Source organism: Crocodylus siamensis, chromosome 12 (assembly GCF_052110815.1).
Source record: "Crocodylus siamensis isolate JL-2025a chromosome 12, ASM5211081v1, whole genome shotgun sequence".
In the NCBI taxonomy this organism is placed as follows: Eukaryota; Metazoa; Chordata; order Crocodylia; family Crocodylidae; genus Crocodylus; species Crocodylus siamensis.
Genome location: NC_143406.1, coordinates 34,176,113 through 34,427,286, shown reverse-complemented (window position 1 = coordinate 34,427,286; position 251,174 = coordinate 34,176,113). Strand labels below are relative to the sequence as shown.

General features: G+C 42.7%; 5 protein-coding genes across 8 annotated transcripts; 3 read left to right on the top strand and 2 right to left on the bottom strand.

Annotated features, from left to right (window-relative positions):
• Nucleotides 1-4,499: 4,499 nt before the first annotated feature.
• ABCC1 (ATP binding cassette subfamily C member 1 (ABCC1 blood group)) lies at nt 4,500-81,391 on the bottom strand. Its single transcript, XM_090023395.1, has 31 exons — nt 81,242-81,391; nt 60,108-60,284; nt 59,163-59,288; nt 58,172-58,309; nt 56,699-56,824; nt 51,728-51,789; nt 50,682-50,813; nt 48,437-48,664; nt 46,086-46,263; nt 45,253-45,414; nt 43,280-43,372; nt 41,163-41,366; nt 37,782-37,928; nt 37,281-37,368; nt 32,943-33,012; nt 30,810-30,936; nt 29,659-29,835; nt 28,293-28,460; nt 27,637-27,814; nt 21,280-21,364; nt 20,042-20,180; nt 18,775-18,982; nt 17,499-17,809; nt 14,875-15,074; nt 14,168-14,288; nt 13,599-13,700; nt 9,484-9,630; nt 8,359-8,517; nt 7,887-8,053; nt 6,907-7,101; nt 4,500-6,038 (listed from the first exon to the last, which is right to left on the bottom strand). Exons 1-31 carry the CDS (start codon nt 81,287-81,289, stop codon nt 5,930-5,932), a joined length of 4,572 nt encoding a protein of 1,523 aa, XP_089879521.1. The 5' UTR covers nt 81,290-81,391; the 3' UTR covers nt 4,500-5,929.
• A 6,067-nt stretch (nt 81,392-87,458) lies between these two features.
• CEP20 (centrosomal protein 20) lies at nt 87,459-93,768 on the top strand. The gene is made up of 5 exons (XM_090024467.1): nt 87,459-87,577; nt 88,796-88,993; nt 90,303-90,387; nt 91,203-91,342; nt 93,330-93,768. Exons 1-5 carry the CDS (start codon nt 87,550-87,552, stop codon nt 93,404-93,406), a joined length of 528 nt encoding a protein of 175 aa, XP_089880593.1. The 5' UTR covers nt 87,459-87,549; the 3' UTR covers nt 93,407-93,768.
• Nucleotides 93,769-100,890: 7,122 nt separating this feature from the next.
• Nucleotides 100,891-189,957, top strand: MYH11 (myosin heavy chain 11). The gene is made up of 41 exons (XM_090024831.1): nt 100,891-100,960; nt 108,563-108,921; nt 115,272-115,428; nt 127,085-127,112; nt 142,358-142,460; nt 147,105-147,197; nt 149,574-149,637; nt 152,291-152,389; nt 153,196-153,339; nt 155,583-155,678; nt 156,034-156,152; nt 156,308-156,460; nt 157,087-157,260; nt 158,605-158,778; nt 159,238-159,352; nt 160,515-160,708; nt 160,898-161,019; nt 161,143-161,212; nt 161,354-161,514; nt 163,435-163,543; nt 164,614-164,745; nt 164,992-165,198; nt 165,584-165,721; nt 166,312-166,435; nt 167,145-167,316; nt 168,418-168,630; nt 169,189-169,333; nt 169,429-169,635; nt 173,256-173,360; nt 173,457-173,609; nt 174,089-174,337; nt 174,592-174,804; nt 175,269-175,481; nt 176,128-176,289; nt 177,379-177,507; nt 179,109-179,197; nt 182,458-182,581; nt 182,780-182,988; nt 183,347-183,455; nt 184,524-184,696; nt 189,261-189,957. Exons 2-41 carry the CDS (start codon nt 108,577-108,579, stop codon nt 189,397-189,399), a joined length of 5,925 nt encoding a protein of 1,974 aa, XP_089880957.1. The 5' UTR covers nt 100,891-100,960; nt 108,563-108,576; the 3' UTR covers nt 189,400-189,957.
• Nucleotides 189,958-191,473: 1,516 nt separating this feature from the next.
• On the bottom strand, nt 191,474-212,165 carry NDE1 (nudE neurodevelopment protein 1). Its single transcript, XM_090024832.1, has 9 exons — nt 212,082-212,165; nt 205,416-205,551; nt 203,818-203,971; nt 199,541-199,689; nt 199,159-199,295; nt 196,392-196,571; nt 195,138-195,229; nt 193,438-193,586; nt 191,474-192,897 (listed from the first exon to the last, which is right to left on the bottom strand). The coding sequence occupies exons 2-9, from the start codon at nt 205,499-205,501 to the stop codon at nt 192,804-192,806; spliced, it is 1,041 nt and encodes a 346-aa protein (XP_089880958.1). The 5' UTR covers nt 205,502-205,551; nt 212,082-212,165; the 3' UTR covers nt 191,474-192,803.
• Nucleotides 212,166-216,638: 4,473 nt separating this feature from the next.
• On the top strand, nt 216,639-250,828 carry MARF1 (meiosis regulator and mRNA stability factor 1). Of its 4 annotated transcripts, none has more exons than XM_090024015.1 (27): nt 216,639-216,745; nt 218,032-218,236; nt 219,508-219,657; nt 221,719-221,893; nt 224,625-224,851; nt 226,482-226,599; nt 227,319-227,491; nt 228,181-228,618; nt 229,151-229,308; nt 229,433-229,597; nt 230,455-230,644; nt 231,175-231,353; nt 233,171-233,251; nt 235,808-236,044; nt 237,005-237,124; nt 237,506-237,681; nt 238,059-238,279; nt 240,592-240,734; nt 242,094-242,227; nt 242,812-243,014; nt 244,003-244,230; nt 244,454-244,684; nt 244,825-245,037; nt 246,863-246,923; nt 247,035-247,172; nt 247,604-247,774; nt 248,326-250,828. In XM_090024015.1, exons 2-27 carry the CDS (start codon nt 218,093-218,095, stop codon nt 248,559-248,561), a joined length of 4,710 nt encoding a protein of 1,569 aa, XP_089880141.1. In that variant the 5' UTR covers nt 216,639-216,745; nt 218,032-218,092; the 3' UTR covers nt 248,562-250,828. The 4 variants fall into 4 exon arrangements, with proteins under 4 accessions (XP_089880141.1, XP_089880139.1, XP_089880140.1 ...); XM_090024013.1 differs by having other exon boundaries at nt 219,508-220,176; XM_090024014.1 differs by lacking the exon at nt 216,639-216,745 and adding an exon at nt 216,919-217,066 and having other exon boundaries at nt 219,508-220,176.
• The last annotated feature ends 346 nt before the right edge of the window (nt 250,829-251,174 follow it).

The following is a 251,174-nucleotide window of genomic DNA, read 5'->3' as shown; positions in this document are numbered from 1 at the left end:
TTGGTTTTGGCTCCCCCACCCCAATTTCCAAGATGGCAAACTCCCTTCCCAAATGGAGTAAGTCTGGGGCGAGGGGAGGGACTTCTAGTGGCAAAGGTCAGGGGCTTGGGAGTGGGACTTCCAGTCCCAAGATGGCAACCAGGGGGTGGGGCACCTGTCAACAGGTGAGGCTACCTTTGTGGCCCTCGACAGCTCACCAAAACTCATTAAGCAGCCCTCCAGCCAAAAATAATCGTCTGCCCCAGCTTATCTCCTAACACCTCACTTACCCCCTTATACCTTACATCACCTTTCAAAAGATCTGGTAGCACCCCAGGCACCTTAAGAATCACTGTTATAAACAAAGTTTGACCTCTGGATAGCAAAGCCTCTTAATTAAACCACTAACATCATACATTTCTTAAACATGATGCATAAAACAAGTTTGCATTTAATAAATAATTTCCTTTCCTGCTAGCAACTGTTAATTTCAGCAGGTTTATACCAACCAGTTTTTGGTTTCCCAGAAGCACTACTGTCATCTGAACACTCCTGTTGATTTAAGTTAAGGTACCTAGAAATCCTACACTTGGGCCTAGAGCAAGCGTGGGCAAAATATGACCCACCAGATATGCAGGTCATGCAATGCCTACTCACTGGATCTGGCCCATGGACAGCCAGCAGCTCCAGCCACCATGTGATGCTAGGTGGACGGGTGGGACTGTTTCCAAACAGCAGCATTGGGTGTTGTTACTTGTCAGCTGTCTTCCTGAGAGAGGTCTGGCACCCAGCTTGCTGGACTTACAAAGGACTTTTTCTATTCCTCCCCCCCCCCGAAACACACACCTCATTTAACCAGAACTAAGCAGAAAAAAAATTTGAATAGGCATCTGGGACCATTCATTCCCCAGTCCCACTATGGGAGGCCTATTTAAACTTGATTGACTAAAACTCAGTCACCAAGTTAAGGAATGATGAGGCAAGAGACCAAGTCAGAGGCGGGGGTATGGGCGACATTTGAACAATGGTTAAGGGTTCATCACAGCATCCACCCTGTTGGAGCCCTGGCCACAAATGCTGTCATACTTTTCCCAGGACGACTGGTGGAAGTCCTCCCCACAAAGTTTATAAACACTCCAAATAATCCCCTTGAGTCTTTTAACAGACTACAGCAACATCTGAAAGTCATGCTAAGCTGAGGCTTATTCCCAATAGGTACAATACAAAACACTAATGCTTGCACTTGTGAAGTCAGCATAGCTAGGCCATCTAAGAACCCTTCCAGTATATTCATAATCTTTTCAAGCTGGCTCCTAGGTGTCTAGTTACTCCTTAAAACTTAAATGTTTTTCCTGGTTGTTAATCAGTTTCTTGAGATGTTCCAAACCAGATACTTTTTCAGTGACAAGGGGTTAATTCATTTAAAATTTAAACTGTTAATATAACAGGATTTCCCTGCCAATTATGGCTTGGGACCCTCTTGATTTACACAATTAAAAGAATGCTTTGAAAAGGCTAGACTAAGAGTAGAAGAAAGGTGAAAAGCAGCAAACAGTGTGCTTCAAGAGAGAGAAATCTCTCCGACACCATCTGCTGTTGTTCTCAAGGAGCTGGGAGAAACAGATAGTCTCCCTTCAAGGATTATGCTGGGAACTTTTCTTGTCAACAAATCACCCAAGTGCTTTGGAACGGTGTGATCCCAGCTCTTGCTCACTCTCGCTCTTTCTTTTTCTCTCTAGGCATAGCTTTCTGAACCTAAATTGTATTAGTTAAGCTTGAGCTAGGTTTTCCCAAATAGTCAATTAAACCAGGGTAATATGGTAATTGTTTTTGTTTGTTTTCCCTTGTATGTCTATTATTGCTAATACCATTATAAATTTCATATACTTAGCAATAAATAACTTTTATAGTCAAACTGGTGGTAACCAGGTGTATTTTTCCTTCTCTACTTCCCTTTCCCCACCTGCTCTGCAGCAACGCTTCTTTTACCTAAGCCAAAGATCCCTGTGAAGCCCAGAAATACTGGGGGGGTCCGCTCATCAAGAAACTACCACTACTAGGACAGTTAGTGCAAAAGATTGGGGCGTGCTGAGTTTGAGACATAAGGGGATCAGCTTGTATAGGCTGATTGACCCAGTTTGGCTCAGACATGCCCTAATGAACTGAATGAGGTATTCTGTTCATGTGTCTGACTGCATTTTATCGTTCCCTTAATGAACTGATTCCTAGCATATGAGGGCGTCACAGCCTGTCGAGAGAGAGACTGCTGGAACCCAGCCCTACTGAAACGGAGTCCTACAAGATAGCTCCATTGGGGACGAGGACTGCAGAAGGGAGAGATACAGCTCCATATAGAAACACCAGTACACAAGCAGCACATTGACAGAATTACAAAGACCCTAGAAACATATCCCTAATAAACAAACGCACCCCGAAGTGATAGGCAAATCTAGTAACAGCATCAGTTCTGGACTGGGGCACGGCTTTCGCCATAGTGGGCAGGCAGTGGCGTCAGCTGTGGATGTTTCAGGCACGTTCAGGAGCCTGGATGCAGAACCCGTCAGTGGCATCCCCAGCTGATCTGCCGCCCTCTCAGCACAGTGGATACTTCTGACGAGAGCTCCAACCCAAAACCTGACAGCAGCATCAGCCACACACGCAGGCAAGAGCTGCTGCCATGCCAGGTGGGTGCAGTGTCTCTCTCCATCTCTTCTATTCTGTCTCTCTCTCCCCTTTCCTCCCTCCCTCCCCGTCCTTCTCAAACCCAGCCAAAGCTGGAAGTCACCAGGAGCCCTGATGCTCAGTTGTAGACCCAGGCAGGAGCCAGCTGTGATGCTGCTGGCAGGTTCTGACGCCACCACCCACCCAGCACAGCAGAAGCTCCTGCCTGGGTCCACATCTGAGTGTCCAGTCTCCTGGCAAACTACAGCTTCAGCTGGGTTCTGGAAGGAGGAAGGGTAGGGGGAGAGATAAAGATGAATGTAGCCCTCAACAGGTCCCCAAAACTCATTAAGTGGCCCTTCAGCTGAATAATTGCCTACCCCTGGCCTAGAGCCTGCTGGGCCACACACTGGACAAACAGAATAAAGATGCAAAGTATGTGCAAACCAAACTAAGACATTAAACGTTTGAGGCTGCTTTGTTTTTTCTACTCAGAAGTACAGAAGACACGTACCAGGATTGCATGGCAAAAGGGGGGTGGGGGAAGATTCAGAGTCAGTCACTCACAGCTTTTTCGTTTAGGAGGCAGACAGATCTCATAAAACGGGCTGATACAGACGAGCGCATCTTAACCTTCACAATCCATGTAGGACTTCTCTTGGCTACTTTAACTGAACAAGAATTCAGTACAGGGGAAAAAAAAAGTGCCAGCAGAGTGTTGTCAGACCTCTAACATTTGTTGAAAGCCTGAAGTAAGCTGTAGGTTAATTCCAGCCTGGTTAATGTTAATAAATACATTAACAGATGATTCATTGTGCTAATAACCGCACTCACAACACGCAATGCTTCTGATACCATGTCTCGGCAAGACACAGTAGGAGTGATTTTCAGAGCTAATCCCATTTCAGTCCCTCATCTGTGGTTTACCTGTTAACGTTAACAAGACCTTTAACAAATATTTTTCATGTTTACATAGTCTGAAAACAAATCAGAGAGATGGCTTGCCCTGAAATGACACTACCCCACATGAGTCCCACACACAGGCCTGAAAACACAGACTGTTTTTATGTTACAACTCTGCACTGCCCTTTAGATCAGAAAACATATTTTACATTTGCTTAACATGAAATGGGGTAATTCTGCAAGTTTTAAACAGATGCATCAGAGATGGTTTGCTTGGGGTACGTGCCGTTCTACCAACCTGGAGAGAACAGGTATTTTGTGTGGACAGACTTGCACGTACAACACAGAAGTGTATCGAACCCAAAACAAACTAAACAAGAAACAAAATGGGTTTAACGTGAAGAGATTTTTGATGACAGCCTACCATCATAGGGCCTCAGGTGCTAGTTAAATCTCTCTTCCTTTTCACACACAACCTATTTTCCACCCCACCCTATTTCAGTGAACCCATTTCCCAATGATCTTTGAAGAAAAGTTGGGGGAACTAAGTATTTCCCAAGATCCAAACTATTCACAACTAAATTATGCTCATATAATCATCTTGCCTTTATCTAACCCTGCAAGCCTGGGCCACACATACCAAGTGATTGATTTTTCAGAGGTACCAAGCACTTATAGGTGACTCTGGCCTACAGAAAAACAGCAGACGCCAAGTGGGCAAAGGAAAAGAGCTTAGATCAATGAAGCATTCCCTTAAACTCAGCAGCACTGAAAACAACCAATGTGTAGGGTCTGTACAGTTAACCCTAGCCACAGGCATCAAAGGCTTAGTTTTCAAAGCACGACCACAGTAAAAGTCATTTCAGCCTCAAATAAACACTGTTCCTAGGCCTTACACCCTAAAAATCAATGATGGAGCAAATATTAGTTTATAAAGGAATATAAGAACAAGAAAAAAAGGTCCAAACAAAGAAGTTTACTGCAAGTTTTTTTGCAAATATTCATATTTCCAATATAGTCATTACAAAAAATACCAAAGAAAAATGTCTTAATTTTCAAGAGTGATAATTTACAAAAAATAAATAGTTTTACTCTAAGACAAGACACTTGTCTAGTATTATGGTCGGCAACATAAATTCTCAAAAGTCCACATTCCTGGAGTGATGAACGTTTCAATCCACTTGAAGTCAGGCTGGATTCTTTTGAATTTTTTTCCCTATACAAACTGAAACAAGACTGTTTAGAATGTGAGAAATACCTTTTCTTTCCTTTTTATTTCTCCCACGTAGAAACTAAACATGTAACAAGAATCTGGCAAACTGAATGCCATTGTGAATTAAGTTCTGCAAGAACCTTCTTGGCATACACTTAAAACAGTGAAAACGTAGATACATTTTTGGAACAGTAACAGAACATTTTGCACATGATTTAATAGTAACACCCTCTAAGCAGGGCTTTCCTACCCCCCAACACCCTGTTATAAAGCTAACTGTCCTCAAATGTGGGAGGGCTCAACTTAAAGGCAAATATACCAAGACCAGTAATACTACAGTCGTTATTACAGTGTACCTGACTCCGCAACCTTCACTCATGTAAAATCCTTCACTCACAAGAGCCTCTTTAGGTAGGACCTCTCACATGAGCAACTACCAAATTAACAAGGAGTGCAAAACCGAGGACTTAATATTCCAGGACATGTTGCAAGGTGTTTGGTTTTAGAAGGGACGGGCTTCCCATACCTGCTCAATTACTATTTTGACTATGGCTGTGTTTTTCCACATCAAGAAAAAGTGGAAATTCTTATGAACTTGCTGCTAAGTGTAAACATTATGCATCTTGTTAAATATTTTATATAAAGCTATGATCATGTACAGGAAGTACCATAAAAAACTGGCACGCAGCAATATTGTCTCTCAGGAAATCACATTTTTGGGCCACATTTTGGGCCACAAAACACATCCCGGGTGCATCCCACAAGAAATGGTTCTTAAAAATGGTAAGTAATCAACTGAACAAGCAGCTAGGCCTTCAAACAAAAGGGCATCAGAATATAAGAGCACAAGTCAAAAAAAAGGGAATTCCCTTGCTTCTAGAGGAGTCATGTAAATATACTTTTCACTGTCGTTTGATGATTTGAGGCAAAAGATAAAAAGAGTCTATGAAGTTTGGTCTATAGCTCAGTACTGTAGCCTTGTACTGGAGTATATTTGCAAAATCAAATCTGAAGGGAAAAAAAAAAGAACACATTGCATTTTTAACGTTACTTCCATCTTCATGGTCACTGAGTTTTCTGGGTCTGGGTTTTGGTTTGAGTAACTGTATAATGCAAGTTACAGTTCAAGATGTCAGTCTCCACTGCCCTTCCCCATACCAGACAAGCTCTTTATCACACCAAACCAGAATCTTTGGCCATGCTATAGAAAATGCCTTTCTTCTGCAGTAGATTGGCTGGTGAATCACACTCCACAACTTCACCTTTATCGAGGACTATAACTCTAAAACAGGGAAGGGGAAAAAAAGCAAGTTAGAATACACCTTACCATAACATTCCAGTGAATACACACAAGGGATCTTACAAAGCAGCTCACATCTAACAAAACAAACTTCTAGGGATATGAAAGGATTTTAAAGATGAGCAGAGATTATGTCCTGTACCTCTCTGATCTCATTTCAGATGCACAGAGCTATTCCACTTCAACAGACTAGGCCAAGAAACTTACTGTAGCGGAGAGGTAATAAAAATAGGACGAGAGTAAGAAAACCAGAGTACCCGGTTAAACATTTCCTTGCAGCTAGCTACCCTTCAGGTCACCCAAGCTGAGGGCTACTGCTCAAGGCCCATAGCTTTGGTGCTCCTTCTCTCTCCCTCTCTTCAAACAGCTGGAGAGCCTAAACTAGTTCTGAGTGTAATCTAGAAAGACAATTCCTGCAGGTTTGATGCAGATAAAAGGCTGTTTTTCCATTATGGTGTAGCTCCCCATTCCTGTGAAGGGAATTATGGAGAGAAAGCAAGAAACCACTTTTTGGAAACTGGCAAGTGCTGATCTTTACCAGTCAGTGACAGAATGGAGAAGATGACCTGATCCAATTCTGCTCTCGTCCACTCCTGGCAAGTTTGCTATGGACAATGGAGTTACTTAACTATGGCCAAAGGCATAACTCAACTCTCAGAATCCTTTGATTTGAAACAGTGGAAGCCAGAGGGAACCTGAGATTTTTGTCTGAGTGCAGTCCTAGCAAAGAATAGGAGAAAGTTATTTAAAAGTTGGACCGCCGTTCATGTGGGTTAACAGCTTTGTATGCAACATAAGCAAGATAGAGGCACCATGTGCTATTTCTTCTTTAGCAGTCACATTTCTTTACCTGGTATAGTCCATAATAGTGTTTAAACGATGTGCTATAGTCAAAACAGTGCAGCCTTCAAATTGAGTCCTTATTGTTGACTGTATAAGATCATCAGTTTCAAGATCAACCGCTGCCGTGGCTTCATCTAGAACCAGAATTTTGGACTTTCTAAGCAGAGCTCGAGCAAGGCACACCAACTGACGCTGTCCAACACTTCGTGAAAACAGAAAAAATACTATTTTCAGAAACAACTCAGAGCCTTTAGCTTCATACCTTGTTGCCTGTAAAATCTCTTCTAAGTTTCAGATGCCGAAATTCCAGTCTGGTACTACCTCAGTGTAAAAAAGCAGCAAGAGCCACACCTGAGGAATTCTTATTATAGCTCCTACACAGCAGTTGAGCTTTAACGATGTTTTAGCTAGTACAAATTGTGATGAAGTCCACTGTTCTGTATCTGCACTGGTTTGGAGGCAGCTTGCAATCAGCATGTTGAATGCTGTTATTTACAATTAATATTGCTCAGTAACAGTGTTATAACGCAATAAGAGAACTGCATTTGTTCAGTAAAACAAACTGTGAACAACTACAACGGATAAGAGTCTAAAATGTGCCTAAGGATGCTCTAGCCAATAAATACTAGCCTTAAAAATACATGTAAAACTTGAACTTTACCGTACTTGCAGAAACCCCACCCCCAATTATGTCCTGTCTGTTTCTGAATTAAAACTTCCCCAACACAAGTATTTCAGGTCTTACACAATGAAGAAATATTCTGTATTGTTAGTCACACTGCATGCCAACTACGTAGATGTTTAAACAGAACTAGGGTCTTTGGGACAGGAATCTCCTTTGATTGGGGAAGTAAATGTTTTCGATCCGAGCCTTCAAGAGGTACTAAATCCAGCATTTGAACAAAACAGAAAGAACACACATATACACCTCTCTCAAATGTTAAAAAGCGTTGCTTTTAGACATGAAAAAAGGTAATTTTACTCTACCTTAGATTTTCTCCACCTTCAGAGCACTCATGATTAAGTTTATCAGGCAGAGATGATACAAAATTTTTCAAGTGAGCCAGTTCTAAAGATGTCCAAACTTCTTCATCAGAGTATTGGTCAAAAGGATCAAGATTCATACGCAAAGAACCAGAAAACAAGACAGGATCCTATGTAGGAAAATGGCACAGGATCAACAATTCTGCATAAAAAAAGACTATGGCAAGTAGTCCTGAAAGATGTTATCCAAATGGCAAGGAAAACAGCATAGTTTGTAGGTGACTGAAGGGATACAAGTAAAATAAATACAAAAGCCTGGTTCAAAAATCAATTAAAGTGAATAGAAAAGTTCCCACTAACTTCACTGTGCTTTGGATCAGGGCCTAAGAAGGGTATTAGTACAAAAATCCAGTTTGTTAAAGCAACAGTATTTTAAAAAAAGTACTTGCAATACTGACAAAAACATCAGACCTACCTGAGGAATAATAGTGATCTTGAACCGCAAATTGTGGAGCCCTATTTTTGCAATGTCAACTCCATCAATAATGATTTGTCCTTCATCTGATTCATTGATTCGAAATAAGCCTAAAGTGAGAGAGGATTTCCCAGCTCCTGTTCTTCCAACTATTCCTACCTGTTGGAAAACACACATATGGAAGTTACCAATGGAATTCAGCTTTTCCCCAAAGTGAAAGTACTAACAGGAGTCTCTTACAGCAGATGCATTTTCAGAAAGATTTAATGCAAAACGACTTAAGGGGAAAAAAAAAAAAAAGTTGTTAGTATCAGCAGCCAGAAGGTACAGAGGAAGATGGAGATTCTTCCAATAGCACACTAAAATTCAGTGCCATGTAGAAGACCTGTTTGATTTCCCTAGAGGAAAATGCAAGTGTGGTGAATGCATGTGGTAGAAATGTTAAGGCAGTTCAAACTTGTACTTTTTAGAATGGTGTTCTACAGCCCCAATTTTAAAATGATACATTTGATGTTTTTATTGTTTGAATTTAGGATATATACATATTTCACATAGCACTTAATCATGTGTTACACTTGCTAATCAAATATGGAAATTTCCCATTTTTCTATTTCTATGGCATGTATTACTTTAGAATGGACTTGTTCATTTGAAAGTAAAATGAAAAATATGCTTACCTGTGTAACTGCAAGTGTAAGTCATTAATGTGTTACAGATGAGAGCTATTAAATATCACACCCAAGTCTCATTTTTCTAGCACACACACAAGTTTTACTGTATTGTTTTGCTTATGTTTATTAAACAAGGTAATTAGTTCAAGTTGTAATATTGCAGCTTGTGTTCGTACAGAGAAACATCATGAGCTCAGGCAGGGGAAAAAAGCTTAGTATACAGACAGCACCCCTATCTCCCTCTGGTTGTAGGTCTTTATAAGATTAGAACCCATTATAGCGGCCAACTAAAGAATGCATTCTTGCAACCCCAGTTGCAGAAGCTCTATCTATCTATCAATGCTGACAGCCCCAGGGCTCAAAATTCCTGCATCAGCCCAATGTGATGTCACTATACATATACACCAGCTTGTAAAATTAAGTGCTTGTATAAAATAGCAGATGTGGTGCTTACCTTCTCACCTCCATTTATGGTAACATTTATATTTTTCAGAACTAAGTCCAAGTCCTTCCGGTAACGTAAACCATAGCCCCTGAATTCCACTTTCCCTTCGTGAGGCCAGGTGCTTGGAGGAGCAGTGTGCTCAATGCTCCATTCAGCCTGAAAGAGCAGTCAGATAAGTAACATGCACATGACCCTTTCACAGCCCCTTTAATGGTTGACAAACCCCAATCTAGTTCTAAAAAAATCCATCCTGGGAGCCAGGACAGTTGAGAAAAAAGGCAAGAGTTTAGTTTTTAAAGAGGGTTGTGCTAGAAACACAAGACTGCAAATCTAGCTGTGCAATGAAGACAACAAGCCTGCATGATGTAATCAAGAGCAATGGTTCTGCAATCCACTGCTGTCAAGGAGAAACAGGATATAACTAGAAGCAGCTTGCCCAAGAGAGAGAGAGAGAGAGAACTGAAAGCTTTTCAAGATCACAAGATAAACAGGTTTCACCTCTGCCTTAAAATGGATTGTAAATGGGACAGAACTTGAACCGTTCTGTATATGCTAGTAGCCCCAGTCGACGAGATCTGCACTCGTTAGCAGTTAAAACACAAGCAGTGCATCCCACAAGATCTATGACATGAGTCATTGCAAGTTTCTAAAAACCAGGAAGTTTCATTAGGTTTTGTTCCAAAACCCCAACTCAGATCAGGCTCTGCAAGCAAGTTTTTTGCTTTTGGTTTTGCAGAGACCAAAAGCCACAGAAGGCAGACACAAAGAATTCACAGCACTTTACATATAAAAATAGGCTCAACTTGGACTGAAACATAAGTAGTCATCTTCCTTCTAACCCAAGAAGAAAGTAAAAAACTTTTCCTCCAGGAGGATGAGGCTTTCATCAAAACAGAAGAAGTTTCCTAATCACAGGCCCTGATTCTCACGGGGAATTTCAATCACCCTGACATCTGCTGGGAGGGCAATGCAGCAGTACAAAGACAATCCAGGGAGTTGCTGTAGAGTGTTGGGGACAGCTTCCTGGTACAAGTGCTGGGGAGACCAGCTACGGGCCATACTCTTCTTGACCTGCTGCTCACAAACAGGGAAGAATCGGTGGGGGATGTAGAAGTGGGTGACAACTTGGGCAGCAGTGACCATGAAATGATTGAGTTTAGGATCCTGAGAAAAGGAAGGATGGAGAGCAGCAGGAGTATGGACCTTGGACTTCAGAAAAGCAGATTTTGACTTACTCAAGGAACTCATGGACAAAATCCCTTGAGAGGCCAGTCTGAGGGGGACAGGAGTCCAGGAGAGCTGGCTGTATTTTAAAGAAACTTTACTGAGGGCGCAGGAACAAGCCATACCTATGTGCAGATAGACTTGCAAGTATGGCAGAAGACCAGCTTGGCTTAGCAGGGAATTCTTCAGTGGCTAACACAAAAAAAAGGAAGCTTAGAAGTGGAAACTTGGGAAAAAACAACTAAGGAGGAGTATAAGAGAGTATTATTCAGGCATGGAGGGATGAAATCAGGAAAACCAAAGTGCAACTAGAGATGCAGCTATTAAGGAACGTGTGGGCCGTATGTAGAGGCGTGTGTGCACGACACTTTAAAGCGGGCTAAATGTTTTTGCACTGCTTTAATGGTGTCGGTGTTTGCACACATTGGCAGTCTGTTGCACATTAATTCCAGGTACTGTAGCACACTCGGCAGCGTAATGCGCCTTAAACGACTTGGGGCGCAGCAAACTAAAACTCTTCCGAGGAATTTTAGTTTGCTGCCCCTTACAGCCACAGAGCGAAGCACCAGGTTCTGTGCAGCTCTATGGCTCTGCAGAAAGTCCTATAGGCAGCCCAACAGCAGCCCAGGAAAGCAGCTCCACCCAAGAAAAGCAGCAAGCCTGATCTCCCCACCCCACAAAACCTGCCTGCCTGAGGAGTGCAGGGGCATGGTGCTTCCCTCCACAGCTGGAGTGTGGAAAAGGCTGAAGTACCCAATGCCTTTTTTTTTTTTTTTAATCTCAGTCTTCACAGACAAGGTCAGCTCCCAGATTACTGTACCTGGCAGCAGTTTCGGGAAGAGGTAAGGAGCCCTCAGTGGTAAAAGAACAGGTTAGGGACTATTTAGAAAAGCTGGATGTGTATGTGTCCAGCCCCATGGACTTGATGTACCCAAGGATGCTGAGGAAGTTGGCCGATGTAATTGCAGAGCCACTGACCATTATCTCTGAAAACTTCTGGAGATTAGGAAAGGTCCCAGACTAATGGAGAAAAATAAATATAGTTTCCATCTTTAAGAAAGGGAAGAAAGAGGATCCAAGGAACTACAGCCTCTCTTCAGTCTCTGGAAAAATCATGGAGAAGATCCTCAAGAATCCATTTTGAAGCACGTGGAGGAGAGGGTCATTAGGAACAGTCGGTATGGATTCACTAAGGGCAAGTCGTGCCTGACCAACTTGTTTACCTTCTATGAACAAGATGACTGGCTCTATGGATGTGGGGAGAGCAGTAGGCATCATATAAAACTTAACTCTAGCAAGGCTTTTGATACAGTCTGCCACAACATTCTTGCTAAGGAAGTAAGTGTTCAATGAGTGAGACTGTAAGGTGGATAGTAAAAACTGACTGGATCATCGAGCTCAGGGGGTAGTGGTCAATTACTCAATGTCTAGTTGGCAACAAGTATCTAGTAAAAAGCGTCTCGGGGATCAGTCCGGGGTTGGTTTTGTTCAATATCTTCATCAACAACCTGGAAGATGTGATGGAGTGCACCCTCAGCACGTCTGAAGATGACACCAAGCTGAGGGGAGTAGTAGATACACTGGAGGGTAGGGCTAAGAGTCTGAGGGACCTAAAGGAATTGGAGGATGGGACCAAAAGGGATCTCATGAGGTTCAGTAAGAAGTGCAAAGTCCTGCACTTAGAATGGAACAATCCCCTGCACCGCTACAGGCTGGGGATGGACTGGCTAAGCAGCAGCTCTGCAGAAAAGAACCTGAGGGTTACAGTGGACAGCAAGATGAATGAGAGCCAACAGTGTGCCTTGCCTTTGTTGGGAAGAAGGCTAACAGCAAATTGGGTTGTATTAGTAGGAGTGTTGTCAGCAGATCAAGGGAAGCGATGATCCCCTCTATTCAGTGCTCATGAGGGCATATCTGAAGTACTGCAGCCAGTCTTGGGCCCCCTACTACAGAAAGGATGTGGACAAATTGGAGATAGTCCAGCAGAGGGCCATGAAAATGGTTTGGGGGCTGGGGCACATGACTTCTAAGGAGAAGCTGAGGGAACTGTAGAAGAGGGGATTTAATAACAGCCTTCAGCTCTCTGAAGGGTGGTCCAAAGAGGATGGGGCTAGACTGTTCTCAGTGGTGGCAGATGACAGACCAAGGAGCAATGGTCTCAAGTTGCAGCAAGGGAAGTTTAAGCTAGATAGCAGGAAAAACTTCCTAGCTAGGATGGTGGTAAAGCATTGGAACAGGATACCCAGGGAGATTGTGGAATCTCCATCCTTGCAGGTTTTTAGGACCTGGGTAAACAAAGCCTTAGTTGGGATGATACAGTTGCGGGTGGTCCTACTCTGAACAGGAGGTTGGACTGGATAACCTCCTGAGATCCCTTCCAAACCTAATTTTCTATGATTCTACATCTGAAGAAAAACATTTTGCATGAATGCCAGAAAATCAGAAATGGAGTTTTGCACAGGTCCTTTTGTTAATTTAGTACAGACTAAACAGCCGTTCACTAGAAGTAAAAAATGCCTGCTGTGCACTACTCTTCCACAATAGGGCACTCTCAGCATTAAGAACTAAGGAAACATCTAGCTCTTTAAAAAGGCCAATTAAAAATTAATATCCATAAATTCCCTTGTCAGTAAGAGCTGGGATCCTATATACAAAGCAAATTCAGCCCAGTGGAACAGCAGAAAACAGCTTACAATATTATCATCTTTTCTTCAAAGACGAGTACTTTAGTCTGGCCAACAGTGGCACTTTAAGTGTTTAATCTTCTTGCCCTTCTTTGTTAGCATTACAACACAAAACTTTTTTTTGTTGGGGAGGTAAATAGGGCAAACCCTGTAACATAACAATTCCCGTGATGAGGGCCCCACAATGCGCTAACTGTACAGTGAATGGGCCACTACCTCTGTCTCCATTTCAGAATATTCTTGGATTCTTTCCACAGCAACGATGTTTGTTTCCAGCTCAGAAGACATGCGGACCAGCCAGTTTAAGTATGTTGTAATCTGGCAAAAATTAAAATAAATTAAAAGAAAGAAAGAAATTCCTCAGCATAGAGTTTACAAGTTGTCATGAACACTAACACGCAAATACTGACACAAGCATGACCCCACCCACACACACACCCAGTTTCAGTGGGAGCTGTACAACTATATCATGGACTAGTCCTTGGCCACTACTGCAGTCATGAAACCCGTGTCTCATTTGTTTCACCAGACGCAGGTCATAGTATTAGTTTTGTATTACTGATGCAAACGTCATTTCTCTTTTTTTCTTTATAGCCCCTCACACACCAGCAAGACCTACATCTCCAAGCTCTTTCAAGACTCATCTGGTAGCATTTTCTCTTTTGCACAATCCATAGAAGACTACATGCAACTAATCTGTACTATGCATACCGTCACATTTAGTAATGGAATAATAAACAGAGTGATGGAGTCTTAAACATTTAGAGGAATTTTAGATAAGTCACCTGCAGGGAATAGGACACAGAGAGACCAACCAGTCCCGGGCTTTTGCGAGCAATCACTGCAAACAGTGCCGCAAAGAGAACAATACAATTCCCCACGCACTCCAGCCGGACAGCCAGCCATCTGCAAGAAGAAAGAATTTAGTTTTCCAGAACATGTGAAAAACCCATGTTTTTCCTTGCTTTTAAAGCTAGTGATACTGAGGTATTTGTATCAGTTCATCCTTATGATCCTCTGGGAATTGGTAAAGTTGTAACTTACTATATAATGCCAATGACATTAAGCATATACATGCCTATTTTAACCCTAAAATGTTTGTTCATTGAACAACCACAACTAAGCTAGACTTGTAAACCACATTTTGAGGAACTCAAGGATGAATTTCCACTAAAAGAAAAAGAATCCAGCTCCGACCTCACTGCCCGTATACAGCCTTAACTATTTTAAGTGTAAGGCTGTCAAATATGAACAGTAACCAAACTCTAAAAGATGGGATGAAAAATAACACATGCAGCATTAAACTTGGCATCCTGGTATTAATACAAAGTGTTTTAGAACCATATTTGGAGTTTTCCTACCAAAGCTTCCTGTCAAAATCAACCAACACTGGTTTTGTGAAGCAACTTGATACTTCCTAGAGGTGAGGAGCAAGGACAGTGGAACTGGGATCTTGTTATGGTATTCTAACCCAACACTTCTGCCCCTCTACCTGTTTGCGACAATGCTGGGGAAGTAAGCTTTCTGATTCTCATCCACTTTTGTGTCATTCTGCCGTATGAAACGCTGCTGTTCTTCAAAGGCTCGAATGACGCTGACCCCCAAAAGGGTCTCGTTGAAATGAGAATAGACTGGAGAGCGACTGACAGATTCCAAACGTTTCAACTGGCGAGAGGTGGCCACATAAAATCTCTGGAAATCAAATCAACAGTAAGTACAATCCTGGAGATACGTTTTAAACGGAATGAAAGAAAAAGAAAAAAAAAAAAAAAAGGAAAAACTAACTCATACTCAACCCCAGACTATTCCACTAGATAAAAGCAATATATTAGGACCTACTTTGAGGATGCACATGTTCAGATTTCAAGGCCAGAATGAACCATTCAAACACAACATAGGGTGAGGGGGGCAATTATTTTGGCTGGAGGGCTGCTTAACAAATTTTGGTGAGCTGTCATGGGCTGCAAGGGTAGCCCTGCGCATTGACAAGTGCCCCACTCCCTGGTTGCCATCTTGGGACTGGCAGTCTCACCCCTGACCTTTGCCATTAAGTCCCTCCCCTTGCCCCGGAGTGCCGTCAGGGCTGGGCCAGCTCCACGTGGTGCTCCTGGCACTCTGGCACTGTGCCTCCATGTGCTGCTCCCAGCTAGAGTTCACCAGTGGTCCGTCCCCAATCCCCCGTGGCCCGTTCTTACCTGAATTTCCACTTTTTGGATGGAGGGAGGGCTCAGAAATAGCCACAGGGTTGCCAAGGCAGAAGCCTCACTGGGGTTGGGGTTGGTCACATCACAACAAGAGCCTGAGCTGCTTGGTGCAACCAGCGCCTCATCAAGTAATAGTCTAAATTTTACTGGAGCCCTGCAGGCTGGATAGAATGGCTTGGCAGGCCGGATCCAGCCCATGGACCATAATTTTGCCCACTCTTATCAGGGTTGGGTTGACACAGGGGTCGGCAACCCCTGGCACGTGTGCCAAGCCTGGCACGTGAGGCCATTTTGCTCGGCACGCCATGACCAGCCCTGACTCTAGGTAGCTGCTGCCAGCGATGGAGCCCAGGCTGCTCCCAGCAGGACTTGCAGCGCCCCAGCAAGCAGTGGGCAGGTGCAAACAGCTGCTCCGGGCTCATCCTCAGCGCTGGGAGCAAGGGAAGACCAGGGCTGCGCTGCCTCAGGCCCCTCTCCCACCGCCCACTCCGAGGCGCGTCTGCACGCGCTGTGCGGAGCTGATGCCGGAGCCCGGTGCAGCTGTTTGGAGCCTCCGGGCTGCAGCTGGCCCCAGCTCTGGGGAGTTGCTGCCAGCCAGGATCCCGGGCTGCTCCCAGCAGGCAACTGGGACGCTGCAAGCCCTGCTGGGAGCAGCCTGGACTCCAGCAGCGACCCAGAGACAGGGTAGCTGCTGGCAGCCACAGAGCCTGGGCTGTGGGGCAGGGGCTTTTGGTGGGGGGCAAGCGGAAGTAGGGCATCCTGCCACGTACCCCTTGCCCTCATTTTGTTTTTCTGCCACGCCGGCACTCCGGCACCTTCCGAAGTAGGCATTGTGGTGTTTTTCGGCATTCCGGCCAAAAACGTTGCCTATCCCTGGATTAACACATAGGCAAACAAAGCACATGCCTAGGGCTCTGAGCTGTGGGGGGTGCTGGTCTTTCCCTCTGCAGTGGCCGTGCAAATGGCCGTTTTCCCTTCCCCTCTGCTGGTCTTGCTTCCACAGCAGCTGCTTCCTAGCAGTGACTCCAAGCCCCACTCCCCATGGGCAGTAGTGCTGGGGTGGGTCTCAACAGCCCAGGGTTCACAGGTTTGTTTGCCTAGGGCCCACTACAGGGTTAATCTGGCCCTGGCCCTGATGTAGGGCATCTCTGAAGACTGAAGATTAAAAATCGCTTGTTAGAGGGGGGGTTTTCTCCCTATACATGCTTGCTTGAAAACTCCAGGATCCCAAAGGCAAGCTGAATGTTTGGATCACACACTAAATCACAAGCATGAAATATTCTGCAGCTGGAATGAAGCAAACCAACCCACTAACAGCAGTGTAAGAATAAGCTTACACCCATACCTGGATTGCCTCCACAGGGCACAGAAGTAAAAGGGCAAAGCCAGCGTACGTAAGTTCATAATACTCGCAGGAAGCATGGCAAGAGTAAATGCTTGACTCCTCTTGTTTAGACAATTATCTTTCTGACCAGGCATGCACTTTAAGCCTGTGCACTTCAAAGCGCACTCCCCACTTGGGTTATACATACTTGAGTTTCTCTCCAAATAGCAATAGAAACAAATGATCAATGAGAAAAAATTCTCTATGAAACTCCCACAAGGTTTTTAAAAAGCACTGTTAAATATTACCATTATCTACTACACAGCAGTTATAATGGAATGATCCAGGACAGCAGAAAACATCCCAGTTTTAATGCTGTCTGGTAGGGAATGCTCAACTACTATCAATTCAGTGAGCTGAGTAGACAGACCATCCACAGTGCATTTCATAAAGTACCTGAGAACACAGTCAGTCAAACATGGACCCTGGTCATTACCTCATTAATATCCATTCAAGTTCAGCATCAGGACAGAAGAACTGACAAGAGGTAGCAGATACTTCAAAAGCTCAACAAGAGATGTTCCCCACCTGCACAAAGAAGTAGATGAATCCCAGAGGTGGAATTACAACAGCGGCTAATGGTGTGGCCAGCAGGATGATGATGCAGGCCCCAATAACATTAAACAGGGAGCCCATGAACATTTTGATAATCTGAGGTATCATAGAGTCAATGGTATCCATTTCCTTAGAAAACCGGTTCACTAAATTCCCACTAGGCGTTCGTTCAAAGAAACTCATTGGAGATCTAAGCACATTGTGAAGTAGGCCAAGGTGCAGGTATCGTGAAGCAAATATCCCCCCAATGGACACAACCATTGAGTAGCCAAACACAGCAATACCTGGAGGAGAAGAAAAAAAGAAAGTAGAAGAGATGCAGATTTGATCAACTCTCCGCTTAAACAGAAAATCTTTCATGATGTTTTTCTTAACATAAAAAACCTCAATTCTGAATTACTCAGTTTAGTCTATTGCAATTCAATTAGGTTCTTCCTTTGAAAGGCAAGAGTTGATGGTCTTAATTATTTGGACCAAATGCTAAAAAGAAAAAACTCTAAAAGCACACTCCGAAAAATTTTTTTTTTTGCTTTTTCATATTCAACTTCATGGAATATTTGCAGACATAGCTTGGGTAAACCCTGGTCCCTTTAAAAAAAAGTGGACCTCATTTCTTTCTTTTTGAAGGACCAAATATGGCAATTCAGTTAAAAATTTTGTGCTGTTTTTGTTCAAAATAAACACCTCCCAGCACCATCTAGAGGCCTTCTCCACAATGCTATGCAGAGTAGGCATCTTAATCCTGACCTAGAAGAACCTCTTCCAACAGCAAGAGACTTCAGTCCACGTGGCTCAGTCAGTCTTTGGCTTCTCCTCTAGAACAGCCAGCACGATTGTGAAAGACCGTCTTGTTGGGATGCCGGGAATCACGTGACAAGAAATTGCCACAATACATTCACGTGAGTTACCATGGACAGAGATAATTCACTTCAAGTAGGCCCAAAAAATATCACTGGTGATAGAAATGTATCATACTACTGGTAATTTGAAACAAATCACACATTCATTTCTTTTCTAGCTGTTAGAAGGAGCCCAATTCACTGGCTGAATGTAGCACTGCAATTTAAGCTGTCTCATTAAATAAATAAATAAAAAGCAATGCAAACTCCAGTAAAAAAAAAAAAAACTCTTCAGCAAGCCTTTGTTACAATGCTGTGGATACCAAGTTACCAGGGATTATTAGAAGCATCAGGGATAACACTGGCTTTCATGCTGAACTGATCAGTTGAAATAAAAAGTCCAGACAAACCTTGAGAAATTCCCAGTGCTCCATACACTCCCAGCCTGAGGTGTGTGCGCTGCTGAGTTCCATTGATAACAGGATCATCAGTCCATAAACTTAGCCAGTAGTTGGAGGCCAGGGAGGCTATATGGTTACATATAAAAAGAAAGATGCTCAGGAAAGAGATTAAAAGTCCAATTGCCTTCATGTATTCCCAGTACACTGCTGCCTTTACCTAGAGACAAGAAGGGGAGAGGGGAAAAGATCACTTAAAGTTTAAGTACTGATGATTCCTTTACATTTAGCAATTACCCACGGGATTGTAAAGTCAACATGCCAGTTTTGTTTTGTTCTTAAATGTCTAATAGCCACGATCCAGAACAAAAAAAAAAAAAAAACAGTGCCTCATACCACCGCTGGTGCCACCTCTGAACCAAATGCTCTGCAACAATTAAACACTCAACTGCTGCATGACATAGGCAAACACTGCCCCTCTTACAGGTGGTAAGAGTGAAAAAAGAGAAAGTGACTTATCAAGGTGACTTCGGAGACCTACGTAGAGCCAAGGACAGAACTCAGGAGTTACAATACCTGCTCCTGTGCCTTAACCACAAGATTAGCCCACCCTTTAATAATAGGATATAATTCACGTGGAGTAGGAATACTGTGACAAAAGGAAATCAGGGAGCCAAAACCAATAATCAGTGCATAAGAACAGGGCTCCCTCTAAATGGATTTGATAACTTAAAGATTCAAATGAAGTGAAGTAGCTGGCATTTATACAGCATCAAAACTGCCATCATCTCTTAAGATGCATTCAAATCTCATGAGAAAAAAGAAAAGCTGTAGTAGGCTTCAGGACCTGCATTTTTCATGGAAACTTGGTTGTAATCTGTTTCAATTTCAGCCTCTCTAAATAGACTGGGTCACTAAATGTGTCGCAACCTTGCCACAACCTTGCAGCTTCTTTACAAGTTAAAATTAGCAGCTCAAACTTTCATGTCAACTTTGGAACCATCACTGAAGAGTTTTTTTTAAAAAAGCACATAAATGTGCATGAAACTGATTTCATTTTGACACTTTCCCAGCCTACAAACAACTCCGAAGTTCAGCTGAATGCAGGGTGCGCTGAAACAGTTACAAACAAGCTCCTAAACCATGCCTAGTCCCTCCTTCACATCTGTAGCATGCTCCTCCTCCTTCCACTTCAATGCTGTTTTAGCCAAGTTGCAGGGATTTTTGATAAGTTAAATTTGTGGGCAGGGTACAAAAAGAGGAAGACGTTCATTCTCACCCTTCCAGTTTTTACTGCATCAGCCTCTGTTAGTTTCCAAGCATTTTTGTCTTCTGCTGCCTTCTGGAGCTCTGTTGTACTATTCTGCTGCAAAGATTTCCCTGTTTCTCCACTGTATGTAGATGAGTTACTGAGCTGTCTGTTTGAAAAACAAATACTTTCGTTTAATGATACAAAGGGACCAGTTGCTTCACAGGCAACTAGACTCCAGTGGGCTGGACCTACAAGTCTAGATACCAGCTTATTCTGCTTCAGGGTAAAGCAGGCAGGCATTCCCTTATCGAGGGAGTACACACAGATACTCAGCATTGTGGCCCCAACCTCCACGCTTCAGAGTCTGTCCCTAGGCACAACTCTTTTGTAGTAGAAAATAAGAGCTTCAGAACTGCCATGAGAGAACAGACTAACACACTAGAGAGTTTTGTTCGCTCCATCAAACTTAATGAAGAACAACAAACATCGACCTTTCTGGATCCTGCCATTATATTTTGCAGATTCTGGGATTCAGAAAGAAATCATTTCAGTCACTGGAAGTGGAAAGTTAACACCCCACCTCTTCCACGTTCTTGAACACACCTTAGAATTTATATTAAGAACCAGTCATCTCGATAATGTCTATCCTTTATAATGATCAACTAACAGGTACTCTGGTAAGGAGCCTCTCGCATTATATGCAGCCCACAAAATGGAGAAGTCTGTAGCACAGTAAGGTGAGATTTACAAAAGGCTATAAAACATTCGTGGCATGAACTTGTTTAAACACAATGGACACTTCATGGTGTTAGCAGTCCTAAATGCTCTTTTTGGAGGCATGAACGTGAGAGATGTTATTTTTCCAAGTCTTTGTTTGATTCAAATGAAATTTTAAAAAGGGCCTTTTCCACAAAAAAACAAAAAAAACAAAAAAAAAAACCACAACTCATTGTCAGTAAGAGCAGCAAGACTGCATTCTCTGGGTTTGGGATTCAAGCTGTTTTGCACATCAACTAGAAAAAAAAAAAAGACTTGTCTGATCCACAGTCTTAGCTCTGCACGTAGAATTAAACAGAAAGAAGTGTCCCACTAGAAAATTCTATTATTGAAAATATGCACTATGTATTTCTCCCTCCCACAGGCACTACTCTCCTCACCAAAACACAAGTCTAAAAGAAAATTTAAACTTTTTATATTCTGAAAACCCTGTGATGTACGGACAGGATGGAGCCTCCTACTCCCCATCCATCAAAAAATCTTCAAACCTATTGATCTGTTTTCCTGAGGCTTCATTTACAAGAACTCCATTTTCCATTCGCTTTCCTTCCTTCACAGTTGGACTCTTTGCATCTGTAAGAAAAGTTAAAAACAAAGTTGGCAAAAATGAGAGAGGTCTAAATTAAAAACTCATATCTGCACACCAATAGCACATCCAAACAGAGAGAACACACTGGGCAGATGTAGACATTTAGTTTCTACTGGAAGAGTCACTGTTCTCCCACTAGAAACCAAAAGGATACAGACATTCACTCGTGCTCTTTTCTCCCAAACCAAAAATGGCGGTTCCAGGAGAAAAATAAGCCGACCCCTACGAGAGAGAAGTTAGCCCCAGGAAAATTTCTCTAGGGAGAATGAACATCTGTACACTTTTTTCCAGGCTTAACTCTTTCCAAGAAGCAGGGGAAAAAGGTTCCCTGCCTGCCTCAGGTCAGTCACATTGGTCTGGAAGAGGCGTGGGGGGCAGCTGCTCCTGCCCCTCCTCTGAAGTAGGAGGGAACAGGAGAATCAGCTACCAGCTACCCCCTGTTAGCTCCTCACACTTGGAGGACTCCAGTGTGAACAGCACATAGGGGGCTGACCAGCTGCCCAGGAGCTGAGTGAAGGCAAAAGTGCTGCAAGCCCCCTGCTCCCTTCTCACACTGGAGACCTCAGAATGAGAAGCATGCTGGGAGCTCCCCACTGCTCCCTGAGACCAGGAGTACAGTGGAAGAGCAGCTAGTTGCCCAGACTGGGATCCTTGGTTTGGGGAACAGGAGAGGAGGGAGGTGGTCTTTACTCTGCTTTTCCCTGCCCCATTGGGTCCAGGAGGGGAAGGATGCAGCAGGGCAAAGCCCCCAGCCCCTTCCCTAAGCCAGGAAGTGGCCAGTTTGGGGAAAAGGCAGGGAGAAATAGCAGCTATTCTAGGGAGGACAGTAACTGCTACTACTCTGCCTCTTCCCCCAGCTGGGCACTGCCTGGCTTGGCAAAGGGGCTAGGGGCTGTATTCCTTCTGTTCTGTTCCCAGAGACCAGGAGCAGCATGGAGAAGGCTACTCTCCATCTCTTCCCCAGACCCCAAGCTGGGGAAGGTGGGGGGGGGGGGCAGTTCTTCCCTGCTGCCCTACTCTCCCTGGCAACCAGAAGTGGAGCAGGCACTGCTCCCCAGGCCTTCCCCAGATCAGGATCACTCCAGTCTGAGGAAGGTGGGGAAACCAAGCAGCTGCAGCTAAACAGCTGTATGCTCCCTCTCCCAGACAGATTGTTGAGCAATGCCCACCAGCAGAAATGAATGTTAAATATTTCATGGCTGCTGACATACTTAAATACACTATAGTATTTACCTGGTAACCCAGAGATTAGCAAGCATACTGTCTTAGTGTTACTTTGAATCTAAAAGGTACACTGAACAAAACACAAAATAGAAAGCAACAGTGGCTTTCCAATCAAAATGTAGACCTACTGTAACACAGTAATCCGAGACACAGTTATAAGGAAATATAGGACACTAAAGTACACATCAGCATCAGAATACAGTCCATGCTTTGGCCAATCTAGACCACCACACACTCCATGCATTTTCTACTTTTCAAAAATTCATCTGGCCTGGCTATTCATTAATTCTTTATGCTCATTTTACAATAACCCAGAAACTTAGAAAAAGCTATTCTGGGGGACAAAGGAGGAGTGGGGGGGTGTACTGGTAAAAAGCAGGTTCAGAGTAATTTTGAGAATGCTGGCTTTAACTTCAAAAAGCAACGAGAGAGAGAAAGAGATAGCTAATCCGAGTACAGTATCTAAAAAAAGCCTTTCTACAGTTTTAACATCCACCAAAAAAAACAGAAGCTGTTACACATCACTATAGTTGTTACCTACGTTAATCCTAAAATATTAGGAAGAGCTGATGAGTACAAGCAGGCTAGATCACTCCAAGCAAACCAACAAACAAACACACAAAAACATGTATTTGAAGGTGATATTCCCAGCAAAGATCAACCACATGCATTATATTCAAACCTTCTACCAATGGCTATCGGACCCTACTAAGTTTGGATTTCACCACTTCCCCCATGCACATTATATGGCTTTAGGGACAAAGAAATGTCTTCTTTTAGGATGGACTGTTAATGTTCTTACATGTGCAGAGTTGTCCAGGGAAACGCAAAAGGAATTTTGCGCACATGTTTTTTGAGCTAACCAGAGCCATAAATAGTTTACATCACTTAGAAAAATCAAACATTGTTATAGTGAAAAAGTTCTTCCAGTGTCTGAATTTAAAGAGAAGCAAGATTTATTTGGTAACATATTATTGGACCAACTATATATCTGAGAAAGAAAGATGTTCAGGCTCCAAAGCCCTCTCTCGGGTCTGGAAAAGTAAGACAGAGCTTAAACTAAATACCATATACTGTAGAAGCTATTACGGAATAAATCTTGCTTCTTGCATGTTCCCTAGACTATCAGGGCTACAGCACTGCTACTCTGAATCCAAAAAATACATTTGTTACTGTATTTTACAAGGTAAACACCAAGGTACCCTACCATGGCTGGTGTCAGTGTGGCTTCGGCAGAGTGAAAACCAAACAAGGCAGCCAACCTGCGTAAAGCCCCAGTTGTAACATTCTTAGTTTAATCATCTGAAACTAAGGCTTCAAACAAACGCAACATTTGTCCCAGAAAAAAACATTTTATCCTAAGACAAAGTGTGATCATTCAGACATCCATGTCTGGTCTAGGGACAAACCTGAAAAAAAGGTTCAGGAATAGGTACAAACAGTTTGTTCTGGGACACTGCAATGCATATCTGAATGCTGTCCGAGGACTGCATCATTGAATCAGTGGCAGAAAAGCAGCAGTGCAGTCAGCTGCTCACTACACCTCGACTGGAAGGGAGATGTGTACGTGCCAATCCCGGCTCTCTTCTGTTCTGAGACAAACACAGACACAATTTGTCCCAAGACAACTGCAATGTCTAATCCTAGCTTAAGAGGGGGCAAACTTTAACTTGACAGCTTTCCATAAGCAAGCATGTCTTTAAGCAATTAAATTGCCTTTCATCTGAGATCCCTGAATTCAATTCAACCCCTAATTCTACCTTAAAAGGACACCAAATTCCCAAATGGCTCTTCAAAGTTTGATTCATCCTTGACTTACAAAGTTCTGTGGTATATGCACTGTAGTCAGTACTTGAGAAAAAGAAAGTTCCCAGCATCATAAAAACGCTGGTACAACCCATTAAGGAATGAACAAATTCCAACAACTGCCCATATTTCATGTCTTAGTCACCACTGGCATTATTGTCTGGAATTCCTTAGACTCATCATGCAAAATAGGCACTAGACAAAGAGAACAGTGGAATCACAAAGGTATGGAAGCTGCAAAGAGTCATTCATCTGAGCTGCCTCATTTAGTTCTGTGCGATTACACACTTTCAAGCATTTTCAAGATCAGGCCTTGAATGTTTATCTTTCCAAAAGGTTTCATGTTTCTTGTTCTTGCTAAAGATAGACCACTTTTAACTTGTCAATGAGATGGTCACTAAGACCTTCCCTATTGACTTTGTTTTTGTAACCTATCAAAAAGTTAAAATGACTATCAACAAAGAGTATTTTCCCCTCAAAATCAGGTACAACATGTGCATGCACGCACACACACACACACTCTACTTTGAGCAAGCTTAAAAACATCATCTTTTTCACTGTGAAACAGACTAATCAGAGCCAACTGCTGAAATGACAATTTTAATGCAAACTCATGAGCATGCAATTCCTTTCTGTTATGAAGCAAGCAGTTTACAAACACTTTTGTGCAGTAAAACGTTACTGCTGACAACAATGCAACCCAGAAAATAAGCAAGCAGCAATGTCTATGACCCTAACCCAAGACAGACTGCTTCAAAAAAAATACCTGCGACTAGGGAATGAATGGTCCACTCTAATGAATTCTCTGAACCTAAAATATAAATCATTAACTTTTTTCCAAGAACATTTCAAGCCTTTTCTATTCCAGTCAACTATTTCCCATCATCTGCATGTACAAAAAGCTTCTAAACAAGCAACATGAACCTTAATTCTCTTCTCCTGCCTACATATCCACATGCTTAGGGTTGCAAAGAAAAGGTGGTAAGTTTGGAAACAAAAACTAAGCTCAAATAAAAGAGGGAACGGCACATCTTCTCCCCTTGCCTTTTAGCCAGGTATTAAGAGTAGCAGAGTTGTAAGTAGTTATTTCATAACTGATAACTTGCTAGGAAGACTTACTAAGAAAGCTTTCTGAAAATACTAATAAGCTATACACATCTTTTTATGAGAAATTCAGAAAGATACCTTCAGGTTAAAATAGTTGTGCAGGGCTAGCCTCTCCTAAGTGAGTCCTACTATTGGCAGGTGTTGCCAATGTCATCTTTATCAGATGGTTCTAGTGTCCTCTCTAGATAGGCCAAGCCTAATTTGCTCGGTCTACAACATACCATGAAAGGTCTGGAAGGTGTTGTGTACCTTCACACCCCATAAATGTTATTCCTGTAACATTGGCTTCTGTGGGGAGGGAAGCAAATTTCCAACTTGCTGGAGAAAAAGACAAAGATAGATTCTAGACAAGAGTCAGATGACTACTTACCCCAGACCAGCTGGATTACCAGTAGCTTAGTCCTAAAAATATGTCAACCAGCATTCCTTGATCCCTTGAAAACAACCCAGTCTGGCCCATTATGAGGCAAGGAACACCACGGTCTTCTTAAGCTCCATACAGATTTCCAATGACATCAGTGTCAGAAGCAAGATTCGTGATGGGAGGTAAGACCAAAAGCTTGTCTCCCATCTCACCAAACTATACACACTAGTCCAAAAAGGGATTACCTTACCTCACTGGACTTGTTTTTTTTCATAGCCCACCAATATCATGACTAGTTAGCATTCTCTCTTTACGAATACTGTTATTACATCAGGGAAGTACCAGTTCAACACAGAGGAATACACAAGGAAAAGCCTTGAAGATGCTGGCTTGGTCAAGGCAAGTAGTCTGACTGATTTTTTTAATATGATCCAAAAATCAAAAAAACTTTATGAAAATGCAAGCTTCCTAATGGAATCTGCCAATACAATGGCTATTTTGGAGACTAACCCATACAGTATTGGTCTGTACCTCCAACCAACCCAGCTGACATCTATGACAAGGTGATGGATACTGTGGATATTGGGTGGGGGGAGGAGAAAGAGAAGGGAAAAGTGGTGGATGTGATATTCCTCAATTTCAGCAAGACTCTTGGCCTCACATTTTTATTAGTTAGTAAATGAAATAGAGTCAAAATGAAAATACTGTAAAATGGCTGAACCATCATGCTCAAAAAGCAATTACCAATGGATCAAAGTCCAACTAGAAAGAGGTATCAAATGGGGTTTCCCAGGGATCTATCCTGGGTCCAGTACAGTTTAGCATCATCATTAATGATTTTGAAGATGGGATTAAATGCACACTTAAATGCACACTTAAATGCCAAGCTGAGTGTAGGAACAGAATTCAGAAAGACTTTGATGAACTGCAGAAATGATCCAATGCTATACTGAATATAATTCAGTAAAGACAAGTGCAAGCTCCTGCACTTGGGATGAAACAACTGGCAGGATGGGGAGTTCCAGCCCTGTAATCCTCTCACCAATAGATGTTAGTCAGTAGCAGTCTATTCCTTGGCCAACAAAACCTGCAGCCTACAAGTAAAAAAAAAAAAAAAAAAAAAAAAAAAAACCCCACACAAAACCCTTTAAGCACAAATAGACAGAATAAAATCAGCAACTTAACTCCAGCTAATCCAACAAAACATCTCATACCTGAGCATTAGTGCAGGGAAAAGTGCCAAAGTGATTTGAGCAGACCATTTAAAAAAACAGATTGGACATAAGTTGTTATTTCATGATGTAGTATTGCACCTTGCCTGTGTGCCAGAGGCAGCTCTGCAGCTATACTAAAAGAACAAGGACTGGAAGAAAAACCAAGACCCTTTTTGCCCTCCAGTTTAAGGCACCATTTTTCTGATAGATTCCAAGAAATCAGAGATGAAAGAAAGCCTACAAATACATGCTGAGGCTGCCTGACCTCAAGAGCTATGTTAAAGGACCTTAAAAAAAAAGAGAAGGCTTCCAGAGGAGGATTATTCTACAGGACAAAAGAATTTATTGTTATGCTGAATTATTAGGTAAAGCCTGTGTTTAATTTTCCTGGATTTCTGGTTGAGTTCTGCCAGCCAATCTGGTTTCATCAGTACTGACTGAACCCACTGGCCTACAACAGGAAAGAAAAGGTGCCAAGGGAACATGTTAACACAAAACCTGTATTTTATGAAATTAGCTCTGAGTTGCTTGCTAAGCTTACCTGCATTCTCCACATTCTGTTCGGCACTAGCATATGTGCGAAGAAACTCTGCAAAGGCCCCATCCTGCTTCAGCAGCTCCTGGTAAGAGCCCATTTCAGATATTTCACCATCAACCATCACTATAATTGTATCCATCTGGGGCAGATAATTGACCCCATGGGTTACTAATACCCGAGTCTAGATGTAAAAAAGAAAAAAAATATTTTCAAGTATAAACATCTCTAAACAACAAATAAATAAATACTTGTTCTCGTTGGTATGAATCAGATTTCAATTATGTGTGCATAATGAACACATATATAGTATTTCTTTTTAGACAAGTGTTCTCACCCTTTAATTGTTCATTGTATCCATTTGATGAACAATCTATGGCTCTGGAAGCATTAAAACATAAAATGGTTTCTGTGCAAAGTGTTATCTTTCATCAGAGGAGCTTAAAGAACTTTATAAATATCAAGTCCTCACAAGTCCACTGCAAGATAATGTTATCTGTTTGTAAAATGAAAGTACTTTAAGTCCAGAGTTTCCACACGTGCAAATTGGACCAGGGCCAAGAAATAAATTGCAGTCAGAGCCCAGAAGTGTTTCTAGTTCTTGGAGCCAAGCTCAGATCACAGGCAGCATCATTTCACAGACAAATGCCATCAGTACATACTTTGTTTTTCAGGATTCCCTTTGGTCCAATAACGTTTTCAAAAATGTGTTTCCCAACATGGGCATCAACAGCAGACAAAGGATCATCAAATAAATATACATCTGCATTACAGTAAACAGCCCGAGCAAGGCTGACTCTCTGCTTCTGTCCTCCAGATAGATTCACCCCCTGGAGTGGAGTGAAGAGAAAAATTCAGCACTAGAGTTTTCACAGTCAAATATCAACTTGAAGTACATTTCATCTGTTATAGTTTGTGAAAAGAGAAAAACTGAGACTCTACAGAAGCCATTGCATGCAAATTACAAATTAAAAGTGGTACACTGAAATTCTTATTTTTCATATCACAGAAGTTAATCAGCCTGATTTTGTAGTTAAGCTATGCAAAGGAGTTATACCAAGTACAGAACTCCAGTGAAAACCCCCTCCTTTCCTGTGGTCTGGCAGTCTGGTCCTGTTGGCTTGCAAAATTAGCAAGAGCTTATATACATGCTGTAAACTGGAACTACATGGTCTAGAATACACCAGAAATGTGAACCTCATGCTGCTTTTCCAGATGGCAGCACTGGTAGGGTGCAACTACCACATACACCTCTGCTGAGCATCTCAAAGCCTGCAGAGGCCATTCCTTGACTGCTTTTAAAGGTGTAGGTATGACAGATGACTAACTCATTTCACAGCATTCTATGATGCGAGCTTCAACTCACAAAAGCTTGGGCTTATGTAGACACACCCAAAGACATATTTGGTTACTCTAAGGTGCATATCTACCCTGCCTTCTACTTGACCTCAGACTAACACTGCTAACTACCATTTTCTTGCCATTGCTAAACCACTTGCTTTCACAGAGTTGTCATTGCCAGTCCTTTAAATGAGGGAGGACTGGATTTGGATGGGAACCCAAGTGGTAGACTGGTGGGGATTTTGGAGGCTTCTGTGGATTAGTGAAGCAGGTGCTAGCAGTTGTCTGCCCAACTCAGTACTAAGTTGACTGCCTTCGCAAATCCACAACTTATCAGACCTTACAAACTGGTCACAGCCTCAATCCGGATGAAAAAAAACAGGTGTTGGTACATCAATCAACTTGCAAGTGTAGCCAAGAATCAGTGCTCCAAAAATCAAACCCAGTTTAAACTGAACTGTGCAACAGGCACATCACAATGATAGCTGTTTCTTTTCCTGCTGCTCTGCAAGGACAACTGATTTTGCTCAAAGTTGCCAAAGCTCATTTTGAGGTAGAAACCTTGCCTAGATTTTCTCCCCCCCAAAATCCTAAATAATGCACTACAGTAAATGAGGTCAAAATGGAATTATGCAACCTTAACTACAGTGACTGCATCTCCTTGAATACAGTGGGGCACCTGAATACCTTTTCTCCTATTTCTGTTCTGTCTCCTGTAGGAAGGATCTCTATGTCAGGGAGAAGTGCACAAGCCTCAACCACACGTTTATAGTGGCTTTCCTTTGTCTCCCTGCCAAAGATAATGTTGCCCTTCAGAGTTGCATTCTGTATCCAGGCTTGTTGAGGAACATAGGCTATTGAGCCCTGTAAGAGAAACAGAAATCAACTATCAACTACTTCAAAATTTAAATAAACACTATCTCATGCTCGTACTCAAAGCACCATGCAATAAATCCATACTCAGCACCTTTGTGACAGGCATTATGTGCATTGTACAGATTTGGGAAAGACAATCTGAGAATTTGTGCAAATTAACTGCTTTCCTGATCAAAGATGTTTCCCATAAATCACAACTAAAAAGGCTCGACTTCGGAGTCTTTTTGGGCTGATAAAAGTCAGGAATGTTACGAAGACATTCTGGGAGGAAAGATTTTAAAATATACACCATATTGAAGTGCCCATGCAAAACATACATGCTCTGTATGACTACCGAGTCCCAACAAACATTCCAACTCTGTTGTTTTTTACGTCGCATATAATTTTATGATTTATGTTTTGCATACCACGTTAATCTAATCTTGACTGCAAGAATACAGAAATGCATCTGTCACTGCTGAAAGGTCTCTATAAAATATTAAGGGGAAAACAGTTCTCATCACACTTCAAGGAAAAATAAGAACAGTAAAAAGCAGTTTCTTGCACACTAGTAATTTGACTCTTGTTATAATTAGGATCTTTTTCAAAATACTGAATGAACAAGAGTTGGTAAATCATCATTACAGAAACCCTATTCATTTAGGAGGGAAGTGATTTTTCATTCACATATCATTAACAGAAAAAGCTGGATTGTTTTGATTAGTTAATATTAAGTTTATAACTAAGGGGTGGGGGGAAATTAGAGAAAAGCTGCTAAATTAACTTCCTGATATAAAAGTCCAAGTCAATCAGCAGTGAAAAGCCACTTTTTTTTTTTTTGAAGTTGCTTTCTAAAATTATAACCTTTGCCCCAATTTTTTTTTCCATTTGAGAGCTTGTTTTTCTCTTTGTACTACTGAAGATGCTGCATTTCTTTAAGTACCAGCCACATACAGCTGAACCATTATCCAGATATGGCATACCTTGACAGCCACATAACCTTCTATTTTTTCCATCTCTCCTAGCAGTGCAGATAGCAAAGAAGATTTTCCACAGCCGACCTGGCCAACAACAGCAACCAGGGAGCCGTCGGGTATGGTGAAATCAATGCTGAAATAGATGGCACATAGTTCAGCAAGACTGTCACTAGTTATAATGGTTGTTTACACTAACTACTAAACTACAGCAAGTAACAATGATATTAATCTGGAAGTGTAAAGTTTAATATGCAGAAAGTCCTTTGCTTCACTTGCACAGAGTTCCACCCATCAAAAATAGAGTTCCACCCATCAGCGGTCTCTACTTTTCCTCATGTCCTCAACAGCTTTCCCTCATTAACAGGTGTGTACATTTTACAGACTGCACCCTTGTCCCAGCACACTTAAATCATTTAAGTTTAACAAAGGAGCACAGAACATTGAGAGGGGGCAGGGAGAAGTAGATTCATAGATGTAGGGTTGGAAGGGTAGATCATCAAATCCAACCCCTGCCCTGGGCACGGGTGAATACTGGGCTCATATGACCCCAGCTAGGTAATTATCAAGCCTCCTCTTAAAGAGCCCCCAAGGTAGGAGCCAGCACCACTTTCCTTGGAAGTTGGCTCCAGATCCTAGCTGCCCTGACTGTGAAGTAGTGCCTTCAGATGTCTAGTCTGAATCTACTCTCAAACAACTTATGACCGTTATTCCTTGTTACTCGGGAGGTGCTCAGGGGAACAGGGTTTCTCCCATTCCCCACTGGTCCCCCCCTAGTAAGTTTATAGACAGCCACCAGTCCCCCCTCAGCCTTCTCATGTGAAGGCTGAACAGGTTCATGTCCTGTAGCCTCTCCTCGTAGGGCCTGCCCCACTGTCCCCGGATCACGCAAGCAACCCTCCTCTGGACCCTCTCGATGCTGGCCACATCTCTCCTAAAGTGCGGCAACCAGAACTGGATGCAGTACTTCAACTGCAAATCTGACCAATGTCACATAGAGGGGAAGGATCACCTTCTTGGACCTGCTCATGACGCAAACCACCCCTAACCCCTGATCTTTACTACCACAAGTCCCTCCCCTTGCCCCCTGGAAATACTCCTATGGACTGGTAGAAGGCAACTTAGAACCAGAAAAAAAATCTTACACTGAAAGTCAAAGACCTACTATAACATATTTTAATTTTATTACAAAAAAATATTTTGGACAATCACCCTGCTGGGGTCACTTGACCTCAGTTGTCTTCCTGCCTAGAGCAGGCAGGCTGGACCTGATGATCTGCAAGGCCTCTTCTAGACCCTAACAATCAATGAATCTATGAATGCGTCATGGTTTGTGTTTGCATAGTGCAGTGGTTCCCAACCTTTTTTTTGCTGCAACCCTAAATTGACCACCAACAGGACCTCCTGACACAGCGCACAGGGCCTGCTGGGAATAGGGTGTGTTGGCAGCCTGGGGACAGGGGTGGGGGAGCCACCTTTGCTCCCTTTGTGCATGGTGGCCCTGCCCCACCCGCCCACCCACCTCTCCCGGGCCGCACACGAGTGTGCACGTGGGCCCTTCATGACCCTACTAAGGATGTCCTGCATCCCTAATTTGGGTTGCGCCCTGAGGTTGGGAACCAATAGCATAGTGTATATAGAGGTGATCATGTAATAACTCAAAAATAAAGTCTTAGTCTTGTTTATTATGTTAGGGAGGGATGTGGAGGGTGGGTTGGGTGTGTATGGTGGAATGAGGGGTGTGGGAGGGAGTGTGGCTGTGTGTGAGGAGTGATAGGGTATGTTGAGAGGGTGTGGGGGGGAGGGAAGGGAGGATGTTTGTGGGGTGAGGATGGGGGTGTGGGCAAGCAGGATGCCGGGGAGACTGAGCAGGTCCCCCAGCGGCTGCAGCAGTAACAGAAGCAGCCCTACCTGGAAGCTGTTGACTGGCAGGGCCAGGCCCTTCCACCCACAAGGGTGGGAGTGAGGCACAATAGCGTATGCTGGCAGGAGTGTGCATAGTGGATGCCTCATTCCCACCCTCATGGGTGGAAGGGCTAGGCAGGGTACAATTACTTGGTGGGCACTGTGGGCCAGATGAAAGTGCCTGCCAGGCCATATTTTTCCCATCCCAATTTAGAGCAAATATTGTCCATGACTTACCTGTTCAGTGATGGAAGATCATTTCTGGACCAACTAAATGATGCATTCTTTACAATTATGCTTCCATCAGCTAGTAAATAATGAAAAAAGACATGTTTAGATGCTAGCCAATTAAAACAAACAAAAGACACCCGAACCAGTTATATGATATACACTGGATTGTGCCATGACAAGTAAATCACAGCATGCACAGATGTGCAGGTACAAGGCTAATTTTAGTAGCTGAACTCCAGCAGCCAATTGCTTGACACATTCTTGTTCTGCTTTGACCGATGTTCTCCGATTACCACAAAACACAAGCATAACAAGAGAAAATATTACCTTCATATGCAACTGACCAGATTCAGTATCTATATAATAGGTTACTAATATGCTTGCTTGTCTAACTACTACTTTCTACTGTTTTTAAACACAGCACGGCCCAAATAAAATCCAGTAGACAATGCTGGATTTCATTCTGACTTGAGATTCAAAGGAAGCATTCAGTTGAAAATTTCACATTATAAAAGTTAACAAAAACTGACATTTAGAAAAAAGAATTTAACTTGTGAAGAAAGAAATTCTGATCACAAGTTGAAAATGGGGGCTGTTCCCCCCAAATGCCACACTGTACATGTATTTTCCAGACTTAAAAAGACATACCTTCATATACAGTGGTCACAGTACAGTAAATAAAGACATGCTGCCATGACTAACTGTTAGTTTATATTAGTGGTGCTCAACCTTTTTGTTGATAATCCTGATCCAAGCCACAGCGCAGACACACTGGAGCCTAATCCAGTCACATGGAAGGGCAGTGGGAGCAAGCCCAGCCCCAACAGTGGTACGGGGGAACAGAGCATGGCCCGGTCCTGACCTGACCATGCAGGGCTTAGAAACTTTGGCAGGTGCATGGCATATCAATGGCCACTGCTCTCCTGCCACCACGTTTCCTAGCCTATGGAGAGGTCTGCAGTCCCCTGTGGGCAGTGGGGCCCTGGTTTAGATTAATGTTTAATACCAGTCATGTAAAAGAATTCATCTAAAACCTATGGAACATATTTGACTGATAAGCTTATCAATAATTACCGGTCAAAAAGAAGCCACGTGGATGGAACAAGGCATGAAATAAAAGGTCATGGCAAGAAATTTGTTATAGGAAAACCAAGTGAATGTAGTTAATGCAGAACCTTTCTTAATGCATGACAGAGAGAAACATTTTATCATCTTCTAGTTAAAAAAAAAAAAAAAGGAAGGGAATCATCTGCGATTAAAACTAGCTACAAGAACAGCAAAATTTCTCATCACGGGCATTAAGTTTCCACAAACCACTGCAGGAGAGACAAATGCTCAGGTATGTTATTAAACATTAATAGTTGTACTAGGTCCTGTACACAAATGACACTCCACATATCTAACTGCCAGCAGAATCATTTAAGACAGGGTGGGGAAAATGGTGGATCTGGCTGGTAGCCAGACTCCACATCCCAGCAGCCCCTGTTTGTGTCCTTGTGGCCAGTTTCCATGGAGACCCCAGTACCAGTGGTGCCATGACAGCGCAGGGCCCAGGTTTCCATGGAGACGAGCCCCAGCAGTACTGGCAGGGTGCGCAACTGGGCGGGGAGCTGCTCCGGGGCTAGGATCCTGCAGGCGTGACAGCATGGTCCAGGGCCGGTGCAGGTGTGGGACAGATGCGGCTCCCATCACTGTGTGCAGCTCTTCTGGTGCTAACCTGGTGGCTCCCACCATTTGTCCGGGAAGGGACGGGGAGGTGGCAGGGGGGGAGGCTCTTTCTGGACGAGCCAGGCACAGCAGCAGGAGCCAGCTCCTCCTCCCTTCCCACACCCTGCCTAGGAGCTACGCCTCCATCCCGCGCCCACCCTGGCCCCAGCCCGCAGCTGTAGCCCACACCATGCCCCCCCCCACTCCCTGGACAAGCCGCTTGTGGCTTTGTCCTGCGCCCCTCCCCACCCCATTCCCTCCCTCACTGCAAGGGCCTTGATCTGCGCCCTCCCCCCCCACCACACTTACAAGCTGAATGCATCTCTTCAAGCTGAAGAGCCGAGTATCGGAAATCAGATCAGTCAGTATCAGCTGATATACCTCCTAAAAATCGGCTATCTGCATCAGCCCAAAATTCTGTATTGGTGCACCCCTAGTCTCAGCACAACCCTGCCTGAGGCATGCAGGCAACAGATTACAGCTCTGCCCCAGCTCTGGACCACACCGTCATCAATGTAAGATCCCAACCCTGGAGCAGCTCCCCATCCAACCATGCATCCCACCAGTGTTGCTGAGGCCAGCCTCCAGGGAAACCCCAGCCCTGCACTGTCACAGCTCCATAAAAACCAGCCATAGTGACATGGGCAGGGGCTGCTGGGAAACCGAGTCCACTGTGGGCTCAATCCAGCCTGAGGCCAGACTTTGCCTGCCCCAATCTAAGACTGCTGGTCAGTTTAGTGCTGGAAAGACATCCTCCCTTGGGACAGAGCACTGACATGTAGATACCTTCTGAAAGCTTTATCATCACCATCTTCCAATTTTCACTACTATGACAATTATTTAATGGTCTACAAGTTTCCAGCAGGTGCGTAATTTTATTTTTAAGCTATTTTAAAAATAAACCTGCTGTTTAATATCTATTACTGACATTAAATAAAAATACGCTACTGACTGGGAGGGATGGAGAATAAAAATAACTAAATCAACCTGCATAGGTTACAAGAACATCTTACAGAGACCTATCAAATTCATGATTAGGTGATTTTTGCGGAAACCACAAATTTGGTAGGTCCCTCAAGAAAAAGCCTGGTCCCTGGGAAAACTGGAAAACAGAGAGGGGAGGGGAGGAGGGAAAAAAAGCTGGGGAGGTAGGAAGCCCGGGCATCCTGAAGCATGGTGGGGGGGAGGTTGGCAGAGTACAGTGAGTCCCCCCACCACACCTCTGATTGGCTGAGAGGCCCTGAAGTCCCTCTCCATCTATCAATCTCCCAGGAGGGGATGGAAATTCTGGGGCCCCTCAACCAGAAGCATGGGGAGACCCTACGACACACTGCTTGAAATGGCACCAGATGCCGTGCTGGGACAGCAAAAATAAAGGCAGCCTCTGTGAATTAGGTAGGTCCCTACTTACAGAGAATCCAAAATGTGCTGCATACAAAAACTGAGAAAGCCTGGACAGCATCTCTTGCACAAAAATGCAAGACAAGGGCTGGGGCAAGACTGGATTGTGGTAATGACTGCCACAAGAAAAGCCAATACAAGATCCATGCCATAAGATAATAACAGTCATAACAAGAGTCCTCAACTTTCTACCACACCTGAGAAGTGATGGTTAAAAGTATTGGCAGAGTCCTGACACACTCATCACATGTGTATTTCCAAGCTAAGAGCCAAAGGAAAGGCTGAGCCAGTGAAGTCAAGGTAACTATATATGCATTTCAATTGACCTGGCAGCTAAAGAAAACAAATGGCTAAATATGCATCTCAAAGGAAACCTGTAGAAGGTGCATTGTGCACGTGCATCCCGTACGTGACATGCTAACATTTCTCCAAACAGGCTGAGGTGTTACAATGTCTCAGCCATTTAATGCATGTCTGGAGTTTGGGAAAAAGACCATCACCCATACAAGCTACTACAAACGTGCCCCATTGATAATCAAATACCCCAAGGCAGGGTACCTAAACATCCTGTCTGACCACTCAAGGCTAATCATCTATGATTAACATATAATTGCAGGAGCTGTAAAAAAAAAAAACAAAACACACAAGTCTTCAGACCCAGACAGAACCAAAAACAGGAGCCAGGCAATTAACAATTATGATCTGATAAACAATCCTTCCCTCCCTGTTTTGTTTGGACTTTAATTGGCCAACTATCACGGAAAAATGCTTTGAAGCTATACAGTTAAACAGTATAAAAACTAAGCAAGTCTGCCAGCAAGGTGTGCACAGTCCAGGGAAGATCAAGAAGCCATCCCGCACCACCCAGCCAAAAAGTGAAGGATCCACGCCTGTACAAGAACCGCTTCCTGCCTGCATTGGGTAAAGATCTCTGTGCAGCTACAATAATAATGACTAATAGCTTATTTTATATTGGGAAAGAGTCTTTTTCTGTCATTTAGCTTTGGAACTTGTTGGTAATTATTAAAACAAGCCTTTCTGCTATTCATCAGCTGAGTGTTGCATCAATTCTCAGAGCACTAGGTTTAAAAGCCCTTTTTAAGTGCAACAAGAAGTACTGAAGAACCTACCCACAATCTGAATTGAGCTCTAAAACTTGTTAAATTTACAATCCTGGAAACTGCTATAAGCTGCTGTACTGAAGCAAATTTAACTTGTACCAAAATAGGGACTTACCATCTTTGAGGGAACCTCTGACTATGCTGTCTGGATCCAACTCTTCATGGGAAAGAAATACCCGCAGGCGCTTTAAGGAAACGCTGGCCTAGACATGAGAAATCATGTTATATACACACACACACACATACACACACCCCTCTTTTTCTCTCTCCTCTCACACATGTACAACACTGATTTTTTAACAGATGTTAAAGAAAGTGTATTAGTAGTATCTGTTCCTAGCATTACAAGATGGCATGACACCTTCCCATCACCAGCACAGGATAGATGTACATTTGTTTTGCAAGGGTTTGTGACTGTACAAGACCAAAACTATTAGCGTGCCCAACACATGGAGAAAAATAAAAAACCCCAGTAAGTTTAACTTTCTAAGGTGGGGGCACTTCAGCAATTTACATCTAGAATGTCCAAACAACTGCAATGCTTAAACATCCCAAGGCTTTAGAAAGGCCTTTTCACATAACCAAAACCACCTAATTACTAACATTAAGACCTTACCTGCACTACACTGCTGATGACCATTGGAAGAATATTCAGTGGGAACCGGAGGATGTTGAATAATGCTAAGGAAACAAAAGCCTTCTGAGCATCCAAAACATTGTTCTCATCTATCATTACATACACAGCAAACGTGGATAAAGCAACCTAAAAGTCAAAGAGGCAAAAATCAGGTTCTTTACTACCTTTCATGGCACAATTCAATGACAACATATGGTATAATAACTAGAACCATATTTATATGCTGAAAGCCAAATAAGCATTAATTCTTAAGACCAATAAAACAGTAAGAACAAGTCCCGCAAGGACCAACTACATGCTTTATTAAAGAGCTGCTAAAACGGCTTGGAAACGGCCGAGGGCAGATGGAACATCCCACAGGAGTGCGGGGGGATCCCCAGTGCGCTCGGTGGCGGACCCAGAAGTGGACCAAAAGCACTTCCGATCCACTTCAAGATCCAGCACCGAGCACGCAGGGGCCCCCCTCCCCGCCGTGCTCCAGTGGGATGCTCCATCTTCCCCACCATGTCAGCCTTCACAAGCCACCTGGTACCTCAAGGCATGTAGAAAAAGCATTTAAAGCTGTGTCTATGGCCGAATCGCTGTTTCTCCTAATCAACATCGACTCTTTGGATTCAACTGAATCAAAAATCGGGACAGTGATCCACCACTGAGTCAAATCACTGTCCCTGATTTGGGCCAAATCCAACATGGCCCCTTTTGTACACCCCTAGTAACCATTTCATGAACTAGATCTCTATAGCAGCCCAAACAGTGCTCAGAAAAGTCCCTGTTCACAGTGAACAAAAAAGCTGTGTTGGACCGCACCATCGGTAACCACATTGTATTTCAGGAAAAATACATCAACAAAGAAAACAGTACAACACACAGAAGACTAACACATTTCTCCCTTTCCAGGTGTGGCTTCTCTTAAGATGGCCTGTAAGATGCCTCAATTCATGCTCCAGACACTCCTGCCCCAATAGCCTCTTCTATATTCCTTATGTTAGTGTGGGATAATAAAGTTATAACAATCGTATATCAAGACACAGTTGGCTTGATGGTCTGAAGTGTACCTGATTTTAGGCAAGCCCAAATTACACTTTAGCCCCAAAGATTAATGCTTAGTACCAAGTGGGATGTTTGAGGTAAAAGTGCAAGCATAAACTGCATTTAGTAGGAAAGACTAACTCACAATCTGCCTAATAAAACAAATTAACAGACTCTTAAAATTGAGCACTGCACATGAAAGAAGTTAGTAGTATTTTTGTAAGTCTAGTGGACTGCTGTGAAAGAGTGTATTGTTTCTCTTACAGCTGCTGACAACTGTGCACAGTACAGTAGTGTGTTTACATGGTCCTGTACTCAGACAGATCAACAGTGAGAGGAGCCCTCCCATAGAGAGCGAAAGAGGCCTAAACAATACTTTAAAGGAATGTGCAAGCATTTACTGGTAGCTCAGCCAAGATTCAATCTTATCAGCAAGTACAGGCGCACACAAAGGTACAAGGCAATGATTAATTTTATGACACTGATATTACACAATGTTATAAAACATCTCTGGCCACAAGAGCAACAGGGTAGAGAAGGAGGGGGGAAAAAAAAGTGTAGCTGAAAAGGAAACAAAATCAAGTCAAACACCTACTACATAGTCCTTTACAAAAAAGTATCCCAGTGGATAAAAGTGAGGTAAAGAGGAAGTATTAGGACACTTGCACTTAAGCACCAGTCCTGCTTCTGTGGAAATTTTGCCCGACCGGCAAGAACAGGCCTGCTGTGCATTCACTACACACCGAAGTTTAAGAGCTGGGTAGAAACTGTTAGCCTTGGGCCCTACGTAAAATTAAAATAAGGAAAGCCCATCTCTGGAATGGTACGTGGATTTTCTTTTCCATGTCCTTCTTTTAGGCAAGCAGTCGCTAAAGAATGCTTCTGACATTTCCTACCCAGGCTGCGACTTCTTCTGCCTTTTATCACACCTACAGTGTAAACACTAATAGCAGCTGGAAGGAAGGAATCCGTGAGTGGAAAGAACATTTAAACACCTTCAACAAGAACAGTACATATTTTATCCTAATGTAGTCATGGTTTTATTTGCTTCTACAGGCAAGAGCAACTTTTGTTCCAATACAGCCACAAGCAATTTTAATACAATTCGTTCTTCTCTTTTTTCTTTAAATTTAAAATTTAAGCCAAGAATGAACAAGTCAGTTTCTCTTTTTTTTTTTCCCCTTTAGACATGAAAAGGAAGTAGATTTATGGGAGGTCGAATTTTAAATGATCCCAAATTACAGAATTATCTTTCCCTATCCAAGGTGTGGTCAGGGGTATTTGTGAAGTGAATTGATACGTGTTCTAAACGGACGTGCACAAGGTTCCTTTTTGTTGAGGCCTCTTACTCGTGAATCTGTTGTACAACTAATTCTAAGGTGTTTTCTCCAGAAAGGACACAGACAAAAAGTAGAAGTGTTACAGGGAAATATTCTACTATAAGCAATGTCATTCTGGAAAACCAAAAGGTATCAAGATCCTCCTTTCAAAAAGACACTGAGAAATTACAACGTTCATGTTGCTGTGGACAGAAAAGGATTTTGCAAAAAGAGGGAGCAGGAGCAGCAACCAGTGCTGCAGGGGTGGCTGCATCCCCTGCTCCCAGCCTACTCTCCCTCTCAATGGGGCAGGCAGACGGTGCAGTTATCAGGGACTTTCTGAAGTCCTCAAAGCAGGTAAGAAGTCCACCCCCTTTCCCTCCCTGCTCCCCCAACATCTGCCATAGTCCTGAGAGTGAGGAGAACTCCAGTCCCACTCTAAGTAGGCTGCATGGGAGCCAGGCTCAGCCCAGGACAATGGCAGTGGCCACAAGCAGGCAGGCAAGTTCTTCCCCATGCCTACTCCTAGGCTAGCAGGGAAACACCCAGTGTGGGGACCAGGCCAGGAAGGGGAACCTGGCCACCTGCTGTCAATGCCCCAAGCTAAGCCCAGACCCTGCACAGCCACAATGGAGTAGGACAGGAGTTTCTCTCATGCTCAGAACCACAGAGATAGCAGCAACAGCAGGTGGGGACAGGAAAATGAGAGGAGAAGGTGTGTACCACTAAGCATGAAGGGAAGAGGGTGGGATCTGTACCTTCTTCAGGGACTTAAACTCCCCAGCTGCCGCTCCTGCCAAGTGGTTAGAAAGGGGAGGGTATGGCCATGCCATTGCATCCCTTTTGGATCTGTCCCTGACCGCAGATGAAGTTCTGCTTAGAGGACCAATTTACTGCTAGGAGTGAAAGACCAGTAGTAATGCAACTAGCAAAAAAGGCAAGACTTCATTCCCCTGTTCCATTAGATTTCTAAATGCACCACAAAAAAGGGCTTCACGTTTGTTTTACCTACCAGAAAAGGAGCGCACACCCAAGTGAATGTACCCACTGCTCCTAGGTAAGCAGACTTTTTAAGTACTTTCAGTTCTTCCTGTCTGATCCCCAGTACTTTCTCTTTGAAGGCTAATTCCCAAGCATAAAGTTTCAGCACCTTGATCCCATTGAGAATTTCATTCATCAGTTTGATTCGGTTATCCTTGTTCTTCATTTGGGCTACCTGAAAAACATGACAAAAATTAAGGTCATTGATAAATTATTTGAATTAAAAACATTATTAATTCTCAACAGTAATACATACCTAATTCTCATCAGGGCAAAGAAAGTGATGTATTTACGAATGCACATAATATTTTTTTTAAATGCTTAACAAGTCCTTAACAGAGAATTGTAGAAGTAGATAGACATTTCAGCCAATTAAGGAATGTTTTAGATTGGCGGGGGGAGAAGCTAAGGTACAAATAAATTATCAGAATATTAAAACAAAAACAAAAATAATTCAGAAACCTACATGCCATTAGCAGAGGACCTGATTATCAGTTCTGCTACTCAATTTCTTCTCAGCTACAAAAAGTTATACACCAAAAGCAATTTTTTTTTAAAAAGTAACACCACTGTAACTGAACTTGACTGCTATAGTTTGTACCTTACCATATGCCACCCTACACAATGCAACATTGTTCTGCTTATGCTACTACTAAATGAGCACATCTACATGAGACGTTTCAAGCACAGTATACTAATTCTAGCACACATTAGCACAGTGGGCAAAACCCATGCCAAATATGCAAAAACTGGGCTGCTTACTGAGCATTAGTGTCACCAAAAAAGTGTGCACCGTAGCTAATGCACAGTAGTGCTGATTACAGTGCATTAAGGTAGTACCTGTGATTACGGTGTGGATGCGCCCGGTATGAGCTAATGGAGAACCAAGGTGATAAACCTTCAAATTTCAGCAGAAGACATTTGACTTCTGGGGGCATTCTCCTCCCCAGTATATCATGAAATGGTTACATTCACCTGGAATGGTTTAGACAGGAGTAATTCTCCCTCGAGCAAAGAATTTGACTAGATGATCACTCTTGAGCTCTCTCTCAGCCCTTTTGTCCTATGATTCTATGTTCACTTCCTATCTTCTCAAAACTATTCCAGTTATAAAAGAAGCCTTTGAACAGGATCACTGAGATGCAGTACAAAGCGTGGAAAAAAGGCCATTAAATAGTGAGAGCACAAGACCGAAAGGTAAGGCTACAGAGCAGATTGCAGGGTTGTGTTGAGACCTTTTATGTAGCTCTAAATAATCTAGCTTGGATTTCAAAAGCAATCTAGCTTCAACAACCAGAAGGTCCATTCAGTTAATTTACTCTGCAACTTCTACATTTGATCCAAAGGTTGTATTAAATAGGGTATACTTTTTTAAAATCAGCATATACAATTAAATCAAGATAATTTTACAATTCTCACTTAGCAGCTAATAATAGTGTCACCAATCAGTGACACATGCATCTGTATCAGACTCCAGATACTAAAATTTATCATGTGTAATTTTTTTTTCCTTCATAAAAGTGTGTTTAAAAATCAATAAAGGAATTACATTCTGGATTTATATGTGTATCTTTAGAAATAAAGGAACTATGAAGAGTAAAAATGGAAGACATCTATGGAGAAAAAATAAAACAAAACTTACGACCCAAACTGTGACCAAGGAAAAAAATTGTTACTAGGAGTACCATTCTAGAAACATAAATATTTCACACAAAAATAGTAAGTGCTCTGACGTCAGTTCTCAGACAGCAAGTCAGAAGTGGTACGACTTGCATTTCATCTTAGTAGGCATCTTACTAAGCTGCATAACTTTCTATTTTATGCTACTGTGAAACATTGCATTTTATATGTGATGTTGTTTTATAGGTAATGTTTCCATACTAGAAATCAAGATTGTAAAATGCCCGTTCGTATTTTTTTGGGAAGTCCATTAGGCATGCTAGTCACCAATCTAAAAGATAATTTTCAGGGAGCATGTGCTTCTTCTGAAAACCACCTTGTATTGCAAAATACAGCAAGCATGAAAACTAAAAAGGTCACAGGGTAGTAACATTTCTTAAAGCAAACAAAAGGTATTTAATATGTTACCTGATACGTTTTTGTCTTCATTGCCATCACGGCATTTAATGGCACCAAAAGGACCATGACTGCCACACCTGCTAACACAGAAGGACCTAAATTCTAAAGGGGAAAAAATAGTTTAATTACAACTTTACAGTCAAATACTAGTTTAAAAAATTAGTCATACAATTTTCCTGGCTGTTAAAGCTTGGACAGCAAATGCAAGACAGTAGCTGGGACAAGACTGGGTTGTAATGACAAGACTGCTACCAAAATAAATCAATCTCCGCTAATGGCTGGCAACCCATTAGGCATAAGCTTGCAATACCCAATACTAGACCCATGTCACAAGCATGATAAAAACCTCAACCCTAAAAAAAAAAAATTGACAGTTAAAATTATTGGCAGAGACCCAATGCACTCATTATATGTGCATCTCCAAACTAAGAAAGCCATAGAAAAAGGCTAAGCCAGCATACCAAAAGAAGGCAAGGAAACTGAATATACATTTCAGCTGAACTAGCAACTAAAGACAACAAAACACTGAATTTGCATTTCAAGCAAAACCTGTAAAAGATGCAGGAAAGATGCCCTGTACATGACAAATGCACAGCAGGGCAGGGGGTAACTTATCTTATCCAGCCCTGGGCTTGTCCACCCTGCACTCACTACCAAGGGCACTGAACAGAACCAGTGGGCAGCGGGCAAGGTCTTTACAGAGACCAGTCCGAGACACCCGTGAACCAGGCACACTTGGCTGGATGGTTGGGAAGGGTCCACAGGCAGGCAAGAAGCGGCATCCAGGAGCAGGATAGGCAGGCAGGGCTGGGGTTGAAGGGCAGTAACAACACTAGGCCAGGGCCCAGGGCAGAGCCAGGATCCACTTCCTGCACATCCCTACAGTGAGTGCCAGTTCTGTAGGCAAGGATACGCAGGGAGTGGACTACAGCCCCAGCTCCACTGCCACTGCCCCATGTACCCCACCCTGACCTCAGCCCTGCCCATCATACTCCCAGACGCTGCTCCCTATCCACCCACAGCCCAATATCATCTACCCAGCTGAGAGCAACCTGCCAGCCAGGGTCCTGGATCAGCCTCCCTGGAGACCCCCGTGCCCATGCCATTCAGCATCCCCAGCGATGAGTGCAGGGCAGATGGGCCAAGGTGCCCATGCCGTGAGGCCAGGCCCGGCAGTGGCAGAGACCCTCTTTGTTACCACCCTTCAGGTAGCTGAAGACTGCTATGAAATCCCCTCTCAGTCTTCTCTTCTTCACAGCCTCTTCTCAGAACACACCTGCCCCATCCTCAAAACCATTCTTTTTGCCCTGCGCTGAACTCTCCAAATTGGTCACATCTGTTCTGTAGTGGGTGGTTCCACTGGACACAATACTCAAAACTGGACACAATACTCAAGGTGTGGAGTAGCACAATCTGCTAGCAACACTCTAAAGAGAATAATTCTCAGTCCTTACTTTAAACTGAAAAGTGAAACTGAAGTTGTTATTCCAATAAGCATCTGGACCAAAAAGAGCAGTGTACTGTTTAAAATATGGCTGCCAGGAGGCTGAGCAAAAGGCAAGGATGCTTCATCTCAACAGTTCTCCAAGCGATAAGCAGATTAAGTGAATTCAGGTGTAAACAGTATGCTTTGGAGCAAAGGAAGACCAAACTCATATGGCACATGCAAGGGTGTCCCCAGGATCGTCAAGTAGAAGCAGGATCATTGAAAAGGCATTCACTTCTGAGCAGGCAAAGAAATCCCTTTGCTCCAGCATGGTATCTGGAGTGAATCTGAGCAAGGTTTGTGAACAAGAACCTTCTGCCACCTCATTCATCAGTGGCAGTGCCTTGCTGTGAATCTCTCAAGGCAGCAGTTTCTCAACCACTCCACTCCTATTCCACATGCCGCAGTTTGAACAATGGCACTGCCTTGTTTGTTGGTGCAAGGCAGGATGCCAAAAACCTATGATTTTTGTGGTTTGTGCATGCGTGACACTTACCTGCCACAATAAATACAGTGCTAAGGTAACTTGCAGAGGTGCAGACCAAATCATGTTTATATAGGTGGCCAAATCCATGAACCTCTGAGCATCCACAGACATTAGATTTACAATCTCTCCAACAGTGGAGGTCTTCCTGGCAGAATTCGTGATAACCAATGCCTAGAAGTAGATAAAGAGGAAGTCAATGAATGCAACAGGGGGAAAAAAAAGAGTTTCAAGGTTTATATTTATTCCAGACTGAACCAAAAATGTTAAAAATCCTAGAACTTGATCTTCTCATAAGCAGCGCTACCACATTCATTATTTCATTTATTCTGTGGTCTTAAAGGTACTCTAGTTGTAGGTAAGCAGCTGGGGTACAATAAACAAAGGGTTAAAACACCAGCAAGTTTCAGTTCAGAGGTTTTTTGGTTCTTAAGTATAAGGAACCAAGTGCTCTTTTGTGACATGCTTTCCTGCCTCACCTTATTCAACACTGACTGAAAGCATTTCTAAACAGTTCCAGCCCATTCTGGCTGGGGGGACACAGGCTGCTGCCTGTTGTGACTAAAAAAGCCCTCTCCACAATATCTGGGTCCATCCCATTTCTACCCAGGAAAATTGTTTAGTTCAAATACAGTGAGACATCACTCAGGGCAACTTCCTAATCTAGTACACTCTCTTATTTACAAATTTTAGATGCCTTTTGCACTTTTAGTTACCTCTGCAGACAGTGTCCCAACATGACATATTACTCTAGTTAGTGATGATCGTCCAATTTTTATTACACATACAGTTTTCAGAGAAGTCATCAACATGGTAGCATCAATACGCTTTAAAAAACTGCATACCTTTCGATAGATAACACCAATGACTGCTGTTTTGAGCCTCATTCCAGTAACAAAGCATATATGGAAATACTGGTGGAGGATCAGAGTCTGGAGACAGGCACATATAAATAGGATCCCTGTGTACAAATAACCTTGCCAATTTGGAGCATCTTTATCATTCACAAAGTTAATCAGCAATCTGTGGAGAGAAAATTTGGCTAAATGAATAGTGCATAAGCAGTTTCAAGGCAGAGACCACAAATTATTCCAAACATATCAACTGTATACAATTGCAAGACAAAGAACCAAAAGCTTTCAAAACAAAACCAACACTCAGGACTATGTTTGCTTGTGGCCTCAGCCACAGCAGAATTCTTCCATAGACCTTGACAGGAAACCCAGGAAAGTTCTCACACCACCAGGCACCTCTTCATGTCCGAAATACTAAAATTCATTTAGTATTTCAGACATGCTATGATCAAAGGAGTGATGGGCTATGACAGGGGTGGGCAAAATACAGCCCGAGAAGCCATTCTATCTGGACCGCGGGGCCCCTAAAAAAAAAAAAATTGCAGAAAATCAACATTTCTCTGCCCTTGGTTCCTGTCACAAACGACAGGAACCAAGGGCAGTAAGACCCGGGGGAAGCCTGGCAGGCTCCAAAAACAGTGGGGCCCCACCCCCCAGCCAGGGTTTCTGGCTGCCCCAGCATGGGAAGGGGAGGGGGGGACCCCAGTCAAAGGGTAGGGAGGCACACTTGGCTGGATGTATGGGAAAGGCCCCTCCCCCCACACCCAGTGCCCCAGTGCTGCAGCCGCTTGCAGCCCACATGGGGCTGCCTGTGGCTGCTCTGGACAAGCCCATGGGGGCTGCAAGCGCCTGCAGCATGGGGTACCGGGTGTGGGAGGGGCCGCTTCCCCCCAACACTTAGCTTTTCCCTGGGCTCCTTCCCTGTGCAGAGAAAAAGCAGACCCTCATCCACCCCATGGCTGGTGCCCCATGTTGCAGGCACTCGCAGCCTGCGCGGGACTCTCTGGAGCAGGCACAGGCAGCCCCAGGCAGGCTGCGAGTGGCTGCAGCACCGGGCATGGGGCAGAGAGGAGCTGCTTTCTCTCCTCCCTCTCCCCGCGCTCAGCACCAGCTTGTAACCCAGCCCTACCACCAGGCTGGCAGTGGGGCGGGTTAGAAGCTGGTGCTGAGCATGGGCAAAAGTGACACCTCACCCACCCGATGGCCAGTGCCCTGCACTGCAGCTCCCTGCAGCCTGCATAAGGCTGCCTGTGCCTGCTCCAGACAGCCCCAACACGGGCTGCAAACACCTGCAGCACGGGGCGCCAGCCATGCTCAGCACCAGCTTCTTCCCTGCTGGCAAGCAGGGGGTCAGGGCTGTGCGCTGCCCTCAGGGCTGGGGGGCACTGGGTGTGAGCAGGCGGGGAGCCAGTGGGAACACCGGTGTCCCCAGGGCCAGTGCCAGCAGGGCCCAGAGCAGGGTGGCAGGAGTGTGGGGTCCCAGCCGGCGGGGCTCTATGGAGCCGAGCCAGCTCCCCTCTCCCTGCTGGTGCAGCCCAGCCTGGCTCCACAGACCCTTGCCAGCCTGTGCCCCACTCTGGGCCCCACCAGTGCTGCCCCTAGGACAGTGGTCCCAAGACGGTGACCAGGGGGCGGGACACCTATCAAGGGGTGGGGCTACCCTCAACAGCCTGCCAAAACTGGGTAAGTGGCCCTCCACTCAAAATAACTGCCTGCCCCTGGGCTACGATCAAGGAAGTGAATCAGGTTTTTTCCAAAGTTTCATTTTACTCCATGTCATCTTGAACTTACTTTTTACAGTACTGTACTATAGATGTCCATTTCAAGAAAATGGAAACAGAAGGGCTGAGAATCAGTAAGATACACTGCCTGTGAACTTAGCTAACTCGCAGGTTCGTGTGATCCTAATTAATATTCTTTTTCCTCACAAAGAGTCTTTGTTTATCAACCCTCCATTGTGTCATCTAATTTTTAAGGGTGACTTTAGGCTTTTGGCTTACTCTAAAAATGACCTTCGGCTTTGTGTTATACCACAGACAATTATATGTCAACTTTAAATAAAAGCGAATTCCCTGCTGAATCTGAAGTTCTGCCGTCTGAACTTCCTCATGTCAGAAACGTTCCATAAGAAAAGAAACATAATGCTAGATATCAAATTGAAACCCAGTATACCAAGATCATTCGTATGCAAATATTGAGGTAGAGGGGAATATTTTGTTAGCCGTCCCAGGAAGAGGAGAAGTAACTTGGGGAGGTGCCAATGAATCAAATAGTCAACTTATTCTATGTAAATATTTAAAAAAAATAATAATAATACAGAAAGTGTCAGAGGGAAGTCTTACTTTAGGATTTCCGGACCTGAAAACATCAGAAGATCATGCAAAGCTTTAAACAGGAAGCTCATGAGGAAATATGGTCCAAAAGTTTTATATAACACCTTAAACAGAGAGGCCTCAGATTTCTTTTGAGCAGTTTTAATAATCAAAGCTTCAGCCTCTTCAGTCACATCATGACTTGAGCCACTTGATTTTGATGGTTTTTTGGGTGAGTACACAAGCTTCACTGGCTGCCTGCAACAAAAGGTAAACTTTTAACAAAAAGTGACTATTCTACCAAAGATCAGCGTTAAGAATGAATAAAGATCTATAGTTTGTAAGGTGGAGAGGTGGTAAGGAGCAGACGCAGCAGACATTTACAAGGCCTGCAAGTCGCCGCTGTGACACTTGCCATCGTTTTTTATTCAGTAGCTGCAAGCGGCCCCGAACCAGATGGTAATGCTGAACCTTCTTTTGGACTTGATGTTTTACTAAACTGAGTAATCCAATTGTAATCCATACCTTAGCTAGAGTATTTTAGAGCTATGGGGAATATTCATCTCATCTCAAGATGAATACAGACGTTTGAAGTACAATTCAATTATCCAAAAGTTGTGCCAATAAATTTATGAATTACACAGATACCAAATAAAAAACAAATTCATTATTTATATTATTTGGTGCTGTGCAGAGGTAGATTTGTTCTCTTAAGAGTTTACAGTAGGGGTGGGCAAAATACCTGCCTGCCAAGGAATTTTATCCAGTCTACGAAGGGGTCCCTCAGCTCAGCTTGGGCTGCGCCTGGGATGGGCAGTGGCACATGTGGCTGGTCCCACCACCCCCAGACACACAGCAAAGCTAGGGCAACATGGCGGCCAGACTATGCTTCCTGGCAGCCCTGCGGCACCAACTTCTTCCAGCTGCCACTGCCAATGTTGCTGCCACCACTGGACCCAGCCCTGGTGCCCAAGCACCCTGGCCCATGGGCCTTGTACCCACTGCCAGGGGCGCTGAATGCAGCAGACAGGTAGGGCCTCCATGGAGAATGGCATGAGACCCATGCGGGCAGGGAGCATGCGGCTCAGTGGATGGGATGGGGCTGCAGGCAGTCAAGGAATGGCATCTGGGAATGGGACAGACAGGCAGGCAGGGCTGGAGCTGGGGCCACGGCCAAGCCATGATCTACTTCACATGTCCCTGCCACAAGAGCTGATTCCACATGCTGGGAGTGAATTACAGTTCTGCCCTGGGGCCCAGCCCCATGCTGTCACCACCCTACAATCCTGGCCTTAGCCTTCCTGCCTGCGGCCCCGTCCCATCTGCCCAGACAAGCATGTGCTGCCTCTGGGAGCCTGAGCTGGTCTCCATGGAGAACCCGGGGCCAGGATTTCTAGGTAGCGACAGTATGGTGCCAGGTCCTGAGGCAGAGCCACTTAAGGAGTTTTTGTGAGCTGCTGTGAGCAAAAAAAAGGGCTCACCCCAGTTTACAGCCTAAAAATTAAAACTAGGCCAAGCCAGCCTTCAGAGTTGATCAAAACTGCATTCAGTTCTACACATCTGGTTTATGCCAAAGCATACCATTTTCTGCAGTATATCACAACAGGTGTTGTACAAAACTATGCTTGTGTATACAATTTGAAAAATAGCATAAAACCGTTTTTTCTTCAGTGAGTAAGCACTTCAGAATGCCAGGATGATGGAAGCATGAGAAAATTTTGATACACAATGAATATTACGGCATCTTGTTTTGGATCATTTGCTACCAACGTTTACAGAAGTTTTAAAAAAATACCTCTACACACAAACACACTCTACCATTCTCAGTATGTCTAGAGACAAATCTCAACTCTTTACTCAGACCTTTTCAATACCTCTTCAAGAAAATTTCTAGGATGCTAATAGGAAATTAATAAGAGAAATGACAGGCAGGTAGAGTTCACTACTTCTTTGACAATCATTTGTTTGTCAAGGATTTCTGAAATGTGTACAATTAAACACAGTTACGTACAAGAGGAATTTAGCTGATAAACCAATCAAAGCACCGCCATCACAAAGTACAGGGAATCTATTTTACTTTAATTCGTACCCACAAGAATCACAAGCCATTTCCTTTTCAATAATTTTTCTTTCTTTTACATAAAAGATTTTTCCTTTTCGCATTTGTTTTCCTGGATATACAATTTTAAGGTCTTCCCTAATAAAATGGCTCTTGACCAATTCAATCCACATTTCAGTTACCACTTCGAATTAACACTACCTAGCATAAACTTACTTCTTTCTCTTTACACATTCTTTTGCCCAGTTCCTAGCCAAACCTGGCACTATCTCTTCAGATGTGTCCTCTTTGTTTAATGACCATAAATCTTTAGCTTCCAGTGGTTGTCGATATCCCTGAATCATCAACCTGCAATAGAAAAATCATCAACTGCTATAGAGCTAACATTATGCACAGATTACAATGAAGGGAAACATATATGTCAAAACCAAAATGGAGCCAGCTCTGAAACTAGATGCTGAAATGTAATAACCGACAAACAAATAGTAATCTAGGTCCTGATCCCCACAAGATATTTAGGCACCCAACTTGTATTTAAGTCAACAGGAAATAGGTGCTTCTCTATAAGGAATCAAGCTTTACCTGAAACTCTACAAACAATTTAGTGAAGCAGAAAGAAATTATCCCATTTGGAAAATCAGATGAGTAAATAACACTTACGTTCTTAAACTTAATTATAATATTGGATTAGGTTCGGCTGTACGCCTTGGGTAAAAAGGTACCACCTTTATGCAAAACCACGGAGATATTTTGACAAGGAATAATTCATAAGGCATACCAACTGTTGCATCACTAATATTACTTTACACGTGTATATATTCCATAGACCTTTCCCATTCAACACTCATCTTGCAAGAACTAACCAACTACAAGACAAAGAGGCATAATTTTTTTTCTGGACATCTGTGTTAAGATGGCATTCAAGGTATTGGCTTTGAATGATTAAAAAAATTTCCAGGACTCAAAACAAAATACTACAAGCTTGTTTACATCCCTTCAATTTCTCAAACATATTAAGAGTATACAATTTCATTAACATGCTTGCTAGGATATTAAGTATACAATATCAGTCGATTCAAAATGAATTAAAGCAATTAAACCATGAAGCTGATTAGTGGATAAGTGTCTACAATGAACCAAACACAAAGCTGTCACCAAATCAGCAAAAAATTAGCAGTATCTCATGAAACTAAAACTAAAAAAAATGCCTTTTTCTACCCCCCCACCCAACACTGCAATGTACAACACCACCTTGTTCTTACCCTGTGATCCACCAGAATGTGATTTTGGAGAGGAAAGAAGCATTCGATTCTGGGCAGGGATTCTAAAGGAAAGGAGAGAATAAGGTATCAGACCCTGTAAATAGAACAGCGAACAACAATCCTTATGAAAATTACTTTATATTAAAGCAAATCTTCAGTACCTTTTTTTTGTGATTTAACAAGACTGTTTAGAATAAAAGTTAATCTTCACAGGCATTTTCAAGACTGCCAGTGTTTTATCATAATGGCCCAATAGCACTGTATTAACAGATACCTACGTAAGATATACTCACACACTGTCCAGAAGATGTACATTTCATAAGACATACTGCTCTAGAAAAGGCACAACAACCTTATATCTTATTCCTAAGTAACTAGCACAAGACACGATGCTTACTCAATAATTAGAAGATACAGTGGAACAGAACAATAGGCAAAATCTGAAGTGAATGAATCAAGGCAGCTAAGTGCCACAATTAAGCAGGCAGGAGAGAGGTTCTCTCTAAAGTTGGGATAATTTAGCTAATAGATGGGGAAATCACACAGATCCAGACACTTTCAGTGCTTGGACTAGTTGTCAAAATGAAGGTCTTAAAAATGGTAACCCAGCATCCCAGTAACACCCACTGAGTGCCACAATACCCAATAGTCTTGACACTCATTCAATTTTTGGTTTCTCTACTGACTGTACACAACGGCATCAGCCAGTACCAGATGTAGTGGTAGCATTAGGATGTGAACTGACCTCAATAACTGCTGTCAGATAGGTAAAGGTAGTTGTCATCAGATCTTATATATGTACCCACATCCAGTTTTGTCCACTGGAGTAAAAAGCAAAATGGGCAGCTGGCTGCTTAAATGAGAAACAGGGTAGAACACTGCTTCTTTACAAATACCCCAAGACTGATGGAATGAAATTTAGTTGGCCAGACAAAGTCAACTACTAACAAAGAAAACTTGTGAACAGCAAGTTCCCGCAGGAAAAGCACCACAACTGGATTTATATTGGCACTTCCTCTGTTCCACTCCGATTAAACATAAAAAGCACCAAAGAAAAAATGAACCAGAAATCCTATCACTCAAAATACAGTGGTAGTGTGAGCCAAGTAATTTAAAACTCTGTGGCTGTATTAAAGTTATAAGAGTTGCTCAACTAATGCAATTTGGAACAATTCATAAGGAGCAGGATAGGAATTCAGTGCAAATTCCAGAAGGGATTACACCTCCTCCCTCTGTCATTTTGTTCCTACCCCCTACACAGTCAATATCTCAAAAACATACCATCTGCCACTTTTCTGTTACATATAGATAATGTCCAAAATATAGGGTATTGAATTTACTGGAACAGCTCAAGTACTTTCACCTACAACGCAATCTGTCACTATTATAGAGATGAAGCAAAAAACTACAAGAGCTGATTTTTTGTGGTATTAATACTTTTCAGCTCAAATTGGCTTCACTTAACTTTTCCAGTAAGCAGCATTCTAAGTATGTGTCCAAGTAACATGAAGCAGATCTGCACTTCCCTCCCCCTTCCAATGATTCAGCACCCGACCTTTAGGAAAATGTCACAGTACTCAAGTCAAGAAGAAAAGCTGAAACTATTAAAAAGCAGAGATGAATAGAAAATATATATACGTTCAACAAATAGCCAGCTTTGGGAGGGGAAGGGCAAAATAATCCAACATTTCCAAAGTACTACCCCTTTCCAGATCAACAATAGCACTTCTTGCAAACTACAAAACTGCCTTCCTGGACAGAGGAAAAACTGTAAAAGGCAAAAGTAATGGCCCAATCTCTCCTTAGCCCTGGTGCCAATTACACCATTAAAATTCCCACCACAGAGAATTTCTAGTGTGAGGAAGTACAGAGAATACTCCCTCAGTCTAATGTGGGATTAGATTTGAGAGAAAAATGACGTATTAGATTTTTCCGGTGCATCTCTCTAATAGCCTGTTTATAAAAAGTTAATTGCATAATCCAGAACTTCTAAACTCCTACTACCAAGTGACAGACAATCTGGAGCAAGAAATCGAGAACACAGGTTAAGCGTTTCAGTATTGATAGGTAAGTAACCACAAAACTTATCTTATTGATAAATATGATCTCTAACACTGTCACAATACATGGCTAAGTTACTAAACTCAGACATAGTATCATCTGAGGGTGCCTATACATGAGCAGCAAAGCTGCTCTAATGTGCTGCAGCTACCGCACATCAGAGCAGACTCAATTAATCAAGCCTGCTGGAACGTGGTACTTACTAGAGCTGTGCAAAGCTTTGGTCCCCGATTCAATTCGGCAGAGATTTGGCCCAATTCAGTGGCCGAATCTCTGAATCTGAATTGAATCAGAGGACCCTTTAAGCTCTCAGAATCAAATTGAAGCTGGCGATTTGGACATAGACACAGCTTTAAATGTTTTTTCTACATACCGCAAGGTACCAGGCTGCTCGTGAATGCTGCGATGCTGGGGCGGATGGAGTGTTCCACAGGAGTGCAGGGGGCTCCCCACTCACTCGGCAAAGACCTGGAAGTGGACCAGCAGCACTCCCAGGCCCTCCAGGGAGCGTGCTGGGGGGCCCCCTGCACTTCCCTGGCCCAGTGACTGGTGCCTTCTAGGTCTGGGGGGGGCCCCCCCAGCACACTCAGTGGGGGATCCAGAAGTGGACCAGAAGTACTTCCAGTCTATTTCTGGGTTCACTGCTGAGCATACAGGGGGTCCTCTGTGCTCCTGTGGGACACTCCATCTGTCCCAGCATTGCCATGATCACAAGCTGCACCTGGTATCTCGAGCTATGTAGAAAAAACATTTAAAGCTGTGTCTATGGCTGAATCAGCAACGACTCTTCAGATTCAGCCAAATCAAAATTGGGACAGTGATCCGAATCAACAAATCAAAATCACTGCCCCCGATTCGGGCTGAATGCAAATCGAATACGGCCCATCTCGCACACCCTTAGTAATTACCACACTCCAGCAGCCTCCAGTGTCTCATGCATCAGCAATCCCCACACTGCAAAAGTGTCCCCCCCCCCCCCAACCACCATTTTGAAGCATGGGGATACTGATACAGGAGACTCTCCACGCGCTTTAATTAGAGCGGCTCCACAAGCCGCTCTAAAATACCCCCCACTGACTCCCGGAGCACAGGTATAAATGCCCTGAAATGTCAGTTTTTTAAACGGGTTAACAAAGCACTGCTCTTGCATTCTTCCCCTCCAATCTCTGTGCTTGTTCAATCAAGGCTCAATTCCATGAATGTTTAGCACCTAACGCAGTGGCCTTAACTCCTGTTGAGGTCAGTGGCAGCAAAGGCTCTTAGCAATTTGTAAATCATTTATTATGCTAAATGGTTAGAAATTCTAATTGTAAAGCTTTGGTAGAATAGTGTTAAACATCCATAGGAAAACTAGAGTAGTTATTAGCTTCCGGGAGAAGATCAATGTCTCTGGAGTCTAACCTCTATATTAAAGAGAAAAATAATTTCCATTACAGTCACAACTGCAAAGCAAAACATGCAAATGTAAACACGAAATGGAAAGCCAACGATATACTTCATGCACAGGATATTTAAAAAAGGAAGTGGGTTTTTGTTTTGTTTTTTTAAAGGCTGTTTGAATTGTGAACCTATGCCATGCATTATTCACCATATATAAACAATAGTTCTCAAACTTTTTAGTTCCAAGGCACCCTTTGGAAAATGCCAGCTCTTAGTTTTCACTTTTTATGCCTACAAAAAAATAGACTAGTTTTTCTGTTGCAAAAAACTCAAAGACCACAACTATGGATTTCTATTGGAAATTTCTGGATTCATCTTCAGAATCATGCTTATAAACCTAACAGTGCTCCAACACTGTGTGGCACTCCTCTGTACCCATGAAAGGATTTCCAAGCACTGCAGCATGCCACGGCACCCTCATTGGAGTATCACTGTTCTGAAATGTCTGGATTATGAAGCAGAATCTTATTTACTGTAAACACATCTACTGTGACCAAAGCAGACAAAAATGTTTCCACAGTTCCCACACAAACTGTCCAGTATAATTCTACCCTGAACTTTTCTTCTGGACTGCTCACTAACTACATGAATCACCAACAGCTGATCTTGTTTAAGAGACTTCAAAGAATCTCCTATAACAGCATGCAAATGTAGACAGCAAATTCAAAAGACATCAATTTTTCCTTGCACTTAGTGTCAGTTGCTCTAATTCTCTATCCAGGCCGACTGCTTTAATTCCTTTGCTAACAGATTTCTCGTTCACTTCATCAGTCAGTTCTAGCTCAAGGATAGCAACACCTCCAGTTACAAAAGGAGCTACAATTTCAACCTTAAAAACCCATCCAAACTTCAGCAGTTAGAGCCAGAATATTGAATATTCAGAGTCACTATATATAATAGTGATGCCAAGACTGGGCCTGCTAAGGAGCAGAGATAAATAGGTTTATCATTGACAAATATATATCTTAAGAAACTATAACAGAAATTAAAACCTATATGAGAGTCTTGTTCAAGTACCAAAAGAGAGAGTCAACAATGCAATCGCAAGGTAACTGTTCAGACACACTTTGTGATCTCTGGGAATAAACCATTAGTACTTCTTAACCTGTGAAGCATTTTAGGATATATCCCAGGACAACGGACATGTTGTTCAGACATCCAGTACTTTATTCCAGGAAAAAAAAGGGTTTATCCCAGGACAAATACAATGTCTGTTTGTAGTCATAAGGGCAAGTACATTTTTATAAAATCCACCTTGTTTTTGTAAGATGTGTACCTAAACTTGTGCAGTGCCAAATGCTCTCAGTACAAAGCCAACTAAATAAAAAATAAAGTGCCTTCTGCTATAATTCAGGGAGAAGTTGAATAATTGCAGAGTGAATCCCTGCTGTGTAAAGAATCTTGTAGGTATAGCACTTGACCTTCCAGTCTTTATTTTCACATGCCAGAACATCACTTCTTAACACTTACAGGATCACGAACTGTTTCGGAAAACAAAGGAGGTTTTTCTGGAAAGCAGGACAGTATTAGCTGTATTAGCACCAGGATGAAGTAACTGCAGAAGGTGACATAACGAAATATATCAACTTCAGCACCCTAAAAAGAGATGATAATTTGGTTAGTTTTCAAGAATTGCTTTCATTTACAAACAAGAACTATTACAATGGTCTGCTTTGAAACGCCTTAATTTGGAAATCCATATCGAAATAAAATAAACACACTGCTCAACGAACAAGGCAGCTTCCAGTTAAGAAACAACTGCAAAGTAGGAAGCATTCCCTTTGCAAGTACTGGGCACTGCAGACTAAACACATCGGGCCAGCATTCTTCAACCAGTCCTATTAAAACAGAACATATGCATATCCCAGTGCAAAATATTATGGCAGAATACTTTTCTTTGCAGAGGAGCAGGAAAACAAAGTTGTTTTTCTTGTACTGGGACCAGCCAAAGACATCATAATATGGAGTTCCTGTAAAGCTTTATCTGGCTTTTAACCACTGGGGTCATTGCACTCATACAAATGCTTACCGCAGAGCTGCAGTGTTTAAGGTAGAGTGAATTGTACTGGTTCGATTTCCTGGGTACATGTCATTTACATTGGACTACAAGGGGTTGGCCGAGGGGTGAAAAAAGGCATTAAGAATCAGATTTGGGAGTACAATTTAGTCCATTAAACCATGCTCCACAACATTTTGAAACTCCAGGATGTTCTTCCTCATCTCCACACATCCAGCATAGCTCAATCCCTCCTTCCCACAGAAAAATGAAGACAACTTACAGTTGCAGAAAGAACACATCCATAATTAAACAAAATATCAGAGTTGATTAGAAGTTCTCAAAATGTCATGTCAGTGGAAGCTTTTCAGGAAAAAACAGTTACGTCCCATTTTTCAGCTAACCTTATAAGCCATGTAACTTATTTTTTGCACTGGGCTTTTAATAAATATTGCAAGTGTTCAAGAAAATTCTTTGCCTCCCACCCCCACCCCCCGCCAAAAGGGTGGAGGGGGTGGGAGGGACCAAGCTGCATATGACCAAAACTTCAGGAAATCTATACAATCAACGGGGGGAGAAAAAGAGAGCCACTAAACACTTCCCAAAAACATTTCAGAAAGAGGATACACATCTTTATTCAACTGAAATATGTGCCTTGCACCACTGAAGAGTCCTGTAAAATTATTTTGCTAATAACTTGGCCACAGATGCCTTGGTAAGATCATGAAGGCTTTGACTAGTTTCAAATGTGGAAGAACAAAAAAAAAGTAAAACAAACAAGACTTAATGGCCCTTAAACACTGAAGAATGAAGGCAGACTTAGTGGTTCATTAACTCATTCATTACCTTATGTACCAATGATAGGCAGCACAAATTCAATCATTAAACAATTAACCACTGCACCATGATGCCACTTAACTCTACTTAGTTAAAAAATAATCACTTACCCTATTTAAGGCATGTAATATTTTAGACCTAAAAATTACTGTGGCGCACAACAATGCAATGAGCCAGAAAATCAACAAGAAACCTGAAGACTGGACTCCTTTCATTCTTTCGTATTGTATTAAAAACGTGACGAGCAACTGTGGACAAATAACATAAGCAGATTAGTTCTGGACCCTTGTGATAATAAAGCTGACACAAAAAGCAAGAACAAGATACAACGCACAAACAACATGCCTGCGCCAAATTATTTATTTAGTGTTTAAAGGCCTATATTGCCCAGATTCCCACCATGTTCCAATTTGCTTGTACCTGTACCAAAATTATTCCAAAGAACTTTCAATGTCAGTTGGACATGCCAGACTGTGGGGGTAAAGGAATAAAAATACTACATACAAGCAGAGAAAGGACACAAAGAAGAGAAGCATTGACAGACAGGATAAGCACATCCCAGCAGGACAATTTACTCTGGGGCAGCCACGCATCATACACAGAATATTACTATTTAAGAATGAGCCATTGGGCGTTTTTAATAGTACAAAATACATAGTTTAGTTTCAAAGCCCAAGAGAACAAAAGGGACTGTTACAAACCATTCAAAGAGTTGGGGGCTTTTTGTTTGAAGTTTTGGCCCCCAAGAACAGTTTATGATTAAGTAGTACTAACTGGACTCCTCCATTATTACTTATAAGTCAAGTTCCTGAAAAACTACATGAAGCAAGCTGTATCAGTGGCCTCTGAAAAATTAAAAAGCTTTGAATCAATTTGCACATGACTATGCAGGAGTTTTCAGCAAAGCTTTGATTACATGAACAAGATTCAATATTTCTGAATTCAGCTGCAAGCAAAAAAATTGCAAAGTGGAGTTTGTAGGTAAAAGAATTAAAAACAAGCAATCTGCAAAACACAACAAGGCAAGACTTACAACTTAGAAAGATCAGCAGTTATGATTTTGCATTGTGAAAAAAGTCTAACAGGATACTGCATACTTACCATTGTTATGCCTAAAACTGTAGGGCTAACAAAGAAAACTGGAGGAAGAAAAATATTTTGACTTCTTTCCCAGAAAGAGTAGAAAAGGTCTGCCCAGCAGACTATCCATAATATTAGACCCAAGGCCTGGAACAAGAGTGTTATATACATTAGTCCTCACAGATGGGGGATATTTTATGTAGCACTACAAGGGTTAAAAGTAAACTCCTAGATGTACCGAAAAGACATTATTTATAACCAAGTTCACATACAAGCAGCCAAAATGTGTTCACCTTATTGTGTCAATCCAGTTACGAATTAAAACCAAACCCTATCATATACATTAAGTAGTAAACGTTTTTCTCTATTGAAGAATTTTTTAATTGCATTTTATATTTTAGATTAGTTTAGAACTAATCTAAGCTATCACTCATTCATGTCTCTGACTTCTAAAACTAGACTGAAAATAAAACATTGAATACAGTGTTAAGGTGAAGGACAAACTCCCAAATTAAGGTATTAATGTCTTCTCTTAAGTTTTTGTTTGTTCTAGAATGGAACTTAAATGTTTTAACTTAAGTGCCCATTCAATGATAAACCAATAGGGTACCCGTAATAACGCTAATAAAGATTGCTTCTTCTAAACACTCAAGAAATCTGGCAAAGAGCTGATTATTTCCATAAAGCCCTTTTGTTTCTAGCTCCTGAAGCCTCAGGACCAGGGTGGCCAAGATGTGGCACTCCTCAACTGGGCCAGCCCAAAGCACTCTGAAGGAGGTGTACTTTTCTCATATCCCACAGCCTTTATTCTTACAAAACCTACAGCGAGGAGGACAACTGCACAAGACTTAGAAGCCATTTATTGGGACTTTGTCCACATAAACAAATCTTGATAGAGTTTAATAAAAATAGTTTACTAAACATCTGAACCCCCACTAGATAGATGTCATAATAAAAGTGACTTACTGTTTTGGCTTTGTTGAGACAGGACATTTGGATATAACCCCTGTCATGATGACGAAGATATAAGAAGTAGATTGGGAAGCAAACCCAGAGGTAAATGCAAGGAACCCAGATGAGAACGGTGTTTTGAAAGCACTGGGTAAAATCTGGATTTTCTGTGTACCATGTCAAATTCCAGTCCTGAGAAAATGAAGCGGATTGGAAGAGAATTGAAAACTTATACCACTTTAAAAAGAGCTCTCACCTACAGGTAAACAGTATTCTAATCTGTTCTTAATCTAAACCTGGATTACAGATTAAAAATCAGATCAGGATTTTAGCATTTAAGAAAATATCTCCGTTCTACATGCTGGCTGTGCAACAACTATCAAATCAGGCTTCTTACTCAGGTAGAGCCATCAAGATCTTTACATTCACCAGGCTGCTATCTTAGCATTGCTACCACAGAGGAATGCAGGAAGGTAAAAACCCAGGAACTTCTGCTTCAGAAAGCTGACATAATACATCTCTTTTGCAGTGCTTAAAATAAGTAGATGTGCAATATTAAAATGCTAAATCTTGAAAGCTGTGTACCTTTATAAAAGGATCTTTATGTGCCTTTGACCAGCCAGCCCTATTCAACTACCAAACCAGGCTGACAAGGGAGCAACTCAGGCAAGTGGAAGATGCACTCAGACAATAAACCCTGAAGCAGAGTCCAAATAAGCCCCTAGGAAAAATAAGGGCACGGAAACTGTTCCATTTGATATTTTGCTTAACTTATTTTTGTTAAATAAAACAGGCATTTTTAAATAATTGTGTGTTAAATAAAAACACGGAGCTGAAAGGCACTAAAAGGTGGGGCATCAAGTCCCTCCTGGGATGAGGAAACAGGCCAACTGCCCGTAACTAGGAGGATTTTTTTTTTTTCAGTTCCCATAAAATTCACCAAGATAATCTGTACGAACAAACCAGAAGCCCTATCCTTTTGGCCTGCTCCCTCCAATATATCCATTTTAGCAGACAAAGCAGAGTCTGTGCACTTAAGTTACTTTCCAAACATGACACTCAAGAGTTTGCACTACAGAAGTCACATAAAGCAAACCAAAAGGATTCTGCCATTGCTCTTCAAAGATCATCATAGCTTCTATTATTAGCCAAAAACCTGTAAATGTGGCCCCTCTACAGGTGCAGGTAAAGACACCATGGGATCTCTCCCCCTGCACTGGAAAGAAGCAGGCTCCCACAGGGACCACATGCAGCCAGGACCAAGAATCCCAAATGGATCCACGGACTCCCCACCTTGGCTGTGCACGGGACCAACAGTCCCGTTAGCTGTGAGACTCTCTGCTCCAGCAGCCACAGGGTGAAGTTCGGACCAAGAGTCCCATTAGCTTGCGGGACTCTCGACTCCAGGAGCCATGGAGTGGTTTTGTGATCTCCCAGTCCCAAGGATACATGGAGCATCACACAGCTGGGAGATCCCAGCAGCTGCGATCTCCTAGCCACCACAAGAAGGGCTCCCACAGCTGGAAGATGGCAACAGCTGAGATCTCCCAGCTGCAGAATGCCTACACATGCAAATCAAAGCTGGATAGAAACCAGCTATAAAAGTTATTACACATTTTCAAGCAATAAGTTCATAGGTGGTTGGAACTTTGTAATGTACCATACTTAATTTGCATGTGTAGCCAGTCTAAATTCATTGCACAATTAACAAAATCATTGCATGATAACATGTAGAGCAAGTCTATGACACGCACCTTACACCAAAGTGAACTTTGTCCCAAAAAAATTATTTTGAATTAAGAAAATAGAAACTATATTACAGGAAATGACATGTAATTTCTACTGCAGGACGAATACAAACAAAACAAAAAAATCAGTATAACCATAGTAACTGAGGTTGAATTGCAGAACATTTCCTTCAATGTGCAGAAAGATACATTAGAGCAAAAATGCTTTTGCCATATGTAAAGCAATATATTCTATAGTGTAAATTCCAGCTTACAAATGTTAAAAAGACAGTGTCAAGCTAAAATATCACAACTACGAAAGCCAGGGCATGTAGGGACTTCAGGGCATCATCTCTACCAGTGCCTTGCTCAGAGCAGGAATATCCCTGTCTAATCATCCCAGACAAATGTTTGCCTGACTCAGAGGTTCTCAATCACATTAGGCTGAAGCCATACCTTGGAAAAAGCCAGCTCCCAGCTCCATCCCCTTTTTTTTTTTTTTTTTTTTTTTACTATGCAAAAATAATAGAACAATCCTTTTGTTGCAAAGAACTTGGAAAAACCACAACATGGCAGGATGGTATTGACAAATGGACTTCCATTAGAAGTCTCAGGGTTTATCTTGGGAATCACTGTAGGTCAGGGGTGGGCAAAATAAGGCCAGCAGGCTGGATCTTACCTACCAACCGATTGGATCTGGCCTGCAAGTTAGTGCCCACCAATTGATTGCATGTTGCCTGCAGCTGCCTTGTCCCCTCCCATGCCTGATGGCCCCAGCCAGCGCACACCACTTCCCAGCAGGGCTCCTCCTGATGTGGTTGCAGCTGCTTGGGTGCTGATCAGCTCCCCCTCCTGCGCCACTCCAGACAGGGAGGAAGCTGCAGTCAGGCGACTCCTGCCCCACCGTGCAGGGCTCCATCTACCAGCAACCTTGGACCCACCCACTGTGTCCATCCAGTGCAATGAGCAGCCAGCTGCAGGCAGCCAAGTGGGTGGAAGGTGGCCAGGAGCTGAAGCCCCAAGCATGGAGGCAGGAGTTGCCTAACTGCAGTTTCCCCACAGACTGGCTGGGTACATGGTGCTTGGCACGCATCTCCACAGCCATCACCACTACTTCCCTGCCCTGCCTACTACCCAGAGTGACACAGCAGGGGCAGAAGGAAGAAGAACCGCTGGAGGCGAAGCAAGCCAAGCAGTACCTGGGAGGCTGCACCTTTACCAGGAGCAGCTCTGGCGGAAAACTATGCGCAACAGCTGGGGCCGGGACAGCACAGGTGTGAGCACAGCTCAAGCCACCCCGGGCAGAAGTGGACAGGGCTCGGCCCCCCACACAAAGTGCTGCGAGCCAGACTGGGGGGGTGGGTGGCAGACTGCACCTACACTGCAACACACAGGCAAGCTCTGCTGCATGCGCCCCCTGCCTCCCCCCACCCCCAGCCAGCTCCTGGGACCTGGCCTATGGGCATTGTGTAGGAGGGGTGTGGGGGACACAATATACAAGAATAAGACTATTTTGAACTATTATGTAATCGCCTCTATACACACTACTCACAAAAACACATAAAAGACAAAAAATATTTTTGAAATAAAATTAATGTGTTATAGATGTTTAATTTTTAATATACAATTTGTTTACCTATATTTGTTAAAATTATACCTTCTGAAAAAATTGTGTGCAGCCCTCAACAGCTCACCAAAACTTAAGTGGCCCGGTGCCAGCCAAAATAATTGCCCATCCCTGCTGTAGGTGTTTGCACACTTAACAGCACTAATATTGCATGGCACCCTTAAAAACTGATCTCATATCACCCTGGCTGAGAATCACTACCCTAACTTGTTCTGAAAGGCTTGTAGTCATGGAGATTACATGTCTCTAGGGGGCCTGTTCCACTGGTTAACTAGTCTCGTAGTTACAAAGCTCTTTCTACGAGCCAACCTAAATTTCCCCTTGTCGCATGGATCAGGCCATGACTTCTCATCCTGCCCCCAGGAGTACAAAACTGATAATCATCATTTCTATGACAGTGGTTTTCAACCTTTTTTCATTTGTGGACCCCTAAAAAATTTCAAATGGAGGTGTGGACCCCTTTGAATTGTGAGTGTGAGTATTCACATACTTTTGATTGATCAGTAGTAATCTTTGAGTCACCAGGGGTCCACAGACCACAGGTTGAAAACCAGTGCTTTACAAGACACTTTCTGCATTTGAATCCCCCCCTCAATCATCCGTTCTCCAGGTTCTTCCAACCTTTTCTCATGTGTCATGTTTTCCAGAACTAGTCATAACCACAAAGCAATTAAGACCTTGAAAGCTATTCGATCTTCAACAACTGATTTTAAAAAATTCTAAGCTTGTAGATTAGAGAGTGCAAAGGAAACAAGACTTCTTTTAAAGACATTTTTAAATGTATATATTGTTCAGGTTCAACTTTACAAAATATGTTCTATTTTCTTTGGATCATTTCCTGGTTACACAAGTACACGTAACAGAGAGAGGGGTGCATGTGCGTGTGGTCAGAACTACAAGGTACAGGTTATGAGGCTAATGTTAATTATACATTTTTTTAACCTGCCAGCAGTGAAATAAACAATTAATGACCACTATATTGTCAGTTCAAGCAAGTCAGTAAATGCAGATTTTTCTAGGAAGTCATAAGATACTGCAGTAGTGAAAAATACATGCTAATAAAGACTTTAGTTTTCTAGTTTTGATGGGGGGTTTTAAAAGTCCCCAGTTATTTTCAGGGGAAATCTCACTCCTTGCCTAGGTCAAACCTCTCTCCTGAAATGACTCCCCAGAGTTGTGACAAAAAGGTCAATGAGTCAGCACAACTATCTTCCCTCACCCAGAATGACTCAGGATTTTAGCTTAGTCATGCTTATACATGATTAACCCTCCCACAAAGTCTTTCATGTTTCAATGATTTTAATAGTTCTGCTTCAATACAACATCCAGAAAAAGCAGCTCATGAAAATCAATTTACAATTCAGATGCTAAAAATAGGTTCAATTAAACCTTTTCATTTTAGAAAGTTTTCTGTGTCCATGTCCAACAAACATATACATTTAAAAGTAATATTAATAGTGACTTTTATTTCATCTACCCAACAATTTCAGAGACCCATTTTCTAAACGCTCTAGTTGAATTTGGAAGAAGATATGACCTATACCAGCAGAATCTTTTCTTGCTGTAAATCATAGCAATAAATATTGCTGTCATCAGCAGATGGCTGCCAACTATCTAGCTGCTCACTTCCACATGGCTAAATAATGGAGAGTTTTGCATTAGCAGTATGATATTCACAGAATATGCAAGCAATTCTTCAGTTCATTTGATCTTTCGTATTCATGTGCCTTTCACATGACACAATGCAACACCATTACAGAGTTTAGGGAGAAGTCAGGACAGCAACTAAAGGAGCCAGATCACATGTAAAGTGTAATAATTGTAGTACCAATGAACAGTAGTTAAGTGATAAAATGGCAGTTCTGATTCCAGACTTGAACAAGTTGTATGACGCACCCCTGTCCCCCTCAAAGGGTCCTTTTACCTCAATTAATGCTACTTGGGGTCTCTGTTTTTTCAAGACAAAAATACCTAACAGCTCTAGAATGACATACATATACTTACATACTACTTTCCAAATCCCACAGCTTTTTGTTCACTCCCAAAAGGTGGTTCTCTGAAACTTGTAAACCACTGTCTGGCCTGACCTCCTTCAACTTGGTTACACAAGCAAACACAGCCTTGTTGAGGGGATAAAGGAGTCGGTTTGGTAGGAAAAGTTTGCTTCCTTAAGTCACGCTGCATGTGAGGCTCTGTTCCAGCATTTGTTTTATTATAATGATATAATCATTAAAAAACAAAAAGTTTGCCTGCATAACAGGCAAGTACTCTACATTTTTCTTCATAAAGCCAATGTCTAAGCTTTCATGTATTAAAAAAGTTAACTTTCTAGCCAATGGTTGTAAAAATATTTTTTCCAGGCATAGACCAATGCTGAACAGAGGGGGGGGGAGAAAAAAAAAAAAAACCAACAACAACAACAACAACAACTCGGGGCAAAACACAGTTCCTTCCATAACATAAGTAGTTGAAAACAACCAAGCAAACGAAAAAGGCCAGGTTTCCAGTATGCTTAGAATCATGTAGCTCTTTAAGAGTAATCACTTTTTGCTTTTTAAAACAGAACAGCAAAAACCCAGCAATAGCCAGGCACAAATGTTTTACCTGAAATAAATTTTTTCCATTTAAGAATGGAGGAGTGTTCAAACTCATCCTCTAATATTCCCCATAAAGCCTAATCCCATAACAATGAATTATTTGAAAGCAATCCTGTCTGAACTGTCACGGATTAAATAAGAGTACGTTGGGAGCTATCATACAAAAAAAGTTCAGTGTCCATTAAGCTGCTTCTATCAACTGGAGAAAGACTATGAGAAAGCTGCGGCCTTGTACACCTACCCAGTTTTGGAAATAAGCGTATTGGATGCAGTGTCTAACTTCGTAGTTGACCAATTTCAAAAGCTGGCAGGCAACAGCTGCTGTTGAGGGAGAACCACAGGCCTACTGTTTTCACACCCATAATCCTGTTTGAAATATGGGGTGGTTCAAGACTTTAATTGTCAAAGGTGAAAACAGTTGAAACTACAAGCAGCAGGAATGAAAATGAGCAAGCAGTGGAGAAGCAAACTACCAGGTGTACTGTAAGTGTACTATTATTAGCTAATTTAGAAAGAAAGTGATTAAAAATTACTGAATACAAGCACCAGAAACATCACTGGGAGGAAACACAAACTGAGATCTTAATAGCTAAAACTACCACTGTATGGGCTTTGTTACACATTATGTTTGGCATGTGTTATATTTAGTAGGGCTGTGCAAAGTGACAGCATTCTGTTTCAATCAGTGTTTCAATGTTTCAACAGAACAGCATTTCATTTCAAATTTTGTTTCAATTCAAAACAGCTGTTCCATTTTGTTCCTGTCGAAACAGGGTCAAAACTGTTTCAACGTTTCACCCATAGGATATACTGGGGAAGGACAAAACAGCCTATAAAACTGTCATTTCTGGCTTGATTTGGATGAAACTTATAGGGATGGTAGCCCCTTCTGAGGGCATGAAGCCTGCCATGTTTCAAGTTGTGACATGGGTGCTCATTCAACTGACTGTCTCTGTCTTGGGGTAGAAGCAATTAATTCCTGGCTCTGTACTGATTTTTTTCCTCCTCTTAGTCTGTGGTTTTGTAGGTGTTAATCCTTGCTCATTAACTCATTATCCTCACTAGCTACTGTGTATTGAGCTGGTCCCTGAGTGAATCATGATTGATTGTATAACACAGTAGCTAGCTAGTACAAGCACTCGTGTCATCAGTTTTGCCTGTCAGCAGCTAGGGGTCCAGGGCCCCAGAACCCAGACCCCTGCACTTATCTCCTTGAAAGCGGGCAGGCTTCATAGCCTCCGCAGGGGCTAGTACACCTACAGTTTTGACCCCACTGTGGCTTAAACATATATGTGACATGAGTTTTGCTTTCAAGAATTTGGGGTGCTGTTTCCCCCAAACCCTTGCACCCATCTCCTTGAAACTTAACAGACTTCGTGCCTTCAGAAGGGGCTACCATCCCTGCAAGTTTCATCCAAATTAGGCCAGAAATGACAGAGTTATAGGCTGTTTTGTCCTTCCCCGTTATAGTCTAGGGGCAAAACATTGAAATAGTGTCAAAACAGCGCAACTTTTGACTTGCTTTGTTTTGTTTGTACTAAACCATTTCGATTTTGCTGTTGCGACCTCTAAACAGGTCAAAACAGCATTGAAATAAAACTGGCGGCGAAACTTTGTACAGCCCTAATATTCAGATCCTGGGAAGTGTTAATATGACTTAGAAAGTTTTCTGAACAGTCACATGTAAATGTGTCAGTCTTGAACTGACTCCCATGAGGTCCCAGAGCTGAGACATCAGCTGAAAAAGTCAGCTGATTTTCAGTCTCAGCCTGTGGATCCACTGGAGCCAGTTGAAGACTCCCAGAGTCCTGGGGTGGGAACCACAATTAGTGCATCATTTGTCCCAGCCCTAAGGCTGCATTTGATCATATCATCTCCATGGAGCACATGTTAAGGCAACGCATTACCCAATACGATCAGGAGATGCTCCTCCCTCAAAAATGCATAACTTTATGATACAAGAGCAGTTGGCAAGTGTTATCCTTCTTGAACATTTGACTCTAGAGTTTTAGGTGTTAACACTTCGTGCCAAGTGTAATTTTATCAGACAAAAGGGTTCTTTTCCAGGGTTATGCTGATTTTATGCATATACAAACACATGCTCTTCTAACAGTGAATTACAACAGTTAAAGTTTATTTTCCCCAACGGAAGACGACGTTTTTATTTACAACTCAATACAAATTGATGCATTAAACGTCAAGCATGATACTGCACATGCCAACACAGTCATGTTGAATACAAAACCATCTTCCATAGTTACAATTACATGCATTCTATGATCCTGCAACAATTTAAAAGAGGGACAAGCTTTCAAGTCATGGATTGCTAGGCTCAAAGCCTAACTGCTCTCAAAGCACTGCAAGCATGGCAACTTTCATTCTGCGACATTCACAAAGGCTGTTTAACTTGTGAGAGATGAGCAAAACACTAGAGTCTCAACACACACCTAACAACACTGTTTTTATGTATAAGAGAGAAAGAGAATAAAGAAGCACCTAGAAGCTACAATTAGAATCAGGATCCCACCATGCTAGCAAGATAATCCCTGACCTGAAAGGCCTACACTTCAGGTTAATTACAGGAGGCAATAAGTGGCTTTTCAATCTAAAAGAAAAAGGGAGGTCCAATTTGCTGCCTTCAAAAGTTTTTGTTGATTCATCAAAAGCATTCACATTATTAAGAGGCACTACCACCAATAGCATTAGGAGAGAAGGCATTAACCGTTTTACCTATCTAACCTAGTTCATGCCAATTCAGTTTCTTATAGATTGTTATAAAATATTTAAACTGCTGTATACTTACAAATGTAGTCTGTTTCCTAACTGCACTGAAAAAGTGCTTGATCACTTTTCACATTTGCATTTATTTCAGCTGGCAGTAGTAGAGTTAATATCCTATCTTTGTCGGCATGATATAAGCCAACAAGGAGATCCTCTTTCCAAGTCTGTTAGTTGCCTAGGTCTCCTAAGCCTTTTAGAAAATCCTGGTAACCTAAGTGCAATGACCACGGTACAAACACAATTATGATCTGGATATTCTCAATCTTACTATTAGAAAGCCCTTGGTAATAGAAAGTGCTCACAATACCTTAGAAATGTGAGTTAAGACAACCTAACTAAATCTTGCTGTAACACACAATTTGTAATCAAGAAAAATAATTAAATATGTACAACTGTTGCCATAAAAAGCAGATAATCTGTTATGTATATAGATAACATGCTCTTCATGATACAGACACACTGTTGGGAAAATGCAAGCTAACGTGGCAGCATTCAGTGTGCTGTTAAAGAAATTTTAGTGGCCATGTCACATGCAAATTAAAGGTACAAAGCTGGTGCCTGAAGTATTTCGCATAGTTCTATACCAAGAAATCGACCAATCAGAAATCTGTGCCACAGAATACACGCCCATATGTCGTGTTTGACCCAGGGGCACATAAAAAGTCCGTGTTGTTGCCTCCACAATGATCGGGTAGGCCGTTATTTAGAACTGCAGTTACATGGGCAAGACAGTGGATAATTCCCATCCCGTTAGCTGTAGATCCAATACTGAGGAGTCCCCAGAATTCTTTGCACACATGGCCATGCATGCGCCAAGAGGAGGCTTTAAACAGCTGGATTTGACAATCACATCCCCAAATTATCAAGCAGCTCATCAGGCCAGTAGCAGCCAAATTAGATTAACTTGTTTCTGTCCATTCTTTCCTGTGCTTTCACAAGACCTAGGACCATTAGCATATGCTAGTTTCTTTTGATGAATAAAGATATTCTATTGGCACATGTGGAGGCCCCGTCTTCATAGACAAAAAGATGAAATCATGCAGGTTAACCAATGAGTTAGAGACAGTGGCAATGAGGCACTGTGATGTCAAACAAAGTAAATGATTTTAAAAAAAAATCAACCATGGGCCAGGGGAAAGGGACTCTTTAGTGTGACCTCCCCTAGCTATCCTTAATAAATACCTTGACTTCATAAAGAATTTAACAACAGAACAATTGTGACTTCTCACCATCTTTAAAAAGAATTCCTCTCTAATGGGCACTTGCAACAGGCACCAACTGGCTCCAAAGTCACACCCAGCAATCCTTAGACAGTGAGAAAATGCTGACATTCAGCTGTTTTTCCTCTGATCCCAAGATCCCAATCCATTCTGAACTCAAAGCCTACAGATTTTTTCTACTGCTCCTTAATAAATTGGTATTGGTCCTTAATAAGTTGCCAGGATGACAGGTTGCTCCTAAACACAGAGAAAGTCTCATCAATGCCTTTCAAGAAAAAAAAAAAAAGCATAAGGAAAGGATAGTACAAATAAAACCTTACTCCAAGTGAAATATAAAATAAAGTGGTATATGCTAAGGGAGAGAATAAATATCAATCTATTTGAACTACCACAGCAAGTACTCCTAGGAACAGGAGTATTAACTCCTTCCAAAATAACGAAGACCTTGTATTGAAGTTTTGTAAAATTAAAAATAAAATTTGCCCTCAAATCTCCTTCTAGCAACAGATTTGAAGTGATCACATGCAATAACAAAGCCAGCACAGGAAGCCTGCACAGTCAAGAACAAAACACGTGTCTTCAAGAACCAACTCAGTGCTTTAACCAACAGAACACAGCATATTTCCTCTTCCGGACATCCCTTCAGTCTATGATACCAACACACAAAGTATACATTGAGAGTTGTCACTGCAATGATACTACTTCAGCCGATATAGCAACTGATTTATCCTCGCTGTGTGCGCCCACATGCAACATTTTTCTTTCGCCCATGCTTGAAAACAGGAATCTATGTCTCATTTGTAGGCTTGGGCAAAAGAAAAATCTATACAACTTCCAGAAAGAGCAATTTCCAAAAGCTTTGATGTATAATCCAAGAAGCAAAGAGAGGGTTTTTGACCTAAGCCAAGCTCTTAATTTTTTGTCCTGTCTTAAGGAAAGTTTGAGACTGCATATTTTAGGAACATGCTAAATTTCAAGAGTAAGATGTTTACCCTCCCTCTTCAGGCAGCTAGAAACCCCAAATCACCCCCCATCTCACTGTACCTCCAAGTAAGGTACTGGCCATATGTCATCAATATGTCATTTAATAAGCATGTTTTAGAATATATAGATAGCTTTTATTCTTTTGATAACTTTTGCTTGATTTTAAACTATAGCCCTTTAATGGGCTATAGAAAGACTGACCTGTGCCACAGATAAGAATATGGGATTTGGTGATCACTTTTTTTAATAAACTGACAGCCAAGACATTGAACTTTTGATCACACTGTACAGGCGCCTTCAAGTTGGTCTCAAAAAGCAAACAAAAAACAGTGAGGTTGTCTGAATGATCAAAAGCTATGGCTGACTGATTATCAGACCCGTTATTTTTTCCTCCCTCATTGCAGGAGATGATTAATATATGACGTCATCAAAAGCAAGCAAAAGGTCAGTCCCTTCTGGTAATCCTTTTTGAGATGTGGCCCAGAATGACCTCAATGCAACAAACTCTTTGAACCTTCATAAACTAAATTTAGCACAGCATTCAGAACATAAACTGTACCAGCAACTACAGGCAGAGGAGGCAGTGCTGGCGATTTCCTTCTGTGTTTCTGAAAGAATATGAACTTCCAAGTTTGAACTGAAAACCATAAAGATTCAATGCTGGTGAAATTCCTCTGAGTTTTCCCCTCATTTAAACTTAACCTGCTGCCATTCCACCCTAATCTCGAGTCTGCTTTTCATTACAGCAGGAACATGTGAATCACGAGAACAAGGTTATAAATTGTCACTTCTTAAAGGAAGTCCATATCGTATCAGGATTATATTCCTTTTGTTTGTTCGCTCATTGTAAAGGTCCTTTATCTGAAATCTTTGTCCTAAACTTTGCATGCATCTGATCCTTCTTGGTGAACTGAAGTTGCTTTGTGATTTAAAAATACCTGTCCATGCAAATACTAGTTTGTACTGGTTTAACTGAAACTAAATCCCTGGCCTATAAAGTGCATCTCACCTGCCTTCTGATTAAATCCCTAATCTCATTACAATTAAAGCCTATGGAAATAACAGTCTGCACTCATAATTTCACTGTGCACTGAGGCACGTGACAGAGAGATTTCTCAGAAACATTCCAGCACACAAAGAAGCCAAATAAGCACTGGCCAAAAATAAAATGTCAGAGACAAATAAGAAATAAATACTGTATATAATAAAGTGCTCTCTCCAGATGACATTACCTGTTACATGGGTTCCTTTAATAATGTTTTATGTTAGAGTGGACAGGAACGATGCACGTATTTATGCATTAGTACCTAAACTATTAAAAAAATAAGGGAAAAAGATACCTCAGCATTTTGCCGGAATGGCCTCAAACTAATTAGTGTAACACTGAGTGAGGCCAGCATGGTAAGCAAGTCTCCTGCCTACAGAAGACCTGTCACTTTACATGAACACATTTATCTTTCTGATACATTAACTAAAACTGAATGTACTGCATAACATAGTGGGCACACACTTGTTTCACTTCTAAGTTAGCTTTGCTTTGGCAGTTTTAAACTGCACTTTTTTCCAAAAATTTGACACCGATGGCCTATTAAGACAAATACATCCAGGGAGTTGTTGTGCAATACCTATTTACACAAACATTGCTATCTGCTATGGCAAACGCAATCTATTTCTACTGGTAATACACTCTCAGTGCATCACACCAGGAGCTGCTCTTACCTTCATAAGCTACTGTTTTGCCTTGTGGTTCGTGTTTAAAAAATGAGCTAGTACAATTTAACAATGGCTTTAAAAATAGTTTGCATTCATTGAACCAAGTATACATCTGACTGTTACTGTTTCACGAAAATTTAGAACATCCCACAGGCCTTGCTTGCATGCATGTGCAACAGCCTTGGGCCTCTTTACAATTCATTCCACCCAGGAAAATGAGCACATACCAACTGCAGATGCTTCCTCAGCCTGACGAAAGGTTTTGAAACCCGAAAGCTTGCTAAGAAAAGAATGTCCAACTATTTGAGTTGCTCTAATAAAAGATATCAGATTCACCCAAAAAACCTTGTCTATGTCCTTAGACAAACACAGCTACAACCTACACCCCTGTATCTTACATTGTTATTCTAGCAGATGCCAAGCCTGAATGCGTATACACATATGCAAGACGGGCAGAGTCAATTCACACAAGCCTGGCACTCGCACAAGCCATCCATATATCCTGCATCTTGCTACCAGGAAACGCAAGGTTCTGCCTGACCCGCTCCACCACGTCACCAATCTCCTCTGCTTTGCCAGCAGCAGACGTCTATTCTGTATGAAAGTGTTGACATATAAAGCATATCTTACACACATCATACAGTTCTTGGTTCAGGTTTAGTGGAGGAGGTAGGAGTTTTCATGAAGGCATTTCCATTAAACAGGACTGACTTGATCTAACCAAGCCTACAATAAGGAACACACTCTGATTTACCAATGGACTCCAGTTATGGTCAGAGAACAAAGCATAAGGCTGCTGGGCTGCTCTAAAAGGAGATGCACCTGCTGATTTTTTATTTTTCTTCAGAGACTAAATTCTCCAAAAACAAATGTGTTCAAGGAGTTACCAGGCATAGGAACAAGGAAGTTTCCAGCAACACAAAGAAGATGAAATAACCTTACATTTTTTAAAAAAGGAGACAGTACTCTTGTTGGCAAAACACCTATGGAAAAAGTTTGTAACATGAACAAAATTTCCTTTTTGGTTTATCTAAATTCAATCCAAGACCTATTTAAGCAAGATTCCACATTTTATTTCCTCATCCAAAAGCTTCTCAGGACAAATAATCTGAGGTACCATACTACACCTGAAAACAGTATGAGACTACTTAAAGTATGGGCTAGTTGAATAACTGCCCCCTATTTATTATTTCAAATATTCACACACGGGGTTAGTCATGAACAGAAAAACTGAGAGAGGTCTTTAAAAACACAACTTTTCTTATTCCTCCCTTCAAATACTCTCAGAAAGAATACTTCACAGCTTACAGATAGGCAGAAAAAACACTTAAATTTGTAAGCAAGTTGGGAAAGCCCAACTGCAACTATTTTACAGCGTAACCAGTCAGGCTTTCAGATATGCGAGCTTCCATTTAGCATAGGTATATACAGCCAAATCGGCTACTACAAAGTACTCTACTGTAACTTCTGGATGGGCTTGAAAGTATTATGCTGGTATTGACCACTGAAAGCCAAAAGGATTTTTCTGAGTGCACTGAGGTAATAAGCTGAACTTAGCCACTCCAAGCACCTCTATCTCGGTATCCCAATGTTTTCTCCATTTCATCTGGCCCCAAGAAGCGTCACTCAGCTGAAACAACTTATGTAAAAATTTGCTCAAGAAATGCTAAAAGAAACTTCTAACACGATTTAAAATTACATAAATAAATAGCAAAGTTACCTGTTGCAGACACAGTTCTTCTACGCAATTCATCATGCCCAGAGACTAACAGAAGCAAGGCAAAGCAAGGAAGAAACAGCTGCCTTATAACGGGGGAGTTTAGTATCAGAGAAAGTGAAGGAGAAACATTAAATTCTATAACCAAAGTTAAATACAAGCAAAAATTAAAACGATAACCAGGGGGAACAGAGGCTAATCAAATAACAAAAGCAGCGAAGAGTGAATGTGAAGACAGGAACAGGTCAAGCTGTAGGTTTCAGAAAAGGAACATTAACTGAAAACTGATGTTTAAAACTTTCAAAACAAGAATGTTCAAAACAAAGCCATTTCTTACACTAGGGAATAAATGCAGGAGTTTGAAGTGACCATATATATTTGAGTATCACAACATGCATCGTTTCCAATAAAGTTACCATGGCAGACATGGAATTGCTATGCACCGATAAGCAGCAATACACAATAATGACATGAATATTAAGTGGCCCATTCCATAACAAAGTTACTGTATAACTTTGGAGGTTTGTTAGGATTTCCTTTATGACCATATTGATTTATTTAATAGGTACTATAGGAAGAGCAAACGGGGAAAAAAAAAAACACAGAATAGAGCCAGACAAGGATACCCAGCACACACCTGCAAAGACAATGGAGCCAGTCACTGCTTCCAGGAAGTGAATCTCAGTATACCAAAGCCATAACCGACGTTTCCTAGGGTTAGAGGTCTTTTGTCATACACTGGCTAGGAAAACAGATAAACTGACTGTGACATGGGAGTCCGAGTAACTGAGTGCACTCAATTTGAGAATGGTAAACCTTAGCACAAGGATGGGTAAAACATGGCCCATAAGCCAAAGAGATTTTATCTGGCCCACAGTGGGTCCCTCAGCCCTGCCTGGCCCGGGAGAGGGGGACAGCCCAGGCTATGGTACACACAACCATTCTGCCACCCTGAGATGCGCAGTGGTGCTGGGGCAGCATAGCAGCCAGACAGTGGCAGTGGCTCCTTCCAGCTGTTGCTGCCAGTGTTGCCACCACCACTGGACCCAGCCCTGCTGCCCTGGCACCCCAGTCCATCTCTCCCACACCCACTTCCAGGGGCACTGGATGGAGCAGGTGGGAGGTCAAGGTCTCCATGTAGACCAGCCCGGCCCAAGACCCTGGCAGGCAGGGCATGCTCAGTCGGGTGAATGGGATAGGAAGCAATGCCCAGAAGCAAGATGGGCAGGGGGGGCCAGGGCCAGAATCATAGGGCATGACAGTGTGGGGCCACACTGGGAGTAGATTGCAGCTCTACCCCAGGGTCAAGCGCACAATCCCAGCTCCAGCCCTGTCCGCCCATCTTGCTCCTGGACCCTGCTCCCTGCCCACCTACAGCTCCATCCCATTGCACCTGGCTGAGCATGCCCTGCCCACAGGGATCCCAGGCCAGTCCCCATGGAGGCCCTGCCCGCTCCATCTAGCACCTCTGGACCAGTTTAGTAATCTACCACTTAGGGAATTTTGGTGAGCTACTGCGGGGGGGGCTGACCTGGCCTGTAACAGCTCACCAAAACTCCCTAAGTGGCTCTCTAGACCAAGTAATTGCCCACCCCGCATTAGTATAAAAAGTTAGATATATTTACCATCTGTTTTAACAGCTATTCCGCTTTGAAGTATTTTTTCCTACTATTATTGTGCTTTGAGGAGGCTCTCTGCTCCCCCTACAAGTCACAGCCAGTATGAATTATGAGCCTGAGTACAAGTCAAACATGCCGGAGCAATCTCCCTCAGCCCTAAAAACTGCAACCAAGGCTTGATCTGAAAATGCAAGAATTACCTAAATCCACCCAGCCCTCAAGCAATCTTCTGATTCCAATTCCTGAAAAGGGTTTTGCCCAGTGGCATGAGAAAAATCAGAGATGCAATTCCCCCAGGAACATTCTGATAATTTAGACATTATTTTCAGAAAGTCTACCACCATTTCAGACCCACAGAAGGTAGTACCAATGAGAGTACTAACCTACTCATAGTAAAGGAGTCTTTACTACGCAGTTTACAAAACTTGGCAGCAAAAATTCTAAACTTTGTTCAGTACTGTTACCACTGGTATCAACTGCAGCAATAAGCAGATATTCAGAAAACTGCTACATGCACGTTCAAAAGAGAGACGGAACAGAGGAGTGTCATGGGGCAGTGAATAAGGAGCTGCTGAACCAACGCTGGAGATGGGATGGGCTTCTCTTTGTGGCCACAGAGGACAGGACTAGGAGCAATGAGCTCAAGCTGAAGAAAAGGAATTTTAGGTTGGAGAAGAACTTTCTGACTATGAGGATTGTCAAGCATTGGACAAGGCTACCTAGAGAAGTTGTGGAATCCCCATCCCTGGATATTTTCCAGAGCAAGTTGGGCAGACACTTTTCAGGACCATCCTGGACTAAACCCTGAGCAAGAAGCTGAGCTAGCTGACTCTGTAAGGTCCTTTCCTGCACTAACTGCTAGGGCTGTGCAAAGCTTCGGTCGCTGATTCGATTTGTCGGAGATTCGGCCCGATTCAGCCGCTGAATATCCAAATTGAATCAGGAGGCCTTTTAACCTCTCTGAATTGATCTGGAGAGATTCGATGATTCTGACATAGACGCAGCTTTAAATGTTTGTTTCTACAACCCTCTAGGTACCAGGCAGCTTGTGAATGCTGCGATGCTAGGGCAGATGGCGCATCCCACAGGAGCGTGGGGGGATCCCCAGGGCACTCAGCAGCAGACCCAGAAGTGGACCAGAAGCACTTCAGGTCTGCCATGGAGCATGCAAAGGACCCGCCCCCCGGCTCAGCAACTGGTCTGGGGGGGGCACCCAGGTTCCCCCCACAGCTAATCGACAAGCCGGGGGGGGGGGGGAGAGAGAGTGAGTGTTGGGGGGGAAGAGAATGCTGTGCTCCTTAGTGAGCTGTGTCTGGTACCTCAAGGTCTGTAGAAAAAAACCCACTTAAAACTGTGTCTATGGCTGAATCGCTGATTCTCTAAATCAGCATCGGATATTCAGATTCTGATTTGGCCAGATCAAATCAGGACAGTGATCTGAATCAAATCACTGTCCCCCGAATCAGGCCAAATGCAAATCCAAATCAAATATGGCCTGCTTCACACACCCCTACTAATTTCCTGCGATCCTATGATTTCCAGCAGTAGTGAAATCAAGTAGAGCCAAAAGCAAGGGCATTCCCCATCTTTTGCAGTATTAGGCTGCATGAAAGAAATCTAGAAAGTAAGTGGCTATACCACAGATGCTTATGGCTTACAAGATATACTTGGAAGACTCCAAGGGATTCCTGGAAATATGACAACAATGACCAAGCATTTAAGTATTTCTAGAGAACCCATTGCAAATAACAGTTTACCTCTTGCTTCTTTTGTAAGCTAACTGGCTGGGACCACCAATGAAGAAGCGGCTGCATTTCAGAATTTTATACATTAATAGTTCAAAACACTTTGGTAGCAATAGCATCTTTCATACAAATCAGGATCAGACTTGTCATGTGATTGAAAAGACCAACACAAAGATTAGTTATTTAAAATTCTGCTCAAGCTCTTACGGGTTTTTGGTAACATGCATTTGTCAAAGCTGGATAAGATGCACATCTCTTCGGTGGCTTGCCAATTTCAGCTTTATGTTTCTGTCATTTCCAGTAATTTCACTTTAAACACAAGGGGACTCATCTCCTTTCAGCTTAAATTGTGTAAGCAGTGTCCTACAACCATTTACTGTTTCTCCTACCTGCTTCTGAACCACAAATTCTACTCCAGCCATCTTCTACCTGATGGTCAAGTGTAAGATGAAGATAATAGTGCCAGTAGAATAGCATATCTGTGTAATAGCCAAAAGTTTTACACGATGACTAGAGATAATTCTTACAACATGTACATATGAGGTCCAGAGTTTAGCAATTATAAAACATCTCTCAGCTCTCTAAAGCATTGTTTGCCAACCAGTGCGCCATGGCACAAAAAAGTGTGCCATCAGAAATGAGCAGGTGTGCCACAGAATTTTACCGTAGCAATGAGCTACAATACATATGAGGATGGGGAATGCCTTCATAGGTGTGCCGTGGAAAAAAAAGCTTTAATGTAGTATGCCTTGGGCTGGAAAAGGTTGGGAAATACTGCTCTAAAGGACAAACACACACACACTTAATCCCTGTTCATAACTTAACCCATTTTAAAAGGACTGCAAATTAATTCTGAAAGGGGACATGACCATACATAACCTTTAACTTTTTAATTAAGGCCACCAAAACATGGCTTAGATCAAGCAGAATAAGAATTTGTCCTAATTCTCATGCTTTGGAAGGCATCCAAGAGCAATAGGAGGCTGAACTACTCAAAGTGCTTGTGTGTTGCCCAATTAATTAGAAAAAGTTATACAAAGGCTCACAATTAAATCATGAGAAGTTACATGCCCAACTTTTAAATTTTGAATTCAGGATATTTTAAATTAAGAGAAAAAGTCTACATATAGAACCTTAAAAACTGACAGTATCTATCGATCTACAGTATGTGTGTATGCCAGTTTACAAGTGAATCAGGCTACAAATCTGCAGATTCCCCAAACATCATTTGTTCAGTCAGGGATGATCCTGCCTTGAGCAGGAGACCAGAATAGATAACCCCATCAGGTCTTTCCCATTTGCACTTTTGTATAATCATGTTATCTATCTGCCCAAAGACAAGCCGGGGTCACCAAGCCCAGCCCAACTAACTACAAACAATTCCAGTGGAAAATTCTGTATTATTTATTCTATATTGTGATGAAATGCAAACATGGCAACAGTTTTGTAGCTGAAGCCTAATGACTTCATTTAATATCACCAATACTAGTCAGCAAATGGTATTCCCCATGGTATCTGAACAGCTGTTGAGCCTGCTAACTGACACATTGATGTTTGAGTTATTTTTCTGGCAAATTCTTACCCATTATTCAGCTGGCTTATTAGGTGCTCAAATACTATTTGACAGTTACATTATTTGATAAATACTTGTAAAATGTATTAAATAGATAGAAAAAAGCTCAGCAGCCCTAAGCATTACATTTCTACAAATAATGTAAATGCCCTCCTTAGTACACTATTTCTTTTCTGACCTTACGTCCACCTCTCATTCTCACTTTCTCTTTCCATTCATTATATCATACGTTCTTTCTCATCCCTTTCATTTCTCCCTCCATATTATACTTCACTTCTCTAAAGTTATACTCCGCCTCCAGCCCCTTATCAAACTTTATGCAACACGCCTGAAAATTAAACGTATGCACTCAATTCATATTTGGGACATTAGCCTGTGTGAAGCTCAAAGACTTTTCAAGGAAAATTTGAGTTCTGCAAAAGCTTACCGCACGCAAGGGAAACTTTGTTTGAATTTAAGTTTCACACAGAGAAGAAAAAGAAAACAAAACGAAACAAAAAACCCCTTTTACTATTCCTTGAATTTGAAAGTTTTCAAGAAAACTAAAACTAACTCACGATATTTACAAGCTTGTCTAAAGAAAATGCCTCTCTGACTTCCACAAGCAGCCCAATGCACTTGTGTGCATAGATAAAACTTCAACAGACATTAAAATTAAAATTATAGGACAAGCAAATAACGCAGATGGCTGCCCCAAGGGAGCTACATCATCACAGGACTCTTGCAGTCCAGACAAGCTGGATTAGTAACTACTCCATCTTGCACAATTCGCTTTCACTTAGGAAAGCAGGTTCCCAACATGTAAACTCCCAAGGGATGGCAAGTCCCAAATCTCGCAAGTGCTTCACTATTCAGAAGCTTGAAATCAGCGATATCCATCTATGCAGGCCCAGACTACAGGGAGCGCATGTCATTGGAGCAGAGCGCTCAGTTGTGGTTATACACCTTAAACTAGAAATAGTTATCGCATGTGCATCCTTTCTGTTGTGACTAGTGATAATGATCTTACTTATGATACTGGTATCCAACATTATTATAATAATAATGCTCATCCAGCGGGAATGTCAGTAGAACTGAGGATCCAACATTTATACCGTAGTAGACCCCTAAAAGCCCCCGTGAGGGTGAACAGTTGAGTCTGGTTTGGTGCCCAGCATATTCACTCCCAGGGAAACATGGTCCTCAACTCAGTGAGCAATTCTTAAGCGCAATCCCCTCCCAAACCTAACAGACACCTGATGTTGGATCTGGGGGTAGGGGATCAAGCTCCACTTCGGAGCCAATCCAGGAGGAGCCGTGGGCCTGCAGTCTCTCTCCCAATCCCCACCAAAGACAGGGGGGCTCCAATGCGTTAGCAAAATACTCCCAAATGCTTCCCCACACCCAGGGTGTCACTGTTTTTCTGGGGCCAGAGGTAGCGTCAAGCAAGAAAGGCCAGCACTTCTTATCAGCCCAGGGCACCAGACAGCGGCCTTGGGGAAGGAGCACGTACGCCTACCCGCCGGCTCCACACACCTGCCGCAGGCAGTCCCAGTCAGGACTGGGCAACGAAAAAAGCCCACCAGCCCGGCAAACACAGAGGGCACGAGCAGCCGCCGCGTGTGGCACAGCAGGGCGGAGGGGACGGGCAGGGCTGGGAGCGGAAAGCGGAGCAGCATGCCGCTCGGGGAGGGGAAGGGAGCCGAGCAGAGCAGCGGCCGGGCCGGGGAGCACGTGGCTGGGAGCGGAAAGCAGAGCTACAGAGGAGCGGTCAGGGATGGGAGCGGGCCTGGGGAAGGAAGAGCCCGGCGCCCCCCGGCCGGGCCGGGACACAGCGCCGAGCCGGGCCCGGGCGCCCCCCGCTTACCCAGAAGAGGTCGGAGCCGTTGGCGCTGCAGAAGCCCGGGGCCCCCATGAAGCGCGGCGGCGGCGGCTCCCGCTCCCAGCCCGGCGGCGGCGGCGGCGGCCGGAGGAGAGCGAGCGAGAGCGGGGGCGGCAGCGCGCTGCCGATTGGCTGCTCGGTCACGGGGATGCGGAGCGGGAGCCGGGAGGCGCCGCCCGGCCGGAGGCACCTGATGCTGCCGGGGCCCCTCGGGGGCTGCCTGCCGCCGCCGCCCGCCTCCGTGCTGCTCTCGCGGCCTTCCCGGGCCCTGCTCCAGGTGCACGCCTTCCAGCGATAACTTCCCGGGGTTTGGCTCTTTCCAGAGCCCCCTTCGCGCCTCGCTGGTGAACCGCTGCACCTGCGGAGGGTCAAAAGCTTCCGCCAGATGTCAAGCTCGCCCCTCAGAAATGTGCTGCTGGCTTTCTGGGTGCTTCTGATCCAACCTCAGCTCGCAGCGGCACGAGGGTCTCCTCTGCGGCAGGGCCTTGGCAGCGCATGGGCTCCCAGGCTGGGGGCACGGCGACTGCCCGAAGGTGGCCACGGCAAGTGGGGAGCTTCAGCAGGGTGGCAAGCGGGGACCACCTGCAGATGCCGCCAGCAGCCATCGGCGACTGCCTGCAGATGCCGCGGGTAGCAAGGGGGAGTAGGGGTGGCAACACTTCTTCCAGCGGGTGCACCGCCAATCTCAGGGGGTGTACATGTGCCCACGTGCACCCACTATGCATCACCATTGATGCCCAGCTGGGGCTGGGAGGCCTGTTGCTGAGCGCCTGTTTTTTGTCATTATTTGTCCCAAGAAATCTGTTGTCCCCGTTTTCTGTGAGAGACTGGGTGGGCTTAGCCCAAGTGTTTTGAAGGGTGACAAATAGGCCTGTAGCGGAGGGGACATTCATTTAGGCTCAGCAGTGCTACATTGGATAGCACTACAGAAGAAAGAGACTTGGGGGTCATCATTGACCACAAGATGAACATGAGCCTGCAATGCGATGCTGCGGCTAGTAAAGCGACCAAAATGCTGGCTTGCATCCATAGATGCTTCTCGAGCAAATCCCGGGACGTCATTCTCCCCTTGTACTTGGCCTTGGTGAGGCCGCAGTTGGAGTACTGCATCCATTTTTGGGCTCCACAATTCAAAAAGGATGTGGAGAAGCTTGAGAGAGTCCAGAGGAGAGCCACGCGCATGATCAGAGGTCAGGAAAACAGATCTTACGATGACAGGCTGAGAGCCATGGGACTCTTTAGCCTGGAAAAGCGCAGGCTCAGGGGTGACCTGATGGCCACCTATAAGTTTATCAGGGGTGACCACCAGGATCTGGGGGAACGTTTGTTCACCAGAGCGCCCCAAGGGATGACGAGGTCAAACGGTCACGAATTCCTGCAAGACCATTTCAGGCTGGACATAAGGAAGAATTTCTTTACTGTCTGAGCCCCCAAGGTCTGCAACAGTCTGCCAGTGGAGGTGGTTCAAGCACCTACATTGAACACCTTCAAGAGTAAATTGGATGCTTATCTTGCTGGGATCCTATGACCCCAGCTGACTTCCTGCCCTTTGGACAGGGGGCTGGACTCGATGATCTCCCGAGGTCCCTTCCAGCCCTGATGTCTATGAAATCTATGAAAATCAGGGCACAGACGGAAGTGCAACTCCCCGCTGTAACTGAGAACACTTTGCAGGAAGCAGGATCGCTGTTGGCTCCAGGCTTGGGGAATCTAGCTGTTAGTTTTAGTCTGCAGCCAGTTTCCCATAGTGACAGTCCCTCCTCTCTCCCGGCCTGTCCCTTTTTCAGAATAGGAAGGGGGAAAGGCAGCAGAGGTTTAGGGGTTCCCCAGCCAGCTCTGGAGAGTGGGGTTGGTGAATTGGAAACCCCCCCACAAGCTCTTATACACCTGCCCCACCCTCCAGCAGGGGCTGAAAAGCCCCCAGACCAAACTCCATCCGTTCCCTTCCTCCTCGCCTCACTCCCATTCTTAAACAGCTCAAGGCTGGCAGGCAGTGCAGATAGAAGTTACAGAGGATGTTGTTTTGAAACATCTTCATCTGACCCTTCATGCACTGAGGGGTCAGATTTTTATGGGAGCAGCCAGTTTTTAAAAAGCAGTTTGTAGCCATGCACTTGTTTGGTCACAGCTGTAGACCACTTTCTGTGGCCAGATCAAGCAAAAATTGTCACTTCTTTCTGAGCAGCCAACACCAGCTGCCTGCACCAGGGCATGGCCCAGCCCAGGAGAGGAGGTGAGTGGGGACAGGCAGAGCATGGTGCAGCCCAGCGGCTGTGGGCAGCAGGCACCGGCTGCTCCCAGGGCCGCTGCAGCCAGGGTGAGTGCTGCTCTGTTCCCTCTGCTTTGCCACCTTGTGCACCCCTCTCCCCATCCCTTCCCTAATCTCAGCCTTGCTCCCTCCCTCACTGCCATGGGAACCTATCCCTATTTGTTACATTGTAAAGTAGGTTCACTTTATAGGAATTCAATTTATGCACAGTTCTCCGGGAATGTATGTACAGCATAAATCAAGGGAAACCTGTATGTGTCAAGACAGGGCAAAATAGGAGCAGTACCATATAGCTGTGATTAGTTATTAACAGCCTTTAGAAATAATCATTTGGTAAGAAACTTCACTGTAACAATTTCCTTGCAAAGCTGATGTAATTAAGCAATGAAGTAGATGTGTTTGTCAGCAATCTTAACTTATTTACACTTGAGCATCTCTGAAGTCAGGAGCTGCATTGTATAACCTTGAGCAATGGATTAACTGTTCATCTATTCTAGCAGCACCTTCAGAATCAGACTTGATGCCCCAATTCCACACCGAAAAGAATAGGTGGTAGACATCAATGTTCATGTACATGTCAATATACGTGCATGGCATTATATATACCACTATACATGCAATGTGGGGTCAGATTTTCACCCAAACAGCCATTTTTGTGTCTGTCTAGCTATGCACTTGTGCTTGGTCACCTATCTAGCAGCAGAAGGTGATCCAGGAAAAAGAAACATGATCAGACAAGTAAACCCCAACAGCCAAAGTTGGAACTACATTTGTGTAATTTTTTTTTTGTTCGGTTTATACAATGACGTTAGAATGGTTGCTTTGCAATACTGCAAGGGAATGATTGGTCAGGAAAACTTTCTTTTAAATATGTTATATTTTTGCATCCTCTTCTTTCATCATCTGATACCAATAACACTACTTGGCAAGGTTGTTAAAGTATCTCTTTACCATCCATGGTGACCCACATCAATACCATACACATCTGGTAGGTTATCAGTCTCTCTTATAAGAAATCAGGTCACATCTACAAACACTGTAGTAGGTCTCTCATGGCTATGTATGTACTGAACAACTACTGCTACTGATGACAAATTCATAACAGTTATTCTTCAGCCTAATGTGACATTTTGGAGTTAGTTACTGCATAATTAGTGGCACTGAATAGACGGGAAGTTCTGTTCTATGCTAGGAGAGAGGTTATTCCTGTCAAAATGGGAAAAAACAAAAAGGTATGAAGTCAGGAATGTGAACAGGACACATTTTTCCTCTTCCTTGCCTTCTGTCCCTCATCTGTCTGTCGAGCTATATGCTAGGAGGTCTGCAAAAAAAAAACCCAAAACCCCCCTTCAGTTACAGTTTCAAGACTCAGCTAAGATTGAAGATATTACGAGGACCATTTCCCTTATCAAGCAATCGTGCCACAGATAACAATTTCAGCTGTTACTGTTCTTTCTATTCTAAAGAAGTTTTTTTCAGGACATTAAAAAACACAGGGATGGCTAATAACCAACCAACTAGAACAAGTCTTCTGCTGTATATCTTAACTTCAAAATTGCCAAACCTTTCTAACATAAATAAAAGTTCTCTCATCTTAGCAATATTTCTAAATAACCCAAGACACCTGAATTATTATTTCATCTGAAGAAAAGTTAGTTTAATTCTATAAACTTTTTTTCTATTTATTCCTAGTTTGGGTTTTAAACAAAATATATTAATATTTTTCCTTGAGGTTTGCACATGAAAATGAATATTTCCATACTTTTTTTTCTGATTGTAGATAATCTGGTTATTTAGAGTGCATCTTGAAATCTTGCTATACTGGGCAGTAAGCTGGTTTTGGAGAAGAGGCTATCATATGTAGATACAAGTCTGTATTACTGGGGAACAAATTGGTAAGATTGAACATTCATGGATCAGCATCTAATGAGTGGGACAGGGAGAATGAGAACAAACAAATATGGGCTCAAGCAGTGCAAAAATACAAAACAAATGAAATCTTATTTTGCAGACACAGAAAAGAAACAATAATATTCATGGGATACACATTTATTCGAGAATATGAAAAAAAGTTCTACTTCGGACTCTGTTTGCCAGAGAGAAAGAAAAACCCAATCTGTAAAACAGAAAGACTAAAAGGCATGGAAGACGCCTGTGCGTGACTTTTTATTGTGAAAAGCTGCTGTATGTCAGCTTCCACACAGCTCGTGACAGAATGGGACATTAATCCAATGGCAGGGAGACTGAGACAACTGTGGATCTCATTCAGCTGCAGCCTTCATCCGCCTTCCCAGCCATTCGGATTCTACCATTTTCTTCCACCTGCTTTGCGGTTGAGGACTCATAGACCCATATCTGGGAGCCAGGCAGGCTTATTATAGTGGTGACCTGTACTCATCATGTCACAGCACGGTCAGAGGATATATGTGGCTTTTCAGGAGGGAAACCATTGCTATCTGCTGTCCCCATCACATCCTGGTGGTGCTGTCGCTGCTTGGTGATTATTCTTCAGAGTTACATGAAGGTCATGCCACTATCCACCACCTGTGGATGCTACAGGTATGCCCCGCAGAGTAAAAGGAAGGGTAGGAGGGAAAGTCCCCGCTCATCTGTGGATCTCTGTCAGTGAAAACACACCCTTGGTGAAGTATTGGACAATGGAAAAGAAAAGGCAGATCTAGTGCCCCCACTACAGCAATTCCACTGGTTTACACTAAGCATGGATTATACAGTGAAATAGAGGAAGTGCTCTTGGTGGCTTCCAGGTGCCAGCTAATAACAATTTCCCACTACATTAAAAGGACTTTGGTCGGATAATTGCACCACCACTATAATCCACAGCTCTTCTTCCAGGGTGTGGCTAAGACGTCTCTACCAGAAATGATTCAGGGCGTCTTACACATAGCTATGACATGCATAAGTTTTGTTGTGGCAACAGACACTTAGAAATGGAGCACTTGCCCATAGAGGCCACCGTAAGTAAATAGCTCACGATTCCAAACTACCAAAGCCTGGCAGGGCAATCTAGACCGGGTCATTCCTCCTACCTTGTAGGCTAGGGTCCAGACATGCAAGGAGAACTGCATCAGGCCTCCACACTCACTGGCAGCCCCAGTTTCTTCAATAGTATCTCAAAACAACCAGCACCCAAATCAGTTTTGACAGATTCTTTTAATATTACAAGTAAAAGCCACAACCCTTATTTTTGTTGCAAGCTTAAGCACAGGGGGCTGTTTTCTCCCAGGTATAAATCAGGCACCCCAAGCATTTCATATATTTAAGGAACATTGGTCATGTTCCAAGTCAAATCAGCCAAATCAATTCCAAATCTGTGAGTCATTCACAAACCATACCTGGCCCTACTACCGCCAAACTTCCTCGACCCCCCACCTGGGACTTCAGATGCTTCCAGATCATTTGGCCGGCATCCTACAAGCAAGCCCAAACCCAGAGGCTTGGGATTCAGATGCCCCCAAGTTTCGTTTGCCCTCGGTCATAGATGGCTGCCAGAGCGAGCTAGGGAGGAGTCTCCCATTTCCATAAAGCGGGTGTAAAGCCAAGATCTTCTCACTGGAAATGAAAGTGGGAAGTTAACTATACATTACTTCCCTGGGGTACTATCCCTTGCCAAAAAAACGGACTACGAAACCTCCTCTTAGTGGGCACGGTGTTTCCCCTCATATAAAACAAGCTTTGGCGGGCTGCAGCTCACTTCACCAGATACCGTCAGCCTCCGACAGCAGACACTTCCTCAGTAGGAGCTGCGGCAGACAGGGCTGGGAGCTGACAAAGCCAACGCCTGCAGAGCGTCCCACAGCGACAAGCAACACCAGGCGAACTGCAGACGCGCGCAACCCCGCCCCCACCCGGCGCCAGCCCACGCGCCGCAGAGCGCCGCACGCTTCGGCTGCGCCTCATTGGCTCAGCCCCTGGGGACGCAACGTTGCGACACCGCGGGGAGCGCAGCGCGCCTGCGCAGCGCTGCGTTGTTTCCATCCGGGCGCTGGTGGCCGTTCGCCGCGGCATGGCGACCGTGGCCGAGCTGAAAGCGGGTAACGGCTTGGAGCGGGGGCTCGGGGTCGGCTTGGTGCTTGCCGGGGCTCGGGGCGTGACCTCAGCCTCCTCCTGCCACCGGGCGGCCATTCCCCCGGGCACAGCATCTTCCTGCAAACGCCGCTGCCCAGTGGCTCCCCCGCCTGTGCGGGTCAGAAAGTCCGCGCCCTTCCCCGCGTGTCTCAGGAGGAGGCCTGGGTTTTGCTTTGTTGTTTCACCCTGAGCCCGGCAGTGTTTGCGTGGCTCCGAGCAGCCGGCCTTGAGATGAGAGGCTCAGGTTTCTTTCCTAACGGCCCCGGGCCTGGCGGATCTAGAGAAACGGCTGGAGAAGGAGCGGAGTAAGCAGTGGCAAATCGGTACATCTCAGGATTATGTCGTCTCTAAAAACCAAAGCGTGTTGCCTGTGTTGAAATAATCAGCACCATGCGCAACTGGTGTTGCCTTAGGGGGGGCACTTGTGCCCCCAGCAACCAGTCAGTGACCAGGGCCCCCCTGTGGCCAATCCCACAAACTGGGGAGGGTCCCCCCACGGCCAGTCACCAGGCAGCCGATTGCTGCAGCTGCTTGCAGAAGTGGTGAGCGTGGCCAGTTGGCGCGCACCGGCGCTCTCGGGGTGCATCCCCATGCACCTCCTACACGGCGCCACTGATCAGCACCTAATCAATCATGCACTGAAATAATTTGATTTTCCTTGAGAGAGGGGGACAGCTCATGGGGTTTAAATGCAGCCCAGGGCCGGACACAGGCATGGTTGAACTGGGTGGCAGACAGAAGGGGGGCCTGAAAATGGTAATGTTTATTATTATTATCATTAGCAAAGGGGGGCTTGATACTAAAAGTTTGCCCAGGGCCACCAGGAGTACAAGTACAATGTGGATGCCGCAGCTTGGCCGTACCACCATCTAGGAGCCAGTGGGAAATCAGATAAAATAGGGGTATGTTTTGACTTCTTAAACCAGGATTTTTGTGACTGATGGAGTTTTTAATTTTGGAGCAGGGCAAATCAACAGAGTATGAACAAAGTGAGTCTTGGCACCTTCCTTACGCAGTGGTTTCTATCAGATCTGTTTTTGCTATATTTGCTTCTAATCAGTGTTCCAAAAAGTTAGCACAGTTGATATATTTTTTTTCTAAATCGGTGGGATTCTTTACTATTAAATTGGGCAACAATTTTAAAATGACACCCTGTAATAGAATATCTTTGTATGTGTTAACAGTTCTAAAGGACACACTGGAAAAAAGAGGTTCACTGGGACAAATAAAAGCAAGGCTCAGAGCTGAAGTCTTTAATGCACTGGATGACCAGAGTGAACCACGACCACCATTATCTCATGAAAATCTCTTAATCAACGAATTAATTCGGGAATACTTAAATTACAACAAATATAAATATACAGCATCTGTCCTGACAGCAGGTATTTGGTTGGTGTTTGGGTTTCGCTGTCTTAATAGAAAACTAGCCTCCTGTTTGAATCAGTATTATGTAATAATGCCATAACTATATAATCAAGATGTAAGAGAGGCTTTGAGTTGGGCTGTTCTTGGCATGGCTCGTGAAGTTTAGTAGAAGTAAGATGTAGATGGCACTGATTATTTCTCTCTATCCAGTATTCTCTCTATCCAGTATTTCTTGTATCCAGTTTCCTTCCCACATGGCAAATGCTTTGATATACTGATTGATCCATGGAAGAGGAAGACCTAACAGCTTGCAGTCATGGACAGGAAAACATTCATGCAGGATGGACTATGTTCCATGTGCTGCATGTCCTTGGAAAGGAAAGTATTTCCACGGAAATGTCATTTCCCATTTCAGAAAATGGTTACAGTACATTGAAATCATATAGTGCCTTAGATATTTCCACTTGATACCAAGTAATGTTAAGTGAAATTATTATAAATAAAGGAATACAAGTTATTTGTAGACAAACTAAAGTAACACGACCAATTAAATTAACCGTTTTCTCACCTTTTCTAGTACTGTTGATACATACTGTCTAATCACATCTGAGGTTTGGTTAGAAATGATTACAAAAAGAGTGGATAGTATAAAATAACTTTTAAAGATTCAAGCTGTTACAATTAAGCTTTTTTCTGGTCTTGATTCTGATTCAGAAAGCAGTACTTGAAAGCCATTTTGTCTAATTGCACGGCTGTAAATTAAAACACTGTCTATAACACACAGCAGTTATTTGTGAAGTAAACTCTCTTTGTTCCCGTCCATTCTGGAATTATTGCTTCTGATTTCTGTATTAAACACAGTATGGCAGAAAAGTGCAACGGACTGTAATCGTGCATACCCATATTACTTAAATTTGAAAAATTCAGTAATATGATATATGTGCATATGGCATTACACTTACATCCTCTTTCTCTTAAAAATGTGTTAAAACCACATGTATCCCACTGTTTGCCTTGAGGAGGAGGGAGACATCCATGCAGCTCAAGAGTGTTGACTGTGGAAAACATATATAGCACTAAGCCATATGGGAAGAAAAATAATTTACTGAGAACTTCTAACTTATTTTAAAATTCTAATTTTTATTACATTTTTCCCCCCTAAGCTGTGTAGTAGAACCATAATATTGTTAATGTATTAGAATAATTTACATTACAATATTCTGAATATTTGAATGAGTGCCTTCAAGAAAATAGGAAATATCTATTTAGCACGTTTCTTATCTGTGTATATCTTTAGACTGTTGTGGAAATGTTTTTATTTTTCAGAATCCGGTCAACCTGAAGTGCCACTGGATAGACAATTTCTTGTCAGTGAGCTGAATGTAGTTGAAGATCAAAGTGGAAGATCAGTGTAAGATAACTTGAAAATGCACTGCACTGTATCTATGTGGGCCTCGTTTTTCTGCCTGCTTTTAAAGTTAATATGATTTATCACTATTATTAAAAGTGCCATGTGACTTCTATTTACAGTCGTAAGTCTGTCTCTGGAGTAACTGGCCTACATTTTGCACCTAGAGAACTTTGATTTTACTCTGCACAAGTATATTATCACAACCCCTAAAATAAGATGTATTTCTGGGTTTAATAGCCTGTATGCCAAACTCATGTTTTACCCAGTTTATATTAGTCTTCTGGGATAACACTAGTCACAGTTACTAACCATTATAGATCTGTTTGTCATATATGACTCTCTCTCACATCTTTCAACTAATTTTAAGAACAGTGGCAAAATCTAATAGTCTGATGCTTGCCTGCAAGTTTTGTTATTCTCCTGGACATGACTACATCTACAAACCACTGAAGTTGCTATACAAACTTGATCAATATGCTAAAAAAACAGAGTTAGGGTTTTCTTTTTACTTAATCTGATTTGTACATCCTCCCTGTAAAAGGAAAGAAAACCAAATGGAAATTCCTCTTTACAAAATTAGAGCAATATGTTGCTTATAGAATGTGAATAGAAAAGAGTGTTAGTTGTGACTTTGAAACTGAAATAATAAACCTGGACTAAAGGCACAGAGTTTTGAAGTAATTATGCTAACAAGATCTGTATGTAGTTTGGGCATGAACACTATGGATTAACTTGCCTGTTTTGTTCTTAAAAAAGACGTAGTATGTTGAGCACTTCATACACTATATATGCTACTTTTCTTTCTGTTTTTACAGACCTCTCTTATATGGAATTGTAGCTCAGTTTTTACATGGTGGTAAAGAAGAAAGCATCCATAATGCACTTCCAAAAGGATCTTCACAGCAGCTTCCAAAACAGAATCTCAGCAAACCACATAATGAAAGAAAAAGAATAGGTTTGTATATCTTCCTCTGCAGCTCCAGTTTTTGAATTTAGCTACGGAAGTTTGTTAGCTCTCTTCAAAAGCCTACTGTAACCTAAAATAAAACTGTAAAGTTCCCTTTGGAAACTATGGAATTGCTAAGTAGAACTTGATTTTGATTTTCCAGTCTCTTGACCCTTTAACAAAACTTATCAAATAAAGTTAACTCAGATGAAAGTAGTTGTTGCCATAGACACACAGGCTGCTGACAGACATGAAAGGAAAAAAACAGTGCTTTACTGGAAGAGGAAGTGTGTTGGTTTGACCCAGCTTGATTCATAGATTTCATAGACATTAGGGCTGGAAGGGACCACAGAAGATCATTAAGTCCAGTCCCGCCTGCCGGAGGGGCAGGAAGTCAGCTGGGGTCATAGGATCCCAGCAAGATAAGCCTCCAAATTTCTCTTAAAGGCATTCAGTGAGGGTGGTTGAACCACCTCCAATGGCAGGCTATTCCAGACCTTGGGGGCTTGGACAGTGAAGAAATTCTTCCTTATGTCGAACCTGAAACAGTCTTGCTGGAGTTTATAACTATTTGACCTTGTCATCCCTTGGGGCACTCTGATGGATAATCATTCCCTCAGATCCTGGTGAACACCCCTGATAAACTTATAGGTGGCCACCAGATCACCCCCGAGCCTGCGCTTTTCCAGACTAAATAGCCCCATGGCTCTCAGCCTGTCATCATAAAGTCTGTTTTCCTGACCTCTGATCATGCGTGTGGCTCTCCTCTGCACTCTCTCAAGCTTCTCCACATCCTTTTTGAATTGTGATTCAATCAGGTATTAGATAAAAGTGCCAAAAAATGAAGCGCGTGATCTATATAGATGTTAGGCAATCTGGGTCAAACTGAGGCAGTGCCTCTTCTGGGCATGCGCTGCACTTGGTGCAGGGTCATGCTGAGCTGAAAGTAAAGCACTGGGTGTTTTGGGGTCTTTTCATGCCTGTAAATGGCCATAGAGTTTTGCCTGTGACTTTGTGCCACCAGATGGTGCTGAAGCAACTTCATTCCAGCATAGAAACTAGGCTTCTTTAAGGTATTGGTTCTTCTCCCTTAATTAAGTTTCAGTCTGGGAAATATTTTGTCAAGGTTTTTAAAATTAAGTTCAGTGATTTAGCACAGTTAATATGAACAAGTGTGAATTTATGTCTGTTTTGAAATTGACTCCATACCAGTCTGTCCCCGGACCTGTTCAGAGCTCTCTTGCCTCCGATAGGGTGCCACAGAACAGGATATGTGTGGTGTCAAATGTAGCACCAGAGTGTTAATTATAGGACATCATGACATTGTTTGAAAGATTTGGTCAATCTGTATTTGTGGAGCAGGCTGATTTGCAAATAACAGCTAAAGAAGACACAAATAAGAACTGTATTAAAATATCAGAGATTCGGGTATTTAATTGTGCAGTAAGTTTTACTATGGAGATGGGAATTCAGCCAAGGCAGTGAATTTCAGCATTTGGGAGATATTTCCTCCTTTTTGTAAATTCAGCTTTTAATAAGGTACATCTGTGCAGCAGTGTAAGAGCCGACCCTTATTTTTTATGTCAGAAATGTTCTTGCCGTCTTTTTAGAGTTCTGATGCATCTTTTTTGTGAAGTCTTTAAGAAGACAACAGGGGGGCTCCTGCTAAGTGTTCCAAGTTGAATATTATTCAGATAGTATTTAAATTTTATTCATTCAACATCAGTTGAAACTGCATTTCAGATCTGGCTAGTAACAAGCCAGAAGGCTCGGTGTCTCTTATTCTCTTGTACAAATATTATAGTTGTTTAAACAGAATGTTATAATGTATAAATGTTAATACAAAAACAAGCATAAATGAGCTTCCTTGTCTCCTGCTATTATAAACATAGTGTGTTGAGATTCAAATTACTAAAATGTTAGCGATTAACATTTGCATATCCACTGAATATGCAGATGCATAAGTACTTATAGTATATCTTATGTTCATTTCCAGAGGGAATTCCAGAACCAGGGAGGATGGCTGGCACTCGCATTGAAGACCCATTTATTTTACGGGGTGCAAAGAGATGACATTTTTGCCTATTAAATTCGGGATTAGTACAACCTCTTACTTAAATAGCTCTTCCTTACTGAAGACATCTTATGGGCTTACATGAATAATGACTGTTTGTAATATTGCATGACTGGGTTTGCATGTATTTGTTGCCGGAATAAATGGCATTAGCAAAAGGTCCATTTCTGCAGTGCTGATACAGACTGTGCTCCCATGGAGGTCCAGGATAGTCATACCTCTGTCTAGACTGCTGGATATTAAATATTAATTGTCAGGAATAAGAATGAGCAGAAATAACTAAACGTTTCCAGCACATACTGTATTTATTGTTTATAGTACTACTTCTGCACTTGTGAATAAAAGCTAACTTTATTTTCTATTTTATTCTTACAGTATTTGACATGCACAAGTCCATCCTTAGTATTTTAAGCATTTGTTCAATAGGAAGTGGCAAGGCTGCATCTTTCAGATAATCAGTGGAAAATTAGCCATGAAAATAAAACTAAAATGCTTTGGGGAATACTTGTTACATGTCCGGAAACAGGGACTATATTTATGTTGAACAGTGTTAAGCCTCCTTTCCCAACCAGAGTTGTCATAAATTGTGTACAGTTAGCATTACAATAAGTATACAGTATGGGTGTAGGATCAGGGTATATTCCTAAGGTCATGGAAATCAAAATCAGACTATTAAAACCAGAAGTTCAATGGCCCACAGATTCCCAGATATGTTTTTATTTTTCCCATCTTCTTAAAATTCCCGTACTGTTGAAAGGGCATCTCACAGCTGTGTATATGTATTTCAAACTCAGTTCTACAGAATGTATAGGTACCTAAAGTTTGCAGTGCGTTCAGTAGGAGTTATGTGACAGTAAAAGCTGTAGGCTTGGACCCTTGTTTTATCATTTTGGGCAGCATATGTGAACGTACTGGGGGGAGATGAGTTGGCAGTTCACTACACCCATAGGAGAGAACGGTCAGTGCTTCTACAATTGCCAGCAAATTCTGCTGCTACAACTTCCTTATTTCCAATGATATATTTGTAAGTGATCACATACACAAATAACAGTTATGAGTTGAAAAAGAAGACTACTTAGCTGTCTTCAGTCAGAACTGAAAGGTCAGTTAGTTAGCCTGTTTGACTAGCCTGTTCTATCATAGAATCATAGAAAATTAGGGTTGGAAGGGACCACAAGAGGTCATCTAGCCCAAGCGCCTGCTCAAAGCAGGACATGCCCAACTAGATCATTCCAGCCAAGGCTTTGTCTACCCAGGTCTTAAAAACCTCCAAGGATAAAGATTCCACCACCTTCCTGGGTAACCTGTTCCAGTGCTTTACTACCCTCTTTGTGAGAGAGTTTTTCCTGATATCTAACCTAAACTTCCCTTGCTGCAACCTGAGCCCATTGCTCCTTGTTCTGTCACCTACCACCACTGAGAACCTTCCACCTCTGTCCACTTTGGAACCCCCCTTCAGGTAATTAAAAGCTGCTATCAAATCCCCCCTCAGTCTTTTCTTCTCCAGACTAAAGCCCAGTTCCCTCAGCCTCTCAGAAATTGTGCACCCCAGCCCCATTACCATTTTTGTTGCTCTCTGCCATGCTCCCCAATCTGCATCATTTCTGTAGGGAGGGGGCCAAAACTGGACACAGTACTCCAGATGTGGCCTTACCAGTGCTGAATAGATGGAAATAATCAACTTCCCTTGACTTGCTGGCAACACTCCTACCAATGCTGCCTTGCATGCTGTTAGCCTTCTCTGCAACAAGGGCACACTGTTGGCTTATATTCAGTTTATTGTCCATTATAACCCCCTCTCCCCCCAAGTCCTTTTCTGCAGAGCTGCTGCCCAGCCAGTCAATTGTTCCACCCTAAGTGCAGGACTTTGCACTTGGCCTTGTTGAACCTCATGAGATTTCTTTTGGCCCAATCCTCCAATATGTCTAGGTCTCTGAATCCTAGCCCTACTCTCCAGTGTATCTACTACTTCCCCCAGCTTGGTGTCATTGGCAAACTTGCTGAGGGTGCCCTCTGTGCCATCTTCCAAGTAGTTGATGAAGATGCTGAAGAAAACCAGCCCCAGGACTGACCCCTGGGGCACTTTACTTGATACCTGCTGCCAAGTAGACATTGAGCCATTGATTACTACTATCTGAGCCCGATGCTCCAGGCAGTTTTCTATCCACCTTACAGTCCATTCATCCAGCCCATACTTCCTTAGTTCACCTGCAAGAATGTTGTGGGAAACAGTATCAAAAGCCTTGATAAAATCAAGGTACACCACATCTACTGGTCTCCCTGCATCCACAGATCCAGTCATATCAGGGGTGACATTTAGGGGGTGCACCCCCTACAAAAGTGCCATGGACACTCGCCACACCACCACAGACACCGCTGGCAGCATCTGCAGGCAGCCCGCAACCCCACTGGCCACCGTTGCTGGTGGTGGCTCTGGGTGGTTGCCCTTGCTGGTTGGTCGGCCCTTGCCACCGACAGCACTGGCAGTCTGCAGGAGACCCCTGCTTGCCGCTGCCACCTCACTCCCGCTGCCGCTGTGCCCTCCCCCACCTGCTGGGGACATAAGTCATTCATGCTCATCATAGAAGACAATCAGGTTGGTCAGGCATGACTTGATCATCCTCCATCATATAGTACTTAAAAGTTTCCATTAAGTACCCTTGTGCTTTCTTCTCTGCTGTCTCTGACACTGGGGAGAAGCTCCATATAAATATTTGTAAAGCCACTTGTTTCTCAAATCCATCACACCTCCTTGGACGTGGTGTCTGCCAAAAAAAATAGAGGCTGCTGAATACTGGTTAGCCTACCTCCTCTACCTCCTGTTCTGTCTTAATTTGTAGTTTGCATTTCTACAATTCCTAGTGTAGTGGGATCCTGGTCCTTAACTAGCACCTTAGGCTGTCACAGTGTTTGACACTTACTCGTGCTGGACACAATTCATAACATAATATGTACGGGACTCTTTTTTTTAATAGTTTCTGTCAAAATAGGGTTGTGTAATACTCCTCTAACATAGTTAAGAACTTGTATTCAATTTTAGAATGAGCATGAAACTTTCTTAAATGGCAAAACGCATTTCTTGAACAACTCGGATATAGCATAGGCTTGGTTTTATACCTTAAATTGCTTCTAGCTTTTAATTGCATGACAGAAGAGAGTGACAAGAGCCTCCATGCATCTACAAATGTCATCTCAGTTTGCATCCTTGAGCAGCAGGGAGTTTAGGTCATAGAGAACAGTAGCTGTCATGTCTCCCACCTTATTTGAAACTGCAGTATAATGGACCACTTTCTGCTGCCTTCCAGCACATTTCCTGCAGAAGTTGCCTCTGACTGAACAAGGGCTCCAAAAGGAATTCACACTAACTTCGTGTTAAACAGCATTTGGGCAATGTCTATTACCATAGAAGGAAATGATGAAGCTGGGATTCTCCTCTCCCCCAATAGCCCTGTATGTAAAGAGGACTGTTGAGGCCTAGATTGGAAGTGCATGCTCCACTGAGTTGCAAAATGGGGGTTTAAACTTGGATTCAACCCAGAAATCCATTTTGCCACAATCAAAAGATAAGAGACTATTCAGAAGTTACAGGGAGCTAGCGTCACGAAAATGACGGTTCTGCACTGCCTTGGTGTTTAGGAGTTGCCACATTTGCTCAATACAACACAACTATGTTTCTTTTAATTTTTTTAGAAGTACAAGACATGATTTTTTTAACATGAAAATTAATCAGAGAAACTAACACACATGTATAAGAAAGTCTTGGAATTATTCCATTAAAATGTACCAGCCCAGCCCCAAAATTCAGCATGCCCACTTTTAATATGATAAATACTAATGAAATACAGGATCATCATGCAAGATCTAGACTTGGAGAGGACCCCCTTCTCATTTGTCTACATTCTAATTCAAACTCTTACATAAAGTAAGCATAGATTTGTTAAGTATTTCTTAACAGAAACTTAACGTTTGTTTAAAGAAAAATCAAACTCTTAAGTTACATATTCCTAAAAAATATCCCTCTACGTACTAGATAAACAATTAGTTTCCCCAGTTCTTTACAAGTTTATTCTAATGTTTATCCTAATCACAGACCTTGCATTTTCTGTCCAAGTTTCCTATAGAAATCAGAAAAATCCTATAAATAGACTTAAATGCTTAAGTTGAAAATGTGTCTTTAAAATGGGGCCAAAATGCTTTTCCAAATAATTTTGAAGATTGGGTGCAGTAAATGTGAGCATTATGGATGAAAATGAATTTCTTACTAAATCTGTTCTGTGTATAGGTCTGATATAAACTAAGGTGACAAAGAGAAGGAGCACTTCATACAGATATCAGATCTGGAATGTCCTCTGGAACAATGTAATGCAGAAGAGAAACCTGTTTGTATCCAAATCTTTGCTGTCCCTTAAAGTCAGAGGAAGCTACATTAATAGGATCCACATCATGGATGTAATTTCAGAAGTATTAGTTTCTGTCAATTACACAGAATAATTTTCCTGTTTGTTCCACCACATTTCATGAGTTCAATTTCATGCTCTTTTGGCACCTATACACCGTTTAGTCATGCCAGAGTTGGTGCTAGATTGGTGCCAGACAATCCTTTTACCGGATGAGCGATTATCACTTACTGATAACTTGCAGAAAAAGAAAACTGAAAAACACTCTCAAAGAGCTTCTTTCATTAATCGCCAGTCTTCAAGTGGCTTAAAATTGACCTGTTTGATCCAGGGAGTATAAGCACATCAGGTCAATAAGGGCTGACTTCAGCAACATGCTGATAATTCTGGCCCAAATTCAGCATTAAGTATGTAATTAGCTTATGAATTCATTGGGACAAATCATAAGCACAAGTATTTTATTGGACTGAAGGCAAACTGCTCTTCACCGTTCCACTTTTGTAAGCTCAAAAACATGCTGCTATGTAAACTATTGTTAAAAGGACCCACAACACACTGTAGTTTCCATACCTGTTAACAATACCTTACACGTGATGACATTAAAGTTTTGTTAACATGTTGCTGTTCGCGAACTTTTACTTTTCACTGCATTTCATATGGATTGCTTAGTGGAAAAATAGACTAGTGAGTTCCATTTTTATCCCTAGCAAGACCAGTCTATTCCATTCTTTCTTCTCCCCATCAGCACGTAATATTTGGACTGCGAATGCAGGAACAACGTTTTTAAATCCAGACTGCTTGGTTTTTTTCCCCTGGAAAAATGTCTTTTTTTAATATTTGTTCCATGTTTGAAAACTAGATATAGGGATCTCCGCTGACAAAGTCTTAAATCATGAAAACACAGTAACAGAACACTTGTGGAAATCAACCTCCTTTCCTTTGAAAGTTAAAGCCCATTTTCCACATTTGTTTGATAAAAGCTGTAATATTTAGTAAACAGGTAACTACTATCCCATGATCATGTATTATTCTATTGATCTTTTCTCATTTTTAATTCTACCTTATAACCAGTGCTTGCAACTCAAACTCTATGCAATTAGCACATGGCTTTTGGTTATAACTATTCTTACATTTGTCAGATATATTTCATGTCACATAAATCACTCACCACCATTTTAGTCTGTTAACCACGCTGCTCAGACAGCAGCCTGCATGCATGCCCATGTAGCTGATGACAAAATAGGAGGTGTAATTTCCATTCCTTTTTAAGCTACTATTAAAATATATCTGTATTTATGAAACATCTGGATGGGTGAATAAATAATTTTGATGAATGCTATAGAATATGATCATACTTTTCAGAGGCCTCCCCTGCTTATTTTTACCCTTCTGTTTAAAAGCTGAAAAGCAGCAGAAGAGATGTAATAAATAAGTAAATTAGCAGAAAATGGGTCATCAGGAAGGGCCAAACCTTTAGGTTTTACATCTTGGATTGGACATCTTGCCTTGACTGGTGTAAACTCTTGCCTTCTTGATTTTGTTCAGGTTTTACACGGTCATAAATAACCACACAAAAGCAAACCAGCATGGACACCCGACCTACATCTGTAACTAAAGGATCACCTGCCTGCATTGAAAGCTCAACTTTTCCAGTGAATGACCAGAGCTGGACAAATAACTTGCCTGTATGCACATTACTGTTGTGAAGTATTACAACTAGGCTATTTGCATATAACATCCCCCTCCTTCTTTGCCCAGTTGTAATGATGGTGCAACAGTTGGCAGAGAGAGCACATGGGCCTCAGTTCATGGCACCAGGATTTTTTGGTAATTATTTTGTTACAACATGAGATGTGTACTGCCCTGCCTCTTTTCTCAGAGGCTCTTCCTGGAAAACCCAGCCTGGAATGGAGCTGCCCTGTCTTTCTCAGGGAGGGGGTGGTTATTTCTGTGGAAAGAGAGAGCTGCTTGGAGTCAGCAGCAACCATTTCACTCAGGATCATGCTCTGGTTCTCTGGGTAGATCAGTGCACCATATTTAGTCTGCTGCTGTGTGCGGGTAGCTTCAGTATTTCATATCTGGTATGCTGATGGGTATTCCTGGAAGATCCTAGCTTTCCCTTTTTGGGATGTCTCCCAAGCACAGGTCTTGCTGAACAAGAGTACTGACTACGGAGCTAGGGACTGAAGGTTTCACAGGAGGTTGACAAGGACCAGATTCTCTTCCCCCCCCAGCCCTGGTCTGGCTCCAAGCACCTTGTCCTCCGCTCCCCTGGCAGCTGATGCTTCCTGTTCTTTCCACGGCATCCTAGGGATGGTTTCCCTTCAGCCCTTTAACAGTCCTCTTCCTTTTATGGACAGAGGGAGGTATTTTTATATATAAGAGTTATTTACAATACTTTCTCAGGAACCCAGCTCGGCAGTAAAAACCCACTTCTGCAAATTCAGTAGGGAGCTGGGAAAAATAACCCTCTTATTCCCCAGAGATAGACAGGACTTAAAACATCCCCAAGCCCTAAATGTTACATAAACACAAGACACAGAGAGACCTCCACCCCCACACCCTGGCTGTCTTGGGAATAACTTCTCTCTCCATGACAGTCCCTCACAGGGAACTCATCTGAACTCCACATCCACATCTCACAATGGGTCTTCTGTAGTTACAGCTCCCCCATGATTTGGCTTCTGCTTTCTTGCTGGACTGTCAGTTGCCTGGGAGGCACAGATATGGAGGAAAGGGTTAAAAGGGTCTTGTTTGCTTGATCCAACACATAAGTTTCTTCTGGGAAGGGGCAAAAAAACTGTGACTTTCAAGCAGTCCCATGTACCATTCCATGTGCAAGCAAATGTTAGAAAACAAGGGGACAGACTGATACAGCAATTCTGTTTCTTCTAAGTTCAGACGTGTTTGGAGGCAGAGTCGCCAAGCCTAAATTGGGCTTCTTGATGAATGAGGTTCTTGGCTGATTCTCTTTCTTTTTTAACCTAGGTACCAAGAGGATTTTCCAGCAGGAGGTGGTTCCCAGGGCCCCTCCCCATTGACAGAAGCACTATATAGGGAGGCTGCAAAGGCAGAGAGGATTTGGACTGTCCCAGCTGTTAGCTGTACAGGTTCCAGACTCTCCAATTCACTCCCTGCTTCCCTAATTGGACATCTGTAAGTACCACAATGACTAAAGGAGTCTCCTGCTGGGGGAGGGAGCTGGGACTGAACAGAAGTCTCCAACATTGTTATTTTAGTAGCCTAATTTACTATGCCTGTTTGGAGCAGCAATTAGTTATCTAAAGTCAATTTGGTAATTCATTCTTACTAATTTCCCTTCCAGGTAGTAGCAGTCCTACAAAATATGCTTGTTGGCCTATTGCAAATAGAGCATTTGATTTTTAAAATTCACCATAATATTGTAGCAATTTAAAGAAATCGCAAAAAATATGCTGAGAAACACGTTAATTGTATTATCTCTGGGCGATCTATGCCTATTTGTAGGGAAAGAGTTAAAAATGGGTGCAGAAATTTGTACAGCCTAACAGCACTTTGAAAAATGAAAGCACCATTTTTCCCTCCAAAGAATGTCAGGCGCAAAGACTGCATATAAGTATCCACTAAAAAGACCACTATAGTAAAAGAAGTGAGAATGGAGTAACTGGTTTTGTTTAAAAGTGCTTATATAATATTCAGTACTACTAAGAAAAGCAATTGGCTGCATCATCTCAATGTTTGTGCTTTTTATTAACTTATTGATTAAAATACAACTGAGTAAAATAATTAACCTGTCAAGAAACTGAAGAGTAAAAACCCCAAACAAGGAATACCTGTACAGCAGGACTTCATTATTTCATACATACAATTATATATTGGAAATAAAGAGGAGGCAGGAATAACTAATTAAAATTGGCATTCTTTATAAACTGTACTAGCTAAAATAGTTTTACATGCACAAGTCTGAAAAAAAGTTTTTTTCCCAAAAGGAAGAATAATATGGTACAAATTTTAAAAAAGAGTCAGTAGATGGCAGACTGACAGTATAGAAAACAGTATCAGTGATATCTCAGAAGAAAAAGACTTATGCCTTCACATGTGTATGTCTTTTTATAAAATCCTGTATTTTATTATATACAGTCTTTTGAACATGGGAGAGAAGTTATGAGCCGAACTGTTATTTCAGTGGTAGATGTTTTGCAGATTTTTATTGAAAAATACCTGCTGTTAGATTAATGTTTTTAGAAAGTCATCAACCTTTTAATTTTATACTCAAAGCCTCCTGTTAGTAATTGGCTCATAACAATATATCTTGTAAAGGGTTGCCATTCTGAGCTCCTCAGAACCTAGAGTGCTTTTAATCCTGAAGTACAGAAGCTAAATTTATGAACTAGTAGGGTATTAACCACTGGAAACCTCAGAGCTTGATTGAGTGGTAGCTCTTAGTAGTAGGTTACTGCACTGCCAGTATTCACTTTGATGTAAACAATGGTTTTTATTATCACATTTGCAATTGACATGCAATTCCCTAAAAGGTATTTGTTTTGAATTTGTTATCATTACATTTCTGTGGAACAGCTAGTATTGAGAAGAACATGACCATATATGGTAGCATACATAGATGCATGCAGGGGTCCAGAGCTCTTTAAAAAGTTACTGACTTATTAGCTGTGTATCTGTTGGCGTTCCTTTTAATTCAATTCAGTTTAGAATAATGAGGAACAGCAACTCTAGTTTTTCTTAGAAATAGTTCAGTTAAAATGTGACTTAGCATTTCTATATTCTAGTGAGCAAGCAAAATGTATGGTTTTATTTAATAGAATGCATTTCAGACTATTGATCTATTCATCTCCACAAAGAATGGAGTTAAATTGGATGAACATTTGGCCTCTTTTCCCCCATCTTTATCACAGTTGATAAAGAAGGCAATAACTTTGAATAAAGCAAGGATTCTGACCATTTAACGTAGCCATTAGTTGCTTAGTCCAAGTTACTGCACTACTCTGATTGTATGAGACTGAAAAACCTACGTTCTTGAGGCAGGCACTTTCATCTAAACAAAGAATTTGTAAGAACAGGACCCCATGATATAGTTAGAATACTAGCAGTTTCTCTCTCCGAATGTTTAACCAAGTTAATACTACATGATAATATTTTCATTGTTCCCATGGGAGATGGACATGCTGAGATAAAGTATTTTAGTTAAGGTCACAGTTGAAGTTTGTATCAGAACCAGAACGGGAACTCAGGAGTCCTAGCTCACATGTCAGACTGTTACAGCACACTGCTTCCGATTGCTTCTGGAAATGAGATATGATGAGGCTAGTGAATTGCACATAAAGCGGACTCCAAATAAAGCAACATAGCACTTACTATTTGATTTCACAGACAGTAATGTCAAAGATACCCTCAAAATGCAGGTGACAGCGATAGTACCTGTCTAACTGTATCCAACAAGAACAACTTAACTATTATGTCAGAGTCTGTGCTTTAACTGATGGCAGATACAGACTCTCAAATCCAGCTCCACAGCCATGGGATGCACGGCTAGTTTAAAAAAAAATCTAAGTTCACATATGTTTGGAAGCTGGAAATATCTTTACCCCAAAGAGAAAAGTAGCATCTCTCCAAAGAGGTATTGAGACCAACAGCAGACTCTCTTCTCTAATATATTACTCATGAGGATGGGACTGGTTTTTCGGATAATGCTGTGCAACAGGCAGTGCTCCAGAAATGAGGAGTGAGGTGCAATCTATTCTTTTGCTTTCTCATCTAAAGGAAAAGACATTCTTAGCTGAAAGCAAAGAGGTAACACCACTTTGTCAACTGCCTTTTGATTTAGGGCATTTCCTGTACTCTGCTCTAGGCAAAATACACTAGCATATATTAATTGTAAAGAACAAGTGTTCAACTTCTGACATTTGACATGTTAAAACAAGGGGTGTGAAGACCACATAGAGATGACTTGTGGCAGGAAAGGAGGAAATGTATCATCCTCTGAGAATTTAAGATGGGTGCCCCTGTGCAGTCACAAATATATCTGTATAACATGCATCTCTCTGTGACTTTGTAATTTGGTACTCTTCAAGGACACACATTTTTTCCTTCTATAATATTTTTGAGCTCTAGAAAGAGGTTGTTTCTAGCAGGGCATTTTGACTAGTAACGACAGCAGGAATAATTTCTGGCAGGGAAAATGTTCTACTTCTCCAGTTTGATGCAAAAAGCTTGCTCTTATTTTTGTTAAACTAGGCCCCTGCAGCATATTACAATATGTATTATGGCACAGCTCTTGTTAAAATAAAAAGAAAACCTTGTTTTAGTGCCCAGATACAGACAAGGATGCAGCAGGATTGTTGAGGTCAGTCTTTATGTTCAGAATGAGCTTGGACGTAGCTCTAGATTGCAGTTGAAGAACAAGGTGGCAGAACACAGCTGATGACCCCAATACTAGCTGGCGGGTTGTTCCAGTGGACCTGGAGAGGGGAGTAAAGAAACTATGTGGAAGGCTGTTTCTCTCTTGGCAGCTGTGGGGAGGGGGAGTGAGTGTTTGATGAAAAGGGGGAGAAGTATCTGTTCATAAGGCAAAATCATGACTACATCTGAGTCCATTATCTGTAAGCTTTCCCTTAAAAGCTTAATGTGAGCAGCCATGTATAGCTCTAGATACAGCAACCAAGACCAGAACTCACTGTTGGTTATGTCCCTCTCTTTGAAGTCCATGCAGGCTGCACTAACTGAAGATTCTGGGTGCTTTCTAAGGAAAACCTTGAATAAAGCAGAATTTGGATTAATGTAACTACTCATAAGGTCTGGCTGCACAATGCCCTCTCCAGAAGCCTACCCAGCATGGAAGATATTTTGCAGAAGCTTTGAGCATTGACTTGGGAGAGTTACAGTCCTTGACTGCTTTCAGAGCAAGCACGTGCCTCACTTTTTAGATCCACTTCTGTCTGTCAACACTCACTACTTAAGTTTCCAGTGTAGAAAGCAAAATTGAACCTGCTGTTTCATTCAGCATGTCAGCTACTTGTAATCATGCATGAGAGTCCTCTAATGCAAGTCCCCGAAGAACCTGATGCCAGAATCTTTTTTTTGAAAATAATGGATCAGACACAATGATCGGCTGAAGACTCGGTTATGGTTTCCTGATGCATATCCTCAGTGACCCACCATATTGGCTTCAAATGTTGCTTTTTTATAAAGGGCAACCTTGAAGTTCCTGTTTAAAGGACAGGTTTCCCCCAGTATCAGTCTTGTGCAATTCTCTAGATTCTTAGACTAAAATGTTTTATACTCTTCTGCTGCTTTTCATTTCAATGAAAAATACGATGCTGGAACAAGCAGTATAGAAACTGTAGGAGTTCACCTTCCCCTCTTTCTATTTCACAGCTTTCTTTTATAGCAGCATTTACTAGATCTGCTAGTTCAAATTTTGCAGCTCTGGTTCCCTTTGATACTGTTTACTGCTCATCAGAAATATTCAGCAAACAAGTAAGTGTTGGAATTGCACAGCTTGCATCTTGCTCTTGATAAGAAAACATGCTGCCCAAGGCTTCTCCCTCTCCCTCCTTAGTCTTTCACATGCTGATTACAGAAACTGGAATTTAACTGCATGGCCTTGGGGAATGAACTGTTGATGAACCCTTGTGGCATTAAGGATGCTTAATTAGCTGTTGCATATTTACCTCTCCACCCTCCCTACTCAAATGACTAATTATACTATACATGCGATGTATGTGATGATGTAGTTACATGTATGTTTGTATGAAACGGAAGTAAGCTGCAAAAACTTCTGTGTCTGCGCACGCGCCCAGGAGATTTGAGAAAATAAATGCCGTTTGCAAACACAATCGGGGGTCAGAGTTAATTTGAGCATCCAGCTCTGCTCTGACCTTTGCTTGCAAGCGAATAGACCCTTAAGTGCCGACTGATGTCTGTGTGTCTGTAATCTCTGCGCGCCTCCAGGGAACGAACCGCTGTTTGTGCAACATAAGGATCTGTTCCTGCTTCAGGTCCACAAGAGCTTTAAGTGCCTATAAGGCTTCTAAGACCCAACACCAAGACAAATTTCAACTCTTCCATCTCTCCTTTGCTGGAAGGCTAGCTGCCACATCATGTAGTTCCTTTATAGTTTCTGCTTCTGGAGGCTGGAACCATAAGTTAAATAGAAAGCTTGTGATTTTTTTTTCTAGCTTGCACCACACCTTCGAGGAAACTACCACTGACTGAATTTGCAGAATTGTTTGAGGCAGTGTCCATCAATCTCACATGTCTCATAGATCATATTCCCATACATTTGCAACAGGCAAACTTTACTTTTTTGTGTGGTTGTCCAAATCAAAACAAAAATCTGTGGGGCTAATCCTTGTATCCCCAATCTCATATTTTACAACTCTTACGCAGAGGGTGGTAAATGCACCCAAGAATTTCAAAGAGGCTTAACTCAATCCTTAACAATAGGAAGCACTAACTAACTTACACCAAAAGTTCTGCCTGAATCGCGTGCAGTTACAAGAAACAGGAGAAAACCTGCGGCTCATTTGTAGCATTCTGCAGTGCCTACAAGGTGCTTGTAACTTCTGTCAACACCTGCTGTTTGGTATGATAAGGAAAGGAGGCTTGAATGTTTTCTTAATCTTTTGGCAACTAAGTGTGAAAGAAAACCTTGGTCCTTGTCTAATCTCTGACAAGTTTTTCACTGCACTAGGAGTTTTAATAATTTTGCTTTAATTAAAAAAAGTGGTGGTGGTGGTTTGGTAGGTTTGTTTCCATTATTCTTGTCCACATATGTCTTCTAATTAGCAATATTTCACATTACAAACCTTCACTGTGTAGTTTAATCTGAGTCCTGGCACTAGTGAAATCAATATCAAAGCTCCTATTGACTTGAATGGTACTTGAATCTGGGCCTTTAGAGAATACCATCTCCATTATTGGAACTGTGCAGCTCTACCAGCCCTTTTGGCAACAAGTGAGCATTTTTGCTTTAATCTGTACAAAGGTCAAATAGCTTTCTTTTTGCAGTTCTTTTCCAAGGCTCCTTTCACAGATTTGTCTACAAGGTTTGCATACCCAGAAACCTGGCAAAAAGAATTGGCTATCAGAAAGGTTCTTTTTAACGAAGACTGGCAGGCCCACTGTGAATAATGGGACTAAAATGCCTTTGGTTTTCTGTTTAATCTTACCACAGTGGGTACAGATGGTGCACACATGAAATGGGTGAATTCTCCATCTGGGGTTGTTCTGACAAAATTTATGACAGTATAACTAAGGTTTTTACAGCAGTGTACCTGAACACAGTAGTACGCTGGGCAATATTGTGCTTGTTCTCCCTGTCACCTTGATAAAGCAAAATTTCCCACTGGCTGCAAGCAACATGTTGCTTGCAAGCCATGGGTTGGGGTACCACTGCTTTAAAGGAAAGTCATTTGATTTTAGGCTGGAGACTTTAAAAGGGGTCTAAGGAATACAGCATCTAACTTACATTCAGTTTCAGTAGATTTTCACTACCAAACTCCTTTAGGCTTCTCTACAGCTAGGCTCCTGGTTTTAAACTGTGTGGTGGCTTCTGTGTGGCAGACCTTATTCTCCTAAACCCAAAACCCACCATTTAAAAAGAGCCATTCTTTCAGATGCAGGTTTTTTCAAGTAAGACTATAACCAAGTGATGACAGTGAGAGTAAAGCATGACCACTTGCGCAAATAGCCAGCTATGTAAGTCCACACAGATCCCAGCCTCTCCAATGCCTGTTCAATTAGCAGTCCATTTTACAGATTGTGGGAGTTCTTTGAACTTCCTCAGTATGAGCCCTTAGTGGCCTCTAGTTTTCATGTCAACTCCCTTAGGGTCAGTGTTTTGCCTGGGCCTTGTAAATATTTAATTCTCAAAGAAATTGAGCTCTTTTCATCTTTTCCTTTTTCTTTCTCCCTTTTTTTATCCTAACTACTTTTCCTCCCCCTTTTCGCTGCCTCAGATTTCCTGCTTCTTTTTCTTTCCACTCTTTTCCTAATTCTTCTCCTTCCTGAAGAAGCAGGTCACCCTCTTCTGTGTGGCTTTGTCCTCCTTTCCTCTTTGCCATCCCTGATTCCTGCCCTCAGTTCCCTTCTCTCTCCATGCTTTGCAGTAAGGGACTCAATGGAGTCTTTAACTTCTGTTAGAACAGAGTGAAAAGTGACTGCTTTTCTTTCCTAAACCTCAGCTGGGGTGTATATGGGTGGGATGGAGTGGTACAGGGAAGAAACCTACAATTGGTCTAGCCATCGCTGTTTCTGTTCCAGTAACCCCGCAGTGGGTAAGTCATCTGTCAAAAAGTGGAAGAAGCTTCTGTAAGTGTCCTGCTGCTTCCATCTAAAAAGAGGAGCTGGAGTTGGATAGATATTATGTGTTCGGAAAGGATACTTGATGTGACAAGATTGTTTTCAGCCTTACTGCGTTGTAGGCACCTGGGACTGGTTCCCTGTTTGGTCCTTCTGAGTTATGCTACTGCACAGTATTTTATATAACCCCTTATCATCCAAAATCCCTTTGGAACTCTTAATAACTCCATTCTGTCCTAAAAGGATTACATCAACTAAGTAGTGGTGGTACATATAGAATATACTTTTTATTTAACTTAAATCTTATATGGACGGAGCCTGAACTTCAAGGTGACATTCAAAACTGTAACAATAGTACTTTACTTGCCGTGTGAATAATATGCAATCATGTTTTGCTTGAAAATTATAAATCTTTTTTTTTGGCTTTCTTATAAACATTTTGTTTAATTTTATCAACAGGTGACTAAGCCAAAATGTCACAGAAGACTCAATTAAGCGATGATGAGAAGTTTCTCTTTGTGGACAAAAACTTTATGAATGACCCACTTGCCCAGGCAGATTGGTCAGCCAGAAAATTAGTATGGGTCCCATCAGAAAAACATGGATTTGAAGCGGCAAGTATCAAAGAAGAGAAAGGCGATGAGGTTCTCATTGAACTGGCAGAAAATGGAAAGAAAATTACAGTCAGCAAAGATGACATCCAGAAGATGAATCCTCCAAAGTTTTCCAAAGTGGAGGACATGGCAGAGCTGACTTGCCTCAATGAAGCTTCAGTGCTGCACAATATAAGGGAGAGATACTTCTCAGGTCTAATTTATGTAAGTAGACTCAAGAGATAAGTGGGTCCGCTCATGTTTAAGCGTTCTACTGAATCAGGGTCATAATTCAACTGTATATTTCATACTTCATCTAAATTCAGTTTTTGTTGGTCAAGTTTTTGTTCACAACAAATTGGAACCTTTGCCATGCTCCCATGAGTTGGAATTGCATAGCCTTGGCTTTCAAGATTGGCTTTTAGTCTACATGGATCTATGCCTTTATCCAAACACTACAATTAATCATATTAATAGCTATTACATTGTAGAAAAAGAGTACACAAAGTTCCAAAGGAACTTAGTTATTGCTAGTAGAAATACAGAAAATGTGGTAGTTACATAATGGCACAAAGGGGACTTCTAACTATCCAATAAAACCATTTAAAGTGGTAAAATCTGATGCCTTTCCTAGGGGAACTTAATATAGTTAGCAACAATCAAGATCCCTGAAATTCACTTTTTCAGCCTCAGCATTTGAGTCTGCTGTTAGATTTTAATCTTAGAGATGAACATTTTGAACTATCAGTTGTTTTTTGTAAAGTGCTGTGTATAGACTGTTGAAGGTACACCGTCCATCACTTCTGTCTGAAAATGTTTTGTCTGTTTTCACCAACATAAAATTACTCAGCTAGATCAGAAGGGATATATTTCTCTTTTGTGTATGTATACTTTGCACATTTGACAACACATTGTAAATAGTCCGTTCCATGGCTTCCCATATATAGTTACTCAGTGCCCTTCTAACGAGACTTTCGCTTCATAAAAGGGAAGAGACATTTACATAGAAAAATTGTTTTTTTAAATCGTAGAGCAGACATTGTATCTAAAGGTACTTTAAACTGATTTCATACTACAGTAACTACTTTGAAATCAAATCTATTAACAGCCCTAAATGAATTAATACTGAGTGCAATGGCACCCTTCTTCTGGCACTTCTGTAACATGGGTTCCTGATACTGTTCTATGTCAGGCAAAACTGCCTGCCTTTATGTCAACAGCTAACCCTAGTTTAATACCTGTCATACTTTTAAAGAGATAGTCACATTTAAAGAGGGTTTCTAGCTTAGTTCACAAAAAAAAAATGTAACTCCTCAAATAAAGAGGACAGCTCTCTTCTCTCTGTCAGTCAGGGGATGCCTATACTGACTACTCTGGGGTCATACAGGTATAACTGACAAGAGAATTGAACCTAAATAGTATTTTTAATTTCTCCTTGGAGTACAATCCTAACAAAATGTGGATTCAAGATTTTGCTACAGCTTGAATTAAAAACTGAAATTACCTGCCTGGTCCATTGGAACTATGAAAGTTTTTTAATAAACACGCAAGGAAACTGGATAAATATTCTTTGGGCATAAGAATTAAGCAAAAGATGAAGATTGTGTCATTTTAGTACTTATAAACTGGATGTGAAATAATCAAAGGGAAAACATGTAAGCTGTCATTGCAGAACTTGTATTTAATAGGCCTGTATGAAACAGCTAGTATTCACTTGGATTCGGATTCGGATGATTTGGGGGACAGTGATTTGATTCGGTGATTCAGATCACTGTCTCAATTTGATTCAGCTGAATCGGATTCGACTGCTGCCAAATCTCCAAATCGGCCAGGCCAGGCCCATCCCCCGCCCACTCTCCCAGCTCGGAAATGGTTGTCCTGCCTGCCCCAGCTCCTGGGACTTGTTTAAAAAAAAAAAAGCCCCGGTTCAGTGAGTGCTGCCGGGCAGGGGGTGATGCCCGCTGCCCCACCCTGCCCCACACTGCATGGGGCACTCTGCACAAGCCCCCAACACACCCCCTCGCTCCCCCAAAACCCCCCACAGGTGCCCCTCCTGGCCAGTTCTGGCCCTTTAAGAAAAAAAAAACAAACCCAAAACCCCCAGACTCATCTCTCCTGCCAGTGGGGGGCACCCACAATTGAAACTGCCCCTTAATCTTGCCACCAAATGCCACCAAGGGGCAATTTGTCAGTGAACAAATTGGCAGCTGCAGTAAGGAGACAAGAGAAAGTGAACAGAGAAGGTTGAGGCAGCAGCATGCTAATGGCTCATAGATTTCATAGATTTTTATGGTTTCAGATCATCAAGTCCAACCCCCTACCCTGGGCAGGAAAGAGTGCTGGGGTCAGATGACCCCAGCTAGGTGCTTGTCCAGTCTCCTCTTAAAGACCCCCAAGGTAGAGGAGAGCACCACCTCCCTTGGAAGCCCATTCTAGATTTTGGCAACCCTCGCCATAATTTTTTTTTCCTAATGTCTAATCTAAATCTGCTCTCCGTCAGTTTTTGGCCGTTGTTCCTAGTAACCCCAAGGGGCGCCCTGGTAAACAGAGTATCCCCTATTCTTTGCTGCCCTCCCCCTCCCCCCAATTAATTTGTACACACTTTCATCCTGGCCACCACTCCCCTTGCCACTGCCACCACTGATTTCCTTCATGTACTGATGTTCTGGTGCACATGTACCTGTGGACCAGATGAACTTGCTTTCTGGGCTGGATTCAGGCTGCAGGCCATAGGATGCTGACCCCTGTTCTAAACAGTCAGGTTCCACGAACCCAGACCAAAGGATGATAAAAAGAAAGTCTGTAAAGTAATTTCTAGCAATAAAACTTCCACAAATACTTTGAACAGAAAGAGCCATTATCAAGCATAATCTGAATAACACTTAATATCACCCACATGTAGATGCTTAATGGGACTATACCATTTCTACCCTAGAGATCAGATAGTAAGTGACTATTATATTAAAATATAAAAAGTGTATGTTTAGATTGGATCCAGAATTATCTTGCAGTGTCTTTCCTTAAATTTGGTTTAATTTAACCCAAATTTATACATTAATACATTTATACATTAATACATTTATACATTAACCCAAATTTATGATTACAGGTAAAGTTTTAGGGTAAAATTACATTCTTGAGAAACATCCTCTGCCAATAGAGATCAGCGTAGCTCCTTTGAAGTCAAAGCTATGTTGACTTATACCTGCTGTGGATCTGGCTCTGAATTTCTCCTGTAGTGTTTGTCTGTCATCCCTTGGATACAGAATTGGAGTCAGTGTGAGAATTCTTCAGTCACAAAGAGCAGTACTTTAAGGTTGAGGCCTACCCTTCAGACTAGAAAGAAGCTGATTATCCTTGAGTCCTGCAGAAGGGATTTTTCAAACCTGTTTTGAGTCTAGGTTATTTTAGACTGATCAGGCTCAGAAGGCCTGGCTGTGCCTTCTGAACCTGATCATGTAGCATCCTTACAGCATGATTTGAAGTAGGAGGGATATGGGTGTGATGCTGGTTCCCTTAAGTGCATGGCAACTCCTTGTAATGTTTGGGGACCAGGTTAAAAACAGTGTCAGACGAGCTTTAAACTCAAACAAAATGGTGGGATTTTAACAATGCGGATGGTTCTAACAGGAGATGCTGTGTTCTAGTTTAACACAATGCTTCTGCTCTTTGTGGTCTATTTAATTTTAAAAGACTTTATTCACCCTGTAGGCACGCAAATTGCCATGTCATGGAGAGGAGGTACCTCTGCAAGAGTGACCTCTGCTGGCTCTGCCAGTCAGTATTCAGCCTGGGATTGGTTGGATATATTTGATGGAAACTTCCAAGGACATATGCTGAATCACCATATCTCTTGCATACTAGAGCCTTGCCCCATGCCAAAGAAGCTCACTTGCTCTTTGAGCTGTACCTACGGCTCATGACCCTCTGAAGTGGGATCTGGTCACAACACTCATTAAAGAGTAATCCTTAAATTGACCATCTTATCTGCACAGAGCTTGACATTCACTAATTTGTCTTCCCAATACCTTTCTAATTATTGCAAGATGGCCTGTAACTTGCCATCTTTACACAAGATTACACAAGTCTGTCACAGCTCCAAGTTGATTCCAGGAGTCCTGGGGTTGGATCAATAGCTTGTTTGATCTCTGTACCCCAAGAACGTGTTCACTGTTTTCTTTGTCTTGTAAGGTTCTAATTGGGTTAGGTACTTAATGACTTGCTTCACTTGAAGTACATAAGTCATCCTATGGCATTACTTGCATCACTACGTAATCAACATGTCTTTAAGTACTTTGCTGACCAGAGGCCAAAATTATAGCTGTTCTTAAATGGAAGACCTAAACCTTTTGGGGAGGAGGTCAGGTACACTAGATAGAAGTCCATCCCTTGGATGAAAGTCTGGCTGTTTTTACATGTTCTGAAAGCTGTAAGAGATCAATCTTATAAGAAGGAAACTCCACTGTCCCTACAATACAAGATCACTTCAGAATTTCAGAGTTTGGGGTATCTCTTCAAGACTTCCAAGAATTTGGTATTATTAACTAATGAACCCCACTCCCCATGGCATCAGTTCTAGCCTAAGGACTTTGAAGGCAGGTGAACAGCCTGACCATCCTTTTCTCAATACCTTACATGACACAGTACAATGGCAATAACAGTCTTTGTAAAAGGAAAACAAGTGCGAGCAACAGGGGTCTTTATATATAACTAGTGTGGACCAAAGGAGTTCTGCACACCCAACCTGTTTTTCAGCACTGTAAATTGAAGGATAAGGAGATATAACTTGTAATACCATACAAAGCTTTCAGTCTGTTTTGAAACTTGTGCTGTTTCCTAATATGGTCAAGAAAGGGAAACCCCTGTGCTTCTATGTGAAAACTTCTCAAGGACACGGCTGATCCAAGCCTACAGAAGATGGAATCATGTATCCTCTTATGTCAGAGCTTTTTTGTGATGATACTGGGGAGTTAGATCCATGTTCAGACTTAGTCCTGAGACCAAGTAGGAGAAAAGCAAAGAGCAGTAGTACCACATGAAATGGCTTAACTAGGTATTTTAAAACCTTGTGAAATAATACCATATATAAGTGAAAAATTAAAGGATGTTAGACCATAAGTATTATAGAATGTAAACTAATAGTACTGTTTTCAAATCTGATGCTAGAGCTAGTTGAGTTATTGATTATGGGTGTTCTCTCACACATTTTAGTTCCTTACTTGCAAACTGTTCAATTTCTCATCCTAATGCCTCCTAACTCACCAGAGTTTGCAAATTAATTTCAATCTAGGAGTCGATTGCAAAATTTTTCAATTTCTGTAACTGCCATTCATTCTTTGTAGCATGTTATGGCCATTTAGGTTGTGCGCTTTTGTTTTCTGTTACTGCTTGGATAGCTGAAATCTTTTCAGATAAGAGACTGATAAAATGCTAAACATAACTTCCAACATGTAACCAATCCTCATTGTACACACTTTTGAATTTCCTTATTCACATGTGTAAATCGCTTAACTGAATGCCCAAAGCCGAGACATAACACACATAGTTTAACCAAAAATGTTTTTTCAAGTTAGAGTGGACTTTGATGAACCATTCTTTGCAGTATTTATCTATTTCTGCATTGTAAACATGCCACCTTTTACTCACTGATTCTTTTCTCCCACCCTTCCAGTTATACCTAGAGGCTTTGGTTTATGCAATTTGCCATCTAGTAATTGAAAAGAAGAAATTTCACTTAGCTAAAATATTACACATCCATTAGGCACTGACAGAAATTACATTTGTTGCACAATCGGCCCCTTGAAAGCGCTCGACAACCAAGTCCAAACAGAAGAACATGGCTGCAGAATGCTTTGATCATGTGACAAATTATTGCAAGATGAAGGTGTTCCAAAGGTGAGGCCCCTCCCCCCACTCCAGTGCAGCTGGGCAAGCCCCAGAACAGGCCTCTTTCCCCTGCCTTCTCCCTCTCCCATCCTGAGACAACACCTGGGATGGAAGAGTGGGAGCAGAGTTAGGAAAAGAGGCTGCAGACTGGCAGCCTCTCTTGCTGGATTGGCTCTAAATTGGAGCTTGATGCTGCACTCTTCCGACCAAACAGCTAATGTCTGTTGGGTTGGGGAGGTCAGTGTAGCTCTATAGAGTGCCATGAGTTAGACCAGGGAGCTGCACTTCTGTCTGTGCCTTATATAATGTATATAATGCACGAGGGGGAACCAATTCTGTCTATTCTCCCTTTGCATTGCCTAGAAAGGAACTAAAGTCAGGATACCGTGGAATTATGCAATGGATACTTTTATAAGCATTTGAACATACTCTGTAGTAGTCTGAGTGTTAGCAATGATTAGCTGGATATTCACCCAAAAACTTCATGTATGTATGCATCAGTTTGAATTTATACATTTGTATTTCTTAATGCATATGCCCTCTGCTTGTTATATAGGAGGATAACTAGGTGATTCACTTATTAAAACACTGTCTCTAAATAAATGCGTTTTGATCTTCATGTTTCTCAAGCTCTTAAAAGGAGGCAAAAACCTGAGTCAACACCATTCTTTATCTGGTTTTCCTTGCAGACTTATTCAGGTCTCTTTTGCGTCGTAGTAAACCCATATAAATACCTGCCCATCTATTCAGAGAAGATTATTGATATGTACAAAGGAAAGAAGAGGCATGAGATGCCACCCCATATCTATGCAATTGCGGATACAGCATACAGGAATATGTTGCAAGGTAAGGCTGGAAAATAACCAGGGTTAGTAATGTGATAAAATTTGGAAATCTTCCAAGATCATCAGAAGATACTTGTCATGAAAGTTTATTGCACCATTAGTTTCAGCTAGCAACTGACCAGCAATCAGAAAAAGATTTATAGCTTTCTTCAATTACAGAAGGGTTACATGGACTCTAGAACTTTCTTAGGAATTCTTTGGCAGGAATTGCAGTCCATGAACAATGTGACTCAAAAAGGAAAAACAATTCATTTACCCATCTGTGTAGAGGGATGTGGGCAGGGTTTTAAGTTAAGCAAATAGTTTTGGCAAATACGGGCATGGAAAATACTCCCTTTGTACCAACAGAGACTATTCCAAGCTTAGCTGCTAGGGTTAGTTGAATTTGTGTCAGGAGTCCTGTCATTTTGCTGCTGGAGAGTAAAGCCTAGTAAGATGCGTGTGCCCACTATTTGTTTGCTTTCTCATGTTCTAGAGCTGCATGTCCTACATCCAGAATTGAAGTACAATCGGCTTTTCGATGACAATTGCTTGTAACGATAGAAGGGATCAGGCCCAAAAAATGATAGAGAAAAAATGCAATACTGCACAGATTTTCCTTCTTATGTCATCACTGCTCTGTGACACAGCTTTGATCCTAAAAAAGAAACCACGCTCTTCAGGAAAAAAAAAGTCTGTTTATAATGCTATATAAATACAGGGTCTGCTGCCTCAGAGCCAGGCACAGACTTGTCTCAGTTAAATGGAGCTCTGATGAACTGCATTGTCACTTGATCACTTGTTAGGAGGTGGGAGTATTTAGCAATTGAAAGATGTTTATCAAGATTTCAGTTCTACGGTCTGTATTGACTTAAATAGTGCCTGGGCAAGAGCTCCTAGACTGGGCCCTGAGGTGGTCTGACTTTGAAAAACAAAGCAAAGGAAACCTAATTTTTCATCTTCTGGGTGTATAAGGCAGCACTGCGCTGGCTGCATAAAGATAAATAATCCCACTTAAATCCTGGAGAACTTAATAGTTGCCATAATATATCAGGCCTTCCTAGCTCTGTGGATAATATGATAAAAGAAAATTTGCTTTTCCTGTTTGAAAACCACTTGGCCCCTATAGTTGAGTGTGAATGGAAGATAGGGTTACACAGTATGACATGTAGAACAGGGCTTTTGACACTTCTCTGCATTGCACAGAAAAGATAACCAAAAATTGGCTTCCTTCCCCTAATTATAGAAGCCTGGTTCCTTATAAGCCTACACATATAAAGTTCTCTTGTACTTAGATTTATGGCATAAGCACACCGCAGGGCAGATGCTGAAATTTAGCTTCATGAGATCTGGGAAATCTCTCATTTCCAGAGTACGGTGGCTGTGGCAGTGACAGTGTAACCTACCTAGTATAAATTGGTCCCACTATACCAGTGCAGCTTCAAAACGACCCCATAAAGTTACTGCTGCAATGTATCTAGTGGTGAGAGCCAGGAGCTCTGGCTAAATGCTGGGATGAAGAAGCATAAGCCAACGAAGTCCAGGCTTCTGTGCCTCAGCTTCCCCATTAGAGTCCGGCAGCCTGGTTGCTGCATCTCCTGCACCTGCCATGAGTTAGCTGGGGCTACATTCCTGCTCTGCCAGGCAGAAGGCTTCCTTTGTTCCATAAGAAGCATGAGATCCAGTAAAATACCAGGGAAGGATAAACCCAGCAAAAGATGCAAGAGAAGGTTTGGCTATCCTACTAGGGATGAGAGGAGCAAAGTCAAAGCCTCTGGGAACTTCAGCGCATCTTGGGAAGGGCAATGGCTTTGATTCATTTCCACTCAAAAGTTTTTTGTCTTAACCAATAAATGATAACCTGCCTAGGGCAAATTCCAGTGGAGTACTGGTTCCTGCCCAAGTCAGGGAGGTAGTCCACTTCCTTACTGGTCTTCTCCATTCTTGTTTGTCTTGACCCTCCTCACAGCCTTTACAAAACAGCAGCAAGTATCTTGAATTTGTTTGCCTTTGGGAACTTGTCAGGGGTGGGCAAAATGCGGCCCGGGGGCCAGATGCGGCCCACCCGGCCATTCTGTCTGACCCACGGGGCCCCTAAAAATTTAGAAAAGTAATATTTATCTGGCCCTGGCTGCCTGTCATGCAGCCCTCAATGGCTTGCCAAAACTCAGTAAGCGGCGCTCCGCCTGAAATAATTGCCCTCCCCTGGCTTATGTGGTAATCACAAACAACACCTGTGAGGACTGGAATTTGTGTGTGTGGGGGGGGGGGTATCTTGTTGTTTGAAGGGTATTGCCCCGGTTTAAACAGCAGGTGGAATCTGGTGTTCCCTGCACCTTTCTTGACCTCTAAAGCTGGCACAAGCTTTCAAAGTCTCTTACACAATATTGTGATGAATTTGCTCCTTTTGAAAATAACCTTCCCTCACAGCAGAGAAGAGGAGAGTGAGTGGATTGTGGGAGGAAGGAACAAAAAAGGGGAAGAAGAGATCAGAAGAAAGTATGTGGCTGTATTTTCACTGTAACACCGATCCGGAACATATCAGGCACTTTAATGGGAGATGCAGTCCCATGAGAACTTACTTTGAAAGCCTAGGATGTTCAGGTTTCCCTTGCTTATTTGTTTGCACATGCTATTTTGGATTCTTTCCCTCTCAGAAGAGATCCACAGCTGCTTTCAATGCTTTTAATGCTGTGCTTTTGTTTGTCAAAGTGCATCTGTGCTTTCCACAATTTTCTGAACCAAACCTCAAAATATCTCTAGTTACTCTGCCAAACTTTATATATGTAGTAAGTAGACATCAACAAGAATGAGTATATGCAACACAAACTGACAGATATGTAGTTTGTGTAAAAGTTTTTACAAATGGAGAGTAAACAAGTTTTTTATATTCACAAAGGCTGGATCACAGTGCTGAATCCTAGAATATTTTCCTTGCGAAGTTTTTCATATCCTGCCCCAGAGAGCAAGGATCAGGCATGTATACCAAATACTCCTCTTACCTTGCTTTGAGGAGTGACTATATTCATGATACTTAAGTGAATTACTGTTATTATTTCTCCCTCAGGGATGCCTGGGGCAACGCCATGTTACTATATTGCTGGGCAAATTTTAGTCCATAAAGGGTAGATCTTCAGGTTGCATCAGTTGTCAAAGTTCCGCTGAAATCAATGGAGCCTTTAGTGTAATTTAGAGTAGCACAGGATCTTACCTCACCACTTCCCCACTATCTTCTAATCTACATTATAAAGAGTTGATTTTTAAATCTTTGTTTTTTTCTTCCTTGTATTCCTTGCAATATTTTACAAGCACTGTAGAACAGACTACAAAAGACTCCTGAACTCTCGGTGTCATTGCATGCTGATAAAACGCTTCATCTTTGAACTCCACAGGGCATATTATGGCTCTAGTCACAATAGAGAAATAACCAGAGAAATGTCTTACCAACTATATTTTCAAAGAAAAGTAGGTATGTAGGTAAAGTAACCGGATGGTTATCATACGAACATTACACATGCAAAGCCACCTGCATGATTTAGGTGTCCAAGTCCAATTGAGATTAATGAGAATTATGGATGTATCCCAACTGGCATCTTTCAAATTCCCCCTCCTTTGAGCACTGTTTTGTGGATATTAGGGTGTTCAAATAGCTGAGCTCACTAACCCCAGTAACAATTCAGACTTGACTGAAACCTAGTCTTTCATGAAGAAATGAGATAAGTTATCTCTAAAACAGAGAGAGTGCAATGTACTTAAGAGCTAGGACTAAACAGTGTAGACAAATGACTTCAGTTTAGATATTTGGATGTGCTTTTTGCTCAAGCATTGAAAGATGCCAGTTGGGATACATCCATAATTCCCAGTAATCTCAACTAGACTTGGACACCTAAATCATGCAGGTGGCTTTGGATGTATAGTGTTCAATGCAGAGGCCTGGGGGGTCTTGCCTGGGGTCAGTCTATAACCAATAGTCATTAATTCAGTATGATAACCATCCAGTTACTTTACCACATACCTACTTTTCTTTGAAAATATAGTTGGTAAGATATTTCTCTGGATATTTCTATATTGTGACTAGGGCCATAACATGCCCTGTGGAGTTCAAAGATGAAGAGTTCTAGCAGCATGCAATGACACCGAGAGTTCAGGAGTCTTTTGTAGTCTGTTCTACAGTGCTTGTAAAATATTGCAAGGAATACAAGGAAGAAAAAAACAAAGATTTAAGAATCTACTCTTTATAATCTAGGAACAAAACACAGAGGTGAATAAAGTGCTATGATAACACATGGTAGGTCATCAGCCAGATGTATTCGATGTATTGATACAGCTATCCAGCATACAGGTAGTTGAATTACAAAAGTTTATACAGGGAAAGAAGAGTTAACAGACGAGGGTAGATTAGACTCATTAAAAATACACTATTATATGACATAGATAACTGGAACCTCTTAAAATGATTACATTTAATATGATAAAAGGGCCAGAAGGAAATCAGATGGAATCTTAAGAGGCTGAAGAATATTCAGCCTTAGGATGCAGCTGTTTAAATGCTTTCTCCAAGTCCTCTGTTAGTAGGATCCCATCCAGACTTGAAGTATGTAAGTTTGCAAGATCTCTTCTGACAACTGAGCGAGAAGGAAGGCAATTCAGTCTCCCATTGCCCAAAATGGTGAATACAGCCATTTTATATGTGTGTACATAAGCAGAAATCTTCATGATAGAACCCTGGCATCTCATCAGATAAGGAAGTTACATCCTAATTCTCTACCATTATTTAACATACCAAACAGAGAGCAACCTTAACTTAGTTTCCTTTAATCTAAAAGTCAAAATTAGTTTGAGACTAGGAATTCCTCAGGAGAACAGTGTCTCGCTGCAACAGCTGCTATGTTGAACTAAATCATACAGACTAGACTATGCTCTGGCAGACAAGCCAGCAAACTAACTTTACACTTAAGATGCTGCATATAGAAAACAGCCTTACAATTACGTAGCTATGTGTATTGTACACGTGCTGTTCTCTTGGTCTGTAAACCTGTAATTCTCATAATACCTTCTGCCCTTTTGGCCTACCCTCTCCCCCAACCAAAACACAGAGGAAGACAGACAACAGTGTAATAAGAATATCTGAACCATTACTAGTAAATGAAGTAGGTAGGCAGCAATAATTGGGCTAAAACTTGCATATACATTTAGACTTCTCACAAGTGCTCTGTCCAGAAAATTCAGCGCTTGGTAAGACTTATTACAGCCCTCTCAAGATTCAGAAAACTTGTTTCTTTATTCTAAAACAGTCATGAAATAAACTGTTTAAAAGCTGTATCAATAGGAAAAATTACTTAAATTTGTAAGAAAACATGGAATTCTACAGATTTAAGTAATGTTATATCAATTTAAAGGACACTTATGTGAAACCCCATCTGTTGCTGTGTCCTTAGTGGAACTGCCTTAAAAAGGTCCCCTTTAACTGGTAATAAAAGTACAGAAGCAGTAAGCTAACATCTGATCTTTACTCTGTTTTCTCCTTTTATGGTGAAGCTGCCAACTTGTTGCTTCCTTCTAATCAACCATCAGATTTTGTGATTAAGCAGAACTAACTGGTCTATTTGGGGGGTAGGGGTTGGAGTGGAGGCAGGAATAAGGCAAGTAATACAAGCAAACTGGAGATGTACTGGTATGAATTTTCTGGATGAAAGTCATGGATGTTTAGGTAAGTTACTGCCTGCGGCGTGTTGAAGGGCACAAGCAGGTCCAAAGCCTACATACTTAAAGAATGTCACTCATTCAGGTCATTTTCTTCAAGAAGAGTTACTTGCATGGCAAAAGTTAAAGCACATGCACTCTCACTAAAGGGCCACCATGGTTTTATTTAGAATAAACTTTCAAGACCACAAATAAGAGAGGAGGGGAATAAGACCTGTATTTGAAGGACAAGGCACGGTGGCGACAGGGTTAACCCTCCATGGCACTCTCTAGGGAGCAGCTCAGTACCTGCACTCACCTGCTCTGACCCTCAGACAACCAACAGCTCAGGTCTAGCTGTAGGAAACTTGACTTCCAGCCATGTCCATGGGAGTCCAACCCCTCTACATATCAAAAGGGAAGTGGGGCACAAGGTTATGGTGGCCCTCTTCCTCCAGGAAGCCCCTACTAGGTGGGACACCAGGTATCTATTAATAGAAGAGTAGCTCAGCAACAAGCCTTCCTTTCCCCCAGGGAAGTCAGCCAACTGCACCTGTCCCCCATATCGCCTCTTTACCCTGCTACCCTGATCTCACCCCTCCAAGACTGAGGGCCAAAGTCTGGCTCTTCTCCCAGCCTGCTGCCAAGCAGCTGGGCTTCCTCCTGTTATGTCCTCCTCGGAGGCCTGACACTACTGGCAGGTGTGGTAAGAGTCGTTCGCTAACCCACACCTGTCAGTGCAGGGTTCAGACCTGCTGTCTTGAGGCACTGCCTCCCTGCTTCTTCTCTTTCCATAATACTCCACTGCCTGACATCTGCACCCCTCCGTGGTTTCTTCTTCATTCTGCGTTCACTGAGTGACCTGTAAATTACACCCGGAGCAAAAGAAAGAAGTCAGGGTGTCTCAAAGAGAAGAGAAGCTGGTGACACTTTTCAGGGCAGAAAAAGAAAATGGTCAGAAGTTACAGTCTGTTCAAGTGTAAAGTTAGTATCAGGAGGGCAGGGGCAGAAGGACAACATGTTACTGAGCAAAGCCAGGATATTCTTTGTTCCTGAAGGAACATCAGGAAGAAAAAAGAGAGAGAAGGAATGGGGAAAGGAGGTAGTGAGAAAATACTTGGAATGGATAAGAGAACCCAAGGTTTTTCTAGCATTGTCTGGGCTCCAAAATCCCACTGGTACCCTGGTATCTAGGAGTCATTCCTCTGTTTTCTTTATGGAATTTTTGCCTTTATGATACAAGTACCAATACATGCCCTTTGGGGTTTTTTGTGCAAAATAGCCTGTATTTATAGCAAAAATCCTACCATATTTTCATATAGTCCAAGTTAAAAAAGTGTAATCAAGTGGTGTTCAATCTCAATCCAACATAAATCTACTAAATTCATAAATAATTAATAAATAAAATAAAAATATAAGCACTTCAATGGGAACCAAAAATGGCTCACTACTTGTCTGATCAAAAATGTTTGTGTGGGGTACCCCAACATATTGATCTCTTTGGTACATAGCTCTCTATAGCTCTTTACTGTGTACCAATGTATACATTAAAACTTTAACTAATGTTATCTACAGTGGGAGTACTTGATGAAGGAACAGACTACTAATGATCCTGTCTCACTGAAGGAGTGGGAGTTGGAGAAATATTTTGGGATGAAACCATTGGCGACTGGTAGGGGGGGCATATGCCCCCTGCCCCCCGACAGAGCTGTCCCCACCACCAATGCCGGCATCTGCAGGTGCTTGCCACACCAGCACTGGTTTTTGCAGGTGCCCCCCCAGAATCAGGAGGCACCAGCTGGCCATGGATGGAACAGAATCTGTATTAGCCTTTTCTAGATTTGCCGGAAGAAGTAATAAGGAAAATTTATCCTAATTTGCCTTCTTGTCTGTAGGTAGTACATAAAGCTTTTTTTAACTTATATTTCCATGCTGATAACTAATGAGTAACAAAACAGACATAAACATTGTGTATCTTTTTTAATTAAGTGCTTAAAGAGGGTGCTTAAAGTCTGTTTGAACTCTAGGTACCCAGTCTTATAAATATACTTAAACTGCCTGGTAATTTTGTGTCCTAAGTTGATTTTTTACAGTTAAAATAAGTACATTTCTTATCGTAGTGTCACATTATTCTGTGAAAATGGCAGAGCTCTCTAAAAAATATTGAGAGCTACATCTTTAGGGATCTAAAAATTGCTGTGCCCTTTTTCCTGTATTTTATTTATTTAATAGTTAATAGCTGGTGATGTAAAATCTGACAAATAACTTCCTTATTCTTACTGCTCTCAATGCAGTATTTCACTACCATGTTTTATGTTTATAAGCTAATGTTTTATGGCCAGATTCTGAAATCCAAACTCTTGTTGAGCAGTATCTGAACTCTGAAAGCAATAGTACTGATGTCACTGTCTACTCAAGCAATACTATTTGGGGTGAACATGCATGGCAAAATCTGCCTTTTAGCAATTTCTCCTCATTTCACTTTTATATTCTACAGGCCAAGTTTTGGAGTCTTGACTTAAGCAATTGTCTCATTGACTTTATTGGTAAACTGACAGTAACTTTATTAGGAAATTTCATTGGATTATAGAGAGTGCTTTGTGAGGCACCATTAAGATAGTAAACACTATAGAGAAATTTTGGCTTGAGACTAGTCATGTAGGTAATATAAAAGAATACATATGTATTCTATGGAAGAAAAAGATTCTCAGGAACTACTGCTGCCACTCAGTGCACACATTGGGATGTATACTGCAAGAGTAAAATTGCTAAGGACATAATCCTGAACTTTGAAGCTACTCTTAATATTTTGAACTCTGATAGACTCTTCTCTTATAATTGTACTTTGGGCAACATAGTACAAATTGCTCACCCAATATTTTAGCCTGTTCTTTGCAAATTGTGATTTGTGGGATGTTTGATGATTGTGGTCATAGTCAACAAGTATGGGCAATATTTCCACACTATGCAGTAAGCGCTTGTACAATCTAGGATGTTTGTTTGGCTTCTTCCTTGGGGACAGTAATGGAACTAAGGCCCCCCTAGGCCTTACCACTGGTTAGCAATATCATGTGATATGGTTTCTTGTTCCAGAATCTTCCTAAGATTATATCTGAGTTTTAAAAATAACCCATCTTAGAGATGTTTTTGATGTTCTCTCCCCAAAACTGTAGTCTCCAAATTTCAAGATGTTCCAGTGGGCTGAGTGCAGATAATCAAGGCGCAGACAGAAGTGACAATTTTTGCCTGACCTAGCACCTGAAAGTGCTCTACAGTTATGACCAAACACAAGTGCATGGCTGCTGAGCACTTTTAAAAGGTCCCGATCCCACAACAATCTGAACCCTCATTGCATGAGGGTTTAGACGAAGACTCTCCAAAATGGAGTGCCTTCAGTAACTTCCGTCTGCATGTTCTGGGAGCAGGGCTAGGCTGACGGCGCTGTCTTCAGAATAGGGGAGGGGAGTGGAGGGGGAGAAGGGAACAAAGGGAGTTTGGTCTGGGTCTTTTTTCAGCCAGCACTGGAGGGTGAGGCAAGTGAACTGGAGCCCACCTCAGGGAGGCTCCAGTCCACCCCCGCCAACATCCAGTGCCAGCCAGGCAACCCTCAGAATGAGCTTCTTCCACTCCTTTTCTCCCCTCCCAATCTGAAGGCAGTGCCAGAGCTGGGAGGGAGGAAGGGCATTGCTAAGGGAGTATGGCTGCAGGCTTGCAGCTGCTCTAAACAGCAGTTTGATTCCCCAGGACCCAGAAGCAAATGTCTGTTGACTCTGGGGGGATTGTTGTAACTCATGGTGTTTCCTGCAGTGTTTCATGTATTCAATGTCCAACACTTCAAAATGGCAGAGGTGGGGGGGCACTTAAACTAAAACTTGTTCAACGACCTTTAGTTAAAACACCCCCGCTGTCATTTTGAAGTGTAGGGATGTTCAATATAGGAGACATGGAGGCTGCTGGAGAGTGCTAATTGGCACTCTCCAGCAGACTTGAGGAATCAATTCTGCTCCAATGCACTGTACACGAACACCATGTGTCCCTGGAGGCTGGGGGGCACGGCGACTACCCACAGGTTTCTCCCCAAAATCTCTGCCACCTTGGTTTCTCCCCAAAATCTCTGCCCTGTGACAATGCGATTAGATGGGCCAGCACAAAGGATTCACACCTCAGCCTGTCTCTTTAGGTAACCTGAGCTGGCTGCATTCCTGAGGGCAGGGGGAAACCTGCTCCCTCTGCCTACGTGACTGGGTAAGGGGCACCTGGGTGAGGGGCATCTACCTGGTGAGCTGGAATCTGCCCGGTAACAGATGATGTATTTCAAATTGGTTGGCTGACAGCCAACTGGGGCTGACCTGCACTGGACCAGGTGAATGTACTGGGTCGAGTACCCGTCAGACTATTAGGCCTGTGTTTCCCCAAGGACACAGGGCCGAGACAGTCCCTTCTCTGGGTGGTGGCGGCGACGTTACCCCCAGACTAGCGAGTGTGCTCCGGGAGAGGGGTCGGCCAAGCATAAGGCGCCCCTAGGGAGGCATTCAGAGCCTGGAAGGTGGGTGGGCGCAGGGAGGTGGACAGCTCAACGCAGGAGCGCCCCCTACTGGCCCGCCACAGGCAGCAGCGGGCCAAGCAGGGAGCTTCTGCAGGTGGTGGTGTCAGCGGTGGGGGGGATGGGGTGGCGAGCACTGACCGGTGGTCAGCAACCACCTACAGACACCACTGGCAGCAGCAGCAGTGGTCACTGGTGATTGGGGACTTCCTGCAGACATCATCAATGGGGAGGTGGGAAGGTAAAGAGTGGTGACCACCCACAGGCACTGCTGGCAGCATCGGCAGCACTTTTTGCAGGGCATGCACCACCAAGCTCAGGGGGTGCATACACACCCCCTACGTGTCGCCAATGGTGCTGTAATTACAGCACTTCAGAGCAGCATCTCCACACATCTACAGACACCCTAAAGTTTTATAGTACATTTTGTTATGTCCTAGCTATTGTACCATATTGATCAGTTTTTCTCAGAAAAATTATTAGAGTAAGTGTATATTTTTGTGGTCACATCTGGATTATTGTTGATTTGGCTTCCTGCTTTATTTATGAAAGAAGAAGTTCAGATTTTTATAGTGCAGTTACTGTAAGCTGTGGTTCCTGGGGAATAATCAGCAAAGAGATTTGCTAGGGGAATCTCCAGGTCATATTTTCCTTTGACTTCAGCATTTGACAGGTGATTTCCATGTTTTGTTATCAACTAAAAGCACATTTCAGCCTCTGTGCCTTTGGCATTTTGTACTCTTTCTTATGGTCCTCCAGTTTAATTCAGTGTCCCCTTTTGTCCTGTTTCTGAACATCACCAACCCTTCCTATAGCTAAATTACTCTAGACTCTTCTGTACTTCACTTAACTTTCAGTCTTGCTCCCTGCTCTCCTGGCCTTTTTCCCATAACTTTTCCCATTCATCCTGCTGCTTCCCCTTTCTCAGTTGTCTTCCTTCCTGGTAGAAGTCCCCTCTAAATCACACATGAAACTAGGAAAATATTTAGGTAATTGCACTTCCTGCCTTTCAAGCTCCTTTGAAATCTAAATCTTTGTATGACCTACTTTTATCATTCCAGTTTTTTATGCCTATTTATCAAGTCATTCACTTGGTCTTTTAAGGGGGTTTCCATCAGAACTTTGTAAGTGTAGTACAAACTCCATTTTGAGGCTTGAGTTTTTCTCTAATATAATCCTCTTATACAGATCTTTATCTATGTGCTTTTCTTATTACAGTTCATCTCTAATTGCTTTTTTCAAATATTACTGGTACTTGGGTAAACTGTTGACCTTTTGTTCACTTTTTTGCACTGAATTCATGCATTAGGGATTCCCACTTAAGTGTTAGGGAGAATTAACTGAGATCAGAATTTAGAGGTCTAGGCAGTTTGTGTTGATTTAAAATAATTCCCTGTAAATACAAGTCATTCTGTATTCTTCTGTAATCTTTGGCTTTTCTCTCTGTTCACAGATCGAGAAGACCAGTCCATTCTGTGCACGTAAGTAGAATTGTTGTTTTAATGTATTTCATTGTTCGGTGCCTGTTTCCAGTCACAACTTAATTCAATGCCTATTGAAGCCAATCAATAAACTCTCTTGGCCTTCAGTGAGCTTGGGTTCAAATCTTTGGTGAAAGGGGTTTAGCTATTTTAGCACTGCTCAAGTATAAGGCGTTTCTACTTGCATGAGAAAGCAAGTGTTAAAGGCACAAGATTAATAATTCAAATGATGTTTTGACATCAGGAAATCTAAAATTTACAGAAGTCTAAAGAGACAGTATGTGCATGATGGAGGGACAAGGAATCTTAAAAGCTCTGTGTAAGGGGGATGGAAAGTGTCACGGGCGCATTCCCTCGCTAGCCCTTCGTGGTGTTGAAAAAATTATCCTGGCACACATCCAGGAGGGCCTTGCAGGGGAATGCATGCTCAGGGGCAACCAACATGGGTTCATCAGTGGCAGGTCTTGTCAGACCAACCTGGTGGCCTTTTACGATCAGGTCACCAAATCATTAGACGCAGGGGTTGCTGTGGATGTAGTCTTTCTGGACTTCCGGAAGGCTTTCGACACTGTCTCTCACCCTGTCCTGCTGGGAGACTGTGGTGTCGATGCCCACACGGTCAAATGGGTCGCCAACTGGTTGGAGGGCCGCACCCAGAGGGTGGTAGTGGATGGGTTCTTCTCGACCTGGAAGGACGTGGGCAGTGGGGTTCCGCAGGGCTCGGTCCTCGGGCCCGCACTGTTCAACATCTTCATCAGTGACTTGGATGAGGGGGTAGAAAGCACCCTGTTGAAGTTTGCTGATGACACTAAGATGTGGGGGGATGTGGGTGCACTAGAAGGGTGCAATAGGCTACAAGCTGACCTTGACAGGTTGCAACGGTGGGCGGTTGAGAATAGGATGGGGTTTAACACTGATAAGTGCAAGGTGTTGCACATGGGGAGGAAGAACCGGCACCACACTTACAGGTTGGGGAACTCCCCTCTTGCCAGCACGGAGACGGAAAAGGATCTTGGAGTCGTCATTGACTCCACGATGAACATGGGCCGGCAGTGTGGGGAGGCAGTCAAGAAGGCCAACCGTACCCTGTCATGCATCCACAGATGCATCTCGAGCAGGTCCAGGGAGGTGATCCTCCCCCTCTATGCGGCACTGGTCAGGCCGCAGCTGGAGTACTGCGTCCAGTTCTGGGCACCACACTTCAAGAGGGACGTGGACGATATGGAAAGAGTCCAGAGGAGGGCCACTCGTATGATCAGGGGTCAGCAGGGCAGGCCTTATGAGGAGAGGCTACGGGACCTGAACCTGTTTAGCCTCCACAAGAGAAGGTTAAGGGGGGACCTTGTGGCCTGCTACAAACTGGTCAGGGGGGATCAGCGGGTATTGGGGGAGTCCCTGTTCCCCCGTGCGCTGCCAGGAGTGACCAGGAATAACGGTCACAAGCTGGCGGAGGGTAAGTTTAGATTAGATATTAGGAGGCGCTACTTCACAGTCAGGGCGGCTAGGGCCTGGAACCGGCTTCCAGGGGAAGTGGTGCAGGCTCCTAGCCTGGGGATTTTTAAAAGGAAGTTAGATGAGCACCTTGCCGGGGTCATCTGACCCCCGTGCTCTTTCCTGCCAAGGCAGGGGGTCGGACTAGATGATCTACCTAGGTCCCTTCCGACTCTAGCTACTATGAAACTATGAAACTATGAAGCACGTGATGTTCTGTTGCCTTGTTTGTTCCCCACTAGGGCTGTGTGAAACAGCACCGTTTCTTTTCAACTTCTATTTTCCTGTTTCAAAGGGACAGTGTTTCATTTTGCTGTTTCAAAGCACTGCTCCGTTTTGTTTCGTCAAAACTGTTTCACTGTTTCAATGCTGTTTTGATGTTTCGCCCATAGGCTATTATGGGGAATCATGAAAATGCCTATAACTTTGTCATTTCTTGCCTGATTCAGATGAAAACTGCAAAGATGGTAGCCCATTCTGAGGCCATGAAGCCTGTTGAGTGTCAAGGAGATAGGTGCAGGGGTTTCTGGGATACTGCACCTCAAACTGTTCAAAGCAAAACCCGTATCACTTGCCAGCAGCCTGCTTATCCTGCATGCAGATCTCGGGGTCCGCACCCCCCAGGAGGGCTTCAGGGCTGTGCCAGACTGGTCACAGCACCAAGTGCCGGGAAGACTGGTGCTTCCATTGGCCCCAGCCAGAAGTGGCAGCTTGCTGTCATCTCACGTGTAGATCCGGGGGCCCACACCCCACCCAGAGGAGTCTGGCACAGCCCCGCAGCCCTCCTGGGGAGCGCAGGCCCAGTGGATCTGCATGCAGGGTTTCAGCAGGCTGCTGATGACAGCTGGGGAAATAGCCCAGAGCTGCTGCCATCACCAGCTGGCAGTGGCAGCCTGCCGTCATCCCACACCATCCGGGGGTCTGCGCCCCCTGGGAAGAGCTGGGGGAAGTGATCACAGAGCTGGGGGAAAGATCAGGGAGCTGGAGAATCCAACTGGGAACTCCTGGTTCAATTCTCCTGCCCCCTGTTCGATTCCCTAGCTCTCTGATTGCTTCCCCCAGCTCTCCGATCATTTCCCCAGCTCTTCCCAGGGGGCACTGGCCCCTGGATCTGCATGCTGGGTTTCAGCAGGCTGCCCCAGCCTACAGCTGCAGCCTGCTGAAACCCTGCATGCAGATTGGGGGCCTGCACGCCCCCCCCAGGAAGAGCTGGGAAAGCGATCAGAGAGCTAAAGGAAGCAGTCAGAGAGGTGGGGAATCAAACAGGGAGCTAGATGTCAATATCAGAGCAGTCCTTCTCCCCACCTCCCCACCCCCTCCTTGGTTTCTGTTTAACTGCAAGCAAGCCCAGCTTCGAAACTTGAAATGTTTCAAAACTTTTGAAATGTTTTGAGTGCCCTCTTTTAATTTTGAAGCTGTTTCGAAGCTTTTTGTTTTGTTTCGATTTCGCTGTTTTGAGCTTGAAACACATCGAAACATCTTCAAAATGAAACATCCGTCAAAATTTTGCACAGCTGTATTCCCCACCCAACTTTGTGTAGTTTGGATACAGGCTGCTACTGTACTTGTCCTGAGAAATATTCTCAAGAAAGGCTTGATTATTGCTAACTCCTTTGTAGCAGGACTCCTCAGTTGCTCAAGGTCTAGACAGAAGGCAAGTAAGTTCATTCACTTAACTGGGCTCAGTAACTCTTCTTTACGTTGCCCAGTTAGAGAGTAGACTTATACTACCATCTTTTAAAGCCCAAATCTGTCTGACCTTCTTCTTCTCAAGACCTCTTCTTTGGGCTTTGACTGGCTTGTGCTCCAATATTACCTGTCATTAGGGGTCCTATTCTTGCATGTTGGTTCCAAGTGATTTTGCTGCAGCTGGTCCTAATGTATAGAACCTGCTACTCTCTGAGCCCTCTTTTAGTTGTATTGCCAAGATGCCTTAGGTTTGGTCTCTTCTTTGTGATTGTCTCTGTGTCATATCACACTACAGCTGCTCAATTGGTTTTATAGACTTGAGTGTCAATGAAAATTATTTTAATTATGTTTTTATTGCAATAGACTGCATATTTATTGTCCTAGGCAGTATCCAGAGTGCCTCAGTAGGGAAGGGATTTGCTTCCATACCAATAAAAATGATTATTATTTGCAGAAATGACACAGATGTTGATTGTATTAGAAACAGGAAGAAAGTCAAGCTCTTATAATAAAGTTTTGACTACCATATGGTAGAAATCAATTCAAACCTGGACTGAGTTGTTTTTGCGGGAGAGAAGAGAATTCATCTACTTACACTGCTGATTTACAAAGTTGTACTTTTGCTCACCAGTTTTATAGGGGCTGGAAAATGACTGATACTTCTTCACAGAAGCATTGCTCCCAAGAATGCCTTTATCCTATAGCTAAGAACAGTTAAAAATATGGACCATCTCCTAAAATGGGGTAGAGCAGCTTAGCTATAACTTCAAAGCTACCTAGTTTTACACCAACTAAGAACATGGCCTAACAAAAATCTTATAATGTCCGTTACACGATAAAAATTGTCCACTTCCTTTATTTTCCCTGGACAAAGCTTTTACTGTTAATGGAGCCTAATTTATTACATCCATTTGCCCCTTCTATTCCTTTACTTTTTTCCATTTTCTTCTGTCTTCATCTTACTTTTGAATATTTGCATTTTTGAGGGGAAAATTTGCCTTTGATAAATCTATCTATAGTCCCAGAAATCTTGGTTTCTGATAATTTAAGTACATGGTGGGGAGGAATTTGGGGTTTTTTTCACTCCTGGATTCCAAAATTGGAACACATTGTTAGATTTCACACAATCCAGTGGAAAGGAAATAAATATTTTATCAGACCTCATCCATAGTATACAAGTACGGCGATTTAAATGTTGTTCCTGTTCTTTAAGGCTAAGGACAGAAATTACCCATAAATTGGTATAAGTGATTAGAAACCAGTTCAAATCTGTAACACAACAGAAGTTCAGTGCATATAAACCACTTTCAAAATGGCCAAAACCAGTTTAAGATAAACCTAGATGAATCAGATTATCAGACTTAACTGATTTAGGTTAATTTGATTTTAATGAAATTTTGTCCCAGATCCCCTCCAAATTCAAGCTAACTCACAGTCCACAAGCATCCCAGGATGCTTTGCACCTCCTCTGCAAGTCCCCCTTGCAGGCTGGCTGGGCTAGCCTTGGCCCAAGCTGTCTGCACCAGCCAAACAGGGAGGTATGCTCTACCACAGGGGCGGGCAATTATTTCGGGCAGAAGGCCGCTTCCTGAGTTTTGGCAAACCATCAAGGGAAGAAAAGTAACCCTTTAAAACTCTTAATACCTCCTTGTACAGAAATGCAAGAGCTAAAATGTATGTGTAGAAGTGTAACTATTATCACTTTTTTGGCCTTGTTGACCATATCTGGTTTTACAGAAAAAAACTCTTTTTGTTAAATAACAGTGAAGTGCAAGCAATACACATAATTTCTTGGAAGTTGTTCTTTTGCTTAAAATACCTAATGACCAAGGAGTTTATGTAATTTATCTTCTGAGATATCTAAATAGCCATACATGCAAAATCTCCAAGCTTTGATACATAAATTGCAATCACTTAATATACATTTGTCACAAGTGTCAGTTTGCTTATGCAAATATATCTTTGGATGCTTCTAAAAGTTCTGCTGATGTTTGTGCTTGGTGGGCCTGGCCTGCATGATTTAGTGTAGACTGTCAGAGATTCCTTTTCTCATTGCCACTGCAGAGTCTCTCCCTCTGAGAATACTGTCTTTCTAGTAGTTCAGCAAGCTACCCAATATAGTTGCTGATACTGAGGCAGAGGTTGTGTTCTTTATTTATAGTTATTGCATTCTCTGAAGCTTGTACTACTTCTCTTAGAAAGCTATTCCATTGCTTAACAGCTCAAATATATTCAACATATTACAGAAATCTGGCCCTTCCTTTCTGGACATGTTGCTTGTCCAGGTTCTTATTCCTCTGTCTCCAATGCTACATTTTCCTCTGTTTGGAACCTTTTAATCATCCCCAAATCCATCCCAAATGCTGTTACCAAAATCATTTTCCTTACCCATCAGTTTAATCCAAATGTTTTCACAGCTCACCTACCCATAACCCTTCATCATAGGCAGAGTGGGAAAAAATTATTTGGGGGGACTGAGCACATGTGCACATATGCATGCATCCCCCACCAGCAGGTAAGTCTGTGGGGCAGGGGAAGGAGAAAGGACCATGGGGAAGGGGGCAAATCGAGGCCCCAGCAGTGAGGGAGGATGCATGGCACAGGCAGGAGCAGGGGCTGGGGTGAGTGGGGCCCCAGCTGGACTGGGTGATGAGACAAGTGGAGGCCTGGGGGGCACATGCCCCCCTAATCTATATGCAGGGTAGAGGCGGCTGCCACTACATGCTGGGCTTTGAGCCCTGCTGCCCCAAGAGCTGTGGGATGCCATGTGCACCTCAGGAATGTATTTTCACTGTTCTGGTTTTTGTGTCAGCCCTTCTCCTGATTTACCTCCCATTTTCCTTGACCCCATATAGCTGGCGGAAAGCCGGGGCTAATGAGACTTAGCCCCCCCACACGTGGGCAGCGGGTAAGATCACAAGGCAGTCCAGGCACAGGCTCCTGGTGGCTGAGGCAGGGTTGGAGAGGGGCGCGCACACAGCAGTGAGGGAGGGAGTGGAGCTGGACCCAGGCCAGGGACAAGCACTGCACAGCTGGGGCAAGGCATGGGATGAAACTGTGAGCAGCTCATTTGGGAGGTGGGCGACTTCTGCAGGTATGCACACCCCAGGAGGGCACGGGAGGCATGTGCCCCAGATCTGCACATGGGGCAGGGTGGGCTGCTGCTCTGGGCTGGGGCCAGGGTGATGCAGGGGCTTTTCCAAGTGGGAAAGGCAGGTGGTGCTCAGAGCAGGTGGTGGCACTGCTGGGAGAAGGACTATGGGAGGGGGCTGCAGCTACCCCAAAATTCACCATAGCCTCCCTCCCAGCACTACCACCACCTGCCCCGAGAGCATCCTGACCCAGCCCCACACCAGGAAAAGCCTAGCACAGCCCCCCAGTCCCAGTCTGCAGTGGCAGCCCGCCCTGCCCTGTACACAGACCTGGGGAACATGTCCCCCATGCCCTCCCAGGGTGTGTGCAGTAGCAGGTGCCACCACCCTTTCCCCATGCCACCCGGAAGAGCCACTTGCAGCTCTGTCCTGTGCCTCACCCTGCCCTGGCCCCACTCTCTCCCTCACTGCTGTTGGGGGCAGGGGCAGATTGAGACTCCAGCGGTGAGGGCGGGGGTGAGAAACAGGCAGGAGCAAGGGCTGAGGTGGGGCCCCAGCCAAACCAGGTGGTGGGACAAGCAGAGGCCCAAGCGGGGCATGTGCCCTCTGATCTGTGTGTGGGGTGGAGGCAGCTGCCACTGCACGGTGCACTTTGAACCCCACTGCCCTGAGATCTGTGTGATGCCACCTGCATCCCACCACTGCCTGCCCAGCGGTGGGACACACATGGCTCTTGGGGCAGTGGGGCGCAAAGCGCAGCATATAGCGGCAACCACCTCTGTCCCGCACACAGATCAGGGGGACACATACCTCCCAGGCCTCCACTTTTCCCATCACTCGGCCCAGCCAGGCCCGACTCACTCCTGCCTTTGCCCTGCTCCCTCCCTCACCACTGTGGCCTCAATCTGCCCCCTCCCCCATGACCCTTTCCCCACCCCCCACCCCTTCCCCCACAGATTTATCTGCTGGGGGGTGCAGCACACTCATCCCCCACAAATAATCTTTTCTTCCTCCACCTATGCTTGACCCCACCACCTCTCTGAAGAGCCTGTCTTGGGACCACAGGCATTTTCCAAAGGAGCTCCATATCCCTGATGTCTGCATGGGCCCTACAGCCAGTGTTCTGGTCCCTATTTTCATCCTTTCCCTGACAAAGCAGCACACCATGCCCTGTATACAGAATAAGCCCTAGAAGAATACCCAGTTCATGGAAAACAGATGCGTTTTTCCTCTGTGTGTTAGATCTGCTGTTATTTTCATAAGTTTAAATGTAACTCCATTTTAAGGCATTGCTCTTTTCTCTGGCACTGTTGGTTGGAGTGAGCAGTGACCTGCTGAACAGTGCATTTGGTCGTAGATCAAAGCATTGGTATCAGAGTTCAGACACTTTTCTGTCCCCTAGTTTGTAAATACCATATCATAACAATAAAAGCACACAGGGAAAGACTGTCCCCCAAAGGTCTAAAGATTATCTCATTTGGCTTAACTCAACCTTTGTAATGTTTTCAAACAACAATATTTTTAACTTAATTTTTTGAAAATAATTATGGTGCTAAGGAGTTCCCAGACTGTTAGATAACACTTCTGGCAGCTAAAAATAAATACATCAGATATATTATGATATGTTTGTTTTTGAATCTGTACTTGCTGTAAAAGATCAAATACATGAAGTTAACTTTTAAGATTGCACAGGCTAAAGTGTAGCAATTCACAAAATGTAAATGTAATAAAGTCCAACAGCAATGCTGCTTCATCAGAAGACGGTTATCCAGTATGTGTTGCCAAAAAGAATAGCTTCTGGCCACACAGAGCAGAGAAGGGGCAGGACCTATGAGAGATGTATTACTGCTAAGAGTCAAGCTGACCCTTCCCTGGCCCCACAACTGCTGCAGTTTTGTATGGTGAGCAAAGACCCAAAGCTCAGAATTTGGTGGCAGATGCAGCAGCACTTGGGTCTTAGCAGTAACCCACAAGAGCATTCTGCCCATATGGCTGGAGGCAGCATCACATTGATGGCTCATCTTGTGGTCAGTGATGACCCCCAAGTCCCTTTCATCCGTAGTGCTAGCCAGCGTAGCACTGCCAAGCCTATAAAGATGCTGCAGGTTTTTCCTTCCAAGGTGGAGAACCTGGCATTTTTAAGTGTTACACACCATCAGGTTCTCGTCCGCCCATTTGCTGAGCCTGTCCAGGTCAGCCTGGATCGCCCTCCTGTCTTCTGGTGCAGATGCTTTGCCCCAAAGTTTGGTGTCATCGGTGAACTTGGCCAGTCCACTTCTGACTCCAATGTCCACATCATTAATGAAGATGCTGAACAATGTGGGTCCAAGGACAGAGCCTTGAGGAACCTCACTGGTCACAGGGCACTATTAGATTGCATACTTTGCTATTCTAGACCTCAGGACTGGATAAAGGGGCTTTGCTCAAATTAAATAATCCCCTTCATGTTTCTACCACATTTTTCCAAAACATGGAAAAAATGTTTAAATATGTAGATGTTTGAGAAGTTATGGACTTGTGAAAACAAGGGATTTTAAAGAAAGCAGCTATGTATTATTAACCACAGACAGAACCATTCAGCACACACTGTAATGAGCACTATGAGACTCTGAGCCATGTTACTGTTCCAGTTCAACTTACTATTTTATAACTGTGTTTACTTTGAATATATTCCATTACAGATCTAGTGCATTTTCCAGTCTATTTACGCACCTACAGTCAGTTCCCAAAATAGGTGGGGGGGGAGGGAGGGCTAGAGCAGGGCTGTGGCCTCTCTTCCTCCCCTACTCACCACAGGGCTGTTCCATCGAGTGGCAGACCCCCCAGAACCCCATATTGCCCCTACCCTTGCCAGCCCCTCCATACACATACTAGGAGAGCCACCCAGGATACCTCAGACTGCAGAGTGCCCACCACCCAAACAGCCCCTTCAGCAACCCACAGAGCGTTCTCTTCTTACCAGGCCTGGTTGCTGTCTCTGCTCTTCAAAGTCAAAAGCCAGTGCTGGCAAGCTCTTCTGCCTGGCTTCTCTCCCACAGCCGTGCAATTCCAGCGCTGGGGTTGGAGCTCTGCATTGAAGCTGCTCTGACTATAGAAGGTCTCTTTAGCAAGCTTTGCCCTGATAGTTTCAGCAAACCAGGTTGTGCCTCTCAGTGCCAGGCTTGGTCATTACACATTACCTTTGCACACTGGCAATGTGTAGGGGACGCACGTGCACCCCCTGAGCATGGCAGTGCACCCCCTGCGAAAAGGCACTGGCAACACTGCTGCGGCACCTGCAGAAGGTCGCTGCCGCCAATGCCAGCGACAGAGTCCATGGGCGGTCCGTGATTGCTGCTGGCTGCCCCCAGTGCTTCTGGCAGCACTTGCGAGTGGTCATCGACTGCTGGTCAATGCTCTACCACACCTCCACCCCTGCCACCAACAGCTCTGCGGCCGCCTGCAGGAGCTCACTGCTTGCCACCGCCACACTCCTGCCATGTCCCTCCAGCCTCCAGGGGCACGCGGCGTTCATGCCTTTGCACACCTCATATTCTGAGCAGGGAGCCAGTCACATCTCACTGTCATTTAGAAAACCCTTGAACTGCTCCGACTAAGAGGCTTTCTGCAGTGACAGTTTATCCATAACAGAGCAGTGCAGGTGGGAGATTTTTCAGCTCAAGAGCAAAACTGAAAAGTGAAAAAAAATCATGTTTTCCATTGACATTTTTTCAAATACTCTTTCCTGTTTTTCCACCATTACTATTCCCCCCTCTCCTCATCTGCATTTTTCATTGAACGCACTCTTTGACCCAGCTCTAATCCAGAGCGCAGAGGACCCTAGCTAGGTCCCAGTTCACCTCTCTCCCCAGAGGCTCTGGGCTGTTATACTGGACCTGCAATTTTGTGGGAACCCATTTGGGCCAGTGTAATCCTCAGCAAGGGAGAAGTGAGTGCAGTACAGCTGCTGGAGTGGTCCTAGGTCCTATAAAGGACCTAGAATACAGATGAAAACTAGGGAATATAAGACTTGGTTCCTACTGGAAAAAGGAAATCAAAGAATGGCTTAGAGAGGAAGGAAGTTTTAGCCACACTAAACAATTAGGGAATGGGACCTTTTGATAATGAGAATCTAAGTGATGTTTTACTCTGGCAAGAAAAGAATTCACTGAGAAGAAAGAATATGCATGACAGGTTGATTAAAAATGTGTATTCCTTAGACTTATGATTTGGGTACTGTCTTGAGCAAATTAGGGTTGCTAAATTTTTGCAGTTGCAATTATTGTGTTATCCCCATTCCTATGAAGAATTGGGATTTATGATGTCAGAATGTATCAGACACGCAAATAACGTGTTTAGTTTTCCATGACCAAGATGAGATGAGAGGTGACGGGACTTTAGGTGATGGGTTCTGGAAACGGATAGCCCACAATAGGGCATGCTTATTTTTGCCTGGTACAGGTCCTCAGAAGAAAGGGGCAGATAGGTCATAAGCCTTAATTGTTCAAGAAATACTTAATGAAAGATACTTATCAAAAAATGGGCTGCCTGGAAAAATAGAACTGGGGATACAATGCCCAGGTTCTTGGGGTAGAGTAAGTGACTGATGATTACATTGACTGAAGAGAGGAGAGAGCTAAGGGAAAGACATGGTTGCAATGAATTTCTCTGTTCACACAGGGACACTGTCTAGCAACAGAGTGTGGTTTTTGTATTCCAGAACTAGTGATTCTCGAAGGTGGCTCTTCGGGGCAAGTCTGCATGAGCAGTGTTGTGCTATTCTGCTTTAGCTTAGTAGCACCCAGAAGAACAACATGCAAGAATTGTCCACCGCTATTTCAGTGGGTTGTAGCAACAGGATTTAGGGTGAAGTTACACTTTATGTTTAGACCATATTAAGGGAACTTAAAATACAAGTGCCCACACATTACAGCTTATTAATTCATATGAGGTATCCTCTGAGCATCTCAACGTTACACCACTTCAGGCACTTCTGGACAATACTACCTACCTTGGGCTGGGGTAATTTCAGTGTGCCCAGAGATAAATGAGCAATTTGCAGTCTTGCAGAATCCCAGGATTCACCGCTTCCAGCTCCCCAGTCCCTCCTCCCCCACCCCTTAGAGCAGGAATTAAGCGTAAGCTTCCTGGCTCCTACCTACTCTTCACCAGCTGTCTAGGGGCAAATCAGACCTATGCAGGCAAAAAGAAGGTATTAACCCTTAATGCACAACTGCTTACAACATATTCTGTTACACCACTAAATCATTCCACAGGTTTAGTATGGTCTAAGTCAGGGGTTCCCAAATTGTGGTTCACATACCCCTGGGGGGCAAGACCTCTCTGGAGGGCATGCGGGAGAAACTGTGTAACAGTGGACTTAATTTTCATTGTAATAATACATGGCATTTAAGGGGTTAAAATATAAAACATGCTGGTATGGGGTATGCAGGCAACTTGTAAATCTGGAAGGGGGTACACAATAAGAAAAAGTCTGGGAACCTCTGGTCTAGGTGTAACATATAACTTTACCCTCACTGGACACCCTGTGGACACAGACATTAGGAGGGGTTAAATCTAAGCCATTTTGTTTGCCCGTAAATTTTAATCTAATGATTTTATCAAAGAGTCAAAAGGCCATGATGATGCTGGCTTTGTTTAATGGATAGCAGTATACCAGACCTGCCTGTCTTCTTGGCGGTCTAGCAAAGATCTAATACTTCTTCCGCTATCAGGAGACTTGACTGATGTTTCTGTAGGTCTTTAAGCCATTTCTAGCTTCTGCCATCCTATCTGTTTTTCATTACATGTGAAAGCATTTGATATTTAGAAGCAGGCTTAACTTTTCATTGTCCATTTCCAAATAAAGTAAACACGTCTCACAGTGCATCTGCAGAAAAGAGGAAAACTACCCGGGTTTGTGGAGAAAAGGGTTAAGGAGAGCAAGCGCAGCAAAATCTTAAGTAACTTAAGCATTGCAGTATGGTAAGATAATTACAAGCAAAATGATGCCATATATGGTAATATTCACAGGGATTTAGGAGAAAGCCAAGTGATGGGCACTGTTGCCCTGGGAGAAAGGAAATGCAATTCATGTAGTGATGAACTGCAAATAACCTTTCATAAAATGGAACAGTTCAAAGCCCCGAGTTTGTATGAAGAAAGTTTTTATTTTTCCAAAGAAGCAAAGTTGTAAGGTAGATTTATTTGAAAACTTTGTACGCAAATGTCTTCAAATTAGTGTGCTTAGTTTGGAATGCTTCCCAGGACACTTAATTTTTATCAATAAAACATGGAAATGTTTCAGCTCTGAAGTTCAAACAGGGATGAGTCTATCCTTTAACTGTCCAAACTAACTTGAGTCCAGTGCAATGAAAGCTGTTGGGCCTAATTAATTTTGTTAAACTTCTGAAAACCAGGAGGAGCAATTCTCATCATGTAGTACCTAGGAAGGAATCGTTTCTGACTTGCTAAGGTTTAATCAATGTCATCCCATTTAAAAATCTTTCTCTGATTTTACTCAGATTTTTATGCCCACTTATCACTGCTCTCTTGGTAGAGAAAATTAACTCCAATATTTCCTAATTAGGAAAAAGAGCAGAGCGTTAATGCATCCAGTTAAATAGTTTCAGTTTCAAAGGATCAAGCTACATTTCAGTGGGACTTTTTAATGTATTGTTCTTTTTTCCCCATCCACTTAACGCAGAGACAGAGGGGCCTGATTCTCATTTAGAAAAAGTTCCCTTTGCACAGCATTGACCCAGTACGGTGAAAGGCATAAGCATAAATAACATTCACTTGGACTTCAAAGCTAAAAGAACACTGACATGAAAATTCTGGGCTAAAAGAATTTAGAAAAAGTGAGACAATATTACATTGTGCTTAGTGAAGGGAGAACAAGGCTTTTAGTGTGTATCAATTCTGAAAAGTGACCTTATTACCTTCTCATTCAGATCAATCCCTATAGTACTGAATTTAAAAGTCAGGTGGGCATAGTTTAGTGGCAAAAAGATATGTTTAATGTTTTTGATTACTAGCCCAACAGTGCCGGGAAGATTGAGCTGTGTTCTTTTCTAGCTCGTGCATCTTTAAGCCCCTTATAAAAATGTATTAAGAGTATTCCTTCATGGCACAATACAGAGGCTGAGAGACATGGGACTCTTCAGCCTGGAGAAGAGAAGGCTCAAGGGAGACTTGATGACAGCCTTTAAGTATATAAGGTGTGTGAGTCAGAAATGGGGAGAACGTCGATTCACCAGGGCATCCCAAGGGAAGACAAGGTCTAACGGTCACAAACTGTTGGAAGACCGTTTTAGACTAGACATAAGGAAAAACTTCTTTACTATCTGAGTCTCCAGAATCTGGAATAGACTCCCTGCAGAAGTGGTGCAAGCACCTACTCTGAATAACGCCTGGATGCTCACCTTGCTGGGTTCATCTGACTTCCCTTCCAGCCCTAACGTCTATGAAATCTATGAAAATCTGTTAAATCTAGATGCCTAAAGTAGCCTTAAAGAAGCTAACTCAGGCACTAGAGACTAACAAGGCCTAAGCTAATTTACCCTGCAGCTCAGCAAGGCTAATTAGCCTGGGTAGAGTGTCATGTAAATATAACTATATTACTTCTATTACCCAAGCTAGCTCTGAGGGAACCGGTTTTGTAGTCTCACGTCTCTCTATAGCACTGTGTTGTTCCAGCAGGCATAGAATTTTGATTGTAGAGCCAAATGTGCCTCTTGTTGAACCTTTTATGCCAATTAGACAGAGAAATGTCTTGAATATTTAGCATGCAAAATCTTTATTACCAGGGCATCAGAAAGAGCCAAGCTCAACTTCCAGATCCCAGGCTGGTTCCCACATAGCCATTTTTATTGAGCCATTTGCTACAGAGTGGAACAGGGATCCCGGCTCTAGGCCAGATGGGGGTTTCCCCACACCGGGAATCTTGTCACTCAAAAGTAATGTGCCAGGTATCCAGGTTGTAGTTGTATTGGTCTAGAGGTAGAAAGAATCAGAACTCATGGTAGAGGTGATATCTTTTATTAGATGTTTGCAAAAAAATTTTTTTATTTGCAAGTGATATACAGCAGGGGTTCCCATCCCCTGGGCCATGGCCTGGCACTGAGCTGCGAAGAGTTGGCTGCCAGTCCACAGGAGGGCTGGCTGCTGGACCAGAAGTGACCGTGGACCGGCAAACTGTGGACTGGAAGTGGCCAGCATACTGTGGACTGGCAGCCAACCCTTTTTTATACTGACTATAAAAATGGTTGGCTACCTTCCCACAGTATGCCAGTCACCTGCACTGCTGGTCCATGGCTTGCTGGTCTGGTGTCGCTTCTGGTCCATGGCTTGCCAGTCCTCAGCACAAAAGGGTTGGGAACCCCAATGTATAGCATTCTTAATGGAGGCCAGGGTCTGGCCCAGATGGTCAAACTTTGTTTCCATTGAACTTAAGTTTCCATTGAACTCAGTTCAATGGTAATGGGGTCATGCCCATATTAACTGAAATCTGTATAAAAGTTGAGTTTGTGATTAGTTTATTTCCAGGTTGGAGTTACAGAAGTTACAACTTATTATTATTTATTGTTGATTTTTTTTACATGGCTATTTCCATTTTGTAGTTAATGATACATATTTTGTTCTTAAAATACTGGCAGACTTACTCTCCCACCCAGCCCTGCATTTATAAAATGTTCAAATGCTGCCAAAGTAAGATGAACTGTCATTTGAAAATGCAGAACCGATTGCCTTAAATGGCCCAATGTCCAGTCAAAATACAGAAGGAATAGGGCTGTAGCTGTGACATTGCATTCCTGGCAAGCTGAACTGAGGTGACATTGGGGCAAATGAGAGACTGAGGTGAAAGACCAAGTGTGATTGGGGGAGTGTGCATGCCCTTTTTTACTATCCCAAACACAGCCCATTATAGAGGGAATCTAATAGTCTTCTGTTTTTTGTCTTGCTTTGTTTTGTTTTTTCTCTTCTCTCCCCTAGAGGGGAATCTGGTGCAGGTAAAACAGAAAACACCAAAAAGGTCATTCAGTATCTGGCTGTGGTTGCTTCCTCGCATAAGGGCAAAAAGGACACCAGCATCACTGTAAGTGAACTCTTCCCTATTCAATTTTCCTTTTTAGTTGAACTTTCTTTAGCTTATTAAGGCAGCATTTAGCTGACTGTGCTTAACTGCAAGGCAGTTTAAGCGATCAAAATGTTTGCTACTTCCATGTCTTGCCAAATAGTTGACATATTAAGAGTACACAATTATGTCACAGCTCCATGTTTATGGAAAAAACTTTTGTTTGACATCCCTTTGGGCACCAAAGGAAAATGTACTTTGTTAGAAGAGAAATATTCATAGCTTTCCATATGTACATCAGCTATTTATATCCTAGCAGGAACTGCCTGAGCCCTTCAAGGAGTTAGGGTCCTTATTTTACCTTTGCCTCCCTGGCAACTAAAATGCTTGCAAAGAACTTTAAATAAAATGTTTTCCAGTTGTAACAGGAACAGGTATGTGAGCAATACTGGATGATATAAGTTAAACCTTGACCAGTTCTCTTTTACATTTATTGGCAGGTTTATTTTGCTACTTAAATAATCCTTGCATCTAAATATTTCTGAGTTTGCTGCTTTTTTCCAATTTAACTCCTTTGATAAGGGCTAAAACTTTCAAAAGCATCTAAGGGTAACATGGTTACACTTATATGAATGTTTAACTCCTGCTGTTTTCAGTGGTGGGGAGGGGGTCAGATATATAAATACCTTAGAAAATCCGTCTCTGAGGAACTTAGTCCTATTAGTCCAACAGTAGCAAAAACACTTAAGAGCCCCATTGACCTTCTGTGAGATGGGAGACCCTTCTACACATGCAAATTAAAGCTCAATAGCAACCAGTTATAGAGTTAGTATACATTTCAAAGTCTAACTTTATAGCTGGTTGGAGTTTTTTATGGTGTGATTGCTACTTTGCACATGTCACTGGTTTTAAGGTAATTGCACAATTAACCCATTAACTGTGCAATACCTGTAACGTGTTGGGCGGGGAGGACTTAAGCTCTTCAGTGCCTCTGTCCATTTAAAACATGGACCTTAAGCTCCTAGATCACTTTGAAAATGTTACCCAGGATCTCTTTTTTTTTTAAAAGAAAGAGCAGTTAAAATTTATAACACAACAGGCCCGATTCAGTAAGAGATGTTATTGCTCAAGGAATGCTGAATTGAGCTAACCCTAATAGATTGTGCAGCTAGAAAATGGGAAATGAACCATTTTCTTTTCCACAAGTCATCACTTAAAACCTAGCCTAGTTTGAAAACAATTAGAAGTTGTAAAACAGTTCATGACTACGTAGCCCAGGGACTTTCAACTTTTTTTGGTCAGGGTATCCCTGGCGACTGGTCTAGAAGTGGGGCATCTCCCAGCAGCCAGTCGACAAGCAGGGGGGGAGGAGGGGATCCCCCACACAGCACATGGCAGCAAAACCAGAAGTGCCACCGGCAAAACCAGAAGTGCTGGCGGCTTCTCTGCACCACTGCCATGTACCCCTGGGGCCTTCCAAAGTACCTTCCACATCTCTGGGGTGCAGTGTGTCATCTCTCACCATCTTTGTACCTAGTGGAGAGGCAGTGAGAACAAAGGTCTGTTACTCGTGAGGTTCTGAGCACTTCTGACATCCTATGCATATAAATTCAGTGATCATGAAATGAACTGACGGGTTCAATGCTGTTTCTAATGGATAAATGGCCACATTGCCACAATGCCACTCCAGCTGGAGCTAACTGATGTATTTTCTGAAAGACTCATCAGATGCTCAAGAACAAATATGCCGTCTTCTCCCCACTAAGGTGGAACCTGCTAAATTAGACCTGAGGCAAGATGGTGCAGAGCAGGCCAAACTGGTTCCTGTCCTGTAGGCCAGTAAATGATTCCTATGTCTGAGTCTGCTGACCCAACACTTAAAATCACTTAGAAATCTTTACAAATCTCTAGATGCATTAAATGCCCCATAGGAGGATTAAGAACTTACCTTAAACAGTTTTCTCCTTCGTGCTTTCATTGAGAGACTAATTTGGGGCCTGATCCAGACTCTATTCAGTGATGAAAGAATCCAATTGATCTGACTGAGCTTTGGTTAAATCTTGTACGTTCAGCTTCTCCTGAAATGATGTGTACATCAGCTGCGGCTGAACTCTTGGTATGTCTACAACAAATTATTGTCATTCGTTTTCTCCTGGCTTAATTTGCATAGCGAAACTGTGTGTTGGTTGTTTTTATATAGGAAGAAACAAAAACATGTATGTAATGGAAAAAAATACTGACATTTGTTTTATATCATGTTATTCAATACAGCAAGGTCCATCTTTTTCTTACGTGAGTAACTTAGACTGTTCAATGTGTGTTTAAGGCACTGAGTGTAGATCTGCATGCTATTGTTGCACCCAAAAAAATCAGAAGTGGTTTTTGTTGTCACATGACAAAAAGCAACAATAGCACCAAATGTTCACATGTACTGGCCCTAACTGTGTCAGGCTCCATGATAAAGGATGAGGTCTGACACATGGAGGGTGTCTTTCAAATATCACTGTGTTTTATATGTGTGTGTTCAAATTTTTGCAGTTTGAATTAATTTTCTCACGATCCTGAAAGAGCCAATCAGCCTGAAATTTGACAATATAATTTATTAATGGAAATACTCTTTGCTTCAGGTTGAACTTTTTAGGACTGTTGTGAAATAATTGCCAAACCATCACAGTGTGTGATTGATTTGTAACTTTGGCTGCATGGTTTCCATTTGATATTGCTTACAATTCTGCATTCTCATGTAACTTGTTGAGCATTATGCATGTCTGCAAAACTTTGCATGTTCTCCAACTTACTTCTGCAATAAGTAACAATATGAAAGGGCTCTATTTTGACTTCTGAGATGCCATCAGTGTGTTTCTTGAGATACGAGGTAGTTTGAGAGATTCTACTCAGGCTTTATCTCCGTTACTTGTGACTGTAGTTGATCCTTCATTTGCCAAGCTACTGGAGATATCTCTCATTCCATTTCTTTCTATGATGGAATAAATTCAATTCAGGCATAGGTAAGTTCTGAGGTTTTGTAAAGGTCACAGGCATACACTAGCTAACAATTAGGACTTGAAATTATACATCCGTAACTGAACAACGTAGCAAGTTTGCAGTAGGAGACTATGGGTCTTCTTCCATCTTTAGCAGCCCATGGAAGTTTCTTTTATAGGGATCAGCTACTTCAGTAGTATCCTATGCTTCTAATGGGTTTACACCCACTCTTGCAAGAGTGGGGTTGTTATAATTGCAAAGTATTATTTAAAAGAATTGTATGGTGAAGCCCAGTAGCAGCCTTGTTCAGAGAGCATTGTCCACACTCCACAAGTTTTTATTTGCAGGAAGTTATTTTTAACTTCAAGGTTCTTGTGTTAACTTGTTCATTTGCTAATCTCTCTTCCTCTTTCAGCCACTAGATAGGTATTTTCATAATGCAGCCTTGTTTAGACCATTAGCTACAAACTGACTATCTAATCAGCAATCCTGCCTCTCTCCACCTATCATGTACATACAGAGGAATTTAGCAGGGAGATAATGATCAGTTGACTTTTTTTACAGTCAGGCTTCTTTACTTTCACACAAAATGTGAGATATCTAGAATGTCTGCTGTGGTGTTTAGAACAACAGTCAGTAGCTTTATACCAAGAATGGCCTTATAAATAGCGTTTTTATGGACCGCATTTTTCTGTTGTTGGCAAATGGTCATTTTCTAAATTGCTTCCCTTAAACTCAGTCCAAATTCTGCCTTAATTACTCGTTCTCATTGGTGTTAATAAAATCCTATTATTCTTCTACTTAGAAAGTTTTTTGCTTTTAGGGAACTGTTTATTTGAGTTGAGTTTTATACAATGTTGCCTATTACTGCAGGAGAAAAAGCAAAAGTTAATATAGATTTTGAACATGAAAGTAATATAGATTTAGAATGAGAACATAGCATCTCTGACATCACAGAGTTATTATTTTCAGCATTGTTTGGTCTAGGAGCAGGATTATTAAGTGCATACATGCTTTCATTGCTTGGCTTGTTTAATTATCAATTACCTTCACAGTTAACAATATAACAGTGTGTTTGTGTGTTTGCATGAGAATTCATTATTCTGTTTTGAAACAAAGTAATGCATTTCCATATTCAACCTAAATAGCCCTGCATTTAACATTATTAATAGACTCAGTGAAATCTGCTGTGTAGCTTTGTGTTGCATTATATTAAAATTATTCTTGCCAAGTTTTTTCTAATTACATCATCATTTGCTATCAAAGGACCTCAATACACTAACTTGGAAAAATATCTCAGCGGGTTCCTCTAGAGGCATCATTGTTCCTTGTAATACAGTAAAAAAAAAAATGTAGTTGTCACTGACTGGCCCTTATCATTAAGTCAAACCAGAAGTACTGATAAAAAGATGAGCAGACTTTGATCTGCAGCAACCAACACTGCTGGGAAAAGGTCTTGTATATAGAATATTAATTAGTACAATGAACTGCACCATTGTATAAACACAATGATTAACAGAGCAATGGAACCAAACCCACATTAAGTGCATTAATAAGCAATAGTGTGTTTAAAAGCTTCAATCAACATCGTTTGAGATTTTTTCTCTGGGGTACACAGTTTCTGTTTTTCAGTTAAATAATTACTGAGTTCAGGGTTAACTGAATCTGAATGAATTTTAGGGTGAGCTGGAAAAACAGCTTCTACAGGCAAACCCTATTCTTGAAGCTTTTGGAAATGCCAAAACCGTGAAGAATGACAACTCCTCCAGATTTGTAAGTAACAGAAATGCTCTCCATGTGCATGCATATGTCTGTGAGTGGTATAATACTTGTCAGTGGCATCCTATAAAAACAAAATGTGCAGATGGTTGCAATACTTCTACCATAAGTGTCTTTACATAAAGAGATTTCCCCATAATTACCCCCTTAAACATATTGTTTAGTATTTCTCTCTGAATCATTAATTTGGCTTTTTAGAAGAGAACAAAACAAACTCAAACTTGGCTGTGCTGTTGTCTCCACAAGTTTTAGCAGCACATGCACATGGCCTCCCAGAGGCAACCACCAGAGCTTGTTGGTTTAATATCCACCTCCAGAACATTTGCAAACCAAATCTGTACTTCTTTTTCTTCACAGAAGATGATGATCTGTATTTAAGCATGCCGGTTATGTAGCAGGAGTGGTTAGCACATGAAATTAATAACTACAGAACAGTAAAGGGTACATAATCAGAAATTTTGCACTTAACAGTATAAACTGCGATGTTGTTTTCAAAAGCTCTCAGCATTGCCTAAATCTGCTGTTGGTGATGTGACTTCAGTATGGGGCAGTTAAAGCACACTGAGCACTTTTGAAAATTGCACTTATAGAATATGTTAGTTTCAATATTAAATGTTAACAAGAAAAAATATAATTTTGTAAAAATTTTTTGACTCTGCTATATTTATTTAAACATTGCAGTCTAAGTCCTGCAGTCTTAATCCCCAGTTTTGTAAATGGGTCTGTACTGGCTGACCTAATAACTTTAACATAATTGTATCCATGTACCAGGATTCACTCACATGGAGCCAATTGCAGAATTGATTCTTCCTGCATACATTCTGTATATCAAGCCTCAAATCCCTTTAAATGTTGGTTTAATTAGTCCAGCCTGTAAAAGGTCCATGGACATCCTATGTTCTGCTGCTACAGAAGAAATTTCTGGTTTGTTGATACATGTCCTTTCTCTTTGCTGGCAACAAAGTTGCCTTATTAGGCAGTCTAAATTACCCATGTGTCTAGAACAGAAAGGTCTTGACTGTCCATATTTGAGCTCTTGGGATTTAATCCAACTCCCACTAAAGTCAATAGAAAGACTTTAACTAAGAAGGATAGCCTAAGACTCATTTTTAAAAGTGCCTTGTATATAACATTATATATATATTTGCATATGTATATATACATTTGGTTGAAAATATATGACTTAAGTTTACCCAACCTGCTTTTTTGGGTAAAATTACTATTTGATGAACATATTTTGTGCTCAATGCTCTTCCCAGTGGAAAGACTCCACACCAAGCCACCAATCCCAGGCTAGGCAAAAGCATTAGTCAAGCTTAGGACTGAGTCCTTTTGTCTTGCACCAAAACAAGTAATTTTTGTAGAAGCAGCAAGAGGTTGTTGCCGAGACTGGTTCTGCCTGAGTCTTCAGCTGCACAGCATCCAATCACAAAGCTGCTTTGGTTTAAAATTGTTCATAGTTTCCATGGCAGACCAATCTAATCTCCCTGTATATGTAATATTATCACAGCTGCCAAATTAGCCAACACAACAGGGAGTAAGCCAGTGACATCCAGTGCTAAAATACAAGCTGCACAGCTTGAGGTAAAGGACCAGAACTCTGTATCGTGAGACTTTAACAGACTCTCTGGTTTGGGCACAGACACGGAGCTGTGATATGTACTCCACATCACAATGTGTTTTTATTATTTCAATTGACCTGAGATAATAGGTACCAAAATACCTTATACTGTAAATACTTACAAGAAAACCAAATTATAAAGTGATAGGGAATCCCACACTCATCCACCCTCAGGCAAAAAAACATTCTTCTCCCACATGGCCAAGACTTACAACAGACCAGATTATTGTCATCTCAATCTGCCTCCTTTCGGTCTGCTGGGGTGGCATAGGTGCTAACAGGCCAGAGGTCACCAGATTGAGGCTCTAGTGGAAGCACTCATGGCATGGCCCTGCCAGATTCCAACAAATCGATGATTTCTGCTAAATACCTCTTCACAAGAACCCAAAAAAGGAAAGGATAAGGCCACAGATTTGGGGGGGAAAGGCAGGAAACAGGTGAAAACAGGCCAAGTCATTCTGTCACATCACTGGTGCTGGATAAAGCAAGGTAGAAATATAAGATCTTTAGCCACATGCAAGGCTGCTGTGATAAGTGGACTGGCTGCTGAGTATGATCCAGCAGGGAGTGATCTCTCTTTTTCAAGGTGTCCAGATGAAACCTTCAGGGGCAAATCTCTGCAGAGAGAATCTGCACTTTCCTTCAGCCCTCTCCCAAGTGGTTTGCTGCATGACATAACATGGCTTTTAAAATATGCTAAACAACACAACAAAGAAACAGTCCAAGCTGTGTCCTTTTCTCATTGATAGGGCAAGTTCATCCGCATCAACTTTGATGTTACTGGCTATATAGTTGGAGCAAACATAGAAACTTGTATCCTTTTCAGTGAGCTGTGCTGGTAAGTAATGAGGGCAAGTGCAAGGGAGTAGTATAAACAAGCTCTGCATCATGTCTAAGAAAGGCAAATACCACTGCAGCTGGTATAAACAGAGGGAGGGAAGTGGATCCATTTATGCTGATACCAGTTTCTCAGTTTGTCTTGTTCTCATGTTTATGTATTCTGTTCAGATTCATCACGGTCTATTTTCTTCCTTATAGGACAGACTGCCCCCATGCAAAGCTTTGCCATTACTAACAGCATAATCTGGCCAATCAGAGTCCCAGTCAGATAATGCATATAATACATTAGTAAGAGAGTTCTTTGGGTTAAGACTAGGGTGACCATATGTCCCAGATTGGCCAAGACAGTCAGTCCCAAATTTTGCAAGCCATCTGGGCTTCCTAGCCATTGGTGTAAATTGAAGCTAAAATCCTGGATTTGTTTGCTGCTGCCTGCACTGCCCAGCTGGGCTCCTGCTAGGTGGAAGTGGAGGGATGGAGGGGCCTGGGCACCACTTCTGCCTGAAATGGGGATCAGCTGAGGTGGGGCAGGGCAGGGCAGGGCAGGCCAGGAAAGGGGGCCAGGGCTGGGGCTTGAGCACCTGCATAGGTGAGCCAGGATGCGTCTTGCTGCTGCGGCTTCTACTGAGGCCTAGGCTATGCACGGTGATCCCAGCTGACTGGTGGTGGGGTGGACAGGGGCTGCAATTAGCCAGGTCCAGCCGTAGGCCTCCTAATTGTTCTGCTCCGCCGTCAGGACTCCTGGGAGCCACAGGGTTGGGAAGGTGCATATGTGCACGTGCGCACATGTGTGTACACGTAGTGTTTTTCTGATTAGCCCTGCTCCTGGGATGCATTGTGGGGAGGAGGGGGCAGTACATGCATGCATGGCTCCCATTCCAGATTTCCCTAATATTATTATGGTCACCCTAGTTAAGACCACACTTGGATTTGGGAGCCATACATTCACTTTTAGCTGTGCCTCAATGTGTCCTCAGGCAGGTAGCTTCATCTCCCTGTGTCTTAGTTTCCCATATCTAGAACAGAGCTAATATTTCCCAGCTTCTCAGTGCTATTTTTGAAATGTCTAGGTACCATGGTGGCGAGGCCAGGTAACAAATAGATAGATTCAAAGAAATCACAGATTATAGTCCATTATGGAGGCAATTCATATAATGCCTAGTCTAGCAAGGTACCAGTCCACAACTGAGGCACTGATCCCCACATCCTATCCCAAAGCAAATAGTACCTGATATGATGGCTTTACTTTTTCTTCAGAGAAATTAGAGTATGCAAGCACTATTATGTCTCATATATCTATCAGGCAAGATTTCCTGTCTTGGACAATCTTCCTTTTCTGTGTGTGTGCTGCAAAAAAAAGCTTGTCAGGGCTGCTTTGTCCTTGGTTCTCAGAGCAGCACTAGAAAGACGCAAACATTTTGTCCCTGGAAAGCACTAGATTGCACCAAACACTGGACATTTGCAAACAGTTTTTGAGGGCTGGATGCTTCAGACCTCCCACATATCTCTTCTTCTATTCTCCATTTCAAATGACCCACACTGAATGCTGCACTATATGCCAATAAGCTCAGTGTATTTTTCAGGAAAAACATGTAAACATTTTCAACAAAATGTAACATAACACAGGTTTGTTTCCAAAGTGTGGTGGCCTCTCTCTTTCCTTATGCTTATGAGAAACTGTTTTGTTTTAAAGGAAAAACAAATACATGGTTAGATTCTTAAGTGCTTTGCTCCTTTTCTTTGCAGTATATTCAATCCAATAAATGAAGATTTATCACAGGCTCTAGAGAATGAGTTTCTCTGTCCAATATAGAATCAACAGCATTTCACAAAGCTGAAACAGTTTATTTGACACAGCTTTCTTCTCCTTGTTTCTGAGGCAAGTTATACTGAAGGACAGAGAAAATGTTGGCAGCTTGAAAAATTATGGTTTAAGAACTAAGAACTAAGTTCTGTTCCCACTGAGGGCCAGGATGCAAGATGAAGAACTTAAAAGCATTGATATGGCACCATTTTTTACAATGAAATGCTTGCAGAATGGGGAGGCATATTTATATTATTGCCAGCTCTAATTTTAGCAGGTTGGGTAATCATTTAAAGGTAATGAACAATATATTTTACTTGTATATCTAAAACGCTGGTCTAGAAAGTGATACTTCTGGGGAGGTGTTAGGATGACTAGACACAGGAGTTGATGCTGAAAAAGAAAACTAGGATATGATTCTGCAACGTGTTTCACTTGAAGGAGGATATCACAGCATGACCTTTCAGGTATCATATTACCCATTTACATAGACATAATTCTGAAAATACTTAGGTCTAGCTGTAACATCTACCAACTAAATTAACAGCATTTATCATATAGTAAAAGATGTGATATGGGATTGTTGTACTAACTAAACACAGTATTACCCAATGGTAGTAATACTGTACTGTGAATGATACAACTAAGCAATAAGCATTGTGCCCGGTATTAAGTGACTGCTGAAGCAAATGTATTTTGATGTTAGTCAGAGACAACAAATATCTGACAGGTGCTCCTAAAGGTGCTACTACAGGGGGTTTTATGAGGATGTGCTAATTGAAATATACCGTTCAGATTTTCTTTAACATAAATGACAAATAGATTTGCTGGAAAAGTCCCGTGCTATTCGCCAGGCTAGAGATGAGCGGACGTTTCATATCTTTTACTACTTGATCGCGGGAGCTTCTGAACAAATGAAAAGTAAGTTTCTTGCTAATGATCTTAGTTTAAATTGGACAATCTGAGCTTAGTTGCTAATGACTCGTTAGATGACTGATCTTAATTCCTCCATTTGTAATGTCACTCAGTCCTTGCTATGCATAACTATTTCCTTGGCTAATCTAAACAATTCCACTCATATTAAATTTATAGAAAATGCCTCATTTTATGTGCATCTGTTCATTACTGGTGGTTTGCAGTTCAACAGTTACCCCAGAGGGAAGCAAGGAAGGTACAAATTCCTAGGGATAAAACGGCTAAATAAAATTGTGGAATTTTCATCAGAAAATGCATCAAAGGAAAAAAAGCTTGATGAGAACCTAGACTGTCTGCAGAGTGCAAAGCGCCTTATAGCATGTGATGTAAATGAAGCTATAAGGTTCATTCCAGCAGCTAAGGGTTGCTAGGATATAAGTAGGCTTTAGGCCTCCCACTCTTATAGGCAACTATCAGCTTACATTGTTCAAAAATTACTCCTAAGCGTAGGCACATAAAAACTTGAGGCATCCAAAAATCACTAGTCAATTTTGAAAATGTAGTCTGTCATTCAAGTACAGCCAACATCCCTTAAATGAAGGGAGACCTCAGTTGGCCAGATCACTGATTTTTGTCTTTGTTGGATCAATGAAAAAGACTTAATTGTCCAGAGAATTGAAGACTTAACCAGACTGAACGCTCTGGTGAATCAAAGCTGACACCATTCACTAGCATTCTAGTTGTTGGGTTGTTTTTTTTTTTTAATTTTCTTTTTTCGTACCCTTTAAAATCATTTTTCTTCCAACTTTTAGGTGAATTATTGCTTGAAGGTTTCAACAACTATACGTTTTTATCTAATGGCCATGTGCCTATTCCTTCTCAGCAAGATGATGAGATGTTCCAAGAAACCTTGGAAGCCATGACAATTATGGGTTTCAGTGAAGAGGAGCAGACTGGTAAGAATTGGTAGTAAGCTGTAAATCAAGTAAATGACCTACAGCATCAATGTATAGCACCAAGAAAAATTGGCAGTAGTGTAACGAGGGGTGGGAGAAAGGAGCATCTGCCCCAGGCAACAAGTTAAAAGGGGTACTGGTATCACCCACCCCCACCGAAAAGGATCAGAGTGAGGCAAACATGGCACATCTTTGAAAATCCTAGGCTTAAATTGGCAAGAGCCTGGCTTATCATTCAGTTGTAAAATGTTGAAAATTTACTATGTGCATTAGAATTTGAGCCAATAACTCTGATGTTCTAGTTCTTTATGATGCACAAAATAAGTACCAAATATACTGAACAGTGCAGTGTAGTAATTTAAATGTGGCTGAACTGAAATAATTTCTACAAATGTTTTCTGTCTGTTTTAGTGATTAATTACAAAGTGTTTTTTTTTTTTCCAATCTTATAAATTATGAGTCCCAGGAAAGCTGCTTGTAGAAGGAACATCACATGCATTCCAAACCCTTGTGAATTCCAGACCATCAGTACAGTTGTCAGCATGCACTAGTATTATAACAGTTAGCCCTTTGAAAAGTAACACATGGCTATTAAATGAGAGACTTCTTAAGCATTCTTGCCAAAAGACTACATACATGCTCAGTACAGGTGGCTGAGTTCAAGCAAGCTCCAACAGTATTAATGACCATTTAAAGCTAATTTTAGGTGTTTTCTAAGAATGATGACCAAGAAGAAAGTTGCAAAAAGTTATGATTTAATTCTAAAAGTAATGGACCTGTTCTGAACAGTTAGTATGTACATTTGTAGATTCAGGGCAGAGGAAAACAACTTAGAACTGATTTCAGAATATATGCCTCGCAGATGTGAATTGAATAACTCTAGCAACTCTTGCTATTCATATGAACTATTTTTGAGTGTGTGTATGTGCGTGTGTGTGTCTCCTGATTGTCTGAATGTTCATGCTTGAGGTGACACCTACTGGCCAGAACAATGAGGATCTTGTCAGTTGACCATATCAATCAAAACCGAGTCTGTGGGTACTATGAAGTGCAGAGTATCATTAGCTTCCATTGGCTTAATCAGTAATTGAAGATGATAACCCTGTTGAGAGAGAATGTTGCATCTTGCTGGATTGGGGCATAAGTTCTGGCCTCAGCCAATTCCATTCAAATTTAGGAGGGGGATTGATATTTGTAATGCTCATTGACACTGATGGAATTTTCTGAGTTAGCACTTGGTTTTGAACCTTAAGATATTAATCTGCTAAAGACTCAATATTCTCCCATACAAGCATATTAAACGAATCATCTCCCTGAAATATAACCCAGTTTATGAAGTGACAGTGTACTTTAATATATGATGTAATGCAGTGTTATATTAATGCAGAGATCCTGAAAAGACATGCACAAGCAAAGTTAAACATGTACATAAGTTTTTCTAAGACTAGGGTCATAAATTGCTACAAAAATATTTTACACTGAAAACAGTTTCCAAATACTTTTGATTTTTAAAGGTTTAAGACTGTTACTATGGAGTAACACACTGTACATTTCTAAACTGTGCAAGATTACTACCAGAAAGGTCCACTGATAGCCGACTGATCAAATGGTTCTGGATGCTATTCCTTGTTTCTGGATGTTAAAATACGTTCAAAGTCATCTACAGATGTATTAACTATTTTCATAGCCAGGGGCAATGTGTAGGGGGTGCATGCAGGTGCACGTGCACCCCCTGAGCGTGGCAGTGCATCCTCTGCAAAAAGGCACTGCCAGCAGTGTCTGCAGGCAGTTGCCACTCACCACCCCCCTGCCGACACAGTTTGTAGGCGGTCAGCAATCCCTGCTGGCAGACAACAACACTGCCAGCGGCGCCTGCGGGTGGTCACCAACCCCTACTCGCCACCTCCCACCACCAGCAGTGCTGGCAGCCTCTGCAGAAGCTCCCTGCTCACCGCCATGCTCCCACTCCCGCCACCGCCGCCGTGCCCCCCACAGCTGCTGGGGGCACATACCATTCGTGTTCATAACATTACTTCTCTATTTAGTTACTTGCCTTAACCATACATTTGGTGTTTTCCCCATATTATTCTGAAAGAGAAAGTCCATGGGATATAATCTTAGTTAAAATGTGGCCTGCCTTACAAAATAGCTCAGAGTCTGTTTTGGTTTTATGTCTAGTGCTTATATTGTTGGAACTATGTCCCAATCTTCTACTCTTTAAATTTTCAATATTTATCTTGCAGCTATGCTGAAAGTGGTTTCATCTGTCCTGCAATTGGGCAATATTGTTTTCAAGAAAGAGAGGAATACAGATCAAGCTTCTATGCCAGACAACACTGGTATATTTTTTCTTTGATTGTCAATAAAATGAATATTAAGTAAATGCATTTCTTATCAATTTCATTTATGACTTCCACTGATGCATTAGTTATTGAGAGATTCCATGCTTTAAAATCAGCCAAATTAATGTTCATCTTACCTAGTGATCTTGAGTTCAGAAATTGCAAAATAATCCGTGTATTTCTGGTATTGTGAAGGATACCTGTGGAATCACTTTTGCACATTCATAATGGAGATATTGTAATGGAAAGGATTAATTAGTTACATACTGGTTATACTGCTAGCATTTCATATTTGTTAACCCAGCAAGAAGAAAATGCATTGTGAAATGAAATTTTGCTCTTTTCATTGTAGCTGCCCAAAAAGTATGCCACTTGATGGGTATTAACGTGACAGATTTCACGAGGGCAATCCTCACACCACGCATCAAAGTTGGACGAGATGTTGTTCAGAAAGCTCAGACCAAAGAGCAGGTATTGATTTGTTGAATGATACCAATGTTTGTTTTTTAAAAACGATGATATTTGAAAGGACAGCCCTCTCCCTGCCCCAATTATTGTTCATTCAGAAATCAGCATCTGGTTTTGATTGCTTCATTCATTTCATTTTCTCACCTTCCCCCTAACAGGCAGATTTTGCAGTGGAGGCTTTAGCCAAGGCAAAATATGAACGTCTTTTCCGTTGGATTCTTGCTCGTGTAAACAAAGCTCTGGATAAAACAAAAAGACAAGGAGCTTCCTTCTTGGGCATCCTTGATATTGCTGGATTTGAGATTTTTGAGGTATGCACTGTTGGACACAAGGGGAACTCTTTAACTTCATGTTCATTGTCTATTCAGTCTGTTCACTTAGTTAATTTATTTCTCCCTGTTTTTCTAAATGTCTGAGAGGCTGATCCTACACTGAGAACCAAGTGGACAAGACCCCTACAGGGTCAATGAGTCCATTGGCTTTCATCACCTCTTCCATTGTCAGTAGAAGACTGAGATTTTAGCTAGCATGATAGATCTGTATGGGCTGGGAAGACACTTAGCACTTGGCATTTGTAAGCACCTAGTTTGGGTATATAGACATAGGGAGAGAACAGACTTTTGCTTTTTTAGTGATAAAGAACTATACATATAGAAATGCTGACAATTACATCCAGAATTGGGGAGCAAACAAACAAACAAACAAAAACACACGCACACTTAATTGTTCATGGTTAACCTACTGAATAACAGGTTAATGACATTTTTTTTCCAGAGAAAGCCCAGACCAGGTTACTAGAATTTAATTCTGCTGCTAACTGAATGATCATTGTTAGGAAACAAAATAAAAGATTCCACATTCTTTTTATATGTACAATTTGAATAATTTGTACAATCTTTTTAAGGTTAGTAATTTGATCCTTTTGCCCTGTTTTCAGATCAATTCTTTTGAGCAGTTGTGCATCAATTACACTAATGAGAAACTTCAGCAGCTTTTCAATCATACAATGTTCATACTGGAGCAAGAGGAATATCAGCGTGAGGGTATTGAATGGAATTTCATTGATTTTGGCCTTGATCTGCAACCCTGCATTGAGCTGATTGAAAGACCAGTAAGTTTCCATGTGTATTGGAGAGATCCTGTATAGACAGTGGTGATGAGGCAAACTTCCAGGCCTGATCTCAATCTCGACCCGCCTCCTGTCTATGGGCAAACTGCCTACCTTGCTTGCGTGCCATGCCTTGTTGTAATTTAATTGAGGTGTTAATTAGGCAGGAGAGTGCCCATTGAGCACCCATTGTTAGAGGGTGATATGTACATGCTCCAACCTCTCCTTTTACGACCTCCCATGCCGTGCAGATAACACACTCATTCTGGTAGTACTCCAGCTTGAGGCTGGGCCAGACTCAGTACAGAGTTAGGTCTCTGACTTACCACCCTGTTCTGGGCCACACTTATATCACCTCTCTCTCATTAGGGCCTCTTCCACTGCACCTGCTCTCAGCAGGCTTTTTCCACACCACCCACCCTGGGACTCTTTCACACTGCCTTTGCTCCCATGCATAACCATCAGGCTTAACTCTTCTCCCCTTGGCCAGCCCTGGCACAGCCTTTTGGGTCTCTCCCATGACCCTCATCTGAGTAGTGGCTGGTCACTTATCAAACGCTGGGCCAACTTCACCCCTAGCCCCTCACTGGGCTTCATGTTATTCTTGCCCCTTCCTTGGGGCTCCCTCTCTGCCCTCTCACTAGGGCTTTGCCCCCTCGTTGGAGTTACCACTCTGCTCTCTCATTAAGGCTTGGGGTCCTCCACCCCTGCAGACTCAGGTGCCTTCTCACAGCATACCTGGCCCACCTCACCAGGGTCCTCCACCCCTTTAGGGCTCAGGAACTTCAACTGGCCCCATCCCCCTCTGCTCACATACTACCCACCAGGGGGTGGGGACTAGAGTTATTAAGGCTCCCTGACCTGCCTTTCACTGGGGAGGTTTGTGGTCCTGGTATTTAGAGACACTGTGCTGCCACAGGCAGTCCCACCAAGCCTCTCTACCCCCCAGTTTTAGGTCATGCCCAGGACCAGGGGCTTCCAGCCATCCCCATAGTCCCTTCCCTTACCTCCAAGCTGTTCCTGGAGCAGTAACTCAACCAGATGATGTTTCTCCCTTGCTGACTGGCAGTAAACTGCTGCTCCAGCCTTGAGAGCTGGATATCAAAATGGCCACCCTAATCAGGCACCTGCTGGCTGCCTGCTCCAGCCCTTAAAGAGACAGAGCACCTCAGCTGCTCTGTCACAGCAGCTTAGGGGATTAATGCAATCCAACAAGCAGCTTGTATAAGATTTGGGGGAATCCATTGCTGTATGGCCGGTTTAAGAACATGGAGGAAATAGAAAATGGAGTTATTTTATTGCAATGATTGACTTGTTTATGCTGATATACTGCTGCTCGCTTTATAGAACAACCCTCCTGGTGTCCTGGCTCTCCTGGATGAAGAGTGCTGGTTCCCCAAAGCCACAGACACATCCTTTGTAGAGAAACTGTGTCAAGAACAAGGCAACCATACCAAATTCCAGAAACCCAAACAACTCAAGGATAAAACAGAGTTCTCCATAATCCACTATGCAGGAAAGGTATTGGATAAGACTAAACTATTTCACTATTACAGCTTTTAATTCTGATGCTTAAGTGGTAAAAAATACACCCAAGATTAAAAAGATTGGCAAGAAATGGAATCAAAGTCCTTGAATTGATTTACAGTAGCTGGAGTAAAAAGTAGCATAGAGACTGGTATTTTCTTAAACATTCCCTGTTGCCCTAACTCAGCTGAAGTTAAGGCAACAACGAAACCCATAAGAGCAGAATTATTCAGTGGTGAGTACTCTGAAAATCACAAAATAGTAGAGATTCCCTGATAGGAATACGGCTGCAGGACTGGCACCCTGAAAAGCCTATCTCATGTATAGTAGGCATTTCATGTTGTTTTTGTTTTTCATTAGCTGAGTTGCAGGAGTGCCAAATCAGGATCAAGACCATCACTACTGAAATTTTTCACTGAGCATAGGTTTCTAAATCAGTGATATTTTCTAAAGGTTAACTACGATGCGAGTGCCTGGCTTACGAAGAACATGGATCCATTAAATGACAATGTGACTTCTTTGCTCAACCAGTCTTCGGACAAATTTGTAGCAGATCTTTGGAAAGATGGTATGAATCTGAATTCTAAACTTGTAATATGTTATGGATGGCTAAGGATCATTCTTTGGAAAACAATTCTGATTGCTTTTCATCCCAGGTACAGGACAAGGCAATAAAATACAAAGGATAGAAGTTACCAAGCCATTAACATCCTATTCCCCAACCTTTTAAAATTCTACAAAATAAACTCCTTGTGGAAAGTATTTTAAACAGAAACCAATCAACTTCTTCCTTAAAAATAACATTTAAAAATATCAAGATGAAGATACAGCATTCAAGTGTTGCTGAGTATATCACATTGGGCAGTTTATTCAATTTAAGTTATTTTTGCTGTTTAAAAATGATTGTGTGCAATCTGTGTGGTCACCGCCACTGAAGTAAAGTTTAAACTACATTTGAGTGGGCCAAGGAAGAACGTGTGTATGTGTGTGTGAGAGAGAAAGACTACATAGTACTTTAAAACCAAACAAATTACACAAATATAAGATTTGAATGTATTATTATTAAACAGCAATAATATGTAAATAGCAGAACCCTGGGGGTTTTTCTGACTGGCGTAGGAAAGAACTTTTGGATTTTCAGGGGAGATGACTCTGAAGGTTTTGAAGGAGTATGGCTCAGTGGATGTTTTGGTTGGGGAATCCAGGAAAAAGATGACAATGTTGAGATGGAAATACAAAGCGCCCGAGCGAGGGACTAACAATCCAGGGTGGGGGAGAGGAGTGGAACGCGACTAGGTTACATAAGTACACCAGGGTGGGAGTCAAGAGTATGGCTAATTTCCTCATTCTGGCATTGACTCACTGGACAACCGGTTTCTTGACATATAGGCCTTGTGAGACATAATCAATTAGATAAGACTGAAGTAGTTACGCCTCCTCTACATTGACTCTCCATTCAGAAGCACTTTTTTCTGTTGTCTGGTACTGACAACTACTACATTTTCAGTGCTGACACAGAAGCGGCTCACTAAATAGGTCTTATGATTATAATCTTTTCTACTGCAGTTACTACTATTGCTAATTCTCATTTTTGTAGTGCCATCAAAATACTATATTTTTACTTTATGTTAGATCTTAACCGAACATGCAGAACAGCTAGTGTCAGAAATAATGAACTTTGAAGACAGTTCATGCGAGAGGTTCTGTTCATATTTGCTTTTTCATTTCAGTTGACCGTATAGTGGGGCTGGACCAGATGGCAAAGGTGACTGAAAGTACCCTTCCTAGTGCTTCAAAAGCCAAGAAGGGCATGTTCCGTACTGTTGGGCAACTGTACAAGGAGCAGCTGACTAAGTTGATGACCACCCTAAGAAACACGAATCCAAACTTTGTCCGTTGTATCATTCCAAATCATGAAAAAAGGGTAAATAACAATGCTGAAGTTTTCAAATTTGGAATATGCTACATTAATTTTGTAAAATTTGACTTGTTGTTATAATAACAAAGTAAATGCCAGAGCAATGTCTGCCACTGCACATATCCCGTCTGAATGTTTACCTTCTTTTCTCAGTTACTTTGTGTGCTATAACTGTAAAATGCCCTCATTTCACAGGCTGGCAAACTGGATGCCCATTTAGTGTTGGAGCAGTTGCGATGCAATGGTGTCTTGGAAGGCATTCGTATCTGCCGACAGGGATTCCCCAACAGAATTGTCTTCCAGGAATTCCGCCAGCGGTAGGACACCTATATTATAAATTACGTTTCAGATGCTGTCGTCAGCATTTGGGTTGACTGAAAATCAGATCAGATCTGTGCTAAGTAATCTGTTTTTAACTTCTCTACCACCTTTGTTTACAGATATGAAATTCTTGCTGCAAGTGCTATTCCTAAAGGATTTATGGATGGAAAACAGGCCTGCATACTGATGGTAAGCAAAGTCAGGACATACATTTTACATGGAAATGGTTACTTCCCTGAAAACAGTATAAAGAGTATTCTGTCAAAAGATATTTTGAGACTCTACTGTAACAACAGAATCAATGCAATGTTTTTATTCCTCTCCCTACAGATTAAAGCATTAGAACTTGATCCCAACTTGTTCAGAATTGGACAAAGTAAAATCTTCTTCAGAACTGGTGTGCTGGCTCATCTGGAAGAGGAGAGAGATTTGAAGATCACAGATATCATTATTGCTTTCCAGGCTCAATGCCGAGGCTACCTGGCAAGAAAGTAAGCCCCTTTCCTCAGCAACAAAATAATGTCTGTGGCAATAATCTATATCTGTACTGAAGTATGTAGTTGTTTGCATTACAATTGAGGATTTGTTAATGCTGCATGTGGTTTCCATTTCAGTAGTACCTAATGCATTACATGTTTCATTTACATGTAAGAGGAATCTTGTCTTGTTCCTAATAGATGAATAGCATGGTAAATCTACTTAGACATCAAGCTATTTGGAGGAAGGACTATCTCCTTGGAATGTGTTTGTACAGCATTCAACACCTGGGGATCTGAATGTGTTTGTACAGCATTCAACACCTGGGGATCTGAATGTGTTTGTACAGCATTCAACACCTGGGGATCTGAATGTGTTTGTACAGCATCTAGCACCTGGGAATCCTTATCTATAACTGGATTTTAAGTGCTGCCACAGTACAAACAATACAGCTCCTGATATAAAATATTGAACCTACCATTCTATACCTTGAGCTTGAAGCACCAAACATTTGAATCACCTGGCTTTTTTTCCTAATTAATTTGAGCCTTCTGAGCAGTCTAGGAGCTTAAAACCAACCATAAAAACTTTAGCAGTAATGACCCTTCCCCTAGATTCACAAATAAATTCATCTTCCCCTATATTCACCTCATACTACTGAACAAACAATTTTCAATATAGTATGATTAAATGTTGAAATTGAACACACAGTCTAGATCTGAGGACTTGTACGCTGGAAATGTCCATCTCCCAAACTAGGTCCATTGTTGGTGGCTTGAGCCCACTTCTGTAATTAGACCATCATAAATTAGACCATCATATAATTCAACCATTTCATAAACGATCTGGATGTTAGAAGTGGACTGGCTACATTTGCAGACAACACCAAATTATGGGGAAATGTGGTAGCGCTAGAGGATAGGCATGTAATTCAGGTGGTACCTGGACAGACTCACAAGGTGGGTGAATCAAAACCTGATGACATTCAACACAGAGAAATGCAAGGAGAAAAAAACCCTCGGGAGATAAAACCCATGTCATACTTATAGGCTCGACAGTGCTACATTCACTAGCACCATGACCAAAAGAAACTTAGGTGTCATGATTGACCCCAACATGAACATGAACCACCAATGCGATGCTGCAGCCAGCAAAGCAAATACAACTCTGGCTTGCATCTACCAATGCATCTCAAGCAAGACCCAAGAAGTCATCCTCCCACTTTACTTGGCCATGGTGAGGCTGTAGCTGGATGATTGCATCCACTTCTTGGGTCCACACTTTAGAAAGGACGTGGAGAAGATTGAGGGAGCCCAGAGAAGAGCCCACACACATGATTAGAGTTGAAGAGAAGAGGCCTTATGAGAAGTTGAGAGGCATGGGACTCGTCAGCCTGGAGAAGTGAAGGCTCAGGTGGCAGCCTATAAATATATAAGGGATGTGCATCATGAACTGGGAGAACATTTATTCACCAGGGCACGTCAAAGGAAGACAAGATCTAATGGTCATAAACTGCTGGAAGACTGTTTTAGGCTGGACATAAAAGAAAAACTTCTTTACCGTCCGAGTCTCCAGAGTCTAGAATAGACTCCCCCCAGACGTGGTGCCTTTAAGAAATGCTTGGTTGCTTATCTTGCTGGGGTGATCTGACCCCCACTGACTTCTTGCCCCTTGGGGACTGGACCCAATAATCTCGCAAGGTGCCTTCCAGCCCTAATGTCTATGAAATCTATAAAAATAAAAACTGTGGGAACCACAAATCAGATATGCTTTTTAAGTGACAGAAAAATTTGCAGCAGACATTTCAAACATTGCCACAGAATCAAGAGACTCACATTCTGAGGTTGCTTCATTTGAATTAAGTGTATCCTGCAGACAATTTCACTCAGTCCCATCAGATCAGTTGTAAAAAGTTATTTTGTCTTTAACCATAGAGCCTTTGCCAAGAGACAGCAGCAGTTGACAGCAATGAAGGTCATTCAGAGAAACTGTGCTGCTTATCTGAAGCTGAGGAACTGGCAGTGGTGGAGACTGTTCACAAAAGTGAGTGATTCTTGTTAAGTGAATTCTTCTTTAGCATTTCACATTAGAAATAATGCATTAAGTCATGTTAGGACAAGGAAAAGTTTCTCTCATAGGATCTACTCCAAAGTCACTTCCAATCAATGGCAAGACTTCATTGAGTTTTGGATTATGCTCATATTCAGGAAACCATCCAATGTATTTTTGGAATACTACTAAAAATATGGATTTATTTCTACCTTGATTCAGATAATGAAAATAAGTGTGCATAGTGCAGTTAAGCTATGAGTCACACAAGAAGACATAAAGAGAGCTTAGATCTTTTGTTTCATGTAAGAACATGAAATGAGTTTGTTACAGAGAAAAAAAGAAAGTAAATTGAGATTCTTGCAGGCATAAAAATATATATCTGAGGGTATAGGATGACACTGGGGTTTGGTAACTGGAACACTGAGGCTTTCCCTGAGCTATGTGATCAGGCTAAATTCAGTCTTCATTACTACTAATAAAGGTCTATGTTTTCAAAAAGTGGCCTTCAATTTTGCATGTTCATAAGGATGCCTAAGTAATAACCTGTTTTGCACAAAGAAAAAGATAATGGCATGTGCAAGTGGTCCATCTGCATGTATAAGTTGCCTTTTTATGCATGCAGGTATGGCCACTGTGCATCTTAAGTAAGCAGGGCAGATATGAGGTTTTTTAAACAATTTGACCCTTTCACATGATGGGTCTCCAGCAACACTGATAAATGAGTCTGTGAAACTCAGTTCGGCTTTTAACAAAGAGGTGCCTATGCCAGAAGTCCACATCAGAACTGATTTTAATTGTCCCCTTTCTGCATAAGTCCCATTTGCAAGTCAAAGAATTGGTGTAACTTAAAGAATTAAGAAATGAATAACCTAACACTGACCTGGTCTTACAGCAGTGCTATTGAAACTCATTGGTATAGAGAAGTTGAACAGCAAGTGATTTAGTTGGATCTAGGCACTACCTATAAAAGGACAGAGACATCTGTAGAACTGTCATTAAGGCCTCCTTGTTAAGAATTCACTAAAGCAGATAGTGCAAAGTTACACTATTTTGTTTTTCAGGTGAAGCCCCTGCTCCAAGTCACTCGCCAAGAAGAAGAAATGCAGGCCAAAGATGAAGAGCTACAGAGAATTAAGGAAAGACAACAAAAAGCAGAGGGTGAATTGAAAGAACTGGAGCTGAAACACACTCAGGTGACATGCAGTTCTGTACCACTCCTTTTCTGTACCACGAAAATATCACAAATGATCAGTGAAGGGTTTTTCTCCCTTATGCTTCTGATCCTACTAACAGAAATGGACCTGAATCCATTCACGATGGGAATGAACCTCCAGACTTCCTGTCGGTGCCCTCACCTGTACGCTGTGGCAATCTAGGAGAAACAGAGAACAGTAACTTGTGACCCAAGTGGTAACTATGTGTCCGTTTTATCTGTGTAGCTCTGTGAAGAAAAAAATCTCCTTCAGGAGCAGCTTCAGGCTGAGACCGAATTATATGCTGAAGCTGAAGAAATGAGAGTCCGTCTAGCTGCTAAGAAGCAAGAGTTGGAGGAGATCTTGCATGAAATGGAGGCCAGGATTGAAGAGGAGGAGGAGCGGAGTCAACAGCTGCAAGCAGAGAAGAAAAAGATGCAACAACAAATGCTGGTACCATGCTTCCATTCAGCTCATAAAAAAATGTTGCCTCACTGAAAACACTAAGAAAAAGCCACCTTCAGATCCTATAGCAATGGCTACCCCATACTACTTTGTAGAACATGTATCTGCTACACTGCAGTAGGAATACTGTAGTTTTCAACTTACATTTAATTCTTTATGCCAGATATACTCACATTCTGTCCCCAAACTGAATTTAAGGTATTGAATTGAATATTTTTTTTCTCAATACCTGGATAACCAAATCTTTGCTTCCATGCCACTAGAAAGGCTTGTGATGGAACCTACATAAGCTTGGGCTGACTTTAATGGTACAGCTAGATGCTATTATTTCTAGAGTTCATGGTTTTTTGTTGGGTTCCTTTTCCCCCAAAAGGACCTTGAAGACCAGCTGGAAGAAGAAGAAGCTGCAAGGCAAAAACTACAACTTGAAAAAGTAACAGCAGAAGGCAGAATAAAGAAAATGGAAGATGACATTCTTGTAATGGAGGATCAGAACAACAAGCTAACCAAAGTTAGTGTTATGGGTCCTGTTTTCTACTTTGTAAAAATCTGTGCAAGATGAAAAAATCTTTTCTTTAACAACACAAACGGCTTCCTAATCTCATAGCTATGTAGACTAACAGCAGGCCATGGCTCATTGTGTCTGGACCAGGTTTTCGACAACTCTGCTATGTTTATCTCAGACCATCCAAAGTATTATATAAACTGTACATTTCTTTGGCTTGCTGGGTCCTACAGTGGCAAAAATATTTTTGGAAAAAAGCCCCATAGTGGTAAAGTAATATCTGTAGAAAAAGTCCTTCTTAGCCTTCAGCAAAAATAGACTTATTCCATGGAGCCCAAAACTGACTGCTTTTAATTTGTTAAATTGAACATAATTGTCTGAGTCTGCTTGAAGAGGGGCTTTCCTCATTCAGGGCCCAAATACTTAGTAGCATTTGCAGAGGGAGTATTAAAAATTTAAGATCAGTAATCTAGTTAGTCTCAAAAAAAGTATCCACTATTTTTTATCCTCTTCATAATTGATCACATTGTCAGGAAATGTGATATTTAAGATGACAGTACCCTAGGGTTTTTAGCCTTGTACCTCATTTTTTTAAGGAAAGAAAACTCCTTGAAGAAAGAGTAAGTGATTTAACAACAAATCTTGCAGAAGAAGAAGAAAAAGCCAAAAACCTTACAAAGTTGAAGAACAAACATGAATCTATGATTTCAGAACTGGAAGGTATTTAAAACCAAAAACATTTAAAATAAATTTTTACTTGGTACATGTTAAAAAGACAGCTTTAAAAAAGACAAGAGGGGGTGCATCCATCATCAGGGTTTTATTTGAAAGCAGTCAGTCTGGAAAAACTGAAACAAGGAATTCTGTAATCAATCACACAGCAATTGTATTTTAATAAAAAACATGAGTTTTTTTTAAATCTGCACAAATGTCATTCTAATTGTTTTGTATGTGCATGTTTGCTGGTGTTTTCCAGGTTCCTTATGCTGAGGCCATTTACATCAGTGTATTACAATATTTTTATATTTATTACAAGTATATTTTCTGTATCAAGAAAAAGGTGAATGAGTTAAGTAATTTTATTTTTTATTTGAGGAATAGATATAGTCTGCAAAAGCTGTGAAGCAGGAAGAGAACATATCTCCTATTTTGTATGATCACAGAAAAGAAAATAGTCATATATATAAAAATAAGGCCAAGAAAATAGGTAATACTTGGATCGGAGAGGTTTGGTTTATGAGTGGCCATATTCAAGCAGCAAAGCACTAGCATGTCACTATGGAAAAAAACCGTGACATAACTAAGTATGTAACCTCAGAGAGAGGTACAGTGGCTTCAGTGGATTTGCATCTTCTGTAGCTTTATTCAGGATTACTTCAAGAATCCTTGAGCTGACCTACTTCCCTGACATGAATCCTTATTTTTTCAGTGCGACTGAAGAAAGAGGAAAAGGGCAGACAAGAACTGGAGAAAATGAAGAGGAAGTTGGAGGGGGAGTCCAGTGATCTACATGAGCAGATTGCAGACCTGCAGGCGCAGATTGCTGAACTAAAGATGCAGCTGGCCAAAAAGGAAGAAGAGCTGCAGGCCGCTCTCGCCAGGTAGCCACCATCTATCAAGAGACATACCTAAACCGATTCCCAGATCTAAATACACGTGCTTTATACCCACGCAGATACTGGGGTACTTCAGTACTAAGTTGGCTCTCTGGGTTTGAGTTTTTTTATGTGCCTCCCCCACCTCCTAAGTCTGTCATTGTGTTAAAAAACCATCAAGTATAACCCACTAATGAGTAAAATTGATTTATGTCCAGATTCCAAAAAACTCTTCTTAGTAGTCATCGTTTTTTACAGGTGCTGCCACATTATATATGAGATATGAAAAAGTGGTTTATAGACAAAATGACCTGCAAAAACTGTCAACCATTCAAGTCCACGAGGGGTTCTTCCATAAACTTTGTGTGCTGTATTCTTGGGCTGTGAGAATTTAGCGCTAAAAACCTCATAGTCCTAGATCAAGGCATTATGCCCCTCATTGGAAGTAAAGTCACTGCAACTCACCAGTTTGTTTTGGGACACTTTGTCCCCATACAGGTGCATCAAACAGGCCTTCTCCCCCGCCATACTCCCTTAATGTTTTCTCACATTGGGGGCCCAGTTTCTTACATGTCAGTTGACAAAGCTTAATCTGCAGATACAAAAGAGCTTCTCAGCACTACATGTCATCTGGTGATAAGAACACCTCCTCTTCTGTCATCATTTCTCTCTACTAACCAAGATTATTTGCACAATTTTGCTCCAAGCTGAATTTACAGCATACATTAACATGTATAGTTAGGCTGGAATTGTTGAAAGCTCTTTGAGTTGGCCTAACTCTAGTCACATTGAAATCCCATTGGTTTCGACAAGAACATAGCTAAGCCAACACAGAGAGCTTTTGAAAATCCCAGCCTTAAATACGTAGTTAAGGTACATGTTATCATAAAATGCTGTGTCACCTTAAATGTTTCCTGGATGGATTACTTACATGTCTACCAAAATAATCACAAACAACTGAATACATTTTGTTAGTTCAGGTTACAGTCATCCCACTAGCTCCCTAAAACTCAACACTCTTCATTAGAAATCTTAAGCTGCTGTTTATGGACTGGCCAGGAAGCAGAGGAATATTGTTTATGTTGCCATTACATATTTTCTTGCCAGGCTTGAAGATGAAATGGCTCAGAAAAATAATGCCCTCAAGAAAATCCGGGAGCTGGAAGGCCACATCTCTGACCTCCAAGAAGATTTGGACTCTGAGAGGGCAGCTAGAAATAAAGCAGAGAAACAAAAGAGAGACCTGGGTGAGGAGCTGGAGGCCCTTAAAACAGAGCTTGAAGATACTTTGGATAGCACAGCCACACAGCAAGAACTCAGGTACCAAACTCCTGAAAGATCGCTATAGAACCACGAATTACAACAGCAGTAAAATATCATATACATACACATATCTAGCAAGGTAGAAGGCTTTGCATTCCTGGCAGAGAGCACTATATAGTCTGAGCACAAACTGGTGTACAAGGAATGCTTGGATTCTTGTTCAGGCCGTGACAGTGATGCTCTCCACAGATTCAGGCAAGCCAGTCAGTTAAAATCTTGAATCTTTGTAGTTCTGTACTACAAATTGTATGCAGTGAGAGAGTGGTGATCTAGTGCTCAATTGCCAACATGAAGGATCAGTGAATTGTTTTCCATCTGCTCCTTGTCCTTTGACCTGTCTGGCAGGGGTGGGCCTAGCAACAGTTTAGCATCTCTTTGGAACTCACAAGTCTTTCCATCACATTAAAGCGCTAGACCAGGGCAAGTACTAATGCTTATTAAGCTTTTAAGCTAAAGGCTATGTGCTGCTGCTGCTCCTGCTGTGTTGTGCAACAATATAATTTTTCATGTGACGGGAAATCTCCTGCCTGCTGTTCTGTATGTATTACTTTCCAGAGCAAAGAGAGAACAGGAGGTCACAGTGTTGAAGAGAGCTTTGGAAGAAGAGACTCGAACTCATGAAGCCCAGGTCCAGGAGATGAGGCAGAAGCATACTCAGGCTGTGGAAGAGCTAACAGAACAGCTGGAGCAATTTAAACGGGTAAAAGGAAAACTTTCCCCTTGAAAACTATGTTATCTATTATTTGTTATGGTCGTCTTTTACTCTGTGTGTTTTTATTTGCTTCGCGCTTTCAGGCTAAAGCAAATTTGGACAAGAGCAAACAGACATTGGAGAAAGAAAATGCTGACCTGAGTACTGAAATCAGGACACTAAACCAGGTCAAACAAGATGTGGAGCACAAAAAGAAGAAGCTGGAGGTGCAGCTCCAGGAACTACAGTCCAAGTATACTGATGGAGAGCGTGTCCGGACAGAACTCAATGAAAAAGTCTATAAGTTACAGGTAAGAGAGACTTTCTTCTGTGACAGTAAGACTTGGCAGGCAATAGCTATTTTCACCTTTTTTTGTACCAACTTGTGTCACATAGAATCATAGAAGCTTAGGGCTGGAAGGGACCTCAGGACATCTAGTCCAACTCCCTGTTCAGAGCAGGACCGTCCCCACCTAGATCATTCCACCCAGGGCTTTGTCGAGCCAGGTCTTAAAAAACTCCAAGGTTAGAAATTCTGCTGCCTCTCTAGGTAACCCATTCCAGTGCTTTACCACCCTCCTAGTGAGAACATTTTTCCTAATATTCAAACTAATCTTCCCTTGATGCAACTTGAAACCATTGCCCCTTGTTCTGTCATTAGCCACCACTGAGAACAGTCTAGCTCCATCCTCTTTGGAGCCCCCTTCAGGTAGTTGAATCCCCTCAGCCTTCTCTTCTCCAGACTAAATAAGCCCAGTTCCCTCAGCCTCTCCTCAAAAGTCATGTGCCCCAGCCCCTGAACCATTTTTGTTGCTCTCCACTGGACTCTCTTCAATTTGTCCACATCCTTTCTGTAGTGGGGGGCCCAAAAGTGGGCACAATACTCCCAATGTGGCCTCACCAGTGCAGAATAGAGGGGAATAATTACTTCCCTTGATCTGCTGGCAATGCTCCTACTAATGCAGCCCAGTATGCTGTTAGCCTTCTTGGCAACAAGAGCATGCTGCTGACACATATCCAGCTTATTGTCCACTATAAGCCACATGTCCTTTTCTGCAGAGCTGCTGCTTAGCCAGGTGGTCTCAAACCTGTAGCAGTCAGTGGGATTGTTCTGTCCTAAGTGCAGGACTTTCTACTTGTCCTTATTGAACCTCACGAGATTTCTTTTGACCCAATCCTCCAATTTGTCTAGGCCACTCTGAATCCTAGCCCTACCCTCCACAATATCTAATACTCCCCCCAGCTTAGTGTCATCTGCAAACTTGCTGGAAGTGAACTCCATCCCATCTTCCAGCTCGTTAATGAAGATATTGAACAAAACTGGCCCCAGGACCGACCCCTGGGGCACTCCACTTGATACCAGCTGCCATCTAGACCTCAAGCCTTTTGATACTCTGCCCATTGAGCCTGGCAATCTAGCCAGCTTTTTATTCACCTTACAGTCCATTCATTCAACCCATACTTCTTTAGCTTGCTTGCAATAATGCTGTGGGAGGCTGTAGCAAAAGCCTTGCTAAAGTCAGAAGGAAGCAAAACTCATGGAAGAGGTGGTATCTTTTATTAGACCAAAGTCAAAGTATATCACGTCCACCCATTTCCCACACTCACAGAGCCAGTCATCTCATAAAAAAGTAATTAGGTTAATCAGGCATGACTTGCCCTTGGTGAACATGCTGACTGTTCCTAAATCACTTTCTTCTCCTCCAAGTGCTTAGAAATGGGTTCCTTGAGGACCTGCGCCATGATTTTTCCAGGGACTGAGGTGAGACTGACTGGGTCTGTAGTTCCCTGGATCTTCCTTCCTCTCTCTAAAATATGGGCACTATACTTGCCCTTTTCCAATTGTCTGGGACCTCCCCAGATCGCCACAAATTTTCAAAGATAATGGCCAGTGGCTCTGCAGTCGCATCAACCAACTCCCTCAGCACCCCTTGGATGCATTGCATCCAGCCCCAGGGACATATATGTCCAGCTTTTCTAAATAGTCCCTAAGCTGTTCTTTCACCACCGAGGGCTGCTTACCTTCTCCCCAAACTGTGCTGCCCAGTGTAGTAGCCTGGGGGCTGACTTCAGCTGTGAAGACCGAGGTAAAAAAAAAAAGCCATTGAGTACTTCAGCCTTTCACATCATCTGTTACTAGGCTGCCCCCCCATTCACTAAGGGACTTCCCCTGACCTTCCTCTTGTTACTAAGAGACTTATAGAAATCCTTCTTGCTACCCTTCACATCCCTTGCTAGCTGCAACTCCAGTTGTGCTTTGGCCTTCCTGATTTCATCCCTGCATGACCGAGCAATGCTCTTATACTCCTCCCTTGTCATCTGTCCAAGCTTCCACTTCTTGTAAGCTTTCTTTTTATGTTTAAGCTCACTGAAGATTTCTATGCTAAGCCAGGCTGGTCGCCTGCCATGTTTACTATTCCTCCTGCAGATCAGGATTGTTTGTTCCTGCACCCTCAATACAGTTTCTTTAAAATACAACCAGCTCTCCTGAACTCTTCTCTCCCTCAGACTGGCCTCCCAGGGGATCCTGCCTATCAGTTCCCTGAGGGAGTCAAAGTCTGCTTTTTTTTCTTTTCTTTTTTTTTTTTAAAGTCCAGGGTGCATACTCTGCTGCTCTCTTTTCTTCCTTTTGTCAGGATCCTGAACTCAATCGTCTCATGGTCATAGCTGCCAAGTTGCCATCGACTTCTATATCCCCCGCCAATTCTTCCCTGTTTGTGAGCAGTAAGTCAAGAAGAGCACGGCCCCTGCTTGGTCTTTCCAACATGTGCACCAGGAAGTTGTCCCCAACTCTCTCTAAAAACTTCCTGGATTGCTTGTGCACTGTTGTATTGTCCTCCCAGAAGATGGCAGGGTGATTGAAATCCCCCATGAGAACTTGGGCCTATAATCTGGAAGCTTCTGCTTGTTGTCTGAAGAAAGCCTCATCTTCCTGCTCTGTCTATAGCAGACACCCACCACAACATCACCTTTGTTGCTGTTCCCTCCAACCTTAACCTAGAGACTTTCAACAGGTCTATCTCCAGTTTCATACTGGAACTGTGAGCAATCATATGGCTCTTTTACATACAGTGCAACTCCTCCTTGTCTTCTCCCCGCTTGTCCTTCCTGAACAGTGTGTACCCATCCATGACAGTGCTCCAGTCATGGGAGCTCCCACCAAGTCTCTGTTATTTCAATAGTTTCTTGATTGTGCGAGGACTTCCAGTTCTTCCTGCTTGTTTCCCAGGCTCCATGCATTTGTGGACAGACACCTGAGGTAGCTAGCCAATTGCCCTACTTTCTTATTAAGAATGAGGAGTCCTCCTCTGGTGCCCCCTCCTTCTTGTGCTTCCTCCAGGTCTCCCACTTACCTCAGGGCTTTGGTCTCCATCCCGTGGTGAACCTAATTTAAAGCCCTTCTCACTAGGTCAGCGAGCCTGTCTGCAAAGATGCTGTTCCCTTTTTTCATCAAGTGAATACCATCTCTTCCTAGCAATCCTTCTTGGAGCAACGTCCCATGGCCAAAGAAGTTGAATCCCTGCCAGTGACACAACCTACACAGCCATGCATTGATTTGCAGAATGCATCCACACCTACCCAGCCTTTCCCCTTGACCAGAAGGATTGAAGAGAACATCACCTGTGCCCCTGTCTCTTTCACTGTTACACCCAGAGCCCTGTAGTCACTCTTGATCTGCTCAAGGTCACTCCTGGCAGTATCATTGGTGCTCAAAATGGATGAGCCTCATAAGGTAGAAGTCAAAGCTGGATTGCAAAACAGTTACCTGCCGAGGTTCCAGAACTGCCTGCCAGCATAGAACTATATTCAGAATCTACCATTTGAAATCAAATCCTAATTCAAGACTTTAGCCTGGACCATCCCAAATGTACTTTGTTGGGATGGTGATATTGAAGATGTACAGATCAACAGAAATGTTATTTCTTCTTAGGTTGAAGTGGAAAGTGTAACGGGCCTGCTCAATGATGCAGAAAGCAAGACGATCAAGCTTACCAAAGATGTTGCAAGTTTGGGATCTCAGCTACAGGACACACAGGTGAAGCTTCCCATTATAAAGAGTTCAACTATCATGTAAACTGTGTTATAAAAGAACTGAAAATGACCATATTATACATTGACGTTGTCTTTGTAGGAGCTGCTTCAAGAAGAAACTCGGCAAAAACTAAATGTAACCACCAAGCTTCGTCAGCTGGAGGATGAGAAGAATAGCCTGCAAGAGCAGCTGGAGGAAGAAGCAGAAGTAAAACAAAACTTGGAGCGGCATATTTCAACACTGACAATACAGGTACCAAATTATTAGCTCCAGAGTTTTCACAAACTCTCAACATTGAGAGTTTTCACAATACACACAGAGATTTTAATCTCTAGAATTATTCCTAGCTATGTCAAGGCAGTGAATTTATGTTCCTAGGCCAAAAATAGCAAGTTTGTGTCTCTTAAGCCAAAGGTAGCCCAGAGAATTTTAGAGTTCAGCCAGTAAGTAGTCTCCCACGCTTGTCCTGGAAAAAAGTATGAGCTATATATAGGACACCCAACTATATCTTGATGCAACTCCAAGTTCATTTTGAAGAGGAATCTTACATAACATGCCTGGAATCTCTGTAAGCCTTCTTGTTTTAATGAGTGACAGCCATCAGCTTCAGACTGGGCAAATTAGGTAGTCCCAACTGAGGTTGTGGGAAGGTATCAGATGAGGCAGCCATTTGTACACCTTGGTTGCTCCTCCTATTAAGATTTGTTTTATTCTCTAAATTGAAATTCTAGCTTTCTGACTCAAAGAAGAAGCTTCAGGAATATGTCAGCACAATAGAAGGTCTGGAGGAAGGCAGAAAGAAATTCCAGAAGGAAATTGAAGGTCTCACACAGCAGTTTGAGGAGAAGGCTGCTTCTTATGATAAACTGGAAAAAACCAAGAACAGACTCCAGCAGGAGCTGGATGATCTCATTGTGGACCTGGACAATCAGCGCCAGCTGGTCTCCAACCTGGAGAAAAAGCAAAAGAAGTTTGATCAGGTATGAATTTATAGTTAGTTCTGCTAAAAGTCACAGGTGGGAGAAAATGATATCATCTATAAAAAAAAAAAAAAATTAGGGTGAATTATTGATACAATGGTTAATTTTGCATCTGCATATGTTCAGCAATAAGCTTTTTCGGCAATTAATATTTGAGAAGACTGATGCTACAGAAAACCCTGCAGCTAATGGCTTTCCACAGTGATAAGACTACTGTGCTCAGACAGAGCTTTTTTTATATCATTTTTCTACAGATGCTAGCTGAAGAAAAAACCATCTCTTCCAAATATGCAGATGAAAGGGACAGAGCAGAAGCAGAAGCTAGAGAAAAAGAAACAAAGGCTTTGTCACTGGCCCGGGCTCTTGAGGAGGCCTTGGAAGCCAAAGAAGAACTGGAGAGAGCCAACAAATTGTTGAAAGCTGAAATGGAAGATCTAGTTAGCTCCAAGGATGATGTGGGCAAGAGTGTAAGTCTCTAGTGTTTAGTCATACCAGCCAAAAATTTTTACGCCTGTTTCTTATGTGCTAATTTAAAATGTTCAGTGTGGGAAATTCTCTCCAGCACGCAAATCCATTCAACACTAATCGGGCATTTTAAGCAGCTCTCCATGACCAGCTCCACATGCATCTGCAAGTGTCTTTCAAGTATTTTGCTTTGTCATCTCTAGTCTTGACACCACTGATAATCAGTAAATTATTGATGTTGAAGAAAAGAATATCCCTTATTCCTAAAACTGGAAAATATTAATGGCCAGTAAGCAGCTTCCAAGTTGTAAACTCTCAATTCTGAGTGTATTAATGCAATTTGATTTTGCCAGCAGCTGCTATTGTATCTGAATTATCTTTCCCTAGTGACAACTGCTTATCTAAGCACATACTCCCATCAATTCTACCCATTTTATTGGATTTTTTTTTTCTCATTGCCTGAAAGGTTCATGAATTGGAGAAATCTAAACGTGCCCTGGAGCAGCAAGTGGAAGAGATGAAGACACAGTTAGAAGAGCTAGAGGATGAGCTTCAGGCAACAGAAGATGCCAAGCTTAGATTGGAAGTTAATATGCAGGCTCTGAAAGGACAGTTTGAAAGAGATCTGCAAGCCAGAGATGAACAGAATGAGGAGAAGAAGCGACAGCTGCTTAAACAGGTATAATTCCTTCTGGTCGACTCTGTAGTCCTTACTCAGATCCCTTGCTTCATGTTATCAATATTAGCTCCCTCTCCATAAAGCAGACGACATCCCTTCTCCTTGTGATTGACCAATGAAAACATTGTAAGCCACTTCGCTTCATTAAAGAAAAAAGCTGCAGCACTGTTATGGCTGCATCTATCTCAGTATCAGGCACATAAGACTGAAACATAGCATATGTAGCAATGTAATTCTTGGATTCGTTAAGAATAAGTAACCTGACTCACTAACTCTGACACCATGGTAAAAAACACTCCCATGCAGTGAAAAATAGCTTCTGCATAGAATACCTGGCTCCCCTAGACAGAACCCTACTGGTACAGGTGACGTTGTGACTGCAAAGCCCAATATCACATTCTGTACCACACACTCATCCGTCAGGTGGGAACCAGCATTGTGCCTCTGTGCACAATAACCTTCAATTATGAAGTTAAATGAAAATGTATTTTGCCTTTAGGATGTTTATTTAAAAAAAAATGGGGCTTTTTATTATTTGCAGGCCAACTGCTAGGGGCTGTATTCCATAGTCAGGTGTGAGTGGACTGGATGCAAGTGGGCTCAAGTGCTTTAGAAAAGCATAAACAAAATATTCTTTTACCATTAGCTCCATGAGTATGAAACAGAACTGGAAGATGAGCGGAAGCAACGTGCCCTGGCAACAGCAGCCAAGAAGAAATTGGAGATTGACATTAAAGACCTAGAAGGCCAAGCTGACTCTGCTAATAAAGGTCGGGAAGAAGCTATTAAACAGCTTCGTAAGCTACAGGTACGTGGTTCCCAGGGTGCAATTGTTCTCTTGGCCCCTTGGTACGATTTGTATAGTTGCAATGCAGACATTAGATGACAGTTGTCATCTTGATGCTAGATTGAAATGGCAAATTAGATGGTAGAAATGATAGACTGGGGAGTAAGCATAAACCCAGATCCAAATGTTGTTGAGGCTAAATGGTTGTACTTAGAGTGACAGCAATGTACTAGCCTGTATCCCAGTAAAAGTGAGATCACTGATGTGCTGTTGGCATCTGTATGAAGAAAACCTAAGGTTCCTATAAAGAGATGAAAGAAAGGGCTCTCATGTATCTATAGGGCTCACCTTTTGCTATGCTCATGTGCTAGAGAGCCAAAGCCAGTTTTGGCAAGCAGCTACCGCAACTGCTTGGAGTCCTAAGGTATGAGGGGCCACATTAAGTAAAGTTAGTACAAATCATTTTATGTGAGGATGGCAGGAAGGAGGGGCTCATGATGCCTAGGTCCTCCAACATCTATCACCAGCTTTGGACATAGCATTGAAAAAACAGGTATTATTTTCTGCATTAATAAGGCGATTTTCAAGAACACTGTGCCTGACAATTCCTGATCAAGGTAGAGGAGACTTTATAGATAGGTCAACAGTGACTTAAAAGCACAGATAGGCAATCTGTTCAGGAACTACTCTGCCTCCGAGTTTGGCATTTTCTATAAGATTACAAAGGAGCAGAAGCAGGTGCTTATGTCAACTTTTAATTTGGTATTTACGAATCTCCACATCGGCTGATGGCTGTGGCAAGGCAGTGGGAATGGATGGAAACCAACATCTTGTGTTTATTTAAATATTCAAAGCATAGAGGGAAAATAGGAAGATTTTCAAAAAAAAGAATCAAAGATCTATAACTAGCTGTACCTGCCTAACTGGAATGACTTTGCAGATCCTTCTGAGAGATGCCAGTTGGGCTTTAATGAAGTTGTCTGTAGAAGGAAGGTTGTGTAATTGCCTGGAAATGTGCATCTCTAATCTGTTTTGTCCAGCTTTCTTTTCAACATAACTCTGATAAACACAAACAAATGCAAATCCCTGTTTTTGGTTGTCTGACACTAGGCTCAGATGAAGGACTTCCAGAGGGAGCTAGATGATGCCCGTGCCTCAAGAGAAGAAATATTTGCTACAGCGAGAGAAAATGAGAAGAAAGCCAAGAGCCTGGAAGCAGAAATTATCCAGCTTCAGGAGGTAAATATGAACGTAGTTAGTAATACTGTGTAGGCTGCACAGGATCTTCTGTAGCAGAGCTACACTTGAGAGAACCAAAACATGCAAAAGCATCACATTGGCTCTGGGGTAAGTAGCTGGTTTCTACTGAAGTGTATAAAACACTCAGAACAAAGTGCATGCAAGCAAAATGCATCTCTTCAGTGATGCTGAGCACCCATCGGCTTTACTGGGTAAGTAAGCCCTTGTGTAAAGGTCACCTTCCCTTGCGCCATCTTTTTGATTATCTGTGCCTCATGTGGGGTGCCCTTGGGGTCTGTTTTGTAATTCTTCGGTCCTGCCCTAATCTAGTCTGCCACGTCTTGATGGATTTTTTTTTTTTATATTCTGGGTATGATGGGGTCTCGCCTATTATGGCTTAACCCCTGTTTCCTCTGGCTAGGCCTCCCCGTCCAAACCCACTAAACTGGGTTGGACTCTGAGGCTCTAGCACAACCCGAACCCACCTCTGTCAGTCCAAACAAAAACAAAAAACGAAACAAAAAAACCCCCAAAAGACAAACCACAACTACACTCCGGTGCACCAGACCTCCCTGGCCTTTTTAAAATAGTCCTTCAAATACTGGGGTTTGTGCCCTCCCCCCCCAAAACTGTGCCCTCACTGGCACTGGGGTCTGGGGCCCCCCTCCCCCAAACTGTGCCCTCACTGGTGCTGGGTACCCACTCTGAATAGGATCCTGAAAATGAGACCTCCTCCTACCCCTAATAGCCTCTCCCAAACCACCGGTCTTATTCAATAATCACACAAAAATAATAAGAAGAAGAACTGTACATGCTTAATCAACGCAGCATCAGCTTAAATGAACTCCCTTCGAGTCTCGGCTCTGCACCGCTGGCTACAGTCTTGGTTGTGGATGCAGCAGTCGCCTCGCAGGGCTTCCGTAGCTTCCCCCTTCCCACCAAGGACTGCTGCCCAAGCGTCTTTCTGGAGCTCTCAGGGGGACTGCTTCCCCGTCGGCCACTGACCTCCCTACTGCCCTTCCACCCAGGGTTTTTATAGTCCTGCCTCTTCCAGTCAGCTGACTAGCCATCTCAGTTCAGCAGTTAACCCCTTCTTCACCAGCCCTCCGAGCCCAGAAGGTTCTGGCCTTGTCGGGGCGCACCTTTTTCCTCATGACAGGTTTGGGTTCCCTGTCACACCTTGCTAACCATTTCCCTCATAGGAATAAATGGAAAATAAACTGTCCGCTGTAATCATTAGGTTTGTTTCAATAACTTCATAGTCCCAAAATCTTTTTAGCACTGTTATCCCTGTGTGTGCTGAATGCATATGGTTCCTGTATCAGGAAACACAGTAACACACAGGATTGCTAAGTGGTACAATAAAATATATTTTGGTCTGTTGACCTGTGAACATAGTATCGGACTCCCATGGCAGGGGGTCGGACTTGGTGATCTGCTCAGGTCCCCTCCAACCCTACCAACTATGAAATAAATTAAATAAATGTTCTGGTGACAGAAATGGTTGAAATCTGTTTCTCACCTCACTGGATGGCAGTGTTTAGACTGAACTTTGACCTCGCCTGTTCATATCTGTGCCACTGGCTGTTTTTTTCCTCTAGGATTTGGCTGCTGCAGACAGGGCTCGCAAACAGGCTGAGCTAGAGAAAGAAGAGCTGGCTGAAGAACTTGCAACTGCTGCTGCTGGGAGGTAAGGAGGGATGTGACTGCTTTCAGGGACGCTGTGACAGGACAGTCCTTAATCCTGCCTGCACTCCAGGTTGATGCTCTTCTGAAGTTGATTGGGAGCCTGCACTTGAGTCTCGGAGTGCTCTCGCTGCTGTCCAACCAACTTAACCGAACTCTCCTGGTCTTGGCCCTCTGCCCGCTAACCAAAGCTATTCAGTTGTCTCTCATGCCCAGATGGACCTGTTTGTGCCTGATTGGCACTACTCTGAGGCAGTGGTCACTGCCCATGGCCCTAATTAAGCCTTTAATCATGACCTTCAACCTCTCCCATAACCAAGCCCATGCCTCATGGATGTCACTATGTCGTCTTTTACCTTCCTGTGTAGGGTTTGGCCCTCTTAGCCTTAGGCTACAGGTTACTCTGGCTATAAGCTTCTAGCCTGGGCCCAATTGCTCCAGCCCAGCTTCTCAGCCTCAGCCTCTCCGGTCACAATAAACCTAGGGCTCTTGCACCTCTCTGCCTCAACATGCCTATGTTGGCTTCTCTTGATTCAGGCTCTACCCCTCTCAGCCTTAACCCACCTGCCTCACTCTTGGGGCCAGGCTTTGGCTCTCCTAGCTTCTGTCTACCTCACTGTTGCTTTTAAGCTCTGGCCCTATTGGCCTCAGCCTATCTCCATCTCCCTCTATGCTCAAAATCTGGCATGCCTCTCAAGCACCCCTGTGTGGCCTCCTTATCACCCTTACAGCCACGATCCAGTCCTCTGGTTTAACACTAAAACAGAAGTGCAAACAATCACTTCAGACTAAAAGATTCAAAGCCCTGCTCTGCATCGTCACTCTGCTGCCAAAGTCACTACTCACCAGGTCTCTCAGGCTCTCCCTGGGAGTACCTGACATGGCCTGCAGCCTCCGCTCCTTGTGAAGCTCAAGTTGGCAGGAGCTCTTCTCCGCACAGAGTTCAGGACTGTGTTGCCCCTCTGCCTCAGGAACCAGGCTTGTCCACCGGGCTCCCCTTCTCCTGGTCCGGTGTTCTTCTGACCAGATTCAGGTGTGTGTTTGCAGCTTCAAGAGTAGCCTACTACTGTTTCTCTAGCTAAGCTGCAGTTGCTCCTTTGCTACCTATCCATGGCAATCTATAGGTCTCTGGCTGCCTACTTGCCTACAGCTAGCTCAGGTTCAGCTGCCTTCACCCACCCAGCGATAGACCTGCTGCTGTTTCTCTCTGAAAGTAACATGAGCTCCTGGCCCCCTATTACAGGTACAAACTCATGCCAGTGCCTAGCATAGCCAGTAAAGACCACATTCCAGCCCTGAAAAGCAATCTGTAACCCTCATCTTGCCAATAACTGATATGCATGCCTCACTAGATCAGTGTTTCCCAACTTTTTCGCCCCACGGCACACTTACCTAAAAAAAACCTCAACACCATGGCACACCAGATGCGGAGCAGGGGGGTGCAGAAGGGGGGGGCGCATAGCTAGCTGGACACTGACGGGGAGGGCTGGCATGCAATCAGCCGGATGGCATTTTGGGCTGGAGCCATGCTCCCCGTCTGTGTCCACAGCAGCAGCAGGCAGGGAGCATGGCTCCCACCAGGCAAGGGGTGTGGCTCCAGCCCAAAATACAGTGGCACACCTGCATGTGCCTGATGGCACACCATGCTGCAGCACACCAGTTGGGAAACACTGCACTAGATGCATGTACCTAGTTTAACTAAAATTGATGGAACTGCTCATGAGGAATTCATAGATTTGAAATCAAGATGAATCCATTAGACCATACATACATAAGACCACATACATAAGACCAGAGTTTAATCTAGATAGAAGTTAAGTACATGCATGGGTGGACCTAGAATTTTGAAAAAGTGGGGTGCAGATGGTGAGGTTCATCATCACATGGAAAACAACACATATTTTTCTCCAGTTAAAAAGAAACTAGAAGCTTTACAAATATGCTAGGGGCTGTATTATTCAGTTTAAAATTAAAGCGAAAATAAGTACAACCTTATTGGAATGAATTAAAAACAATCTGCAGGCCTGTGAAGTAGGAGCTCCAGAATTGCAGAACAAAGGATTCATGGAACATCAAGACCATTAAAAAAGAAGAGAGTGTTGTTAACATGTGTGGAAAGAGGAGTTTAGGAGGGATCAGGTAGATTATAATGAACCATGAAGCCAAATGACTCCCTCAGCACTGCCTGACTGAAACACTGCTACCAATGCCAAGCAGTTGGTTTTAAACTTCGGGTGGACCAGGAATAAAAGAGGAGTGCAAGTGCACTAATGCACCCCTCCCCCAGATCTGTCCCTGAGTTATATGCTTAATTGGTGAGCCTAAATTTGACAGGAACTATTGAGATCAAAATCTAAAAAGCAGGAAGGATATACGGTCACAATGATGTTGTGGGATTAACCATCACAATGAGTCAGTTAAAACATTGGAGGTTGCTAATTCCTCCAAGGTAATACAGCACAGATGTGTTTTTAGAATGGGTATGAGAATGGTGCCTCCTGAGTCTGAGGGGTCACCAAGATCGCTGATGGGGGGAATGAATTAAAAACAATGGAGGATCGATGGGAAGCTGGGCGACAGTGACCACGACCTGATCACCCAGCAGCCAATCACTGACCGGGGTGGGGGGAGTCTCCCAGCGGCCGATTGCTGAGCCCAGAACCACCAGCAGCCAAACTGGCAAAACTGGAAGTGAACTTCCAGTTTTGTGACCTGGTGCTTCCAGGGCATGCACAGCCAATCTCAGCAGGTGCACATGCACCCCCTACACGTTGCCAATAAGTATGAGGGAAGTAGCTTGCCAAAAAGTTTTGGGAAGTTGTATGCAAAGAAGGCAACCTGGAAGAAAGTGAAGAGTTGAGAAAAGGAAGGGGATATACCGAAGTTAGCATCCTGCAGGAATAATAGAATTAAAAGCCGTGTTTCGAACAGTACAGAAATAAAAGTTCCATGTCATTGGAGCATAAGCTTTTGTGTATTTTAGGGCAGAGTTCCCAATCAGCTTTTAATGTGGTCACATGAAAGATGCACACAGAAAGTTCCTCAATTTTGTTTTGGACCCAGTCACATTAGGACTTCAGCAGAAAAATACATAGAAGGCACAGGTGAGCTCTCCAATACGGAAAACGAGAAGAAAAGATACTTAGTATAGGCAGAATGAACGTAAGAATGCTGCCATGTTCTGAACGAGTCGTCAGCAGTTGCTAGAGGACGGAACAACTGGTCAAAGCTAAGGCCACATACTTCCCAAATTTAAACTTGCAGGACGAGCCTCCAGGATGACAAGCGTCGTCTGGAGGCAAGAATCTCCCAAATGGAGGAAGAGCTAGAAGAGGAACAAGGTAACATGGAGGCTCTAAATGAACGCTTGAGGAAAACATTACAGCAGGTATAGTCCATGTGTGTCTGTGTTTGTCTGTCCATCTCTGTTTTCCCCTATGGTACTTGTACTCCTTGGGCACACTTTTCAAGAACTCCCCTAAGAGATTTCACTTTATTTAAAATAAAATTGAACTGTCACTGGCTTAGCCCAACAAACCAGGGCCCTTCCAAAGTGGGCTTAAGGTGTCCTTCATAAATATTTCAGACAGAGCAGCTGAATAATGAGCTGTTGGCAGAACGTGCCACAGCACAGAAGAATGAGAGTGCTCGGCAGCAAATGGAGAGGCAAAACAAAGAGCTGAAGGCCAAACTGCAGGAGATGGAGGGAAACGTGAAATCCAAGTTCAAGGCTACAATTGCTGCTTTGGAATCCAAAATTGCTTCACTTGAGGAGCAGTTGGAACAGGAAAGCAGGTACGTAGGTGCTGAAACTCAGCTTTGTGGTAAAGCCATCTGTTATGGCCCTGCACCCAACATAATTGCCTGCCCCGATGTACAGTAACTGGTCAAACAATAATGACTGGAGTAGGAGCAACTGTACACTTGTGTTGGTGCCTGGAGATAACTCCTGCTTCACACCTCCCTCCTCTACAGCTAGAAACAAAGGACATGTGCAATATGCAGTGACCAGTAGGAAAATTTGCCACTTTCTTCAGTTTTTCCATAGAGCAAACCTATTAAGTTCTATAACACCTTTAATCTGAGACTCCCTGATGCCTGTTTTGCATGTGAGAACCATCCACGTAACTTAGCGTCATACTGTCTTTTGCAGAGAGAAGCAGGCTGCAGCAAAGGCACTGCGCCAGAAGGACAAGAAGCTGAGGGATGTCTTGCTGCAGGTTGAAGATGAAAGAAAGCAGGCAGAACAATACAAAGAACAGGTAAGGCACTGTGTGATGATGGTCCAGCCAGGGGGGAAGGGGACTCTGAGCTAGTTAGTTAAGGAGCCAGGCAAACAGAACCCTGTGTCCTGCTTCATTGTGTAGATGGTTAAAGTCACTAAAAAGGAAAAATAACTAGTCATTTCAGTAAAGCTCTTTTCTGGAGTCAGGCAGGGCAGCAGGAGCATCCATCCTCCATACTAAGGCAATGGCCATTGGCCCTGTCCAGCTAACCAACTACAACAGCCTGGCTGATTGCAGGAGTTAGGCCTTACTGGTTCCAGGTGCCTGTCCCATTTGCCCTCTATACTGGGCTGCAGATGAACACCAGTATCTGCCCCAGCACCTAAGAGCTTCATTTCAAGCTACCCATATCAGACAGCCCAAAAGAACTGTTAGCCCCTGGGCTGTCACAGTGAGAGGCAGATGCACCTGTTGAAGGGCTACAGCCAAAAATGTACATCAAAAGGGACAATGAGATGCCAGTAAAATAAAAAGCTGTCCCCTTACCCTCAGGATCACAACACACTTCCATAAGCAAAAGCAGCTCCTGCCAAGTTGTCATTCAGCTACTTTTATTTATTCATTTTAGGATTTCAACTTTTAAATCAGGCAGTGCTTCAGTCAGATCCTCTCCCAGTATAAAGAAAAAGCTAAGTTAAAACTCCTCTCCAATCTTATAAGTTACCTAACTGGAATTGCTAGTTTGAGATGTAGGATCATATGCTTTGTTTTCCTAGTTAGTACATACTTTCTTTAAGCATAGATTTAAATAGTTGAAAAAGACAAAATTAGCATTTTGTATAACCCCAAATCCTGTCCGATGTTATTCTTATGCAGTCTTACAAAGACCATATGTGGCAGGCATGGCTTGCTCATCCTCCAGTTGTCAACTCTGCAGCAGGCATTTTCCATTTGCAGTGATTCATAATTTTTACGAAGATCTCAATAGCAAAGTGTCTTGGGAACAAACCAGCACAGACCAGTACAGCCAGAGGAAGATAGGACAGGCCTATCTTTTTTAATGAAACTTGAAGCTCTTAAGCATTACTTTTACTCCTCACTTAGGCTGACAAGAGCAATACACGAGTCAAACAGCTGAAAAGGCAACTCGAGGAGGCTGAAGAAGAGTCCCAGCGCATCAATGCAAACCGCAGAAAACTGCAGCGAGAGCTGGATGAAGCCACTGAGAGCAGCGAGGCCCTGGGCCGGGAGGTGGCAGCGCTGAAGACCAAACTCAGGTAAGGCAGCTTTGTGTTCGTTAGCTATTTTCTCCACCTCCGATGAAAGATTTCGAATTCTAAACCATAGTGGAACTGAAGGAAGGCTAGCTCCACTGCTCCAGGTTTCCTGAGTCTCTACATCAGCATAATGAAAATGGGCACCTCTGGCATAAAAGACTTGGGGTGAAATCATGATTCCACTGAATTCAAAGGGTTCAGGAGTCTACCACTGGGATGAAATACTCAGCCTTGGCTTTATTCTTCTCCTATGAAGATAATGGTAAAACATGTCTTGGCTTCAGTAGGAACAGTTAGGCCACTACTGAATACTTGTGAAAATGCCACCTATGATTTAATATAAGAACTGAGACCCCTGATAGTAGTTATGAATATGTGTGGATGCAGCTAGTTTACTTTTTTTTAAAAGTAGCTCTGTCCACATGCATACGCATATGCCCACTGGCTGTAAAGGGGTACCTTGTGATTCAGAGACTTGGTGAGGGCTATAGGAGTCAAAGAAAGCATGTTAGGGTCTGTTTCATAGCTAAAATGGCTGCACAGTTTGGATTATGCCATGTGGGTTTCTGCTTAGGTCAGTCATGTCCATGGGAAGTGTCAAGTTATCACTTTCATCTGTTCATTAAACAAGCAAAAAACTCATACAGCATTCACTAGTTGCCTTCCCAAGCTTTGATACTGCTCATGGGACAGACCTAACCCATGAAGCTGCTCCATGCAGCCCACTGGGCTACACGGAGATGGGGGACATGGTCTGCGACAGATTCAAGGCCACTGGCCCCTCTAGACGTGACCTTCAGTGGCAGAAGGGCAAGCAAGGGTTGTACGACACAGCTCTTGGTTGCCCTGCCATCACCTCAGCATCTTAGATCCAGCCTACGAAGAGCCTCATGGATGAGATCGACCCCAGGATCAGGGTGAGTTTGACACCTCTGCTTTAATACAAAGCTCTTGATCCTGTTATATCACCAGTGACATGAAGAGGCTCTGAAGGGAAGCTTCTGCCTCTGCAGCATTTTTGTATAACTTCAGTTCATGACCTATAACAAAGAAATTAAATGTGAAACTAAAGGAGATGCCGATTCAAACCCTTCCCCCTGGTTTCCCAGGGTGAGGGTGATTTCTAGGTAATGCATCAGAGTTGACTTCAACTTGCTGTGCAATAATTTGCTCTAATGTACTTTGTTTAATTAAAGTAATTTACATTCATTTGATCCTGACCATGTGCTTAGCATAACTGCACGGGACTCTTTCTCTCTATTTCAGAGGGCCCCAGGAACCTTCGCAGTGACTAAGCAGGTACCATGCCTTCAACTTTGCAGCTAGCTTGGTGTTGCATAAATTTCCATTCTCCTTTTGCCTGAGCAAATTTGATGTAAGATTTCTGCAAACCATGAAGGCTTGGATATCTTGGCAACAATTTGATCAAAAGAGACAAATATTACAATAAGCCATCTTCCATAAGCTGTTTGTCCAGTTATGCATCCTCCTTACAGCTAGGTTGTGTTACAACATGGACTTTTTACGTTACATTTGCACTTTTCGTAAGCTGTTATAGCAGAGTCCCTACAAGTTGCTCTGATTTTTATTTCTGCATGAAACTTCTCTTCCTTACATCTCTTAAAGTCACAACAAAATGTGAACATTGTCACAAACAAAATAGCGCTGATGAATAAAAATGGTAGAGTATTCCAGGCACATTATGGGATAAGAATGGACCTGTTGCAGCATGCTGTTAGAACTGCACAATGCCACCCATTTATATTTAATACTGCACATGGTAAATATTTTAAAATATTTTAATCAGTAGATAAAAGTGTATTTGCTTTGGAAAGAATTCACCATCATGGAGTCTGGTACAGTTACCCCACCTAATTTAAATGAGACTGCACCCTCCACTACACAGCAATATGTGCCTGCATTGCTTATAGTTATCATGCATGCTTTTAGAGCTGCTATTTGTCTATTTTATGATGAGTGACTATATCATGGAATGTAGGATGGAGAAAATGCTGTTTAAAGCATACCAGTATCCCAATTTGGACTGCTTGATACTTCAGTTTAACACAGCATCATATTAGTGACACCCTGTCTGGATTAGCTTTTTGCAAAGAGCAGAAATGATTCTAAGTAATTAGTGTTCTGTAATATTTGTGTACCTTCTCTTTTGCAAATGCCAGGCCTTGCTGCTGTTACAAAAATATTTAAAGATGGCATTTTGTCCTAGCAACTGCAGTTAGTCAGTTTCAGCTTTTTGTGTCCAATGAAATGATGACAAGTGATGATGTAGTGCTTGTTCAAAGGCAGACCATATGGAGAGTGAAATATCCAGCAAAATTAAAGGCTGGAAAGGTTTTTCTAGTTTGTATTAAAGGCGATATAGGAGTCTCACCCCCAAACAATAATCTTTCTCCTGCCTTCATTTAAGTTGCACCTGTTAATTTAAAATTGTGGTTCATAATCACTTTGTTACAAACAAGTACAAATGGTGTGAGAACAGACATTTTCAGAAAGACAAAACTTCAATTATATCCCATTATCTTAAGCTGAATATAAGAGTTTCCATATGTGTCTGTACTGGTTTAAAACACTGATATACATTAAATCATTGTAATTTATATGTGTTAATAGTGGCATTAATTCCACATTTAAATGGCACTTCAGTATCATTATGTTTAAAAGTAAATTTCAGATAAGGCACCTGTTACAGCCAAATGGCTAATGAAGCTTATGCGGATATGGTCCTTGCTTTCACTAGCTCTAGTTCTTAAACAAGGCATTATTACCCGGCTGATTGCTTGCTATAGCAGACTCACAGCAAAATAAAAGCTTTTTAAGTTAGAGCAGTAGCTATTAAAGCTATTAAATCTACGTATGGAAGAGTCTACAAGAGAAATGCCAGTTTTGAGCTACTCGGGAAAGCTGAGAATCCAGCCAATATTCTTGTCTACTTGCCTATTAGGGAGATTGACCTTTGGGCCTGAATAGTTGTGAAACTGACTGACTTGTTCACAAGGACAAGATAAACCTTTAAGTATTTATGCATGATTGCTGTACCAAAGTATGCAGCTGGATGTGTTTAACCTCCCATCAATAATCACTGCACAAGGTTCAGTGATCATGAATTTATTCCCTTGCTTATGTCTACCCTGAAGCCTTTACAAAAGGTTTGCTTAACAAGGAGCAAATGCTAAAGGCCACATTCCATTACTGTCTTGCTGCAGTAGTGTCACTGGCTGAGAAGACATCTTCTTTTCTTCTTCCTCTACCTGCAGTGGCTCAGTTCCTCCTTCCTCCCTGCCCTCCGTTTGGTTGGTGGCAGAAGTTTCCCCATGCCTGTTGTGAAAGTAGGAAATGTATTTTGGGAGGGGAGGGGAGGGGAGAAGCCAAACACAGCAGGCTCAGCAGCTTCTTGGCCAGAAGCTTGTCATCCTGGACATTTCTACATGAGGCCTGGCAATAGATCCTAGGCCGGAACAGAACATTGTCACATTCTGGATTTCCACTCCTCACTCACAAAGAGAGCCCAGGAAAGCTCCTCAGTCCCTTGGATGAAACATAGGCTGCAGCTCTGAGGTGGAACACGTCATAGGACCCCACTGCCAGGGATGTAGGCATGCACCATTCAGGAAAGCAGGGCTATCCCTCTAAAACGTCCCCGCTCTGAGATGGCAGCAGGGATGCGCCAGTCTTGGCACCAGATGCACTCCTGGTCTGCTCCTGCACACAGGGCACAGTAGCCACTGCACGTATAAAACACGAGGACTCAGCAAGACATTTGCTGCGTGCGTCTGATTGTGCCTGAGCTTTTCAAAAAGGAAACTAAGCATGAGACATTCCTAAAACATAGGCTGGGATTTTTGCATGCACCAGGCAGAAAACCCAGGCCATGACTCACCAGCTCTATCTGCCTAGTTGCATCCACCCACAGGAAGTACCAGGCAGATGCACAGGTTACAGGAAGTTGCTGTAGAGCAGGATTCAGCAACATACAGGCACTGGATCTAGCCTGTGGAGCCAGAAGCTTTGCTTCTGCCTGCACTGATGCTGGGCAAGAAACTGCACTGGGGCCAGGAAGCTAGAAATTGTGCTGTCATCACCACTCTTCCTCACCCTCTGCTCCCTGGCTGCAGCACAGGTACAACTTCCAGCCATGGGAACTCAGCCGAAGCGGGGCAGCTTCCAGGTTGGGAGAGCAGGCCACGGGGATGTGGAAGCAGCGTGGGTGCAGCTTCCCTCCAGCCAGGCAGCAGCGGGCTGGAAAAAGTGGCAGCAGTGTCAGCACAACTCCCAACTGCCTGGCCCCACACAGCCACAGGCAAATTCCCCTCACTGCCGATATACCAGACACCACCTGATCCATGCCAGACTAGAGCCTGGTTGTTCTGGTCTGTGCCTTGAAAAGGGTGCCAATCCCAGTCTTAGAGCCCTGCTGTCTGGGGCTTGTTTTTTGCATTAAAGACGCTCAGTCCCACTGGTGCTGTTCCCAAGCTTCAGGCACTTAGGTCAGCCTTGGATTGTGAAGCACTTCAGTGATCTAATGCCTATTTTTTCCTCACTGCAGGAGGGGAAATGAGCCCCCAACTTTTGCCCCTGCCCGCAGATCTGGAGGCAGAAAAGTAATTGAGAATGCATCAGAAGTTTCAGAAGAGGAAGCTGATTCAAGAGATGGCGACTTCAATGGAACAAAAGCCAGTGAATAGATAACACGCTTGCCAATTACACTGCAGCCAGGGGGGAGGGAAGACCACATCTAGCACTGTATTCATCTACTTTTAGTTCCAATGCCACACACACTCCTATGGTGATAGAAGCACAGCTGTCTTCTCTCCAGTCTATAAACTAAAGTTGTGTTGCAAACAACTTGTTATCAGGAAATGTATTTTGAAACAGGGTTTCTTTAAATTAAGAGTAATTCACCTTAGGAACTTTCAGAACAAAATTGAATTCTAGCGTGTGAGACCATTTAAATCCCAGTGGACTGCAGTTCACACAACCACAAGTGTTACAGAAAAAGCCATTGTCCAGTTAAACCTTTCCTAATCCAGTCTACCCTTCATTTTGTCTCAACTATTCAATTACTATAGGCATTCTCTTCTCCTGGAAGCTACACCCCCCCCGATGCACCATTCACAAAATGGAAGTGCCTTCTTTAATCACTGATTGAAAAATAAACTATCATTTGTTCAAAGCCAAATGTTACTGTTTCATGTGCACCTTGGATGTGCTCACACACTAATAAATGGTTATCAATCACTAGAGTTAAGTATTTTTCTCTTTAGGTATCACTGGGGTGCAGTATGATACACTGGGAGGTAACTTAAGTGGCTTCTGAGCTTCTTCAAAATTAAAATGCCCTTTCCCAAATGTCTAAATTTGTAAGGGCTGATTTGTATGGCAAAAAGTGTTTTGCAATGAGCAGGGCAAAAGGGCTATGAATAAAAACAACTTCTAGAGCATTTTATACTGCATCTAGCAGTTGATAAACAAAACCCACAACTGCTACATTTAGTGCAGTGATCCATACCATGCCATTCTGCACTTTAAGAGACTACCTTATTGGCATTTATCACTGCTTGAGTGTTATAATGGGACTGCCACTTCAAGGGACTTCCAGGAACTAATGGATTGGTACCCATTAGTTCCAGCAACTGAAGGCAGTAGTATTATGTACTGTGGGCCCACACACAGCCCATGCAGTGGAAATAGCAGTGTAGAATGTTAAACACTATAGATTTTAATGCAGATGACCTTTAACCAGTGTAAATACAAGAAGAGTCCAAGCCTGCTCTACCAGCAGGCACAGGTCTAGGAAGTAACATCAATCTAGCTGCCTCAAACTGAATACAGATCAACACTTAAAAAATAACCTAGACTCCCTTGCGCCCACAGTATTAGTCTAAGGTGTTCAGAGGCAGCTGCATTCTCCCTGCTTAAAAAAGCAAGTAAGAATGCAGCCGGAGGGGTTTTTTTTTTAGAAAAGCTGGCACCAAACTGGTACAGGACAGTATTCATTGCTCAGCCACTTAAGATTCACCATTGTCAATCTAACTCCTCACCATTGTTCCCTTACACTCCAGCCTGCAGTGTGGAAAAATGGAAGAAGTTTGGCTTCAAACAGCTGATATAAAGTGGCTTTACTCACAGGGGCCAAGAGCTGAACCTGTCACTGGATGCTGGGTTCTTCCAGAGACAGTGTCATGTGTATGTATGCGAAGGCACCAAGGAAAAATGAAGACTGGTCTTCTGGTTGGGTTCTAGGTTCAAGTTTCTGTTCTGCAAGCCCTGTGTAGGATCAGAGACCCAGAGGCAGTATATCTACATTTGGACATTTACAGAACAATGATTTTGAAATAAATTAGGGGGCTGGACTCGATGATCCTTTACAGTCCCTTCCAGCCCAAATGTCTATGAATCTTCCATGTGATGTTTGTTCCAAGATAAAAAGTGTTTCCACAGGGAGCTATTCCGATATATTTTTATACATGTAACAAGCCTTCAGACTCTCTTATGTCTTAGTCCCCTAGCTTTAAAATGATAATATCACTTCCCTATTCCCTATCTCAGAGAGAAACAGGAATCAGACTTTTAAATGTGTTCAAGCACCTAAAGATTTTGGAAGGCAATTTAGTACATCTCATGACCTTCCTCAGTACAGTAACGGAGGCCACATAAATGAAAGACAGCACTCCACTAGGAACCACTCCTAGACACATGGCCATCAGGACTAATACCACCCCAGCCACAAAAAAGTAGGAGTGAGAATACTTTCTGATCTCTTTACACTTGATAAGTATGGCTGTGTTTCATGCTCTGTATAGCAAAACAAGCTGAGAAACTGGTTAGACCAATATTTATACATAAATTGTAAATACAACTTGCAGTGAATTCAGAGTGGATCAGGTAATGTTGTCCACAGACCAGCATTCAGAATAAACTTTATTCTGTTCACTGATAAAACCAGACATTATAAAAAGAGTGGGATTAACCTGAGGTTATTTCCTATACCACAGAAATACAGTGCCTGAGAAAGACACTGTTACAACAGTACCTGAATGCTGAGTCAAACATAAAAAACACCTTCTTTATCTATTCATAATTTGTGCAAAAATAGTGCAAAAGATATTTGTTACAAATTTCTATGACATAATATTGATACAAGTGACCTTGATCCATTAAAAAAAAAGCTCTTATTTTATTGAATAAAAACCTACTTTAAAAAATTAATTTTAATACTTTGACCAGCATTAAGGATTTCTCAGGTTAAAAAGGCATTTCTACGTTAGTATCAGGAGCAACTAGAAAGGGTGCATTCTTACGCTAAACACACAAGGCACATCAATAATAGGAGGTTTAGAAAGCAAAAAAAAAGCTCCACCATTGAAATCATAACCCAAGGAAGACAGTCATGTGGAAATTGCAGGAAACCTGAATGTGTTCATTAAATCAGTGCAAAGAACCATAGCACATTCTGGCTGCCTTGAAAAATGCAGCCATTGAACATTCCCTGCCTCCTTCAACCAGTAGGAAATCTTAATGAAAAGTCACTTTCTCCAGCCTCAAAGGCAGATGGTCAATGAGATTCCAGCAATACATTTCTCCACATAGTCTCATATAAAGCTTACTTGCAATTGCATTGTTGTTTATCTAGAGTCTCACCTTGGAACTAATGGAAGAATATTCTGCCTCCCAATTTGGGTTACTGATGTATGTGGCCTGCACTAGAAAGTTATCATTGTGATTCAAGCTAGAACAGTAGGTGTGCTGCATACAATGACATTTGTTATTTATTTGGGGAAGGTGGGAAATAGCGTCTCTTCAGAAGGCAGTGGCAGTTTATACCAGCAGTGTCACAGAAGAAGCCCTCAAGAAGCTAATATACAGCAGCTGACAGGATTCACAGTCCCATGCTGTGCGGCAGTGCTACTTTGTCGCAGGCTGAGATGGAGGTTGTTGCATTTCCAGCTCACTTACCCTTACTCCAGTTACTTACTACTGCAACTCTATGTTAATATCCTGTTTGGAACTAAAGAGCTTGGAAGAGTTTTCTCCTTCAGGGAAAAAAACCCAAAAACCAAAATGTTGTAGTCTTAGTCCCATGATCTTCTCAGAGTAACATCTTGACTACACCTTGTGGGGAATGGGCCATTGGGGCTGCAATGTTTGAAGGCCTTGATCCAAACTCCAGACATTTCACTAACCTGTGGATACAAACAGGTCCATTACTGCATAAGCTGTATGAAGGGCTTGCATCTGCAATCTTTGCTAGGCTGCTGATAAACAGTTTGAGATACTGACAACACCCTCCTTCCCAAAGTCATTTCTGAAACTAACTTGGCATGTCACTAAACCTCTGCCTCCATTTCCATACCCCACCCAGGCAGCAGCAATGGTATCGGCTCTGGCTCCAGCCCCAGGTCAAAGCCAGAAGCACAGCAGTTACCCTGCTGTTGTGTGGTCTCCCCCACTCTCCCTGCCGTGTACCCCCTCCTCTGCTGTATGAGTCACTCCAGTCCAGGTCATGGCAGCAGAGGCAACAGCTGCAGCTGATGCAACCACCTGCCCCAAGCTGGTATTCAAATCCAAAACAAGTCCCCCACCACCCCCACCCTGTTCAGTGGATGGGGGGGAGAAGGAATTGAAACCTCGTCTTGGATACGAGTGAATACAGTAATCAAAAAGGGTGAAGCCTTTAAGGTAACAAGTCAGAGCAACATTAAAATTCAAAGCCTAGGACTAACCCTGTATCACACAGGGGGAGATGGGAAGGGCCCAGTCGTTCAAAGCCATCTCTGCTCCTGTTCATGAACGGGGACGATGACACGATGGTTCTGTTTGGCGACTGGTCATACACAAAATTCCGACACGATGCAAGCTTGGACTCCAAGGCCTGGAGAAAACACATTTTGTCTAAGGGTTAGGCATCAGTCTTCCCCCTGGCACTAGGTCCGAGGGAAGATTTTCTAATAATTTAAATCTGTGATGGTACAAGGTGTTTGTGGCTAACCCCAGGAGACACACATAAGCTCTCAGGAAGGAAGAGGAGAAATGTTGCAGATATACAATGGCCACTTCCTTCATGATCATCAGGGATTCACATTTTCCGTTTGCCATGGAAAAAATGTGAACTTTCTTTCTTAAAAGGAGAAAAACGTAGAAGATGGTAGGGTAAACCTACCATTTTCTACATTTTTGCAAGGGGCTGCTTAGGGCTGTAGGTGGGAGCAGGACAAGAGGGGTGCCACATGCATGTGCATACATGCACGTGGCAGCAAGGCAGCAGCGGAGAGCAGGTCACCAGCAGAACGGGGTGGGGGGGGTGGGAGGGGGAGTGCTATGGGCCAGGAGTGAGGGGCACCAGGATATCAAAACTGTTTAGCACCACAAAATAGTGGGGGAGGGAGGGAAACACAACAGCCATAGCCAGACCTGTGTCCTAGTGAGCAAAGGGGGCAGGGGAGCTCTGATTTTCCATTTTAAAAAACAAAATCAAGTGCCAAAATGTACAAGTATTTAGAATGTATTTTTTATATACAGATCTAGATACATATAGATATAGATATATAGTATTGTTTAATTTTAATCACGGAAAAACAGATTTTTAGCTTTTTTAAAATCAGAGAATTTGGAATTTTTAAACAGAGCAAACTAGGATCCCTGATGATCATGCCCTTTATGTCTCATTATTATATGGCTTTTCTGAAGAAATTAACTCTTAGGGTAGGGAGGAGAAAGCCACTAAATGCTGAGTTGAGTTAATCAAGAAGAAAGTCTTGACTTCCACAGAAATGTTAACAGCTCTTTTATAACATGGCAACTCCTACAGGCCATGTCATAAAAGGCTTCTTTGTAAGCCTGAATGTTCTTTCAAGCCTTCCACCCTCAACAAGTCAAGGTTCAGGCACCAGACCGAATGTCTGGGAGTTGCTACTCAGGAATTGCTAGAGAGGGCTAGACACTACCCAGGACATTACAAGGTATACCAGTGCAGGGGCCACCAGAAGCCCTCCTGGCAGTGTGCATTAGCATGCCTGAATCACCCTCTTCCAGAGTGCAGCATATCCCCCCCACCTCATACTGCTCCCATTTACACTGACCAGCTCTGCTTTCCCTTTCCCTGACCCTTTCTTGTCCTCTTCCAGAAAGCTGGAAAGGAATTACAGTCAAGCTGATCAGCATCTGGCATGGGGCAAAGACCAGAGAGGAACAACATTCAGCATTTAATAAGCTGTGTTATATCTAGAGACAGGTCAGAGTTATAAAACACAGATTCAAATTCCAAAGCTCTCCCTTCCAGAATTCAAGTCTGCCTGCAGCCAAGTATTAGTCTGAGTTCACCTCTATAGATTCACTCATTTAACAATACACAGGCTAGCTCCTTTCCCTCGCACAAGCCCACCCACTTCCACTGCCCTGATTAGCCTTGGTGTTAACCACTCACCCCTACTTTCCGTAGCAAGTCCCCCACAATGTTAAGTGCAGATATCCTGGCAGCTGGCGTGAGGGGAGCCCCATTGTAACCATCTTCAAAACCTTGAGGAGAGATTAAAAAATAGGGATATGTGATCCATCACATACGTGCAAATCGGAGAAGCCTTTAACCGCTGACGACAGACCATAGGACATATGACGGCAAACATCAACATTTCCTCCTCATCTTTTATCTGAATTGCACTTCTCATTACAAAAGAAATCTCTATGTCTTTGAGACTACACTGGGTCACCGGAGAGTTGAAGTACCCACAATGTGCCCTGGCTTCAACAGCCCTTTGACTTCACAAGGAGCATTCTGCATCTCTATCACTTGCCATGAAACCAAAGACAAGCAGCACATAAAATATTTCCTTCACAGAAATACAGGGAATACCGCCTGGGATCCCTTGGTTTCAAGAATTCCTTGCTCCTCTGTTTTTATGACAGGATCTTTTATACCAGCTTTTTTGATCGAATAGAGGGTTTGGGGATAGGAATACCTGGGTCAGAAGCATTTAGAATTTATCAACATTTGTCACAGCTCTTATATTAAATTATTAGTATTGGATACCATGACAAGAAACCAACTCTTTCCTCTATACAAGCCCATAAATACAGCTGAGCTTTGTACACTAGATTTCTGGGTAGGAGGATGGGTGGGGAAGGGTTTTTTTTAAAGTACCGATAATTGGAAACAAGGAGGGTGTTGTTTACTAGTCAGTGCTCATGAAAACAAACAACTAAAAGTAAGGGTAAGGGCAAGCAGTTAGTTTGCTACAGATGATGCAGACAGTGATACTGTCACTCTCCTACTGTTTTGGAGCTAAGTGTCTCTAATTCAGCAACCATCCTCTGGCTACTTCAAGATCTTTGCACAACCAACAGTATTAGCACATGTTGACACCTAATCTCCTTTCCATCAAAGTAATCCAGGATAATCAGAGACTGCTACTGACTCTATATTATGTTATCCATTAGGTTCTTTCCCGTTGTTTAGCACCTCACATTTTTATAATGAATTGCCTAGAAATATACCAAACCACTTAACTTAAAACACTTGTCTCATTCAGCCCTGAATGTTCAGTTCTACTTCTGTGTTCTAGTTCTGGCGATTTAGTTTAGAAAAATTTAAATGCTTACATTAAATGCTTCAAATTTAAATTCCTGTGCTGAAAAGGGGAAAAGGACTGGCTTACACCTGACTGCTGTCGGTCTCTCCTACCTCTCCTGAAAGTTCCTGGAGTGCTCAGACTGACACTGGGTCCCCTGTGGACTATAGGGGTAGAAGGCATGGATAAGGTTGCTTGCACAGCTGTGTCCGTTCTTTCTGCCTCCAGAGTACTTCGTATAGGTGTTTTGGGTTTCTCCTGCTTCTGCTGCACTGCAAGTTCTTGCCGTAAGTCTAAAGAGAAACATTTGGGACACATATTTCAATCTAGATCAACATGCATGAGAAATGTTCTTGCTAGGTTACATGGCTGACCCTCCCCCATCTTGTGTTTCATTGCCTCTGTCTATGAAGTAGCTTCTATAGCAGGGGCAGGCAAAGTCCAGCCCACAACCCCTCCATTTCCCAGCAGCCCCTGCCCAGATTGCTGCAGCCGGTTTCCATGGAGATTTCAGCAGCAGCGGTGCCCTGACAGCGAGGGGCCAGGGTTTCCATGGAAATTGGCCCCAACAGCACTGGCACGGCACACAGCTGAGCAAGGTGCCGTTCCGGAGCTCAGATCATCAGTAATGCTGACTGTCGCAAAACCATCACGAGATTTAGGATTTCAAAGTCAAAATAATTCTGACTCGCGATCTCCTGATGGAACCCTCAGCTCTCTGGATTTACCCAGCTCATCAGTGGAGGGAAAGGGGCGGAGGAAAGGGGGAAGGGGAGAAGATCGAGGCCCCCACGACGAGGGAGGGAGTGGGGCAGGAGCAGGGGCAGGAGTGAATGGGGGCAACTCCCCGCAGCACCATGCACCCCTGGGGGAGGCATGGGGGCATGTGCCCCCCATGGGGCAGAGGTGGGCTGCCCCCTGCGGGCTAGGGCTCTGCGCCTTGCTGCCTTGCCCCAGAGCTCAACTGCGCAATGCTACTGCCGCCTGCCAGGCAGGCAGGGGACATGGGGCAGGAGGCACACTGCAGTCCCACGGCTGAGTTCCCAGGACAAAGGCAGTAGGGTACAGAGCCCTGAGCAGGCAACCTGCCTCTGTCCCATGGGAGACACGTGCCTCCATACCTGCCCCGGGAGTGTGGGCTGCTGCAGGTAGGCACACCCACCTCCAGCACCTCTGGACAACCTGCCCCGGCCCCAGGGCCCCATTCACCACTGCCCCACCCCACTCCCTCCCAGGCTGTTGATCTCCACCCTCACTCCTTCCTCACCCCCACTTTCCCTCCATTTACCAGCTAGGTGCTGTCTGCGTGTCTGTGTCTATCTGCTCCTCACTCTCAAGCCACAGCCCACCCAGCCCTGCTGCTGCTCCTCACTCCTGACCCACAGTACCCCGCATCATAGACTGTAGAGTCAGAAGGGACCACAAAGGATCGTCATGTCCGAGCCCCCACCCCTGGCAGGAAAAAGGACTGAAGTCAAATGAGCCTCCTCTTGTCTATCAAGCCTCCTCTTGAAGACCTCCAAGTCAGGTGATAGTACCACCTCTCTTGGAAGCCCATTCCAGATTCTGGCCACCCCTTATTGTAAAACACGTCTTCCTAATGTCCAACCTGAATCTAGTCTCCACTAGTGTGCACCAATCCTGCCAAGGTATATGGGGACCCTCCCTCCCTGGGCTCCAAACCCCCCACACCCACAGCCCCCAACATCTTCACAAATAACCCGCACATACACACACTTCAAATATAGCATCTCATGATTTATGTGCCAACCTCTTGATTTTTTAAAAGTTTGTCTCACAATTTTTGGCACGGTGGGGTTGGCAATACTGGATCTTGCAGAGGTGACAACGTGGTTGGAACCGGGGCAGAGCTGGGAATCCACTCCCCGCATACCACAGGCAGGGGCACGCAGGCAGTAGATCATAGCTCTGCCCCAGCTCTGGACCACGCTGTCACCACTGCAAAATCCCAGCCCTGGCCATGGAGCCCCTCCTCGCCCAACCACATGCCCCGCCAGCACCGCTGGGGCTGGTCTCCTTGGAAACCCTAACCCCGTGCTGCCAGGGCACTGCTGGGGCCCCAAGGAACCCAGCCGCAGCAACAGAGGCAGAGGCTGCTGGGAAACGGAGTCTGGCCACTGGCGATCTGCCATTTTGCCCACCCCTATTCTACAGGCTCAAAAATTCTGAGTCTCTTAGCCTGACCAATCAGGAAACCAGGCCTTACTGGGATTGTGTCACCCTCATGATAGTGACTTCAGGTACAATTTTACTCTGCTACTTATTAACTGTGCACTTCAAGATGACAATGAACTCATCCTCCATCCATCACACAGATGAAGGGTTTTACTCCCATTTTACAGATTGTTAAACTGGGCATAGGGAAAATAACTGAATTGTCCAATGTGAAGTTTGTGTGAATTAAACAGATAGTATTCACTCACGAGGGTATATTAACAAATGGACTCTTCAGAGTGTCCTCATTGGCTCCTTTCTTATAAGCTGGTAAAGGATGGAGATAGAGAATATGCCTACTGTATTAGCTAAAATCAGATCCTGTGAACTCACAATGAAGTGTGCAGCTAGGACAAGAGAATGAATGCCCCACCCCAAGAGGATGCCCTCGTCTCTAAAAACAGAGGCCTCACAGAAGGACATATGGCATTCTGGGACGTATCTTTGGCCCCTGATCTGCTACTGAATACTCTCAAATACAGCAGAGGAGCAGGGGAGCGTCTTGAGTTGTTTCTAAAAATTAAGGTCCAAATGCCTCACAAAGTTAAATGCCCAACTTACCAGACACTGATAGCTGGGGGAGGATTTAATAACTGGGAGGTTGGAAGGGGAAGCAGGGGTCTACCTAAACCAACGTTTTCTAACCTCTAGCTTCATCCTTCAGGCGCTGCACTGACTCCAGGAGGTTCTCCTTCTCATCCAGCTCACTCTCCAGAAAGGCATTTCTTTCAATGGCCTGGTTTAAACGCTGTTCAAAATCTTCCAAGGACATTATAGTGGCTCTGTGTAGCCAAACGAGAAAGAAATTTGTACAGTGGTCACTACAGGATTCTCCACACACAAACCCTATTTCTGTGTGGAGAGTGGAAAGCAGGAGTAACATAACTTTAAGCTTGTAAGGGATTAAGAAACAAACAATCCAACATATGTACTGCAGCTTCAGAAAGTTCAGTCTAACTAGAACAGCCCCTGCTCAATTTTATCAGCCCTCCAAAACAAGGCAGAATTGGAAAAACATCTTTGACACCTTTTTGCTCTTTCCAAGTCATCATTTGCTTGCTCAAGTTCCCGAATATACTTCTGAAGTTGATCTTTAATGGCTTTTGTCTGCGCCAGGTCTTCTTCTAGTGAGGAGATCTGCTGATAGCCTTCTGAATGCTGCATTTCAATCTTTTCCTAACCAAAGAAAAACAAATCACCAGGTCAGGGATTTAGCAGACACATCCTCTCCTTCCTGCTGTGTTTACTCTGGCCTTCTCAGTCAGGGAGATGTGGGTCCTACCGACAAACTTCTCATAGGCCCAGGCTTCTACTGGCAGGTCCCAAAGCAAGCTCAGGGCTGTAGCCACTGCAGATACAATTATCCAAGCAGCTTACCTAATAGGACATTTTTAAAACATGATGTCAGTATCCCTTTCAGGCGTACACATAGTCTAGCTTGCACTGCAATAGTTCATACACCACGGCCTTGGCACAGGACTACTTTAACTTGCCAGTTTCCTCTCTCAAAGATCCCAAGATTGCTACCCATTAACATTCCTAAAGCACTTATCACCCCAGTCGCTAGGCAGTCAACTTAAGTCACTAAAACAAATCCACGAATCAGAAAGACAGACTCTTTATTTCCATCTTTAGTTAGTAATTTAAAGAGATGTGTATGAAGCCATGCAAAATTAAGAAACTCTAAACTGATATAGGATGATCAGGTGCAGACACTAAACATTCCACCACTTCTTACATTTTATTCCTTCCTATTCTAAATATCTTGAGCATGAACAAAGGCATAGTTTAACTTAAAATTTCCAAACAGTAAGCCCGTTTACTGAAAGCACAAGACCTACAAACTGGGCTCTGAGGCAGTATCTCTGTTTATTTTTAGATAGCATGAACTCTACTGTTTGTACTTGGGGTGGAAATACAGAGGACAATTGGGGAAGCTCAAAGCTGGAGACTGTGGGACCTGGCAAACTTCTGCATTGTTGACCTAGATGCAGACACTGGTTCTTGAAATAGATGGCAGCTACCAGGCTCAACAGCCTCACAAGTTTAAAGCTTCTCTCTCTTGAACTGATTTAGATAAAAGACCAGAACTGTGAGGTCTGAGCCTTTGTTTTTAGCAAACTGTAATAAACTGTCAGCTGATCTGATAATCAATGGAGTCTCTGTTCCTTCATTTGCAAGCTGTCACCGTAGTTTTCAGTCTGAATGAATAGCCAATTGTTAAAGAACTTGTCTCCTACAGAATATGCTTTATGAAGTTCTATGCAGTGAGGAATTATTAGTTTTTCCAAAGGTTTATTCTGGTCTTTCTGTGGCTTTATGGTGATATATATCATTTCCATCCCAGGTTCCCTGACAAACAATGCTTGTCATCTCCTCTCTTATACCAAAATGTTCTGCATGTGGGAAGAATGCACTTACCTGCTAGCTCATACAGCAATAAGTTTATTGCAGATTTTATTTTAGTTGGAATATTTTACCTTCTCCCCAAGAGCGTCATCCCGAGTGGGTTTGTGTAGGATGATGCAACAAACTACACCAATGTTCCATGCAAGATGTTAGGAGATCAGTATTGTAAAGACATTTACCTGTTGGACTGAGCAGTACTTTAAACCGCCAGTTGTAATACAACATGTGGCTTTGTTTTTGATTTTGTTTCTGTAAATTTTACTAAGTGCAAAAAAAAATAAAAGTCCCTTAAAACTAGTCTAAATTGTTTAGTGTCCCCATCAGGTGTTTATTACTTAGTTAGTGACACATGGAAATGACTCATACAACAAGCACTATAAGTAAAACCCAGGTTCATCAGCTATACATACAGCTTAATTCTCCTTAGTTCAGTATTCAATCCAATTTAGCAGAGCATAATTCATTAATTCAATGCTTGTTTCCACAAATATTGAACTGGGAAAATGCTGAGAAAAATTCTTCATGTTTCAGACAACTGATATTTAAAATATTTATACTAAACCTCCAAACAGAGTCATCAAAATGATTTCTGAACAGCAGATGTCAAAAAGACAAACCTTTGTCAAGTTTAAGAAAACTTAGTACAATTCCCCAAAAGTGATAATTATTGGAGTGCTTTTTCCCCCGCTTTTGGAATGGTCAGCAGGAGACTCCTGAATGTGCCCAAAACAGAACCAGACTGATTTTGTTTTTTCTACTGTATCCTTCTGATGTTCATAGATTCATAGATGCTAGGGTCAGAGGGGACCTCAACAGATCAGAGTCCGACCCCCTGCCTAGGCAGGAAAGAGTGCTGGGGTCAGATGACCCCAGCCAGATGTCTATCCAGCCTTCTCTTAAAGACTCCCAAGGTAGAGGAGAGCTCCACCTCCCTAGGAAGCCCATTGCAAATTTTGGCCACCTTTACCATGAAGATGTTTTTCCTGATATCTAGCCTAAATCTGCTCTCTGTCAGTTTGTGACCATTGTTCCTTGTTACCCCAAGAGGTGCCCTGCTGAACAGAGCATCTCCGAACCCTTGCTCTGTTTCCTTAATGAATCTGTAGGTGGCCACAATATCACCTCTCAGAGGCTGAGGAGGTCCAGGTCCCTCAGTCTCTCCTCACAGGGCTTGTCCTGTAAGCCCCTAACCATACGAGTGGCCTCCTCTGGACCCTCTCGAGTCTATCAACATCCTTCTTGTTGTACGGTGCCCAAAACTAGGCGCAGTACTCCAACTGCAGTCTGACCAATGCCACATGGAGGGGAAGTATCACCTCCTTGGATAAAGTGCGGTTAGCTTTGCTGATGATTTCGTCACACTGACGACTCATGTTCATCTTGGAGTCCACTATGACTCCAAGATCCCTTTCTGCTTCTGTGTTGCTGAGAGGGTCACTTCCCAGCCGGTAGATGGGCTGGATATTTTTGCACCCTAGGTGCAGCACTCTGTACTTGTCTGTGTTGTGCTGCAGGCTGGGTCTGGTGGGGTCCCATCAATGGAAGTAATGTTCTTCCATTACTGTCTCCCAATTTTGTTCAAAGAATTTCACCTCAATGAGATTGTATCCTGGAAGTGCTACAAATGAGCACTTTTCCTTTATAGACCTCAAAAGCACTTTTCAGAAGGTGCAAGTTTGTTATTCACAGATGGAGGAACCAAGTGCTGAGTGGTTAAATTCCCCTCTCACCAAGACAGCTAGAGACTACTTTAAGATGCAGCATTAATGGAATACATGACTGATTCGCAGCCCCTGTCTTACCCACTAGACCAGGGGTGCTCAGCCTCCACCCTGGAGGCCAAATGTGGCCCTCAGAGCCTTAGAATCCAGCTTACGGGTCCCTACAGGTTGGGAAGTTTGGTGTGGGAGCAGTGGCAGTTAATACCCCCAATCCTCTCTGCTGCTAAAATCCTAAGCCCCGTGGAATGGACCAGATTTGGGCTGTGACCCTCTCCCCACATGGCCAGATTGTAGCCAGGCCACATCCTCTTCCCTCTGCATAGCTGAGTTGGAACCAGGCTGTGTCCCCTTCTACCCCATGAGGCCAGGCCATTCCCCTTCCCTCCAGGCTGCCAGGCTAGGGCTGGGTCATGCCCTCCTCCCCATCTCCTGCAGGGCTGGGTCATGACCCTTCCCTCTGTAGGGCCAAGTTAAGGCTAGACCAAGCCCCCTTCCACTAGAGCTGGATCAGGGTAGATCCCCTTTCTACGGCCAGATCGGGCCCCACCAGACCCAGCCTGCGGAGGGACTGGGCGCTGCCCATCTAACCCCCCAGCCAACAAGGCTGAGCACCACTACACTAGACCAATGAGATGTACAGATACAGTGATCACAGCCACTGCACGTTTAAACAAGCTAACATCATTGTGCTGTGCAGAAACACAGTGTAACTGAATTTACCTCTGGATTACTGACAATCTTTTATTACTGTGGTTTACTACCTGAGCCTGTAAAATAGTACTGTATAGAGAGAAGACAGAAGAGGTCTGACAGTATGAACTATAGTGCAGTTAGGCGTGCATCAATAGATTTGGTTCCTGGTTGCCTGTGTGCTGCATTGAGGCGCAAGCACACGTGGCCTTAATTGCTCACGTTATTGGCCACTCAGCCAAAAAAGCTGATTGCCAATACAGTCAATTTTTCTTATAATTGGTGCCCATCCAATACGGGACCGATGTATCGGTGCACCTCTAATAGCATTAGTCCCGAGATCCTTGCAATTGACTGCTTATTTTCTTGATATCGATGCAAATTATTTTTGTGGTTTGGCAATCTATGTCATTATGACCAGCGCATCACTATTAGTGGAGTTCTATGCTTCTTAGAGGACTTCTCCTCTTGGCTGCCCCTTTACCTTAATTGACTCCAGCTCCATTCGAAGGCGATTATTTTCTGACAGAAGGTCCCGATTTCTGGATTCCGTCTGCTGCAGCTGCGTCTCCAGCTCTGCTTCATACTCCCGGCTCCCTTCCTGGAACTCCCGCAGCTCCTCCTGTGTATTCTCTGCACTAAAGCACAATTCCAGTTACAGAGTTATCTTGGATCAAGGCTCACTAATGCCACCAGCTCACTCAATGCAAACATGACCAAATCAAATGCTCCGTGAGCCCTAATACAGCTGAAGGATCTAGGCCTTTTTTAAAAAAAAAGCAAAATAGAAGTGCTGGCATGAAGATGTCTCTCTGTAATCAAAACACATTGGCTGCTTACAAATGTAAAAGAAAACCAAAAAAGCAGCAGTTTACTTTAAACTCAGTGTGTCCCCTGAGCTAAGCCCAGAATATGCCCAGAAGATGCATCATGTTAGTTTGCTCCAGCTCACCCAACATCTGTATAGATCAGCTGCTCCAGAAGGACTTTTCTGGTGCTTTTATCCAATAGCTGATTGAACCCACAAAGAGTAAACCATGTTTTTTCTCTACAACTGTCAGCAACTATTTGTACTGAACAAATACCTCTAACCATTCATCTCCAGACAGCGGATTACAGGCCCAGTCCCTCTACTGGAGTGCAAGACATTAATGGGATCCCACCAGCTACTTATGTTGCACACCTTCAGTCATGCTTAATTGATTGAATATTTAAGATATTTTAGTATTTAAATATTTGTGAAGTCTCATGTGCAGAAGTTTCCTCTGCATCATGCAGAAAACACAAGCCTGTTCTCCATATTAATCCAAATATTGCTACAATGATCTGAAAGAGGTCTGAATATTCAACATCAATGCATTTTCCAGGGCTGATCCCTAGAGGGATATGCAGATGTCCCTAGAGAGGTACAACCATCTGACCTGCAAAGCTTTGAAGGTCACAATTTGCACCACTGAATTGGCTGAAACATTCCATTTACCCTGACCTGTATGAAGAGAAGGGAGATGCAGTCAAGACGCTCCACTTGATCCAGGAGTTTACTCTGACTTTGGATACTGCTGAATTGTACCTGGGCAACATATTTCTGACTCAAACTACTTCCGAAAGGCTGCTGGAGAAGCAAATGCTTTCATGGGGGCCTAAACCTCAGGATCAGCTATGATGATTTTGCAACTCCATCCACTACAGGATTCCTCAGTGGGTTACAGGATCCCGTGCTCTGCAATTAGAGACACTCTGAGCACCCAAAATCCTGCTGCAGTCTGTGTTAGGCCAGGGACATAGACAGAAGAGCAGAAAAGGCAAGGACCTTGGGTTGCCTTTTGCTTAGCACTACCAAATGACCAGACTTACTTCAACAGGCACACCTCCTCCATGCTAGCAGTATCCCCACATAGGGTGGAGAACCTGCCTCAAGATTTTGCCCCACCTCTATGAAACCCTATGCTGCTGATTGATGCCCACGTCACCACACCTTCACTACTCTTGCTTCCCATAGCAAATGGATTTAAACCGGCTCAACCACATCTCCACAGCTCTGACTGCAATGTGCGCACACCCTATCACACACACTGCCCTTACCACTGCTTGTACTTCATTGCCAGTTCTTTCCAGTATCTAGTTTCTTCTTCCACTGAACTAAAGTGATGCCCTTCCAAGTCTTCCATGGTGAAGTCCCCAGTTGAAGTCTAGCGCTCTTGTTGCATTTTCTTCTCCTCTGGAAGTTAAAAAAATATATATATCACAAATTCAAGGACCAGCATCCTTCTGTCACTGTATTATCCTGCTGCATCCACCTATAGGAAATTTCATCCCGGGAGGCATTCAAAACCAAACTGGACAAAGTCAAATGTACTACACACCAAAGGAATGAGTAAATTACTTATTTAGAGCTGTTCTCTCTCAAAGGTCTTTGAATTTGCTGAAGACTGGTACCACAAATCACATTAAGTTACTTCACCCTCCATTTGACTACATGGTTCTATAGAATACAGAACACGATGATCGCAGCATAAACAGCAGCTACGGAGATGCAGCCAAACACAGCTGGGGAGGGCGACAGCCCGGAGAACGCGGTGCCTGGCAAGACCAAGGGGAAGAATATCCAGAGAAACGGAACAAGGTCCTGCAAATAAGAAACTGAACAACCGGAAACGCAATTAGGTTTCACTTCAGCCACAGGGTGTGGTATTTAATCCAGCACAAGGAATATTTTTATTAAACTCTCTCAGATAGTGGTTCCTTGGGTAAAATTTTCAAAAGCAAGCGATCTATGAGCATAACTGTCTAAATCAGTTGGGCACATATGACAATTCTTTCTACCCAATTACTTGAACTTGACGACTCTGAAGTATTGAGAAACGTAATAACCACATGCCATTCCCTGATGCAGCTTATAGATGTTACTAAAAGGTGTTAAAAGCTAAAACTGTTTCATGTGCGAGAGTCTTACAGATGAAAAAAGGTCAGTTAAGGTGTCTACAAGGCTGGGTGAGGCAAGGATTACGCACAGACGAACATCCTCAACCGATACACACCTCTACACACTGTGGAGTAACCAGAAGGGGAGCAGAGCTCCTCCTTTATAGCCAGTCAGAGAACCAAAAATGCAGAAGGCTCCAGGGCCAAGAAAACTACTGATTTGAAGCCGCCGCTTTAGATTAAAGTTTAAATGCCACAAAAGCCAACAGAAAGAGCGCTCCTCCAATTTATTTACACACCCAGGTGATGATCTTAAAAGCATAAAGAGCAAACTCATCTAAAGCTTTGACGATTTTAAGCAACACAAGATCGAACAGTCACAAACTCCACCACAACCGATTCAGGCTGGACATCAGGAAGAGCTTCTTTACTGTCCAAGCCCCCAAGGTTTGGAACAGACTGCCGCCGGAGGCGGTTCAAGCACCCACTTTGAACGCCTTCAAGACAAATTTGGATGTTTATCTTGCTGGGATCCTATGATCCCTGCTGACTTCCTGCCCCTGGGGCAGGGGGCTGGACTCGATGATTCTTTGGGGTCCCTTCCAGCCCGAATGTCTATGAAATCTATGAAATCCATACACATCCAATACCCGGCTCCTGTACACACCCACAAAACCCATATTCCAGCAGGTGCTCGTGGTATTAAAGGGAAGTTAGACAAGGCCCTTAGAGCAAGATACTGCTGCCAAAAAATTCTATATCCACAGATTTTAGACCAGAGGAAAAAAAATAAATACAAGGCATCATCATATATGGCCCTCTGGGGACCTCCATAAATGAAACCTGAACTATTACAAAGACCATATGATCTCTCATTCTCCCTCAGGGTTGGAAGCATGCAAGATCACTTCCTGGCTTGGCTCACCATTCATTAAAGCCTTTAGGCAACAGTATCAGATGCATCTAAATAATTTAAGAGCCTAAGGTCCCAATTCCTAAAGGTCTTTGGGCCTAGTTCTGTTGAGCACTGCAACACAGAAATGATTTACATGGCTACAGCCACCAATGCGCTCAAAAGCCAAAGCGTATGGACAAACTAATTATAATGAGTTATACTATCATGATACTGATCATACCAAGGAGTGGAGGGTCTTACTGCAGTTTAGGTACACTGCGGCACTGTTTCATGTGTCTGTTCTAACTTGCAGTAAGTGGATGCTAACCAGGGCACCTTTGCCTTGAAGGAAACGAAGCTTAATCACGACAGCTTAGTTTCCCCTCATTATGGTTTAATTCATTTATCGATCCATTCCCTTAATGCGGTGCTCAGCAATGCTAGTTAGCTTGGAACAGCCAAGCTCAGGTCCGAAGCAGGCCAGCACTAGCATCAGGCCACTGCCACTGCTGTTTTTCCTTCCTCCCAGCCACAGCACAGGCAAAAACCCAGCTGCCAAATGCCGCCAAAGCCCCATCACCAGAATACTGACAAAGCACCCCAACCCTGCAGGCTAGATCCAATGGCTCCGCAGGCCACCAAACCCTGCCTTAGTGCCTAAGCTGCTTGTGAAAATGGGACCCAGCCACCTAAGGACTGATTGCAATGCAGAGCAAAACAACATCTAGATCTAAAAATGTGAGTCTGACTCTCCTTCAGTGGGAGTTAAATGTATTGGAGGGGAGGGGGCCAAAGGGAAGTCTAGAAGTATCCAAGTATTAGGTCCACAGGAACTTTGGTTTGTTTAAACAGACCACAATAAAAAACAAACAAACCCCTAAGTGCTAATTAGATATGTAGGATGCAAGCAACACATCTAGGATTAGAAATTATGGGCATTCATACACATACTTTTTTTTTCCAGCAGCAAGCCAGAGACCCGTTGCTTTGGAGCAGACTTGATTAATCAAAGTGAGCTGAGAAGAGCTGAGCTGCGCCACGTGCAGATGTACAAGTGGTAAAATGCACATCAGTGCGCAGCAAATGGTGGCAGTGTGCTGTTGAACTAAAGCATCTCCGAGGTGTTTTAGTTTCAAAGTGCGCCGCCATTTTCTCAGCACCTGCGCGCATTTCACCACTTGTATAACTGCATGTGTCACAGCGCTGGGTGCTTTTCAAAGCGCCTGGCACTGTGATGCATGCATGTGTAAAAATGCCTCATGACTGGCCAACACTCATGCCTCATGACTGGCCAACACTGGGCTCAGGCTTATAGCTGCACTGAATTTGGTTTAAGGTCCTTTTGTCCCCCTATACATGGGCACAGTTTTGAGGATAGGAAGGAGGAAGATTTCTTTTTAGGTTCCTAAGGGCATGACTACATGGGTAAAACTTCCTAACAGACCATACAGGTATAATTTATAATGTAACAGATTGTAATGGACTGCCAAAATAACCTCTTGTGTGGTTGTCCTTATAAATTATACCTGTATGGTCTGTTGGGAAGTTTAATTTATAAGGACAACCACACAAAAGGTTATTTTGGCAGTCCATTATAATCTCTATTCCATTATATAATGTTACGTCTCTTTGCAAACAAGTCCTAACATACACCTCAAAACTCTGAAAACATACATAATTGGAGCACGCTTTGTTCCACCATTCTCACCCCTAAGTATTACCTACGGCCAACTCATTTCAAGTTAATGATGAAACTGGAAGTACATGGTTGAAAAATGTGAGGCCCTCCATTTGTTATGACAATGTAACATGACAGAACATGAGTTGCTTTATACCGTAGGTTTGTGTCTCATGCCTTCAACTAGCTAGGACGTACAATTAGATAATAGTACATCCAGACTTCTTTCCACCCACATAACAAGGCAACATCCAAAATGACTAAATGTAAGGTAGAGATGTTTATATGACATTTTCAAAACAGCCTAAAATGCAACGGCAAAGTTTAGTTAAAAGAAAGCTAACAGAGCCAGTCCAAATGTTAAGTTTCATCACAACTAAACTTCAACAGAATCAAAATGCCTCCATGAATTTTTGGTTCATCTTAAACTACCAGGAAAAACATTTGTTTTCAAAACTCTCTTATGCATTTGCCAATGTGCTGCTGGCACCAAAGGATTCAATTTTAAAGGTAAAAAGTTAAACCAATTAGTGTAACTTTTCTAAAATATGACAACAGCCAGAGAGAGAAAGTTTTGTCATTTTTTTTTAAATTTTCACTTTTCATAGTTCCTACTATATGCAATAAAGATAAGGAAGATGTTTTTAAGATAGTTTTGTTTTGACTTGGCAACACCCCCTTAAACTAATGCCACTCTGTTGGCCTGGCAGACATATTGTTTTATGTGAAAAAGAATACCAAATGATACTGCAGAAAAGCTGTTAGTTTTGTTCTGAAAAAGGTTTTGGTAATGTTTAGTATATGCTTAATGTTGCCATCAAAAACAAGATGAAGTCACACACACAGGCACTTTGCCTACACCTCATTTTCATCTATGTAGAAACCGGGAGGAGATATTTGGTCAGACTTCCTGCTTGTAATGAGCACAGCTGGTCCCACACATTACAAAATCCTAGCATCAGTCAAACACTGAAGTTGTAGATGAGAAATAGACTGCTGCAGTGACAAAACCAATGTCTGCATGTTTCATTCCAGGAAGTGATTTCACAGAAGTGACATGATTGCTGCAAAATACTTGGCCACAACATACAGGACCGCAGCTCATCAGCAATATAATTTAAGCAGAGGAATAAAAATACAGCACCCTGTGTTAGAGAGAGAGAGAGCGAGCAAGCCAGACCTATGGTTTGAAACAGTTCAAAACAACTCTTGCACTTAAAAGAAAAAAACAAAGGTTTTAAAGATCCATTTAACTTGGCAGCTCTGCAGTTACCTCAGTCAGGCTTCAGAAAAACTCCACTGCCTAAAACCAAGTACTGCGGAGGGGGTGGGGGGAAGGCAGGAGAGACCCTCTGATAACAATGAGACCTAATAAGTACGCTCAGAGGCAAACTTCCCAGGGAATCCAGAAGTCCTGTTTAGTCCATCAGGGCCCAGAGGCAACAGGGTTCCTGGTGGACATCCTTCCCTAATCATAAGCTTGTCTCCCACACCGAAGCAAGGGTCTGCTCCAAAACGTAGGCAAGCCATTGAGTCCAGTAGGTTTGCCATCAGGCTGGATGCAAATAGGGCAAGGGCAGGGACAGGACATAGGCAGGGTTCTCCTCGTCTCTGAACATGTGATGGTGTTTGCACCATGCATCATGAGAAGCCATTGTTTTCTTTCCTTGACTTCAGACAGAAACCTTACAGACTAACTAAATCAGAGAGTCATAAGCTTTTGTGAGCAGCAGCTTACTTGATCAGACACGAAGTACTCTGATACTTAGAATACTGCATCCAGTTCTGGGCACCGCAGTTTCACAAGGACGTGGGAAAACTTGGGAGGGTCCAAAGAAGAGCCACCTGTATGATCAGGGACTTGCAAGACAAGCCATCCGAGGAGAGGCTGAAGGACTTGGGCCTCTTCAGCCTACAGAAGAGAAGGCTGAGAGGACGTGGTAGCAGCTTACAGTATCGGGGGGGTACTTCAAGAACTTGGTGACCAGCCGTTCACCAGGGCACCCCGGGGAAAACCAGGAGCAATGGATACAAACTCCTGGAAGGCCGCTTCAGGCTCAATTCCAGGAAAAACTCCTTCACAGTCAGGGTGACCAAACTGGAATGGAATCCCTCCAGTGGTGGTGCAGTCACCTACCCCGGACATCTTCAAAAGGAGACTGGACAGTCACATCGCTGGGGTCACTTGACCCCAGTTGTTTTTTCCTGCCTAGGACAGGGGGACTGTACCCGATGATCTACAAGGTCCCTTCCAGCCCCTAACAATCTCTCCGAATTGATGAATCATCTGAAATAAGTTCTCTTTGCTCCCAGAGAAGAGGGTTTCACCCCCTCGCCAAAGGGACCGACTGTCAGGCCAGGCCTCTCTTGGTCTGCTCTTTGGTACTACGTAAACCAGTACAGCCTGTTCCACGGTCAGGCTGTCAGAGGCTAAACTGGCATCCCCACCTAGGCTTACCTGGGTGAGGAGGGTGTGAGGACACCCAGCAGGACTAAAAACAAGACCTGTCCAAGGACATATGAGTTCTTGCGAGCCAACGGCCATCCATACCTGGAGAGACAGGCGCCACCACGTTACTCTGCCCAAAGGGTTTTTAATGCCACAAAGCATCTCAACTAACCTCATCCGAGCGGAGGAGGGTTGCGACAGCATCTAAGGTGCCCTAACAGTTGCGGCAGCCTCGGGACTGACCGGACCTGACAAAGGCACCAAGATTCAAACTTCCTAAAGCCGCACGGTGCCGTGTCACACCACAGGCCACCTCCCGTTGTTTAAAAGCCAAAAGGCAATGGAAAGAAGCAGCGGTCACCACCAGTGGCACTGCAGCCAAAGGTCCAGCTAGGGTGCCGACTGCCTCAGCCCCTTAGCAGGAGGCTCGGGGTCGTTCACCCACAGTCACCGCCAGCGCTTCTCAGTTTCCAGCCGCCGGCGGGGAATGGCAGGGCAAGTGCCTCATCTCCGGCCATGCCGGCCCGATGCCCTCAGCCCCTTGCAGCATCTGGGATACTGTTCCCATGCCCAACTGAACACCCCCCGCCCCAAAAAAATGTTCCCATGAAAGTTAGTCCTGGCGCGGGACAGAGGCTCAGGCTGGCCGAAGAGATGCAGAGGCTGGCCCCCGGCGCTGGGTCCCGGGAGGGAAGGGGGAGAACGGCCACAATGGGACGCAGCCACGTGGAGCCACCCGCGGCTCCCCACCGAGCGGGGGGACCCGCGACCGGCCTCCCCCACGCCCCCCGCCCAAGCGCTCACCGCTACCGCTGCCGCCGCTGCCACCGCCGCCGCCCCGCACTGCCCGGCCGCGCCGCGCCGCGCCGCCGCCCTCCCCGGGCCCCATCCGAACCAATACAACCAACCTCTGCCCGCCGCCCAATTGGCCACCGGGTCACGTGCTCAGAACGCGCTCCTCCAATCAGCTGCGCGAGAACGCCGCTCTCCGAACAGAAAGTTTGCTTCTTTCTAAAGGGACGTGAGCCGGGGGTGGGGGTAGGCAGGTCTCTTCCCCGCTCCGCCGAGGCAGCCGCATGCCGGGCCCGCCAGTGGGCTTCGGCAACTTCCGCTGCAATCCCCGACGCTCCCGGAGACCGCCTGCTCTGTCACCATCTCTCTCTTGCGATTCATGTAGTCATTTTACACCATCTCAAACTGCTGGGGGCTTTGGAAGCCGTAGGATGATACAAGTCCATGTCTGCGCTGACATCAGCGTTTGCCTTTCCTCACGTGAAAGCAGATGCATTCGTTTTTAGGGCCTGTAGTGTGAGCTGGGACAGAAGAGTTCTAGTGTTATAATCAGGACTCAAAACGCCTGGCAGAGGTGGTATCTTTTATTAGACCAAGTAGATATTTGCAAAAGAAATTATTTATTTGCAAGCTTTCGGCTGCCCTTCATCAGGCATAGGAAATTGCAAAGGCTGTAAATGTTCTCCTGGGTTCATATTTCACAGGAGAGCTGACAGTGTGGTAAAATCTCCTGTTTGGAACCGAAATGCAAAGCTCTTGAGCTCCTGGTTCAGAGATGATATCTGTTATTAGACCAACTAAAAATAACAACAAAAATTATCTTTTGCTGCAAGCTTTTAGGCGTGCACACCCTTCAGGTTCTGAGGAAGGACGTGCGTGCCCAAAAGCTTGCAGCAAATGATAATTTTTTTGCCATGTTTTAGTTGGTTTAATAAAAGGTATCATCTCTGAACCAAGAGTTCTAGAGCTTTGCATTTAGTTTTGTCTCAAACCAACACAGCTACCAAACACGTCCCTGTTTGGAACAGGTCATTTTGTGCAGATTAGGCTCAGCGAAAAGTTGGAAAAGTCTTTTTGCCTCCAAGTTGTCTGGTGGGAAGCAGCATGTAGACTTACGTTTCCTTCTGGTTATGATATTTCATATTTCACAGAAGAGTAGAAAGCTGAAATGTTCTTCTGGGCAGGGATTTCTTTTGTGGAGAGGTCTCTCTGTGCTTTGTTAGCATGCAAATTAGCTCGAACAAAGGCAGGAGCAGGGGCTTGGGTTTCAGGTAGTAAATTTTGCTTCTTTGTAAAATTATGAAGTTTTCATTTCAAAAAGTGGCTGGAATTCATTATCTTCCATGTGTCAGGTATCCAGGTTGTAACCATATTGATCTAGAGGCAAAAGTGTTATAATCGGGGGGGGGGGGGGCGAGGTGCGCATATGGGCAGACAAGGTTCTTTGGCTAGATGTGGTATCTTTTATTAGACCAACTAAATATTAAATAGTTAGAAAAGTTATTCTTTGTAAGCTTTCCGGCACAAACACCCACAAGCTTGCAAAGAGCAAGTTTTCCAACTATTTACTTGGCCTAATAAAAGATATCACATCTACCCAAAGAACCCTGTCTGCCTACATCCTTAGACAAACCCAACTACAACCAACAGCACTGAAACACATGTACACGTACACTTTTCCCTTGGAATGTCTTAAAAGTTCACCTAAACCCAGGATAGAAAGTTTTTGTTCCGAAGGATCAGGTTTTCACAGAAATATGGGCAAGTAGCTGTAAATGAGTTCAAATATTAAAGTGTAACCTTGGTATATTAAAAGCCCCTCTCAATCTACTCTTTGGTTACTGAAGATTCTGCATTTCCACTCTGCTCTAACTGAACTCATGGACATAAACCGCCAATGCATGGAAGTGGTCAGTAAGGCTAACCACACCTTGTCGTGCATCCACCGATGCATCACAAGCAAGGCCAAGGAGGTGATCCTCCCCCTCTATGCGACACTATTCAGGCCACAGCTGGAGTACTGCATCCAGTTCTGGAAGCCACACTTCAAGAGGGATGTGGCTAACCTTGAGAGAGTCCAGAGGAGGTCCACTCGAATGGTCACAGGGCAGCAGGCCAAGCCCTACGAAAATAGACTATAAAGGGCCTGAATCTATTCAGCCTCCAGAAGAGAAGACTGAGAGGGGAACTGGTGGCCGTCTATAAACTCACCAGGGGGACCAGTGGAAAATAGGTAAGGCTCTGTTCCCCCAGGCACCACCTGGGATAACAAGAAGTAACTGCCACAAATTGATTGAGAGCAGGTTCAGGGCTTGATATCAGGAGGCATTACTTTACAGTTAGGGCTGCCAGGCTCTGGAATGGGCTCCCAAGGGAGGTGGTGCTCTCCCCTACCTTGGGGGTCTTCAAGAGGACCTTGGATAGATACCTGGCTGGGGTATTATGATCCCAGCACTCTTTCCAGCCAAGGGCAGGGGGTTGGACTTGGTGATCTGTTTAGGTCCCTTCCAGCTATAGAAACTATTAAACTAAGGTTAGGCCCTTTGAGAGACACCAAAGCACAGTATTTACATGCGCCTTTTTTATTATTTCCATTTGGAAATTATTGCAATAGAAGCCCAACAATCCTGTAGAAAGGTAAAGAGAAGCTAGGAATGACCTGAGTGATCACACCCAAATGCTGTTTATCTAGCTTAGGCCACTGGGAAGCACAGGAATGCTCACCAGCCATCACCAAGCCAAATCCTAAAGCTCAGTGCAGTCAGGTTTCTTTGATTTGACTTCACCAGACTTCAGGTCTACTTTTATTAATAACAGGGCTAGGGCATCCTGATGCTTTTTGAAGTACTGCAGGGGTGCACCTATGGGATAATGCACACAAATACTTGCTCATTAGGTGTGTCTGGTATTTGCTTCCTGAGAGGCAAAACAAATACACAAATTACCTCATTGGAGTTTGATTCAGCCCACATGAATGAGAACATACATCACCGATTGCACTAGCAGCTCAGCAACTAGTTTTACAAGATACCTGGCAACAGGCACCCATATATCCTTGCAAGGAACTGAAACTTTGATCCTGATCCTGTTGACTGACCATGCAGGGTCAAACCCCTGAAACCATAGGAGACCAATCCTGCAAAGGCTTAAATATCTGCTAAGAGGAATGCTGATCCTTTGAGTCCTCAAGGGAGCAAGGCGTTAGCGCAATAACAATGTAAACCAGGGGTTGACAGTGTTTTTAGGCAGAGTGCCAAGAGTACCCATAACCTCAACTTGTAAGATGATGGTGTGCTGGGGTGGATGGCGGAGGACCTGCAAAGGGGGCCCATCTTTCCAGCTCCCCTGCTGTCCATGCTGGGGCACAAATGCTAACCAAAATACCTTCATGTGCCACGCTCTGGTATACGTGCCGGGGGATGCCTACCCCTGGTGTAGACTCTTCAGTTAAAGGAAAAACCCTAACAAAAAAAATTAGCAAAATAATCTTAGCATTGATCCGCGGCAGATATAAAAGTTGATGCTGATCTTTAAACTGTAATGGAGCCATAAGCACTAACTCTGGGTGCTCTGGGGCTCAAACACCCTCCGAAAAAAGTTAGCAGGTGCTCAGCACCCATGGAGTCATCTGCAGATGTTTAAAAAAACCCCCCAAAAAACGCACTTTACTGGAAGTTCTGCCCTTTCTGGTGACCTCTACCCAGCTCTGTAGTATCTGTAAAGATCAGTCTCTTTAGCAGAGCTTTTTGATGCTTTTAGCTAAAACCAATTCAATCAGCTATTAGATCAAAGCACCAAAAAGGCCCCACTAAAGCACCTGATTTTCACAGACCCTGCAGAGCTGGGCAGAGTAACGTGCTGCCTTTTCTGGGCCTGCTGAGGCTTGGCTGGGAAAGTGCTGAGTAAAAAGTAAAATGCTGGGGTTGGTGGTTTGGGGTTTGTTTTTGTTTTTTTGGGGGAGGTGGGGGGAATTACACCTGCCCGCACCCACCTGGCAAAAAACAAAGTCAGCACCTATGATCTGCCCCTCTATCTTCACATTTGCTTACTTCAGACATTAAAAAAACCCCGAACCTTCAGCGCATACTCTCCGTTTTGCTATTTCGCCAGCCCAAGAGCCTTCTACCTAGCTACGCAGGTGGAGGAAAAAGTCTGTTTCTTTTTTGATTCCCGGACAAACTATTTCAAAGCTGTTGTAGACCATCAAAAAAACAAACCCCCAAAAACTTAAAACCGCCTTTAATTCATATCTAAGCTATCTAAATCTGGGAAAAGCCGTGGGGCTACTTTGCTCCGGGTCACTGGAAACATCCCCTCAGATGACCATCTCCCAGCTGTTTCCCACGGAGAAGCCATCCTGCCACAGCCCACCAGGCCCGGCGCCTCTAATGCGAGTGAATCCATAGGCACAAGCCCGGCCCGCGGACACACGTGGGTGTGGCGTCGCCCCGGCTGCCTGCGGGGGGCGGGGCCCTGGTTGGCCGAGCCCCGCCCCCGCTCGGAGAAGGTGGGGGTGGGGACGGGGCTTTACGACAGTTCCCGTTTACGACCGGCGCCCGTTTGCGGCCGCGCGCGGTGCTTGGCGGCGGAAGCGCGGAGCGGCGGGGGAAGCAAAACAAAGGGGCGGGGGGGGGCGGGCCGGCATGTGAGGGGCGGCGGCGGCGGGAGCGGCCCAGGTGAGCGGGCGGCGGGGCTGCGCTGCGGCACGGGTCGCTGAGGAGGAAGCCCCGGGGCGCACCCACCGCAGGGGGCGTCGGAGCTGTTCCCGGGGCGGCTCCGCCCGGAGACACTGGGAGGGGCTGCCCCCGGCTTCTACCCCCCGCCCCCGTCCCGGGCTTGTCACCCGGCGGGCTCATGGGCGGCCCCTGCTGGTCTTGCTGTTGCTTCAGGCCGGAGCGGGGATGCAAAACGCTGCGGCCAAGCCAAGGGGGTGGGGGACCCGCTCAACCCCCCCTGAACTCCCCTCAAACCCCAGCCTACTGAGCCTCAGCCCAGAGGTGAAAAGCACGGAGGGTTCCTTGACTCTTATCTTGTATAAGTGTTTCTTGCCCCTTTGTTTTAAAGTGATTGAATAAGTGTCTCCATTTCATAAGCCGAATGCTTTCAAGTTGCGAGAGTCGATCGGCTCGATGTCGCGTTCTGAAGAGGCTGCAGCTGGGAGCAGGGATCACGTGGGCAGTTAGGCTTTTATGTTCGTAGTAGTTGTGTAACTTTTTAGTATGGTACTTTTAAAAAAACCCTACAGTAAAGGGTTTGGCAGACACCACCCAACTTACATAAATGAAACTAAAGGCTGAGAAACAGCTTGGCCTAGCGGATGCAGCATGTGGGCACAGGTCAAGAAGTCTGTTTCTAATCAAAGCTCACTTAATAACATTTGCTGCAGGGTCTTGGGAGGTTGCTTAGGTTTCTGGGACTCTAAAACAAGACAGATGCTTATATCTCAAGGTATGCAGAGGATTAGCAACATTTTATAAAGAGTCTGGATTAGGGAAAGAACTATATAAATACTTGGTATTTACATTGTATGTCCGAAACAGATGAATGTATAAGTTGTTGCAGGTTAAATGAGAGAAAATTTGATGATTATTTAGTTTCCCATTTGTTGAGTACAGTGGGTTTCATTTTGAACACTTCTCTTGAAAATCTAGATCCTGGTTAATATTCATAAGTGGAGTGATGTTATGAACTATATAAAACCATTTCAGTAGTTGGTAGATTTACCGTGAGCCTAAAAAATACTTATATCAACTTGCTTATGCCTCAGGTTTGTGTTCAGCTTCAGGGAAGAAGTTACAAAAACACATTGTAGATATAAGTCTAAGTTGCATTCAAAATATTTATTAAGTTGAATCAAGTAGTACAGATACAGAAACTTCCTTTTTATTGGAGTACAGAATAAAGCAATATATTTTTCATTATCTTTAAAAATATTATTTAAAACATGCTCACTTTTTTACAGGTGGGAAGAATGAAAGAAAAGAGGGATGAAAGAATGTTGAACCATTTTGTATGGCTGTATAATGGAAGGAAACAGTTCGGAGAACCTCTGCAATAGATCTTTTGGGTGGCTTCAGCGACAAGATAATGATGTTAAACCATGGCTGTGGAAATTCTCTAATTGCTTTTCTGCAACTGGAAAGACTTCACCTTGCAGTACAGACACGGTAATTTTTCACTGTACTAAGAACATAACTAATGTACTAAAATAAACTGATGTTTCTCATTATGCAGTATTAGGTGGGCAATGGCTGGGTTGTAGAGTAATTGAGTAGTGTCAGCTGTGTCACTGACCAGTTGAATAGTTCTTAGCAAATAACTTTTCTTTCTCAGTTTTGCTCCATCTGTAATGAATAGAGAATACAGTGTATGAATACTCAGTTTGATCAACTTCTTTAAAGTGGTTTAGGATCTGTGGACAAAAGGCACTCATGTACTAGATGATAGTATTTTACTGGAGAGAGGAGAGGCATTTTTCCCATCTTCATAGCTGATTTGCTTAAGCCCTGAATCATAACATATAGTCCTATTTCTTATAAGACAAATTTTTAGCACAACCTTTTACAGTTATTTACAAATGTCTAATTCTTAACTATCTTTTGTCCCACGACTCTACGCACTTGCATTTTAAAATTCTAATGTAAAGATTGAAAATCTAATGAAATCTAGAACTTGCACGTGCAAAAAAACGCATGTACCCAATAAATTTGCTTCCATTGTGCAGCCACCCCATGGACATCCAATGTTTTGTTTTGGGTTTTTTTGTTCTTCCTCTGTTGAAAAATCACTGCTTTGCCATCATAGTTTACCTGCGTTCTGTCTCTTTGTTTTTGTTCTTTTTCTGTTCTTGGCTTTTAAGATGCTCATTTTTCATTTTGTGGATACTAGGTATCTTTCAGCAGCCTATTTTTGATGGCCTTGATCCAAGTCTAAGTAAATGTGTGTATTCTAAGTAAATTATATATTATAACCATCTCTTCATTACTTCTGCATTGCAATTTGCTTCCATTACAGAAGTTGTATGTCCTGGTGATATTATATGTCCGTTTGCTTTGCTTTTCAAGTGGAGAAAAAAAATTTTAATTTTAATTTCTTAACTTTTTTTTCTTCTGCCTCCTTCGGTTTCTACATTTAGTGATCTATCTTTGTAGTCAGTTACTGTTCTGGTTTATAGTCTTTTGTATTTATTATCCCAGAAATTTGTCCCTTTAAATTTATGTATGCAACTTATACAGAAGATGTCTAGAGCTTAGCACATGTATCTGATGTTATGATGGTATTTATAATCATTTATGATTTCCTGGCTTCTGTCATAGTTAAAATAACCAGTAAATATTAGCTGTTTGTTACTGTAAATTAGTGGGTTATACCTTTTTACATTTTGGGGTAAATCTCATGTATGCTTTTTGTTTTTTTTTCCCCCTCCCTCCTCCACCAGAAAGATTACATGGAGAGCAACAAAACTGCTGTGGAATTGAAGGATGCTCCATCTCCTCACCATGCTAGCTCTAAACTCTTTCCAGCAGTACCACTTCCTGATGTTCATCCTATTCATCAACGGCAAATACAACTTTCATCTGCCCCCAAAGTAAGCTGTTGCACTCACGGCTCTGACTCTTCCTGCACGTCTCAGTTGCATTTTGGTAGTGGTGGTGGTAGCTTGATTCACCCTGGCACAATATTAGACTCTCAAAGCACTGGGACAATTACTTGTCAAATAGGGTCAGGGTTTGCTTATCAGTCTGCATCTTCACTCAAGAACGCTACAGCTAGAAGCAGTTTGACAGGCATTACAAATGACTTCCCTGGCATGTGCATAGAAAATAATGTATCTTCCTGTCAACATCTGCCTTGTTGTGGAAAACTCCATTTCCAATCCTGTCATGGTAACGTGCACAAACTGCATCAATTTCCAGCCCTTCAGAGCTGTCCATCTTCTGGATATTTTCCCTGTTCTGAATTCACGAGTGGGGCTGCAGGGCACTTGGAGGAGCACATTACACAATCGGAGCTAACATCACGTGTGTGCGCCAACTCTTTGCACCTAAATATGGCACCTTCGGTTTGTTTAAAGGGTTCTCACTACTGCAGTGACTGTTTAAGCAAGGTTTGTATACATTGCATTTCCTCATATAAGGTTTATTATAAAAGCTCTAACAAACAGGTCTTTAAGTGGGAGGGGCTTGAATCTTGTAGTTTAGGGATCAGCAATCTATGGCCCACACAGAGCAATTAGATGTAGCTCACAGGGTTGGGGTTGGGGGGTCAGCAGTGAGGAGTTTCACCTGTGCTATGCTGCAGCCAGCCAGGGGAGAGAAATGATAATGGCAGCTGGATCATAACCCATCTTGGAACCAAGCTAGTCGTCTTGGCCTGCTGCCAGAAAGCATAAACAAGAATAGCAGTTGGCAGTGTTATGTAGAATAAGGGCCATGGTATAGGAAGACTGGTCTTTCCAAGGTGAGCACTTTTATGGAAGTAACATTCACTTCTGTGGGAAAGTAGAACAGGCTATTGTACTGTTTGATTGTATGTATCCTAATTCTATTATTAATTGAACAGAATGTTAAATAGTCCCGGAAAGAGAGCTTACTTTTATTCTGACAGATCCAGATGAAATGTAACGTTAGTAGTGACTTGATAGATTGAATGACGTTTAGTCTGTAATCAGCACAGGGATCTGATCAAGGTGGATCTCATGAAAAAAGTCAAGTGCCTGAGATCAGCCTTTCCTAACCTATAATTTACTTTTTTTGATTCGATATCAGTTCAGTATATATTGAATATTTAACTGAATTTAGATTTAAATTTAATTTTAAATTTTACTAATGCTTCAGAAGTGATATTTGTTGCAAATCTTGTACTGCAAAGCGTTACCTGAGGCTCAGAAATTGAGAGGAGTTTAAAAAAATTAATATCAAAATGAATATATAAATTCACTTCACCAAACAAGGCCAAGAATTTAAAAAACTCATCAGTAACTTATGGATGCCTTGATATTGGAAATGTTGAGATTCATTAAAACAACAGTCTTCCCCTCCTCCCCTACCCTGTTGAAAATTGAGGCTACTTGCAGACATAAAAAAACCCAAACAGCACTTAACTTTAAACTTGGTGTGCTCCTGCACTGAGCCCAGCACATGCCCAGGAGAGGCAATGTATTGGCTGGACCCAGCTCGCCCAACATCTGTATAGATCAGGCACTTTAGCGGGGCTTTTTTGTCACTTTTATCTAGTAGGTGATTGAATCGGCTGTAGCTAAAATTGTCCAAAATCCCAGCTGGAGTGCCCAATCGGTACAGATTCTGTGGAGCTGGGTTGAAGTAAGGTGTTGCTGCTTCCGGTAAAGTATCATTTTGTGATTTTAAACATCTGTGAGCAACCTGAATGTCTTAAGGATAGTGTCTGAATCAAGCACTTAAACTCCAACAGTGACTGAGGATTCTAAGGTGTGCAAAGAAAGGAAGGTTGTACGAGGGAAAGATGCTTTATTCAGTGTTATTGATGTACCTGTTCCTCTGAAAATTAACCTCAGTTGACTAGAAAGTGTTTGTCATTGGAGGGGTAAGAATCAGTGTTTAGAATTTGGAATGGTATGCACAGTTATGTACACTAAACTAACTCGTGTTTTGGAAAAATGTCTCGACAGCCAACCAGAAATACTTTAATTGATCCTGCTAAAGTATGGCCAAATATTCCTCCTCCAAGTACTAAGACTGCACCCATCTCTATCCCAATATGTAATGGCTGCGGAACCAAAGGAACGGCAAAAGAGACGCGTTTATTACTGGCGAGCAGCCTGGGCAAATCTCCACAGGAATATGGTAAACTCCATTTGTTTGAAAGGTTTACTTAAAGGATGCACTTCTTAAAAAGCTGTTGAATATTAAAAATTTGCACCTCTTTCTGAGAATGTTTAAGTAACACCAAAACATACTAAACTATTTGTTTCTGTTTGATAGCTCAGCCCAGTCAATAATGACATTAGCATAATGCTGTATTTACTCAAATACAAGACAAAGTTTTTTTTTTTTCTCCTCAGTTGGCTTTGGAGGGGAAAAAGCCACTTGTCTTATTGCATGTAAGGAAATCTCACTAAACACATTATATGTCAATAAACTGCTAGCAAAAGCAGCATGTGTTCAGTAATGGAAACCAACTATGAAGCTGATGAAATGCAGCCAACACTAAACACAATTAAAATACATGTCCGACATTGGGCAAAGATGCTGATGGGAATCTACCACAAGGATACATTAGTGCAAACCATCTGAGTAAGACATGCTAGTGCCCATTAAGTGCAATCCCCCTCACCACCGACTCTTTCAAACCATGGCGAGCTACAACATTGCATACAGTTCATCCAATAGCCCTTAGTTGTGCCCCCTTTCAGCCTGGTGCATATGATCAACATGGGCAAGCCCCCTATCAGCATGTCCAGATGAGCACAGTTGTGCAGTATGTGGTACCTCAAACACGTTTGCAACACCACATACCGTGCAGTCTGGTGTTTTCTGTGCTGCGAGGGTGCGCTGCTTATGCACAGGGGTGAGAAAATGTGCTGAAAAAAAGAAATAGAGCATGCATACTTGGGCATAGTGCACTACTGAAAAGTGGAGCTAGGCCACCTGGAGCTGTGCTGTGGCTGCTGGTGAGGCTCTGCCTGCCAGGATTGCCATAGCTGCAGCCCCAGGAGGCCCCCAGGACCCAGATAAGGCTTCTGGGGCCAACACAGTACTGGCTTCAGCCTCCCCTACTGCTCCCTGGTGTAACATGCCACGCACCAAAGCGCATGTGGCACTGGCATTCCTTGGGGACAGGTAGCTGCATCTCAAGGTGTGCTGCTGCTAGTTGTCCCTGGGGAATCAAACTCCTGCACACATCTGCGCCCCAGGAGATGAAGCCAGACCAGGTTGCTCTGCACCTTATTTGCATGTAAATTTTTGGAGCATCCCAGGACTTGTGAAAACAACACATGGTTCCAGGCATGAGTGGGGGCTAATTAGCATACATATCCTTTGAGGAGGGTATCTGGAGTATACATGCATACTGAGCAGTGCTGAGTTGTGGGGTTGCTCTGGCTTAAAATGCTGTTTACTGGTGGGGCCTAACCAGGGGAATGAATTAATGCGGTAAATTGTGAGCCTTTTGGCTTTGGACTAATATCATGCATAATCTATACTAGATACAAGTAGCTGCCAAACTGCTTTTCAAAAATGTGTTTATGAAATACCTGTGCTTAAACTTGCAGCTGTTTCAAAAAAACCCAAAACTATGCATTAATTCTGGATGAGTTAAGTCTGTGGGTACTAGATGCAAATTCTGGGTTGCCCTGTTTAATTTCAAGCTTTTTATTTTCACATTTGCTCCTCACTTCCACATGCTCAGGGGGAGCAGGGTCTGATAGTAAGGAGAGGAGGGAAGAGGCTGCTGAGGGAGACGGAGCAAAGGCCTACCTGGTTTTTCTCTCCCTCCCCTCCCCAAATTGACTTTCCCTGCTGGATAAATTCAGGGCAAACTTCCAATAATTAGAGTCTATACCTGAATAATTGTAACCAATTTTATAAATCTTCCATACGTAGGATCTAATTAGTGGGGGGTCATCTTATATTCAAGGTCATCTTCTATTTGAGTAAATACAGCATTTTTGTATACTTACCTTTTGAACATTGGTTCCAAGTTCAGTGATGGGGTACTTTTCTCTCATCTAGAAGTATTAATTTTCATTCATGTGGCACCTGCTATTTTCTGGCCATTGCGAGTTATAGAACACATGTAAGCATGATTCAGCTTTTGTCTGTTCTGAAAAATCAGAACTAGAATTATTCCTCAGCTCATGATAACTCCTTGTACCAGAGTCATGTTCCAGTTCAAATTTGTTTTTTAGTTATTTAACAGCGCACTTCACACTGGGCATTTACGTTACTATTTTTTGTTATTAATACAGTAATAATTGTGAACTTCTGTGTAAGGTTTTAGACAACAATTAGCAATTTAAGTGGTGTCAGAAACGCCCTTCCTCAACAAATTTGCTTGGTTCTTTAACATAGTTTTGATTTTGACAGTCTCATATTTTCTATGGCAGGATGTCAAAGATATAGTTTGAGCTGCATCCAGCCTGCAGACCAATTTCATCTGGCCTGTGTGGCTCCTAGAGGCCTAGAATTTGTGGGGAAAGGCAAGCAGGCCAGACTCCTAATTCTCGTGGCCTGTTGGAGGATACAAGCTGGAGGGAGGGAGAGAGCAATCTTTGTTCAATGGCAATCAATTTCTTCTCCAAACTTGACTAAGAGAAAACATTGGTAAATTCATGGTTCAAGTATTGATTTAAAATAAAGAAGAATCATTTTGCATTAAAAAGGTGGCCCTTTAAAACAACTAGTTGTTACTTCTAATTGCATTGCTTAGTTGCATTTCCTGAGAATTGTTGTTCTAGGCTTGTAGTTCAATACCTACCTTTGATATCTTTTATATCCTAATGCTTGTAACTGCAGAGGTTCATTTTCTAAGCATCATTCAGACTGAAATTAAAGGTATTTCATCACATCTGTACAGGATCTCCAGAAGTTGCAGTAACTGGCCAGTTACTAGAAAACTTGCCCCCCATTGGAGTCTTCTGGGATATTGAAAACTGCTCAGTTCCGACTGGCCGTTCAGCTATTGCAGTTGTACAGCGAATTCGTGAGAAGTTTTTTAAAGGTCACAGAGAAGCAGAATTCATCTGTGTGTGTGACATCAGTAAAGAAAATAAAGAAGTTATTCAAGAGCTAAACAACTGCCAGGTATGGGAGAGTGAATGAGAGCAATTTATGGTGTGCTTAATTAAGGGAAGCTGCATGCTTTCAGACATCCTAAATGTATGTAAACAATCTGTATTAGGGTTTGCAAATTGTCAGGATAGATTAGGTCAGGTGATGTTAGGGAGCACCAGACATTTGTTCTTGCTTTATTTAAAGTGGAGGGATGAGTTCTAGTGAAACTGGAATACCATTTTTTTATGACGGCACTGCTGCTTATTTTTTCTAGGATTTAATGTGAACTATTTCTAGGTCTTAATCTGTTAACAGATAAGTTGCTGTGTTCAAACCTTTGTTTTTTCTTGGTAGATATATATTTTTAATTCAGTATTTGAGCATGCTTAAGTCCAAGCAAGCATATGTCTGAATTATATTTTAGGTTTATTAGAGATCTGAAATTCTGAAAATGATTACTCTTTTGAAAACAGCTGTATCGTTGTTGGGACAACACTGAATAGACCATTGTTTCAAAATAGTGAAAGGGGGAATATATCTTTTAAGCAAGGTATTGGTGAAGTTGAAATAGCTCACTGTAAAGCCCAGTCATGTAAAACAGAATTAGGATTATGGTTATTGGTGGGCTTGAAAGTGCAATTCGGAAGTTACCTAGATAAATAGGTGGACAAATGGGGCTAACTTACTGAGTCCAAACCCTTAGTAGATATCTAATTGCCAAAAAGAACAAATGAACCAACGATATAAATCATGTTTAGGTTCAGTTGCCAATTAGTATGAATTCTTCAAAAATTAAAAAATTGCTCAAAATAGTTCTACAGTTCTCATTAAAAATGTATACATCTACGTCTACAAAAAACTGTTCTAGCCTCCTTGAGCACTGTAACTACACTTTTCTGCAGTTTCAGCAAAACATGTCTGCCCGTCTTGGAACAAGCATTGGTCAGCATTTTAAACGGATTCAATCCTTTATCTTCTAATAAAAAGTCCTAATAATTCTCAGAAAGGGTCCCCTTTTCCTGGGTTGTCCATATTTTTGAAGACTCTAGTATTTATAGATTCTCTGTTTTAAAAGTGTTTCCATCATACCTGCCAGCAGGGTTCTCTTGTTTACTGCTGTGTTAATGGTTTAGGAATGTGTTTTCAGATTTTATTTTCAGGCTAATTTGAAGGTGCAAGCAATCCTTTATTAGTAATTTTTATTATAGTAATATCTTGTGTGTTTTAACTTTACATAAGTCAAACAAACATTAAGCTCTTCCCCATGATTTTATTAAAATGCAAAATTGAAACAGTGTATTCAGAACAAACAATATTATAGACCAATTATAAGAGAATGGTTTAGTTTATCACGGTTTCTCTTGTACATCCTCTAGCACATGCAACTCTCCTCCTTTTTAAGGGGAGAGCTAAGTACAGTGGATCTAAGATTAATTTATTAAGTCTGTTTATTTTTTAAAGAAGTTCTCAAAACTTCTCTCTCAAATCTAATTTCTCCTATGAAACACCTTTCTACTTCATACCTTTATACATCATAAAGTATTTTTGTGTGGTGTACATTGTGTGTTAAACTGAGAGGTAAATGCAGAACTTGGTCTGCTATATGTGCTTTTTTATTTTTAAGTTTTTTTCTTTAAAAGCACGTTTTTATAATCTGTAGGTGACTGTTGCACATATCAATGCCACAGCAAAGAATGCTGCTGATGACAAACTGAGACAGAGTCTTAGAAGGTTTGCTGATACTCACACTGCACCTGCCACTGTGGTTCTTGTCTCAAGTAAGTATGTCAGTTGTATTGTGAAAAATGTACGGTGTCTTTCTAGACTTTGGGGACAGAATTCAGGTCCTCTCTTGCATGTAAAAGTTTCAAGTCAGACCTTCACGGGGAACGTTTGCTGTGTGATATTTCCCAAAGGTTGTGTTTAGAATCAGCACTATCTAGCGAAGTGCTCAAATGAGAATTGATAACAGATTACAGTGATCCTTTTAAAACAATAATGAGTGAAAACTGAATATTGCTTATTAAACCATGATTTATATATAGCTGACATATCACTGTGTGCGTCATTGAAAGGTCTTGTAAGTATCTTCCAATAAGACTTAAGTGGGCACTGCGTATTGATTTCATTACTCTAAATAATAGCCTTTGTGGAAAATTTTGGAATATGTCTTCTACTCCAAAGTATTCAATTTTTGCATTATTACAAGAGACTAATGCAGGATACATACATATCATTAATATTTAAATGCCACATTTCTGGACTTCACTTAATGCTATAATAACTCTATTGAAGCAAAATCTTTATTACAGAAGTATCTATTATGAGTTAGAAAGCTTTTGTTAGAGTCTAAACTTTGCTGCTAAGTGGGATATCCCTTTTTCTAAATGCTTAGAGCTATTGTTATTCTTTTTGCATGAAGCTGCTTTTTTGAGGTAAGCAGAACCTGTCAAAGTAATCTCTTATGAGTGACTTGACTGGATTTTTTTTGTTTCAGCTGATGTAAATTTTGCTTTGGAACTTAGCGACTTGAGACATCGGCATGGTTTTCATATAATTTTGGTACATAAAAACCAAGCTTCAGAAGCACTGTTACATCATGCTCATCAGCTTATCCATTTCGAAGAATTTATTTCAGACTTGCCACCAAGGTTGCCATTGAAAATTCCTGTAAGTGACTGTTATTATTTATATAGTAGAAAATCTCAGTGTGTATGAGTCCTCTTATGTCTCTGATTTTGCAGAAGTTCATGTAACAATTGGGATATTTTCAGCAGCACTGCTGTGTGTTTCAAGGGTACGCACCAAAGTGCTCAATCTATACAGACACTGTGGAGCCAGGTTGAAGCAGTGCACTGCTTCTTCCAGTAAAGTGTGGTTGTTTTGTTTGCTTGTTTTTTAACATCTGCAAGCAGCTGCATTTCAACTTAACCAGGAGCACTGCAAACACCAGGACTGCTATTGTTTCTGTATTGATAATTTGCTTTTTTTTTAACCTCTTCAGTGGCAGTTCTTTAACTCTGAGCCCTGGTATCATTGCATTACAAAAATGTCCATTATTTCTTCCTGAGATACAAATTATACCAATTTTGTCTGCGTGTATTTGTAGGTATGCTTGTTCATGAACTGTCATAGTTGCAACTTTTTGGGGTTGCAAATTCAAAAGGTGAGAAGTTCTAGGAAAATAGGATGATTCCTGCATCTCCTAAATGATTTTAACCTTTAATTAGTGTTCCCTCCCACCACCCATTATAGTTTTCCCAAGTTTTAATTTTGGACCCCTGGAAAATGTCAGCAAAAAGATTGTTTAGTTATTTGTAATTATGGGAACTTATCTTATTACTTTTTTCTTTCAACAGCCATGCCATACACTGTTATATGTTTACAACTTGCCAACAAACAGAGACAGCAAAAGCGTCAGCAACAGACTCAGGCGCTTGTCTGACAACTGTGGAGGGAAAGTGCTAAGCATTTCTGGAAGCAGTGCAATTCTTCGCTTTTTAAACCAAGAAAACGCTGAGCGTGCTCAGAAGCGAATGGAAAACGAAGATGTGTTTGGCAATAGAATTATTGTGTCTTTTACCCCAAAAAACAAAGAACTCAGTGAAACAACAAAAAGTTCAAACTGTGTTGGAGCGGAAAAGATGAAGTCTCCAAAAAAAGTGAACAAGAACACAAAGCTGTGCCTCCTCAGCAAAGACTCAAGTGACCAGTCTTCCAGTGCCAAAACCACTGCAGGGAAAGGATTGCAGATGCATGGCGCTGCCACAAAAGCTGCAAATGTTAAAAGTTTACAGGTAGTACCATCATTCTCATTCCTGCTATGTTCTTCTGATATAATCAGTAGTTTTCTGAATCTTAACCTCCATGTGTTGGGAGTGATTTTCCTCAATGGAGGATAAGATCTTCTGAAGAGTAGCTTTTATCTTCTGCCTTCACACCACTCTTTTTCAGGCCTAAGTGCTGTCAGTTTGCTGTCCAGGGCTCCAAATACTGCTGTTATCATTTAACTTTGCTTTGAAAACGACTGATCTTGCCTACTGTATCTTGAAGGGGTGGGAGAGTAATTCAGTGCGCAAATAATCCAGTAATTCTAAAGATTGAAATGGACCTCTACCCCATTTCATTGTAGTTACCACGAATTTCTACCATATTTCTAACAAAATGTTGCTGTTTGTTTTTAAATTGTCACTGGGTATAATTTTACTTCCAATTGCACTTAGAATTTATTTGTACAGCTGTTTTGAAGAAGGAAAGTCTTATGAAGGAGAAAATGTCACAATTTTTATGGGTTTTTTTCTTAACTGCTTTGTTTCCCTTGCTGTAAAGGAGCTGTGCCGCCTTGAATCAAAAACTATCAGTAGAAATATTGAAAACCAGCAAGACCAGTTAAGAGGACAAATTCCTGCACAGAATAACTCTAAACAAGTGTGTCCAACAACCAAAAAAGTAGGAACAGGAGAATCTACCTGTAAAATCAACCAGAAGTATGTTGGGGGAAAAAACTAACACTACAATAAATTTAATTGAGTAAAAACCTTGAGCTCTGCAACATAACGCATCTCTTTTTTTTTCTTCTCTAACCCCTCCCTCCCACCTCCTGTCCCCAAGTAAAAAAGAGACCGTTGTTCCCAGAAGCATTAGCAACTCTCCTGTAGAAAGAAAAGATAAAGATGAAACCGTATTCCAAGTCAGCTACCCTTCTGCTTTCAGCAAGCTAACATCATCACGACAGCTGAGTCCTCTGTTTATGTCCCAGAGCTGCTGGTCATCTCGGTAAGTCTGCATGTATTTAATATCTGGAATATTTGGGCTGGTTTTGCTAGGTGATTTGTGTTTGTTTAAAAAACAAAAACCCCCCACGAGCCTTCCTGACCTCACTGCCAAAAAAAATCCTGCCTATGGATTTGTGTCTAACAGTCATTTTGACACTAATGCATGGTGACTCAGCCTTAAGTAAGAATGCTAACGTATTAGTTGCTATCTGAGCACTAATGGATAGAGCTGGATTTAAAAACAAGAAAGGGAACATTCCTCACTTTCGGATAGAAGCTCACTTTGTGGTAGCTGTTTCTCTCCTTACTGGTAATGGTAGAGTTCACAGTATTTCTGAAGTACTTCTGCTTCTTAACATTTGAGGCAAGATTTTTTTCCAAGGCCTGCATGTGCCCAGCGATGCAAACATTGCCTAATGGGCTTGGGAAAAGTCTTCCTGGGTAGATAACGGGAAGAAGTTTTGGCTTTTAATGTATAGAGGAAAGTATATATTTTATGAGCAAAAATTCTATCCAGCTCCAAACTCTGCTGTTCATTTTGAGATGATAGTTTTGTGGGGGTTCTAGGTTGTTTTTTTGGGGGGAGGTTGTTTGTTTGGGTTTTTCTGAGGAAATAATCCATTCTTCAGTGTAAAAAGAAGACACTTTCGGTTCCTGTGTTTGGACACGTGAACAAAATGCTTTTGTGTAAGAAAAATTCAGTTAACCTTGGTAAATCTGTTTACCTAATTTGTGTGAGCTTTCTTGCACATGCTTGTATTTTCAGCACGTGGATACCAACAGAATCGTCGTTTGTCATATTCATTGAATGAAAACAAAATGCTTTTTTTCCTTTTCTTTTCTTTTCTTTTTAATCAGGAGTATGTCTCCAAACCTTTCAAACAGATCGTCCCCACTCACCTTCAATATTATAAATCAGACCAGTGGTACAGACTCTCCTGATCCTTTTGCAAATGGTGCAGATATTCATATCAGCAATATAGACTACAGGTTGTCCAGAAAAGAGTTGCAGCAAATTTTGCAAGACATTTTCTCTAGACATGGCAAGGTAATGGATCTAATCCTTTCTGATTTTGTTTTGATTTGATTTGATTTCCTTTCTTTAGCTTTCTATAAGGACTAAAAACTGGTCTGGTGACATCTTAACATGTTGGAACTCATCAATTAGTGTTTTGTGATGCTGAGCCATAATACTTCTTGATCCATGTATTTTGTTTTGTATTCTGTGTTTCTAGGTATGTTAAACATGACAGAGGTGCTGTGTGCGCTTTCATTTTGAGCTTGTAAAATATTTTTTAAAATTACCCTCTACTCCTAATGTTAGATTCAAAAGTAATGGATGGCTTTAAATATTGAGTTGATACTTTTAATCTTATTTAATCATAACTGAAACAAAGGTGGATATTGTTTTGCTACCAAGACTAGAAAATAACCCATCAATGAGATGCCATGGGGTGGTTTATAAATGGCTGCAAAATAAATTCGTGTATAACTTGTCTAAATTTCCATGTTAAAGAAATGGCTTCTAGGTCAGTCTGGTCTCTTTTGTGACCTGTGTGGTTCATATTTCTCTTCCAGGTAAAGAATGTAGAGCTCAGTCCTCATACAGATTACCAACTGAAGGCTACAGTTCAAATGGAAAATCTGCAAGAAGCAATTGGAGCTGTCAACAGTCTTCACAGATATAAAATTGGCAGCAAAAGAATTCAGGTCTCTCTAGCAACAGGAGCTGCTAATAAATCTCTGTCCCTTCTTAGGTATAAAACAACTTAAATGCTTTTTCTTCAGTTATTAGAGAACTCAAAGAGCAATGAGGGAGAGAGGTTGAGAAGAATCCACGCAAAATTTTATTTTTTGTACCAATTGACTAAAGTTCATTTGAAGTGAAGAAAAAGTTTTTATCTTGTAATGTTTAGGTTAGCACTAGCTAAATTCCGATGTTTTGTTTACGGTGCTTTTCTGCTGTATAAAGGTACCAGAGCTTCATTTGGAAGCTTCATGCTATTTGACTTCTTACCATATTTAAGTTCTGGAGGAAAGTCAGTTTGTCAGTTTCATGAAACTGGTACTGTATTCAGAAGTTAGGAAAAGCCAAGGGAGCTAAAAAATGACACTGTCAGTTACTGTTCTACTTCTGGGTGCTTACTTTATATCTTATTAATATGGCTTTCATATTATCTTCCATAATTACCTGGTGCCTATCTCTTATGCAATTTTGAACAGTCTTTGAATTAGAGGGCAAGAAATAGGGGTGCACTGATAGACATTTTTGGGGGACAATACCGATAGCTGATATTTAAGGAGGCATATTGGTCAATACCAAACTGATATCTGATACAGCTACCATCAGCTACGGTTAAAGGAGTGTGTGTGGGGGGGGACAGATCAACACCTGTGGTGAGGAAGGGGGCATGGGCAGGGCACGGGACAGAGGTGCAGCTCATGGGGTGCGGGCATCTCTTGCTGCTGCTTGCACCTCAGGAGGGTGGGGCAGGCACGTGCCCCTGGATTGGCACAGCGTGGGGCAGGTTGCAGCTGCAGGGTGGAGCTGGTGCTGTGTGGGGCTCTTCTCACAAGGGGCTGGGCTCCTGCGGTGCTGGGAGGAGGCTGTAGCCATTCCAAATTTTTCTGCAGTTCTGCTCTCAGTCCCGCACCACCACCTCCACTGAAGTGCCAGGAAAAGCCATGGCGGCACCAGTTGGTGGCGTGGGGCTGGGAGCAGAGCTCCAATAAAATCTGGGGTGGCTACAGCCTCCTCTCTGCACCGCTGGAGCCTGCTCTGAGCCCTGCCCCCAGTGAGAAGAGCTCTGTACAGCACCGCCTCCATCCTGCAACAGCAGCCCGCCCCGCACTGTACAGATCTGGGGGCACACCTCCTGCCCCTCCTGGGTGCAAGCAGTGGCAGGAGCTGCCTCCACCCCATGAGCTGCGCCCCTGTCCTATGCCCCGCCTCAGCTGGGCAGTGCCTGCCCCTTCCCTCACTGTGGGGGGCATTGATCTGCCCCCCCCCACATACCCCTTCCCTCCCCTTCTAACTTACCAACCAGAGGCAGCTCTCCATGCTGCCAGCTCTGCTCCTCGCTGCCTGAGTGCTGCGCTACTTTGGTGCCGATGTTTTGGTGCTCCTTTAGAGATATTACAAGTCCTTTTTATCTTCTAAGCAGAAGTATGACATACTTAGTGTGGCCTGGATGCAACAGATCAGAATTTGACCATTTGTCCATTTGTTATGCTTAATACTAAAAAGTGATATATACAAACATAGCTTAAATGTGCCCTAGTCCCTACTTTGACTTCTGTTCCATCATTTACAATTTGGCAAAAATACCAGTGAATTCTGGTTGCTTTAATCAACCTACTGTTTTGGGATCATATGAGGCTAGGGATTCCTGTTGCTCCCTGACTCATTTTTATAAAAGGTTAACTTTTATTAAAACCAAAAGCATTAAATTGGTAGTAATCAGGGTACTGCATCCTCAGCGGAGAAACAGAGTAATTGAAGTAAACTTCAAGATTAAAGTTAACTTTTGCTTAATAAAATAAGGGTACTAACACTAAAAAATTTTACTTGCAGTTCAGAAACAATCTCTATTCTCCAGGATGCTCCTGCTTGTTGTCTGCCTATATTCAAGTTCACAGAAATCTATGAAAAAAAGTAAGTTTTAAATTGCATTTGGTTTTAAATTTTATTACCAAAAATAATGGGTTTTTTTCTGTTTGTAGAGTAAAAAAACAAATGATTAAAGTATAAGCAATATTTTCTCTGCTAGTGTAGCAGAATTCCATGCATTTTTATGTAGTCAGAGGCCTTGGTTTTCCGTTATAGTTTACTACCTTTTTCAGTTTGAAAAGATTAGTGCTTTAAATTAACAGTTCAGATTTGGTAGCTTTTAATTAAGTTTTCAGACTGTCTTTTAGGCTAGGGACAAAAATTGCAGATATACTGGTATAAGTGATTGGAAAACAGTTTAGATCTGTAATACAACAGAAGTTCTGTGCATGTAAATGGGTTTAGGGTAAACTTGGATGGATGTAGTATCAGACTTAACTGATTTAAATTAACTTGAATCTGGAGGGGATCTGGGACAGAAGTTCAATTAAACAATTTATCCCACAGTCCCCCACAGAAGATGCTTTTCACCTCCCCCATAAACCCTCCCTCACAGGGTGGGCGAGCTACCTTTTGGCCCAAGATATCTGCAGGGAGGCATGCGTTCAGGAGATCCCTGGCTCAAAGAAACCCATGCCAAAAAAAAGCGGGGGCGGGGAAGGTGTATGTTTCAGCAGTATGCACTGCCGAAAACTGGAGCCTGGCCAGCTAGAGCCACACTCTGGTTGCTGGCCAGTAGGGTTATGCAAAGCTTTGGGTCACAATTCAGAGATGATTCGGAGGCCGAATCTACAAATCCAGATCGAATCACTAGAAGCTTTAGGCTCTCCAAATAGATTCGGAAAAGATTAGGAGATTCGGTCATAGGGTATAATGGGGAATCAATGAAATATCTATAACTTTGTTGGTTTTTGGCTAATTCAGATGAAACTTGCGTGGTGATAAGTGCAGGAGTTTCTGGGAAACTGGACCTCAAATCCCAAAAGCAAAACTCATGTTGCGTGTATGTGTTAAGCCATAGCAGGGTGAAAACTGCAGGAGTGGTGGCTCTTACTGAGGCCACAAAGCCTGCCAAGTTTCAAGGAGATAGATGCAGGGGTTTCTGGGTAACTGCACCTCAAACTGCTGACAAGCAAAACTCATGACATGCCTTACACCGTGTGTTATAGGCACAAGGAGGTGAAAACTGCATGGGTGGTAGCCCCTGCTGCAGCCACAAAGCCTACCAGCTGTCAGGGAGATAGGTGCAGGGCCCCAGAGCCCAGACTCTCCCTGCACCGCTGGTCGCAGGCAGGCAAAACTCGTGACATGGGTGCTTGTGGGACTGTGTGCTCCTGTCAGGTGCGCCCTTGCTCGCACTGGGGCCTCTGCACAACATGGCAGTGTGCTCCTGTGAGGCCTCTTCCTCCACATCAGCCTTGGCCCAGTCTACCACAGTAAATGACAGCAGGTCAGCATAACTTAGCTGGCTCAACGCCAATAGCACCAGCAGCATCAAAGGTATCCAGACGGAACTGCCACAGAGCCTTTGCTTCTTGCTGTCAACTCCTTTATAAAACGAAAGTTGTTGTGTTGGATATATGTTACTCATGGTGTGTGATGGCTTATCTTGTGTTTTTATGTTTATATGTTTATTATGAAAAAAAGTGAAATAGTTAGAAAAATATATCTTAGGAAGCTTTTGGGTTGAAAAAGCCTTTGTCAAGTTGAGGAAGTACCTGCAGTTGGTGTCTCTCCTGGTCCTGGATGGAAGGAATAGTAAAGAAGCTAGAGGCTGGCCTGGCAAGCAATGCAGGTGAGAGAGGCAGTCAGTGAAAATGGAAATGGAGGTGTTGGGGTGAGGAACAGGCTGGGGAAGGGGGATGTAGCAGCACAAGTAAAAGTGCAGAGGTACCTGGGCAGTCAAATGTCTGAGTGTTGCCTGCCTGCGGCCAGAGGTGCAGGACCCCAGAACCCAGACTCCCCCTGCAGTTTTCACCCCCCTGTGCCTTAACACACACACTGTCACCTATGTCATGAGTTTTGCTTGTCAGTAGTTTGAGGTACAGTTTCGCAGAAACCGCTGCATCTTTCATCCTGAAACTTGGCACGCTTCGTGCCCTTTGCAGCAGCTACCGCCCCTGCAAGTTTCATCTGAATCAGCCAAAAAACAACAAAGTTATAGATATTTAATTGATTCCCCTATTATAACCTATGGCCAAATCTCTTCCAAATCGATTCGGCCAACTTGAATAAAAAATGTGATTCGGACCTCCGAATCGAATCAGCCAAATACAAATTGCACAGACCTACTGGCCAGGCTTCCTGTCATGCCTGCAGCCTCGGGAGGACCCCAGATACGGCTGCTGGAGCCAGCACAGTTGCTGGGTGCTGCCTCGCATCCGGGGTAACCTGCTCTGTGGCACAGGTGTTTCCTGGGGATGGGTAGCAGCGACCTGTCCCCGGGGAAAGAAATGTCTGCGCTTGACTGTACTAGCTCAATGCGGAGTATTTAACGTATTCTGTCACTTCATATTTATTTTAGTTCTTGGAGTCTGATTCGTTTTTAGTTCTTGTCAGATTCTTTTTATGAATAGTGTATCATTATACATCTCATTTTAGATTTGGACACAAGCTAATTATAACAGATCTGTATAAATTAACGGATACTGTGGCAATCCGTGACCAAGGAAATGGACGATTAGTATGTCTTCTACCCAGCAGCCAAGCACGGCAAAGTCCTTTAGGATCTTCGCAGTCTCATGATGGCTCATCAGCCACCTGCAGTCCTATAATATTTGAAGAGTTGGAGTATCATGAACCCATTTGCAAACAACACTGCCTGGATAAAGACTTCAGGTAGAATGCATGTGGAAACGTCTTTTTTTTTTCCAGAAGTATTTTACGTGAAAGTTCAGATCTTACCTTCTGAGTATAATCCTATTGCACCTTGCTCAAGTCCCTGAAGAAAGTGTTAACATTCCTACTTCTGTAACATCATTATCCAAGCCTTTAGACTAAGTCACAAAAAGCAGCAAGCAGGTGGGGAACTCCATGCACCTTTTGCGTTAACTGTTTTTCAAGCACTTCAGCTTGGTGGAATAAGATTGTACTTGAGCATCTAATGGGTGAAATAGGGTCTGGCCCTGGGTATATACCATTTTTAAAAGATTCATCAGTGAGTGAATGTCCTGTTTTAAAGCTTGTGCTAAATCAGAATGGATCAAGTGGAGTGGGGAACAAAGTGGTATTTCATGTAGTGTCCTGGTTTGAGTTGTTTTTTCTGAGAAATTTGGGTTTATGCTTCAGTCCCATTGCTGAAGATGTAACACTTGTTAGGCAGAGATCGAAATGGATATCAGTTTCCTGATTTGGTTAGAGAAGTGTAGTGAGGAAAATGCAGAATAATTTTATAATTTCATAAATTTGCTTTTCTACTTGCCCTACAGTTTGTTCTTCCTTCTCCTAAGTCAGTTAGCAGTCAATAATGCCTGCTGCTAATCCATGTTATAATAAGCTTTTTTATAGGGTTATTTGTCAGCAACTGTAGATATCTCAAGAACACTTGCTGGCAATATGCAGCTGGCTAGTTACAACATGCTGGTTCTCCTCATTCACATAATACTGAACCATCTCCCGTCCCACGCACATAGTATTCAGAGATTCAATTGTGCAAAGTGCATACCAAAGGAAGGGAGAACTGCCATTCCAGAAGCGTTTTTCCAGTTAGTACCAGTATTGTACATGTACTTGTATGCAAAATAACCTGTGCTCAAAGGATAAGTATGTCATAATTAATTATTTGTGTCATTTTTACAGTGAACACGAGTTTGATCCAGACTCCTACAAAATTCCTTTTGTAATTTTGTCTTTGAAGACATTTGCACCACAAGTCCATAGTCTGCTGCAGACGCATGAGGGCACTTTGCCTTTACTAAGGTAAACTTGAGGTTTTGATTTATTTATTTTTTTAAATTTCTGTATCAATTTAACTTCTCCTTCTCTTACAACACGCTAAAGTGTTGTGAAATGGTATATTTATAACAGACGTAAGTGTCTCTTAGCAGCTGAGGTTTTTTTTGTTGCAACAACTTTTTGTCCAATAATTCTGAGAGCAGTTAAATAAAGACTTGTTTTTGTGGAGTCAAATAATATCTATGCCCTCTTATTAATAGGATTTTTAGAAGTTTCTTGAGCAAGGAATATATCCCCTTTTATAGCATTGTATTTATTCATAAGATGAATGGCAGTAGAGTAAGATCTTTATTATTTACCAGGGTTTCTTTTGTTCTTCACCCCCCTGTCCTTTTGTTTTTAAAGTTTTCCTGATTGCTATACTTCGGAGTTCAGTGATCTAGAAATAGTACAGGAAGGCCAGGGAGGAGTTCCCTTGGAGCATCTCATCACCTGTGTTCCTGGAGTTAATATTGCCACTGCTCAAAATGGCATTAAAGTTGTTAAATGGATACACAACAAACCACCACCCCCTACTACAGGTACCATATAACTTGCTTTTTCACTTTCATTCTTTGTATCTGGGCATCCAACAGGAAAGGAAAATCATTGTTAGTTCTCAGAAAAAATATATATATTGTGAAGACTGAGTTAATCCATAAAATTGTTGAATCAACCATTTTAAAATGTCTGAAAGTATTTTTTTTTTTTTGTTTGTTTGTTTCAACAGTGTTGCATATGATAAACTTTCCTGTTATTTGGTGGGGTATGGAAAACTATTTGATAACAATTGTGTAACAACTTTTAAATTGCATAGATATTCCCATTTTGGGGTATATAGCAATGATAAAATCTCAGTAATGTGCATAGTTGTATGAAGCAAATGTCTTCTCATTCTAAATAAAATTCTCCTCCTTAGATCCATGGCTGCTTCGATCTAAAAGCCCTGTAGGTAACCCACAGCTTATTCAGTTCAGTAGAGAAGTGATTGATCTGCTTAAAAGCCAGCCATCCTGTATCATACCTGTCAGTAAATTCATCCCAACATATCACCATCACTTTGCAAAACAGTGCCGTGTGTCTGACTATGGGTATTCCAAGTTAATGGAGCTGCTGGAAGCAGTGCCTCATGTACTGCAAGTGAGTTAAATGCCACTCCTTTGTCTTGTTAAAATGTAAATTTATATCTAGAATCAGCTCACTTAATGAGTCTGTCAGTAATTGCCACTTTATGTAATAGACACTGTAATTGTTATCCTGTCATGTTTGCAAAGGAAATGGTTGGGCTTGGAGTCAGTTGTTTGGTTCTGGTGAGAGAATTGTCATAACTGTTTCTCTGTGCATGTGTGTGTATGTGTAGCGGGGGGGACATTTTTGATTTTAATAAACTTCTAAATATATAAAGCTCTGTTAAGTTTAACTTGTGGCAGTGGAATTTTGAAGTCTACTTTAAGTTGTAGTTTATCTTCTGCTGCTGTATTTAGCTAGCTGTTTGCAGAATATATTAATTTGTGTTCAGTAATAAGACCAGGCAGAGCATCAGTATTACAGATTGGAACCATATGAGAGGTCTTCCTCCCCACCCCCTTATTAGGAACTTGCTTGGTCCCAGGGATACTCAGCTGGTCCTTCAGTATAGTATTTGTGGTAACATTAGCAGGGCTTTGGAAAAACTGTGCGAGTTGTGGAATTTTTAATAACCTATGCTAACCCCATGTAGCAGAAAAACTTAGCACACATCTCTGCCCGTGATTTGGCTATGAAGAAGTGTATGTAAATGTAGCATCTCATAGCCATATACTTGGCATACTGTTTTTACTTATGCTTCTCTTCTGTTCTTATTTACATTTCTAGCTAAATAGCTCAATATTATTATTATAAGCAGGGATCCTGGTTTTCTCTCTTTAAAAATTGCAAATTCTCTGATTTAAAAATCTGTCATGGATTCTCTGATTTTAAAAACTCCCAATCCACAATTAAAATGAAACGCTGCTATATACATAAAATCAATTGAACACAACATTTTATTGATATATTTACAATTATAAAGCAATTTGGAAGCCTACTAATGCCTTAGTTACTATAATCAAATCAATTCTAAATACTTACAAATGTTGGCATTTGATTTTGGGTTTCTTTATCATGGAAAATCAGAGCTTCTCCTGCCTTCTTCACTTACCAGGATGTGGGTCCACCTGCAGCTGTTTGCCCCCCCACCCCCTCACAGCTTTGGTGATGCTGAGAAGCCCTGATATGCTGGTACCCTGCTCATGCCACTGCCCCTCACCCCAAACTCACAGGCCCCTGGCCCTGCTGGTGCTCCTCACTCCCCACCCACAGCCCCCACCCTGCCAGAGGGGGCCCCCAGCTTCCAGGGCTATAAGGCCAGAGACACAGAACCACAACCCCCTGCTCCTGCCTCCAGCAGTGCCTGAGCCCCTGCTGCCGCCTATGGGAGGCAATGGCTGCTACAGCCCAGTGGAGTGTGGAGCCTGGCTCCCTCTCCCCCATGGGCATCATGGCTGGAGCGGAGCCCGTGGGAGATGGGGTGGGGCAGATGCAGGCTGGAGGCTCAGGGCTGCTCCCCTCCCCCTGGGGCCTCCACAGCCCAGCAGGCAGCACCCAGAATGGCAGGGCAGAGGTTGGTGCCATTGCTGGGAGCTCCTCACTGCCATGGCGAGGCACTCCCTGTCCACTAGGCAGCAGTGGGGGTGGTGGTACGGAGTTGTTCCCTGCTGCTGCCGGGCAGCCAGAGGGCACCTGCCATGGTGATGTAGGGCTCCCAGCACCATGTCTCCCCACCCTGCTATGCCCTGCCATGCTGGGTCCCACTTGCTGGAAGGCCCCAGGGGGAAGGCTGCAGGGCAGGAAACCCTGAGCCTGCAGCTGTCAGCCTGCATCTGCCTCCACCCCATGCACAGATCTGGAGGGCATGTGCCCCCCCCCCCCCCCCATGCCTTCCCAGGAGTGCATGCAGTGGCAGGGAGCCGACTGTGTCCCCCATCCCATCCCCCCTCTGCCCCCTGGACAAGCTGCCCTGCGGCTCCATCCTGCTCCCTGCCTGGGCCCTGCGACCAAATATTCCAGCCCTGGGCCTCAGGCCCCATGCATCACGCCAACTAGGCAGTGCTCCCAGCCCTAGCCCTGCACAACTTGCTTCCTCCCTCACTATGGGGGCCTCAGTCCTCCCTCCCACCCCAGACTTACCTGCAGGGAGCTGTGTGAGCTGCTTTCCACATTGCCTGGCTGCCATGTGCATGTGTGCGTGCACATGCATGTAGCGCCTTATACCTGATCGCTGCCCTCCTCCCACTCCCCCCAGCCCCTTGCAGTCTGGAACTCTGTCAACCTGCGAGGAGAAACCTGCCGTTTCCCTGACTATAAGGAGATGTTTGTGGCTTGGTTTCCATGCTCAAGTGTCTTTTTTTTTTATTTCTTTTTTAATCTTATAGATCCTTGGCATGGGCTCCAGACGCTTGTTGACCCTAACGCACAGGGCCCAAGTAAAACGTTTCACTCAAGATTTATTGAAACTTCTTAAATCCCAGGCCAGCAAACAAGTTATCGTGAGAGAATTCTTACAGGCTTATCACTGGTAAGTTGACTCTTGTCTTTAGCCACCTGTCAAAACATCTAGTCCATATTTTAATTTAATTTTGTTCTAAAATACAATGTGTAATAGGGTTGAAGTTAGCATTCTCTGTAATAACGGACAATTGTTAGAATGACAGAGCCCTTTTTTTAGTAGGGAGCCTCAGCATTTAAAGGAAGATAGGAAATAGCAGTTTAATGTATGCCTTTATGAAACTAGTATGTGAGCCTTTGTCAGTTAACATTTTCTTGTATTACAAAAAAAAAAAGCATTTCTTTCCCTAAAAAGCTACTAAAGTTTTTTCTCTATTATAGTTTCAGGGTTTTATTGGCAAGTCTTACACCTGAAAGTGTGAATGTGCATTATGCACATTCTTCTGAGGGATTCCTTGGCAGGGATTCTACATTACTGTATAGAACAGTGCAGGCCAACCTTTTTGGCAGGTGTGCTGCAGATCAGCCCTGCACCATGCCCCAAAGCAGCTCCAATCCCATTCTTCTGCCCAATCAGCTGTTCTTCTTTCTGTTCCCTTCTCTGCGCTTCCTGCCCAGTGTGGTGCTCTGCTTTCTGCTTCATGCACTATTTGCCACAGTGCTGCCTGTGCCATGTGCCACCCAAAGGCAGCCTGTGGCATGTGTTGCAAGTTGCTTGTGGATTTGCTCCCAATGGGAACAACCTGCTACAGGGCTGCCCCTGCCCTGCTCTGCCCCCCTGCAGCAGCCAGGGGGAGCTCCAGGCTCCCCCTTGATGGTAACTGGGCAGGGAAGCAGGGCCAGTCCCCATGTGGATGGGGCCAGGCTGGAGCCGGAACTGTCTCTTGGCCCCATACACATCAGAAGGGGTCCTGATGTGCATGGGACTAGGAGACAGATGCTGCTACAGACCTGTCCTGTCCCGTGCACACGGGGACGAGCTCTGTACCTAGTGGGACTTCCCAACGCAGCCCAGGGCTGGCTGGGAACTATCCTGTTCTGGGGCAGGTCCCAGCCAGCTCTGGGGTGGGTGGGGAATCCTCCTCGTGCAGGCGCCTCCTAGTCCCAGCTCCACAAGTGGAGTAGGGGCTGGGACATTGCTCCCTGCCTCCACCACCTACCTATTTTTTATTTGTATTAGTCTGAGGTTGGTACATACAACCTGATTCTCTTCCCCATGCATCTCTAGTTTCAGATTGTTCATGAAATAATCATGGTTTATGATGTGTTGATGTTACTGGCAGTATGAACATATTTCTTAAGTTCATTGAGAGTTAGGGTTTTCTTCTGCTGATTCCAATTTTATAGGTGGAAACCAACTGTTGTTTTGCCATTTTACTGACCGATGTAAAATTATTCTTTACTTGCTTTACAATTAAATTGCATATAGGTGTTTCTCTAAAGATTGGGATGTTACTGAATATGGAGTATGCGAGTTGGTGGATATAATAGCAGAAATTCCAGATACAACCATCTGTTTGTCTCAGCAGGACAATGAAATGGTAATATGCATTCCCAAAAGAGGTACAGCTTTAAACTTTTTTTCTTTTTGCGATTGTCCAATAGATTATTTTCATATACTTAAGCTCTTTGGCTAACATAAATCAGAATAGAAGTGTTGTCTTTCTCTCAGGGCTACTTTTTGGGTCCTGTACTCATTGTAGAAGTTAAATGATACCTTTCCTATCATAACTCTGTATCTGAGATGCTTGTATAGAAAATTTTCCCTTTACATTACTAGACTGAAATTAACGTTATGCTATTACTGTCATGTTCTTGTATCAGTTTTAGCAAGTAGCATCAAGTGTAGTTGAATTTTGTTTGAAAGATGGCTAGATAAGTCTGTCTGTTTTAGTAATCAGTTTTTTTGGTTGCCTCCACTTTACCAAAGAACAGTTGGAAACTATCTGAAATAATCATGTGAAGCTCTGTAGAGATTTACTATAAGAATAAAGACTTCTTCCAATAAGGAAATAATGGCTTGTGACCAGCAATAATTAATTTTTACTCTCCAATCAGCCGCAACCACATTTTGTTTGTAGGCCTTGTTTCATATGACTCCACAAAAAAATTGGCTTACTTCATTCAGGTGTTTCTTTTATTTTTAGAACGCACTCAAGAAGAAATGGAAAGAACAAAACAGTTCTCCAAGGAGGTAGTTGACTTGCTGCGTCATCAACCTCATTTCCGAATGCCTTTTAATAAATTTATTCCTTCTTACCACCACCACTTTGGCCGTCAATGCAAACTTGCTTATTATGGGTTTACTAAACTCCTTGAACTCTTTGAAGCCATACCAGATGTCTTACAAGTAAGTCTGACAATTCCAAGGTTTAAGTACTTTTCATATCTCATTCGTCAAGCTGGTTTTTTTGCCTTCATCAAGAACTATTTTTGGTAGCTTACTACACTGCGTGTTGTGAATTGTATTACTTGCCTATGGCCCTACTTTACTAAATACATCTGATCCTCCCTATTTTTTATAATCTTTAAGTAGTTTAAACTGGTTTTTATACGTTGAATTTAACACGTTTACTTTCTGTATTTCTCTTAATTTAGTCTGTAGATCTACATTCAATCAACATTTTAAGCCCAACTTAACCAGGTGTCCTTTTAGGACTTCCTTTCAGTTCTACTTGTTTTGTAGATCCTCTTTGCAAGGTAGCTGAATATTTATGTAAAATAAAGAATACATACCTTAGTTTCTTGCATACAACGTGCCCCCAAATAATACACAACTTGTTTTTAAAAGCAACAGAATGCCGGGGCAGGAGGGGAGAAATAGCTGTGTAAAGCAAGAACGGGGCCTGATCTTTAGCTGACTCACCGTCCCTTTCCTGCGTAACCAAAAAGAAATCCCTAGCTGCTGCTGAGCACTGGTCTCCCTAGGCGGACCTATGATTTTAAAAAGAGCTAAGAAGTTTGTGATAAACAGCTAAAGAGGGTGTGAAATGAAGACAGGAGTGCTAGTGGACAAATTTCCATAAGAAAGATTAGTTTGATCAGTGGAACATCAAGACCATTAAAAAGGGGAGACTACCATTAACACCTGCAAAGTGAAAAACAAAGGCTTCCTGTAGCAGCCCAGGTATTATTACTGTTCCGTGTAGAGCAGGAATCAAACCAGGTTGCCTCCAATTCTAAGCAAAAAATCAGCTTCTCCACTTAAGAGACACACCTGATTTTAGGTTGCATGTTGTGTGAGAAAATACCCTCTCTTTTCCCATTGTTGTTATTACTGCTAATTACAGCTTGGAGTTTTTGCTCAGTTTTTTTTTTAAAAGTATATTTTCTTTTAGGTATTAGAATGTGGAGAGGAAAAAATTCTTACACTCACAGAGGTGGAACGAGTCAAAGCTCTTGCAGCCCAGTTGGTTAAACTGCTGCGGTCTCAGAAGGATAACTGTCTTATGATGACTGATTTACTTACAGAATACAGTAAAACATTTGGTTACGCATTGCGTCTTCATGACTATGATGTCAGCTCAGTTCCAGCTTTAATGCAAAAACTTTGCCATGTTGTAAAGGTAAATATTTTTGGCGTGCCCTTCTTTTAAAAAGAGCATAAATGTCATGTTAAGGCAGGAAGGTATGTCAGGTTTTCCAGTGGAAGGGTGTAGATGGGTGGACGTGTGTATGTGCAGACAGACTTGACAATCAAAATCTTTCCAAGTGAAATGAAACATTTTGGGCACATGAGTAGCACAGATTCGTATTAACCTTTTTTTATACATCTCTCTTTTTTTCCAGGTTGGTGATACAGAATCTGGCAAACAGATTCAGCTGATAAATAGAAAATCTCTTCGGACTCTGACTGCACAACTGCTGGTGTTGCTGATGTCTTGGAATGGCACCTCCTTTCTTTCTGTTGACCAGCTGAAAAGGCATTATGAAACTATCCACAGTACTCCCCTTAATCCATGTGAATATGGATTTATGACTTTGACTGAACTGCTAAAGAGTCTGCCTTATTTAGTGGAGGTATAGAAGTTGATTTGGTTTGATTTTAAGTTGCTTACCTTTATTTGTGACCTTATAGTCTGTACTGTCAGAAACTCTTGTACTGTCAGAAAACTGTATGACTAAAAAGTTTGTACACTCTTTATTTTTCTTTTACGCAGGTTTTTACTGATGATGCAGAAGAAGAATACGTGAAACTTACTTATCTATATACGTTTGCAAAGAATGTAAGGTCCTTGCTTCATACCTATCATTATCAGCAGATCTTCCTTCATGAGTTTCCCACAGCCTATAGTAAATATACAGGAGAAGTATTGCAGCCTAAGGCATATGGCTATAATAGTCTAGAAGAACTCTTGGGAGCAATTCCACAGGTATGAAGAATTTTTACATTGTTAAGATTTGATTGGCTTAGAATAGCTTTTTAAAGCTTTTCATCAAAACAGTAGACAGTTGAAGTTCTGTCCTGCTGTTAAGTGCTGAACTCTTAATTAAGCAGATGAGGGCGTTACTCTCCCTAGGGCACTTTTACATGTGCTCCTTATGTAGCACCGGGCACTTTTAATTAGCGAGCCGTGTTATTTAAAAGCGCCCGGCGCTGCATCTGGTATAAGTGGCACAACGCGTGTCAGCATTGAAAATGGCAGCAGTGCACATTAAACATGTTTTAGTTCAGCACACTGCTCACCATTTTCTCAGCACTACACGCACTGTGCCACTTACACACCTGGGGCTGACTTAGCACCGGGGGTGTCAATTTACATGCTCCAGCAGACTCAATTACTTAAGATTTGCTTCGATGCACTGAATTTCCAGTGCACTGGAGCTGACTTGCCGCAAGTGTGTAAGTGCCCTTAGAATTCAGCCCAGGGAAAGGATTTTTAAGGTGGCGGGTGACTCTAAGTAGGGTGTTTGCTTACAGCGCAGCTCTATCCCACTGCTAGTACAAATAAACAGACTCGTTACTTAACTGAAAACCACAAGAATATATTAACAGACAACCACAACAACAACAATTACATACAAAAATTATAATACGGTGGTAAGAAAACAATGAGAACAGTATGCAGACTTCAGTCCGTGTACTCCAAACAGTGTTGCAGCTTACATACGCATACAGAGAGCTTAGCTGTTACTTGCTCTCGGACCATGGCCTTTAAGTAAGAAATGTGAGGATTCCCCCCACCTCCCCAGAAGACTTTTCACATCTCCAGGATACTTTTTCTCCTTTTACAAAAGGAACAGGTGACACTTTATCATACAGGTGTTGCTCAATGGGCAAATCCCAAAGTGATCTCTGGGGAGCCTTGTTCCACCCAGGCTAAACACAACTCCAAGCATTCCACAGACACTTGCACAAAAAAACACTCTTAATCTCTCACATTTTCAAAATCACTAGACTCAAGAACTCACACCAGACTCTCACACTCGAATCACGCACAGCAAAAGCTCATGTGACATGGACACGGACATGGACACAAGCTCAGGCCCTTTTATATCTCAAAATCTTATCACATTCATGGTCCAGTCATATCTCTAGGGCACGTCGCTCAACTGCTCATCAGGCTGGTGCATATGTCAAACTAATCAATCTTCACATTTGAAGCCAATTGTTGTCCATCTTGCTTCAGAAGATGTTAATCACCTTTTTGGTGCCAAAATTCCTGTCACCAGAAATTACATGCTTAATATATGTAACTAGGTCAGTACTTAGAGGTGGCAACTTCACTGGTTCCTGAACCTTCATAAACTTCATTCAATGCGCATGTGTTGGACTCAAACTTCTTAACATATGTCACTTTCGGATAGGTCAGTGGATGGATCTAGCATGATCTGCTAAAATAGTTTCAAAGCGTACACCTAGACATACTACTTATTTGTGCATTTATGTCTTTGGCTTAGTTCATGGCTCTAAGCTTCGCTTCAGATAAACCCACCTTTTTCTTTTTAGAGAGTTGGGGTTTTTTTAAACTACTTTTTAATTGGTTTTGAAAATGTGGCATCATGCATCCTATCTAGCTGTCTTGCACATTTTCCCCATTTGTCAAGCCAAAACTTTGTTTTAGTGTGAGTAGCTGTGTAAGTTGATTTTGCTTTTCTTTAGAAATGTTGTCCAAGCTAAAATGAGTGAAAAGTAGGGAGGAGATATTGAGATTTAATGGAGATGCTCTTGTTGAATTCTACTTTTGTCTTTAATAGGTGGTCTGGATAAAAGGACATGGTCATAAGAGAATTGTAGTACTAAAGAATGACATGAAAAGTAAGGAAGTTTGACTTATTTTTTTAATTTTATATAAAGTAATTATTATGCTAATGGTAAATTGGCTTTTATAAGAGATAATCTCAGGCAAATAAACTTGATGTTTTGCAGCTCGTTTTAGCTCACCCAGTTTTTCCCCTGCTGATTATGTGGATGATCATGGAAATCAATTTGCTGATCATAATGAACATATGGAGATTCCAGGATCCTCTGCATCAATGGAACTAAAACTAGGAACACCTACCAATGGTAACACTAAGTTAATTTATATAATAAAATTATTCAGTGTTTGGGAAATATGCTGAAAGCCAAGCAGCATGGGGAAAGTTGTATGACTTGGAAGTTCTTTTAAATGACAAAATTATAGACATTTAACTTTTAAAGCTCTCAGAGCTCTTCCTCCAAAGGCAGGTGAATATTTTTTGGTTTTTGTCCCTTTTATTGCTTAGCCATACCCTGATTAGTTTACATTTTTTTGACCAGGCAAAGTAATTCTTGCATGAATTGGATATTCACAATTACATCCTGGGTTTAATCCCTAAATCCTTGTCAATTTGGCTGCGTAGTTGACACTTGCCAATTATGACCAAGTACTGTGTAGACTTGCTTCTAAATATTTAAAATTGGAAACGTATTTGAAGTTGGGGAGATTTTAAAAGATCTTCCTCCTGTTTCTGCAGTTACTAATCAAACTGAGCAAGAACTTCTTTGCCTCACACATACGTCCCCTATTGACCTCTTGTGTGAGCCAGTTCCTTCATGTTTACCTTCTCCACAACTGAGACCTGATCCAGTGATTCTCGAGTCTGCTGACCTCATTCAGTTTGAAGAGCGTCCCCCACCTCTCTCTGGTATGTTAATAGCTTCAAGATACTTGCCCACATAGTCAAACTGGGCTTCTGATAATCATAATTTGAAATGGCACACCAAGTAAGTTCTCCTGGCTGGATGAGGGTGGGTTGTAGAAGGGGTGTTGCTTCATATTCATTATACTTTTATACGAGAGTCATCCTTCTGAAAGTATGAAAGCGTTCTTGTGTGCTAAATTCATAGGGACTGCTTCGATTCCGTTCTAAAATGCAGTTGCCTTTTATAGTGGCAGCAGTTTTCTCAAACCTTGTGAAATGATAACTGAAGGGACATTACAGTTCTTCAGAGTATTAAAAAGCTTTAATGTGTGAGACGAGAACTAGACCAACACAGTAAGTTAATATTAGATGCCAAAACTAAATGTATCAAAAGCAGTTGAGCACTGAAACAAATTATCCTTGTTTTTAGAACCAAGTTCTAGTCGTGCACCCTCACAGACATCATCTAGTTCTTTTATTGTGGGTCCTGTAAACCAGTTTTTGAAAGCAAAATATCTATAAATAATTCAAATGATTTGTTTGTTTGTTTTTAGAAATTATGATTTTAACTGAAGAAGAAAAACAGAGGATCATCACCACCCCAGTAGCGCAAGAATTGCCCCACAGCTCTGTAGTACCTGCAGCCACAGAGAATACTTCAGTGCCTCCCAGTCAGTCTTCTGAAACCCAACTTAGCAAGGAAGCAATGGACAGCCCAGCCAAAAAACAACACAAAAATAAAGTAAAATTGGCAGCAAATTTTTCACTTGCACCTGTAACCAAGCTTTAAATTTTTCTTCTAGTGTGAAAGACAAATGCTGTTGGACTCTGCACAAAATAAAGCTAACTGCTAGCCCTTATGTATTTTAATGAGGAGGACTAGAAGAGTCACTTAGTTTGTATTTAGATGCATTCTGTGAAGATTTTTGTTTCTTTTACACTGAACACAGCTGTCAGCAGGGCAGACTTTTTTATTATTTTGAAAAAAAATATTTCCAGCATTCATTAAATTATTCTTAAAATTTTACAGTTTTTTTCATAAACTGGTGGTGTTCAGTAAAACAAAATAGAAACTCAACTAGAATGGAATGGATTTTATTTTCTTTAAGCCTCAGTGGTGTAATCCTACATGTAGCATATTATATTCTATAGGATGTTGCTTACTGGTATTGTTTCAGACAGTATTAATAAAATGCATGATCTGTCTTTCAGAAGACCATTGAACAAATATAACTTGCTGGACTGGAATGAGTGAGCAGTTACTGATTGTACTAAGGCGGGGAAATTTGTTATTCGCAATTTGGTGACTTGTAATTGCATTGTGAAACCTTTCGTGTAAAGATGCCTGTAGAAGGTTATATGGATTTTTTGGAAGATTTGTTTTAAATGTTTTCAGTAACTTTCATTCTGTTTAGGAGCTTTCTAGGAAGTTGAGGATGTTTTAAGCTTCCCTTTTATGTTTAATTCTGGTTTGTCAGGAATTAGGTTAAGGAAAGAAAAGATTGTCTTGGTGTCATAAGTTTAAGGTAGAATAAAGACACACTTTTATTGTGTCTAGAAATGAAGTTACTAGAAAGATTCCAATATTTCTAAAATATGCATTTAATGCATAAATTATGGATCATAGAGGTGATATAAAGTGCTTTAAGATGGAATGATTGATGCTATTTCCACTTGCAAGGAAAGCTCTAGCTGTGGAATTGCCAAGGTTGTTCTGCTTAACCTTGTTTTTCTATTTTTTTAAGCATGTTGATAAATGGGAAGCTTACTCTGTTGCGCCGTTTTTTAACTGTGTCTGTTTTTATTCAAAAACTTACTCCTAGTATTGGAAGCATTTTGTTTTTCTCCCCTGTTTCTTTTTTTTGTGGTACTCTGTGGGCTTTTGGAATGTCCAGCCATTGCAAAGGAGGTAAGCCAGTGGGATGACCTTTTATTTCTAGTTAGCTGAAATGCCCAGTGAAGGGAGGCTTTATACCCATTTTGGGTAACCTCGGCATTTACAATGGATTGTATTTGCCAGGCAAAGAATACATTTGAAAGAACCTATGTGCAAAGGTTTACCACTGGTCGAATGGCTTCTGTTTTTGAGATGTGTTATTTGTAACTTGTAGAGATGGAAAGTGGCTCCAGTTTCATAGCCAGCAATTGAAAATGCCACTAAATAATGGCTATAAACAGAATTTTACAAGTCAGATTTTGTTAAAAATCTTTTAAATATAGCCACTATTACCAATACTAAATGTATAGCCATTGTGAATGCAGAGAAACACTTGGAAGTTTTTCTGAGCATTTTGGCACAGTATTTGAGTCCGTACTTAAACCTCTACAGATGTAGTGTTATTGAAAGCAAAATATAGCCTTTTTTTAGAATGCTTTTAATGATTTCAGGAATGGAATGTGAGAACATCTGCTGTTACCTTGCACAGCTTTCTTAAGGTTAACTCTGATCATTTAGATGTCTGTTTCAGTAGCAAGTACAAAAAAAACCTGTAAAATGTATTTTGCAAGATGCAATTACAAGTCATCCAAAGTACTAAGTGGAACCAGATTCTTGATTCTATGGAGGAAAAATTGGAGTATGACTCTGCACTATTTGTTTGTGAATGTGGTGGTTATGCCATTTATGGAGATCAGCACATTTTTTTCTGGATTCATGTGTAATTCTGATTTAAATTGCTGTTTGAGAGTAATAGAATAAAACTTTTGAGAAGTTGTGTTCATAGTCTGAGAAAATAACCAATTGAATTGCAATATATATTTTTCTTATCCAAAAGGTTAAATGAATGATGTGACTTACTGATTCAAAAGAATTAGGACCATGAAACTCTTTGATTTTCAAATTAAATATACAAATTCAGATTCCTGTCCGTTTTAAAAAGTCACTGAAGTCCTCAGTTTATGCACTATCTCGTAGAGGTGGGGGTGGGAGAAAGGGAGGGAAGGGAAGAAAATTGTTTTTCTTAGCTGTCTACTTTGTTTGGACATTTTCTTTTGTGGCTCAAGTGCTGTTTTGTGTGTTGGGACCAAACAAACAGTTCTGTCAATAAAATTTTCAAGCAAGCATAAAACTTTTGCCTTATTTACTGAAAGGGGAAGTGAAGAAATCCTAGAATTCCTGTTTGATTCTGTTCCTTTCCTGCACCCACAACAAATGCCGTCATCCAAGCAGAGTAAATAAATCACTATTTTCTTTATTATTATTGTTTTTAAATCTAAAACCAGCAGTAACTCTAAATTCCAGGGGCACATTTTTAAACAAATGCTTCCTTCAGTTCCTGCAGCTCAAATCATGCAATGTTCTTTCAGTTGATTTTACCTAGCCTTGATCCAGAAGTATGGAGAGGGAACAAGAAGTGTTCCCTCTCCATTATCTAAGGCTGGGGAGGCAGGACGGGAAGAGTAA

Bases quoted from the DNA above. Each gene is read 5' to 3' on its own strand.
- ABCC1 (XM_090023395.1), bottom strand. From the start codon at position 81,289: ATGGGGGCCCCGGGCTTCTGCAGCGCCAACGGCTCCGACCTCTTCTGG. The intron at 37,369-37,781 runs GTAAGGTCTTAA...TCTCATGTCTAG, and splicing joins TCATCAGCAGTGTAGTGCAG to GCCAGCGTTTCCTTAAAGCG. The intron at 27,815-28,292 runs GTATGTACTGAT...TTTTACATCTAG, and splicing joins AGGGAATCCTGAAAAACAAA to ACTCGGGTATTAGTAACCCA.
- CEP20 (XM_090024467.1), top strand. From the start codon at position 87,550: ATGGCGACCGTGGCCGAGCTGAAAGCGG. The intron at 90,388-91,202 runs GTAAGATAACTT...CTGTTTTTACAG, and splicing joins GATCAAAGTGGAAGATCAGT to ACCTCTCTTATATGGAATTG. The intron at 91,343-93,329 runs GTTTGTATATCT...GTTCATTTCCAG, and splicing joins TAATGAAAGAAAAAGAATAG to AGGGAATTCCAGAACCAGGG.
- MYH11 (XM_090024831.1), top strand. From the start codon at position 108,577: ATGTCACAGAAGACTCAATTAAGCGATGATGAGAAGTTTCTCTTTGTG. The intron at 165,199-165,583 runs GTACCATGCTTC...TTCCCCCAAAAG, and splicing joins AGATGCAACAACAAATGCTG to GACCTTGAAGACCAGCTGGA. The intron at 184,697-189,260 runs GTAAGGCAGCTT...TCCTCACTGCAG, and splicing joins GCGCTGAAGACCAAACTCAG to GAGGGGAAATGAGCCCCCAA.
- NDE1 (XM_090024832.1), bottom strand. From the start codon at position 205,501: ATGGAAGACTTGGAAGGGCATCACTTTAGTTCAGTGGAAGAAGAAACT. The intron at 199,296-199,540 runs GTGTCAAAGATG...TTGGCTACACAG, and splicing joins GACTTGGAAAGAGCAAAAAG to AGCCACTATAATGTCCTTGG. The intron at 192,898-193,437 runs GTTAGTCCTAGG...TTGTATCCACAG, and splicing joins CTCCCCCTGTGTGATACAGG to GTTAGTGAAATGTCTGGAGT.
- MARF1 (XM_090024013.1), top strand. From the start codon at position 218,093: ATGGAAGGAAACAGTTCGGAGAACCTCTGCAATAGATCTTTTGGGTGG. The intron at 220,177-221,718 runs GTTTGTATACAT...ATGTCTCGACAG, and splicing joins GCAGTGACTGTTTAAGCAAG to CCAACCAGAAATACTTTAAT. The intron at 224,852-226,481 runs GTATGGGAGAGT...TATAATCTGTAG, and splicing joins AAGAGCTAAACAACTGCCAG to GTGACTGTTGCACATATCAA.